The following is a 288,358-nucleotide window of genomic DNA, read 5'->3' on the forward strand; positions in this document are numbered from 1 at the left end:
CTCAAACTTGTGAGGTTAAAAATTACAGATTGCAGAGTAGTTTGGTAGAAGGAAAATCCATGTTGTGTTGATGTAAAGTTGCTCAGTCTCCTTGACACACAGCCTGGAAGGAATGCCAAGTTCCCTAAAGGACGGTATTTGGCTGGAGAGGACCCTCGCTCAGGGTATTCTGTATTCACACTGGCTGTCTGCAAAGCCAATGAAGCCATTTTTTGTGCTATGATTCTTTTTTTTTTTTAATACAGAAATCAGTTTCAAATACTGACCCACGAAAAGGAGTGGATTGCAGACACAATATTCTGCTTTCAAGCAGGCAATCCAACTCCTTCCGTGAAGGAGAATAAAACGTTGCTGTTGCTATCAAGGTGACACAATCCTGAAACTTGTTGCTTCAATCCACAATGTGTAGACTTAATCACAACTGCAAACTCTTCATGGTGAGTACTATCTGTTTGAAAAGGAAGAGCTATCTCCCGCGCTTTATCTAGTTAGCTGGACAAAAAGATAGGAAGTGATTTGTCCAAGAGCACACAGGGAGGTTGTGGCTACTGGAATCAAACCCAGATTTTTCAGATCACAGCGAAGTGCCTTAACCACAAAACCATTCTTCCTCTCTGTGGGTCAGCTACTGTAACTTCAGCATTTGGGCTGGGTTTTCAAACATGTTTATCGTCTCCCAAGGGTTAAGTTTAATTCCCTTGAATTTTCCAGTTCCATGGAAAACATTACCCAGTTTATCCTTCACTTCTATCAATAATGTTGCCCTACTTCACCTCTCCCCACCAAGGAAATGTGGGTTGAACAACCTGTAAGAGGAGAAATGGGGAACAGACATCACCAGGTTTGTCCCCTTTGTTTTTCAGCCTAATAGGGAGAAACTCTTCTTTTTTCCCAGAGACTCTGCTCTGGAGGTATGTCATGCAACCTTCAGCCCCTTTCCTGCTCTCTTAATTTACTCACAACCCCTCTCCATGCTCATCCCAGGAGAAAGCTGCTGAAAGACTGCTCTGTAAAAGGGCTCATTTCCAAACATTGCCAGCAATGGAGACACCGAGTAGTTTACTGTGCAATAAAATGACTCAGGGCCTCATTTCTAGTGCCTCTATCCTAAGCAGTTTTGTCAAGGCTATGCATGTGTACAGGGGTCTCTTCTCCAACACCGCCTTATTATTTTAACAGATACTTTCCAGCGAGATGTCTTCTTTTTTTAAAGCATCCCATAAAGTGGTTTTATCTTCTCCCTTTGTGCTGCAGCTGGTGATCCACTCCATTATCGACACCTCCTGCCAACAACAGTGGCCTGCCCATAAAAGCCCTGCAGATAGAGGAGAAAGGGGCTGACCCCTTGGGTAATGCTGCAGAATACCTTGCCATTAACTCCCATTTATTGCAGCCTTGCTCCTTGGTGCTGGCAGCATCACTGCCCTTACCAGGATCTCATCCTGCACTCATCTGCGTTGTCCCTTCTGCTACCATCAGTGATGTGGTCTCATTGCATGCATGGGCCTGAGCATGGAGCTTCAGGTGGGCTGCAGCTGATGGGATCTTCTATTTCTTGGCTGAAACCACTGATGGGAAAAGAAGGAGCCAGCTCTATTTGTCTGCCTGTCGTTCTGTCAACAGGCCTGGACCTTTCTTTCTCTTCTTCCTACTCTGATCTTTTCAAGGAAATCAAAGATCTTTACTAGTAATACTAGGTAATGCTTTTATTAGGCTTCCTGGAGCGCTCTGTAAGAGTTGGCTGCGTGTGAGGGACAGAGGCACATAAAAATTAGGGATGAGATTTTTCAGTCCCACCAAAGGGATTTGGATGCCCAGCATCCATTAAAATGAGTAACAATTCCTGTCCCGCCCTAAATGGCTGGAGCCCAAATTGCTCCGCAAGATGGAAACCATCTTGGTTAATGCATGGACACTTAAGCCTCAGCATCTGACTTCACTTATATTTTATTTCCAGCAAACTTAGTTGATCATGTCCAATGAAACACTTGTCCATCCCCCCACACCAGTTACCCACTCCCCGACAGCTCATCGGGCCGTCACTTGCCAGCTCTGCTATCAGGGGAAGGTGATGAAGGTAGCTAATTTGTTTGCAAGTTGGTGAATGATGTAAAAGGTTCCTCGTCCATCATAATAAAGGCTCTTGGAAAAAACGAGACAAATGGTCCTTCCTCTCATTTCGCCTGCACTAGACGGGGACATTTGAAACTGAGGGAAAGTTCAGCGTAGCCATATGTACGGAGGGATGCACACAAATCACAGCTGCTGCTAATTGGATCCAGAAATCTAATTGGTCCCTCATGGTTGGCTGGTGTTACATATAGGGTCATTGCAGCAGTAATGTGGGGTCTACGGGGGCTTGGTCTGCTTGATTTGGCAGCCTGGTGGCAGGGGGCTGTTCTGGCACCATGGCCTGGGCCATGTTGGGGTGCCGGTCTCCAGAGCTGGGGGTGCAGAGCTGCCCTGAGCAGGGCTGCTTTTGCTTTCCCTGACCTGCCAAGGGTGATAAGCCACTCTGAGCACGAGCACGGGTCGCTCACTAAGAAAAGCTGGCATCCAGGGCCCTGCGCAGCTGGAAGGGGAGATGAGGACATAAAATAATATAAAATAAGATCAAATAACATAAAATAATATCAAATAACATAAAATAATATCAAATAACATGAAATAATATAGCTTCAAGTGATTGCTCCAATTAATTCCTCATCTTGAAAGCATCCTTGCACCAAATCATTGAGAAACACTTCTTAAGTTGTCAGAAGTAGGATGTTTCCCACATCCTGTTCCTGCCCAAAGTGCCTTGTAACCTGCTTGTCTCTAATAAGGTCTATTGTCCTTTTTAACCTTTTTTAGGGCCACTGTTGTATCAACCACCCCCACACATGAGCCAAACCAGCCACTCTGGACTTAGATGCTCCCAGGATACATGGAAGCAGAGCCTGGGTAAGTGAGGAGGAAAGCTCCAAAGTTTGGTCTAAGGTCCATTTTTGGCCTGGAGAAGGCTCTAAGTCTTCTTACATTATGCAAATCTCCTCAGCCAATCCTAATTTTAATAAAGTTGATTAATCATTGTGCTGCAGACAAGGACAGTTATTCCCTGACTTTTTCTATGGCGTTTATTGAAGCTGTACCCATAAATGAATTACTGCAGGGATCATTAAATTTGGACTTAAATTAGACATAGTAAGCTCATTTAAAAAAATAAAATGCTTAGCAAGTTATATATAAACTAGAGGAAAAATGAATCTCCTCAAACTGTCTCCTATTTCCTTTTCAAGCGAGAACCTAAAGGGCAGATTTGCAAAGGGGAGTTTTAATTTGCAGGGCAAATTTTCACGAGGGCACTTTGAAGCTGCCTCTGTGTAAATCCTAATTGAATTGTGGGCTCAAAAGTTGGTGCTTTGTCCTCATTCAGCTCAAAGAGTCTCCACATTCAGGGTTGGCAGTAGAAATATTGCTCCCACAGAGAGGGAAGGTGAAAGCTGCTGCCCTGTCCCTGTGTAGTGATGAAGGGCTGAGTGCTGTATGAGCAGGTGAGGATTGAATTTGGAGGCAAACAGGGTAAACTGGAAGGGCTGGCTGGCAGTGTGTGCCACCACCTTTGGGGTAGTATTGGCTGGTGCTATGCCCTCCAGTGTGGAAGCTGGAGAGCAGAAGAGACCCAGAGAAGAGGCAGGGAATTTTCTTATGGGATTGTGCTAAGAAGTTGCATTAAAAAAGGAAACTCACCGTTGGTGGTGGCTTTAGGGTTTGCATATTCGTGCACTGAGGGATTTTAGAAGGAGCATGGAGATGCTGAACATGTGTCTTGTCTTCTGCCTTACAAGCATTTGAATACAGTTCAATATTTGTTGGTTTGAATCCTCATGTGTATAACTCATGTGTTACCCCTGGATGCTGAAAATAGTAATAAGAACAGCCATGGGACCTTGTTGCACCATGGGACCTTGTTGCTCCATGAGACTGGTAGGAAGGAAGTTTCTAAGCCTCTGCCCCATGTGCTGTTATTTAAGACCCCATCCCTGGCACCAGAGCTAGGAAGACCATAAGCCGCTCAATTTGGGGTTGCAGAGGAGCAGTTACAACCCTAATGAACCCTTTAGGGTGGGATAGTGCCATGTAAAACCCCAGCCCTGAAGCTGGTCCACAGAGACATTCAATATCCATTTACTAAATAAAAGGGGACTGCACCTCTGCCTATGGGTACCCGTGGAGAGGCGCTGGCACAGGGTGCCCAGAGAAGCCGTAGCTGCCCTGTCCCTGGCAGTGTTCAAGGCCAGGTTGGACACAGGGGCTTGGAGCAAGCTGCTCTAGTGGAAGGTGTCCCTGCCCGTGGCAAAGGGAAGAACTGGATGAGCTTTAAGCTCCCTTCAACCCAAACCATTTTATGATTCTACAATTCTGTGTTTCCAGTAAAGGGGACAGACTATAAGCAAAAACAAGGTGATAAGGTAGAGGGATTAATAGAGGCAATATTCAGATCTGTCTTGAAATCCAGCTCGTGCATTCAAGTCACTTATTCACTACACCTTACACGTCTCAGTCGCACCATCCCAGGGGAAGGAGTGAGCTCAGAGGGTAAAGGGATTGCAAACTACATGTGCCACATCCGCCAGCTCTCCATTTTCCATGCCTCCCTGTATATTAATTAAAAATCTTAATTAATTTTTCACTTTGTGCCAAAATTTCTTTCAGCACGACTATCAGTGATGGATGTATCTCATGGGAAACAGGGCATTTTGCTAGAGAAAGGAGAGATACTGTTCTTGAATTACTGTTATACAGCAAACTCTAATGGGCTGCATTTTACTGCCCTTTCATGCAGACTTGCTTGGTCATGGCAGGATTAAGTTGATGCTGTAACAGCAGATTTCATAGCATCTGTTAACATTAAAACAAAATGCAAACTGTGCTGTGCTTCAGGTCTTTAATAATACACAGTAAATGCAGAGCCACTGTGTGCAATGCCCTGAAAAAGAAGGCAAATAATGTAAAACTTCTACATCTCAGTGGTGGGGGCTCAGCGGATGAGGGGTTCGGGCTTTCCTCTGTAACCCCAAAGTGCTTTTTCTCTCCATGTAAATCTCTATTGCATCGCCATCTCGTGGCTTTCTGCAAAAGCTGCTGGCGCTGCAAAATCCCTGCCTCGCACTACTGGTGCTTAATTGCACGGTGGCACCTATTAAAAGGTAACACCCACTGGACATGAGCTACACGGGTAATTGCAATTAATACTGCATAGCCGGGCCATGGCAGTGAAGCTGGGGAGGGGAGATGGGGGGAGTTCAATTATAAGCTGTGCACTTTGCAGGGCTCAGTGCTGCCTTTCACACTTCAGTCCACATGTGGGTCTACGGCTACGTTGCTCACCCCCTGTGTTACACGGACTTGGGAATGCTGGACATCATCACCCGATCGATTTTGCTTTTGCAAATGCCAAGTTGGGTATGGGCTGAATCCTGATCCCTGGGAAGGACCAGGAGCAAACTCTTCTCCAAATGATGAAAGACGCCAAGGGTGTTATTTAGACTAGGATATACAGCTTGCTGGTGTCTATGTATCGCTTGTTTTGTACATGTAATTCCTTTTTTTCCACATCATTTTACTTCTTTGATTAGTTTGAGCTTCACTGAAACTATGAAGGGCAAAAAAAAAACACCCCAGACTTATGGTGTTTATTACATTCTTATCATGGCACTAGTTTGGGAATGGTCACTTCAACTTACACTAATGTTTCTGTTTAGATAAAGGTGCAGATTTTGTGAAGCCTACAATGATGTTTATTCCTATGGACATGCCTTGCACCTACAGTTTATAAAAGTCTGTCCAAAAACTGCTGTCAAATTCATTTTGACATGTCCCAGCAGCGTTCAATCCCAGGGGAAAAAAACCTCCAGGCTTTAAACCAGCTCAGTGAGGCAGGGCTGTGCAAGGAGGCCCCTGTGGTTGCAAAGTGGGATGGTTGTGACATTGCAAGCACATGGCTGTGATTGCAAGGGCAGATTGTGGTGAGGTTGCAAGCATGGGGCTGTGGTTGTAAGGAGAGATGGTTGTGAGGTTGCAAGCATGGGGCTGTGATTGTAAGGAGGGATGGTTGTGAGGTTGCAAGCACAGGGCTGTGATTGCAAGGAGACGTGGTTGCAATGAGACATGGTTGCAAGGAGACATGGTTGCGTGGTTGCAAGCATGGGGCTGTGATTGCAAGGGCAGATTGTTTTGAGGTTGTGAGCATGGAGTTGTGATTGCAAGGAGGCATGATTGTGAGGTTGCAAGCACAGGGCTGTGGTTGCAAGGAAGAACTGTTGCAGGATTGTGAGCATGGGGCTGTGATCACAAGAGTACATTGTTGTGAGGTTGTGAGCATGGGGTTGAGATTGGAAGGAGGGATAGTTGCAAGGCTGTGAGCACAGTGGTCCCCACCTGCACTGAGTGCTCTCTGCATGCAGAGGGTGAAATACTCCATCCCACTACGGACGATAACCTGCAGAAATGATCATCAGGCTGAAAATCTCAACTCCAATCCAGCCCACTCTGTTATTCTGGTCAAAATTCCCCCACCATGCTTCCATCCTAATGGAAACGGAGTAAGTTTTTGCGGGAGGCTTCATGTGTGCCCCTGGTTTTCCTTAGCAAGGCAAGGAGAGCGGGAATGTTGAAACTCAGCCGGCAGTTAGGAAATTGCATCCGTCTAATACAAGCCAGATCTGTGGAAACCCTCCAGGTCTCAAAAGCCCTCATCGGCCCAATCAGGACTTTAATGACAAAAAGCAGAATAAAAGCGAGCAGGAAGAAAGCGAGTTTAAACAAGCCCAAACAAGAAACAGCAGATTTTGAGAAAGCAAAGTGAGCAGCTATGGGCAGCCCCAGCTGTTTGAGATGCCCTGGAAAAAGCCAAGAATCCATGGAAACACCATGTTATGTTGAATGGAAGAGATTCCCAGGTCTCTCCATAGCCATGTGCATACAACCATGAGCGCATGACAAGCGAGGACACTGCATGAGCAATTTTGCCAGTGAAGAGTCATAGTGGAGCCTGTGTTTGGCTCAGCTTTGGGGCTTTCTGATGACATCCATCCTATTTTCCTGGAAAAGTCCCCAGGGCACATCAGCTTTGCTGCCCCATCCCCATCCCTCCTGGGTCTTGTCCATACACTCTGTTTACAGCCAGTTGGAGCATTACACACGGTCCTGTCCCCCCTTGTTGCCCCTCACCCTGCTAAACCTCAAACAGGCCTTTCCCATGCTCCCAGCATGGTGCCATGGGCTTCATGCTGTTTCTCTCCAGTCCAAAGAACATGAGGAACAAAGCACTGCAGAGGTCATTTGGGCAGGTTGCTGAGTGGGACATTGCTGTCGCATTTGGGATGCAGGGAGGACAGCCTACAGCAGGTCCTGGAGAGAAAGAAGTAGTGTTTGGCACATAACACCTCTGGAAGTAGTTAATCCATATTATTATTAGGCATTTTAAAGCATTTGCAAGAGGCAGTTCTCAGCTTACATTTCACCCCACCATGGAGCAAGTTTAGAAACTAATGAGAAACTTCTTAATTTGGATCTTGCTGAAATGAAAGGTTTCCTTTATACCAGTTGCCTCTCAGAAATGTTGAGATTTAATTAATCCCTTGCTACAAGTAACGTACAGTATTACCCTAATCTCTAATGCAGGATATCAAAGCTCATGCTCAGCGTAAAGAATGAGGCTTGTCAGATGTACAGCTGGAAACATGACCATGGCCCCACCAGTCCAGTGTAAGCAGCTCTGTCGTCTGCTAGCTGGCCTCAGCACGCTTTTTGCTGGGGTAGATGAAATACTTGCTGCTGGTTGTATTTGGGACTGTATTTTTGTGCTGAAGCTTTGCTACAAGCCAAAAGAGTTGTCCAGCACTGTGAGGTCCAGCTTTCCCATTCTCTGTTTCAGTCCTGGCTGTGTAGCCAGGCCAGATCTTGGTACCCATTGAAGGGGAACAAAGCCATATGAGGAGGACAAGTCTTTCCAGGCATTGATGGGAGATGGGTTCATGTGGCTTTCCTTTAATTTAACCTTTCCTGGTTAAATTAAAAACCTGGGTTTTTTTACAGCAATTAACTGAGGTGCAGAAGCCCTGTGTCTCTGGGGTCATTTTGGTATCTCTGAGTATTCCTGACATAGCCCGTACCCAGCACCCCTCAAGCTCCTGCTGCCAGCTTTCCCCTTAGCTTTCACATACATGGGCGCCTGCTGCCAAGCTCTACCCTGGCCCCATCTGTTCTGCTTTTCATCCTCATCTCCTGAAAACCACTCTTCTTCCTCACCCTTTGCCCTAGGCTATACATAAAGAGCCAAGTGGTGTCAAAGAAAGAGCTGCCATTGACTTCAGGAGACTGCAAGGACCTTAGCTGCTCACTTCAGAGTGGATCTTTAATAGATGATTAAATAACTGGAGGAGAACAGCACAGGCTCATCACTGAGACACTTAAAATTTTGTAAGTAAGCCTGCATGTGATTTCTTTCCCCCAGGAGAATGCAAAATGTGAGGGGCTGGGAGAGGTTGATGCTCAGCAGTGTCCTTTGATGGGGCTTATCTTCATTTACATTTTTGTAGGTGAGATGTGAAACACTGGTTTGGTTTTGAACAAAAACGACAGCAGTTTCAGCACAAAATAGACACGTGCTCTGGGTCATGATGCATAGAATCCAGCTGGAGAAGATCGAAGGTAAAGGGTCTGGTTTTGGTTTTACATTTACTAATTACTTTGAACAAATGAGAAATACAACTGAGAAATAATCCTTTTTTAGGTTTCTATCTGGTAGGTGCCGTAACTTCAGAATAATTTCAAGCCTGTACTTTTCACAGGAGACTGAAGTTGAAGTCAACCAGTGAGTGGAAGAATGCAGATTTGCTTTTGTGCCATTCATGTCCATTCAGAAAGCTACTAAAGCAACACACCTCAGGCCTGTGAACACCTACATGCAGTAATACTGGGCATGGTGAGTCCTACAGTTGATACAGAATCCCTGTTGCATAGCTTTATAGTTAAAAACATTGCAGAGGTTAAATCCTCTGTTCTTCGTTTATCTTCTAGTTTTATTGGTAGGTGACCTTTCTCTGCAAGCCTCAGCTCAGGTTGAAAGAAGGTTTGTCGCGGTGTGTTAAGAACAGACGTGCACTTCCATGCAGTAACACCAGAGATGGCTCCTACTCTAGGGCTTTTCTCTATGCTTTCCCCAGGGGTATATGGACAATACACTAGAAAGGTGTAAAGAGGACACATATCTCTTGAGTTCTCCTAGGGCTAGTCCTGACGACTGCAGCTCGGAGGGGCTGTTTTCCAAGTGCTGTCTCTAGAGTCAGTGGAGAGAGATTGGGTCCCTTAGTGGGTGCTTGGATCTTGACCTTTCTTATCCTGATAGATATTTAGCCATCGCAGTGTACCATAACACCTTCCTTGTTAGGTGAGCCATGACCCAGCGAACATCAGACCAGAAGGGTATTTCCTCCTGCTATCCATGTCCTGCTGCCCAGGCAGGACTGCATTATGCCTGGGAGCAGTGACAGTAGAGGCAAGCCAGGGCTCAGGCCAAGGACCTGAAACTAGTGCACTGAGATTGTGCATCCTGGTACCCAGTGGCTTCCTCTCTCCAGCTCTTCATAATATAAGATGAACTGGTGTTACCTACATCAGTTCTAGGTCTTTGTCTTCTGAAGACCTGGTAAAGACATTTAAACCAATTTTGAAGGTATATAGGGAGGAACTGAAAACTGAAAAGCTGACCTTGACTTCTCAGAAAGAAGTTGAGTATTTCTCAGGGCTTTATGTGGCCAGGGCATGTTTTGACCACATCACCACACACACCACCTTTGCAACCCCTGGTGTCATTGAAGACAATGACATGTAAAGTAAAATGGACAAGGCAGATGCTGTTGCTTTCATAGAACATGATTCTGTCTTTCAAATCAGTATTTTTATGCAAAGGAAAAAAAGAATGAAAAACTGAATGAACAAAAGAAGGAATGGAAGAAGTAATGGACAAGTGAAAAAAAGGAGGAAAGAAAAAAGTATTATAAGGACCCAATTCAAAGAGATGTTTCCTTTTTATAACCTGTGAAGTTATATCAAGGCGAGAGTTCCCTTTGCCTCTACATCCTGTTCTGAGGTGATAATAAAATGTCTCACTGGGAAACGGAGAGGGTTGTGGGGATGTGGGGAAGCATGAAGAAGTCAGAATTGCATGCTGGATTTACTGTCATTTGAGTCCTACATGAAGAGTAGAGTCTTGTTATACTGTATCCAAGGAGAGCAACAGTACTTAGAGACTAAAAATCACTACTTCCCAATGACAGATGAATTAGTACAGATTTGCAGGCTGGTTCCTTAAGAAGCCAGTGGTGATTCCGGGGTGAATTTTCAAGCTTTCTGTGAAACTGAGGTTTCACATCATTCGTGAGCAAGTTCCACCCACTGAATCATAGTGTCATGGACCTGCGGAAACGAGTGGGAGCAGAACGGGAGACTTCAGAACTGTTGCTTTTTAGATGCCGGTTATTGCAGAGTATTCTGTGCATCATTCTGAATTTGGGCTTGTTTTCATATGAAAGCAATTGGCTGGCAAGATTACTGTAAGTGTTCCTAGTAGAGCTGTGTTGGGGAAAAGGGAAAAAAAACATTCCTTTTTTTTCATGGAAAATTTTAACTTTAAAACTCAAAACTTGAAAAATTTTGCTGAAAACTGCAGGAGCCTTCCCCAATCTGGCTTCTTATTTTCCAACAGAAATAAAATAGCATAGATGGAAATGGAAAGCTTCTGTTTTCATTTAGAAGGAAAGTTTCCCACCAGTTCAAATAGCTGGTAGCCTCTAGCCTGGCCTCTCTACTAGCTTCTGCCTTCCCTGTTGCTTATGGATCAGTGTTTTCCAGTAGGCAGTGGAAGTGTTGCGGAGCTGAGAAGCAGTACGTGCTTGGCTATGGCTGCTTCTGAGCATGGACAATGTCACTGGAGTATTTGCAGTTGGTTTGCCACGGATCTCGTGCTTGGGCACTGATGGAGAGGAGACTGAAAAATAGCTATATCCTACCAGGCTGTGATCAGTAATAATCTGTTTTTCAATGTGAAGGTGTTTTTTAGGTCAAGAAATATGGAAATCTTTAACCCTCTGTTGTTTAAAGGAGTGGTGATGTGGCTGGTCATAGCTGAATTCAGCTGGGGTGGTTCTGCTCTCCACATCCATCTCTTGGAGCTGGGATCCCCTTGCCTTATTGAGCCATCTGCATTTCCAGGAGGGTTTGAGGCTGGGATAAGGATAAGGCAGAATCTGCACCAGAAAAGCTAACCTTGATTTCAGAACTGATGCATACAATGTGGGAGCCTGATGCAACAAAGTACAGCCTACCCATCTGCCCATCTGTACTCTCACCCAGAAACACGAGCCATGTGCAGAGTGAGGAGGCTGAAGGGGCCCCATGCAGTGGCCTCCCATCTCCTGATGGTTCCATGACCACCCATGTGTGGTGTCACCATGGGCAAGGCACCTCCAGTGACCTTCAGGGAAAGAATTACATTTGCAGGGGATAAACTGTTCCCCACATATCCCATCCCTGGCCAAAGCCTAGCTTGTTAAATTAAACCCATTTTGTTAAGGGTTTTAAATGCTGCTTGCCCATATGCAGAATTATGTCTTTAAAGATTAAAAAATCCAATATAAACAAAATAAATCCAGGGAGCTGAATGCATGAATCATTATTTTAGTACATATTGTCCATTCTAATCTGCAGTCCAATTGTGAAGTCATTCAAAATGCTGCTTCTCAGTAATTAGCAGGAATCTAACTCAGAGCCAATTTCTGATTAAATGTGCTTAAAATCAATAAAACATCATGAGTGATTAGAGTCACGTGTGATTAGCCCTGTCGAACAAAGCAGAATAAGTTATGGCCTCACTTTAACTTGTCAAAAAACAGAACTGGGGGTGGGAATGAGGAGGAACAGCTGATATTTCTATAAAGGGTTTTTCCAGTTCTCTGCCTTTCTCTTCACTCCTTTAGAAAAGTGAAAGGATCGATTTGTTGTCTGAAAATTACAGGCTGAAGGGGAAAGTTTGGGGCGGCTTTGGCTCCTCTTGTGGGTTTGTTTAAGGATATGCTGGGAACGGCATTTTTTAATCCTGTGTCTCAGCTGTGGGAGAGTTACCTTCTTCTCCTGGCATCACCTTTTCTCCAGCTCAGTCCTGAGTGTTTGCAGAAGGGAATACCTTCTTTCTTCTCCTTCCCTGTGACAGGTAGCAACACAATGCCATATCCACTACCAGTAATAGAGATAAAAAGCAGAAGCAGCTCACAACCAGGTGTTGATTGAAAAGCGTCAGAGAGTAAATCACGCTGCTGTGTGTTGGGGGGACTCACAACACTCCTGCTCCGGGGTCCCCTGGACACACACCACCACACCTCCATCTATTTGGGGTCCAGCACAAGGTGCTGCTGATGGAAAGTGGCTTTTTGGGCAAGTGTTTGTTGGCAGCATCCCCCCCACAACCCATCAGCTCGGGCTGCGGGGCGGAGGTGTGCCAGCACCCCGCTGGGAGGGAGACGGCTGCGATCTCACGTTGGGGTGCGTGGGGGCTGCGTGGGGTGGGAGAGCTTCTCTGGAGCTCGGCGCTTGGCAGGGCTCCCCTGCAAAGCTTCCCTTGACGTCAGGAGATGGAGAACAACACTCATTTATAGCTACAGCTTCTTCACTTCGCTTACAGCTGTGTGACCGCATCCCTGCTGGTTGGTCCCTCAAAGGCAAATCCAGCTGTATTGCTCAGTGCTGCCTCCGGATCCAGCCCTAACAGCGATGCTGCTGGGGCTGCTTTCTTCCTATCTCAGTAAGCAGAACAAAAAAACCCACAACCACAATGTGCACATGGTGGTGGGTGAAGAGGGGAGGCTTGGGAAGCAGTGTCCCAAGTGTATTTCCGCTGGCAGCCTGTGTTTAATTGTACTGTTTTGTGGCTTATTTGGGAGGGTATTGTTTATTTCAAGAGTACATCCACATGCTCATTTCCTGCTCTCGGCAAGGCTCTGGCCTTCCACTGAGTGAAGCTCAGGAATTTTTGGCAAAATCTGCCTGATTTTCTTTTTCCTTGTGTATATAATCCTGACACGCTCCCTCCTGCAGAGAGAAGTTGTACATGGAGCTGCTCAGGACAACTCATTTCCATAAGACCCCTCATTTGCCTGTCCCCTGGCATAAGAGCTCTTCACATGTCGCACCTAGGAGATGCAAGAAGCCACCAAGCAAGGCTGTATTGAACATGGGCAATGGATCTGGAGGCACAGGGAACCTTCTCCTAAGAGGAGCCTTACTGTGGACAACCTCACCATCTCCAAGCACCACGCTGAGCTCTGGGTTGATGTTTCTTCTAAATGAAAAGGTCTTGCAAGCCTCCAGCTGGAATGCAAATGCAAAGAAAGTTCATTAAATGGTGTTCTTGAGTCAAAATTAGCAGTCCAGACTCAGCCCTTGAGGCACAACCCTTGTAGGTTGTGCCTTATAACATTGGTGGGTCAGTGCTGCCAACACAGGAATGTCACTTCTCATCCAAAGGTAGTGCACACCAATGGGAGCAATGCGCCTCATTCACCCTATATAAATGTCTTTAATGGGTTTTCTTACTGCTGTTCCTGCAAGCTGCTGTTCTTTAATGGCAAAAATAGTGCAGAAACAGAGGAGCAGATCTTCAGCAGATGTCCATGGCGGTAGCTGGGTTACCCCCAAATTACACCAGCTGAGCCCCAGGGTCTGCTGTGCTCTGAGAGATAAAGCACCCTGCACTGACCTCCTGGATCCAACAGCAACATGGGACCATCTGCTCTTATCCTCAATGCCATGGCACATGTGGGGAGATCTGCTACTTGAGGTGGTCGGAGTCAGGCCCATTCAACACAAGGTATTGAATAAAACCCAGAGCTGACTGTGGGAATTACATAAACCAGCTAATTATTCCTCTCCCTGAGCCCCTTGTGCATAGTTCGCTGTCTGAGTTGGGGTTTTCTTGCTTTTCTCCAAAGCAGCTGGAGATGGGATGTTAAACATGGTGTGTTATTGCTCCTAATGGTATTAAAGAAAAACATCTCAAGCACTGGCTGGCATGTTTTGATTATATGTGTGGGTAAAATGAGTGCCAGATTTGGAGTGGGGAAGACTTTTTCCTCCAGATCAGATTAGCAGGAGCTGTTGGGGGAGTGAAGCGGGGAAGCGAGGCGTTGCAGGGTGGTGGGAGCATTGGATATAATCTCTCTCTTAGAATTAATTTGGCATTTTCACTGAACAAATCCTTGTTACAGAAGACCAGAGCCCTTGGTGGTTCCTTTTCTCTCTTCCTTTGGTGTTACTATTTGTGGCTTTCTTTATTTGTACTAAAAGCCTTAAGCTCATTGTGGCATTTTTGCGAAGTGTTTTTGTGGCTTGTGTTGAGTGTGTGCAGAGCAGTTGCTCCCTGGACCCTTTTGGATTAATGTTTGTCATATGATTGCCTGTGATTTCATGACCTCTGTGGCTGGAGTGAGCCCTGTGGGTTTTTTTATGTATGTGCAATTTAGCTGTTAATTAAGGCCTTGTTATCCAGGGAGTTGCAGCTCAGTTGGCTCACATGCTCCAAGGTTCTCCTGGCTTGATACTGGAGTAAGGTAGCCCATATTTGGAAATAATCAGCTCATTTCTCTTGTTTCAGTTTTCCAAGCTGCTTGAATTAATCTTCAGTCTTCTTTTCCAATGTTTACTGAAGAACAGCAGTTTTTTTTAACACTCCCTTTTATCACACAGTGTGATCAGCCGAGCTCAGACAATGTGGATTCCTGCTGGGGTCTGTTGCTCATTTAGCAGTCTACAAACTTCTAACGAAGTGCAGATGCATTGAGGAAGATCCTCCCTCTATGAATAAACCCTGGACTGGGATGCGTCAAGGAGCAGTGTTGTGCAATTTGCAGCAGCTAGTTGCAAGCATCACAAGCCAAAGTAGTTGCACTGTTAGTAGGACTACTCATTCCTAAGAGGTTTTATATACCTTGGTCACCCTCGGAGCTTACATTATCAACACAATTAATTCAGCTGGGTTTTACTTTTCTTTATCTTCCTATTTTCTTCTTATTTTCTGTGCTAATGTGGTTTATCAGGTCCCTGTGTTTCACTCTTAACATACATATTATATGTAGGCATAAGGTCTGCCTTTGTGAAAAAAAGCAAGTGGTTTCTGTTGCCTTGGGTTTTGGGTGCCCAGGCTGTACCACATGCAGAGGACTGATTTTTTAGGGCTGTCTTCCTTTTCATGCATGATCTCTGAGCTGTCTCAAGACAAAGATATTTATATTATTATATATCTTGGATATATTATATCTTGGATACCCAAAGAATTTGGGAGCTTTGACAGACACCTGGCTGCAGATTAATACCAGATGACCGGACAGGTACCAGGTTTTCATCCTGCCCCTTTGGATAGACCTGGTTTCCCCCTTCCTCCTGACACTCCCCAAACAGAGATTTACTTGACAGCAAGTTCCCAAGATGCCACCATGCTCAGCTGTCTTACTGAAGTAACATGAAGATTACAACTAACAGGTTTTAACACATGTTTTTGAGACGTTTAGCATAAGGGGAGCTCAAGCTGAATTTTATGGCAACGGTTTGGGATGTAATTCTGGATAATCATATGCCATCTCTATGAGGAAATAATAGAGGTGCCTCAAACATCAGAATTTCAGTACCAAGCCAAATTTTGAGAACCAGAAGGTCTTGAGAGGTTTGTAGCCAGTGCTGTTATTGATAAATGCACATTTTTAAAATCAGGAACCAGATCAGAGCTCAGATTTGGTACAGTGAACAATTTCCTGCTATGTTAGGTGGGCTTCAGCATCTCCATCCTGGTCTAGTTTTCACAGCTTAGGGTCTCATTCTTAGAGAGCGCTTCTTAATGCTTCCTTTGTTTTAAAGCTATTGATTTCTGCTTCCCATTTTTCTAAGCTCAAGGGTGAGATGCTGAGCTGGGTGCCATGTTAATCTAATAATCTTTAGAAATCATTCTGGGGTGTTTAATATTCTCCCAGTGGCCAAACCCTGAGTTCAGTCAGTTGTAATCATCACACTGGAGCATGGTCAAGATGCGAAGTCTGGCCTGAACCTTGTGGCCAGATGGCCACAGGGAAACCAGCTGCTTCTTGAGCTAAAAATGCCCTTCATCCATCATAATAAATCCCCTTTTCTACCAACAAACCTTCATTCTGCAGCTTACCTCCCTCAGTGTAAACGACCGTAAGCTTCAAATAGGGTAGGTGATGGCTGTTTAGGTTCCACATGGCCTGTTGGAGAAAACTCACACCAGATACCCTGGCAATAACTGTGGGTTGATTTGCCAGATCTTGCAGAAATCCACAACCAGATCCATGCACCTTGGTGGCATCACCTGGGAATGCAGGTGCCTGTAAATCATTCAAGACAAGGGGTGTAGGAAGGCACCTGTGAAGGGACAGAATCCTCCAAAAGGAAAGGCACATTCAGAGCATTTTTAAGACTCAATTCAGTGATACATGACAGGAGTCATGTCTCCTGACACTGACTTCTTCGTCAGTTGCTAATAGAGCAAAAGAGATGCTTGTGATGCAGGCGTTACTTCCTGCTAAGTTCAGATGCCTCGAGTAGGTCAGATAAATCATGCTTTAGCCATTCATTTCTCTTGATTGATGCTAAAGGGAATCTAGACTACTAGCTCCAACGTAGACATCAACCCCGGAGACATCTAACATCCATGGAGATGTGAATCTCAGCTGGGTTGTCTCTGCCTCTAAGCTTGAATATGAGAAAAAGGAAGCAAGGCTGAAGGCAAAGGCAGCAGTTAGAGACATAAAACAGATGCAAAATGTCAAGAAAAATAAAAGCTATGAGATGGCCCATAGTGCTGGGAAGCTAGAGGCACCTACCCAAAACTGGAGTAGCAAAACAAGATTGCAGCAGAGAAAAAGGCAGGGTTGGACTGATGCAGGAAGATGAAAATTTCCTTTCAACACTGAAAGTAACAGTTTCTAAAATCCACCTTCTCTGTCCCTCCCAAAATGTAAATGCTGGTAGTTACCCCTGTGAAAATCTGGAGCAGTTCTGTGGCAGTAAGTAGCAGATTCTTGGCTACTGGAGCCTCAGTGTGGCAGATGGGCTTTTTGGAAAATGACACTTGCGGAGCCCAGCTGGTAACTGCAGCTGAGATCTCCCTATCGGAGATCTTAGAAGTCAACAGCTGTATCGGCTTTGATTCCACTGGAAGCAGCGGCTGGGCTGCTGGAAATTACACCCAGGTGTTAGGTGGAGAGGTGAGGCTTGGCCAGCAGGTCCCAGCAGGAGAACTGACCCATTTCAGGCAATTCCCCATCTTTACCACGGGAAGTGTCTGCATTAACTGTGATATTGCTGGAACCTTTGGCAAATAGTTTTGCTTTTTATAGGCAAGCTATTAAAAAATTTCCTCCCCTGGGTTTGGGCAACATTCAGGTTTTTTGGCCAAGGGTTGGCCACCTCTCTCTGTCTATGCCTCAGGCTTTGGAAAGGCTAATCTGCTGCCAGCCTGCTGCTAAACCAAGCCAGAAGCAGGCATTTTCCACCCCTCAGCAGGAAAGGTTGGCATTTAGAAACAGTTCCTTTCTGAATCACATAAGAAACTTGGAATATTAAAGATTTTATTGAGTAAAAGGATAGTAGAGTGGTTTATCTCACATGTCAGAATGAAAATCAGTCAACAATTTCCCTCAAGAGTGAAAAATGCAGCATAGGGGAATGATGTTGGTGCTGCTGCTGTTGAAATGCTCATGCTCCCAGAAAATGCTGCAGAAGTGTGATTTTCAGATGGAGAGGGGAAAAGCGTGTGGCATGTCTGACCAGTTGCATTTGCTTTCAACTTGGAAACATCAGCTCAGTTTTGACTTCACCTCTTCTGAGGGCTGCATATTGTTTTCCCAGCCCAAGTTACTGTACCCAAGAGTAAATGAAGGGACCTCCAAGTCGTTTCAGTGTCACCTGCAAACTGGCTTTTGTATTTTAACCTTCCCCGAGATCAAGAAAATCCAGCTTGCTTTGTACCATCTGATCTGAATGCTATTTAACCCTCCTCTTCCAATAGTTTCTGTGTCCTCAAACTTTGTCTTTAAAACTTACTTTTTGCGCCCATGCCATATGCACACCCACCTGGATGTGTTATGTGCAATGTTATGTTTTATGCTGTGTTAAGTGCTATGCACACACACCTAACCATGATGTGTTATAAGTAGAGATAGCTGTGGATTTTCCATCCTGTCATTTCCAACAGAAAAAGTGGATTCAAAAAACATCAAATTCTGCTGTTGGAATTTTTTTTCCCCTGTATGCACAGCCCCCAAACAAAGCCATCACTGGGAAAACTGAAACTCAAGATTTTGTTTGGGAATGGATTGCTTGTAATTATTCAACTAAATGTTTTATTTTTCATCATTTCAATCAAGTTTTGAACTGCATTTGTCAGTGATGAAACCGGGGGATTTGAGAGCCATGATTCAGTCCTGCACTTTCTAATAGGAGATGACCTTTTCCTTCACAGAGTGTGCAGTGGCCATTGCTCTGTTATGAATGGTGGGAAGTGGCATTTGGCTGAGGCCATAGACCTATGGAAAAGGGAAGAGTCCTGATTTCAAGACTGAGATTTGATGTTTTACAACATTGTTCACAGAGAAAAGGGCAGCACTGGGCTGCTTCTGAAGGTATGCTTGCGTCTATGAGATACTTCCCACCACCCAGACGGAGTACTGGAGAAGGTCTTTGGTTTGCCCAACTACCCTTTGTGAGTGGTTTTTTATGGAGCAGAGTGGTTTCAGGGGCCTTCTTATTGCTATTTCTGCTTTAGGAGAGATCAAAGAAGGGCTTTGCAATCATTGCTATCCAATCAACAATTAAAGGTGAACAACACTGGTGCTTCCGCTTTGCTGTCAAAGTCCTGAAGGACTTTAAAACACAGAGTGATCCTGTTGCTGCCGGTAGGGGTTCCCAGACATCCTCACCATCCCCATCAGTCCACCTCCCCTCATCTCCCTAAAAATAATTAGCGGTTTGTTCTTTCTGTTATACATCTCAACCATTTCCTTTGCAGAAGCCCATGAGAAATCCAAGCACAAAATGATATGGCCAGGAGGGACAGAAGGTGGACTCCAGGTGTACTTTAGTCAGAGTGATGAGGGGGAGACCAGAAGACACCAATACAGAAAGCTGGAGTGAATACACCATTTAAATAAAAAAAAGGTAAAATACAGGCTGTATTCAGGGATCTGCTTACACAACATGGGGATTGGGAATTAGATCTCTCCAATGAAACTAAAGAGTTTTAAAAGCCTTTTTTACTAAAGTTGCATTTTCCAAGCCAAGACTTCATTGGAGAGGTTCTTCAAAGGCTAAGTGCTGTGGGTAAAGTGCAGTCCTGAAAGTCAAGAAATATGTGTTCTCCTCCCAGCTGCATGGTGATTTTGCTGCATGACCACAATCAAATAACTTCATCTCCAAGTACCATGTTGGTGCATTCGGTCCTCCTTTAACCTATCTTATGCTTTTATCTGGCTTCTGATTTTCCTCCAGACAGTGAGCAGCCAACATGTGCCAGCCAAGGTGTGGGTATTGAAACTCATGCCTTGCATAATGGTATGCTTGAACCTGATCAGACCAGGTTTATGTAGCTGGGAGTGCTTATGGCTCCTAAAACCATGGGATCTGAGCTGTCTTCTAGGATTGCGTGACTCTCCTTGTTTGCTACATCTTGTTTTTTGGCAAGTCAGAGTGCATGCTAAGTATGTGCTAATACACAGACTGAATGATAATATACTATCAGAGATTATTTCACTCTTCTCGCCCTCCTTTTGACAGGATTTAAATGCTGCACACTAACAAAGGCAAGAGTTACTTGGATTATTTAATTTCCACAAAGGAGTTTAGTTGGTTGGTATGGGGAGGGGATGTTTGTTTTGTTGTTTGGTTTTGTTGGGGTTTTGGTCTATAAATGGTTTTAATTTTTGCATCTAGGCATGCTGGAAAAGGATAATTACCTATTCCACACCTAGAGCCTTATCCATGGTGAGTTATTTCCTCTGAAAACTGCCTCAGCTTTCAGAAACGTCTATTGTAGAGAAAACATACCATTGCAGCTGTTCTGCAGTATTTAAAGGGTAGAAGCACCTAATCTATTGCTCCCCTGACTTCTGTTTCCAGTGAGTGACAAATATCTCAGGGAGAGAATAAGGCTGATCACCAAGCACAGTGCAGAATTGTTGCTTGTTTCCTATTCTCTATCACGGATTCGCCAAAAATAGAAACAGCTGCATCTTTCAAATGGGTGAAATTTGAATGGTGTTGCTGTGCTTGAAATAAAATGGGAAAGCCACATGGAGTGAGGGATTTGATCTGGTAGGTGCAAATGAGACCAAATTTCAGAATTCTGTACCATATGTAATTCTAGAGTTTCCATGACCCAAAATTCAAGAGCATTTGAATCTGGGGTTTTGTTTTCTTCATACAACCACAGCAACATTGACACAAAGGTATACAGTAGGCTGCTCGGAGTGTGGTCTCACCAGCAGACGCTGGTGATGGACAGATGTAGCAGCCAGTGATTGCCAGACGATCTCAATGAGATTTTAGACCAAGAAAGTAAGAAAGAGAGATGTTTTATTTCCTAAACCCTGTCCATCTGAATGATTTCACTGATTCTAATAGAATCTATTGAAATTGGTATCATTTTTCCAAGAGATAAAGTTTTAAAGCCCCAGACATTCAAGAACACCTGCAGGCTCTAATTCTGTGGGATTATACATCTCTCCTATATAGTAATATACAGGAAAGTAGTCCCAAAATCCAGGACTCTCCATGATGCTGTCTTCTGTTGTCCTTGCCTATAAGACTGAATGTGCAGGTGTTACTTAGCATGGATTTTGGACTAGCTATAGTTCTCTGGCATGCAGCAAAGCTGTCATTTAGTAGACAGATACTTCTGAAACAGACTGAAAGCAATTTCTGCACATGAAATAGATAAATGGTTTATGTCATGCAGTGTCTAAGTATCTTCAAAGTCCTGATGCAGACTGATCACCATGACTGCCCAACATGGGGCTGTCACACTGGTGCTTGTTGCTGTGCTCCATAGGAGGCAACAGTGTGGAAGAGAAATAGTCCTATTGCAGTGCCATGTCAGGTTGAGTTTGTTCCTTCAGGTCTGTGTAGGACCATCTGAAAGGCTCAGGGGGATCTTCCTTACTTGTTCGGGTGTTTTTGTTAACTCTTGGGATCACACCTCTGTTGCTCCCATCCTCCTGTTCCTGTCGGTCTCCGCGGGTCCCCAAGGCCTCCCAAAGGCTGTCCCTCTGCGACGTTTACATCTTTCACATACTTGGGCTCATTTGTCATGTCCCCCCGTTTACTCATTGCACGGTGATGCATATTTACTAATTCTAACATTTCCTCGTTAGTCATTCCCTCCAGGCCCATTAATCACTATAAATTCCCAAACGAGAGGCTGCAGTACATCGTTCCTTCCAACAGACAGCTGACACATAGTAATTAGGCAGCTGAACATAAAAATAATGAGGCTCAGGCTCCCGCAGATCTCCTTCCCCCTCTCGGCACCTCGGGGGCAGCCTTTCTGCAGCGCGTGCGGCCCCACACACCACCGCTCACACCGTGGCTGCACAAGCTGCTCCCCTACAGAAATGTGCCCCTTTCCCTCTCTTTATCTCCAAAATCTGCTCTCCGATCCATTGAAACGCTACCCCAGCATTTAGCTTCGTGACTTCTGGCAGTATTTTTCCGTGCATCGCATCGACCTAGACACTGAATTATTTAATCTCTCTGCTTTCCCTGTTTCCCCCTGTCATGCAGGGACTGGTCCAGCTCCCGTTGTGCATCTCTACCTGCTGCTCCAGAAAATCCTTGTGCCAAGCTGCCCTGCCAGTTTGCCGCAGACTCTCTAACTCAGAGCACACTCTTGGAAAGAATGCATCTTTTCACAATGTCTTTACACCCTGAAATAAATAGCATCATTCAGGCATCGGTTTGACTGCCATGTGCAGCGCAGAAATGGTCTGAGAGACCAAAAGGCTCTTTGTGTCCAGCCTAATTTTCCTGTTTTCTTGTATTCTCCCTCCTCTGCACAGTTAGGGAGCAGTTCTGCAGTTTTTTCTCTCTTTTCTTTTTTGGCCAGAATGCTTTGTGGTGATCACTTTTGTTTGCTGCAGAAATACCCTGGAAACAGAGTGCCCACGGAGAGGGATATGGCACCATCCACTCCAAATTATACTGTCGTGTCTGGCGTCACTGGCCAAACTGGAGTTAAAGGGAGATAGGAAGAAACTTCCCCTGTAGCTCTTTTTTTTCCTCCTGCTGCCTTCTGAAGCAATGTGTCTTGGCTGCGTTTGGCTTAAATAGCCCCTTGATCTGCTTTGTTTATGGTAATTTCTTTATTCCTGTGAGAGAGAGGGGAAAGGCAGCACCGAACTGATATTGTTCTGGGACTGCAGATGGGCAGATGGTTTGAAGAAACGATTGCAAGATTTCACTTGCACTCTGGGCCTGTCTTTCACATTTGGGTGCAAAGACCAAGTTTTGTCTTCTGTCACAGGGAGCCTAATTTAGATTGCCTAAAACTTGAAATCACTTTGAAGACAAATCCCCAAGGTCAACAACTCCACAGATTTGGAGGTTAAGGAGTTGAGGTTAAGAACTGACAAACGAGGATGTCGAGGCAAGATTATGGAAATGAGGATCTGTAGCAAATTCTCTCTTGTTTCCCCCTTGTAACCTCCTAATGACATTAGCGACCGTCTTTGACAGTCCCTCCTCAAAGGGGAACTTACTTGAGCACTAAAGATTCTTTTAGGAGTCCCAGAGACACGCTCAGGAAAACGTGTGGGCAAATCTGCTAAGACCCAGATATGGGACGCAGTCCTTAAAAGCCCTGTGCTGGCTTAAAAGAAATGACCTGAAATAAGGAAGAGAGCGAAACACAGTTGGCTGTTGGGTCCCTGTCACCGTACCCACATCCCGGCCCATGTGCTGGAAGCAAACATCCTTTTTTACACCCATGCTGCTGAATGCACTCAGTTAAAAATTCAATCTTCGCATCTCCCCAGTGAGCTGGAGCACTTCTACTGTCCTTTCTTGCAGCTGCAAAGCTGTGATTCAGAGGGATTAAAGCCAAGATCATAAACCGGTACATATTAACGCTGCCTGCCCAGCTCAAACCACCTATCTTCCCAGTCCTCGGACTAGGTTAGTGTTGTGTATAATGCTTTTTGTTGTTGCTAATGCATGTCACTGCTCGGGGGTCACTGAACTCATTTATCCCAGGGAGAGTTTCTGGATGCCTGGTCCATGGCCAGAAATCTTTTATGTAAGCATCTCACCCATCTTCACTGAGGAACACTGTGCGAAGTGTGGGCTGGATTTATTTCTATGGGGTGGTGGCTCTTGGACTAAAACACAACACCCACATTTTCATGCAAGGTCGTGTCTCATCTCATGCATTGCACCTTGGTTGCTGCAAGCAAGGTTTCGTCTTGAAGCTGGTTTAGCACTACATCTTCCTCCCTCTTTTTGTCTTGATCTGCCCCAATGTAACTACAAGGAGAGCTGACCAAGAACAGCTGGATGGATAGGAGGCATTTAGTGGAGATGCCTTTACTTTCCATCAATACCGAGGCTCACTGCTTCTTTTCTTTTCTGTATGACTTTTCTGTCAATGAGATCAGGCCCATTTATTTCCCCTGATTAGATGACAGAAAGTAAGGTGAGCATACTCCTTTTCTTCTAATATATTAGCCAGTGGTGGCTAATGAAAAGCTGAAAGATACTTTTTAACTGTAAAGTGGGCAGCAAAATATCCATGTGGATGGAAGCATTAAATATGGACAATAATGTACATGGCAGTGCTTTATTCACCTGTCTAAAAGACCTGCCATCCCATTGATCTCACATGTATGAATTTGTGGCCTTGCTGTGAATTTTCCGATGCCTCGGTTCTCTAACATTGAAACATTCATTCAAAGTAGCTATAGCTTTACAAATAGAACTTTTTTCTTTCCTTTTTTTTTTTTTTCAGAAATAGAGTTTTTCCATCTGTTTGTTCCATTTTCCCATCTGTTCCTCCAGCCTCATAGTCTTGTTCAACCTGTTTACAAAGATTCCCTTTAAGTGAATATGTATATTTTTTATTTCCCATTGCAGGCCAATTGTTTCTTTCACAGTGGTTTGATTTGTTCTTAAACTGCTTTTCTGTACTACCCTGGGCACTGTAACTCATCCATGTGACCACAAGGAATACTTGCCTGATGCATGGTGATCACTGCAGCAGGGCTACTCCATGACCTGCAGCTACATCCCAGTGAGAAACTCACCATACCCCGTGGATTGCATTATGGTGATCACTTGGGTACCACAAAGCTAGGTGACACCAGGGCATTTCCAGTAGTGCTGCTCCTGGTTTATGGGGTGAGTTGCTCTTTTGTTACACTAAAATAGGGCTCACTGCTGCATTCATGTAGTGTGATCCAGGTGCTGCTCAGTCACTAGACATCTTTTAAAAAGCAGTTATCAAGCAATTTGGAAACACAAGGAGCTTGTGATAAGAAGCAGATAAATTTAAAATGAATAATTAATTACCTATAAATAAACTGCCTGTAATCAGTAGAGACATCCACTGAAGATGGTCTTGCAGCATCTCCTAAGGGTTCCCTTCACTGAAGAACCTGTACTATTTTCTAAGTACTTACTACATAGAGATTAAGGTACCCAAGGTAGACCTCAGACTGTGTTTGACCAATCTGGAAAACATTCTCAGGAATTACTAGCCAGTATTTTGTTACAGTTAGATCAGAAGCTGGACTGGATTCATCTCTGTAATTGTCTGAGAGACACAAGTAAGCACCCTTCGAGAAGCTACCATTTCTGCTACTCAGAGAGCACAAATTTGCCTCTCTCCAGGCCACCCAAAAAATGAACTTTGATTTGTCACAATAATCCCTTATGCAAAGAAATCGAGAGCTTGGAAGACATCCAAAAATGTGTTAATCTACACTTTTTAAATTTCTCTTTTTATGTAAAGAGGGGGGGAACTAATAACAAGCTTGTAAATCATGTGGTTAAGCTTAAAGAAAAAGGCTTTGGGAAAGTTTTCTAGCCTTCTGCAAGGCATTTTGTTTTTATTCCTTCTGTCTCCACAAGACTTTTGCCTTCTACTGTCTGCCAGCAGCAGGAAGACTGGAAAAATTCTACTGGTTCTGTCATCACAAGGGACAATTCTGGAGTGGTTTCATTGTTGCCCTTCTCCTTCTGTTAAAATGAGACCAGACCCTCCATTTAGCTAAAGACAAGGCATCTTCTTTTTCATTCCAGATGTACTTTTTCCATATTCAACAAAGTTCAGCACTTTGTTGCATATTCATGAGCCTTTGAAGACCGACGTGCTCCAGGTTTCAGGTAAAAGAGTTTGTGGAAAGCCTTTGGGCCAAAGGAGATCTAGATCCTTGTTTCCATGCAGGAGGACTCATATCGAGCACTGGCCTCCAAACCTAAAGGCAACATCTGCTTCTTTTAAAGGTTTATACTTAAAAAGAGCACCTGGCTAAGTGCATGAGCCTGGGGGAGAAGCCTTCTGCAGTATCCCTTGCTCTTGGTCTTGGTGGTGACTTTATTTTAGGGTGGTCTTTGGCCACTTGGAGCTAAGCAGAAATGAGTGATAAACTTACTTCCAAGGAAAACTGTTTGGACTGTGGATTTTAGGCACAAGAGGACAGTCCTGTGTGTTTGATAACAAGCTCAAGGCTTTACCTTCCAGTTCAGCATAATTTGATAGAAGGTTTGTCCATTACCTACCTCTGTTGGTTTGGTTCCCTTTGTTCCCATTAAAAAAGGCTCCGTGTTAACAGCTAAATCCCCTCATACAAGAGTTCCTTTTCATTAAACAAAAGCCCGCTAAGTAAGAACGTTTCTCCCTTTGGGTAATGATGCATCCCTCATGCTCATGGTATGAAATATTCCCTTAGTTCGCTTACTCTGTTCCTTTTTACAGTTCAGTTTCCATACGCTGCTGCTCATGTGTGGTGCCAATGCTGTTGGTGATGAATTTCTTGCAGAGCTGACTTGAGGAATGTCTCTCTGAAGTAATCATTTTCTATCTCCCCAGCATTTAGCTGAGTACATAGTCTCCAAGACCTTTCACCAAGCATTCATCAGCAATGAGTTCAAGCTAAGCAAGACTTTACCCTGTTCCAGAGGCTGAGCAAATCACATGCCTACGTTGTAACTAATTATTTCTGTTGGCTGATTGTTTTTTAATGCATCTGTTTTACAGGTAAACACATTTATCTTTGGAAGGCAAAGTAATGATGATGCTGGGTTTTATTTGTTGCCGTCCTTCAGAGACTGAAAGGCTGAATGCTGAAATAGGAGTAAATTTGCTGTAACTGGCAAATCCCATGGAGAAGCTGGGTGCAAGGAGCCCACCATGCAGACCGCACGTTCAGATAGCAGAAGATCAGCCACTTGTGATATTTGATTCACCCTTATGATTCCAGGTGCAAATCTGAGCAGGGACATCTTGCGGACATCTCAGCAACTGCTCTGGCAACTGTGATGCTGTTTGTAGATTAGTTGTATTGCAGAAGCACACAACCCATGGATCAAGAAGGTCAAAAAAAACACTGCTTGACCCAAAATGTTTATGACTGAAACACCAGAAGGGTGGATGGAAGCACTGGAGACAGAAAAGCACTGCTTATTGGTATAGTTTATCTGCAACCAGAGGATTGCAGGAATAGAATGGACCCTGAAAAGCTCTTTCAGGCTTACAAAATAAAGAAAGGGAAGAAATTCAGCAAGTTCACATTCTTGGAGGGAGATGTCATATGTGCATTCTGCAAGACAAAGCCAAGGGCAGGTAGTGCTGTTTGGTGATGTACTCACCCACAGCACTCCCTCATGGTTTTGAACTTGATTTTAAAGAAATCAGGGTCTTGAAAACAAAAACGCTACAGCTGGAGATATTCAGGGTGCCAGTGACTGACTTTGATTCAGCATGGCCAATCTTGGACTTCTCCCTGGGCTGGGAAGAGCAGGAAAATCTTTACTTGCTGCTACCTGCCAGGCAGTGGACACCATGAAGGGGCTTCTTCACCCTTCTCCCGTGACAGAGCATGGAAGACTGAAAAGGCCTGGATCAAAGTTCTACTAAACAACGTCTGAAACATCGGAGTGTTATCAGCACTGTTCTCAGACTGAAGCCGAAACACAGCACTGTACTAGGAAGAAAATTAACTCTATCCTAGTCAAAATCAAGACACCTTCCTTCCCACCAGCTCTCAGCAAGAGCAGAACATGTCTTCTCCTGCTGATTTCTGCTTGACATATTGATTGCAGCAGGGAATAATGGAGACAAGCCAGGCAGAAAGCCAGCCACCTTTGGGAATGATTAAAGAGCAAGCAGAAAAGGACAGAAGTGAAGAAAAGGCTTCAGGGACACCTTATAGCAGCCTTCCAGTACCTGAAAGGGCACTATTAAGAAAGCCGGAGGGGGACTTTTTATAAGAGCAAGCAGTGAAAGACTGCAGATTTACATTAAATATTAGGAAGAAATCATTTACTGTGAGGGTGCAGAGGCGCTGGCACAGGGTGCCCAGAGAAGCTGTGGCTGCCCCATCCCTGGCAGTGTTCAAGGCCAGGTTGGACACAGGGGCTTGGAGCAAGCTGCTCCAGTGGAAGGTGTCCCTGCCCGTGGCAGGGGTTAGAACTGGAGGAGCTTTAAGGTCCCTTCCAACCCAAACCATTCTAGAAGTCTATGATTCTAAAAACAGGCTGACACATAGCATACAGTGGATTTGGAGCAAATTATGCCCCTTTCTCTACCCTGCCCCAGTGCGGTGCCCAGGACAGCGCAGTAACATCTCTGTTCTAGCTCTGCTCAAAAGCAGCATCATTTTGGACCCCCATGTAAATGGGGAACAAAATCCCCAGAATATCCCTATTATGCGCATGGATTTGCAGACTGATTATTCAGAGTGTAGCCAAGGAAAGGTAAGGCTATGACCCATTGTTTTCCTGCGATCAATTGAATACTGTCATTTGCATTTAAAACGCTCCGAATTCACACTGTCAATATGCCAAACAGCTGCTCGGGCTTTTCAGCATTCCATGGTGACAATCACACTATCGTACATCATTGGCACCAGGATTTGCAATACTCTCAGTGTCAAAATTTTGTGGGTTTTTTTCCTTCTTTTTTTTTTTTTCCTAAGGGGAAAAAAAAAATCTCTCCCCCCCACCCCCCTTTCAAAATACCCAAACCTGTGAAAAATCCACTTTTAAAATGATGGCGTTTGATGCTGCTAAGCAGGCCTTCACAGATGCCAGCATATCAAAATTCATCTCTTTTCTTCCTCTCCTACAATTAAAAGGTAGTTAAGAAAGAGGCTGTTCCTGATAGACCCACCTTCTGTTTTCTCCTTTGTATGCGTATTATTCATTAGCAGTCTAATAAGAGTTTCAAAATGCTCTGTGCCTCTGCCAGCAGGGCATATGTATGTAGACATGTGCTTGTGACAGATAAGTACATAAACAGCATATTGGCACCAGAAAGACATCTGTGCCTAGAAAAACGCTTGTGATATGTACATAAATGACATTTTAGCTCTAGTCAAGTCCTTGTGGCTTTGAGAGGAATATGTGACTGTACTCTTCTCTGTGAATACTGAAAAGGTGCATCTTCAGAGAGAAGAGTATTTTAGAGGTTTATGGAGAGCCGGAGGAAGAGCTGGGATGCGGGAAGCCGCCCCGTGCGAACAGCCGGGGTTGCAGCCCCAGCTCTGCCAGGTTGCGGCAGACGGTGGCAGGGTCTTGCCAAAGGGATCGTAGGTGGTTGCCGCCGGCAGTGCCGCAGGCATGGCCCCCTCAGGGGAAGCACCCGGCACCCCCAAAGCCTGATTCCATACGTCCGTATGGGGTCTGCCATGCGGGGTGGCACAGGGCTGGCAAAGACGATGCAGCTCCTGGCTGTGAAGGGAATAAAGTCTTGGCTCAAAGACCAAAAAGTCAGGGGTGAGGCAGGGTCTGGAGGCACAGGGAGTGCTTCCTGCGGTGCTTTCTGCTGCCTATATTGAATTATCTGGCTGACGAATCAACGCAGCTGTATTCTACAGCAGTAAAAAGACATTTGGGTCTGTTATAGGAGGGCACCAAGCATCCCATCTTTGGGGATCCTTCCTGGATTGCACGATGAGACAATTTGTAGGTCTATTTACACCGTTTGGCTTAGGCTCATAATGCCTCAGTTTACCCATTCACGGTGACAGTTGCCTGTCTTACAGATGTAGTTACTGCTGGAAATGTCATTGTGTCCAGGAATGTAAGTCTATAGTAGTCTAAGGAAAGCCTAGAGAATAGTTACATCTAGTATGAGGTAGGAGAGAGAGAAGATGCAAAATTGGAGGCACTTTAGGATTTGCCACACAGGCACAGCAGTAAACACAGACGCGGCTCCCTGATTTTGGGGCTTGGAGTCAGAGTTGATCCCTGAGCTTCCATGGGAGCACTCATGCCCTGGTTAAATCACCCCAAGTGGGGAACCTAAGTTTAAGTAGGGGGTTCAACCATGTCATTCCTGAGCTTGCTCAGGGAGGTATGGGTGCCCCAGTGCTCTCCATTCCTATCTTTCTGCATGTACAAATCTTCTGTAGATTTCATTTGATCCAGTAAAACAAATCGTAAAAGGAAACGAGTGTCCAAAGCTGCCATTACCTCCAGCTCCATTAGCACCTACCTGGGCTGGATCATGAAACAGCATCTAAACCTGCATGAAGCCCTTTGGGATGTGGATATAACATGCACATCAGGGTGGTCACTGCTGTTCACCAGCTTGCTTCTGGTAAGAATGGATCTGACACAAGAAGGAAAGAAGCAGCAAGATATTCCTTGGTGTAAATCAGGATGGGTCCTTGGACTTGGCTGGAGCCTGTCTGTTGATGTGACCTGAGCACATGGCTCCCCAGCTGGGTGGGTGTCTCACACCTCCAACGCGGTGGATGGAACCACAGTGGTGGATGAACTGTTACTTGCCTGAAAGAAAGTGGTTTGGGGGAAAATTGTCTCCAGTCATTCTCTTTTTGCATGTGATTTTTTCCTACATATGTTTCTAATCATTAAGAAATTCTGTAGCTTAAATAATGCTCTGAAAGCACGGTAACTGTTGGACTACATTCTGTTGTAACCTTATTGAATTTCACTTCTCTGGAAAAAATAATGGGATACTATATCTTGAAAAACAAATGGTAATTGCATTTTTAACAGAATGTTTCTCTTTGTGTTTCAAAACCTTCTGCACACAGTTAGACATCTAGCCAGGGAAGAAGGTACAAAGCATATGGGCCAATTTCTGTCTGTTGGCTGTTCAAGATGCCTTAATATTCAAGCAGTGATATGTGTGTGTCCATGCAATATGGCACAATTTATCTACATGGTAGCCATGAGCTCAGGTGAGGTGGTCAAAAAGTTGTGTACTGGGGTTAGATATTCAAGGAGGAATTGGGGAAGGTGGTTTTACATCCTGCTCCCTACTACACATGTGGGTGTCCATCCTTATATTAATTCACACTTTGGCTACTTGGACCACAGAAGACCAATGTTCCTGTGTTCGTAGTGCTGGCCAGAGGCACAGGTTTATCTTCCAGGTGACCAGGATCTTGCAACTAAGGGTCTTGTTGAGACTGCAAAACCAGGAGTCGTCCATCACCTTTGTACTGCCCATGCGCAGCTGTGATATGACTTCCTCAGTGCTTTGGGGATGTGCACATCACCACGTGCTGAGAACTGATTTGATTAAAGCCTGGGACCCAAAATAGCACCGTCACAACACAGTTTGGTAACATGCTGGTGTTATTGTCTACCGAGGTTAGGAGAGCCCTGGTAATACTGGAAACCTCTTCCCTAATTTTTAGTAAATGTGACGTGTTAAGAACTTTGTGAAGAGATGCATTTGGACATGTGAAGCTTCAAGGCAAAGTAATAGGCTTGAGGTTTCTGACTGACAAGACACATGTGAGTACATGCAAAATGTGCTCCTCCTGCTAAAAATAACATTTCTCCTGTCAACCACGATGCATCCACCCCCACAACACCACCCAGAAGAACACATTAACACCTTGGCTTTGCACGTAGCCCGATTCACAGCAGCCACAAGTGGTAGAGGGATCTGCACTCTGTGTGCATGCTGACAAATCATATGGCATAGCGAAGAACAGAGGAGTGAAACTGGGCTAGCAGAAGTTGACGCCTTATCATCACAGTCCCTTTGAGCATGCTGTAGGCTGACACCTCCACCAACCGAGTCATCTCCCTGATGCCAGGATGAAGAGCACGAGCCCACTATCCTGATTTAGCCTCTGGTAAGCAAAGCAAGGCTTGCCACACCAGGAAGGGTGGAATAGGTTCGTTGATGCAAATGTACTGTAACAGCACGGGTGCACCAGCTTGGGGACAGCAAAGCATGTCCAACCACTGCTGCTCACAGCTGTGCTACGGTGACATGTAAATATACTTTATAGACCACTGATGTGAGATGTTTCTCCCATTAATGCCCCCCATTTGTGCCTAATACCATCCAGAAACCTGTAAATAATATTGCAAACCAAGACGCGTTGGGTTGCACGTAGGTATCACACTTAAAAAGGACTCCTGCAATAACTAAGGTGTGGGTCTGCCATACAGGCTGTGTGTGCCTCTTCTGCCACTGCAGTCACCAAGGCAATGAAAGACACGGACAGCAAAGCTTTTGAAAGTGGTGAAAGACTTCACTTGAAATAATTTTGGAATCATTGTTTCCTATGAAAAAATACTTTTTCCTGCAAAATTAAAGCTTTCTGCTAAAATGTTAAGGACAATGAAAATTTACCGTTCTTTTGAACTTCTCACCATAACTTCTAGGCAAATAATTCAAAAAATCATTAGTGACAGTTTTGCTTCAGTATAAATGTTGGTTGTTTGCACAGTGAATCTCTTAAAAGGGGTGGAAACAAGTTGTAGCTAAAATGTTGGCAAGTGATGTGAGGTCGATTCTTGGCCAGGGAGGTCACTGTCGGTCCACTGCAGCCTTTCCCTGGGACAACATGTAGCTTTCTTCAAAGGAGATTGTCAGAAAACCCAGGAGATTTAAATGCATAAATTCCAATCTCTTCTTTAGCTGGCAAGCGCATGAGCCCACATTCTCACTCTTGAAATTAAGCTCCTTTAACTCTCATTTAAGTGGTTAGGCAGAGCCCTGGGCTCTCGCAGTGCTTCCCTTGCCTGAACTTCTTCTGATGGCTCTGGCAAAGCCAGCCAGGCTTTGAAGGATGCTGAAGGCACCCAGTCCTTTGCAGATGGTGCTTAGCACTTAACAGGATCAGCCCTTTAGTAACTTGTATGGTGCCCATCACCTCAGATGCCTTACTGGTTTTTATATTATGCAATGCCCACCATATGTAATTAGCCAAGTAAGCTGCTTTCTGCTAACCTCAACTGTTTGTAATGCCCGTAATCCCAGCTAGGTGTCTGTATAAAGGAACTCCATCTTAGGGGCAGAAGGGAGCAATATTCTTCCATAAGAAAATTAGGGAGTTGACTGACATGTAAAGCTAAAGGTTTGCAGGATTGCTTTTGTTCAGGCAAATGTTCGGAGGTTTTGGGGTTGGTTTTGGAGACCCCAGTATTTAAACGTAGTTATTCAGCAGGTGGTCTGGCAGTAGCTGTACATGAGAAAGCAGCTCGCCCATGGCAAGTCCTGTCCCCAATATGTTATCAGCATCTTAGCTTGTTTTGTTTTCTTTCCAGTCCTTTCTTACTTCTGTTCTAGCAAAAGTAACACTAGCACCAAATACCTTCCTGGAGTTCATCAGCCAAGATGGAGCTTCAGTTTTGGCCTGGTTTGGTTTCCCTCTTGGAAAAGCTGAATGTTTGGATGCTTTTGGTGGTTCTGGTCATCTTTCTTTTGATTATTGACCTTGTGAAAAAGAGACGACCCAGGAATTTCCCTCCAGGGCCACAGCTCTTTCCTCTTGTTGGAACCATTGTGGACCTTAGGCAGCCCCTCCATCTTGTGCTGCTGAAGGTAAGAGTTCCATGAACATTTCTCCTACTAACAGTATTTTACCTTTTCAGTGACTTTTGTCACTAAACCTGTGATGCAAGGGCACCCTCTGAAGAACTAGCTATGTAGCAGCCATATACGATAGGCACCCTTCTTAGTTTTATTTCTTATTATCATGTCCTCTTCCATGGGAGTAGGAAGGTCCAATGGGAAAGAAACACACAAGGGAGGAAGACTTAGATGTTCCTCCTCTTTTTTCCCATCTGACCATCACTATTTTCTGCTGGAGCCCAGGAAGAGTTTGGATGGGCCAGGCCAGTCTAGGGGATGGTTGGCAAGTGCTGAGCAAGAAATGAACTCTTTGGACTGTAAAGATCACCTCTGGAAATTGTCTTGTCATTGTCCTTGCTCAGAGACCAATGATTCACCCCATTAGATCTGAATGAAACCTTTAAGACCCTGAGTTGACCATTCCTGTTGCAGAAAGAAGCAGTGATAGCAAAAGTAGAAGGAGGAGTTCTGACTTGCTGATTGCAAATATCCTTTCCAGTGATTTTCACTTAGCAGGCTGGCACCAGTCTAACTACCCTGGGTTTTAACGGGCCACTAGCACAGTTGTCCCCCAGGGAGGGAACCCTTTGGGAAGGCTGAGGCAGCGTGCTCAGGATATTTTGTCTCATATACACACAATTATTACTAATAAAATTGATCTCACACAATGCCTGAGACATCCATTTGGTCTCAGACTGGTTTCATGAGTCACCACAGCAGTTCAGGGTGACCATGGGTCTCTTTTCATGCAGACTCATACTAAAAAGACAATGGCCTGAGCTCCGTGGCAGAGTGAGGCCTGAAAGATGATGTCCTGGTTTAGCAGTAGCAGTCATTTTTTTCTACTGGTGCAGTGCTGTGTTTTGACTTTCGACCTTGGGAATAATACTGATAAAGCTGATGTTTTCAGTTGCTGGTCAGAATGTTTAGACTGACCAAGGACTTTGAGAGTCTCATGCTCTGCCAGGGAGGAGGAGAAGCTGGGAGGAAGCAGGGACAGGACACCTGACCCAACCTAGCCAAAGAGGTATTCCATACCACAGCACGTCATGCCCAGGATGCAGAACTGAGAGTTCCCGGAAGGGCTGGAACACGGCGGGGTGGGGGCAAGGTACCAGTTGGTGAGCGGTTGTATTCTCTTCCTTGTTATTTCCTTTATCATTATTACTATTAGTGGTAGCAGTAGTGATTTGTGTTCTACCTTAGTTATTAAACTGTTCTTATCTCAACCCGTGGGAGTTGCATTCTTTCGATTCTCCTCCCTGTCCCTCCAGAAGCGGGGGGAAGAAAGGTGGGGGGGGGAAGTGGACTTCGTGGTTCTGATTTACGGCCTGGGCTTAAACCACGACAGATGATATGACCACCCTTTGCTCTTATACATCAGGGAGTCGAAGGCTGCAGAGGAGACACTAATGCTAGCAAAGGCCATGCAAGGAAAATGGCTATAATTTGGCCGTGAATTCATTCAGGCTTAAAAGTAGAAGTAGGTTTCTAGCCATCAGCAGTTGAACCCACTTTTCTAAATGGGATAGCTGAAGCAAGAAACCACACTATGTTAGACACGAAGTTGATGAAAGGGATCATTTGTTTTGCTTTGCCCTCTGCAGCAAGAGTCTCGGCATGGTGACCTCTCGTACCCTTGTATACAAAAATATAAGCAAACCACCTCTTCCACACTACAGGTTTCTAGCACTTTTTATGCCATTTCCAGCCTTCATGGAATAGTTCAGACCAGGTGGGACCTACAGACATGGGTTTGGGCTTTTCTTAAGCCCCTTTGCATCAAACAGGGCTAAATTCAAAGTTAGATGCTATTGCTTGAGGTCTTGCCCAGGTGAGTTTTGCAAATCTCCCCCTTCTTGCTCTCAGAGGCTGATGAACTCTCTTTCAGCTTACTGCTCGGTATGGGAACATCTTCAGCGTGCAGTTTGGAAGCCTGACGTTTGTGGTAGTCAACGGGTACCAGATGGTGAGAGAAGCTTTTGTCCACCAGGCTGAAATATTTACAGATCGGCCAAATATTCCACTCCTCCAAGAAATATTCAGAGGCTTTGGTAAGCACAGCTGCTAGGATTTTGGTACAAATGTCTCATCTATTTGTAGTGATAACAAATAGGGTGAAACAACCAGGTTGAACTATAATCTTGCTAACTGCACCCATAAAAGCTTGCACGGAGGAGGGCAATAACTGAATTCAGTCTCATAATCACACAGGTGTACATTCTAATCTCTCTAGTAATGACAAAGATGGGATCAAAGTCAGCTCTTGATGAAAGAAGAGAAACAAATGCAAGCTGCCCGGGGATTGATACACGTGAAGAGTTTTCCCCTTGGTTTTAATTTCTCCTTTACTTTTTCTCCATCAGTTGCATATAGCTCCAGGGACAGGGTATGGTGCTCCTGCTTGCAGCTCTGCCAACAGCGTGATAGTACTCATAGTATTTTGGCTTACACTTTTTTTTCCCACACAAAGTGACAAAGTAGCAGATTAAAGCAAATCCATAAAGCTAGATCTTTAGCATAAGCCAATTACTCCTGAATTTTAATTCCCAGGGAAAGCTATAGTTTTCCCATGTCTGTGGGGTTTGTTTGCTTTGGTTTGGGGTTTTAATTCAAGGCAAAAGGCCATTTCTGAACCCTATTATTCATATGCCCCATCCCTGGCAGTGTTCAAGGCCAGGTTGGACGGGGCTTGGAGCAACCTGCTCTAGTGGAAGGTGTCCCTGCCCATGGCAGGGGGTTGGAACTAAATGTTCTTAAGGTCTTTCCCAACCCAAACCATTCTATGATTCTATGATTCTATATGACCCAGAGCAAGATTAGTTTGCTTGGTTTTTGTGCCTGCAGGGCTCATATCATCAAATGGGCATATTTGGAGGCAACAGAGAAAGTTTACTCTAGCAACACTGAAAACCCTTGCTGTAAGTTTTGAGGAGAAAGTGCAAGAGGAGAGCCGGTACCTTGTGGAGACAATGGAGGAGGAGAAAGGTAGGTGGTTAAGGTACAGCACCATGTGTAAAGCTTCCAGCTCAGTGAACAATGAGTAGTAAAACTCTTACTTCGATGCAGCTTCTAACATGCAAAGCATTTCTCAGCTCAAATCTTACATTTCCAGACCGTGCCTTTTAGCACTTATTTAGACCTCAAGCCTAATATTTTTGTTCCTCCTTATTAATATTAGGCAAATATATATTAGGTGTTTATTAGACCTTACATGTTTATATGACTAAGAAAGCCTCTCCTGTGTTCTGCGAAGGAATAAATGCAGCTGCCCTGCTGTCAGGCACATATGCTCAGAAGCTCAGTTAACCTCTGCTTGTCCTTGGTTTTGCAAAGTATTTTAAAACTTGTTTAGTCAGGCTTTCCTTTTGTATCATGCACAGATGAAGCATGTGCATTGCTCTTTTATGGCCCAGCTTTTAAGAACTGCCAGAGCGATATTAGTAAGAATAATTTGTATGTTGGTACACGGGTGATGTTGCACTTCAGCTTTAAATAGAAGCAGATGGGGTTTAGCTAATTCTATGGAGCTATATATAGTAAACAAGAAAGATCTAAATAGGAATTGTGAAATTATATACTGAACTTGCTCCATTTTAATTGCTGTTGCACTGAACAGGCCAAATACTTCATGTTGCCAATTGATTATAGTCCTTTATAGTCCTAATCAATAAACTAATTAAGCTGCTGGTTTGGGCCTTTCTCCCATTAGTAATGACAAACAGTGATCATGTCCATCACTCTAATATCTGAGCACCAGCCCAGTTTAATTATTTTCTTGAAGAGTGGGGATATCAGCAGTCCTGTGCCTTGCATTTCAAAATGGTGCTCCCCAGCATACCCACAGCAGCTCAGGACTGGATTGGATTCTTTACTCATTCTAGTGTCTCATACCATGGCAAGTAGCTCTCCAGGCTCCCTAAATGTGCCCTAGGAGATGATAGCTCTTCCAAAGAATGAGATGTGACAAACATCACAGTACAGTTTGCTCTCATAAGAGCGGATGTGCATCACAACGTATGTAGGCCATATAAGCCATTGGTGGATTTTAGAGGCGGGTGCAGAGACTTACACTCCTCTCCCTCTTCCCTCTCTCCTCCATCTCAGTTCATTTCTTTGTGGTGGACAGTGTAATGGCTTTTTTGCAGCGTGGTTACTCATGAGCTCCCTGCCCTGCACTAAGCTTCCAGGGACTCTCTCCTGGTGTTTAAAATTGGCACTAAAACCACATTGGAGCAGGCAAACTCAGCAGCCGTAGCATGGCACACTCCTGGTTGTTTTCCCTGGAAAACAGTTCAAACCCTGCTTCAGCAGCTCTGTCCTAACATCAGTGTGTGCCAGCAGCCTGGGCTGGAGAAAGGAGGGGATATCCTCGGAGAAATGATGTCGTGGTTCACAGTGCCCAACCTCCAGCAGGATGGAGGTGGTGGGGACACCATGGGTGAAAAGTAGATGAAGTCTCATCCCATCTTCACAACCATTGATCTGGCAGAGAATGTCGTTTTGCCTGAGACTTCAAAGAAAAAAGATAAATCTGCCTGTCATTTCGTCTGCCCCAGGCCAGCCATTTGACCCTCATTATAAAATTAATAGTGCTGTTTCGAACATCATCTGTTCCATAACTTTTGGGAACCGCTTCGACTACCATGACAACCGTTTCCAGGAATTGCTGCACTCGCTGGCTGAAACGCTGCTGCTCATCGGAAGTTTCTGGGGCCAGGTAAGGCCAATTGGAAGCTTTTCTAGCTTCAGCTGCATGTGAGTTCTCAGAAACCAGAGTTTCTAAGTCACTGACGCAATCTGCTGTTCCCTGTGCAAAAAAAAAGAGTCATGTTATAAGGGAAATGACCATGAGTATTGTTTTACATTAGAGTGGGTTTATACCCAAAATTCATCAGGAAAGTAACAAAACAAGATAAATTATTGAGGCACATGGAAATAAAACACTACAGGATTGTGAAATCAATCTTATACCTGACGTAACTGAAAAACAATGGGAAAACCTTTAAAATACCTGCTTCTACAAAAAGAAGAGCAAATCAGTAGCACTCTCTGTGAAAATACCCACCTTTCCCCCCACCCTTTCCCAACCAGTTTCTCACATAACTTTTATTCATGACAAAACTGCCTGAGAGTCCAGATTTACAACCAAAACAAGTGGATTTAGGGACATACATAGCTTCTGCATGGCCACACACCGTAGGTCAAGTCTGACCTCTCTCCCCTTTGTGGACCCCAGCTCTAAGGGGCTTCTCTGCGTCCACACTGATTTCTGACTCCAATGGCCACCCCACATTAAGTGACAACTTTGGCCACCCAAGAGAACTTCATCAGCAGAAAACAGTGGGGTGATTCTTATCTTGTTTGTATTTGTTTGCATCTGTGTAACTAAATTGACCTTTGTAGCAAAACTGGTGTTTTTCTGGTAGCAAGCAGAGCTAATAAATTGTACCTTCATTCCAACTATGATACCTGCTCCTTTTTAACTCAAGATATACTCTTTCGCTCTGTTTGATTTCTCACCAGCTGTACAATGCTTTTCCTTTCATCATGAGATGGCTGCCAGGGCCCTTTAGGAAAATCTTCAAGCACTGGGAGAAACTTGAGTGTTTTGTAAAAGGAGTGATCGCAAAGCACAAGGAGGATTTGGACCAGTCCGAGGCAAGAGATTATATTGACTGTTACCTGAAGGAAATCGAAAAGGTGAGAGGAAAACACTTAGAAGGTAAGAGAAAAATGCTTACAAAATAAGAGGAATATAGTTAAAGCTTAACCCATAAAATGAGCAGACAAGCTTCAAGGCTGTTTTGTCAGAGGAGCTCTTGCCTCCCATGTTGCCTTCTTCTCCCTACCTCTTCCACTCCAAACATTTTAGCAACAGCAGGAGACTGATCACTTCGAAAACACAGATTTTTTTTCATTTGGAAGTATTTACACTTTGCCTTCTTCCATTTTTCATTCTGTCACACGGCGTAGGAGGGCTCTCAGGGAACATGTTCATGTTTCTAAGAGAGCTCACAGGCCTGTGTTTGCTATTGTGAAACTTCACATTTGAAAACGCTACCTGCTTTCAGGACTCACTGTACAGCAACCAGGGTGTCTTTCAGAGCAGTCTGTAGGGCTGGAAATTCAATGGAAATAAGGAGTGGAAATTTCCAAGTCTGGGTTTGTCCTGGGTTAATCTGTAACAGTTATTTTTCTTCCTAGTAGCCATGTTTCGGCTTTAGTCTGAGAACAACACTGATAACACCGATGTTTTAGTTGTTGCTAAGTAATGCTGACTCTGATCAAGGACTTTTCAGTCTCATGCTCTGCCAGTGAGGAGGGGCACAAGAAGCCAGGAGGAAGCAGACACAGGACACCTGACCCAAACCAGCCAAAGGGATGTTCCATACCATAGCATGTCATGCCCAGTACAGAAACTGGGGGGAGTTAAGAGGAAGGGCTGATTGCTACTCGGGTCATGTTGGGTATTGGTTGGCAGGTGGTGCATCACTTGTGTTTTCTGAGCTTTCATTTCTTCTCTTGTTGTTTCCTATTATTATTATTGGTATTATTGGTATATTTTACTTTATTTTAGTTACTAAACTGTTCTTATCTCAACCCGTGGGATTTACATTCTTCCAATTGTCCTGCCCATCCTGCCCTGGGGAAGAGAGAGAAGGGGAGAAGTGAGCAAACAGCCGTATGGTGCTGAGTTACCAGCTGGGTAAACCATGACGGGGTTTACCCAGTAGTAATAAACTAGAAGCAGGACTTGAGTTACATACAGGTGGTCTGGGGTTCAGGTTTTGAAACCATCCTCTCCTTCATAAGAGTTCTCATTGCTGTGCTTTTTCCCCAAGTCTAAGGGTGACACCGGCTCATATTTCCATGAGGAAAACCTGCTGTGCTCCACCCTGGACCTCTTCTTAACTGGGACTGAGACAACGGCAACCGCCATCCGCTGGGCTCTGCTCTACATGGCCACATACCCCCACATTCAGGGTAGGGCTGTGGATGGGTCCTTCGTTTGGTCCAAAACTAGATAAGTGAAACTCAGAGTTATTTCCTGCTTTGCCACATGTTGGATGTGCCTGTGCCCCAGGCTTCTTATTGGAAACCTTTAGAACACAGATATTGCTTTGCTTTCCTTAGAGAAAGTGCAACTTGAAATCGACACGGTGATCGGCCAAGCCCGCCAACCCACGATGGCCGACAAGGAGAACATGCCCTACACCAGCGCGGTGCTGAGCGAGGTCCTGAGGATGAGCAACGTTGTACCCCTGGGGGTGCCCAGGATGTCCACCAGTGACACCACCCTGGCTGGCTTCCACCTGCCCAAAGTACGTGGAGGCCACCAGCCTTCCCTTCATCCCACCACAGCAGGACCTTCATGGCTCAAGTCCCAGATGTCACCTGGAGGGGAGCCAAGCCACAGGATCTTATGGAAATATCACATTTATATACAAAATATAAGCTCTTATATGAAGACAGTCTGAGAAAGCTAAGGCTGTTCAGCTTGGAGAAGAGAAGCTGCATGGAGACCGCAGAGCAGCTTCCAGTATGTGAAGGGGGCCTACGAGGATGGTGGAGAGGGACTCTTCATTTGGGACTGTAGTGACAGGAGAAGGGATAATGGGTTCAAACTTAAATAGGGGAGATTTAGGTTAGATATTAGGAAGAAATTCTTTATCATGAGGGTGCTGAGGCGCTGGCACAGGGTGCCCAGAGAAGCTGTGCTTCCCCATCCCTGGCAGTGCTCAAGGCCAGGTTGGACGAGGTTTGGAGCAACCTGCTGTAGTGGAAGGTGTCTCTGCCCTGGCAAGCAGTTGGAACTGGATGAGCTTTAAGGTCCTTTCCAACCCTAATTCTATGAGTCCATGATTCATGATGATGCTGCAGGGCTGCTATGGGTCACACATCCTTATGGAGGAGAATTGTGAGATCTTGTGGTATTGACACGTTTTAGTGTGAGGTGTCTCTGCCCATGACAGGGGAGTTGGAACTGGATGATCTTAAGGACCTTTCCAACCCTAACTATTCTATGATTCTATGGCCATAAGTTTCAACTGTAAAAGGTTTATGCCTTAAATTCTATAAAACATGCCCTCCACAAGATATTGAAATAGAGGGCCAAGAAACACATGAAAGCAGTTTGTGTCTGTTAATTCCATAGAGTACTAAAAATCATCTATTAACAGTATCACTTGATAAAAGCCAGGTAATAGGTATTGATGTGTACACACTATTCTGCAACTATGAAAGCAAAGATGAGATTTAGATATAACTGTTCTCTTCCATGTATATATGACTGGTTGCATCAAGGAAAATTAAAAGTAATAAATCTGTTCACTTTACTCCACACTGATTAGAATATCTCTTTTTCTGACGGAAGATGTGAAGATTAACCAGATGAGGTTTAGAATAAAAGAACAAGGAAGCAGATCGATTGCAGATTAGTTGGTTAAATTGTTCCAAATTCCAATGGGAACACGGTGTCACCGATTTGAAGCTGGTTTATATCAACATCCTCAGTTACAGCAGCACGAGGCAAGGATCAACACTCTGGTGACACATAGAGGCGCACAGAAGTGAACAATCCTGTAGGCTTTCACCCTCATTTAATTACACAGCTCAGGAAAAAACATTTTGCCCTTTAAAAAAGATGTAGTTTATATTGTATGTGGAATAGAGCTAATAATAAACTAGTCTGACAACACATCGGCTGTTCTCTGTCATGTAATCGCCTGATTTCGCCACCTCTCGCAGGGCACCACCGTGATGACCAGCCTGACTTCGATAATGTTCGACAAAAACGTGTGGGAGACTCCAGACACCTTTAATCCTGAACATTTCCTGGATAATGGCCAGTACAGGAGACGAGAAGCTTTTCTGCCCTTCTCCGCAGGTAGGATGATGGATGGGCAGGTAGTTTTTCCTATTGCAATGCTTTTCCCACCCCCTCAAGACACCTCCCCCAGAGTAGGGGGCACTGCTCCTTGTCCAGCTTTCAGCCCATCCCCACAGTGAAAATCCCAGTCACAGTTAACAGTGCCTGCTCGGAGCGGGAGGGGAATCAATTTGTTGTTGCAGGATGATAAAATAAGGCTTCTTCCTCTTGCGCAAGCTGCGGAAAGGTTGTTTTCTTTCGCTGCGTTCCGCCTCCCGGTCTCTCCGAGCTCGGCAGGAAACTTGTGGGGAGGGTTTCTGCAGGATGTGTGGGTGAACATTGCCACCTAACCTTTCGAGGAAGAAAAGCTCCCGCAGCCTGCGCAAAGCAGCGCATGCGAGAAGAGCCCGAGAGGTGGTTGGAGCTCGCTCGAGACTCAGTGGGGGTTATTTCCGCTCCTTTTCCAGGTAAGCGGGCTTGTCCCGGGGAGCAGCTCGCCAGGACCGAGCTCTTCATCTTCTTCACAGCCCTCCTGCAGAAGTTCACCTTCCAGGCGCCAGAGGCTGCGATGCTGACCTTCGCCTTCACACTCAGCCTCACACGCTGCCCCAAGCCCTTCCAGATCTGTGCACTGCCTCGTGATTGAGGCCAGCCTCGGGCTGCCCCCTGACCCTCCCCGCTTCCCAAAGTGTCCCTATCTGCCCCATAGATTTGGGGCTGGAATGATGGGTCATAGATACCTAGCACACACCAATATGTGGCTGGCAGTGGGCAGGGCAGGAGGGACACATAGAATCTCAGATCAGAGGTCATCTAGTCCAACCCCCCTGCAATGAGCAAGGATATCAACTGCATCAGATTGCCCAGAACCACATCCAGCCTGGCCTCGAATGTCTCCAGGGATGTGCATCTACGCATCCTGCACACTGCAGTGAGGACAACCCTTGCGGCTCTTCCCTCTATCAGTTTGACAAAGTGCATGAATTTAAAAGCCTTATTACTTAATTTCAGCCATTAGCAGCTTCCAGGAAGGTGTCTGCCAGCTGCAAAACCATGGGCACAGTTGGGTCCACGGCTTTTAATTAATTAAAAGCTGATTAAATATGCACGAGTTAATTAAAAAGGCAACTTGAAGAGATTTTTTTCCATTTATGTGACCAAGCATTAAGGCTTAGAAATGCAGTTTCCTGTGTGCTTTTCTTTGGAATATAGGCATAGCAAAGATTGCTTTTTTCCTCTTTTCTTCTCACCTTTCATAACAAGTGACTTTTCTCTGGGCACCCACGTAGGATTCGGAATAGTTAACAGGAAAAGAATTAAATACAGTTCCGTTTCCGCTGGCTTCAGCCTCCATCTCTGGCCATAACCGCCTTTGCTGCGCTACAAAGCAATCGCTGTGCAGTGGCAGATTTACGCCACATGGGAGAGTCCTTTGCACATCACATCCTTACCACGCCGGCCACTCGAGGTTTTGTCAATGAGTTGCTGCCCTTCTAACTGGTCACTCTAATCCTGCCGCAGTTTGAATTGATGGTTTGCAGTCACAGGCTCCAGTGGTTGGGGGTTTTTCTCCCTAAAAGAGAAAACATAGAAGATCGGTGGCTTTTTTCACCTGTGAGGTTTTCAAAGCCATTCAGGACTAAGCACTGGTTTCTCTCCATTCTGGTGTAGGTCTGACCTTTGGTTTGACACTACAGCTTGTATTATTTGCACTGGTTTAGCAAATAAATGTTGATCTCTTCCCTGTTCCATTACAACTTCCTTTTCTCTGTTACTTTAGGGCTTCCTTCCCTACTCATGGAGGGAGTAAATGATTGAAGGGTTCTTCTTTTTCTCTGAAATCTATTGGGGAAAAAACCCACCCTTCCATCCCCCTCAGTTTTCAATGTAATGATCATATAAAGGCAGGAGACATGAATTCGTTTTTGCCCTTTTGAGTGGAATATCTCATGTGAACGAAGGGGAACACATGCATCATTTCAAGCCCAAGTGTGCTTAAAGCCAGAGGTAAAAAGAGAAAAAAAGAGGGGGGGTTCCCCTTTCAGTTTTACAATAAAACAGTGAGTTGGGCTGGTTCAGCCTGGAGAAGAGAAGGCTCCTGAAGGGGAGACCTTAGAGCAGCTCCAGTGCCTAAAGGGGCTACAGGAAACCTGGAGAGGGGCTTTGGACAAGGGCCTGTAGGGACAGGACAAGGGAATGGCTTTAAATTGACAAACACCCCTGCTTCTTTCACAATAAAACACCACCCATACATCAAAATTCAGTGTGGAGTATGTGCAAGATCGACTACCTGTCCCAGAGCCACTCTCGGAAGGGAAAATTAGCACAGCCTGTTACCAGCTTCCCCAAATGGCCAGAGCATCTGCTTTAGCTTTCCAGCTCCTGCCTTAGCTTTGTTGGGCTTTCAGCAGCTCCAGCATGGGCTATAGACTCAAAGGCAGGTGAGAAGGGATGGCTGGAGAGCTCAGTGTAGGCCACCCTTATGGCCAGAGAAAGTTGTTCCGCTTGCATTTGCTTATTAGAGATCAGAAAATCACAGTGCTTAGAAACCACTGCAGATCCCGGATGGGTGTTGGCTTTCAGCCCACATCACCCTGATGCACTGAAACCTCAGCCCGTGGCTCATCTGAGGTCAGATGGTGGCTTGTGACAGGATTGTGCAACCTTATCTCAGGTGTCCCTGCTGCCCTAGGGCTTGATCTGGCACTATTCCTACCAATAGCAGAGCTTCCACAAACAAGAGCAGTGCAAGGTGCTCGGAGCGGCTGGAGCCTCCCCAGCACTGGGAAGCTGACACCAGGACACAGCACGGTGAGAAAACCATGGGAAGGGGAGAGCAGGGCTTGCACCAAGACATGGGCTTATGGGAATGACATGGGGAGGCTGCCGGAAGGTTTTAATCCTGGCCCTGCAAAGCTTCTTTCTGTCCTTTAGACAAAGACGTGGATCACTGGTGTTTTGTAATGCAGCGATGAGAGGCCAGAGGGGAAACGGGGAGCTTTGGGGTGTTTTGGTTTGTGATTTTTAGTTTTTAATGAGCTCAGAAGAAATGCTTGAGTTTAATCAAGAAGGGAGTTGATCGAATGGTCCTTGCTGAAACCTGGGAAAGCAGGAGTCCAAAAGAAGCCTCCAAAGCCAGGTCAGCAAAAGCTGCTCCATGCTGTCTCATGTGTGTTCCCACAGCTGTGCCTGCATCTTGACCATCTCCCCCTGTCCCTGGGGGTTCAGTGGTGCCCCGTGAACTCAATGTGACCTGACCCCACCATCCAACCATGCTGCACTTCCTGTGGGACAGCATCTCCTTCCAGGTGATCCTTGTCTTCTTATTTGTCTTCGTCCTCGTCGCTGACTACATGAAGCACAGAAAGCCAAAGCACTTCCCTCCGGGCCCCTTACCCTTACCCTTTCTGGGGCACATCTACCTGATGAACTTCAGCGATCCCCAATCTGTGCTGAGCAAGGTACAAAGGATGTGGGCACCTTGGGGAAGGGAATGGGGAGTGTTGGAGCTATGCAACCTTTGCAGTGTGAGGAAGGGTTAACTAAAACCCCATGGACCATGAGGACTCAGAGAAGCAAAGCCTAGGGCAGGCAGGAGGTTTGCCCTCAGTCAGCAGCAACAGGTATGAAGTTTGCCTTCGTATGAGGAGGGGGGCAAGTGCAGAGTGATCCTTTCAGCAAAGGGCAAGGCACAATACCATGGGTGCAGTCGCAGCAGTAGTAGCTCCATAGGTCTGACCAGGGATTGGAAGGGTGTTTGGGAAGGGAGTGAAAGAAAAGCAGGAAAAACACAGGACTGAAAAATCAAACCTGTCGAGTTTCACTTGATTTATGGCCAGTTAACACCAACGCCTGATCACTGACTCGGGATAAGAGGAAATAAGAGGAGACAACACACAGGCAAGCAGACACTTGTGCAAACATCCCATCTCCACTCCCACTCCCAGCTTCCCCTTGTCTCACCCATGTCCTCTGCCAGGGCTGTCCCTGTCCCAACAGACACATTCACTGCAAATGAAACCCCTTTTCTTTATTTCCCACCCCTTCCCAGCTTCATGAAAAATACGGGGACATCTTCAGCTTGCAGATGGGACAGGTACCGTTAGTGTGTGTGCATGGGCTGCGGATGATTAAGGAAGTTCTTGTAAACCAAGTGGAAAACTTCATGGATCGCCCTGAAATTCCTATTGACAAGGAGATCTTCAGCAGCTTGGGTGAGTTATTGCTCAGGTCAAAGCACTGGTCCTGCCGAGGTCCAAGACAGCTGAGATAAGGGAGAGCCCTGAAGCTTTTTCCCCCCAGTGGAGGGATCTGCCTTGCTCTGGCTCATGGTGGGATGTTCCTGCCAGGACTGATCTCCTCCAACGGGCACTTGTGGAAGCAGCAGAGGAGATTCACCTTGACCACGCTCCGAAACTTTGGCTTCGGGAAGAGGGGCCTGGAAGAGCGCATCCAGGAGGAGTGCCAATACCTTGTGGAAGTATTTAGGGAAGAACAGGGTGAGTGCCACAGCCCCCATACACTGTGCTGAAGGCAGGTATCATCTATGATTCACTGTATGCTGAAATATACCTTGCTTTGCAAGCGATGCTAGCACCCTACCAGCATGCCAGCTCCCTTTTGCAGGTGCTTTGCCTTTGAACTGACTGGTGAACGCAGCTAGGTAACACCCCAAGTGTTATTCAAAGCCCACCTTCAACCTGCTGCTCCCCTGAGATCCCTGGAAAATCCCATGTGTGTAAATACCAATGTTTCCAATCAATTCAAATGACGTCCACTCTGCTTTGCACACTAAACAAACATCTTCGCTATCTGATTGGACTGGGACCGCTGGGGTTGTCCAGCCGAGCTTGACCAGCTCATGGAGGGCCAAGTCCAGGAGAGCAGTGACACAGGATGATGCCTATCAAAGTTCCACTGTCCTGGGGTTAAAGCCACAACAGCCACTCATTTCACTCATATTTATTGAATCATTTTACCTCTGACAATTGTGTTTTCTTCTTTTCTGTGAAGCCTGGAAGTGAATCGATCATGCCCTTTTCCTTCTCCAGGGAATCCTTTCAACCCTCATTATAAAGTCACTAATGCCGTTTCAAACGTCATCTGCTCTGTCATCTTTGGCAATCGGTTTGACTACAATGATGAGAAGTTCCAAAAACTGCTGGAGCTGTTGAACGAGACGTTTGTTCTCCATGGGTCCGTCATGAGCCAGGTACAGCTCTCCTGCCACCAACATGGATGGTGTGCAGCTCTGCAGGGCCATAGTTTCTTCTCTGGAGTCAACCTCTAAACCTGTATCATTTGCATCACCAAATGTTGTTGCCATTCCTCATTCCTTTGCACAGGGTTAGCTTTGCCTGCAATTTCTTCCTGCCCTGTTTTAAAGCTGTGCATGTTCATGTTGCTCTCTTTCACTCCACATCACCTTTCATGCCCATCAACTGCCAACCTGCCTGCTGTAACACTGGGTAATGCACAAGTCACTCTGCAATAGGATCACCAATCCCTTGTAATGCCCTTCTGGAGCCGAGCTATTTCCACCAGCTCTAGTAATTTATTAAGCTTGAAAACTCCTCAAGTTTTGATAACAGAAGGGGTTTTTTTCAGTCCTTTATTAAATTTGCCTTTCTCCTTTTGTGTCCAAAGCTGTACAACTCTTTCCCGTCTATAATGAAGTACTTGCCTGGATCCCACCAAACCATTTTTAAAAACTGGAAGTGTATGAAAAGTTTTGTGCAAGAGAAAATCGACAAACACAAGGAGGACTGGAACCCCTCGGAGAGCAGGGACTTCATTGACAGCTACCTGACAGAGATGGCCAAGGTCAGCAATGTGGAGTAAGCCCTTTTGCAATTGGGCTTAGAAATCAGGAGGGATGAGAAATCATAGAATGGCTTGGGTTGCAAAGTACCTTAAGAACATCCAGTTCCAACCACCCTGCCATGGGCAGGGACACCTCACACTAGACCATGTCACCCAAGGCTCTGTCCAGCCTGGCCTTGAACATTGCCAGGGATGGAGCATTTACCACTTCCTTGGGCAACCTGTGCCAGGGCCTCACCACCCTCACAGTAAAGAACTTCTTCCTTATATCCTACCTGAACTTCCCATGTATAAGTAAGTATAAACCCATCTCACCTTTTTTGTGCAGAACAATGCCAGCGGCAGCTTACAAGAGGAAAACCTCGTGGCCTGCACACTGGACCTGCTGTTGGCTGGGACCGAGACCACTTCCACAACCATCCGCTGGGCTCTGCTCTTTATGGCCAAATATCCAGAAATTCAAGGTACAATTAGCAAAATCTCAGTGATTTTCCTTGCATTTAGTGCTGATGCCTTCATGAGAGACTCTCTTTTTGAGAGGAAGAATTGGGAACCTCCCTGCACTCACCTAAAAGAGGTGCAAACAGCAGCAGATTGGTCCCTGGGGGACCCTCACAGCAACCACCTTGTACCTTGGCTGATCCCTGCTCTTTCCCACCAGTCCGTGTGCAAGCTGAGATCGATGCGGTCATCGGGCAGGCCCGGCAGCCAGCCCTGCAAGACAGAGACAACATGCCCTACACCAACGCCGTCATCCACGAAGTGCAGAGGAAAGCCAACATCATCCCACTCAATGTGCCAAGGCTGACAATAAACGACACGTTTGTGGATGGCTTCTTCATACCAAAGGTAACCCTGCTCCTGAGTGCTGAGACTTCAGTAAGCAACATTGCTTGGATGGCAAAAATAGATGTGTTCTTCATGGAGAGGAGACTGGAAGATAAAAATGCTCCTTCTGCTGTCAGCAACAGGAAAAGTGCAATATGTTTTTCTCTTCTTAGGGCACTATTATGATGACAAGTTTAACCTCTCTGATGTTTGACAAGAACGTGTGGGAAACCCCTGATGCTTTTAACCCTGAGCATTTCCTGAAGGATGGTCAATTCTACAAAAACGAGTGTTTTATACCATTTTCTATAGGTAAGATCTGTTGGAATGTGATGCTTCTGTGCTGAGGCAGTGGGATGGGGCTTCCAACTGCACAGTAGAGACACGGAAGAAAATAGCAATGGAAAGCGCAGACACTGGCTGCACACTTGGAGGTGGTGCCACTGAAGCAGTGCTGATGTGGCCACCCCAAAGCACCACAACTACATTGAGCCCTTTCTTGTCCCTCTTCACATGCACAAAGGAGAGATGAGGGTGAATAAAAGACCATAAAAATGCCAGAGATCCTAGAAATACCTTAACAAAGGGAAGAGCATGGCCCTGTGTTCCACCTCCCACGTGGGGTTCACTAGGGCTCCACAGGGTACTCCAGGCAAGAGCTTCCCCAGACATTGCTTTAAGCACCCCTGTTTTCCATACCAGCATCACACACCTTCTTTGATAGCTCTCTTTGGCACATCTCATATAAGCCACTTCTCCCAGCATGGACATACGGAGACCATACGTGTCAGCAGAGCTTATCCAAGCAGGGGGGGATACAGTGCGTAGTCAGTTACATGCACATGCCCTCACAAGGTTATGCAATCCAGGGGGGTAGCCCATGCCCTAACACCAGCACCATTATTGGGGTGCTCAGGTTGGGCTGCAAAACTCATCCTGGGAAGGGGGTGACACAGCTGGACTATGTTCCTAATTGACTCAGAAGCTTTTTCATCAGCCAGCACTAGATGAGCTTTAAATGTCCCTTCCAACCCAAACTGTTCTATGATTCTATGATGCCTTTGGCGGCTGTCTCCGCAGGGAAGCGTTCCTGCCTGGGTGAGGTGCTGGCCCGCTCTGAGCTCTTCCTTTTCTTCACGTCTCTGCTCCAGAAATTCACTTTCCAGGCACCCCCGGACACCACGCTCAGCCTCAAGTTCCACCTGGGCATCACAGTGGCCCCAGAGCCCTACAAGATCTGTGCCGTGCCTCGGTAGGGAAGCCTTGGCTGCCATCCTCACAGGGAAAAGCCTTTAGCAGGCAAGGATGAGCCCTCAGCAGCTCCTGTTTATTTCCCTTAAAGCAATTGCACAATCATTTCCTTTACAAGTGGACCTTGCATTCTGCGTTACATGAGACAGGTGATCAGCCTGGGATCTGCCAGGGCACTTCCCTATGGCACTGCAAAGGAATGGGGGGCTTGGGGCTTTGCTCATTTTATGATGGATGGCCATGCTTCACAGCGGCAACAGAATGGGCAACACTTCAGAGGTTGCAGTGTCCAGGCTTGTGGCTGTGTGCCATGGAAGACCAGAACCACCCTTGTTTTATGACGTTAATGCAGGTATTGATTGCCAAGATTTTTTGGTTTTGTTATCACTGACAGATAATCACTTTAAACTAAAAGTTACTCTGTAACATCTCACGCATCAATAAATCCTTACCAAAGCATTTCTGTCATGAAGCATTCTGCAAAGTGCAGACCAACATTGGCTGTAACCTTTGGCCATGCACCAGGTTTCAGGGCAGGGGATAGCAGGAGGACTGAGAGCCCATCCGGGCAGAGGCAGCAGCACAGCACCTAATCCCCATCGCTGCAGCATTGCTCTGTCAGCAGGAAGGTTGCCACTGTAACAGCAAAGGCAATTCCTACAGAAGTACTGAAAATAAATGACCCTGACAGTACAAATGGACGAGCAGGGAAACCATTAAAGCCTGTGGCAGGGCCCCAGTGTGCCACAGCAACTGCATGTGTAACACCCACAGGGAGTGCTCTCTACTGACAGATACCTCTATAAAACATCTGTACTTGTTGCTATTGAAGTTGTGGGTCTTGTCTCTTAGAATACACCAAACCCTCCCCCTTTACCTGCCCAACAGCACCAAGTGGCTGGTGTGCCCAGAGGGGTAAGGTCAAGCAACACACGATATGTGGCTGTACTCAACAGCCTAATGAATAAAAGTGACCCTTGGAAAATACCAGCAAATAATTGCTATTATTTTAAATTCTGATCAAATGTACCTCTCCTACGGAGCCAGGCTGAGCAAGCTGGGCTTGTTCAGCCTGGAGAAGGCTCAAAGGAGACCTTAGAGCAGCTTCCAGTGCACCAAGGGGCTACAAAGAAAGCTGAAGAGGGGCTTTTATAAGTGCATGTATGATAGACAAGGAAGGAACAGATTTAAACTAAGAGGGGAGATTTAAATTAGATACAAGGAAGTTCTTCCCTGTGAGGGTGCTGAGGCGCTGTCACAGGGTGCCCAGAGAAGCTGTGGCTGCCCCATCCCTGGCAGTGTTCAAGGCCAGGTTGGACACAGGGGCTTGGAGCAAGCTGCTCTAGTGGAAGGTGTCCCTGCCTGTGGCAGGGGTTGGAACTGGATAAGCTTTAAGGTCCCTTCCAACCCAAATCAGTGTAAGAGGTTGTATAAGGTGAAACAGTTCTAAGATCGACAATCAATGGTTGTCGTGGTTTAAGCCCAGGCCATAAATTAGAACCACGCAGTCTGCTCCCCCCCCCCCCCCCTTTCTTTCCCCTTCTGGAGGGACGGGGAGGAGAATCGAAAGAATGCAACTCCCACAGGTTGAGATAAGAACAGTTTAGTAACTAAGGTATAACACAAATCGCTACTGCTACCACCAATAATAATGATAAAGGAAATAACAAGGGAAGAGAATACAACCACTCACCAACTGGTACCTCACCCCCCACCCCGCAGTGATCCAGCCCTTCCAGGGACTCCCAGTTACATCCCCGAGCATGACGTGCTGTGGTATGGAATACCTCTTTGGCTAGTTTGGGTCAGGTGTCCTGTCCCTGCTTCCTCCCGGCTTCCCCTCCTCCCTGGCAGAGCATGAGGCTCACAAAGTCCTTGGTCAGGGTAAACATTCTGACCAGCAACTGAAAACATCGGCTTTATCAGTATTATTCCCAGGCCGAAAGTCAAAACCACAGCGCTGCACCAGCTACTAAGAAGGAGAAAAATGGACTGCTGCTGCTGAACCCAGGACAATGGTTAACACCAGTAAAGGCATGGACTCAGTAACAGTTGCACCACGGGACCATGGCAAGGCCTCTAAGTGAACGCTGCAGCTCCTGGGAACAAGACGGAGTCTGCAAGGTGGGATGGCACTGGCTCAACAAGCACCACTAAACACACACCTCCAGCTCCTGCTCACCTGCTTAGGAAGAACAGGGACAGCAATCTTTTCCTGTTCATTTCCCATTTTTCATGAGTTCCTATAGGAAGCAAATTTTTCTCACTGTCTCTTAGGAAAATTAAGTCATCATCTGCAGGAATTAAAGGCATCTTTTTTCATGCAAGCACAAATGCCAAGGTAGGTTTTCCAATCCTTTTATTTTAACTTGCATTTTCTTTTCCTCCAACCACAGAGGGGAGGAACCAGGGAAGGCTGGGATCACCCTTGGGCCCCACTGCTGCACACCGGGGCCAAGCACAGCTGTATAACATAAAGCTAGATTTATAGGAGGTGAACACAGCTTCTGGCATAGCTCCTTCACACACAGGGCTTGGAGGGGAGGCTCTTCCCCCTCCTCTGATTTTCTGTGCCAGGCACAGCCAGGTGAAAATAAGCGGCTGGATTAAGATGCTGTTTCTGGTGCTTGAGGCTCCTGTTTTGCAGATCCATAAGGTGGAGATGGGAGAACACATGGTGGGAACCAAACCAACCTATTCACAAAATGCAGGAGACTTGACCAGGTTCTCAATAGAAGTGGGAAGAGAGACTTCCCTAACCCCAGCTCTCTACCCCTTCTCACCCTGCAACTGACTTACCCCTGGCAAGGCTCTCCCACATCTTCCCTTCACAGTAAAAACAAGGAAGTTCATTTGACTTTCTAGACCTTATGTTCTTTCTTTTCCTTCCTTTGAAGAAGCAGAAGGGGAAGGCTGGAAGTGGGCTGCATGCCTGGAATCGACTGAAAGAGAGGGGCGCAGTGACAAGTTTGTTGTGCGCAGCATTGCTCCCACAGCACTTCCAGTTTGCAGGTGTCATCTGTTGGCTGAGACTCCCATTTCCTTTCTCAGGCTGCTGCTATACCCAAAAGCTTCCTCCCCCTCCTCCGTGGGCCTCTGCTGGGTTAGCAGCGCTCCGTGCAATGAGCACATTTCACAGGGCTGTTTTGCACAGGGGCTCCATGAATATTTTACGTCTCCACAGAACCATCTCCATGGGGAGGTCTGGATGACTTCACCTCCTCCCTTTCTTTGCACTGTGCTGCTCCACAGACAGCCTTTGCTTAAACATACAAACCTTCTGCTTGGCTTGTAAGGAGCTACCGGAACCCTACAATGGTTTGTGTTGGAATGGACCTTAAAGGTCATCCAGTTCCAACCCCCTTGCTACGGCAGGGACACCTTCCACTAGAGCAGCTTGCTCCAAGCCCCTGTGTCCAACCTGGCCTTGAACACTGCCAGGGATGGGGCAGCCATGATTACCAGAAAAGCCAGGGTCTGCATTTGAACACAGCTTCCCCTGACCAAGCAGTTGGGAATGAGATTCCCCCTGCACGCACCACCCCTTGCTTAACCCTGTGCTCAGGAAGGTAGTGGTGGCTGACAGTGTGTCCCATGACTGCTCACACATGGACTGAAAATATCCTGCAGCTCAGCTCAGGCTTCCTGCACAACTGAAAGCCTTTTCCCTTCCCCCCTCCCTCAAACACACACCTGCAGTTTTCATTCTTTGGTGTCTGAGAACACTTTTACATCCAGCCTCGGAAGGAAGGAAAATGGTTCTTCTGTATCAGGACACTTTGCACTGGCAGGAGTGTCCCAGTGACTGCAAAGGCCCTTCCACATCAAGGTATCACACAGCTCCCCATCCTCACAGGGGCAGCAGCCCAAGGCAATAAAAATCAATACTTAACAATGTCAGGATAGTCAAGCCAAGGATTATGGTTCAGAGAAAGGGAAAACCTGTCATAAAAGTAGGTCTGAAACCAGGCCCTGAAGGACACTTGTGACTCCTTCTCCCTGCTGATCTTCACTCTGGAGGGCTGAATGGCTGCCCGCTCTCATTCATTAAGGTTAGTGCTCAGGGAACAGAAAAGCTGTCAACAAGACATGAACTGGGCACATAAATAGCCTGCAAAGCAGACTGAAGGGAGTAGTCAGTTTTCTTTTCCAGATAAGAACAAGCAGAGCGATTTAGAAGCATATACCTGTCCTCTTAGCTGGGTCTGAGGAGAGTAGGCAGAGATCCTAACTGAGCAGAACTGTATGTAGGAATGAACTGAAGAGAGAAGGGGAAGGCAGTACAACTGATTTGTTGCTACGGCAAAGGGTTACACATACACGTTACAGATCCTGTAACACAACATTTCAGATGGTGCGATTCTATCAACAAGCAGACCCAGTTCATATGCTGCTCGTAACTACGGGTACATCATGGTAACAGCAGGTAGGGACCATTAAATACACCGCTTGGAATAAAGACACCATAGAATTGATTTTAAAAATCTTTATGTGAATATAAAAGAATTCTTTCCAAAGAAAAAAATAAACCCAAAAGTTTAAAAATTAGTGCAATTTTCCAAGTTCTATGCAACACAGTGTTTACATTTGTTTTAAACAGAAGATGTAGACACTGATAACACTGAAAACCAGACCTCTAGCGTCACTAGTGGGGGAAGAGGGAGAAAAGCATAAAAGTTAAGAAAATCATCTTAGTACACATTACCAACTCTTGAAAAATTGTTTTCATTTCCTAATTCCTAAGCTATTTATGGCCACCTAAATAAAACATCAGTATTGCTTATATTACTCATTTCCAAGTAAGTGTATATTGTAGAAAATAGAATACCCATATATATATTTTAATGAACAATAAGAAAAACAGGTGAAAACTTATTTGCAGTGACTGTTTCTTAATCCACTATAATACAGTTGTTGCAAAAGAATCTTCTCAAAACTGCTGCCTGATCCGCCTTGAATAAAAGAACCTACTAGTCCAAAATTTGTATTATTGCTATAGAATACTTCTCTTTCATAGTAATTAATCTTATATAAAAAAATATTCACAGATGATATGTCAATCAGCACATATTTTTGTTTCTTTGGATTTATATTACCCATTTTACCAGAAACTGGATAAAGTTACTAATAATGCTGATTATCTTCAGCAATATTCAATGATTTCGTCTCATAACTTTAATCTGTTCCTACCTGTGCTGTGTACGCATGATATGAATTCATCCTACAGCAGAGACAAGGAACCTCTTTCTTTGTGCTGCCTCACACTGCATCAAAGAACATTATGCTGATGTGCTGCTGCTGCTCCACGTTGCATACAACTCAGCTGCAACACAGCAACACTATTAGTACCTTTGTTTGACATGAATAAAGTTAATATTAAAATGATACTTATTCTAATGATCCTTTCTGCACAGCCAGATGAGCTGAGGTGAACACAACACCATGGCTTATAATCAAATATTTATTTCTACAGATTGGTCATTCATAGGACGTAACCCGATTTTAACCAGTCATAAACCAGTCACTTTTAAACAGGTTCTCAATCCCAAAGAAACACTTAAGTTGTATTCACAAGCTGAACTTCCAACAGTTTGGAAAAGTCACAAATAAGTAACATTTCATCTAATACCTGAAAACTTGATTCATTTTTGGCAACCCCAACAAGACTATTGGGGACAACCTTGCCCCTGAAGAAGGCTGATCCCTGTCTTTAGTTCCACTGCTAGTCAGAAGACAAACTTGCAACTAAATGATAGGGAGGTTCTTGGTCATTTTTGGTCCCAGGGATTGCAGTTTTGAGAAGTGTACGGAGACATTTGCTCCAATTTTTCACTATTCAGCACCCAATATGACTACTGACACAGCTCTACTACCGTGAGAAGTACAACAAACGCATCAAAGCCTACTTAACTAGATGAGTAGTTGAAAGGTGTCCATTAAAGTTTCCATGCTGTAAAGAACAAGGGTTAAGAAACCCACTCAACACCATCAGCGACAGTTTCACATTTCACTAGAACACACCAAAGTACCAGGCTTTAGAAATATAAGCATCTTGCTAAGACTTAAGTCTCCTGTTCCACTGCTCACCACCATCTCCCACACCACTAGCAGATTAAACAAGCAATTGTACCTTAAAAATACAAACAACATTACTGCAGCAATGAAAGACCTCAAAACCCAAGAGGTAGTCAAAGAAGCATAAAGTCCTGAAGAACACAACCTGACAGACAAAACCCTTCAGTGACAGTTTGTCTGGCATATTCTCTGTTCACACCACATTTAGCAGCATGAGACTGGCTTTTAAACAATGCCTTATGTAGACAGAAGTTTTGAAAGAGGAAGTCTGTTGAATGCCTAAATATATAGCACTGTAAAACTATCACAACTAAGAAGCAATGCTGACTCAGCATTAAAAACAAATACTTCCCTTTTCTCTTTGCATTGCATTGCATGCAATGCCCAATAAATAATTTAAGATGCTAGGGAAGGAAGAAACAAAAGAACAAGCCATACTGAGGGGCATGCAAAATGGAAAACTACTCAAAGTTCACAATTCAAAACTTAAACCCTGCAAAGCTGAATCAAAGATGGCCTTAATGGTGAAGGCAGACATACGCTCTCATTGACACATATGGCTGAGTTTTATATTTAGATCACAGACTGCTACAGCACCCTCAAATACTCGAAGTGTATTCATATTATTTTAAGGGCTGTTGTACTTTTATTTTATTTAACCGTGTGTATAATGAGTTTGTTCTAGATAGTTTGCAAAGAAGAATGGACATTAACAAGTTTCCCAAAAATACAGTTCCTAACAGAAATAAGATATTTGGTAAATAAAGTGACACAACTTTTGTGAAAGATAGCAACTTCCCACACAAGAATTCCAAATATCAATCCCCATTTCATTTCCTTTGATCTAGATCCTGCAAACTATTATAGTTTATGCACTTTTCTCCCTGTCAACAAACAAGCTCTGCTGCCAACAACTAGCAAAGCTATCTTTCATTCATCTTTCTAGCATAATCAGTTCAGAGTAAGTGAAACTACATTAAAAAAAATGAGGAAAATTGATTTCCATGCACAGGGTTGCATAAATAGCTGGAAATAAATGGGTTCCTTCCCACCTAACTCCTTTTCTGCAAATAAATGCAGTGTACCGACATGCCAGACTTTTAAAACATAGCCCAGACTTTTGAATTCTTATAAATAGCTATTTTTCTTCACACAGGAAAAGACAGTTTATTTGGCTTTAGGGAATTCAGCATCTTCAAGACAGGTTTTCCTGAATGTATATATCCACAAACTTAATCTTTTCTAAGTAAACTGTGTAATTCTGCTTCTCACCTGAGATGACAAAACAAATCCTGTCTTTTGCTATGTAACAAGTCAACTGGTACTTCACCTTTTTTCTTTTTCTATTAAATGCAAGTATTTTCCTTGCTTTTAAAATCACTGTACTTTGTATTCTAAAAGAAGCTTTTCTTTAAAACCCGGTACCAATCTTTTATTTTTAGAAGACCCCAGCGAAAATGCCCTATATTGCCAGTTTCCTGAAGAATGCTTTTGCATAACATCTTACAAAAAGTGAACCTTCTAGCCCAAACCCATTAGATAAAGTTTTAAATATATAGTGCCAAATTTTATATTTACAATATATTCTGAAAGCAAATATAAATCTTTTAAGTTGTGCTTGTAAATACATACTGCAGCTATTAAATCTACTCTTGGAAATCTATTTGCTACTTTCTAGACACACCGACTGACTCAGACTTCTTGCTAGGTTTTGATGTTGAATTCACAGCTGCCCACCATTCTAACCTCTTCTTTCATCAAGTAGTTAAGAGTGGAAGCTATAAAGCATTTAAGGACACTTTAGTATAGTTTTCCTCTAGGTCCTTGTGGTTTAATCAGATGTTGCACCTTGTACTTTAACAGAGATATTCCTTCTGGTATTGGTGACATGACGTTGTTGAGCTAGAAATGAGCGTCCAGGACCGTCTCTGCAGGCACCACTACTGCCAACCAGTCTTGCTTCCATACCTAGCTTCTGAAGAGTTACGCTCTGCAAATAAGTTAAACAACCTTTAGTGGCCATTCTTCATGCACAGAGCTCATGCTTGCTTAGTATACACACAGAATTGCTGCCATAAAAGGCACAAACCAAGGCTGTAGAAAGATTCATTCACATGCATATGCAATGTGTTCATTTTAGCTTATTGTAAAGTTGTTCCTTTATTAAGCCATTTAATTTTGCTTTGCTTTTTTAATTTCCCATTCCAGTCTTTCGTCATGAACTTCTATTTAAACATGTGAAGATAACTTTCTCCAGTCCTTTTCACAGCAATGTAACATCAAACATCCTAACGACCTTTGCAACACTGCTGCAGGATGAGAAAATGCCTCTAGCTTTATTTCACAAATACTGTACTAAAACCACTAAGCATCTAAAGCAGGAGTTTGGAAACCTTTTGAACCCACAGCCTCCTTTTGTCTTAAGCTCAGAAACTTCAACAGTAAATGCTACTTCAACAACAAATGCTATTGAACATTGAGGAATTTTGTCTGCTAAATCTAGATGGAAGCTTATGGCAGCAAGTAGTACATCACTAACAAGGAAGTCACAGCTTATGCCAAATTTTTAGGTCTTCTGTTTCAAAGCACAGAAGACAAGCAGAAAACAACATTTTACAAACTAGTTGATTGTTATAATACTCCTAAAAAGAAAGAAATACTAGATGTGATGTAAGATTTAGCTGTCATATTTAGCAAAATGTGGTTTTTTGATTTCTGAGATACCAGCAAACAAACTTTCGACTCACCTTGTTATACCATGCAGTTACAATCAGCTTCTCCTCATAATCACGTAACTTAGCAAGTTTGTATTCAGCCTGCAAGGAGACAATAGAGAAGATAATCTCAATCAAAACACAAAAATTAGTTGCATAAACTTATTGCAGTCCATTGAATGAAATAAACGCATGCAGCAGAAAAGCTTAAATATGCAAAATAACTACAAGACTTAGAAGTGTAAATAAAGATATTTCCACAAATGACTAGGAGAGAAGTTATGGACTAGAAAGAGGAGGCTAAGTTTTACATAAGTTGTGGTTCAAGTTAGAAACATACTTTGAAGGTGTGTGTATATGTGAGAATACATGAAAATCTAGGGTGTATCAGAAAAAAAACTATATATGATTTATTATTTCTTTGACCTGAAAGTCAAAAGACAAGATACCTCTATAGTGGCTGAATACTTTTTATGTCACTGAATTGTTATTACATAGTATATGTAACTAGTACATACACATAGAAGAAATCTGGGGCCACAGCATTTATAAAGTCAGACCTTTCAGCCTACTAACTGATGCTGAGGAACTTCATATTTGCTCAGGTAACTATTCTAACCAGTCCCATCAATATTGCTATAAAACTGAAAGCAATTTTCCTTGGTACTTGGACTACTGTCACCAATCAGGATTTCAGCCAAGCAGATTTTACTGAATTAACAGGTTTTACTCAGCTATATAGTTTTAAGAACTCCAGAACTGATATCAGGGGTCTAGTAATTTAAACAATTCACTGCTTGAATTGAATCTAGTCCTTTACATAAACTAAGCTGTATTACTACTGAAAAAGGTCAGACTCTGCAGCTTCATACAAGTTATCATAAACACAGAAAAACTGTTAGTCTTAGAAAGTAATTCACTCCCAGGGGGTTTAGAAAGAATCCATATTAGTGTTTCAGTTGTACACTGAAAAACACTGTTGAAAAGTAAACTGCTGTGACAGGCTTATACTATGATACAAAGTTGATTAAGCCAAGCTAAAAATCTCTAGGTTTGATGGTCTGTTCAGTTTCTAACTGAATGCAGCACTGAATGGTACTGGATCATTAGGAAACAGTAACTTGAGTGTCTAATATCACAGACAGCAGAACATGTCAGGAGTTATTATTAAGTACATAAACTTTACCTCCAGTGCGTCAATTTTTTTGTCTTTCTCCATTATCTGTTTTTTCAGTGACATAATTTCTGCTGATGCTGGATTTAGCCTGGGGTCTAAGGCTTTTATCACCTGCACAAGGCAAAACAAAAGCATTACAAGTCAGGTTTGATTCTCAGAAGCTCTGCATCTCATTCGCTCATAGTAGAAACATGAAAACAGACTGAGCATTAGTCAGGTAATTATGATGAAAACCAAGCTGTTAAACTGTACAACAAAAAGATACCAAAAGGTACAAAGGAATAATCATTAATGCCCCTCATGCTGTAGGCTAAACATCATTCTCATACACTTAACTGACTGCAGTTGAGTAGTTTGACTAAAACCTCAACATGTACCTACTAATTTTAACTGGGAATTGGAGGGCAGAGGACTTAACCTGTTTAACAATTTATGAGGGAGGAATGTGTATGCTCAGAAATATGCCGCTCACATTTCTTGCTTTCTCTAGGTACATTTTGTATCTTTCTTCCATTGCTTTCATATCTTCATCCTTTTTACGCAAAGCTGCTTCCAGCTCTCCAATCTTCTGGGCTATTGACAGAAATTATCAACAAAAGACATATAAAATAAAACCAGATATAGTACTTTCAAGGCTTCTGTGTTTTGATTTAACCACCCCCAAATAAACTTTCTAGCAATTACATGATTTCCTGAGTTTTTGTTTCAGCCTATAAGGTTTTTGTTTCAGACCATAAGGTCCTACCTGACCCTAGATTCCTGTTTTGCAGAGTACTCTTCAACAAAACTAAGCCCCTATGAACCTCTCCCCAGCCCCATTTCAGGTTTAAACCTATGCTGAAGCAGAGAGCTTTATCCAGACAACTATCCCAGAGCCCAGTGACTATGGAAATCATTTCAGATTAACTTAACATAGTCTTATAAGAAACACGCCAAAGCCACACAAAACAACTTACGGTTCTGACTAACATCAGGCTGGAGTTCTGCAAGATCAGCCTCTTTCTTCTGTAACTCATCATGAACTTCATTCAGCTTTTCCCTACAAACAGAAGGCTGGGCTGAGGATTAAACTCATAAGTAATTCCATGCATAGTGTTACAAGCTGAAAGCCAAAACCTGATGGTGAATGTGTCTAAACAACTATTTTAAACTCAAAAAAGTTTAAATAGAAATAGTAGTACGTATTTTTGAAGAACCATAAAAGTTGTGACTGAATTGAGTATCATTTACCTAAAACTAGGAAAAAAAAAAAGCAAATGAACAAAAACCCCTCCAGCATCTACTTAGCAGGAACTATATCTGCTGAAAGGATGGAAATATTTCAGAAGAATTAAATATATTTTGAGTCCAGTAAGAGTGATGTTTTTAGCAGTCTGTTGTAGGATCAGAACAGTTAAAATAGTATTGCTGATGAACAGACAGTTAACTGGATACTCGTATTACAAAATCATCATGATCAGAGTAGACAAAACTAGTATGTTAATACTTAACTCACTACATGAAGGACTCTCCCATCAGTGGCTTAGAAAAACAAGACATCCCTACAAAGACTTAGGTAGTTTCTGTGCTACAACAGTTAAATTACTTCGTATAAATAAGCCCTAGCAGATGCATGTGCCTTACTTACATATGTGCTGCCAACTTCTGCTTCAGGTTGCTAGACTGTAAAAGGAAAGAGTTAAAATTCTGTTATATTTCAGTATTTCATACCATGCAATGCTAAAGGGCTCTTACAAATCAGCCAAGAATACTTAGCACACCTAAATAAGCAAAACCACATAAATCCTGAGAAAACTGCATTTTCATGCATTACTCTAACTGCATTCATACTTTTTGCACTGCACAGATACCAATTTCAGCACCTTTTTTCTTTAAAACTATCCTTCTCACTATACCACCATTTAAGGACAAAACTAGAGATTTTTAAAAGTGAAGAGAAGGTAGAAGAGCTACAGTTCCTCAAAGTAGGTCTGGGGAAGGAATCACCTAAAACATGAGCTTTTCAACTGAAATGCAGTTGGTGCGGGGGTCCTGTGAATTCTCATACTTGATGTTAAACTGAAGCATTTTAAAACGAAACTGGCAAGATGTCTTCAAGGTCAAGCCAGAACATTCACTTACTCCTTCAGTCTTGGATCCCTGCTCCTGTAAAGTCTTTTGCAGATCTTCAATCTGCTGCTGTAACCCTCCAATACGCTCTTCATTTAGCCTGTTAGGAAGAAAAGACGGTTATTACCCACCTAAATAGATCACAACAGACAGATTTTTGTTTCATGTCTGGATGATAATTTTTCAGAGTCTACTCAGCAGGACTTAAGCCACAAAGAAACTGATTGCAAATGCTTTTAGTTTGACTTGAACTTCTGCTGAAACACACACATGGTAGCTTTATAAACATTTTATAATGAAAGACTTGGAATCCCTTTAAGTTTTCTTAAAACTTAACTACCTAAAATTCTCATAAACTAGTAAACTGCTTTCAATATTAACTAACTGATAGAGAAGTTCAGAGCATAACCCAGTGTTACAACATGGTTAGTTTGAAGTTCTAGAAATAGAGTTTACATCCATTCTTGGTCTACCATTCAGAGCTAAGAGCATCCAATAAGCAACACTCTCTTCAAAGTACACTACACATAGCTCTACCACATTCTGCACCACCACATTAAAGCTATTTTCTTGCTTGCTTCTCAACCCTTCATTAATAGTTACACTGGTGAAAGAAACCGGATAACTGGCTTCCTGGAAAGTGCCACTCTGAAAGTCCAGAAATCACTTTTTGATACATTTTCATAGAATCACAGACAGGTTTGGGTTAGAAGGGACCTTAAAGCTCATCCAGTTCCAACCCCCTGCTATAGGGAGGGACACCTTCCACTAGAACAGGTTTCTCAAAGCCGCAACCAACCTGGCCTTGAACACTACCAGGGATGGGGCAGCCACAGCTTCTCTGGGCAACCTATGCCAGCGTCTCACTCCCCTCACAGCAAAGGATTTTTCCCTAATACCTAATCTAAATCTGCCTTCTTTCAGTTTAAGGTTTATTTCAAGATGCTGTTTCACCCATCACCTTTTCTCAGTTTCTAGTTCGTTCACTGTGCGATGCTTTTGCTCCAGCTGTTCCTGGAGCTCTGTAATACGTTCATTTTCTGATCCCTCCTGTTTTAATAGGAGCATCTTATTTTCATGCTGCAGCCGAATAAACATTTCTCTGAATCAAAAACAACAACAAAAGAAGTCACTGTTAGTTAAGAAAAAGGTAACTAAGAGTAGGAGATTACACTCCTTTTCATTCCCCCAACCTTAAAGTGAGCAAAACAAGTTCTGCTTAAGGATTTAGTTGGGCTAACTGCAATTTTTTATTTAAGGGTAACTTCAGATTTTCAAACATCACAATAGTTTTATGAAATACCTGAGCAAAGTTTTAAATTAAGTCACTCCAAACCCAGATTTATTGTGCCTTTATGTTTCCTTCCAACAGACTTCAAAAGCAGTGTTAGCCAGCTTTTTGATGGTCTGTCTTAGTTGCTGTGTATTATTTATTTAGTCTGTCTGCCAGTGGCAAAATAGGAATTGTTTTGCTCCTTAGAGAGGATGTTTCAAGCCAAGCTTTATATACAGCAATCTCATATGCTTTTAAGAAAGAATGCGAAGTAATTATAGCATGGGGAAATAACTACTAACAGCTACCTGGAGGTCCAAACAAGAATCATGGAAAGAAAGCAGGAAGTGAGATATGAGTCACATTGCTGAAAATATTGAACTTTCATGGCAGTACCATTATCCATGCAAATCCCAACCTCAACCTTTTTGCCTTACCTGTATTCCACTGGCAGAATTTCAGCAGCAAGATTCTCATGGCTTTTAACATGAGATCCACCTGAAATTGCATGGGAAGTCGAATTTAACAAACTTAGTGCAATCACAAATATACATAAAAAAGCCTCTGAAAAATAAGCAATACCTGTTTGACTCAGGTGATCCTGCTGCATCTGTGAGTACCGGAGCTCTTCATTTGTTTCTTTCAATGCATCACACTGTACTATCAGTCTCTAAGGTGATATATTGGAGGTGGGATTAAGTCATAGTGCACCACTTTAAGACCAAATAACATTAATCAGGAATAGTACTGACACACACACATTTTAAGACATGTTTCGTGTGTATTTTCATGTATTTATGTTTAATACATGTATTTTTATGGTAGCACTACTTCTGGGAAGGTTTTCCTCAAGCAGAGCATTTCAGAAATTTATTAGGTATTCAAGTAAGTGCTCATTCAAGAGAGACTTACCTCCTTCTCTTTGATTAAAGCTTCATGTTTTTCTTCAAGTCTCTTCATTTCAAATGCAAACTTATCAGCTCTTTTTGATTCTTCAGACAGCTTGTTATGAAGCTCCTGGACCTTTTTATTAAAAGTGTGTATCTATTCAGCACATGAATGTTGCAAGATGCTACCTTTAAAAGCTATGTTAAAACCTTCACTCCTGCCCAGTTCAGCCAAATACCTGGTCCTCCAAGCTCAGGGGGACAGTGATGGGATGGGGGCTGTGGTTTTGGGGGTGTTTTGCTTATGTTGTTTGGTTGTTTTTTTAAATAGTTAACTCCTGCATCTCTTAATTACTACTGAATTAAGTGAAATCGAAATTAAACTTCTACAGTTTAAAACAAATTTCCATGCAGCAAGTTAAGAATATTGCATACAAGTGACCTCCCAGATGCAGAAACTACCTCAGTTAAAGCAGAAAAGAAAAGCCTGCAAACCATAGACAACCAGTCATTTGAGAGGGCAACTACAGTTAAGGTGGCTAGTTAAATAAACAGGGAAAACCAGCAAGTAAATGGCAGAGACATATAAGAAATTTAAAAGGGACAACACGGGCTAAGCCCATGGACTGTTAAACAAAGCTGTTTAATTTTTTTTCCATTGAAACATAATTAAAGTAACTTTAGTTAGGTAAGATGACTCTCTGAGGAAAAAGCAACATCTTAAGTGTAGATGCAGCCTTACCTGTCTTTTGTAGGTTTCTAATTGGGCACGTGCTGCATTGGCTTTCTTCAGCTCATCCTCCAGACTGACAGTATTGTGCATGTACATCATGTTGGTTTCCTGCAGGGATTTGACTTGCCTGCGGAAGTCATTCAGATCCTGCAGCTTTTTACGGTACACCTCAACAGTTGATTCCAGCTTACTTGCCTTGTCTGCAGTAGCCCTTAAAGTAGAAACATGAATTAGAACCGCATGTTTCTTCAAAAGATTAAAAAAGTCAAATTCTGCTGTTGTGTACATTCAAGCTATTCTCAAAAAGAGAGATGTCCTGGGGTAAAGGTTGCACTTGATGATCCTAAAGGTCTTTTCCAACGTAGTTGATTCTACAACGCTATAAAACATGATTAACAGCAGAGTTAAATCTTACTGCTTTATTTTTAAATGCATAATTGAGGCAAACTTGCATTATGCAAAGACTGCTTATAAACATTGAGATCACCACAAGGTTTTAAGTGGGAGTAAGACTAACAGTTGTATGCCAGAAGTACAAGCAAGAGTCAGTATGTCAAATATCTCCAGGGAATTCTGTAGAGTGCAATGTAAATGCATCACAACATCCCGTGCTAGGTAGTCATCTCAAAGCACTGGTCCCTGGTACGGAAAACACACACAGATGATGCTCTCGTTGTGGGGTTATACATAATTAGAATGTAATTAGACTATGCAAGTTATGATGAGCTGATACGGCCAAGAATTACCAGTTGATCATTAACAAAAATCTATGTGGTAAGAAAATGTTTGGATCATAAATACACAAATTTAGCATCTGTGTTTAATCCTTTCATATCACTAGAAGCTAGTACAAGAAAATTATGGAACGAACCTTATCGTTAAGATGTTTCAGATGTTATTTAAGAACCACTATAACTTAAACACCTGAAACCACTTTTCTTTCCACGTTTTATTCATGTTATTTTATGAATAGCAGACCTGCCTTTGCAGTATGATTTGCTTTTGATATTTCTTGGGTGGTCTGGTATTTAATTTGGTTTGCACAAGCTGGAATATTAAATTCTCATCAAGGTTACTGCATATTTCATCTTCATTTTGTTAATCCTTTTGCTAACCTAAATCTAGCCTAGAATCCTGACACCAGAAACTATGTCAAAATTCTAGCTGCTTATATAGTTTTCTACATCAGAAAAGGCAGCTTGTTGCCAACAAAAACGTCCCCTTAATAGAAACGCACACCCCCCCCTCAAAATTTCTTAATTCTTCCAGAACTTCAACCTTCCATCCCACAAGAATAATTTCTGTATTTATCCATCCTGCTTCACAGAAAAATTCCAAGTTGCTTTCCTTGTGCAAACAATGGCGGCTATACCTGAAAGGCTGCACTCCACCTCTACTTTGTCAAAGGGCCCTTTTCCAATATTTGAGATCTCATGCAGGTAAGACCTGCAGAAGTAACACCTCAGAAAAAAACCCCAAACACAAAGTCTTGAATTCAGTCATTAAATACTCCTAGTGTGTGTGGGGCTGTCTCTATTACATACCTAAGAATATCATTTTCATCTTTCAAGGCTCTAGATTCTTCTGCCAAGGAGGTTAGTTCATTGTTTCTATGCTGCAGTTCAATCAACTGTTTTTCTAGGTCTTCGCAATGGACGCGATAATCATCTTTCGCAGCTTCAAGCCTACCAGATCAAAAAAGAACTCTGTTAAAAACTCATCATTATCACACATTTTTCATTTAGTGCTAGAACTACTAAAAATAACTAAGACAAAAGGAATCTGTTGACTCAAGTAATGGAAAATGGTACTGCAAGTATGGAATATTTTATTGTCCATCTTTTAAATCATAATGGATTGTACACTGCAAATTTACCATATCGGTATCAAAGGACTGCATGAAAAGTGATCTCCCCCTACAGATCACAGGGAGAGAAACTAGTATGTAGAAGAAATCAGCACAGTAGAGACACGGTGGGTTTGAAGGGTTTAGGGTTGCTTTTGTTTACACACAAATCACTTTGGCACTCATTTTCTGCCCTCCATCGCCTTGATCGAAGTGTAAAATGACTACAATATGGCAATTACAAAGTAATACTTTCTACAACAAGAAAAAGTTTCTTTCTAAAGGCAAAGACTGTCTTCAAAATATATTTATACAGTACCTAGAAGTTTTTATCACAAAAGAAACTGAGATGGAAAACCCTGAAAGCATACTCGAAATTCTCCAGATATATTTGACATGTCAAGTGAGAGACTGAGAAAAATCATTTCATACCTGAAGTTTTCTTCTTGCAGTTGTTCCAGCTGCAACTGTGCATGAAAATACTTTTTTGCAACCATAGTATTTGGATCATCAACAGAGTCATCTAATTGCTCTAGCCTGTCATTCATAATCTCATTTTCTGACATCAAGCTGTTTTTTTCCTCCTGGAGGGCAGCCACCTAGTGCAGATAAAACAGCATCACCAATTTAAGACCTGTCCAACTGGAAAGAGCTGAAGCAAGACAGCAGCACATCACCAAATTAGTTTATGAAAAAGGTTTGAGCGTTTTAGAGATTTTAGAATGTAACTTACACAGCATACTTGAGCATACAGATGCTTTAGTATATGACAGTTAAAAGCACTAAAGGAAAAGTCCCTCTAAAAATAAGACGACATAGTTTTTGTAACACACCATGGTAAAGGCAGACAATGTGATATGGAGAGAGACTGGTACTTTCATTAAAAAGGATACCATGGACACCATACAAAAAGTAATTATATAATATAAACCGGTGTAAAGGTACTCTCCCATCTTGCTTGTGCTTAACAATAAGAAGCAGGATGGCACTGGCTGGCACATTATCACAGTACTGCCGTGCGCTCAGCAGCGGATGGTAGCGCAAGAAGCGGTTTCAGGTGCCGCAAGCTGGTAAGCACACACGCAACAAAAAACCTAGGCAGCTTCATAGAGAGCATGCATTTTGTTTGCAACAGTCAAACAGGTTTGATATCGAAAGTGTTCACAGCTAAGCAAATGAGAATACAACACTTTGTTGGAACAGTAAGTGTATTAACAGCCATAAAATGGGGAAGGATTAAGAGGATAGAACCTTCAAAGTTTTTCTAGTGAAAGCTGCTGTGTTAATTTAACATCCTGTCAAACATAAGAGCATGTAGCATGTGTTAGTTAACTGGCATTTAAACAGGGACAATATGCTTTTTAGGTTATGTTTTCCTGAATCATAAAGAAAACCTACCTTTCTTATACTCTTGGAAAATATCAAGGAAGACTGAGACCTTACAAGTGAATTTATTAAGAATTAGTTTAAATGAGAAGCGTCAGTCAATATTATGGCTTCAAATCAATAAAATAAAAACATATCACTGTGACATTATTAGATTAAGTATCAGATATAACCTGGAGTATGCAATATGAAGAAACAGTTTGTTTGTGATCATCATTTAAAAGTCTATCAGACAAACAGATGTAAAAATCAAATTAGTAATCTCCCACTTCACTAGGTGCTGGCTTTTAGGTTCACTCCTTTTTACATACCAAATGGCACTTTACGATATACATGCACACAAAGCACCTGTGGGTAAAGGGCATACCTGAGCCTTGCTCAGCACAGTACTTCCTGATCAAGGTTCAGCCACTCCTTAAACATGCACAACAATCACAAAGAAAAAAAATCTACTGCACAACCCAGAGCAAGTTCTTCATCTTTTCTCCGTCCCTTTCTGTTATCTTTCTCGTCTTCTTTTCTACTATGTCAACATAATAGAATTGGTGTCAAAGTCAACACAAATTATGAACAGATAGTTTAAAAACACACCACAGTATTAAAAATCTCTGGTGCCACTAACTCATGTGTTTGTACCGTTCCTTCAAACACCTTTCATGCCTTCACCTGGCCCATGCTATGTTACGAGCAACTGGCTTTATAAGTTAGCATTGAGAAATCTCAAAAGAGAGGTTTGTGGGAGACAGGAGAAAGCCTGGGACTTCTCTAAGTAAGTCTAAGACTCCTAATGGAAGCAGAAAGTGTGAGTAAACTGTTATCCCAGCACCTCTAGAAGGGAGAGCTTTTGAAGAGCGAACACACTTTTTGAAGTTTAACAACTGTCAACTGTGAATTCAGCTGTCAAATCAAGCCCCTTCCCCATTTAAAATAAATCATTTTTGCCTGCAAATACTGCTCACAAGCAATTTTAGATCTCTGCTTTCACTAGGAAGCCTTATTACTGCCTCAAGAAAAAAGGAAAAGAAATATCAATTCAAGACTTAGGGCTAGCAAATGGATTTTCCCCCCTTTTTTAAAAACAGGGGATTGAAATGCAAGTTCCTGTTTCTTGTTATGAAGTTCTCTCTCCTTTTTCTAAAGAGTGACCTCATTAACTACTATATCCATCAAGAAAAAGAAGTAGGGCTATTATCAGTATGGTTTGAAAACTCTAACAAGGGTCTGTTAGTTTCCATTCTCTTTAATTCCTGAAATATCTTCCATTTTTCAACTCTGTATGAGAAAAAATTAGTAACTTTCAAAGAAATCTCACATTTTAGTCTATCATCAACTCCCATTGAAAACAGCATCATTTTCCTATGATTAAATCTGATTATATGAACTGGATGGTTTGGACACAGTTCAAAAGACTAGAGGAAGCAGTGACAAAATTAAATAGGCGATTTTTAAAGCCCCTATAACATTGCTTTGATGATACTTCCTACTAAGGGTAAACATAAAGCTAACAGACCTAACAACCTTTGAGTTAACAGCTGACAGAGGACCTCAGCTTAGTTTTCTGATTGAAGTGTATTTCCAGCAATTGCATTCAGGAGTACAGGACTGCTTTCCCCCCCCACAAGCAGCTAAGAATTCTCATATAACTAAACAAAGTCAACATTCACTTTGCCCTTCAGAACTTCTGCATCTTAACAGCAACATCACTACGTATTAAAGAAATATGCAACTTGCTGTTTCTTACCTGTAAATCCAGCTCTTGACATCTTTGTGCCAACTCTTCTTTTTCTGCTAGTGCTTCCTGAAGATCTTCCAGAGCTTTTTTAAGCTTTCAAAAAAATAAGATACTCAGTGATTCTGACCCATATCCAAAGTACTCACATTTCTAGCTTCCAATTCGTCTCAGCTGTGTGTACAATTGTTTAAGAAGGATTTTAGGTGCACACACTGACACAGAAACCTATATGTACTCTGTTAGATAAGGATCTCTGTTCATTTTACCTTCATTTTAAATGACTACTACATGTATTAAGTGAAGTACTGAAACTCAGAGTAACATCCAGATTCAACACAACAACTTAGGCTAAAAGCATAACAAAACCAAATGCGGGTACATACTGTCACAATTTCAAAATCCCTGCCCGTTAAATCAATCACCCTTCATCTCAGAATAGAAGTGCTGGTGCTCCTTTATGGGCAGCTACTTTTAAAAACATAAAGACAACTTCATTTTACGTGCAACACCGCTTTATTCAAAGGATGGCAAGATACCAACTTATTGTTCAGGCTTGAACTACAACAGCAACAAATATTACGCAGTTACCTGTTGTTCCATGTCACCTGATGCATCGCATGTGGAAGGACCTGTTACTTCCTTGCTCATGAGCTACAGAAAGAGGCCACAGTAAAAAGAAGGTTAAGTATCTGTAAATTCATTGTCTGACATTTTCCACACATCCTTGCATCCCTTCAATACATCAAAACAGACTCATAATACTAAAAAAAAAATCTTATTGTTCACTAAGAATGTAAAAAAATCTAGGTAAGATGACAGTTTCTACTCCACCCTCCTCCCCAAATTAACCAAGTTAGCAGTAACATCTTACTGGATGGATTTGTGATCTGTTAAAGTTATTGCTCCCCACTAGTCAAGTTAAAACAGAGTGAAATAGAGGATGGGGTTTCACTCAATTTATAGTTATCACACTTTGTGTCACATTAATTGCCATTAATCAAACAATGGAAACATTCACATAGCTCTCTCAGATCTCCAGTACACAGATGTACACAGTATGTTCATCAGCAATTAAAGGGCTTTACTTCTTATTTGAGAATTACAGTATTATTTCTAGACCTTCTTTAGAAAGAAAGTTTGCTTTGTCAAGTACAACAAACAAGAGGTTTATGGATTTATTTCTCCGAATAGGACACTTAAGAGTTTTAAAGATTATACAGTCAATTTAAATCTAAGTTTTAAAGCCTACTGCCAACTCCACTGTTACCTTGATGAGACTGCAATTACACATTACATTTTCTTCAAAGTCAGCATTTAGTTTTTGCCTCCCTCCACATTCTGCTTCATAGTCCTGAAGCTCACAGATGAGACAGACTGTAGAGCTGTGCCATGAGCAGGATCACTAAGATGATCCAACCAAAGACAAGTTAAGAGTGCAAGAGGAGCACACCATGGCAAGAATAGAAGAGATGCAGCTGGGAGTTTGTAAATCTGATGCTGGAATGGTCTGTAAGAATGCAGCCTCACAAACGGTTACGACCAGCTTAACTACAGCACTGAGACAGGTATTTCAGAACATTACTCCAGTACAATGGATAGTTGGCAACAAGATACATTTCTTGTATGAAACAAGAAATCTTAAGCATTTATTGTCTCTCTAAGTTGCGTGTTTGGGCATACAAGACTAAATCCAAGACCCCGGGGTTGGGATCTGGGGCCTCTTAATCCTGACCCGTCCAGATAATTTAGGAAGTACTTACGTTCTTCTCTGACCTTTGCTTGGATAAAGAATTCACAAAAATCAACAAACAGATGTTGATTGTTGTTGTAGGCTATGAATTATTACTTACCTCTTGAATGGCAGTCATGACAACATGTTGAACAGATTCTTCAAGGGTCATGATATTTTGTATGTGTTCTGTGAACAAGAATTTGTAGTGAGTCATGACAACATTCATCTTAATGGCTTAAGTAACATGACATACTGTTTGCAGACAGACCCAGGAGAAACTATTCTCTATAAAGCTTCTTCAAAACAGGTAGTGCTTGTTTTATACAGAGCACTAGTGTTAAACAACAACATTATTATACAGTAATATGATAGATAAACGTAAGGGATTATAATCTCTTACACCAAGGAGGTCTTAAGTCATCTGTATTTCCATGGTTCTTTTTCAAATATTCATCTATGTATGTATGTATGTATATAAGCTTTTCCAAAGAGTCAGCAAGCTTGCAACTGAGATAATAAACAAAACTTCATGGAAAAAAGTAACTGCTGGCATCTTCATTCCCAGTGCAGCCTGACAGCTGGCTTCCCAAACACTCTTTGATAAAGTCGTTTCAGACTACATAAGAATCACACTTATTCTACTAGCAGAATAATGCTGAGGATTCCATACCCACTCGAGCACTGAGCATTAGCTCTGATAAAGGGAGAGAAAACTCAACTAATTCAGTCTTGAGCCTCTGCAGACAAACAAAAGGCAATTTCTAACATAATTTTTGAATTTAATTTGATTGATTGGCATTTGAACAGCAAGTTTTAGGTCTTGGTTTATATTTTAACAAATATGAATAATTCATACACACCTCAGACTATTTTTTTTAAACCTACCCTGAGCAAAGTTTTGAGTTTTGTACACAGAAGTTTCCCCACAGATTTTAAGCGAACTCCAGTTTCAGAATAGGCATGTAACAGATTAACAATAGATATTTTTTTAATACATAAGAAAAGCTTCTACATCTCATCCACCTTAGCTATCACCCGAGGCAGTCTGCTGTTTGTTGAACAGGTTAGGGTAGTGCATACCTTGCTTCCTTTCACAGTTGACTGCACAGCCTAAAATAAGCTGCAGAAGCCTCCCCAGTTCAGTGGGATCCGAGTTCTCAGATATTTGGTTTAAGTCTGGAATAAGCTCTTCTGAAATCTGCTGACCCAAGAACTGGAGAAAATTAAAAATAAAATTTAAAAATAATGGAAAAGAAGACAGAAAGTAGACTCCCACTTCTGTACATGAAAATCTGATATCATGTAAGAAACCTAGACTCAGCCATCCAGACGAAATGGTCTATTAATAAGTTTGTTACTGTAAAACTTAAGGAAGGAAAAGATCTTAAACATTAAGCGTGGAGACACTCTAAAAATACTGGCTTATGGAAGACTGCACAGATAACAGCATCAGATTAGGAAATCTGAAGAGGCCTAGCTAAAGCAGATGTTCTTAAATCATTTGTTATGGGGCTTCATACATGAAACACCAAGTCGCATACCATGCCTCTCCTGCACCAGCAAAGACTATTCCAAATGTCTTTCTCCATCCCTCAGTTTGCATATGTTTTAGGGAAAGGTGTATTGAATCCACTGTTAGCCAATGACCTTAACCGCACTTGGCACCTCAGTTTTCTTCTCTGAATAGGCCTAAATTTAATCTAAAGTAGACAGCATTAAAAAAATAATACATGCAAACCACCTAGCAATTATTTAGTGTAATAAAGTTATGTACTTTGGTAAGAGTTCTATAAAATTGTTCTCACAAAACCACATATTTTGACAGTCAATTAACTGGGGGTTTAGCTAATTGACCACTTACACAGGGAAAAGTGACAGCAGGAAGTTAAAAAGTTTTTGGGCTAAACTTCAAATATGAGAGAATTAACTTTTTATACCAATATAATAAAAAAAAGGAATTAAAAATGCTTCCAAATTCAGTTGCTCCATAAGCCTTCGAAAAGCTTCTCATAAGCCTAAAGAATTTCTACTTCTGGCTTTGTCAGAGAGCCACAGTCCTGGCAATACAGAAGGGCTTGCCACTCAATATCACAACTAAACCCAAGTGAGACCAGGAAGCCATAAGATGATCTGGCAAGCTTTTCTATACCATACCCATTACATTATTGTAATCAAGCTCCATACAAAAATCAGCATTTGTTTAAAAAAAACTCAATAAATATCACCTGTTTATGGCTACCCCATGCATCCTGCATGAGAGAACAAACTGGCATCCTTTCTGTGCCCAGAAGGATTTGTAACTTCTCTCTTGGCTTCCAAGTGAGTACCATAAAACCTAGATTAGGCTTGCTGAATCTGTTCGGTTGCGTAAAAAAGGATTAAAACTTCATTAGGCAAGAGCAAATACGAATCCGTGCACAAAAGCCAACAGGATTCTGCAGCTCAGTCCTTGTGACATTTACCTGAGCAATGACAGAGACATGGTTTCCAGATTATACTCCAAGAACCTTATCTAAAATACAACTGCTCAAATTGTTATATTCACTCACACCTCCCACTTAACCAGTTAATTCTCATTTACTTTCTGCCAAGAAAGTCCTTCAAATGAATTACTTTGCCAAGAAAACAAATAAGCTAGGTGAAGAGGACAATAATCATGTTTAATAATTAGAACAGAAAAAAATGCTGGGTTTTCCATACCTCATGATAGTAGTCCATAATTCCTTGCAGTATCTTCTTCAGATTACTGGCCTAATTGTTGTACATGAAAGATAAGGTTACAGGCTTTCATTAAAATTTTTTTAATAATAACTTATAACAACATGTTCACATAACAGCTCTATGATATGAATCCATAATGACAGGCGAAGAGAAATGATGCAGAAGGAAATCCCCATGCGACAATGCTGGAAGGCACTTAAAACTATCAACAGACAGTTCAAGTTCATTTAAAACAACCTTAAGTCTAAGCTTAATTCTGTGGGTTTTGGACTGTTCCACACTCTCAAGACAGACACCACGTCCAATCCCATAAACTTCCACTAATTTCAGTTTTGAATACCTTTATTCTCCAGTTGTCACCAACATCATCTTTAATGCGATTTAGCCAAGATGCATCAAACCAAGCGACATCTCTGAAACAAAAGGAAATTATTAAATGTCAATAAGCACACTTACATAAATAAGATATCAGATTCCCAGCATTAAATCACTGGCTGTTTGACTATGGTGTCTGATGAGGCATGAATTCCTCAAGACTGCAAATTTTACTTATGTCACAGGCAATTTCCATCCTGCTGGCTGCATTAAGACACCGCATTCCAGGGCAAGAAGAATTCCCGTACATGCTTGAGCTAGCTACAGCTAGAAACACAAGGCCTTTGTCATGCTGAATTTTTATAGCTGACAAAGTGATCATAATGATGTGAAGAAACATCCTCTTTTGATTAGTGCTGATGTTACGTTTGATACCTACTCTCATACATTTCCATTTTCCAGTATTTGCCACAGTTTGTCAAAGGTGCTTATTAAGAAAAAACCTGGTTTAAGCTACTGGCATTCAGTCTTTTTGTGTGTCACTGGTTCCCTTGGGCGGAATTATATTCACTTTGCCAGAATAAACAAGGATGAGTTGCTGAGGGAAGTGTTAACACACACTGAGCTGCAGCACGATACAATCACAGTATGTCTAACAATAACTTTTCACACCATATTGTTTATTCACTGGTCTCAAAGCACCTACTTATTACACCCAATTATTATTCCCACTAGCATATCAACCAATGTGGTTGTAGAGAAGTATGCCCAAAACCTGCAGCAGCCTCATACCACACACAATGCTCAGTGAATCTTCACTAAGTAATCCCAAATCAATTTTTGCTATTCCCTGGAAAAGGGTAAGCTCTGTCTTTACTCAGCACACTTAAAAGCTTTCCAAGCAGATAGGGTGGGGTTTATGGGTTTGGGGTTTTTTTGGTTTGGGAGTGGTTTTTCTGTATTATTTTGGTTTGAGGTTTTTTTTGGGGGGATGGTGGTGATTAAGTAATTTCTTTGTAATTAAAAATACAGTTTGAACAGGAGATGGTAATCCAGACTTCTTTATTATCTAAGCAAACAACAATAAACCTGCAGCAATGACTTGTAGCATGATATTTGTGTTACAGTCCTCTGAAGGAAATATAAATTTCACACCTAGTGTATCACTCAACCCAGTACCCTTTGTCATCACACCAATAAAATAGGAATGATTTTGATTAGCAAACTATTAATTATTTTGATAATAAAATTGCCATTGATGTTTCACAATTGTTTTTTTCCACACAAATACTTATCATAGAAATCCTAGAACTTAAACCTAAATCAACCGAGCAATCCCAAAGGAAGAGGGCACAAAGACATCTTTAGAACTTTTAGTTCCTTGTAAAGTGGAACATATTGCCTGAAGTATGGATATCCATGGAAAGTGTTGATGGAAAAAGTGAGAAAGGTCCTATCACTCCTGCCCAATTACCCTTAAGCATGAATTTAATACTACAGTATCAGAATGGAGAAGGCAATGAGGAGATATTCTATCACATTCAACTACTATACCATCCCCAAAACAACACTACAAAGGTATATTTTATCTTCTCCTGTAAACTGTTTCTGCCAACTTAAAAACAGGGCATAGCAAACACAGAACCCTCAAGAAATTAAATACCTCTTTTCCAGTATCAACTTACATTTGGTGAAGTACCTGCGCCATGGCAACCCCGTTAGTCAAGTCCTGAACATCTCTGCAAGGTGCAGCAGTGTTGAATGTCTGCAACTAAAACAGGGAAAAACATTGCATTTCTTACTCAGGAGACAGAACGACAGGAAATCAGTTACCATATTCCTTTTCATCTTTAAGGCACAAGCATTTAGCAAGATGTTTCTCCACTTGAGACAGCCAAAATGCTTTTTGAACTGTACAGGTTTTAAGCCATCCCAATCATCTCAGTTCTTCTGAATAGTAACTTACAAAGTTAGTACAATCCACTTTTTCACTAGTCCTTTTATTGTAAATCAAATTATGAAATACTAACTTGGGAAACTAAAGTCATGTTTATCCATCTTTCAAATCATATTACACTGCTTAGTTCTGGACATATAACTATCTAAATATAAAATAGGATCACAACAAGGGGTGAAAGTTGAGGGGGGGAAACTATCCAGTCTTTTGTTCCAAACATTTAGTAATAGAAGTCATGACAACAATAGAGACCCCTGAAATTATCTGGGGAGTTAAGAATGGAAGGGGGAAAACTGTACAAAAGTAGTGAAAAAAAACCCTCAACAGTTGTCTGCTGTACACTTCAAGGATACGAAGATAGCTGAAAACGACTGAACCACTTCAAGTTCTGCAAGCTGGCGAGCTATTTCCCTGCAATTCAGGATTCTAGAATTACTCTAAATGTGTTCCTATTTAAAGATGCAACTTTAAAATACTGCTATAAACCAAGAAACTTAACCATAACCTGAAGATATATATCTTCTTCTGGTTATATTTTACTCATATATTATTCATGATATTTCCACTCCCACCTTGTTATTTTCCAAGCATCACAGCACCTAGTGTTTGAACACAGGGCTGGATGCAGTTTTATCCTACCTATATATTTCTGTCTAAAGATTAAGCAACAAAGCCCCCAGTTTTCCTTCTTCTCCTCCATTACAAAACCAGATTGTACATGGAAGCATTTTATAGTAAGTTGCCTGATCTATTCTATATGAATTGTTGAATGCAATCTTTGTATTCTAACTGGTGCTTCCAGGCACAAGTACAACTGAAGACCCTTTGTAGTAGGACTGGTACAATCAAGATGCAACTCCCATATTAAAGAACAAAAACTAACGGCAAGACTGTTTTGCAGCACAAATGCCAGGAACACTTTCAACATGTCTATGTCCTTACAGAGCACTGCAACAACCACCCAGCAGACAGCTGTATACACAAGAGCCCCATCATCAACCTGATAGATAATACTAGTTTATCACACATCCATGGGCAGCTCTTCTGCTGCCCTGCTCACTTCTGCCTTCAATTTGGACTGCTTCATGTATAAAGCCTTACAACACTGAGGTACCCAAGTCCTCAGATCACTCCACAGACCGTAAAAAGTGACTCCAAACTCTCAAAACACTCCATCAGGCTCCAGAAATTTGTGTCTTGGAGAACCCCTGCAGCACAGACACTACATTGCTGTTTAACAGTCCCCAATGAAGTTTTCTTCCATGAATGTGGCTGAGGCACTTTTTGCAGTCACAAACTCAGCATCCAGACAGTCTGCAGGATATCATCTCTTCTGAGAGTTTGTCACCTATTAGCTTTGCCTCATTTCCCCACCTCTTGTGCACATGGTGAATAGACTCTTCTTGCCTTCTCCAGGAGCTCAAGTCTGTATCAACCTCTCCTCCATACCCGTCTCCATCTCCTCCCACTGCCTCTCCCAGGACCGAGTCCTCATCTCTTCAGACAGTTCTCACATGGAAGCCCTTCCATACTTCCCATGAGCACAGACATTTTTTCCTCTTAGTTTTCCGTTTTCCCCACATTTAAGATCTGTAGGGTGTGATTACCTCAAGTTAAACATGTTTCTTCATTCTGGATATTGCGTCTTTTTTTAAAGCTATCCCCAAGGTTATACCTAACATTTTGACAGAATTAGCTATTATAATTGCAATATTTTATTTCCTCCAAAACCCAATCATCTCGGAACTAACTATTCCAGGCGAAAAAGCTGTTTACACACACATCAGCCAGCTCATCACATAGTTAGGGAAGTAAGAGCTCATTAGCAATTCTTTTAAACTCAGCCTTCCTTACCATGATGAATAAAACAAAAAGGAGAAAATTTGCTGTTAACACTACTAAAAGATGTTTATAAGGAATAGAATGGAAGCAAGAATAGATCCTTATAATCTCTGTCCACTGTGAAAACTGACTTCTTAAATTTACTATGTTTTCTGTGTCATAAATTACCTGTCCACTTGTGAAAGGGCTTTCCCAAGCACCCTGTGAAACATAAGCTTCCTCAGAGGTCACTGGTGAACAACCTCGTCAAGTGTGTTGGAGAAATCATAGAATGGCTTGGGTTGGAGCTACTTACGCCAGCATGGTGCAAAAGTACAGTGTCCAGGAATAAGAATTTGAGGCAGCTGGTGTCCCATCTATGTTTATAAAAGTGACCACAGACTCTGAATATGTGTTTGCTTGCTTCAAAAAGAGTCTAATCAATCCAATAAGAGAAAAATATGCAAAGCAAGGGGTTTTTTGTAATTTGTTTTTAAATTTAAAAAGCATTTTATAAATCCTGTATTACAGCAGGCGAGAAGTCCATAATCCCTGTTAGGTTACATAAAAGATTAAGTAGAACAACAGACTAAAGCAGCTGTGATTGACAGCACTGGTTTCTAATACCATATCAGCCTTAATGCCAACACAAGAACAGGCATGCAAGCTTACAAGTCAAGACTGAGCACAGAGTTTCATGGCACAAGACTATGAAGCTGCCATTTGGAAATACCTCCTTGGAAACCAAAGAAACTGATAAGTACAGGTACTACCATTTCACCCAAGCCTGTCAGAGCAGGTAAACGAGGCCTCAGAAAGCCCTGTAACACTGCCTTATGTATGCCAGTATCTCCCAGAATAGAAACAGCTAATTAAGCAAAAAGCAGGGCTGAGAATCTTAGTTTCTCTGTATATTTAGAAGTTACTTAAGCACCTAGAAATAATATGAGAGTAGACACATTAATTATGGGTTCTCCAAACCCTGTGCCAGCCCAATCATTTCCTCATGACAGGTTTCTACTGTACTTGCAAAACTAATGAACATAGTAGGCATGGGGAGGAGGCTGGCAGAAGCAGTCAGAGACTTCACAACTGTACCAGTACTCTTTTTTTCCCTCCAAACTTGATTAGTTTTACTAAATATAGTTTCAAGGACATACTGCTACTCACACTGAAAACCATTTCATGAATCTAGCTTAAATACAGCCTGCCACTTGCTGCTACAAGAGAAGCAAGTATTTTTCTCTCAGACACAGCTGTCACGCTTCCAATAATCATCTGAAAATTCAAGTTTGTAGATGTAGCACTTAATGCCTTTTCTCTGGGTCTGCTGAAGGCTCTACCACCAAAGAGCTGTAGATGAAACAAAGAGTGCTACCCAGCAGAAATCAACCTTTTGGGAAGGTATGCCCTCAATTTCATCCAGACAATGTGGAGCTGAGGTTCTCCATTTTATACCCAGATTATACACAATAGGGATAGAAGTTTTATAGAGTCAGTCAAAGAGATTTTAAAGTAACAATAAACATTCCCATTCTTAATGCCAGAACAGTAACAACTCAGACACTGGACAGATTTAACATGACCAATGCTGCCAGTGCCAAACAACGGTACATCTATTGTGGAAGCTTTCCGCTTAAGATGTGACCACATATTTCTAGTTTGGAGACAAAGCCAGAAGCAGCCTCAGAGCAGCCCAATACCAAAAGACATTCAACCAGTGTTTTCTCTACTACAGTAAGGAAAACACCTATGTAATGGCACATAAATATAGAATATTCTACTGCACCACTAGGCCTACTGCTGCTCTTTTTGCTTCACTCCTATCCAGAGGCAGAAAATACTCAGGTTTAGTTCACATATCCCAACTGAAGTTTGTCCTTCTGACTTAGAAAACTGTTTCTGCAACAGACTTGTAAGTTCAGTCTTAATAGATACTACTTACATCAATTTTCCTTCGAATCTCATGTACATTTCCCCTATAATTTAACTCCATTATGTTTTTTCCTGTAATATCCTCAAACTTTACTGATATCTGTGTTGCAGAACCAATAAATAACAGTTTTATCTGAATTTTCTCTTTCCCCTCTGGACAAAGTATGTTTTCTAATATGGAATTTGCCAAAATTAAATACATAAACCACAAGATCTTTCAGCAGAACACAGAAAATCATGAGCATCTCTTCACTATACTAAAACAGTAGATACATTAAGAAAGCTTTAGAACCACAGCTACAGAACACATTTCTCTTCTGATACATAGCACTTCATTCCTGCCTTCCCAGACCTTTCATTTCCCCTGTTATTCAAACTGAAATTCAAGCTGAAAGGATGTTTGAAGCAATCTTAGTGTTAATAATCAGTTTCTAAGTTGTAAACTAGGTCCAAGAAATAGGGTGTCAGATCTAAAAACATACATCTGCAAATGCATCTGCTGAGTGTTGTACAGAAACCCTGAGAGCACAGAGTTGAATGTTCATTTCCACTAATGCCACTACACAGAGCTCTTACAGTTTAAGGCTGAAGTTCCATTAGAATTCCTTTCATGATCTACAGTGTCATTTCAGCTATGCACTGTGAGGATACTGAAAATGAGATTTTGGCTTATCATCTTTTAAATAGGAATTGTAAAACTTATAAAAAGTTCAGTAGTGCTCATGGGATTCTAAGCAAGAGTTCAGGAATGCACTGATTTATTTTGCTGTTGAATCATGACAGAGTTATTCTTACCTAACTACTGAGAGGAAAATACAAAGTTAAAGAGCCAAAAAAAGACAAACCAACATACGCACAGATTAAATGACGGAAGATATCCAGAGAGGTAAGCATAAGACAAAGCCTGAAAGTCAGCAAAACAGATCACTAAAAGGAAAACAGAGGAAGGGAAATAAAGGAGGGAATTGTTTTTCAGTGATTTAGTACTGACATCAACTAGTTACAACTTCTGTACTGTCACGCAGAAAGTAAAAGGAACTCCTGTTCTAGTAGCTGTTGCTATCGCTTTTGCCAATTTCATTCAAAGATGTCCACAATACTTCTAAAACACTCCCTTCTCTCTCCAGTTTACAATTCACACAGGCAAAACACCTGCTATTTCTACAGATACTCTTCAGATCATGGAATTGTGGCCTTCCTTGCCAAGATTTTTTCCAGAAGTTCTATTTAGTGCAGCTCACTCTCAACCAAAGGTATCTTCAAGACCAGAATTGCAAACAAGGAAGCAGAAGAAACTCATCTACAGGAAGATGTCCCTACCCATGGCAGGGGGTCTGGAGACAGATCACTTTCAAGGTCCCTTTCAGCCCAAACCATTCCGTGATTCTAGGATTCTAAATACAGTTGGACTTTATGATCCTGAGGTGCTGGCACAGGGTGCCCAGAGAAGCTGTGGCTGCCCCATCCCTGGCAGTGTTCAAGGCCAGGTTGGACGGGATTTGGAGCAAGCTGCTCTAGTGGAAGGTGTCCCTGTCTGTGGCAGGGGGGTGGAACTAAGTGAACCCAAACCATTCTGTGATTCTACGATGTTAAAGGTCTTCCCACATAAATAAGTCTACGAATCTGAATACATGCTTCTTGCACAGGAAACACCACACATTCAGGTGTGCTGCGCCTGACTAATAAATGCTTTAACCAACTGAAAGCTGGCATGAGATGTTCTGAGGTTTCTGCTCCTGTCAACTCTATTCAAATTAATTGCACATATTTACTATTATTGTTAATTACTGAGCAGCTTCCACACTGAAGCCACAGCTGTAGAACCACCACTTGGTATTCAAACGACCACATCGGTACTTCAAGGGAACGTCTGACCAGTTGTAAATATCCTCGGTTCACACTTAGGCCCCATCCCAGCAACCAGGCCCGGTGCCTGTGCCCAAACCGCCGCTGGCTGCCGCCCGCTTGCACCGGGCAGGAGGCCCACTGAGGGGCTGCTCCCCCGGCAGGTCGCATCCATCCTCCCCAGCAATAGCCCCGGGCTCTGACGGGGAGAGCCGCTCTCCTCCAGGACACGCCGCTCCCGCGGGATACCGCCGCCAGTGCCACCGCTCCCGGAGGCCCGCTCGGGGCAGCGAGGCCGCGGCACCGACCACTCACCCAGAGGATGAGGCTGTCACAGAGCCGGAGTTCCGCCGGCTTCGCCTCCATAGCGCCTGCGTCTCCCTCGGGCGGCTGCGTCAGCACCCGCGGCACCGAGCGCGCTTACGCGAACCGCCACGCGCGGCCGAAGTGACGTGGCTCGAGCGGCGCGCACCTCCGCGCGCGCGGGGGCACGGGGTGCTGTAAAGCCAATCACGTCACCGCCTGCCCCATGCCTTCAAACCCGCCGGGAGTGGCAGCGGGTGCGACCAATCACAGGGGAGATCTAGCTGTGAGCGCCAATCACAAGGAGGGAGTAGTCGTTCGGGGCGGGGACACGCCTCGCCTCAGCGGCTCGCCTCAGCGGTTTCTCTCAGCTCGCAGCGCAACTGCCGCCCCTCGGTGCGGCCTCGGGAGGGGTTCTGGGGACACAGCGGGAGTGTTGTCACCTACCCCCGGGTGAAATGTGGGCTGGGGCCTCTGTGGGTACAACTCCTGTTGTCCTTTCGCTGCTATGAGCCCGCACAAGATGTGCCGCTCCGTCCCAACATGGCGGCCGCTGCCTCCCGCCTGCTGGCCGTCACAGCCTAGACCGGAGGCGAACGGGCCGCGGAGGTCGGAGGTGAATCGCTGACAGGCATCACTGTGCCTAAGGTGTAGGTAGGTCAGTGTACCTGTACCAGCCACGAATGTTGCTTACAGAGCAGGGTACAGAACTGCCTAAAAAATAGCATTGTTAAATAAGGTCAAACATACCAATTTGAATAATGGAATCATAGAGTAGTTTGGCTTGGAAGGGACCTTCAAAGGTCATTTAATTCCAACCCCCCTGCAATGAGCTAGGTCACCTTCAATTAGATGGGGTTGCTCAGAACCACATCCTGCCTGGCCTTGAATGCTCCTCCAACGTGCCCCCAGAGCCCAGGTCCCAAAGTGAAAACATGCAGCCACTGCTCCAGAGCAAAGGTGCCACGGCAGAAGGCTGTTGGTGGACCATACTTGGCAGGCAGTGGAACAGCTCCAGCAAAACTGGGGATCTGTGCTTGCTGAGCCACATAATGCTCCTCTCAAGCTCTTTCATGCTACCTAGAGCCCAGCTCCAAAACTGAAAACATCCTGCGACTGCTCCCACACAGAAACTCAGGGGGGAATAAGAAGGCAACGCATTTTTAGGGTTTTTTTTTGTTTCTGCTGAGCCTCGGAGGCTGTTGTTAGTACCACACAAACCCCACCATACTCCAGTCTCCCATGGGCCTGTTGGCTGGAGGGGCACTGCTGGGCTGGTCCTCCCCAGCAAGCCTTTGATCCACCTGGCAGAGCACCAGGCACACTGCCACCTCTCCACAGGCAGCCCTGTAATCACTGACTGCACAGCACGTCAACCACCACCAGACTGGCACCATGCACGTTCTTTTCATCTTACATAGTTCACTACATGATACCTAAAGTGCGGGAGTACTTTTTCGTTTGATCTTTTTTGTTTCAGAAAAAAAAAAAAACCAAACCAACACACCAGAATTCTTTTACTTGCTCTCCTCTACTACATTTTTTTCAAAGCAAAAACTTGCCTTATTTTATCAGCTCTTAGGTATGCCAGGTTCAAGATCCTGTCTTCTGTAATACCCTGCCTCAGGCACGCCAGTGAAAAGCCTAAAACCTTAAACTGAGAGGATGTGATAATTCTGCCTCTCTTCAGTTTCAGCACAAGAACTTCAGTATCTTTTCTTTCCAACAGCCTCTTTTACTAATTGATTTTAACTGTTGTATTTGTTAGCTGATTCTCTTTTATGAAGATTCTTACATTGCCTGTTACTTCAATGTGGATGTCATTAATCACATCAATGTTTAGGTCAGCCCAAGAGCAGACTAAATAACTTGAATAAATAGCTCTTACTGGCACTGCATGCTCTTTTTTTTGGCTATTCGACTTTAAGATACACACTTTAATTTTCTGTTACTAATTCTACTTTTACTCACAGAGATTAAAATTGTGGTGGGGCATAAACAGTATTTATATGATTATTTCCCTTCATAGTGCTGTCCAGAATTGATAAAGGCTCAAGAGTGAACTTGGATTTCTGAATACCCTTTGACAGTTTCCTTCGCCAAACGTTCTTAAAGAGATTTGGTTACCATGGAAGATTATCAGAAATCCTTATTAAAAATAGAATAAGGAATAAAAGGTTTTTACAGTAAAATCCCAGAGAGTTTTGTGCTAGGATTTGGGCTGTTGAGCATGCTAATTTTAGGGTTTTAGAATTTTCACTCTTTTATAATTTCTAGGAGCTTTTGTTAATTTTTCTTTTACCCCTTTCCATGTGCTTACTGTTTCTCCTTTCTATAATTTTATGTCCTTTCCCTTCTCAGGAAATACCACATCCTAACACTTCTGTCCTACCACATCCTACCACATCTGTCACTTCCTAACAACCTTTATTCAATCTCCGATGACCCATTTGACAAAAACATAATTCTGCATTTCAGCTTTTTGATTTCATACGCTCTTTCTCTGCAGATTTAACCTCTCTCACACTTTCTTTATGTGGTTTCTACAGGATGCTCATTTTTTCCGGGGTTTATGCTACAGAAGCCAGGGAGCAGCAAAAGCCAGCTGCTTCCCAGGGAATATGGAGCCAAGAGTGGGAACACAGCCAGCAAGGCAAGAGCCAGTACTCCATCCCACAATATCCAAGCAAGGTGAGCAGGGCAGGTCCAGGGATGATCAGAGGATCAGGCAAGTTGATGGTGATGAGGCAAGTACAAGGTAAAGCCTGGAAGGCAACCTGCCAGTCAGAGTTGGGACCCATGAGGGTAACCAAAGTCAGGCACAGTCTGCAGGTGCACAGTGATGAGGCAGTTTGAAGATCAAGGTAGGAACTCAGCCCACAGGTCACAGTCCAGATCAGTGGAGTCCACGGCAGGGCACAGACCTGACTATGACTCTGCTGAAGTTAAATACAGTGCTGAGCTTACATAAAGTGTCCCATAGGCAGAGGGTGCGGATGGAAGCACGAAGAGAAGCCATTAAGGTCTATTCATGCACTCAGAGCTCTGACAACATACTGTTTCACTGGGGTGATCTTCCATACATGCAAAAACTACTGCAGACAATATTTTTCCACTAGAGGGCTAATGTCCTTGTTTCAGGGTTGTTCCTCATTCAAAAGCATCTAGAAATTATTTTCCTAAGGGATGGCTATGCTGGAAAGGTGTTACAGACTGTCCGTAGTGCTGAGAGTGTGGCTGAGATCTGTGGGAGAGGCACTCATTTGTAAGAAGGCAGGCTGTTCAGGTTTGGTAATCTGGGATTATGTCAGGAGGGATTGTCTCACCCATGTGCCCTGGCTGTTACATCTACATCACACCGCTGACTCCTAATGGCTGAGTGCTCACCCAGATAAACCAGTATCACCACCCTGCAAGAATCTCTCTAAGGAATGTTGCACTTACGGCATTCTACAGAGAAATAAAACACAAATACATATGGAAATTTGTGCAGCTATTTTACATCTTTCAAGTTGCAGCTAAGCAGGAGCACATCAGGAACACCACAGTGGTGGCAAGATACGCTTAGAGTTCAGTAGTGGTGTAGAAGAAATAATAACAAAGGGAAGCTATGCAATTTATGTAGAGTAAGGTGGTTTGATATTATTTTTTAAGCCTGGTTGGAAATTCCTTCATGAGTTGCATCTTACGTGAATGCTTGTCAGCAAAATCTGGTTTGGTGCCCATCAAAGATTATGACCTGTATTAACATTCTAGAAACCGGGAGGACTGGCTTGGCACCTCATGCCAGAACTGCAATTCAATCTCTGATGTCTAATTTAAAGTCAGGTTAAATTACTTTTTACAATAGGAGCTTACTTACTTAAACTGTGTTCACTCTTTTTGATAGTGCATCCCTTGCCAAAGGGATCTTTGACAAAGCATCTGACAATCTCAGTGAATCTCAGGCTGTCTACCTTTCTTCATAAAAACAAAAAAAATAATGGTGTTTGCTACAATAACTTAAGTTGCTAGGCTTAAAAATAAAATCTGATGCCTAACGTTTGGGGTGTCTTAATTTCAATGGGACTCACATTATTATATCCAGTAATATGAACAGTATTTAGTTCAGGCATTATTTTATGATTTGCTCAAGAAAGCCAAGTATCCAGACACCCGAGTTTTCCTGTACCTTGTGTGGTAGAGTCTCTTTTAGTTTAAAAACGTTCTTATTCATGTTGGAAAATCCTAATTTACAGGACTGCATCTAAAAGTCCTTTTCTAATGAGAACAGAGATGTCAGAATGTAAAAATACCAAACAGTGACACTTGGTGGTTACTTACGTAACTTGCACGCTTCTCACCGTTAGCACACATGAGACGCAAAATGATCCTCAGATTTCCAGTCAGATTTAGTAGCTTGAACAATATATTTATGGAAGTCTGCATTTCGCAGGCATCTTTCTTTTGAAAGCATTTAGAGGATTGCTTTAGAAGCATCAAGTAAGCCTCATGTTGTTCTGTGGTGCTGAGGTGTATTTGAATTTTTTAGATGAAGAAACTAGAAACTAAGCAGGTGCCAAAATCTGTGCAGTTAATTACTGCACAATACAAAGTGGTTTGAGACTTGCTGTATTCCCTGGGCCACGTGTCCCTTCACGTCCTGTTGTAATCTCCTACATCTTCCTGGCATATACACTCCCACTTTTGAATCAAGCTCTGTGTGGATTGGAAGTTATATTTTCATGAAAAAGGGATTGGCTATGTGATTATTCTCCAAACGTGGCAAATTTAGGACATTATTCACCATAACTGAATACCTAAAAATCATAAAATATGAAGATAAAACCTCTCATGTAAACTCATGTTATTTGACTGGCAGAGGGTTATCAGTACCTTGCTGGTCTCATGCAGGTTTGTGTTTCCTGATTGCACAAGAGTCAGATGAGGCTTCCAAGACCAGCAGGTCACTGGCAGTCAGCATTCAGAGTCTTGTGACTGCTGCACCCCAAGGCCAGACTGCTCCCTGGAAAGTTACCCAAGAGACCTGTGGCAGCTGTGAGAGTCATGCCAATCCGTTCCTTACTCCTTTGGGGTGTAAAAACAGGGAGGGAGGGGACTGATGCAGCTTAATTTCATTATTGTTTTCCAATCTGGCCAAGAATTGCATTTTACAAAAGTAATAGCTGCCAGGGCAGGGAGTGGTTGAGACATGGAGACTTTAGCATAATCTGAAAAGAAGCTGTTTGGGCACCTGATGCTGGTTACCTCTCACCTCTGAGAAAAACAGCTCGAGGAGGTGGAAAGAAAGGGTAAAACCAGAAAGAGTAAAAAGAGACAGTCCTGATGGCTGAAATACTACTGGGGTAGCTGACTGTTTCACAGTGTTTCTCATCCAGGCTCTTGTATGATTTTTGGTGAGGGCAGGAGGTACCAATATTGGTGGTTTAGGTGAGAGGAGTAGGAAGGTACAGGGTATGTAGGGCATGTTTATATTGCACAATGAGCCAACAGGACTGACTACTGTGCTGTATGTGTTTGAAGGAGATCCCGTTGCTTTTTCTCTGAAGATGCTCTATGGACTTTCCAGGTCAATGATACCCTGAGGGAAATGGGAGCAATGTCATGGTGATGAATGTAGAATTTTCCACTATGTAACTGAAGTATCTATTTTATAAAATCCTCTTGAAATATTTTGTCTGGCTGTTATAGGAGATGAAAGTCATTATAATCTATTCACTATCAAAATAGTACGAATTCGAGATATTTTGTCTATTAATTCCAAAAAACTAATAATTTGTATGAGAGTGTATTCATTGAAGGAGTCTTGTCTTCAGGCTTTTCTGAAAGGTAGAAATATTTTCACATGGAATAAGCATCTTTCACATATTTTCACATTAGATAGAAATACTTTCATCACTTGAGGCCCTTCCTGGAACTCATTCAACTATGAGAACACTTGCTTTTAATAAGGGATTGTTTAAGCCAGTGGGATTCCTGGAATTCGTGAGCCATTTATGCTCTTCTTTATGCTTTTCTTAGCACATCTTAACTCAAGGAACATTTTCTTTCATCCCCAGAGACTTAATGATGGTGAGAAATAGTCATTAAAACTATGATGGCTTGGACTGGCAAGTGTGCATATCTACACCTGTTTCACAGAATAATAATATTTAGTATATTATAGTAGTTTCACAAAAAAATAGCAAGTACTTTTACAAATATTAGTTAAGGTTTATCATATGCCAGTGAGTGAGGCATTGATAAACTGGAAATTGTTACTTTAACAATATTACTAACATGAGCTCTGCAAATCCCATTTTATCACAGAGAACACTAAATTGCAATAGGATTCCTATTAATCTTATGTCTAAGGGAAATAAAAAAAAAACAACTTGTTGGATCTTTTCTTAGAAAAAGAAGGGGAAACGAACTGAGTGGACAAAGAAGGTGCTTGCACCTGATTTGAAGCAGTTCTTAAGTTACTTGACTTGGTACTCTTCAGAGTCACAGGTTCTGTAGAGATGTGGCTTCTTTTTAAATTATATATGTGAGTTTTTCTGACCAGGCCACTGTCTCTAAATTCTCCTGGGGAAAGGAAATTCACTTTGCACTGTGAAAAGGGTAAAGACAAGATAGACTATATCAGGACTACTCTACCTGGTCACTTTTTAAAGAACTAGGAGATGAGTGCAGAGAATGATGGGTTATCTCTGCTTTAGGATAATGCAATTCCCATTGGGGATGGGGAGGAGGAGGAAAGGGAGGGATAGACAAAAGATGGAAATAATGTCAAAAAACCAAAAGTCATGATATCTCATTAAATTCCATAACAAGCTATACAGGAAACAAAGCAGATCAGAGGCGGGAAACCACCCACCTACACTTACAAAGTAGACTGTGGCCAGGTCTTTGTAATTGTACTTTTTGGCTACATACAGCAGGAGATAAATGATTAACATCTTTAAGGAATGATCTTCCTCGATTATCTCAGGAAAACATCTCAGAATCAGGAACTTTTATGCACAGTGACTCAAGCAGGGTAAAATATTTACACCTCTATGACACCATTTTTCCTCAACCAGACCCCACTTTGTCACTGCAACCTTCCCTCCTCACATGCTCTCTCGCTGCCTCGGTTGTTTCCCTAACAGTATCAATTTCCTATCTGTGCTTTTCTATTTCTGGCTTTTTGTTTACTTTCTCGCAGATCTCTGCCCTTCTATTTTAGTACTCATCCTTTTTTCAGCGAACAAGGTCACAAGTGATAGTGGGCTTTGGCAATTCCACTATTAGCTAGCTGACATGAATTGACATAACGGATCTGTTTGCACTCTTATGGTAGCAGCTCCTGGCTTTACAAGTTCACATGTATTAAATTTCTCAGATACAATTTCAGTTGGTGCCTGTGACAAGAAATTCAGTAGTGGAATATGAACTATGACAGAGGTGGAGTTGCCACAAACACACATTTTCAAATCCTGTTTCCAGAGGAGCATTGAAAAGGCAGGGCAATGTTCTGACCACTAAGGCACTGATTTGGCACATGGTTTTGTGTCCCAACAAGACCATTTGGTTTGTAGATTCTGATCCTGAAAATATCCTTATTTAATACTGAACACCAAACATCTCCAGTTTTCACCACAGTCTGGGCTTACGTCTTGAGTAAGCTCATGAGCATGGGGTTTTTATTCAGGATCAGGGAAATCCAACTTAATTTCCAAAAAGAAATAATCTCTTTAAATTGGTTCTGTGCCAGAGTACTGGCATGTAGTCTTGCACAGAGAAACTAATTCTGCTAATATGTCTCTAAATACAAAATAGTTTTCACAACTCTATGTTTCATTGTATCTGTTTTATACCGTTATCTTATTATTCAAAACATTCTCATCAGTATAAAAGATTCACTGACTAAAATGTTAGTTACTTGTTCATTATTTTTAAGTGGAAAATTAACAGCTAAGTTATAAAAAAGCATTCTTTTCTCAACATCTGTAAGTTAGTGTGAAAAATTACTAGAAGACTTGTTACCAACCTCGTTGATTCTATGATTCTATTAAATGGAGGACTTAAATAGTATTCTCTTGTTGAAGAAAAGTCTATGTTCAGAAATAGAAACACAGGTGAAAATGTCAGAGCTATCACTTGCTATTAAATAACACAGAAATGTCTAAAACCCCACCCTAGCTACACAGAGTAGGCAAGCTGAAGGTATGGAGAGCATAAGATGAACTACCCTGATACTCACCACAACATTTATGTATTAAATAAGGAAGTTAGCATGCAAAACTGAGTTCAGATTTCCCATTATTTTTATATCAATGACATTTTTCCTTTTTTTTTCTTTGAAAATAAACTGCAGTTTGTCTGAATTTTATTCTCCCCTCTCCATATTTTAAGGTTCTCTTGATACAGCATATTCCAAAGAGTGAAAGCCAACTCCTGCAGCAGGGAGGTGGAGCCTCTTTTTAACAGCTTGCTCTCTCCAAGTAGTGCCAGGGAGGTTACAATTATTTTTATATGCATTTCTAACAAAAGTACATTTTGCACTCGGATCGTTTTTGGAGATAAAAGTTACAATTGTCTGTTTCCACTAACCATTCAACTTATGTTTCCATTTAGAGAGATTCCTCTCTTGCTTTCCTGATGCTCTTCACTGACAGCTGGTCTGACATGTTTTGCTTTTGCATAGGAACCAGGTTCACAGCAGTTCTGATCACTTAGCTCCTTATTTCAGCAGAACACTGGGAAGCCTGCCTATGTATCCAGCAGCCAGCACTCTTACATCCCAGAATGGAATTAGGTCACAGCTGGGACAAACTGAGAGTGCATGCTTCAAACCTCCATCTCAGTTAAAAACCTGGTTTGTGTCAAATGCCATTAGAGAGGCTGTATTCCAGAACACTGCCAGGAAATGTGATTTCACATCTTCATACTTCTCAACCCCATCTTTATACTTCTCAACCCCAATTTTTGGTTAGGTAGGATTTTGTGGAGTAGAATAAGAAACCTGATTTGTAAAACTGCGAATTAATAATGCAATAATACAAGTGTTTGGCATGAGCAGACCTGTTGGCTTTGATGGGACTATTCAACTATGCAAAATAACTCAAGCACAAATAAGTATTCACCAGCTTCAACTCCAAAGCCAAAATGACACATTTATTATCAGTAAACATTATTATTTACACTGCAGTTATGCTTTAAGGCCTCAGTAAAAGACCTAGCACCCAAAAAGCCTAACCTACAATTGGACAAAATGGATCCAGGATTGCAACTTTCAGCATGAACTGGGACCAAAAAAGGTCAAGAGGAGTGGCAGGCCTTAAACAGTCATGTTTTTACTGATTTTACATATAGATTCTTAGATGTTTAGGAGATTTTCTTGTGTCTGTTATCCTTCTCAAAATATTCTGGAGATATGTGAAGGGAACCTTGCTATTATTTAACAGTCTTTCTCAAACAGGTATGGTCAAATTCAATGCGTCAAGCCTAATAATATCTCAGTTTCCCAGTTAAAGACTGGTTGCTGATGAAAGTGCAAGAAGAGCGCTGATTCCTTGCTGCCCTGCATCTAGCTGTGCCTGGGGGCCAGGGGAAGTGCTTTGAACTCTAGTGGTAACCAAGCAATAATAGGTTTAGAGTGACATAAAAAATGGAACCAAAATCCTGCTTATTGAAACAATGCAGAATTTAGCAGCCAGTTTCCAAGATTATCATGTCTGGTAGGTGAGTGACTGCAAAAGAGCCACAGCACTACGCCTGCAGCCGCTGGCAAGTAGAAAGAATCTGGGTCATTTCACCTTTACAAAATATCTGTAATCTTTCTGCTATTATTTAGTTAGAAGGGTTTTGCCTCTGTATTAAAACCATTCAAATCCTTTTTTTAGTACTAATCAAATGCCTGATGGCCTTGCTCAAATAGATTGAATGTGTTCAAACCCATTTTCCAGTGTATAAACATTACTGTCTAAAAAAAAATCACAGGAAAAACTGACATCTTTGTTAGCAGCCATTATGAATTTAACATGTTGAGCAGAGTAGCTGGGAAAACGCTGGAGAGCAGGAGCTATGCTCACATATTTAGGGAGTCCATCAGGGTGAAGTGTTGTATTAGAACAGCCTGGAGAAGATGCTACTGCTTCCTTCCACTGTGTCAGTTCTCCGGATAACGAAACGGCTCCAGCTTCTGCATCTGTCAGTCTGGCACCTTCAATAAGTAATTAAATCACACTGTAGATTTGTATACATACTTGGATAAATAATAAATGACAGCTATCACACTGGCATGCGAGCATGCATGCATACCCAGGGCAGGAAATCACACACACTATTTCATTTGTTGCCAATTTATCTGTAACAAAGTGAGGAAGATGCCCTGGGGACTGGTGACTAACAAGGAGCCTTGTTTATGCTACAAATCCCATCCGGTTATTAGGCTTTGAAAAGTGCTTTGTTTAACTTATCAGTGCTTCAGCAGGAATGCCAGGGGCATTATTTTTGTTCTGTAAGTGTATTTCCATTCCAATATTACTGACTCCCATTTCACCCCTTCATAAGAGGTTATGTGTTACCTGAGGGCTGAAAATCAGGCATGTGCTTCAGTGCCTTGTTCAATCAGGATCAGGATGGTTAACACTGCACAAAACCTGAACAGGTTTCCTTACTAATTTTGCTGCATTAAATTGGAGAATATCTTTACAGAAGTCAAGCCTTTCTTAAGGACCATAAAACATCACAAAGAATAAGTACCCTATGAAGTATATATGCCCTTCAGTTAAAATTATTTTACCATGTTAGACTTTCTGCTTAAATTCTTCACTTTACTCGATAGTTGGACACTATCTGATTCTGCAGTTACGCAATTCCAAAGGATCACAAGTGTCTGGCAAGTTTGAAGCCTGTTTCACAACAGCAGTGATAAGCTGCTACTCTCTCAGATGATCAAAATACCTGTAGTGTGCCCTTGATCAAGTTAATATTTAAAAATAGTAATGCAATTTTTTTATTAGGCTCAGGTATCTTTTTTAATTACTTTAAACATCTTTGGGGAGGAGAAGATTTATTTATATGGCTTAGAAAGGGAGAGCTGTTGGTTGTTTTCTTCAGGACTCCTATGCATTTTGAGGCAGATTTGCTTTATTCTAGGAGGAAATAGAAAACCCATCATGTTTCTTTCATAACCATAACTTAGAAGACCTGTCATACCCTTGCCATTGGGCAACAAAGTTAATAATTGACAAAGATGCATAGCTGGCCTTACTGAATGATTTCACCCCAACACTGTCAGCTGGTGTAACTTACTCAGCACCTCTCAATAATTTCTGGAAAGAGGAATGGTAAGCCCAACTTTATGCAGGTCTTCTGAACCACGGTAGGAAGTGTTCTTTAGTATTATCATAAATAGAAAATTGAAGTATTAATTTATACTTTCAATCATTAGATTACTTTTGGAAAAATTACCTGAATCAATTCTTCCCTTTCAGATACATCATATTTTTTGTTTGCTTGTGATTAGTTAAATATCAAATATGTCAAATAATGACCTGTCCAGTGTATCCTCCCTGATCATCTGAATTTGTTTTGCATTTGAGACTGGGAGCAGCTGCTCACTTATCAAAGAAATCTGACCATGAGGTCACACGGTATCATGCCTTCCTAACAAATTTAATCCTCAAAGCAAGGTCTATTTTACTTCTAAACAACAGCACATGCTCATGGAAAAAATATAACTTGTTTGTTAGCACTTGAATCTGCCAAGTGCTTTTTAAACTCTAATTCCTTCTCTTGAAACATGTTGATGAGAATGGACTCATCACTGATGCTCTAAAACTCAATTTCCTTGTGGTAAAACTGAAAGATGTTGTGAGCTGAGCCGAGCCAGAGAGAAAAAGGTTTACACCCAGCAGCTTCTGGCTTCATAATCAACAATCTGATCACTACTTCACACTTTTCTTTTGCATGCAAGTATTAAAAATGTATCAAATCTAATGGCTGTGCTTTAATATAATAGACTTGATTTTGCAGAGTTCCACTAGAATTATTTTCTGAAATGCTCAGCTTTTGTTTTAAGCCAAAAGATGTATCCAGATTGGAAAAGATCTTTTTCTCGAAAGTCTGACTGTCACACAGGGAACTTCTAGGCTTGAACAGCTCCAAAGCCTGGCCTCTGATGAGGTACCTACATGGAGAATTCTTTTGCACATCTGACCCCAAAACCTGTGGTGCTTACTGAGGAAGGGATGTAAGCGTAAGGACCTGATTTTAGATCTTAAAACCAAGTTTAAAAATAAACATGTAAACTTCCCATGGTCACTGCCAACCAGCAGATTTAAAATATGACAATGAAGCTGTACATCATCATCCGTTGCAACCCCTGTAATCTTAATGTAAGTTGTCAAAAGCTGTTTCTATCATATAGAAGCATGTGTGTCACAGTACATTCAACTTACTATCATCTTGCTAGTTTGTGAAAGTAGAGGAGTCATTTTCCCTCACTGCTTTTTACATAGAGTCGCTTTATGTCTATTATCTAATTTAGGTGCATGGTCTGGTGAAAACTGCCAGTGGTGTCCATACCAGACATTGGGGGTTGAATCTCTTTGGTCAGTAAAAGCACTACAGCAGCATTCCCTATGGAATTCTCAGGCTTTCAGCACTGAGTAGTATTTAAAGGTGACCAGTTCCACTCCTTGAAAATGCTAAGCCCTGCCCAGTTCTTTCAAAGAATACTCCTGTGCACTTGAGAAGATGAGGCCATCAGCTTTACAACACCATGGTGTTGCTCACCCCTTGCAAATGGTGAGAGCTGGGACATAAGCCATATTACTGTTGACTCCTAGTAGGTGTCTGTAGTAATTGGCTTGGTGATTTAGGGACAATTCTCATGTATCTCAGTCTCTCTCTGTGCTGTATAAGGTGCACAGGAGTCTTAACTCTGCACTAGGGAATTCATGGTGGGGAGATACGCAAAAGATAGGTATTGTGGCACTTCTTACTTAAAATTTGAGGTGGCAGAATTTAAGGCTTTCTCTAGATCTTTGGATTCGAAGTGTGTTTGTCAGAATAATTTACTCCTGAACACTGGGGTTTGGTTTTGGTTGTTTTGGGGGGTTTTTTTGCTTCCTCCAAATGAAGTAGATTGACTTCTACTGGACTATACACTGTACCATCCCACTCTGGCTGTGGCATGATTCCCAAGAATATTATATGATTCTATGATAATATTTGGATTAGAAACACCAGTATTTTAAGGTTTTTAAAGATAAATCATAGAATCATAGAATAGTTAGGGTTGGAAAGGACCTTAAGATCACCTAGTTCCAAACCCCCTGTCATGGGCAGGGACACCTCACATTAAGCCATGTCACCCAAGGCTCTGTCCAACCTGGCCTTGAACACCGCCAGGAATGGAGCATTCACAACTTCCCTGGGCAACCCATTCCAGTGCCTCACCACCCTCACAGTAAAGAACTTCCTCCTTATATCCAATCTAAACTTCCCCTGTTTAAGTTTGAACCCGTTACCCCTTGTCCTGCCACTACAGTCCCTAATGAAGAGTCCCTCCCCAGCATCCTTATAGAATAAACCTTAGACTAACATTAGGTGTTCGAAATGATATTAAGAAAATTGTATGGAAAATCTTGACTTGGATATCTTGATATAACACAATGGGAGTTCTGTGGTTGTGAAGTATGAAGAATTCTTCAGCTTCCCTCTGTCTCACAGACTTGCGAACAGACTCATTTCAAACCTCACCAGTGTGAGCAGCATGAATCCTGAAGGAACTTCATACTTGATCTACTGTGCTAGATTTGTGGCATGCTGTAATTTGCAGCTAATCAAGTTACTAAAACATGATGCTTCTGGTGACAAATGGTGCAAGTTCACCCCTCTTCTCCCATAGTAGAGATGTTTCTGGCAGAGAGGCCTGATTTCCGTATGCTCTCTAGAAACCTACTTCCATTGTCCCCTTTTGATTCATCAAAGCTGCTTTACAGTATCAGTATCCTATTATGAAATAATAGTTTTTATGGTCACACTCAAAGTTTCTAGCCTAAAATCATGGAACCATAGAACAGTTTGTGTTGGAAGGGACCTTAAAGCTTATCCGGTTCCAAACCCCTGCCATGGGCAGGGATACTTCCACTAGAGCAGGTTGCTCCGAGCCCCATCCAACCTGGCCTTGAACACTGCCAGGGATGGGGCAGCCACAGCTTCTCTGGGCACCCTGTGCCAGCACCTCAGCACACTCACAGGGAAGAGCTTCTTCCTGATGTTACCAGTAATGACAATTTCAATTGTGCTGTTTGTAATTACATGTAAAACTACCATATGAAAGGAAGCTCCTTAAAAATCTGTTGTTTTAGGCAAAGTCACCTTAAATATTTCATTTTGTTAAGCCTCTTTAATGCCATCTAAAACTCAAAGCCTTATGACACAAAATACTGCCATGATCACTACTTCAATCTCTAATTCAATCTGCTAGTTCAAATTTTCAAAGGCTGGCTCAAGATTTTGGAAGGGGTAAATTAACTCTGGCAGACTTATAGCTATGTCAGATATCATCTGTCTTCTGTTTCTATCAGATCCAGCTGGGCGGTCCCCCGGAAACCAGGCTAAAGCCAGCTTGAACACCAGTTTGCGTGCTTGGACTCAATAAATCAGAGACTTAATTATGTGCACATAATCTATTAAAAATAAATGAAAGATTTGGCATGGTTTTCCTAGCCTATCTACTCAGGACAAGACTAAGCCACTCATATCTCTGCTGAAGGTGACCCCAAGCATCTTTTTCCCCCAAATGTCCTATTAATGTAAGAATGGCTATACCACATCACACAAAAGCCAGCTTGCCTGCTCTGCAGCAATGCATGCCTACAGAAGAATAAAGAAACATGAATGATGCTTCCACAGAATACTCTTTCATTCTTTACCAATTGATGCTTCAGGAACTTCCTCAGTCAGCGGTATTACCTTTGCATTTAATAGTATTTGATGACCCGTACCTCTTGAACTCAGAAATTTCTAGCATCCCTAAGAACATCCACTGCTTAACTGTATGTGTAAAGAACTGCCTAGTTCTGTGCTGTTAATACAGGATCATTTCCTGGTTCTTTGCTCTAATGCATAGTCCTAACTCTCAGAGCTTGAGCATTTTCAAGGTCTCAACAGGAACCTGCACACAGCTGATGCTTCATGTGGTAGCTTACCTCAGCAGCCAGAACTGCTATCAGATGGCAATGCAGCAACATTCAGTTTTCCCATTTTTGGAACAGCATAAACTCTGTTTCTGCAGACTTGCTCATGTAAGTCAGCAGAAGATGAGTCATCTGGAAACAAACGACTAATCATTTGTCCCCTAGGAGCCATATAGTAAGTTAATTATTGTACAACACATTCTAATACAAAATACATGAGTGGTTTCAACTTCTTCAGGTTGCAAAGGGCAAAAGAGCTTCTCAAAGTTTCCAGCGGTTATGGTCTGGGAATGCTGGGTTTCCCTTGACTCCCTATCTATTGCATAATCAGAAACACATTCAGTTCCCTTTCTTGTATGAGACAAAGCTAAAGAAATGCGTTATTACTTTGCAAAAATAAAGAGGAGATACCTAATCAGCTTATGTCATGGATGCAGTGTTTATAAACACAACTGCTCTAGGCAGTTCCTCAGCTGACGAAAACTATTACAGCTTGCATGAGTTGAAATAATGCTCTTCTGAACCTGCAAATACCCCATCAGTACTGCATGGGAAGTCAAAATACAGGCATATGGTGGGCCATATGAATTTTAGGGAGCATTGTGTTAAAACCTGCTTGCCTGGACTTCACCTGTCAGTGTACTGGACTTGAATCCAATCATTGCTGTGTTGTAGTTATTCTTACTCAGTTATGGCAGCTTTACTGTGCTAGTGTGGGGTTAGTATCTCAGCAGGAGATAATCTTACCAGCGCATAGAGGGGAAAATCTGAAAACAATGCAAATTTCTTCAGCATCTGAAATATTTCTGTTGAGAATCAGAAACAAATACATTCATACCTTAACAAACAGTAAAGGAGAAAGACTTTTTCTAGTAGTTGTGGCACATTGTTTTAGAACCTTCAGTCCTTATTTACAGATCCTCATTACAGGAAGGAAAGACTGGTATTAAAGGTGCTGATTTAAAATTGCTAATTTTAACTCACAGTTTCAGGCATGGCTCTGGCAAGAGACCTGGGTTCCTCAACACTCATTTGGCAGACCTACATGATGACCCCTCTCTTCTTTCTTGGAACTATTACATGCAAAATACAGATTCTATTCAGTTTTCTCTTTATAAAAACTTCTATAAGTAGGTCAGATACTTGGAAATGCACTCATTGATCTGTCATGTAGGCAAGTGCCAACCAGGTATTTGGAAAACAAATAAGCAGGCCAAATTGGGCATCAAGGGACAGCGTGTATACAGCAATACCAATATCTGTAAGTATGCCATCTCCTCATCTGAATGCTTTACTTCAGTAATGGAAAAATATTACCCATTCCATATAGTGCTGGACCTCTGTGGTCATTAAGACCACATTTAAGACCATGTGAACTTCATCATTTTTTGATCAACATACAAAACATAATTGTAATTAATGCCATCTCCTTTTGAACCTTGCTAACCACGTGTAGGCAGTGGAGAACCTTCAATAACTGTCAAGACTCTATCCTAAAGCCAAGGAACTTATTTGGAAGCTCCCTCCCAATTTCAGAAGTTACTCTCTCTGCTTCTGAGATTGATAAAAACATTGAAATCACTTTATTTCAAGAAAGAAAGGACACTAACCACACTATACTACATTTTCTTTAAAGACTGATCTCATTGTGGTTATGGCAATTGAACGTACAGTCAAATTTAAGAGTGTCTGTGGTGTGCTAAGATGGAATAGGTGGGTCCACCATCGACTACAGACTGGCTAATGCATCATAATAAAGGTAGCAAAAAACTTCCAATGTGATAAGGAATCAACGTCAAGTAAGAATAGCTATTTTACGTTTCATTGTATCAAACAATCCTGGCAGAGATGAACATATTGCCAAACCGGCTTTTACTGCCTACAGGCAATGATTTAGGAGCAAAGACTGGAAGACCAATGTACATACTTCAGCTTTTCCCTTCAGATATATGATCATACACTTTGGATTTCAAAATGTCATTTCATCATTTCTCAGACTTACAGAATTCTCACCTTCCCTCTCTAAGAACAAAGCTCAATACTATTTGTAATTATAGACTTAGCTAAGCAAACAAAAGGATTGATTGGAAGTAATTTCTTTACTTTAGGAGTCTCTTTTTGCTATGTAGCCTACGGTATGCACTAAGAATATCATTCTGCCACCCAAGGAAGGCAGTGAACACACTGAACTTTCTTTCAGTACATTTAAGTGATAGACATAAGTGCAAAGGAGGAAGAAAAATGGTAATGCTCACTTATGCATGACATCTATATTTAGTTTCTGTGACTCTCTGCAAATCATAGTAAATTACTATTAATGAACTGAATATGTCAATCAAAATACTAATTTACTGAAGATTCTGTACTACTTCTTTTCCAGGAATCCCTCCAAATTTGGCAACCTTGTAATCACAGTGACTTCAGCTGCCCCATCTGTCTCCAGACAGCTACTCTCCCAGTAGAAACCAACTGTGGACATTTATTCTGTGGTAAGTTTCCTGAACCGGGCTACAAAATAAAGCAGTTCTTAAAGAAATCTCATATCCTACTAAGAATCAGGACCAAGCCATTCTCCCTGGAACTAATAATGTAGGTGCTCTCACTAGAAGCAGGAGAAGTCCCATTTTTACATAGAACCACAGAATGGTTTGGGTTGGAAATGACCTTAAGATCATCCAGTTCCAAAGCCCTACCATGGACAAGGACAACTCACACTAGACCATGTTACCCAAGGCCACATCCATCCTGGCCTTGAACACTGCCAGGGATGGAGCATTCACCACTTCTTTGGGCAACCTGTGCCAGTGCCTCACCACTCTCACAGTAAAGAATAGGTTGTCTCACAGGATACTGTTAAATTACAACACAAACTCATGGAATGGGTAAAACGCACCACAAAATCACACAATTTGTATTGAGCTATGCAAAAACCCCAAACAAACAAACAAAGAAAAAACACCACAGTTACAAAACTCAACAGTCTAATAGTCACACACTGTATAACTGAGATAGATAGGTCAAGATGTAACAAACACGAAGCATTACCTCCAAGCATGAACTCACTTCTGGGAAGACAGCTTGTCTTTTAAATCAACAGCCTAAAAATCCAGCTAACCCATAAAATTAATTCTGATTGTGTTTATTGGTGAAAATTGACATGCTAGGCTTAGGTCTGATTCTGTTCCAGACTTGCTTCCCATAAGAAACACTTGTGTAAAATAAAGACATGGTCTAGAGCAATGTGGCATCATTACATTGGCTTGTGGTCCTGTAAAAGCTTTCTAAACATAGTAAAAAATAGTGGAAGTTACATATTAAACAATTCAAAAAGTGAGTTTCTAGTCATGTATAAAACTTATTCTTTTTTATTGATTTTTAAGTAGATCTTAAAATCTTGTGACCACATTATGTACATGTGGGTTCAAAGACATCTCATCATGATGCATGCTCAGTAACTGGGTATTCCAGCCCAGGATCTGGCTTAACAGGAAACAGAGATCCGGACTCACAGGGTCCTTCTGCTGAGGCTGCCCATGGTCCTGGCCTCCCCAGTGCATGTCTAGTCACTGGATAATCTAAGTAAACCCAGAATTCTCTAGCTAAATGTGACTGCTAAATGCCTTCTTTGAGGCTGCTAAGCCATATGGTTAGGATTACAAAATTGAAATCATTTTTCAAAGGGAAAGCAAGGATGGAGCATGGAATAGTGGAAGGAGTTATGTTCATAAATAATTTATAAAGGGGATTTCAGGATTTTTAAGGCTCACATTCTGCACTGCTAGAGCCAGTGTGAGCTTTGCTCCTGCTTTGAAAGGCAGCAGGATAAGGCCACCAGCACACTTGGAGTGAACACTGTTTCTCTCATACCTCTGAGATACATTGTCCAGTGAACTTACAGGTGGAGCTTACAACCTCCCTGCCCCAGCTGCTTATCAGGTTCCTTTCTAAATGTCCTCATCCTCACAGCAGGGCTGGGAAGAGAAATAGAGTTCACCATGATCTGATGAGGCTGAAGTTGCCCCAGGAGGTTTTTCAGGGCTACTGTGCAGCACAACATCAGCAATGTCTGGCAGAAGGGAAGGCAGGCAGCTGGAGGCAGTACTGTCTGATACTGCAACAGCAAGACACATCAGGAGACACTGCTCAGAATCATAAAGCTTCTTTCTACTGCTCTGGCATTTTACAGAGACCTCAAAGCAAGTGCAAATTATAGTTACAAGCAATCTACACTTTTTTTTTTTACCATATAAGAATGTTATAAAAAGACATCAGCATAAATGAAAACAAGGGGCTGTGTTGTTGGTGCTTAGTGCAATAAAAGCACATTTTTATCTTTAGGAAGTGTCATTTTTCTCTAGATTGAAATGATGCTCATATAGCCCATCTCCTCATCACCACTGCCACTCTCTCCATCCTCTGAAACCACAACAGATCAGTGGCTCACCAATAGCTAGGGACACTATGTAGGGCTCTTCTCCCTCATGAGTGACACCATTTAATACTTGAGGTTGTTTCATGTTTTTATAACACTGTTTTATAACATACAGGAAAAGGATGCTTTGAATATAACTCACTCCAAGACAAACAGTAAGCATATGGCCTCAAAACATGTTTCAAATAATGTCACAGTAGTTACAGTTTCAAGTACAAAGACAGACATTAACAACAAAGATCATACACTTCCCTCTTTTCTGGCCTGGTTAATTTTCCCTTTTCCATCTGTGAATATGACAAAATGATACAGACTTGATTTTGATTTTATTTTGAGATCTACAGAGGAGAATTGCCATATACAAGCTTGGAATATATTGTTATTGTTAGCTGTATATACTTAGCCAGGCTTTACTTCCTCAAGTACACCATCACTTATGCTCTAACTCCAGTGCACTGCATTATATGTTAGGACTATGTTTATATAGTAGGAGCGGCCTCTGTGACATGTCTGGTTTTCATGTCTTAAAGCAATAAAACTTTACATTGGGCTTATCGAAACCATTCTATGTAGATCTAAGTCTGGTGTGACTGAAGTCAGTAATAAAACTTCTCTTGATGCCCTGTGGACCAGAGCTAAGGCAATGCTGAGCTCTCTTAATAAATTCCACTCTGGTAAAAGTTTTATTTAAAAAATGTGGTCAACCCAAAGCTTTTAAACAAGATTAATGTGGACTTATAAAAAATGTCTGATTTTATTATTAGTAGTAATTCATATGGTTTGTCCTGCAGTTTTCCTTTTCAGCTTCAGGTGAACCATATGTTCAGGAAGTTCAACTGAAAAGTGATCCTTGAGCAATATTATTTTTTTCTAATTAACAATAACCACAGAGGTATTTTAGAGAAACCTCCAGCCTCCCTCACAAGGCTGTGCAGCAGCCTAGAATGAATTGGGATTTTGTCTAGTTTATGGAAAAGTACACCAAAGCACAAATAGGTCAGCTTCAGAGGAGTCCTTCCCTTCCTGTTCTACTCAGCAAAGGATTCTGCATGCAGCAAATTTTACTTTCAGAAAATCATAGAACCTTAAAATGGTTTGGGTTGGAAGAGACTTTAAACTCGTCCAGTTCCAATCCCCTACCACAGGCAGGGACACCTTCCACTAGAGCAGGGTGCCCCAAGCCCCGTCCAACCTGGCCTTGAACACTGCCAGGGATGGGGCAGCCACAGCTTCTCGGGGCACCCTGTGCCAGCGCTTCAGCACCCTCACAGGGAAGATCTTCTGCCTAATATCTCAATCTCCCCTCTGGCAGGTTAAAGCCATTCCCCCTTGTCCTGTCCCTACAGGCCCTTGTAAACAGCCCCTCTCCACATTTCTTGTAGGCCCCCTTTAGGTAGTGGAAGACTGTTATAATGTCTCCTGGAAGCCTTCTCTTCTGGAGGCAAAACAAGCCCAGCTCTCTCAGCCTGTGTTCATAAGGCACAGGGCTCTTTTCTGAAAGCCCTTGAAGAATTCTGGGATCTCTCAGCACTGCTATCACTGGGACTGAACACAGGTGCAGCACTACAGCCGTGTGGATTACGATACAGGATCTGAACCCAGGAGGTCAAAGTGGTTCCTGAAAGCAGGCATGATCCTTATCAAATGCCAGTGGTGGAGTGAAAACTGGAAGCTGCTACCAGACTGCATTTATACATACCACACCAGGATTTAGCTATAAGCACAGCCATGGGCTCAGCCAACGGCTGTGTATGCGCAAACAAAATACAAGAGTCAGAAAGAAAAGCCCTGCACTCAGATGAAAATGAAAGTTAAAAGCACAAGTCAGAGCAAGGTTCATAAAAAACATCTTTGGGCCAAATTTAACATCCCCAGTCCTAGTACAGGACATATAACTGATGGCAGCATGAACATTTTTACACTGGATTTCAAAAATGGTTTCTCCAACATTCCCCTTTTCAGTGACAACAGACAAAGCAAGTCTGGGTGCAGAAAAACCCTGCACTGAGGGCTCCCAAAGACTTCTTGTTAGGGCGCGGTGTACAAGAAACTACTTGCTGGTTATTCTGAAGAACAAAGAGCATTGTTCAATTCAACAAAACAATTCCATCAAAATGGCAGTCAGCATTCTGCTTCTGTTCTCACTGGGGTTCTTGTCAAATTTGATCAGTTTCAATGCTGAGAGATTTTTTTCTCTGACCTGTCACACTGCACACTGTGCCCAGGAGCTGAAAGTCAAGCTGGGCTGCTTCTGATTAGATGCTATTTATGCTTTGCTGTTTTTGCTGTTAGTGCCAGCACTGACATTCACATACGTCAACTTCTGCTGTCAGCCATACATGCAGTTTAACCGCACTGTCCTCAGACTCTGCCCCTTTTGCACACCTGAGACCCCAGCAGGTTGTATCTGGAAATTAGCAGTTGTCTGGGTTAGAAGAATCAAAAAGAACAGAGTAACTCATTTGTCCAGAGATGTCCAGAAGGGTCAGAGCTGAAATACGGTAAGAGGGGACAAACAGACAAAATAGCCTCATGTATGGTACTTCACCACCAAGATGTATCACCATAGAATCATAGAATTCTAGAATGGTTTGGGTTGGAAGAGACATTAAAGCTCATCTAGTTCCAACACCTGCCACAGACAGGGACACCTTCCACTAGAGCAGGGTGCTGAGAGCCCCGTCCAACCTGGCCTTGAACACTGCCAGGGATGGGGCAGCCACAGCTTCTCTGGGCACCCTGTGCCAGCGCCTCAGCACCCTCACAGGGAAGAACTTCTGCCTAATATCTCATTTCAATCTCCCCTCTGTCAGTTTAAAGCCATTCCCCCTTGTCCTGTCCCTACAGGCCCTTGTAAAAAATTCCTCTCCAGATTTCTTGTGCCACAGGAAGGCTGCATCACCAGGCTGTGCCCTGGCTGCTTATTTGGGGTAACTGGCCCTCATAGCCATTAAAAATCATATGGCTCTGGAGGAACTCAATCTCTACGTACCTGCACTGCTTTTGCCCAGCGCTGCACTCTGAAGGGTACCCCATGTTCCTGAGTGCTTCAAACTGCAACCCAAGGAGCTTTGAGATCAAAACCCTATCCACAGGAGAAAAAACTGAATCAAAGTTTTTCTTGGGATGTCCCTGTATCTGCATATACCAGTGTGGAAGAGCTGAGGCTCCATTTTTACACAGCCACTTTGCAGAGTAAAACCACATATCGAAATTAAATTTTATGAATTAATTATGAAATGAAAATAAAATTACATTCATTTTCACAATTAGTTGTAGAAAAAGGGTTTATTAATTCTGATAATCTCCTGTAAACATTACATATGCTCAAATATATTTCATGTATCTTGATTTCCTTTTTGTTGGTAGGTTCCTGTCTGATCACCTACTGGAAACACAGTCCCTGGTTAGCAGCAATAACCTGCCCTCTCTGCAGACAAAAGGTCAGACTTACCTCTATCTGCATTATGATATGTACAAAATGACAAGTTTGAGCTCTTAAGATCAACTTTATTTACTCTCTGATTTTCCATGGCATTTCAAACCCCATTTAGACTTGAATGACCCTGCATTTGACACATGTCCCATCAGGCAACTCTGTGAAATATTAAACAGACCTCCAGCATTTTACTTCTGTATATTTTGTTGAGTCTCTGGGACAACATTCCAGAAAAAGCAATATGGAAGTTCCCAATCTCATGTGACCCTGGTCAGAGGCTGCCTGTTATACTGGAAGGTTGGATGCAGGCTGCAAATGGAAAATATTCTTGCTATTATGGAACTGACAGAGCTGGACAAAGATCCAGTTGTGAAAGAGAGACTCTGGAGGGACCGGCACTACAGAACATTGTCCTTTATACTGGATATTCACATACACTGTGCTAATGCTGATCTTTTTCTTATGAAAGGTGGTTCTTCTGGATAGCATCTCTTGTGAAAAGAAACATGATAAGCCAAGTAAACAAATCGTACATGACATTAGAGATTACAACAAGCGTTTCTCAGGACAACCTCGACCTGTAAGTATTTATAAATCTACATTTACCTTGTCAGTAGGGTGTAACACGTAGAGGATTGAAAGAGACCCAGCAATGAAAACTAGTTTGTATCATTATGTGAATTACCTTTTTTGCACATATTGGCAATGCCATAGTGGAAGTGTTACCATCCACTGCTGGTTCCAGCACCTTCTAGTGAAGATACTTCTTGGAGTTCCTAGCTCAGAGGAGTCCTCCTGGCAGAGAGGAGAAAGGAGTGTGGGATTACATACAGGAAGCAAAGCAGAACTGGAGATGGTCAGGCTGGAACTTTCAAATATGAATTCAGATTTGAACTTCAGGATTTTAACTTGCCTCTAAAATTTCAAATCAGATTTCATCTTAGAAAGCTGCTGGGGTTTTTTCCCCAGGTATTTCCAAATTCAGATAGCCCACACTGGCTCTGCACTTTCTTAAAGCTGGAATCCCAGCTGGTACAGAAATGTGACAGGCAGTGGAAATGATGTGAAAGATGAGGGTGGAAGTCACAAGTGAGGGTGTAGAATATCATCAAAACAAATCTTCCTGAAAGATCACGGGGCCTGAAAGGGCTGTGGAGTCTGTTTCAATCTACAGACTAAACTAAGCACCATGGATAGGAGTATTATCTTTCAACCCAACAAACTAGCATTAATGAGGAATAATCACTCAGTCCTATGGCTCCTGTCCACACCAAAGCAAGACTTGAGGCCTCATTTTCAAGCATTCATAGCCTGTGCTTGATGCCAGATTTTAAAGAGAGGCATATACTCAGCACAGGCATGAAGACCCAGTTTCCAAATGGATTCAATGTCAAGCACAATACTTTCTTTTCAAGGTGGGGGCAATGGGGATTCCTCTCAGAAATGGGGCAGAGTAATCAAACAGCATAAGGAGATTTGGACAGCACAGAAAGCTTCTGTGTTCAAGAGATCTTTAAAAGTGCTTTAGAGAGACACTGAACTGAAAGATCTGCATGCATCAGAATGCAAACTAATGTAATTATCTGAATATTTAGTTTGCAGATTACCTTTATGACATGCCCTTATTCCTGACTCTTGCCTTGCGAGGAATCTTCACCTGGGGTGTTCTGGTATGGCTTTTTTTCCTACGAGTTGCTGTTTGCTCCTTTGGAACTATCATATGCTTGTCTTCCCCATTTGACATGAAGCCTGGGCCTCTCTGTAGGACACTTGGAACTGCCGATGACATGGTGGTTGTTTCCCTTCTTTTAATTTGCACGATAAACATATGTCAGCAAATTGCACCTAATGGGGTGAGTACGGCAAGGTCTGCAACTCAGAGCATGCTGTCAGAGGCCTGACTGACTCAAACTTGGATTCCTTGGTCAAAGTTCACCAAGCAATGACAGGTTTCTCTTTGATTTGGGGCAGAAGATGATGGATTTGTCATTCTGCCTCTGACAAAGGCTGAAGCAGGACTCAGCAATACTTGGCATGGACAAGTGATTCAGTGTGCAAGCACTTAGAAAGCAAGTTTTACTCTGGATACTTGCTGGACTCTTTCATGCTACATTTTTCTTTAACTTACCTTCATATAAAGTGCCTGAGTTGAAAATGCCTAAAGCTATGAACAAAGTTTAAAATTACAATGCCAAACAACTTACAGTTGAAGAGTTTTAGTACTCTTGAGCTTTAACATTTTACATCTTGGCTCCATTTGAATAAAATCTTAATTTGAGAATTTAGCAAACTGTGTAATTTGCTAAGGCTTGTATGACACAAGGAATGTTAGATAGTATCACTACAGAATCTTGTATCAGTGCTCTGTGTTATCACAGGTGATTACACATCCACAGGAATACAGATTTCTTACAGCTCTGCAATGAGAATAGCCCTAATTTTAAAATGTATAATATGGAACTGGTAGTAACACTGGCTTGGAACATAAATACATCTATGAAGTAGAGGTATTACAAGGGAAGAAAAGCATTAAAAAGTCATGCAAGGAATGTGAACAAATCTCTTTTTCATATAAGCCTATGCAAGGTACATCACTTCCTTTTGAACTCTGTGCCTCTGAGCTTCAACAAAGTCAGCATGACAGCTTGTTTCCTTTCTAGACTTCATACACTCCTTGTGATTGCCTTGTAAGTCTTGTGCCAGTTCAGCCAGAGAGGTCAAGGCTGATTTGATGATGATTCTATGATATAAATAGGAGGAAGGTTATGGAAAGGTTGCTGAAGTTGGGGGGGAGGTGTGTGCATGTCTGTGTGTATTGAGCTGCAGAGTTAAAAAGGTTGGTGCAGTGCCAGACCCCCTACACATCTGTCCCTGTACAATCTGTACATTTGCTATGTGTTTGGAGTCAGTGGACTTTGTTTTACATATGAATTTTACTATGTATATTAAAATAAATGCATTAAAATTTATGAATATTTATTGTTCACAATACATTGGTCTCCAACTGTTTGTTCCTTCTCTATATTTTCAGCTGACATGTTTTATTGTGCCTTTGACTTGTAAGCTATGATACACCATTATTTTGCAATCGTTTTCTTGCTTGTTATACCCTTTTTGTTATGATGTTTCTTCATTTTATTCCCATCCACTTTCATTGTCTTTAATTATGTCCCTGAACTTGTAAAGCTGTTTCTTTTAACAATGGGTACTTTAGAAATGGCAACAATTGCTTTTCCATGAACTACAAAGCAGGAAGTGCATTGTTTCTTTAAAAAAATTACCAGATGTTTTTGAGTGCTGACTACGAACATAAAAAAAGCAACCCAGAAACTATTATTTTCGAAGTTCTCTAAGTGTAGTTTTGTTATTGTGTAACTTCTGTTTGCATTTAACTGGGAATTACAGCCGATGCCAATACTACAGAATGGAATTTCTATCAAGCTGAGTGCATAAAGCTGGAGCTCATCTACAGGAATACTGAGTCTGTGGAAACGGACCATAGGTTGTTTCACTTGCACAATGCAGGCTAACCAAGAGGGTGGCAGTTTGAAGAAAGGAAGGCTACTCCTGAGTGACCTATAGTATAGTTGTAGTTGATCTGAATATGCTCTTCTATTCTGTCCCCCCTTGCTTCTTAACCCTCTCCTTCAGCTCGGGACCCTGGCTTTGCTTTTCAAACAGAATAGGATCTGGTTTTAAGAAGTAACAGACAAATGGCAGAGAAAAAAAGAATTTCTGCGAGCATTTCACTGATGGCACTGGCAGCGTTTGGCTCTTGCAAGATCAAAACAATTTGTACTGTCAAAGGTGAAACATTTTTGCTGTATACAACCAGAGTATCCAGACTCTCTCCTTCCACAGCACAGTTAACTATCCAGGGCCACCTTCGAAACCACCTGGGAACAAATAAAAGCCTTTTTGTTGACTGGATTTGGACAGCAGGCAGCCAGGAAGGTTTCTGAGCATTGACAACTGCAAATCAAAGGAAGGAAACCCCTTTCTCTGTCCCTCTGCATTCCCTGTACCTTCTGCGTCCAGCTCAGAGCTGGTGGCTGGGTCTGGCTGGATCAACGTGCTGAGGATGGACAGGCAGGGCTGGGCTGTTTCATGGCTGACTCCTGCAAGGGCAGCTGGCACGATGGCAGGAATGCACCTGCATTAGGAACATACTTTCAGCAACTGTGTCTGCTTAACCTCATCTTTCAGTGTCAGCAATGGGCCCTTTGACGTCAGCACAGCAAACACTGCACACAGAGGGTGAGGGACTTGCAAAAGACAAAATGGCACCAAGTATTGACAGCAAAAGGACTGTGCTGCAAGAATGGAGACAGAAAAAAAGAGAGCAGGAAACTGAAAAAAACCAGAGAGAACAGGACTGCACAGCTGCAAAAGTGATTCTCAAATATCAGCCGCCAAAGAAGTACTATAATCAGAGTAAAAATTACAAAAACAAAACAGAACTTTCCAATGGAATTCGTGTTCAGGTCTTAGCTGGAGCAGACAGTTAAAAGGACCATGTGTGGTGCCAGGGTGTAGTTACCTCTGAAAAACATGGCAAAGGGCAGCGATTTGGGTCCATCCAAGTCAGTTATGGTGTTCTTGTGCTGTTCCTGCTTGTGGCCAGTCTGAATACAGCACTGCTGGTTGTCTGGTCTCCTCTGACTGGGGCCAATGAACATTCCTTGTCCTGAAGTGCAGAGATTATTGACAGAAAACACCCACTGCTTCACAGCCAGTGAATGCATTTTATTTCTCATTCCAAGTTAAAATGTACACTTTAAATGATAAAAGTGTATTTTTGACATGGACGGTACAGTGAGAAGTCATTACCCTCATCGCAAATAGCTGGAGATTCACTCTGCCTGCTGTTCCCAGATTACATGACTCCAGATCAGAAGCTGTTCATGATGGAGCGATACTCTCTCTGATGTTCCACCAGTTTCAAAAATACTTCATATTTCTTGTCGTAAAATCTGTATAAGAAAGTTAATTTCAACAGAGCCCAAGGTTTTAAGTTTTAAACCCCTTGTATTATACATATTTAAGTCCATCGCATAGCACCAAAGCAGCTTTGACTCTTTCAAAATTACAACTTTTACTGGGATCAGAGTCCTACCAAAGTGCAGCTTCCACCCAAACGAGTGATTGCGAGTTATAATTACACCTTTCATTCACCCCACAGCCAGCTTTGATTTCCAGGCGCTTTTTACCTCCAGAGCCCTCCGCTGTGGGAGCAGGGGAACAGTGCGACCTCTCTGCTCTCCTGACCGTTTACACCGCCCGGAGAGCCCCGGGGCTCACGGCCCCCATCCTTCAGCCCACCCATCCCCGGTTTCTGGAGCGCCCATTACTGTCGGAGTCCGTTCCCCGGGGCCGCCCGTCGCCGCCAGGGGGTGCCCGCGCCCCGCCGTGAGCCGCCGCCGGGAGCAGCCGCGGGCGGAGCGGCCCCGCAGCGCTCCGACACCGGGACCCGGGACCCGAGTCCTCCAGGGCTTCTACAGCCCCTCGGCGGGGCAGGGGTGAAGCTGCGCAAAGCTCCAAGTGCCGCGGGGCCCGCAATCGCGGCCGCTCAAAGCTCCCGCGGCCCCGGCACAGCTCCTCGCATCCCTGGAGTTGCGGGTTGGAGCTTGCTTGCTCAGGAAAGCCGTCGCGGGCAGAGACTTTAGGGCAGCCTAGAGCCCACTGACAGCAGATCACAGCCTTCACCTGAATGCAAGCATGGTAATCTGTGGGGCTACAAGGAATCTGGAGCAGGACTTTTCCCAAGGGCATATGGGGACAGCACAAGAGGGAATGGCTTTAACCTGCCAGAGGGGAGGCTGAGATGAGCTCTTAGGCAGAAGCTCTTCCCTGTGAGGGTGCTGAGGCGCTGGCACAGGGTGCCCAGAGAAGCTGTGGCTGCCCCATCCCTGGCAGTGCTCAAGGCCAGGTTGGATGGGGCTCGGAGCAACCTGCTCTAGTGGAAGGTGTCCCTGCCCACGGCAGGCGGTTGGAATTGCATGAGCTTTAACGTCCTTTCCAACCCAAACCAGTCTGATTCTATGGTAATCCTTCAAAAATGAGGGTGATAACTACTACTGCATTCAATCAGGGCTATAAAGAGACAGGCCTTAACTTCACATGCCATAAATCCTCACAGAGGACCCCACAAAAGTCAGGATTACCTTTTATGCTCATGGTTGGGCTGCACAACTCTCCCAACTTTCCCCATTTTCGCCATGGCCTCCTAGTAAAAGACAAACACAAAGTGGAAAAGCCTGGTTTGATTTAAAATACTTTTTGACAAGAACAAGATGTTTCAAAACCAATCGGAACATTACTGATGTATTTTGTTTCGGCTGAACAGGCCAGATGGCATAAAATATGTTCAATCCCATTATATAGTAGTCATGAGAACAAAGTACTGCAGACCCCTCAGTAAACCAAAATCTGTTTCTCCTTCTTACTGGGAGTCCGATGCAGAACAGACTTATCTTTTGTTATTTACACAAACCAAAGGAAATGTTTGACAACGCATCCCCGGAGGGGAGATTTCTCAAATAAAATGATACTGTACATGAGATTCCTTGATCATATCCATGAAGTATCAATTCCCGGCAGCCAGAGAGCTCAAATGTGCTCCAGAGGCTAAAGCTGACTTGCAAAGTTCTGTTATGGAGCCCACAGCCACCCTCACATTCCAGTATAAAAGGTGTAGGAGACTGATTTTGATCCTACTCTGCTTTTGGCCAAAGCCAAGTCAGACAAAGGGATGCAGCAGAATTCCCTGCAGAAGGAGTCTCTGGGATAGAGTCACATGTGGAAGGGAGAGAATGGAATTATTTGGTTCCTTTCCTGATCTCTGTGAGATTCTGATTTTCTGTGCATTCTCCTGAGCAATCCCACTGGAATGAAACAAGAAGCATTAAAGCAATAGCTTTCAGATGGAACAGAGCTGAACATAAAAGATCAGGATTCAACAACCAGTGTCTGAGTAAATCTCAGTGTATGTCATTTCCACACAGCACCCTAAATCTATTTCCATGTTCCTGCCTAAAGCACATATTGGAATGACGCTGGAGATCAATCAGCCCATGCTGCTGCTGGAAGCCACCTAATCAACTTCTATGGCTAGATCTTTAAAAGGGTTGGATGATTTTATAGGCTGAAATACCTGCTGTAGTAAAAACTTTGCTTTCCACTAATCCAGCATTTTACAGCTAAGGATCTCCTGAACTTTTGAACATGTTAATTGCATTGCTGAGCAATGTAAGTGCAGTTCTACCAGCCCACGAGGCTCTGAGGATAAACAAGGTGACCAGCAGATCTTACATCTTCTGGTTTCCTATTTCCCCTGTGTTAAAGAAATAAGATCATGACCTAAATGCCAAGAGGTAAGTGGGCTCCCATGAAGTCAGCCACTTCTCCCAGGCACAGCCATGTCTACTCAGCCAGGGATGTCACCCATGTACCAGAGCAGCAGGCAGCCCCAGCTCTGCCTGCCTGAACTTGCAGTGCTACCTGCATGTTCTGGGTGCATTTGCTTCATCCTTCAGCATCAACACATCTTATACTGCCAGCCCACATGTGCAACTAGAATGTGGAACACTTACTTTTTAAATGTGGAACAAATACTTTTTACACGTGGAACACCTACTTTCTACATTTGTCAGCTTCAGAGGGTTAATTCTGGATGAAATCCTGCCTCCACTAAAGCAAAAAGCACTGCCAGTGATGGTGCAGTCAGGGTTTTACTCTGCCAGGGCTTCTGGTAAAACAGCAGGGAGCATTTCTGTGCACTCCTATGCCCCTACTCTTTTGTAGGTGTAGAAGTTGCTTGTACTTTGATTCCCTGAGAAACACCCTTGAAATAACACTTCCAGCGAGATAGGGTGTTCTTTTCTCTGGGGCATGTGAGCCTGCTGGCGCTGAGACTCTGCACACCAGCCAGATTAAAGTACTGGCATGGAAAGGCTGATATCTTTCCCAGTAAGTGTAATGGGCATTTTATTCCCTGTTCTTTAACAGGGGACACTAGCTCAAGCATTGTTCCTGCTTACAATAGCCCATCTTTTACTTATCCCTTACAAGGCCAGCTGGATTTAGAGGCTACCCAAAAAAAATGAATGAATACACAGAAAAATCCCAACTCAAAGACAATTCCTTCTGTTGCAATCAATACTGCTTTTCCAGATAGTGCTGCCTCTTACAGAAGACTTAAGGCAGAGCCCCTTGAAGCTCTCTCACTAATGGAAAGAGTCATTTTGCTTTCTGTTCTCTGCTGTCTGCTTTATACCCCCTTTTCAATTGCCCTGGAGATACTGCAAGAAAATAAAACCAAGAGGTCTAAAGAGTCTCACACAGATCCACTTTTTTCCACATGTACAAACAAACATGAAAGGGAGGAACAGACTTTGCCACTCACTCCTCCGTCCACGTGCAGGACTGGCTGCTGCTGCCCTATTTGGGCAGCACTAAGAGGACAGAACACAAACAGCGCCATTCCCAGGACATGTTTTGCTTCTGCCACAAGTGCTCTACACACTCATGTTCTGCTTTACTGTGGGGCCTCTCACCACTTCCAGTGCTGAAAAACGCATTACTGCCTCTTTGGGAGATCAGCCAGCCTTTTGAGATAAACCTATCTTCAGACAGGTTTTATTTTTATCCTGTTACTCATCTAACTCCAGGTCTCCTCAGGCTGGTTTGAGAGAGAACAGACCCCAGTGCCGAGGCCACCAGATGTGGAAGGTGTGAGGGCAGCCTGGCTCAGCTCTGCCATCCCGCCAACTGCTGTAGCTCCAACCCTGGCTCAGGTCCTTCCTGCACATCCCCTTGCTCTCCACCTCTCCCAACCACTTTGCTGGTGCCCAGCACCACACATGGCACATGCGACACATCAGCTTTCAGACCAAGTGCTTTGCAGCAGTGGTGTTCAAAGGGTGAAACCAGGTCTCCACAAGGCTGATGAAAGCTGCCTATGCTCCCTGTGACATCTCCCCAAACCCAAAACCTCTGGCACAGAGATCCTACTTCCCTGCTGGGCAGCTGCCACTGTTCCCATGGGGCTGGGAGTAGGAAGGGTAGAGATGTCCCTAAAGGAAAACTGCTCCCTCGAGGCCTCATCTAGACTAGGAAACAGGGCCTGGCTGCTGCTAATCTTCTGCCAGCCTACCCATCCATCCACCTTGAGCTAAGGAAGCAGATGCCAAAGCAATGTTTCCAGTTTATCAGCTAAAGCACTCTTGTATCTTTAAATCCACTTGAAAATACATAGGCCTTTGAGGATGCAGAACATTAGGGTCTCACAGCAACCACCATGGCAATGCGGAATAACATGTGAAGAAAATACCCAGCCAGCAATTTTCAACAACTCACTCATTCTAGGTTGCTCCAAATGCCCTAAATGAATTCCCTCTCTTAATTTGCTTTTCAGCTCTGTGTTTTTGTGTTGTTTAAAGTCAGTTTGGTCATTGTTAGTTTGAACAAAAACTTTACTCCCAGAGGAGAGTCTTTTCAACAATTTTCTGGGGACAGAGAGGAACAGAACATTGAAAATATGAATTTATAATGAAGTAGGAAACAAAGGAACATTAGAATCGCAGAACTGAATCAGATCAACCTTGTGCACTGTTCTCTCTCCAACAAAGCCTTAAATATAGCAAAGTGATAATACTGCTGTTCAGAAATAGTTTGTTTGAGGGTTGACATCCAAATCCATAATTCCAGTCCCCAAGAATTTCACAATCTTAATTTGAATGACGCTCTATCATCTTCTTTGTTTGCCAGTCTAGACTGTACAATGAATACAGTGACTTAAACACAATGAATTCTCTCTTAAAACAAAATATTTTGTAAAATTGCTTTTTAATCATTTCTTTTCTCTCTTTCCATAAAGGCTACGCTATAAATAAACCCTGAAAGTTCGCATTTGATCATCGTTTCTAAAGGCTGGGCAAGAGGCAAGTGAAGGGTTTACACAGAAGAAAAGAGAGGCACTGTGGAGCAGAAATAAAGGGAAGCATTCATGATTTCTAACCTTTTGTTAGAGTGTCAAAGCTGAGACAGATACAAGCCAGTAAACACTCCGCTTACCATGGAGAGAGTCAGTCAAACAGGGTTACCCTGACCGGGACAGAAGGAGCCCAGGCCCAGGGAACCAAATTCTCCAGGGCCCACCAGGACTGCAGAACAAGGTGCCATTTTGCTGCTGGAAGGGTGACCCAGCTGGGGAGGTGAGTAGCCATTCCAGTTCACTTGGCACTGGTGCCTGAATTCTACTCTTCAGTATGATCTGGGGCAAGGGGATACATTTAAGACACCAGGGCAGCCTCACAGACATTAGATCTCCCAGAGGAAACCCTATCTGGAACTCAGGGTAAAACCTATCTCCCAGGAAAATCCTACTTTAACACAGCATGTGAAAGCTGGACATTTCAACCATTCTCACTTTACTTATGGAAAAGTTTTTTAACAGTGTGTGGCAGCCACCGTGCAAGTTGTTCTTTCATGCCAGGAGGCACCAGGAAAAGCATGCCAGCCCGGCATCAGGAGCCCTCACAATGTGCTTACCAGGGTTCCCTTTAGACTGGGGGACCAGTCTTCTCCAATTCCCTACCCAGTGGGCTCCTGTAAGACCTGTCTCAGAGCACTAGCACAATCCTGCTCATCCCACAACAGAAGCCCATCTCTCTTGGACTACAGAGGGAGCCAAGAAAGATCAGCCCACTTGTGAAGAGTCCTAAGTCTGCTTTTCAGTAGTGACTCCAGGACTTATGTGCCTGATTATTACTGAAAATTCATGGGATGTAGGCCCTTAAAAGCACACATCAAATATGAAATCAGATTTAGGGATGTCAGCCTTGGCTAAGGAAGTCAAGTGACAAAATCCCACTGAAATGAATGAGCTGGGAACATCAGTCCCCTTAAGAATCTGGGCTTTTGCTTTATTTAGATACTTCTAAAATTGTATATGCAGTTAAATGGATGAGGCATTCCAGCATAAATGCAATTTCCCAGCTGTTTTCTCCCCACATATTCATTTTGATAATCCCCAAAAATGTTTGGACTTTTACCTAACAGAGTTATTAACAGTGAAAACAACCATATATCATCTCAAATTTTACTTTACAATTTCAGTGGCCAAAAGCATTTGGCCTGCGTATACAAAAACACCCAGCAAAGCTCACCAAACTGTGTGAGTACATCATGCTCCAGTGACAAGCAATGGCTACTTGGAGGAAGAATCCTTGGTCAATAAGAAAACCAAGAGGAGGCCTCCAGTGCAAATGAAGTTAAGTTTTCTCAGTCAACACCACTGGTTTATAGCTTGTTCAGTGACAGCCACTGCACCAAGAATGACTGGCCTATGAATGATGGGAAGGATGAAAAACAGCTCCGCTGTAAACCAGTTTGGATTGTAACTTACAACTAATTCAGGCATCTCAGAACAAGGTGGAATGAGATGCTTGGCTTTACTCTTTTTCCTAAGCTGAAGTTGTTAATTCACCTCATCTTACTACTTATGCAAAAAGAGGAAACTATATTGACTTTTACTGTGCCAGTAGAAGCCACATGATCAAATGCTGCCATTCTTACAGCCAGACGTGGTAAGAAATCCATACCAGCAAACGTGCTTCTTCACATGTTCCTGAGAATGACACAAGTGTATGTGTGCAAGGCCAGTCTCAATTCCTGAATGATACAGACCTCTGAAACACAAATTTCACCTTCATTACCCAGAAAACATTACTCAAATTCCCATCCAGGCCAGTGTTGACTCTCTGCTGGTTTATATAGCTTTGCTGTCACAGATCCAGCATCAGAGGAAAACAATGTAAAAGCTGCCCCATTCACAACAGATGGAAATGTGCAAACCTTTTTCCCACCAGATTGGTTCTGATTTGCAGAATTCAGCAGGTGGAAGTACCTTCAAATGAACATGGCTTTCTTCACACTTCTAAGTCCTCATAGCAAATACCATAAATAATGTTATATGTAATAATTTTTCTGTTCTTCAACAGTGAAGAACCTCTCTGTCACTCATCTCTATTCCACACACACAGAAGCTGAGCCTAACAGAAGCTAACCAACATCATTTTAAGAAGTCCAGTCAGAGATGTATTCAGATTTGAGGGAAATAAATAAATTCCTTGAAATGCTGATGTTCCAGAAATACTTTTAAACTTTTCTAAGAACTGTAAGCAAGGCTGCTATTTTCTTATGTTTTTGCTTACTCAATAGCCTGAAAATGCAAACTTCATCTTATCTGTGCTTACAGGAGTGACATGAACATATTTATGTAACTCAGCCCTAGCAGAACATTACTTCTTAGTGGTATATGACTGCATGAAGAAAGCATGTGATGGACCATATACCATATTTTTCTAGTGGTTTCTTTCCCCCCTTAAATTTGTTTGAGTTATAGGGGCAGATCTTGGCAGCATGCACAAAGCCCCAAATCTGTAACTCAATTCTCTGCGGTATTCTGAATGGAGTGAGCCAAGTTTTAAAACACATTATGGATAAATATTAGAGCTGAGCAAAAATTTCACACCTAAGACCAAAGTGTGAAAATTTGGCTTTCATTCACTTAGTGAAAAGGTGGAAAATTTCACACAAGCTTGTATTTTCCTTTTGCTCTGTTCCAACATGGATTTCTGTGTTTGTATCAAACCTCAGAGAGTGTGTTTCTGACTGCCTGCATCTGTAACTGAGACTACAGAGAAGGAAGGAGAAGAGGACTGAAGGATGGAGGTTCAGTGAGCAGGACACCAGCTCAGGACTTGAGTTCAAATAAGTCTTTCAGGAAGAGTCACTGGCCTTTTGAATCTCGCTATCCCTATGTACAAGAACAGCACTGGTTCACCTTGGAGGAATATTTTATGCATTTGTTTGTTGAAGACTGCTATGGGAATCAGGCTGGTGGCTTAGAACCCTACAATGGTTTGGGTTGGAAGGACCTTAAAGCTCATCCAGTTCCAACCCTCTGCCATGGCAGGGACACCTTCCACTAGAGGAGGTTGCTCAAACTCTACCCCTAAACCATGCGACTTCAGCTGACAGAGGCCAACTGGATGGATCTTTAGTACTGAGACAAGGTAGTTTTCTGGTTCAAGCACTGATTCAGGATCCAGAATGTTTGCAACAGATTCCCTGAGTGATCTGGTACACATAATTTCCTCTTCTAATTGTCAGTTACCTCTCTTTGAAACAGGCTCTACCCACTGTTTTCCCCTGGTTGGTTTGGCTCGTACACAGAGGTTGTAAACTCCATGTTTGTCCCTAATTTTGTACTGTGGATGGTACACAGAGCTCTCAGTCCTGCACAGCCCTTCACACCTCACTGAAGTACATATTGCTTGACCTGTCCTGTACAACAGGAGCATGGTCTTCCCTCCTTAGTGTCAGAGACAGGAACAAGTGGAAGAGAGATCATGTAACAGCAGAGAAGTGCAGATACGGCCACAGTACTACTTCTACCTCCAGAGCACCTTCTTTTACTCGCTTCAGTGACTAGACGGAGTGTCAGACAGGCCGTAGCTCAGTGTCACACAGAGCTTGTGCTTCAGCCAGGCAGACAAAGCCATAAGAGGAGCAGCAGTGGCAATGCAGCTGCTGTGAAGGGTGGCGTGTCACCCCAGCCATGATATTCATTACTTATTCTGCAGACCAAATTTAGACTGGGATGAGGGTCAGCTATGATTGCCACATCATCTATCAGCTGGAAACTATGTTTGGGTCTAAGGTCCAGCCACACTGCTACTAAATATAGGTTGGTTTGTTGTTGATTTGACTCTGCAGTCCCCTGAGTTGCCTTTTCCTATCAAATAATTAAGCAGTTTGCTTTGTGAGGGTTCCGTTGCTGGCACCTCACAGTGCCCAAAGCTGCTTGGATGCAAACTTGACAGCTTAGCAGGGGTTTCAGTTTACCTGGGCAATGGAAAGAGCCCAAGTGTTTAGCTCCTGTTTCAGTTTCACAGATTGCTGGCACTGGGTGCCATGAATCAACAGTCGATGGGCAACATCTAAGCAGTCTGCACCAGAGCTGGGGCATGGTTTAGCAGCACTCGCCCTCATAGGAGTTTGTATGGCTTATTCATGAGGCGTGCGTCCACTTCAGTGTCTGTGTGTGAAGAACTGAGATAGCTTTAACATGGCCAGCACAGACACTGATAAGATGCAATCACAATAGCCCAGATGGTATCTTTCTTGCCAAGGAGAAGCTCCCTGACAACCCACCAACTAACAGCAACAGTACATTTCCCTCACCCCGTTCTGAGGTGGAATAAATTTGCTAACCAGGCACAGCATCACTGTGATAATAGACTAAGAAGGTTTGTCCATATAAACTACATGAAAATCATAGAATCCCAGACTGGTTTGGGCTGAAAAGGACCTTAAAGCTCATCCAGTTCCAATCCCCTGACACAGGCAGGGGCATCTTCCAATAGACCAGGTTGCTCCAAGCCCTGTTCAACCTGGCACTGAACACTTCTAAGTATTTTAACCCACTCTTCAGGCTTGCAAATGTTATGCTGGCAGGCAGCTCTATTTAATGGAAAGCAAGCTCACCTGGGAGTCAAGAGAGCAGATGTGATGCAGGGCACTGCATTACTATGAGCTAAATCAGAACTCTTCCTACTCACTGCTGCTGGTGATGGATGAACTAAGCCTGGGAGCACTGCTCCTCTGCACAGCCTGAGTAAGTTATTGTGCTTCTCTAGCTCCCTTCTTACCTTCTGCTTACAGTATCTGTCCTACTGCTTCCCTCATCAATTTTAGGTGGTAAAACCTTTGGGGCAGGCAGGGCAGGTGTGTGATTCCACAGTGACTTGCACAACAGAAGAAATGAGGTGGACAGAAAGCAGAATTTGGACAGGGGAGGGTAAGTGAGAGAAGCTGTAGAACAAGCATCCGCACAGGATATCCTGATGCTGGGCTGTGTACTTGACACAATATTTAGTTGAACTGCACCACTTCCTTTAAGGTGCAAAACTCAGATTTATTCAGCTGATCTCTTTCCATGTTCCTGCTGAACATGCATGAATGAACATACAGCTTTCCTTGCATTTAGCCATTGAGCTCAAACTTTTATTTGCCATCTGGCAATGGATTGGGGGGTTAATTAGGGGGAGGGGATAGGAAAGGGGCTTTTTTTCCCCCCCTTTTTTTTTCTTTTTGCATCTGTATTTGCTTTATGAGCTATGGCCAAGGCATCATTTACACATGGGGACTGGGATTGGGTTCTCTCAATTCTTTCCATATGTTCGCTTCTGCTGTCTAAACATTTTTCAGATCTAATTAATCTGCACACGTCTCTTTGTTCATTTCCCCACTCAGGGGGTTTAAGCATTTTGGGGGGTATCTAGCTGGGATCCTGTTATAACAGCAGCTTCTGCCTGCACTTTGCTTTAGGGCTACTCCATCAAGAAAATGGATCTATTTGCAGCACTTCACTCTTCTCCGTCTCATTATTCTGCCCCTATTTCCAACACTGGCTGAGGAGACTTCCCTTTTTCCCTCATCCTTCACATATATTCTTTGCCATGCTCCAGTGTCTACCTGAGGCTAATGAAGGAAATCCCTGCTGTGAGTTTTGATTTGGGATTATTTTTTATCTAGTTAATCTGACGTGCGGTTTACTATTAAAAAAACCAACCCTGCACCTCAGAAATATGCTTACATTTTATCCAATCTGGATTGCATTTGGAAAATTACCCTGGACAGGGGCTCATAAAAAACAAGAGACCCTTAAAGAAAGAGTTCACTACTGTAAACTGGTAGAAGGTTCAGATGTTAAATCAGGAGGAAAACTGCATTAAAATATGGAGAGAGCCATTCTAGTAACCTTACAGACATCCTATCTCCAACAAAAGATTAAAATATCACTGAAAACTGGTATTTTAAAGATACCCAAAGTGTGGTGGGCAGAGAGTAAAACCTAGAAGAAACAAGACATCTAAGAGTTTAAAGCTGGACGTAGTAGCCATTTCTCCGTGTGAAGCACAGTACAAAGAGCTGTGAGTGTCAAAAGGCATCTGGTGTCCTTGCTCTGACTGCCACAAACAAGCAGACAGCATCCTTTTCTACACACTGTTCCAGAAAGGATCTTTCTTTCCCAAATTAGAGGCTGCAAGTGACTAAACCCAGTGAGAGCTGAAGCAAGGCACTGTGCTCATTGCAGGGAGGTGGACAAGATGACCTTTAAAGGTCCCTTCCAACTCAAACTGTCCTATGATATGATGATTCTATGACCAGCTGATGATATTGTCCTGTTTTGTTTAGGTCTGAAAAGCAGAGGCAGCCAGGGATGAGGAGCTACTGCTCTCATTTGCTCTTCTGCCATTAAAACTGTCCTCTAAGAAGAGTGCTGTTCCTTAAAAGCAGTTTAAATACTGGATACTTATTGCTACCAAATTTTGGAAAGCCCTTGATTCCTTAAAAAACTGGGAAACCTGCTCTGACAGATGGGTCAGCCAGTCTGTAGCCAAAGGTGCTCAACTGGAACTACGGAATACCTGTAGACACAGAATTCAGAGAGATTCATGTGAGGAAACTGTAACAGTCACTTCAGAATAGGTGTTCTGCTCCCCTTGCTCCTAAAACGTTTGGCTTGTATCTCTTGAAGACCACTGGCAAATGGTAAATACAGATTTCTAGCATTAAAACCTCTCTGTAAATAGGAACCTCTCTATCTGCACAACCTCTCTGTGTATTGCAATTGCAGGGTTAGTACACAGAAAAACCTGTAGGCACCAACATACACAAATTCATTGGGAAGAAACTGTTCTTGCTGGTGAAAGTCAAAAGTTATACTCCTCACTGTCCTAGTTATCTGTCCGGCCTGACGTGTTTCTATACAAAACCAAACCCAAGGGCTATTAATGCCCACCTGCCTCAGGAGCCATAGAAGAGCCTTTGATTACAGCAATACTACACAACCTCTTTTAATGAGCAAATCTAAACCCAGCACTGCCAGCAGGAATTTTTCAAGGTACCCAAGGCATCTTTTTCCTTAGGAGGTCTTCTAAGAAAGCATTTGTATTCATTTGGCAAATAGAAAAGGAGCACATTTTATAATTGACTGTGCCCAAAACAATAGCTGGTTCTGTGTGCAAACACCCCAGTGTGAATTCAAAGTGCAGTCAACATGTGAGTCAGTCAGCAAGCGGTAGCAGAGTTTGGCTGGCTCACAGCCCGAGATCTAATACAGCACCGTCCTGCCCCAGGGGTTATCTTTAAAGCTGAGATCTTGCAGAGAAGAGCACACAAGACATACTCCACCTTCCCACCTCCACGTTTTGGCTAGGTGGGAGGGTTGGTGAGCTTGTGTATAAGCCTTCCTTTTTATCTCCAGACAAACAAACTGAATCCCTCCAGAAGGTTGTTCTCACAACACCCAGCCAGTCACCATCCCTACTTTTACTTTGCTGTCCCGTCGTATCACCCATTTTTTAAGAAGCCCCCAGTGATCTGCACCTTGTGGCTCCTATTTCCAAGCAAACCTTGCCCCTTCACTCCAATGAGAAATGTCTAACACACTGCTCCTGAAGCGCTTGTGAGGGAAAGCTCTTCCCAGCACAACTTCAGTGACTGTAAGGAGGGCAGTCGGATACATTGACTCCCAAATTTTGATCTTGGAAAAGTCACACAAGCCTTCAGCACCTCAGTTTCACATGTATTTCATGGCAATCAGTAACGACACTAGATTAACATCAAACACTTAGGGAAATCTAGCCAATGTAGGACCCAACTGAAGGAAAAACACTTTGTGCTTCACAACTCAGCTGATCCTAAGAACTGAGCCAATTCCTGCTGCTGAGGATCTGTCCTTTTATTTAAAGGCAACAAGCTGAGAGAAGAGATGAATAGCAGAGACTCAAATGGCTCATGGAGCTTTTCACTTGTAGGTCACCAATCAGAACCTCGGCGAGGTCAGTGTTTGTGAGTTCTCGTGGCGTGCAAGCTTTTTATAGCGTCCTTTGCAAAGGGGATTTATTGGTTTCAGATTAATTTCTATTGCATGCAGTTTTCACAACATGAAACCCTCCATTGTTACAGCTCACTCCCCATTAACCCTTTGCAAAGCTACACAAGAGAAACTGCTATCACCACCTAAACAGCTCGCCTCTTAAATTTATACTTGAAGAAGCATTCTAACTGTGAACTGAGCCTGGATGACCTCAAAGAGCCTTTCCTAGCCTTGGGTAGAGGCACAGCCATGAGAGGAAAGTTGTACTGCAGCTGTACATACTGTTCCTCACTCATGCATAAATTGGGAAAGGCAGAGCCCAGCTCTGCAGGCTTGTTCTTTACTCCCCACAGGGACCCTGCAGCCCTCGCTGGGTCTGCTCATGGAGAAAGATAAGTGTGTGTGCTGGCAGCACCACAGGCCTATTCTTTGCAGAAAGTACTTTCTGAAAGGAAAAACAAAACAGAAGAAGGAAAAATGAACAACTCTATCATTATCCAATGTGTTGAGATCTCAGCAGAGATCATTTCAAAGATCCATATTGTTTACAGCAGCTGATGAGTCTAACAAGTGCTGAAGCTGTGCTCTCGCTTAAAGTGCTAACATATTTACAGTTTCAATCCTGTCCTTAGCACTTATCTGTCACTTCAAGATGAATGCTCCTTTTGTACCAGCTAATTACTTGCACGAATAGTCCCCTAGCTCCAAATCCCAGATTTGTTTCGCTTTTCCATTAGCAGCAATTTTGTACTTTGGAAATTGCTTAATATGGCAAATCTGAAACAAAAAAGCTAGGTTTTGCTCAAAGGTATTTCTTTGCCTGTGACAAGTCTAGAATGGGAGGAGGGGATTTAACTTATTTTTATCTGATGAAAGTCTTATTTTTACTATGCAACTTTTCTAAGCATGCTTACCCATTGTTCTGCTCTGGTGTGGTTATTGGTATTAGAATAATTTGTGAAGATCTATATAAGCCCAGGCTGGATTAGCAAGAGATCCAACTAATTTCTTATGCTCCGCAATCTTTATTCTCTCTATATAATACAATTCTCTCTATATAATGCATCAAAAATGTGGTAGGGTCCTATCCTGCCCCCTTCTCTTCCAACAAACAGTAGGACCATGTGCAACTGGGAAGCTGTCAGTCATTTCATTTTTACAGGAGTAGAAGGAATGTGGCCATTGGACAGCTCAGTAACTCAATTTAAAAAAATACAACCCAGACATGCAAGAAAAAGGATACACGTCTATCCAGGAGGCCTTAGCCTGTGGAATGTTTTACATTACAGTCATCGGGTTACTGACCTGTCACAAACCACTTTCAGATGCAAATCACAAAATGCTCAGCAATGCAAGGCGCATCTGTTGTTCCTGCTAATTCTGATCCCACTGCAGTCAAAAAAAGCAGAACATCTGATTTTCAGCAGTCTCCAGCAAGTGCCTACAACTCCAGTTTAGAAGGCTCCATACATGAGCAAAAAGAGTGCCCAGTCTCTCAGTTGTGTTAGATACAATGTTGGATGTCTGAAGCTACAAGCCTGTGAATGAAAACACTGATCCTGAATTAGCCTCTGTTGTTCCTAAGGGATTGCCAATGCAAACCGTGAGTGAATTTGTGCTTTAAGGGATGTGGTCTCCTATTCCTGCCCAAATATTTTCTAAAACCAGGAATTCTGCACATGAAAGTGTATTTCATTGTAACTGTATAACACAAGCTTTAAAAATGATGAATGCTGTAAATATTAAACATTGATGTAAACTTCAGAGCTGTAGTCATGTCATACTGCACAGGCCAGCTTTCATATTATATACATGGCAATGCAAATTACCACACATCATAAACTGGCTTCAGTTCTAAAGTCAGATGTTGTTTTTTCCCATTCAGAAGTCAAAAGACATTCCAGTTATGTGCAACTGAGTTGTCAGTCTGCTGGCCTTTCCACTCTGACTTATTTTGGTCCACCAGAGCAACACCATTGGCATCAGCAGAGATTTTTCTTGCACTTTGCATTCTATCTCCTTTGCCATAACTATAAAAGCAGCCTCTGAAGTACTCAGACATCACTAGATCTGCTTCACAAACCAGCTGGATGAAGAACAAAGTTGAACAACTTGCCCAAAGTCACAGACAGAGGCAGTGGCAAAGCTGGGAATAAACTCATGTGCTCTGACTCTCGGGCTGGGTAACATACACTGTTTTCTCAATGCAAAATTCTGCTTTGATTTATACCCAAGTAAACTCAGAAGAACTCAATACTACAGCAGTTTATGTTAGATTTGAACCAGTACTGCTGATGTCACAGTGTGTCCCATTACCAGGCTGCTAATAAGAACTACATTGGCAACTAAGGCCAATACTACACTACATTTTATGTGGTATTTGTTTGGTCTGTAAAGCCAGGCAATCCAGCTCTTATCTCAAGAACATTAAACAAGCCTGCAGATTTGAGGTGCCTAACAGTTCTGGACATTCCTATCTGTTCATACTTGAGGAGTTACAATAGGAACAGGCATGTTGCTAAACAAAGAAAATCCCTTCTTCCTTAACCCCTACTGCTAATGCTACGGGGAAAATACAGCATGCATGGGTGGAAGAAGTGCAAAACCCCCTGCAACCCTAAATCCTCCTGCTGTGTTGCAGATATAAGGTAGTATCTACCCATAGTAGGTTTTCCTCCTTTCTGAAGTCACAATCTAAACAACCGCAAATGCCATCATTGGGAGAAATGGAGGAGTTACAAAACATAGCCAAAAATGTGGATGAGAGGATAAGCAGGCAGAGAACTTCAAAGGCAGCAAATGAAATGCTCCTGCGAAAGGGATCCCGTGCAATCAGCCACTAGAGGGAACACGAGTCCTGCTGCTTCATTAAGGTGCAGTCACTTCTAACAGTGGGGTGCTGAGCACCTTCCCAGCAAGCTCTGGAGTGGGACAAAGCTTTCCTGACCTTTGTGTTACACTTTTCTGTTTCAGATCTGTATAGGCCTTGGCACAAGCAGTGAACAAGACTCGAAGAATGCATACACCTTTCCTATCTTCTAGCTGCAATTAACTAGTTTTGCACCAGAAGTATTTAAGCAAAAACCTGGGAGCAGAAAGGAGGAGATGAAGGAAAGGGAGAGGACCAAGAAGAGAGAAATGGCAAAAGAGGTAAGGCTGTGTTTTTCAGGAGCATGCACTTTGGTGTTGGCTCTTTTGAAGTAGGAGGGAAGAACCACCACATGCAGCTCTAATGCAAACCATGTGAGAAAGGTGGAGTGATGCTTTGCTGGTATGATTGGACTGAGTAAGTGGTTGGGAGGGATGGCAAGAGACTTGCATGCGAAAAATGAATGAAGCAAAAAGGAAAAGCCCCTCTCAGGCCACTTTATCTCTGCTGCTGCGCTGAGGACACAGACCTATTCAACAGCATGGCTAGGGCTGAATCACAGACAATCTTTTCTATTACCATAAAAATGACAAATAAGTAATAGTTACAGCCTGTAAACACAAGACTCAAATTAAATAGAGTTCTAAGCGGTACACTGTAACTGGAAGCAGGATCCTACTCCTATTAGAGCCAGCTCAGCCTAAAGAGTATCAGATGTTACTCAGGCCTTAGAAGGCCTGAGACATAAACTATGTATCTAAGAGAAAAAGAAGTCAAATGACTCATGACAGAGTTTGTTCTAATATAAATGAGTTCTTCGGGCTCTTTGCTCTTAAAGGCTTGCCATTTTCAGATCTTGAACAGCTAACCTAGGCAGCTGGCTTCCTTAGCCAGTGTCCTTCATTTTGTGTATAAAACACCGGCATTTACAAACTCATATTCCTCTGGCTGAGGAAGGGCAGTTTATTTTAGCACTGTGATCAGTGCCATCATAAATCTTTCCTCTTCCAGCCCAAGAACACCAGCACAGCCCCATCAGTGCTGTACCCATAAAACCAGAGGATGCACCTCAATGGTTTCCTTAAGTTTTATAAGCCTTGAGAGTGGACCTGAGGGATCAGCACTGAATGAGACACCAACCATCCCTTCCTCTTTGGTTTTTGTTATGTGAGGACACAGGTAAGGAACTGAGACATGGAAAGATTAGGGAAAGAGAGAGGAAAAAAGGAAGGGGAAGGGGAAAGGAAAAGGTAAGAAGGAAGGGCAAAAGGAAGGGAAGAAGGAAGGGAACAACAGGAAAATCAACAGATGAGAAATGAAATGGAAAACCAAACCAGAACAAACAAGAGAGGCACAAACAATAAGGTGGCAAGAATACGAGAGGAAAGAATAAACAGCAACAGAGTGGGATTAGGGAGAGGGAAACAGTGGGGATACTGGGGATCTAGTGACAAAAAAGAAAAGCCCCATTCTCCTCCACACCTATCTTCTTTGTCATGTTTCCTTTATTCACTTCCCATGCCTGGTTCTCCTCTGGGATGGGTGGAACTTCCATGTCCAGAAAGCTGAAAGTTTGGCATTTTATGTCTTATGGCAAGTGTGCTGGCTATCCAGTGCTTCCCCAGGGGAAAAGTTACACAAAGCAAATGGAAAGCAAAGCTTGCTTAGTCTGCCTTTCATGCAATGCAAGAATCATCCCTTAGATGGGACTATTGCAAAATTAAACAACCTTACAACCACAACCTGTAAATAATGAGTAATGTGCTTGTATACACAAAGCTTTTATACCAACCAGTCGAAGAAAGTGAGGATAGCTCATTACAAGAAGACCCCATTTATCAGAAGGGCTTCAAACAGCTTAGAATCTTTAGGGCTATTACTCATCTCTTTCACCTAAGCTAAGTGCCAGCTTCCAACATAGAGACCAACACGTGTCCCATTTATCTGCTGTAAGGCACTTGAGCACTGCTTCCCTCAGCCTAGGGTAAATATATGGGATTCAACGCCTAAACTACTTCACAGAAATGAGTGATTTTGTAACAACAGAGAGGAAGACATTAGTCTGGGAAAATTAGGCAAAAATCGAGCATTACCAGGCATTCTGAAAGCAAAGGAGTCTGATACATGGCTACTAGCCTAAGCAATATTTTGCTGAATACATCCAAGGTGCTTAACTCAGTTCTGAGCTACAAGGCTCAGCAAAGAAGGAACCTTCCAAATGCAACACATTATCATCCTCCACCCCATGGTTTTGGGAAGAGAGGTTGGGTTGGGTGACAGTACAGCCCTCCCCATGTATTCTTGACACGCAGATACTCTTAAGAGTTAAAAATTACTGAGTAGAAGTTGGTTTATTTTCCAGAGTGTTTTCCCTTTGAGGGTCCCCTGTGCTTCCAAAAGCTCCAAAAGAGGTGCCATGGTTAGATCTAACCACCCCTCAGTCTGCTTAGCAAGGAGTGCATTGCCACATCACTTTACTCCATCCCTTGACAAAACAATGTGCTCCCATCAGCCCTTCCAGGCCCACACTCTTCCCTAAGATTTCTACCTGGTAAAGGACTATCTGGAAGCTGTGCAGAAACCAGCAACACAGAGCAGGTGCTCACACAAACAGGCCCTACGTGGGTCAAAATGTATTTGTGTACTGAAGGCTAGTGATGCTCCAGGGAAAGCAGCCCCTAGGAGTGCTACACATTGAGTATACCCCCCCCCCCCATAAGTCATTCCTAGCTGAAAACTGCACTTGTGAAAGCAGACAATCCAACTTAGTTGTGCTGCTCATACATGTTTACAAGGCACAGCAAGATATGGGCACAGCAGTTCTCATTATTTGTGGTGTACTGGTGTTTTTCAGTCCTCATCTGGAGGAGTATCTTTGTACAAAAATTTGCAGCTTCTGCTTTTCCATGCCCACTTGGTGGTTTGCCTTTCCTCAAAAGTGACAATTATGGACTCGCTAACCATTATGTGGACACTTGTCCCAATAAAACCAGAACACAGGCATGATGTGATTTCATGTGGATTCTCTCTGCCCGTCACTGTCCAATTTCTAGTACCAAACTGTGCCTCAGAAATGTTTAAGCACTGTGGGTGTGAAAAGCTGCTTCAAAACAAGAAAGCAAACCAGGGGTGGGAAAGGTTGTTATACATCTATATTTAAGAAGCCAGGGAAACGAGAACCTATGGCTTAGCTGAACAAAGAAAGGAGAATGAGGGTTGGAAGTTGGATTCCAATGCCTAGGATGAGGATTGCCAGTATGCTAATAAAGCAGCTGCCTTCTATTGCTAATAAGACAAATGAAGGTTATAGGATCTCCCCTCTACTATTTCAGATCCATGATTACATGAATAGAATAAAGAAAAATGTCTTTACTGTTAACCACAATAAAATGAAACGTACTGAAAACACCCAGGTAGCAAACACTAGTCTTGTTAAACTATACAGACAGGGCAAATTTTGAGAAGCAAACCTCTCTTAGACCTCTTTAGGAGAAAGGGCAACACAATATACTAAGTTATAAAACTTCTTCAAACATAGGGTGGCAAAAGTATGTTCTAGTGGTAGGAACTACTGGCATCAAATCCCACAACAAAGTGATCTTAATGTCCTTGAAAAAATTTACTGTGAAAAACCCTCCAGCATTTCAGACAGCTAATGCTGTGACTCTACATGCTTGTGCGCTGCCACAGAACAGTCTGATCCTCTGGGCTGACATAGCAAGAGTGCAAATCCCAGATGGAAAATTAATCTCACAATGTAGCCAGATTGAGTTTCCAATTCTCCAGTCCATAACTTGAAGGCTGCTCTGTTCAGCTGCTGAAGAGGTGAGGGCAGAGAGACTTTAACTTATGTGACACCCCGAACATCATTTAAGCAAGACACGCTCTGAAAAAGACCTTACTGGTTCCTGACAGTTACAAAAGATCCACGGTATCCTGCTTTGTACTCATCCTTCCTATAAAATATTGCTATCACACTTCTCCCTGCTTAAATGGCCTGGACAGAAGGGGAGTTTCAAGGTCCAAATGACTTCAGCTATGTCTCTGAGTTTGTGGGTAAAGTCTGTCCTTAAAATAGAAAGGAGATGGATCACAGTACATCTTAAAGAAAGTATCCATCTATTATGAAGACACATTTATGGTTTCCTCATATTTATGGTTTTCCTTAAGAACCGACAGGGCCAGCAAGCTAGAAAAGCTGTAAAGCTGTGATATTATTAAACTGATCTTATTCTTAGTCTGCTTGAAAAGAACAAAATAAACTAATTGTACCTCTCCTTAGACAAACCCCACCATGGTCATTTCATGGTTGGTTACAAGAATCTGCAGCAGCACAACCTGAACTATTCTAGGCTGCATATTTCTTCTGCTTGCCAGGTCTTGGGCTTACCGACAGATGAGAAGAATACTATTGGTTTAGTAACAGTCTCAACTTTGCAGATTAACAAAAGACTTACATCTTCTTCTTTGCCAACATCAGCTGATGTGAGTTTATTAAAAGCTAAAAGACGTGACAATATATGTGTTAAGCCTACAGACAGAAGAGATTATATTTATACACATATGGTTGCTTCTAACAGGGTAATCGGGTGTGTGCACACAAGATAGAGAACTCAGGTGAGGTCAGTGGAGCTCTGCCAATGTGCAAAGCCAGCTACACCTTCAGCATAAAGACAGAGGATTAAATAGATTACTTTCATCATTTGAGCAGCTGAGAGGTCTTCATTACCTCTTCAGTCCAGCCTTGTAAATGTGAAAAATAAGTCATAAAATCTTTAGCACCACTCTCAGACAGAAATAATAAACTGGAAAGCCACATTGATATCCCAAGACACAGTGCCCTGTCTCCTTCCACTGATGTCCAAATAAAAGGCCATGTTTCATTCCATTTCATTAGTGTGGTATTTCCTTAAACCACCTACTTTTCTAAAAGTAAAATGGTCACATCTTTAAGTACTGATTTCTGAGATTATAATAATAATGCCTCCAATGTTAGTACTTCTGTGCCAAATACTCAGCTATTATAAATGGGGAATTCTGTTATGGCCAATCTATTACACTGAGTTGCTGCAGCTGCCTTTCCTTGTCATTAAAGAGTTACTGAGAAATTCCAAATCTGAACATTTGTGGACTGGATGACATTTAAAATGGAGCATGCTAAGTTTCCACAAAAGGCCAGCACTTAACAAAAGACACTGCCTTTGTATCCTATTACCTACAGCATCCTCGACTGGTTTCTGAATGGGTAATAATATGACCCAATTGCAAGAGCTCTAATAGCCTTTATCGTTTCAAGATGTGTCATCTACCAGTGAGCTGTGTGTCAGATTCCTGTTTGGGCTCAGATCCAGTAAAGTACTTCAGCACATGGGCAGTCCTGCTTATCTTCAGCTGAGCTCCTTGCCTACTTGCAAGTGAGATGATGTACCTAAGTGCTTGATTGGATCAGGGCATGGGAGTAAACTGGTGTCACTCCTCTGAAATCCTGGAGCAATGCTGATTTACATTAACTGAGAATTCTGGATTATGATTATGGACTAAGATCATCTGTCATTTCAGTAGCTATACGACCTGCTACAACAAACTTTGACATTTTCTCAGACAAGTTTCTACCTGTAATAATTTCAAGTGATATAAACCAACTACAAATCATGTAATGTGACAATGAACCAAACACTATTGTGCAGCACGTACTGATCTGATGATACATCAAATGTATGACAACATATAGCATTAGACATTGCACTCCACCAAGAGCATTTAACAGCAGCAGAACTATTTCTCTCAACTCCAATATAAAAGGCAGCCAGCAGGATGATATCAAATGATGGCAGCTCTGCTTCTCATAAAAGGACCTTGGGGACTCCAAGGAGATTTGTGTATCTGCACTTCAACAGCATAGCAATGTGGAAATGTTAAAGTTAGTAAAGCAAACAGTCCTCAAATGAGAAGGGCAACAGATGTCAACCAGTATCACATGTCAGTAAACAGCAACAAGATAGAGGGTACTTTTCTTAGCACTTTTGTGAAAGCATCGTGCTATCAGCTCCAGCCACATCTCAGCTGTTTGACTCTCTACGTGTGATTTAACTCCCACCAAGAGAGAATCTCCAACCACATGGAAACACTGCCCACTGAAGTCAGCTGAAAGAAAGTAGAAATGCTTCTGTATATTTATTGTGGCTTGAAAAATGGAAAAAAAAAAGTAAAGAATCCCACTCTCAACCTGATTGAAAGCTCATTCTGTGCTTGGCAGAGACAGACAAGCATTTATATTTTTCAGCTTTAATACAGAAGGATCATCCTTAGGGCAAAAGAGTAGTTGTGATTCATCTGCTTTTTACCCTTACTGCAGAAACTTCTGCCAGTAAGGCCAAAATATGCTAACTAAAAAAGCACTCTTTGTACCATAAACACTAGGCCACAAGGAACTGGACAGTGGCCATCAAATCACTGCCTTTTAATTTTTCTCTCTCATCTATATTTCTCTAAAGATTTCTGGTAAGAAGGCAGCTGACTCTATACAAAAGCCAGAGGCATTGCCAGTATCTCAGTGGTTTCATGCATGCCATTTTGAATCTAACTTTATTACACAAGGGGGAAAAAACCCCAGCTTTCAATTAGGCAAAGATGTATTTCAGTGTGAAAACACCAAGGAAAGAGGTAAAGGGATAGAGTTCTTGTACTGCTGAGCCACTGTTTTGAGTCTAGGCCTGGCTGGCTGCAAATATACTCCCCAGCCATCGAACATCTTAGCTGCTTATGTGGAAAACAGATTGGTTTTCAGCAAGCAGTAAAGTCCACATCACCAACTGCTCATGACATCCCCTAATAGCTTTGCTGCCAGTCATGACAGAGAGAACAAGAAATGAATGGACTGTGAAGTTTCAGCTCTTTTCACCACTAGAATACTGTCTCTAACAGTAGATACAGAAACTGTGCACTGAAATATAAAGTATTTTATGGAGCACAGGTCCTGTCAATAAGGCTGATCATATACAATCCAGGAAGGAATTGTTTGAAAACTCACTTAGATAAGAGGCCATTCTCAGCCAATAGCCTTGCCCAAGGCTGGTCTCCACTAAACCTTGGGCTCAAACTCTACATGTACAGATTTGGAGCTTTTGAAGAAAGGAAGGCAAGATCACAGCATTGCAATACACTCCTTGTGGACAGCACGGTGCCTAAGAACAACCATCTCCTGCCTCTGCCTTTCCAAAATCCTCTGATTAAGGCAACAGGAGGAAAAAAAACCCTATCCCAACAGGAAGGCCTTTACTAAAAGGTGCATTAATTGGGTAAGGCAAGCCAACGAAATGATTAATTTGCTGCTCTCCTTCACGATGATGTTTACACAAGTTGATTATAGCACTTAATTACTAATTCAGCCTCCTCAAAACCAAGAGTGCTTTACATTTTTAATGAGACGAGGGAAGGCAACATTCCCTAACTCAACCAGGAGAAGTCATTTTATTTCCTCTTTTGATTTCCCAAGTTATTACCATTTCTAAGGAAAAAACTATCCCCTCCCTGATCTTTCACTCAGTTCTTGCTTTTGAAAATATGGAAATGAACAAGACACTTGTATTAATTTCAGTCCAGGACCTGACAGGTAATGCTTTGGAAGAGGAATAGAGGATCAGACCATCCACTGAAGCATGTCCATTGAAATAAGTGGAACAAAATTACACCAGTCTGCCTGATCCAGAAAGAGAAATAGCCTCATCCCTTCCAGTTCTGTCAGCAAAACTGCTGAATGCTCCCCAGTACAATTTATGGGTGTTCTTATGAAATGTTGTCTATCCACAACTGCCAGTTAGTCCATTACCAAAGTTGTGGACTAACTGTTGTGTTCTTTACATTCGTGGTAGTCTGTAACATTTGCATTGTTAAGAGGTGAATACACTGCAGATTGCATGGTCTTCCTGGCTGATCCTTTTAAAACCTGCATTATCAGTGGGTTTTTTACTTGATTTTCTCCTTTTTGGTAAACCACCTAACATCTTCCTTACACGACTGAGAGGAGATGTCCATTACATTAAGCATAACCAAGCAGTGCACAAAAAAACCTCCTCCAAGTTCCTTCAGTCCAGTGAATCGTTTCCTTTGCACCATCACAACTTTAAACCCTTTCTGCAATATATCTATATATCTCCCTCATAGTTACGGACTCTGTGCCTCTTATCCTGAACGTGAGCCAGGAGACCATGATCCACACAGCTTCTAGGGCAGCTTCCAGGGATGTGAAGTGTACCTAAGGAGTACTTCACTTGTTCAACAGCTACTGCTGCTAAATAATTCAGCTAATCTGCATTAGGTAATTACCTAACACCTCTTTCTATAGAATTCAGCTCATTTTTAGGTACTTTCAACTTGCTCTACAAAAACAATTAAAAAGCTTCCCTCCCTTATCTTTTTGCAGGATATACCCCTAAATTGCATAACAACCAAAACTAACAAAGACAAGGCTACAGCTACCTTAAAAGCCAATTTTATATCAGAAAACTCTTGTAACTATGTAGACTCTAAGTTCTACCTCAATGTTTTACACCAAAAATGATCACAGAAAGCTAACAGTATAATGTGTTATAGTAAATCATACAAAGTTTCTCCTCTTCTATACTGGCCAGTAACAGTGACCCACATTAAGATAGCAAACCTAAAATAAATCTGGTTTCATACAGGTAATTTTATTAATTGCTTTAATACGCAATTAAGCAGTAGTCAGTGGGCTGCAGGACTTTATAAGGTAATAATGCTGTTCCCTAGTGTAGGGCTTTGTCCCAAAGAGTAGGCTATCCATCAAAAAAAGAGCTGGATGGCTGCCAAATCAAACAGCACCTTCTTCCCATTTTCAATTATGTACCAGGGAGGCAGAGTAACGAGGATATACTGGAAACTTTGACATTTATTTATTGAACATTTTTCCTGAGAAGGAATTGCTGGCTCGCAAAACCGGAAACTATATTTTTACTATAGAAACAATCGCATGGAAAACCAGGATCCTGCTGCTCAGCATGAAAGGAATGGCTAGAACCAATCAATTGACCCATCGAAGCCAGCAATGTTAAGGTGATTTCATTCTCTGCAGCGTGTATGTCCAAATCCCTGTAATACAGTATATATTTCAAAAAGCCTTATGTCATGCAAATGTCATAGGTGATCTTAAGGTCCTTTCCAACCCTAACTATTCTATGATTCTATACTATTTTACAGAGCAGTGTCTTCTGTGACCCAGCTAGCCTGTGTTACACTCGCCAGCACAGCAATCAAGATGCAACTAAACCACTTAAAGGGTGTAACATTTGTAGATGCAAATTAAAAGATAACCCAAACTGCAAGAAGAAATCTAGATTTTCTCCCCTTTCCATTGATTCTAGAGACTAAACCAAACGCTGGAATGGAGATGAACTCACCACACTGAGCGTTCTTTTTGCTTTTTGGATAGAGCAATTGTTTTAATTCAGTTTTACCACAGAGGAGAAAAATGCAGAGAGAGTAAATGAAGAGGAAAATAGGGAAGTCAACATTCTTTGAAGCAACAACATATGGTGACCAGGCATGAGAGATGGAGGTTATAAATCTTTCCTTGATAGAAATACCTAAAGATGGAATTGCAGCTTCAAGGGCCTTGAGCCTTTAAACCCATACTAGAAACCTGAAAATTAACCTGTGTGTACCAAAGCCAGGTTTTTGGTACCTTTTTGCCATAACCTTCACTTCCAATGCTTCTTTGAGAATTTAGGTACTAATACAGATGTGGCCAATAGAAAGCATGAAAACCTTTGCTCCATGGATCACTCAAAATATGAATAAAAAGATATAAAAATTAAGAATTAGAACTAAATGCTGCATCCTGCGAACAGTCACTGCTGTAGTACAGAAAGGGAAAAAAAGACAGGAGATACACTGATGCTTGCTTCTTTGCGAGTAGAAACTTATTTAAGGATACCAAAGAATGGAGGAAAAGCTCTTTACTGGTTCCAGCCACTATGACCAACGGCCCAAGAAAGTGAAGGGTGAGAATCATGTTGTCCCACAAACACTTCTGATGAGGTCTATAATACAATGATATATAGGTAAGCAAGCCAAATCCTGGTGATGGAACGCCACAGGACTAAGCATCAGGAAAATACAGCAGTATGAGAGTAACAGCAATCCCCACAGCCACATACTTTACCCCTAGGGAAATATGATCCAATTCCAATGCATTTCTTAATTGTTAAGCTAAATAAAGCCTAACTCTAATTATTATATAAGGTTACCGTAGAGTTGGGTTTTCCCTAGATGACCTATAGAGTTTGATCTTCCTCTATTGAAAAGCAATGTCCTGGTAGATTTTGAGGACCATGTCCATGTACCCAAATTTCTGAGTGAAGAGCAGACTGGAACATTGGCTCTGACTTGGTTGCCCCATGCCCCAAACCCCTACTCTGACAGAATGCACAAGCAGGTCAATTCTACCATATAATTCATGTTACCTCCCCAAGGAATCACATTTAGCATGTAGACCAGCTCACCCTGAAGCATCACTCACTGTGCACGTTACTACATAGCACACATGAACCTACTTCCATATGAGATTCCCTTGCAGTTGAGTTCCCTGCTGTTGCTTTTCACTAGTGGGTTTCACGTGTCTGTTCAGCAACCACTCCCTTTGTCCTTTCAGCAGAGCATGTTAAAGCTGGACTAAGATTATCAAAAGTGATTTGGAGGGATCCTGGCTTTGGGTGCTATTTCCAAGCTGTCTTAAAGATACTTGAGTTTTAGAAAATGGAGATCAGCCAACCCATGAAAACCAGGCAGCTTTGAAGCATTTTGATTTTAACATTGAGCAGAAATGACCGAAAATCATTCTGGGAAATGTGACCAATCACTGGGACAAATACAGTAAAAATTCCCCTTCAAACAACCATAGACATAAGGGAAGAGGTTATTGGTAAAAAACCCCACCATTTTCTCCTTTACTATTAGACTGAGCAAACAAAGAGCTTTGGAAGGCACAATAATTAAGCACAAACCATCTATTATTAGAGGATGGGTAATAACCTGTATTATTTCCAAAGACTACAATAATGCTGAATGCTTGCAGCAGCACCCCTAAGAGAGGTTTGGTTTGGAGGATATGTTAGCAGAAAAATAAATGGAAGAGAAGGCCCTTGAACTGCAGTGCTACATATGCATTTATGCCTCCCCACCCCCAAAAGCCATGCATACACTTTCTTGTTTCTTGATCCCATGTAGCTGAATTCTTTATTTTTACATAATCTAACCTATTTTCTGCATGATACAACTGATATTGCCATAGGGGGAACCTCTCTAATGACAATCGTCTGAACACACACTAAGCTAAAACACTTTAGTGGGTGGTTTCTTCACACTGCCAGATGTGTTGTGGCATCCTGGACAGGATTCAGGGCCTCACCTGGCTCCCAGGGATCACCACAGGCAGTAAGATGGAAAAAAACATGCTACAAATGCCCAGTGGGATATACAATAGCAGTAATTTCCAGACTATTTCCCTCTGTTCTGTTTCAGAGACATCCCAGGGAAGCCCATGGGCTTGACCTGTAACTCAGTGAAACAAAAGGAAACTCTCCTGCTGACTAGCAAAACCTTTGGAACCAGACCTTACACAAATAGCTGCTGAAGCACTGAAAAAGGCAGAGACTCCTTATGGAGTGCTGAGGCACTGGACTGCAATTTGTACTTATTCTTTTTATTTATGTACTGGTATTAACTTACTTGATTCAATCAGGAATGGGAAGGGAGTATAAAAAGTCATGCAGTCCAGCTCCCTATAGTCACAAGTAAGCCCTTAGGGGAATTTGACTCCAGGAAGACCTTCCGAACCTGTACTTACAACAAGCCAAACCTCATTCTGATAACCAAAGAGGCAGGTACATCCTGACATATCTTAACAGTAAAAGGGCAAACACTTTTCAAATTAAAAAGTCTGTGAGAAGCCTGGTTCGAAGGATCCAGTTTCACTGAACAAGATTTCTGATTCTGACATATATTTATATGTATGTATGTATAAAATATACCTATCTCTTCTGACATTGTTGGATATGCTTCTGAAACACTACTATATAGAAGGGCAGAGTTAAAAACTGAAGGTAATGAACACACCAGAATTCTATAAAAACATATCCCAGAAAATGTCACAGCATTAGATTTTCCTAATGGCTGTGAAGACAGACAACAAAATCAGGTTTGAGATGTTCAGTTATTGCATAGTAGTGGAAAACATTTTAAACTTGGACTGAAATCACTCTGTATTTGAAGGCAGAAGATTAACAGAGAGTAAGAATTAAATATGAAGTCCTGTCATCAAAAGTTGCTACTGAAATTCCATTTATCAAAACATCTCCTTGCAGGCAGGCAGATTATTAAATGCAGCTATACATATATTGCATTATATATTTGTTGCAAGGGGATTAATTTTAATGGCAAAATTCCCATGAAAGGAAACTGTTCTTCCTGCTAACGTAAGTAGCACTGTAGAATATTCACATTTGGCAATTTCACATTTGGAACAATGTCAAACAAGGCCCAGTCCCTCAGCTTCTGTTGAGCTGTTCATTGACTCCAGTGGAACTGCACCAAGTGAACAAGGTTGAGAAAGTGATCTCCCTATTCAGAAAATACATTCAGATAAGTGTTTAATGCACCATTTCGTATCTGTGTTATAGAGAAAATTTTATCTAGGGACCATCCTGACAAATAACTGTGTCCAGTTGAATGCTGTGTACTGTTTAGTGTCCCTGTGTAGCATGAGGAAAGGACATGTCTCATTCTAGTGGAATTACTAGATGTGAAAATAGACTGGATTTGAGGCATTCAGACCCTTCCTTGGGTTTGCCTATCCTATTGTTGTTTATATAAATGCAGCTAAGTCATGCTCTGGCTGATCCACTGAACATAAAAGCCTTACTGCTACTTTTGCAACTGTTAATGGACTGAAATAACATGAATAAACATGAAGTTCCAGTCTCATTACTAACTCTGCATTCACTATGGACAAGATGAAGTATAGGTGCGTCATTTTTTACTGCATAAATAGTGCTATGTTGTTTCTTAGGTTTAACATCCCTCAGCATGAAGAAAGGAAAACAGGACAAATATAACCAAGATGAAAGTGTGACCTTCGTGCGGGATCAGAGCCCTGCCAGATTTCCTTTTTGCCTGTAAATCTGCATGGCCTAACTTCATACACAGCAGCTTTTACCTGCATGTCCCTACAGTCAAAAGACAAATGAACCTTCAACACACCTAAATAATGTACAGGGTTAAAAAGAGGGTAGAGAGTAAGCGATGTTGGCTCCTGTCCGGCTGTGCTGAAGGTACAAACTTTTCCACTTGAATTAAAGTCTGTGCATGGTGCCAAATGTCAAAATGAAAAACACACTAAAACTGGGGGGAAAAAATAATAATCAGGTACTGCATACCTGTATAGATGCAAAATCCCCAGAAGCACAGGCTCCAAGAATAGCAGCACCCACCAAAACAGACTCCACTTCTTTGGACAGGACAACAGGCTTGCCTGTACAAGAAAAAGCCAGGCCCCTGTTAGGAAGAATATAGCAGTAATATACTAACAGCACAGTAAGTAATTAAAGAAAAGACAAAGAAAAAAAGAATCAAAAGGACTTGAAAACCATGTTCACATCCTCCACTTGGAGCTACAGCCCATATAGATTAATTTAAACCTCTGCTCTGGGGTTCCAGGCTCCAAGAAAAATGCAGAATTTAAATAAAGCAATTTCAGCAAAATACTAATGCAGAACATGAAGCATACAAAGAACAATCCCCCAGCTCTTTGACATTAGCTATTTATCTCAGAGGGCTTGGTATAAACCTGTTTACCCGCACTCTCCAAACCCACGTGCCTATTAAAAACGGAGCTGGAGGGAAAAACAGGGTGGTATTCTGTTTGTTTCTTTTGCAAGGAACAAAAAACCCAGATTGTTTCTGTTTGTTTTCTAAATATATAGCCAAGAAAGGCAGCCTGGTTTTGCTGGAAGCCATGAAAATATGACGAGTAAACTCTTACAAGCTATGGATGAAATAATAAGAGAAATCTTGTCTCCCGAATTGTGCTGGAAAACAAGATTAAAACACTGGGAAAACAAACAAACAAACTCAATATATATTCTGAAGTACCATTAAAAATTATTGTTTCATTGCCCGTGGGTACTATCATGAACACGCTTCCCTTTGGTTCACACAATGCTTTCTAAGCCCTGTATTACTGGTGTAAAAACAGCAGGAAAAAGCCTAATCAAATAAAAATCATTTCTTTCTTAATAAACTTTCATAGTTCTCCTTAGAAAGCTAAACCAATAGCAGAAGTCTAAATACTTTTCTAGCTGTATTTTAGATGCTTATTCTCACTAAGCCAAAAAATGTAACATTCCTCCAGTGTTTGGCATGTGTCTGAATTTCCATTAGAGATAATTTCATGCAGTGAATGAGGATGTAAACACAGCAACGGGGGGAGTGAATAGCCTTAATGATATTATGCCCCTAAAAATGCTGCTCCTGACAGCCAGCTCTAAGATTAGAAGGAGCTGAAATCTGGAGGAAGATCTAAAGTGGGCCACAAGCAACTTCTACAGAGGAAAAGGCACGTCACACTTTTCAAAATGAGAAGTAAAATTATTGAGACAAGAAACAATTATTGATAAAAGCATATTCACTTTGCACCCCAAGCATTCAGGTACACGATGCTAACTTTGCAGTGTTCCACCAGTGTAAAGTTCTTTACAACCATCTTTCAGTGAGGGACATAAAGGTGTCGCGGGGGTCTTCATGCCTTTTCTTCCCACAGGCAACAGTGATGGGGAAAGAAAGTGGATATGGAGAGACCTTGTTGTTTGATTGCTGGAATGACTATTAACTGAACTAGTGGAATTACAGCACCCCTTCAATTTTTGTGATCGAACAAATCCACCTGAAAAACACGAGTGGAGGATCAGTCACCTGAGCATTCCTCCAGTTCAGACAGAGCACAGCTCAGGACTTGGGTCAGCTTGGAAGAGAACAGTCTAAAACTGAAGCTAAGAGCTCCGTGGCTGGCTGCCAGGCATTGAGGCAGTAAGCAATTTCCAGTGTGCTCTAAAATTTGCTGCACATTTCCTGCATCATCAGAATGAATACAGAATTCTTACCAGGCAAACAAAAAGATCAAGATACTTTTTAAGTGCCCTGCGAAATGATCTATTGGATGTCTGCATGGCTGAGTCATGGGCATTTGCTGCTAACAATAATATATTCAGATTTTTTTCTTTTGGGCAAAGAATGGGGGATTGATCCTGGAATGTTAGTTATTTTATCTGATAGGCTCTAATGAGTTCAACATAACCACGAGCATTTCAGTGAGATGAACTCTGACATCCCTTGTCAGTCACTGATTTTACAAATGGGGGAGAACTCCAGACTGCAAAAAGGCCTTTTTGTACTGAATTGTACTTGGCCATTAGTTACAGTCAAAGAACTTCTGATTACATTTTAATCAGAATACCTTTTCACAGATCTTTTGTTTCACACATCGTGAACCAGCATCCCAACTCGACACATAGCTGAAATTCACCTAAAATGGTTGAGTTCCACAGGGAAAGGCACAGACTTGACAACATTATTTTTCACAAACCCAAAGTGTCACTTTGATCACAATGCATTTAGTGAGTTTTAAGGTCAATAGGCATTATGCTTTTTGCTTCTCCATTTCTGTTTTCATCTCAGGTAAGTACATAAAGCGTATTTTCATCTTCCCTCCTGCATCAAGGCTATGAAGTGTGGTTTGATGTTAGGACAAGTCAGATCCCCAGACCTAATGCCCCAAATCTGAGCCTTCAACTTTATTCATGACAGCTCAAGTGGTCTGAATTTGACATATACCCAAAGCACACATCAGTCAAAGTGGCTTTGAAGCCCTTTACACTAAATTTTGTTATTTTTTCCACATTTTTAAAACTATATTCAACTGACTCCCAGGTGTGCTGAGATGTCCAACACACACAGGCTTAAGGGAGACCAAGCCTGAGGCTTCCTGTGATGAACCACATACCCAGACCTTCCACCAATCAGTTATTCTACAAAACCAAACGCAGCACCATGCAGGAGCAGGAACCCAGGAATTGTGGCCTAACCCCTACTAATAATACAGACATGGAAGCAATTTGGAAAAGAATTGTTCTATAGAATGGATACAATGCCCAGCATGAGCAGGAACTGTCAGAACTCCAAAAGAACTCTAATAGGATGAAGCTAACGGAGGCTTTAATAAAACACAACTTATGCAAAACATGCTTACAAAATGTAATGGGCATTATTCTCATCTAAAATCCTGAAATATGACTGAATGGAATAATTTCTATAGAAAATTTCAGATTATCTTTTATAAATCTGATTGTGAAAAACATTTCAGTGCACACTTCTTGGCCAACCAGCTAAATACACTTCTATATAAAGAGAGTCTTTACTTTTCCAAAGACAAAGTATTCAGCCATCTAAAGTAGTTTATACTCCTTTTCCTCTAACTCACCAGTAATGTCAGCATGCATCTGCACAAAGAGAGGGTTCTTGCTCAGCCCACCGCACAGGAACAGCGTGTTGATATGATGCCCCGCAGCCTGCATTGTTTCCAAAATATGTCTTGTTCCTAACTTCAAAAAGGGGGAAAAAACACAAAAAGAAACCAGATGAGCACAGGAGAGCAGCCATGGGAACAGATCTTAAAGCTCAGTTTGCTATAAAGAATGATACTATTAACTGCCCCTACCAGTAACCAGGGGATTGGGAACAGGACTGCAAGGCTATGGAATCTGCCCAGCTTCCAGCCAGGAACACGCATTGAAATTAAGGAGAAAAATGAAACGGATGGCACAAAGAACTGGGAAATACACGGGCACAGCACATTGCGGGAAACATCTTGGGGCTGGCTGAAGGAGTGGAGACTTAGCAGTTCACATTAACATGTGGAAATGGGGCTTGCAGGGAAGTACTGACAAAGCTGAAGCCTTTGGATTTATAAGGGATTACAAGAAGGGATGATGAGAAGACAGAGGAATAGGCACCAGGAAGAACTGATGGCAGTGATAAGCAGCTGTTTTGACCAAGCACAGCTGAGTAGGGAAAACATTTCCAGATCCAAAACTAAAACCTGCCTGGCAAAGACATCCCCACTAAAACCTTCTATTTACTTGGGATAACAGTATCTGAAAATAACTTTCGGTAAAGAGATTCTGAGTCTGAGGCCAAATAAGAAAACAGAACAAAAAAGGGAGCAAATAAAAACTTGTATTTTCTGTCTTTTCAGCAAAAAAGGAAAACCTGAGGAATTTTGTCTTGGCTTTACTATTTCTCTTGGCCTTTGCCCTATGCAAAATAAAATGTTCCATTTTATGTTGGGATTAATTGAAACATCTAAAATGTAGGCATATTTTTAAACTTCTCATTTACAGTCCCCATTCTGAGAAACCCAAATTAGAGCAGCTCCGTGTTCCGCTCTGTGAACGATGAAAGCAAATGCTTTGCCGTTTTAAAACAATCTTTCCTCTTTCTGTTTGCTTTGCTTGCCTCCAACTACTCACCCAAGTCAACCTTCTCCCCCTTTCCTCTTGCAAGAACATTTTCCATTTCTTTGACAAACTGTTTGTCCAAAACTAATTCCCAGCTCTTTAGAATACCTTGGAAGTTAATTCTGAAGCTCAGACTTGACAACACGCCAAATTCCAGCCAACTTTTTGCCCAGGCTGACTCTTTGTAGGGAGGTTCCCTACAAAACATGATCTGGTCAAAGTCTTCATCAACTGTCACGTAAGTTTTCTTTATGCTATGCTGCAGGTTCATTACAAGGTCTGCAGCCTGCAATAAACCCCTCTTCAAATAGAACTACTGGAAATTGGAGGGAGCAGAGTTCCATCAGACTGGAGACATTCACTATGAATGACTGGCACCATTCTGGAGAGGTCTTCAGATACGTTTTGGTTTCTCAGGCAAGCGGTTAGGAGGAACTTTAGCAGCCGCAACAGCAGCTGACTAAATCCATCACTTCCCTATGGACACAGAGGGCTAATTTCCAAATTACACAGCCACAATTTTAATTATGGAAAAATAAACTGCTCCAAAAAGAGCCCGTCTCCTCCGAATGAGCCTGACAGCCACAATTATATCTCTGATCGTGTTCTCATCCGTCTTAACTGTTGCATCGCATTTGGCAATGAATGGTTAAAAGGATATTCTCTTCCCCTGCTTCTGAAATTCAAATTTATGAACAACTTCTCTCCCAACACACACACGTCAAAGACCCTTAGAAAGAACACGCTGTGAAAATGATTTTGTGTTTACCTGCCTGGAAAATTGTATTCACATCGCAAGTTAAATTAAAGCCAGACTTATTTCACTGTGGGTGGGGGGGAACTAATTTAATCCTGGATTGGAGAAAATGCAAATTGAGGGGCTTCAAATGCAAATGTTATATAAAAAGAAAAAAGCTTCTCCTGCTGAAAAGAAAACCAGAGATTAACATTCTGTGGGCAGGCCTGAGTCTTTTACAGCACTTCTGCTTAGGTTTAAGTTTTATCTTGCATCCATTGAAGACATTTAATGGTACAGGATTGGGGCTGTCCTGAGCTAGAACTGTTTCCATCCACAAAAGTGAAGCTAAAATTGGGAGGGACAGAGTATAGGAGGAAAATGAAATTTCCCAGGTATCACATTAGCAATGAGTAAACGCATTAAGTCGAACCTGAGCCTACTCTGTCTACTTTTTAGTTACTGTTTCAATAGTGCTCTAGGAAAAATGAACTTCCATTGACTTAAAGAAAACCTCTTATATTAAACCTCACCATCAGCACAATCAGCTGTCAGAAAGATGCTGAATATAGCGTTCAATAAAGTAGTTGTGTTTCACAGTAAAATCGGAGTTGTATCATATAGTGAGATAATAGGTGGCTTTCCCAGGATTTCCAGCAGGGAACGTTTCCACTTCGTTAGCACGATACAATAACAGAGGCACCTGTTCCACACTGGAAAGCTTCTTTCAGGGGCAGTATCAGTCCCTGGCATTGTTTAAACTCTCCTAGACATTCTTATTGAAATGGTGGGATTATACAGAAGCATCAGGTATAACCAAGCCACATTCATCTTCAAAAGGATCCAAACTCACAACAACAAATTCCAGGCCAGGGTGAAGTTATTTGCTGAAGAGGGAAGGTTAACACATAACATGTACAATCCGCAGGGAATTTACAGCAGCCGCCCACCCTCTCTATCCCAGATGGCTGACCCAGCCTAGCAAAGTTGTTGTTTAACCAGCAGAGGAGTTTGGAAGTTTCCCAATGAACAGACTTTTGTCAGGAAAACTCCCCAATTCATCAAACTGTCAATGGTCTGCAAAAACACCTCAAGGTCTGCAGACTTAGGGAAAAAAAAAGAAGAAATCACAAAAAGGATGTCAAAGAAATGTGGGTTTCAGTCACCAAATCCCTGGGGATAGCACACCCCATTGAAAATACCCTGCGCCAGGTTTCAAAACAACTTCTTTGACCCAGGTTTTCACTTCCAAATAGAACTTCTTGTGAACTGGAAGTCCTGGGTCTGAGAGAAAATTAGGGCAGAAACAAGTGTTCCAATAAAATTACCCATCTCTGCATGTCAGCAAACACCCAGGACGTTTCATACAGTCTCCTTGTCTGCCTTTACAGAAATGCACCACAGGCTGGAAACACTGCACAGGAGACAAGCGCCTGCCTTGCAGCAGGGAAACCAGGGAGCAATGAGATTTGGTCTGTTCGGTCTGTAGCCTTATGAACTGAATCACAGCCCCACTCTGACTCGCTGTGGTACGAAGTTGTGACTCATCTAACAGGCGAGCAGGGGAAATCCATGGATTTGGGAACAATCTGAAGCTGAGGCATTTTAGGGGAGAGCAAGTTCCTGCATACAATTGCCAAAGGTATTTCTTCCCCCACTCTCTTAGATTACTTCTAGCAGCCCACAATGGTAACACTGCCCCATGCAGTATCAGCCTCTTCCCTCACATCTGCAGTAAGGCAAAAGCTCCATTTACCAAATTTCCATAAGAAAACTTTTTAGGGGACATTATCCTACAGTTGGGAGTAGTCACCAATGTGGGTAAATAACATCTTGCTCCTTTAAGAAGTCCATTAAGTGAATTCATCTATTATTAGAAATCTGTTTAGCAGAAGGGAATGATCAGTCTGCCACAGAACATGAGACAATTCATTTATTCCTTTATGCACTTAAAATGGCTTACAGCAATGGCTTGAATCGTGGCCAAGTAGATAAGGGCAAGTTCATCCAGACCCTGAGACAATGTTAGTCCAACCACCTGTGCAAAGATCAAAAAGAAAATGCACAAATCCAGCCAAAGTAAAAACTCTGTTATTTGCTATGGTTTCTTGTTGTAACAAGTTTTAAGTGCTCATTCTAAGCCTTACTTTTGTGAGCTGTACACATAATGTTATGTTAAACATGTTATTCCTGATCTGGGGAAGAACCACATATATTGTTCTTGCTCTTGCAAAGAAATAAAGAACAAACAGCATATTGTATGGGATTAGAGCTAGATTAACCCTGACGGGTTTATGTTACGACTCAGATATTGCTCGTGAATGCATTTAATGTAATAATATGAAAATGCTATTACATAAGAATAACTTTTTAAAAGCATTTCTCCCCCTCCCTTCCAAGCACCCTAACACTGGAACACGATTAATAATTAAAGACTGTATCTTAACCTCCTTTATTCTGACATAAATCAATAGTGCACTGTAGTTACTCTGGATTCGTATCAGCATAGGCAAGATCTGAATGCAGTCATAACTGCAGCAGTAAAACTTGTGGCTATTACCAGTATTTGCATACAGTCACCAAAGGAATTCTGATCCTGCTGCAACATATAATTCTTTCATAAAATATTACAGGTATTATTAGGACCCAAAAATATATAAACCATCCATTTTTTTTTAATGTTTCCGTCATTCATGATTCAAAACTTGTTGTAGTTCTTACACCTACCCTTTTCCGATCTCAGCCTCAAATACAGCAGGTTTTGGTGCTGGTGAGTCGCTCGAGATGCTTACTTCAAGGACAATATGCCATTTTGAAGTACATGTTTTCATTAATCACCAGCTATTTTAATATCATCAAATTACACCCTTATGATATTCTTCTGTGACAGTTCTGCACAGTAACACCCTGGCTCGTAACCTGCCCAATCTACGACCGTGAAGTTCAGTGAAGAGAAACATCCAGCATCTCAAGAGGGGCTAAAAATCTCCCCAGCAGAGATTCTCTGGTGAGCTTCCAAAGGCTGCTCTTCCCGGCCCCACACTGCAATGCTCTGAAAATGTCTTTGCACAGAACACAATATTTCAATCCCTTTGAGTCCCACAAGCAGCAAGTTTAAAACCACAGCTCAGAATCAGATCAGGTTTACCTCTGACCAAAGATGTATGAAGCACCGCAGTTGCATATTTCCCATCACAAGAGCATCTATGCCCATTTTTAACAATAAGCAGAGGAGTTTTTCAGGGTCTGTTGAAATTTACTCCCCAACAACTCTAATACAGCACATTTACTGAATATTTGTGTTTAAATCAAGCAATCTCTCCTCAGAAGATTTCATTCCCTTTCCAGATAGACAAATTCATTGCAAAATGCAGTAGGCAGGTGAATTAACAACAGCAACACTGCTAGTCAGTGCTCTGAAATGTGATTCCTAGGAAAGATACAGAGACACACACACAACACTCCTTATATTGTTAGAAAAGAAATGTGGCCGTAGTGATAGCTACAAGGATCTACGATTTTCTACTGAAACGTTAGAAATGCAGCAAGAAACTCAAATCCTATGGGATAGTTTAAATAGCTAAAGGAGGAGTATGCGCCTTCCAAACTTTTTTTTCCCCTTTTTCCCCCAGTATTGACCCTTTTGCAAAGACAAGCTGTTTCTTACCATGCCCTTTAGTGTCAGATCTGTTAAGGGAGATCTGTTACCATGGAAATCTGGCCAAACATGTAAATCAACAGTGAGGAAACCCACAGGCAAAGATTTCTTAATCAGATCCAGGTGACTGTTCAAGTATGTATATATACTGTGAGCACTGGAAGAAAAAACAAGTTGGAAAAGAATGGCGGAGGTTATTCATCAAACATAAAGCATTGGTACCACCATCAAATGCAGAAACCCCATCAAAGAACAGCAAATCCCAGATCTAAAACAAAAAGGGGGAAAAGCAGAACCAACGGCTTGTGGAGCCCGTGGCACTGCAGAGTGTGGGCAGTGGGGATGCCTATCTGCACATCCCTTCAACAGGCCATCCTGATTCCGTGGTTTCTCAGGATGAGGGGAGATAATGGCAGTTTGTGATCCTGAGTTTGTACATTAACTCCTACAGGTCACTAGGTGAGCCAGAGCTGTTTGGTATTTTGGGGGCTGGTGATGCTTGTCTTCAATAGATGCTGACTCTGTGAAAGAGAAAGCTGAGAGAGAGGAGTCAGGAGGATTCCAGACATGGGATGATGAAAATGAAAAATGAAAATCAAATTCCTTTGCAAATGTTTAGGAATTGCTCTGATTAATCAATAGCACTGGACTTAGAGCTTTCCTTCTTTAAACCATAATTATTTCAGTGTGTGTTATGATTAAAATGCAGCACTAAGGGTGGAGGACAGAAAGCAAGTGGCTGCTATTTTAGGGAGGAGCCGAACATGGCCCTAAATATGATTGTATCTAAGTGCAGATGCTACACCCAACACCACAATATCCAACAGACTTTTTCCTGGACCAAGAGTAATCTTAGGATTAATGGTGAATTCTTCAGTGCTTTGGCTTGCAGTGACTCCAGTGACATTCCATTTAAAAAATGTTGCAATTATGCTCAGAATATTTTTCCAAACCCTCCTACTGTCATAAACAGATTCCTATATATTTTTCAGCTCCTTGGAAATCTCCAAGAGGGGCATTTAATTCTAGACATGTGGGTCAATAAGAGCATCTAACCCTAATTACAATTGATTAGTCATTGTCTCATCCACTGTAGACCCAAACAGTGATATTCATTTAGCCTCTACATGTATATTCAATCATGCACTAATGAGATCCCTAAGGGAATTTGGCATATGCTTTACTAGTTTGACTTCTGACCTGCTAGCAGCTGTATATTTATACTTTGCATTCAAGCATTCAGCTGCATGTTTTTTCAATTATACCTTACCATGTGTACGCTATCAGAGGATATCATTCAAAATGAAGTACACTTGGAAGACATTAAAATAACTAATTTACATCATTATTCGCGTACTTTAAAATGTACTTTATGTGTCTTCCTGGACCTGAATTATGATAATTTTGTAGGTCACAATCATTTTTCCCTCCTTGTTGTAAAGTGGCCCTGTTTTCTACATCCCTAGGGACGGCACTATAAGCAGTGCATGCTAAGGACAAAGTCATTTTGTTTCCAGTCTAAATCATGCCTTGACTATAGGGAGGAAAAGAAAGGAGAGCTTCGCTCAACCGCTGACCCACCAGGCATCCCAGCTTCTATCTGATCACCATCCTGCTTGATTACCCTCGTGAGGATTAGCCATTCGTGCAGCTCTGGCAGAACACAAGGGCTGTACAAAAGAGGCTGAAGTTCAGCCAAATAGGCTTAAGACTCACATAATCTTGGAATTACACTTTTTCACACCTTTTTTCTGCCCTCTACATATAGATATGGGTTCAGGGCACTACGTTTGGACTGAGTGACTGGCAAAAGCCTTCAAACACTCTCTAGTTCCAGTTTCTACTGTGTTTGTATTATACATAATATTACACAATCAGCTCTCTGGAGCTTCTTCTATTCAGTCCTAGGAGAAGGTATCAGTAGCAGCTGGATCTGACTTGCAGAATTGAGCACAAGCTATTGCTATTAAAAAGGAACTATGTGGAGAGTGGAGAATGAGAGATCAATGCAAGTTCGCCCAGGGTTTTGTTCATATTTGGGACATAACTGCAGAAAGCAACAAGAGGTTGGTACTGAATGTTTAGGAATTCTGGAAGACGCCAGCAGGTATCTTTCAGGAAAAAGCAAATCTAAAAATACTAGATTTCTAAATCTAAAAAAGGGCTCTAAAACATCTAGAGGTACAGAGAACAGCCATAATACGACCGTTATATTCTGCTTGAAAGACCCCAGATCTTTATGATACCTTGCTGATCTGATACCCTGTGTATAACTTCAATGCTTAATTCAGGAGACATCTCTTTAGATGGGGAAATGACATCAAGAAGTGTAGGAAGGAAATCCTAGCTTTGCTTCACAAAGCGCCAAAGGGCATATAGTCTTTGCTGTCAAACAGTCAGACACTTTTTTCCTCCAGAAGATTAAAAACTGTGATTCTAGGAAACAGAAGGATTTAAAGTTTAAAGCAGAAATGATCATATTATTTCTTCATTTCCTCCTTTAGCCTGGCTGTACAGGTTGCAACGTTTTAGTGCTGGCTGGATGGCAGACCTACACAATATATAGATTGAAGAGCAAAAGTCCTTATACACACAGCAATTTCTGCAACTCACTGGATTGCAAGGGAAAAAAACAAGTTCTGTTGGTCAGAGTATACCAATTACTTAGACCGAATGCTGAACCTACAGCTGTCCAGAAAATCCACATGTAATTCAACCCTCTCCACTTCCAGTAAAAGAAGGGAAGAGAGAACATAGGAATAGCACTGGGAGGGCTGCACAAGGCTGGTCTTCAACACAAGTGGTCAGTAGGAGCTGGTTTCTGGCAAGTCTTTCTAAGCTGCTCGTGCCCTAACAAGTTACCACAAACTACTGGAACAGTGATAAATGCAGCTTGCAAACTCTTGCTTCTGGTGTAGGCAAAGGAGCAGAAGCCTGCTCAGCAGAGCTTCTGAGACCAGCTGCTCAGCAGGCAGCTTGCCTTTCCCAAACCTACTTATTAGCAGCATTGGGAGCCTGGGAAAAAGGAAAGAAAGGTTTCGGAAGGTAGAAGTAGGTGAGAGGCAGCAGCAAGGAAGAGGCACAGATTTGTGACCTCAGACTTTAGCGATCCAGACATGCATGTGCTTTTTGTCACTACAAAAGCAGCTTAACTCTTCACTGTGTTGCACCTCGCATGGGATGTAAAGGTAATACACAGCTGCACATGTAGGTATGGAATTCTCATTCTGTTTTCTTTTGATGACCATTGGCAATGGCTGAACAGAAGACAGAAATTCCTACACCCACACAGAGAATACACTAAATATAAAACCTGATTCTCTGAAATATTCTGCTGAGATTTCCAGGCAAATAATTTATCATCATCACCAGCAATCCCCCAAAGCAGGACACAATGTTCTTATTAAGTATATCACTTAATGTAAGTAAATACATACTCCAAAGGCTGGGCTAACACTGTTCACTTGCATAGCTACTGCTGCTAGTCCCTGCGATGAGGCTGAAGCTTGTGCTCCATGTACAGAAGGAAATGAAGAAATATGGAGAAAAATTCCATTTAAATCATGAAGTTCCTGATTTTTGTGTGTTCAAATAAAGTTCTTTATCAATTTAATCACTATTAGTGAAGAACAGGAAGAAAGAGAATTGAGGAAACTAAGAAGAAACTTGCTTACTAAATTTACAGCTATCCAAACATTTCATTAGGAGAGTAATAGCTGCAAAACATAAAAATACCATTGAGCAAATTAACTTTATAAAATATTATCATCTTTTTTGTAAAATACTAGAAACCCTTTTATCAGTTGTGTCCTTTGCAGTTGTACTAACCACAGAGACTCAAATCCAAAGTTGTAACACCATACACTTGGATAAGATGAAGTTCTGCTCCCCATATTCTGTATTTAGTGTCCTATTCCCATCATAGTCCAAGCTTTTTGCACTATGAGTTGTGGTCAGTTCAGTATTAGACCTAATATAGACAAGCTGGCTACTCTATACTCAGTTTTCCAACGCACAAAAGAAGTGGTTTATCCTGGCATTACAGTCTAAACTAATTGTTTGTCTTCATACGTGGGCACTGGAAAAACGGCCTGGAAGCCACAAGTTTGCAAAAAAACCCCAAACAAAACAAGCCCCCAAACAAGTCATTCCAAACATACACTGATGTATTTATTTCCTGATTTCCTTTTTTAAAGAACAATAAAGAGAATTCTAGGAAGCATGAGTCTTATTTCAGATGAAATGAAGTCCAATATATTTCTTGGAATCCTGGTCAAGTTGTTAGCAAACAAATAAGGCATTGGGCACTACAAAGGAAGGAAGGGTCATCCAGAGAAACCAGGTAGATTTATCTCCCCAGGGAGGACTGAAAATCACTGTATAGCTGCATGCACTTGATACATCTATCAGGGCTGACTCATGCCTTTTAGATCAGAGTGACAAACTGAAGATAAATTGCTGTGTTTGCTGGGTTTTTCTTTAGTCTAAGGAGGAAAAAGAAATCAGAATAAAATTTTCATCCAATCTGCCAAGTGTTCAGCTAAGATCTCTCTGGGAGTGAGATGAACCATCTTAAAAGGAATCCAAGCCAAAAAAGCTTGAGAAAATCCAGATCTGACAGAAGTGTCTGGACTGTCTTTGTCCACTTCTAAAGCAGACCAAACTAAATTGCACACTGTACAGCCTCCTGCTCAAGGAATCCTCGAATTACCTCCAATTCACTCCTACATCTCAAGTTTTGTCTGAAATTCATCCTGATTTTCTCTGTTCTATTTGAGCTGCCATGCAGGAGTTTTCCATACAGTGGCTCTACCTTCTTTTAGATGTCTGTTCCAAAATATTGAATAATATATTCCTAATTAAGCTATATCGCATCCTTGAAGCTTAACAGGGTCACCTACAAATTAAGACACATCATTAGCCTAAGGCATAAAGGTCTGCTGAACATACTTGCTATGGTATCAAGAAATGGGCTGGATATAAAAGAAGTTGAAAAGCAGAAAGTTAATATCAGCATTTAGATATGCCAAAAGTATCTGAAGGGAGTTTAAAGCTTTCGTCTTTGAGCAATCTCCTGGCAAGCCTTTGTAAATACTTCCAACCCACTATCAGCCTGTTAATTCCCTTGTTTCAGAATAAGGATAGAGCGGTGCAGTTCTGCACTGCTGGGAATACACTGAATCTTCAATTTGCAAGGCAGGTATGAGATAAAAGAATAAGAAAAGTGACCTGGCTGCAGCTTTTGCCTGTAATTCCGGGAAGGCGACATGGCCTCGGACCACATGATCTATCTGAAAAAGAGCAAAGCAACATTTTTGGGATGGTTACATCTTCAAGCTTCAGTCCCAGAAAAGGGTAATGCAGTGTCATTACTTTAAAAAGACAAGACAGCTTCTAAATTACTCATGAGGTGTTAAGTCCTAGTGAAGCCAATGGCAGAACTCCCATTGACATTACTGGATTCAGGATTTGGCTTAAAAGCAGGAAGGAAAAACAATCAACTGTACACCAAAAATAGGCAGAATGCTAAGCATGCAGCTCCTTAGTTGGAAGAGCAAGCTGAAAGGATGACTTTTTTCCTGGCCAACACTACCTGAGAGCATGTTCTCCAGCCTCTCCCATTCTCGTGCATGCACACCCTCATTGGAATTCTACCAGGAGCATCTTCTTGGCCCAAATCCCTACATCTTTCTATATCTATTATAATAAACCACAGGGTGTGTTGTCATCCCGACACATGCTCATGTGTTTGTTGCAGGAAACAAAATGTATACCCTGACAAGCAATTGCTGCTATAAAAAAAGATCAATATAGGCTTTGTCCTAGACTAAATTTATACATCAGCTTGTCCTTTCACTTCAGAGTGGCCACCATTATTCACAAAACAAAGTAGCAGGTAGAATAACATGGGCTTTTAAGACAATAATTCAGCAAGTTTTGTGGCCTCTTGGTAACATCCCATCAGAAGTGACAGCAAAAGCTAAGGAGGCTAAACTAGAGCTACTCAAGAGCACTGCATATATTGGGCAATACCTATTGGCAGGAAACCACATGAGGTATTTAATTTTAACAGCATGAGTCTAGTCCTTAACCAGTGTAGGAAAACTTATAATGAAGCATAACATCTGAACACAGCAATAAAAATAACGTATGCCTGTTCTGTCTGAGATTTGCATCAAAGACGCAAGTCAAACACGCTCAGGTCTGAGCTTTGCACTCTTGCATAACTTCTTTAGAACATAGGAGCAACTCATAAATTCAGAACTAGATCTATAAATAAATATCATATATACACGTGTGCTATGAAAACACGTGCACAAAAACGTGACGGAAGTTAGGAAGTGAGATATTTAAATGCCTTTAATTCAAGACATGGTCACATGAGGGCTGCATCTAGAACCCCTTTTCTGCTATTCTTTGTTTTACAGCCTGTAATGATGACATGCCACCCTTTGTGCCTGTTGTGCAGTACCTTTCTTCCTATAAGATTTGAAAATTCCGTGAAAAGCCCATGTTACACACAAACAAACCCGCTTTTTTAAAGCAAGGGTTCTCAATTCTTCATCTGGACTCCAACTGAACCAGTTTTCAAAACCCAACAGACTTTTTTCACAGCTGTATCAATAGAAAAATTAATTAGAGATTTGGAAAGGGAAGTGTATCAGGTTTAAGTTTAACAAGTTCAACAGACTCTTCAAATTTCATGAGAAGAATTCACCTTTGGGCAAAGATCAAGCAATGAAAAGAATCCCAAAGCATGTCCTTTTGTTTCTTGTTTTCAGAAAACCTGAAGTATGAGAAAGCAGGATCCTAAAGACAGCTTTACAATTACAAAGATAATGAATGCAATCTATCCTCCACACATACCACATACTCTGCTTCTCCCTATAGCTCTCTATGTGTTTTCTGTACATACAACCTTCAGAAAACCACATGAGACATTGTAAGAATGTTTTAATAAGCCAGCTTCCCTAATACACTGAGCAGGACTCAGAGCTCCCTTGCTATGGGTCCTAACAAGACCATACCTTTTTTTTTTCCAGCAATTTCTTTAATGACTCAGGAACGTCTTTGTTCTCTGCTACCAGAATGGAAAGGATATTTTAAATCACCTTTCTGAAAGGTCCTAACTCTCATCGGTATGTTTTAAGTGTGGAATCACTCTGAGCCAGCCAAGAAAAAATGCTGACTTACTGCATCCTCTCTAGAGCTTTGTTAAGTGTCTTTACCTGCTTTGGATTAAGCACAAAGAGACTTCTCCTCTCAAACGTGTTCTTACAAAGAAGTGCACCAGATTTGCCATTTTCCTTTTAAAGTAGTGGTGTCATAAGCAGTGATTTCATTCTACTCCTGGTTGTAGTGGTTACCTACAAAACGAGACACGTGGGTTCTAGCCCCATCTCAACCTGAAAAATTCAAAGCACACACATCCCACTTGCTGCAAGAGCGGTTTAACCATTTAGGTAAGGATGGGTTGGGGACGGCAAGCCGAGGCTGCAGGAGAGGAAGAGGGATGACTCTGCCATTGAAGCTCCGACACTGTACAGACAGGAATGTCAGATTCACATGGCCAAGGAGAGTGCACAGGAGGGAACATCAATTCATAGCACTTAGGGTGTGTTGGGGCTTCCCAATCCAGGATTATTTCTGCTTCACACTCAGTGACTCTTCCACATGGAATGCATAAATGCAGTGATGGCCCAATCTACTACTTCCTGGACATGTACTGGATCACAAGGCTTTTCAAAAGGTGGGTGGTGCTAGGTGTGAGTAAGAGAGCAGTTACACCAGCAATCTGTGAAAGACCCAACCCAGCCGTGTGTTTGGTGAGCTTACAGAGGATACCCACAGGATTGCACCCACCTCCTGGAGTTTCTCAAGAGGACCCTGGCAGCTCACCCCTAAGGGCAGTCAGTATTTCTGCAGACTGAGCAGACACACCGGGAGCTTGAGAAGCTTCCAGGGTTAAGGAGCCACTAAGGTCCTGCTGACAGTTTTGGACTCAAGCCTGAATGCTGCTCTATACATGTAGCTTTTCTTTCATTTTGAAATTAGTGGTTTAGTTCTGACTGACTCCCTGTACATGAGAAAATTCACTTTTAGAGAATCTAGTCCAGTTTTTATTGATAAATTAGCCTAATATGGTTAGACACTTTGTACTCAAGGAAAGAATTGAAGTGACTATATATGCAGTATCTAAACAGGATAACACACTAAATATATTACTATTGTGTCCACACAATATGCCTCTCATTTATTCTCATCAATAAGCAAATTGTTTTATATATAACACAACAGGTATAATTTTCTTTATCTCAAAGTCTATCTCAACCTCCTGCTGAAGTAAAGAATGAATGCTTATTTGCCTGAAAGTAATCACAATAATCATCACCATCATCATAAAAAGACATGCCCTTAGTGCTCTGCCCCATATATAATCCCCTATCAGTTTGTGAGAGAGATAACAATCAACTAATTGTTTATTGCTTTCAGCAGCATGTTATTTCCTGTAATCTTACAGAGGTTTTTCAGGCAGAGATCTGCCTGAATTGACTGTGAAACTATCCTGAATGACAGCAGTTATGGCAGACCTCCCATCTTGGAGTCTGTTTGCCTCTCCAAACACTTACCAGCTTGCCTGTAGCACTTTGACCTCCCTCATTCAACCACAGTCCAGGTACCATCGCAGAGAAATAAGGTCCCCAGACACCAGGCACAAAAATGGGTGTTTCACTGACCTGGAAAAGGAAGAGAAATCTCAAGTGAATCAAACTGCTTGTCAAATAGGCACTTCACAACTGATGCTTGGCAGCTATCAGAGTCCAATACTGAAAATGATTCCTGCTCCTCCTCCACTGGAGTTACCAACGTGAGTGCAGATCTACAGGCAGAGATACTCTAAAGAGTATGTGGGGAAATATGTCCCTATTTGCACCATATTTAGGTATGACACAGCTGCAGGTATTGATTGCACAGTTTCCCCCCTCACTCCCATTTACAGAACAGCTGGGTCTGGTCATGCAGAAAGTAAGAAATATCAGGAACAGGAGCAGTATTTTACAGGGAGAGAGAAACCGCTTCAATTCTCCAGAAAAACACCTAGAATGAACAGTTGGATACAACACTGCTTGACTGTCACTAGGAAATCCAACCAATGTAATCAGCAACTGGTGTTAACAGAGCACTCATCCTGTATGTTTTCAGAGTTAATAATCAAGAGGGGATCCTGCAGACAGAGGACAGTGAGGTCCCCACGATCCACCATCAACTCCTGAGGCTTGTAGTGAAACCCAAGCTCCAGTGCTCACATGGCACCACCAGGAGGGTTAGGTGCCTCGGGTGCAAACCTGGGCTGTGTGAACGGGGATTTGCTTGTGTTAGCCAGGAGGAAACATTTGCCTGGATAAACAGTAGATTCTGCCCCTTACTTAGGCTTGGCTTTACACAAACCACTCCTTCCTTTGAACCTTTCCATCAAGGCAGGTATCTAAGATCTATCTTCCAGAAGCTGAACAGGACTGTATTGTACCACTTGCATCAAATATACCACCCACATACACAGTGATATCCTGCTCCTGTGCAATACTCTAGTGGTGAGAGCACTCAGGATGTGGGAGACACTGGTTCATTTCCTTTCTCTGCTTCAGAAGATGCAAATTACCAATTTATAAGGGTAGAAGGCATTTTCCTTCCTCTTATAAAGCTGTTCCACTTTCAATAGACTAGAAAGGCTTTCTAGATGTTCTTTCTGGTTCAGAAAGGAAGCCTAAGGAAGTGTGCTATCTAGTCTAACAAGGAAGGCGCAGCACACGACAGAGAATAGGGCAGTGGAACCTGGGTCCTAGCACTTGCTGCAAAGACTGTTTGAACACAAGTCATCCATCCCCTGGCAGGCTGCCTCCTATTCTTGGAAGCAAGATTCATGTTTTCTCTTCCAGGACCAACAGAGGTATATATATACTTGAAGTATATGCAGCCATTTCACTGGGAAAAGAGAGCAGCAATGCAGTTCTACATCATCCCGTGAAGCAGGAATGCACTTCCCTCCAGTCCATGTTAATGGGATGGCTAAATCTGCAACCGTTGTTCTCTAGAAGGTGGGAAGTACTCCAAGAGGAGGAAGTGAGAGAATTCACTAATAAAATAAGTCTGTATGTTTGCAATACTGGAACAGCAAAAAAGAGAGGTCTTAGTCAATGGGACAATGTTATTTTATATTTAAAACTTGTTCTTCATTAGCAAAATTCTACATCCATTGAGGGATGATTAAGGTTTGCTATTGATTTCTATAAGGCCCGACTTCACATCAAAATAGTTTGAGGAGGAATAATTCCTGTTAAACTCAATGAATATTCTTCTAAATAGGCCAAGCTTTGAAGACAGTTTTTTGGTAGCAACTAGGAAATACGCTCCAAGATGCAGTTTACTGGCGTTCGTGCATCACACGTGTTTAGTAAATACAGCAGCAGGGAGGTTGCTGCACAAACAATAGTCTGCTCAAGCCATAAACTGACATTACAGCTGATCCTTGTCATGAAGCTAAGTAGGAAAGCAAAACAACACAAACTGGTTTCTCAAAATACACCACAACAGTGTCAAACAATCCCCATTTCTCTTAGGAACACACCTAATAAATACAAGAGTCTTGCTCAGTTCTCTATCAGCTCTAATGCGTTGACTTACTCTCACTAAAGATGCATACGCACACATGTGCCTGTGTGTCTGCGTAAGATCTTGGCTGACTAAACCCATTAAAGAGCAAGAATAGCTGCACTGAATTTAAAAAGGCATTTATGACTCCAAGTGGACGAAGCTACGTCAAAACCATCGCAAAGACATTTGGTTTTGTTTTGTTTTCTCTTAAAACTACAAATTATTACAGCTTTGAGTTTTCAACACCTCTATGGGGCAAGCTTTCTTTTACAATTTCAACAACAAAATGAAGTGCAACAGAGAGCAAATCCTAAAATAACCTGAGTTTTAGACCAATTCCACATTGCTGACCTTGCAAAGAACACAGAATACGTATAAAATTCCCAGTTAATATCTGTTCCCAACTAGTGATGGGAGCATGTTGAAAACCCAAATGTCCCATCTCATTCCCATGCCACTGCTGTGGACACATCACTTGTCTCTATAGGTGGGAAGGAACATTTAGGACAGAAAAGACCTGGGTTTTTGAAGTCCCATCTCAAAGTATTTTTGATGCAGCAAACTTTGCAGTACTCTCCTGTGTTTTCTGAAGGAAGAATCTAGGTACATCAGATGTATCGAGCTTAGAATCTAACATCGTACAGTCTGAAGAAACCAAATAGTCTAAGGATCTTAAAAGCACAAAGATGCTTTGTGAAATCAGGGGAAGTTCTAGACATCAAGAACTATAGTTTAAAACAAACACAAAAAACCCCCTTTCTTCTCTCATTAGTCCACAATTTACCAAATTGTTCTACAGATCTGATAGCACCAAAAGGATTAGATTGTTTAAAAGACCAAACCTCTCCCCAGAGCCAGTACTTCTGGCCTAGTATTTTGGACACCCACAGGAATTTACCAGGACAGAATATTTCCGAGCTGCCTCTTCTCAAATTACACTGAGAGTTTCCTATCATCTTACTAGTGAACTATCATTTGTACACATCCCAGCAAAACCCATAAACAGAGCAAACGAGGGAGTTGCATACTGCCACACTGATGTATATAGTCAGTGGGGTACTAGGTTATCATGGCTTTTTCTGTTGTGGAAACTTTCAACTGGAATAAGGAACATTTGCTATAACACTGGGCTTTAGTGATACCATGTATCACAGTATGTTAGAGATTGGAAGGGACCTCAAAAGATCATCTAGTCCAATCCCCCTGCCAGAGCAGGAACACCTAGATAAGGTTACACAGGAATGTGTCCAGGCGGGTTTTGAATGTCTCCAGAGAAGGAGACTCCACAACCTCCCTGGGCAGCCTGTTCCAGTGTTCCGTCACCCTCACTGAGAAGAAGTTTCTTCTCAAGTTTAAGTGGAACCTCTTGTGTTCCAGTTTATACCCATTACCCCTTGTCTTATCATTGTTTGCCACTGAGAAGAGCCTGGCTCCATCCTCATGACACTCCCCCTTTATATATTTATATACACTAATAAGGTCCCCCTGCAGTCTCCTCTTCTCCAAACTATAGAGACCCAGCTCCCTCAGCCTTTCCTCATAAGGGAGATGCTCCACTCCCGTAATCATCTTTGTCGCCCTGCACTGGACTCTCTCCAGCAGGTCCCTGTCCAATGATGTAGGGCATCATCCTCCTTCCACTTACAGAGTTTAAGTCACGTTTTTCAGACTCTGGGTTTTGATACACATGGAAAGTGAGAAAATGAGGAAATAACATGCTCCCCAAAACAGACACACAAGCTCTGAGAAGCAACAGCATGAACATTCTTCCATAGACACATGCATAAGAAACAGCAAATGGTTTCCATTTCCCCTCCTTGAAATATTTGGATGATGCCTCAGTTTTTCAAGCCATGCAGCAGCTGGCATCAGTATTTTCACAAGAAAAAGTCCAACTTGTGTTTGAGTACACATACCACCCCATCCCACTAAAACACAAGACTAGACATAAGCATAAGGTTGGAGAAAGAGCGCAAAGTTTGCCGCAGAGCCCAGAAGACAAGCACGATTTGCCAGACTTAGAGCTAATTTTGTTATGCTAATACCATGTTGTTTTCATAGCTTTCCATTGCCTTTAGACATTCTTATGATGATATAGGAGGATCAATGTGTTGTCATTATTTCTTTTTCCTTTAATGAGCTAAAGAAAATCCTTAATCTTTTTCATAGAAAAACAACATCTGGTTTAGATTTATGGGCAATTGATTCTTATTTTTAAAGCAAATAAGAGATGTCATCCTTCTTTGAAAGTTAAAATCCAAATTCAAAGGGAGCCTCCAATATTCTGCCTTCTATTTAACTTAAATTCATCCCGTGACACAATCGTATTGTGAGACATATTAACGTTTATTTTTTTTACATACAGTGAAACTGAAACACTGAGAGGATATCCTCTGCTAGACGTTAGACTGATCTCTGCACACCAGATATTGCATCAGGAGTTTGGAAATGGGCGATGAGAAGAATCTGAGCCTATTCATTCATTCAGTCATAAGCAGCGTCTATAAAGGTTTCAGTTGAACGTATTCGCAAGGAGACTATTGCCATGTGATGATAGTTACTTACAGAAGTATTACACTCAGATAAGCAACTCCACCTCACAGTTATTCCATGCGGAGGGGGAAGAATCCTTTCGTGCAGGAAAACGTCACCTTCCCATGTCTCCCCAGCACACACAGTTCTACTTGCTGAGCCCATCATTTCACATAAGCATTAAGCACTTCCCAGATTCCTGCTCATTTGAAGAGAGAAAGAGTTCAACACCTTCTGAAAGGGAGAAGAAGGAGAAAAAAGTTCTGTCTGGGAGGATTTAACCTCACTGTGTGCTTTATAAAAGATCATGCTAATACGTAAGATATGTAAACATTATAGAGCAATCAGAAACAAATGAAATGATGAATTCAGTTTAACAATATTCAGCTGTGGTGCAACTGCCAGAAGGCACTTTCTGTTATGAATAGATCATTTGGATGAGTTACAGACCAGATTTCAACCCTGACGTGTGCTAGGAAAATCAATGTCAAATTATTTAAGATCAGAAGGTATCAGCAGTACATCTGGCAGCCCACCGAAATGAAAAAACATCTTCAAAATATATAATGCTAAGTAGAACTAAGCTGAAGTATGAAAGGACCTGCTTAAATGGCACTATATGTGAGATCTGTCATGTATTTAATTTAGTTTAGCCCTTCCCACTTGCCTTTCCCTCTAAAACAAAAACATGCAAAAAAATCCATCTCTCTTGTAAAAGGCTATGTGGAAAAAAGCACTACTCACCACTCAGAGGTTAACTTACAGCTCATGTGAGTGAATCAGAGCAGTCAGTGCCTTTAATCGCAACTAAGTTCAGCTTTAAGGCCTGTCATTTGGTACAAGGAGTGGAACAGAACCCAGAGGAGCATCACGTAGGCATTCTGCCATCCTATCAAATGAGCAAGTTGCAATGCAAGATTTATTTTCCTTAGCTTTGTTTTGCTAAACTAGCCATAACGATCAGGTACATGCCTGTGTTTCCTCCTCACCTTTATGTAAATGTTACAGCAACCAGAGACAAGATAAAGTAAAACACGCCACACTGGCAAGAGCAGTTTTATGGAAGCAGAACTTGCTTCTTTAGCTGATTTGTTGCTGATGTAGGCTCATATAAATTCCATATAATAACACTATTGGAGAATTTGGCTATTACTGAAAAGTATCTATCTTTAATATATATTAAAGTCTTAAGGTATATATATATATATATATATATATATACACCCATCTTCCATTTTCATTTCTGCTTCCTGATATCGGGCCTCTCATATTAACAGTATTCAGGTATCACTATCAGATTTCCTGTTTACTCGCAGTATGCCCTAGAGAGAGAAAACCAAATTTCTGTGAACTATTCTTGACTTACATCGACTTACATCAAAGGAAAATTAAGCCTTCATTTTACTGTCACAACCTTTTCAGAGTAACCATTTGCTAATGAGAAGGCAGGCCAGAAAATTTGTTCGAAAATCACTTCACTTATCAGCTTCTATAGCCAGAAATTTAGAATAACAGCTGCTTTTGTTAGGCTAAGGCAGGTATGAAAAAGATCTAAGATATTAATGGAAAGCAGCGAAAAAAACCACAAGGGAAAGCATTGTATCAGTCACCAACTAATAAATGCTCTTTACAGTTCTGAACTTTGATCACTGACAAGTCAAATACTTTCATTAACTTCTCTGCTGACTTTTAGCTTCCAAAGTTTCTGAGTGTGGATTGAGAATACCACTAGTCATTCAATGCAGAGGTTTTACATTGATGCATAAAATCCTGTATTAAAGAAAACTGTATCATTTTGCTTCTGCTGACAGATGGGTCTTATATAGCTATTTGACCACAACACTCTGACAAAGAATGAAAGAGATTCATAAAAGAAGGAGAGAATTCAAAGGGAAACCCAAGAATGTTTCATTTCTAGGTTTCTGGTTCAAACTTAGGTCATAATAATAGCTACTGAGTGTGTGACTTAATAACAGCACTTTCTGGTGGCATATATATTAACTGGGCAGAGCTGGGGCATGCAATTGTATTTGCAGTGAATGGATGTCTACTCTCAAACAGCCACCTGGCGTTATTTCTCAAGCACTAAATGGGTTTAAAACTAAGCTTCCCCTTAACTTTGGGGACAGTTCTCTAGGTTAAACCTACGGTGAGTACAGTCAACTTCTTTAAATGTATTTATCATTAGCAGCAATTATATATTAAACACATAACAGCATTCAAGCTTTAGCCTGATGTAAAATATATAGAAGAAAATAAGGTCTTGGAACACAAGAAGAAGCTTCAGAGCACAAAAGGAAATTAAAATTCATTAATATTCCAACTCCGACAGCTCGTATACTGCCAGTCATAGATTTGATTATATTTTAAGCTTGTGTCCCTTGGCCGTCATCAGTTTGCTATGTAGCTGCATAGCTTGTGGTGGCAAGCTCTTCCATGTGACAGGTTGGCACCCCTTGGGCCATCCTCGGTGACAGAGTTGCTCTGCAATGATATTAAGACTAGGCCACAAGAATGTTTGCACAGAGCTAACTTTATCCCACTGGAAACATGGAACTTACTTGAGGGACAACAACACAGATACAGAATGCGGACTTCAGGATTTTGCTTCAGCAAATCTGTCCACAGATTATTTTGGCCATCTCATTATGGACACTTGAAGAATTCTGGCTTACGTGATGAAATCCCTTTTATAAATGCCTTGCACTCCATCATCTGTTGCCAAGGCTAAGTCACAGGTTTGCCAAACCCAGAACTCTGGTAACTCACTAAGCCTTACAGACTCCCATTTAGTTATGAGAATGGCAATGGTATAAATCAAAGCAAAACAAGATTGTCCAACTACATCTGTGGAGGTTGTGCAACAACAACAAACAGTATTCAAAGACATCAGGCAATACTTATGCAGTGTAAGATACTGCAAGATAAGATTTTTGATTCTGGAGCCAGGCAAGGTTGAAAGAGACAGAAAGGCAGATACAATCTAAACCATAAAACACCATCTCACAAGAGAATCAAAGGGTGCTGGGCACTCCAAAAGCATAAACTTATGGCCAGAGAGTGGCCCATAGTAGGAAAGTTGAAACAGAAACATGTATGACATGGTTTAGTGCTTGGTGTCACTGCCTATGTCAGGAGGGTTGGAACTAGATGATCATAAGGTCTTTTCCAACCCTAACTATTGTATGATTCTATGATTCAGAATTGTTTTGCCCAAGTTCCTTTCTTTTGTGTTGGTTGTAGTAGAGACATGGTTTTGTGTCATCCGTGGCCTCTCATTGCCTTCAGTCTCATGGGAGGTGAGTGCAAAGAGTGACTGCTCGCAGGATGGGAGCTCTGGCAGAGGCATGTGTGCCTGTTTAGCTCAGGGCCTGAGGCAATTGGCCTGAGGGGTCTCAGAAGAGAGTCTACACCCAGAAAATGGAATTGCGAGGTGGAGAAAGAAGACAATGATATTGCTTATTTACACAACACAATAACACTAAGAACACAGGTCCAGCACATTCCAGCGCAGCAGCTCAGCAAGGCTCAAGCCCAGCAGATCCCCAAAGGAGATGTATGACAATATTTAAACAAAGACTTATTTCACTTTGCAGTTTATTTTGCACTAGGTAATATCACAAACTTGTATGACAAAAATCAAACCAATCACAATAACACCCATCAGTCAAAATTACCGGAATGAGAAACATACAAAGAGCGTGCATCAAAATGCAGACTGGGATCTGGGATTTCTGATGATGATTTGGAGCCCATCTTCCAGTTCAATCCCTGCTTTAGTTATTTTCTGGACAAAACATTCAGCACAACCTAAAACTAGGAGACCCATATGAATTCTTCGGGACTACTGTTACCTCTTATTCCAAATAGCAACCCTTATGAGAAGGGCAGCAAAATGTGAATGACACACATGTAGAGCTATTTCTAATATTCTAAATTTGCTATAAAACATTAACTGGTCCACAAATTAGAGACCAAACAAGGTGTGTGATTAATGCCCAGTAAAGAAACCACACTTCCAGGGCAACTTGATTGCCTCATCTCTGAAAATACTTCAGGTGAGTTCTGCAATGGGACTATATACTGCCCAACCTGACTTTATATCTAACAAGGATCAATTAGAAGAAAACTTCACTGGGATTATTAAACATTTTAACTGTGAGATTTTTATTTGAGGCTAAATAAGGAAAGGTATTTAATTTTTTAAAATGAATTTTAATGAAAGAATATGTTGAATTACAATAATATTACTTATTCAACTGGTACTTAATTTATATTTATGGTATAAAGAGAAATACATCTGGATCAGTGCTTCCAGCCTTGGAGCCAAAGCCTCAACTTGTACAAACTAGCATATTAACCATCAGCTTCTATGGAGATATGCTGATTTCTTTTGTCTGAAGAGCTAGGCTAACACTTGTATTTAGACACTTAAATAAGTACTCTGATTTTCAAAAAAGCCAGAAGCATTTCCTATTGCTTTGTGGCTCAGCAACTTAGAACACGAAGCTAGTTGTTTAGGTATCCAAATGTGGACTTAGGCACCTACCCTTAGGAAATACGTTGGCCCCAGTTTTTTAGTGTCCATAATTAAGAATATTAGCAAATGTCCATACATTGAAGAGAGACACCTCTTCAAATGAGGGACAGAAGATACTTAGATACTGAAGAATAAGACAGAAATCTGTCTGCTTCTGCATATCCATGTTCTTCATTTTCTGAAAGTAGGAAAGAGCTCTTGAGGACAGCTCCTGCAGCGCGCACTTTGTCTCTCAGAACATCACTCCATCTACCTTGGCACGCTTCAAAAACTGAGAACTGGATAGGACTTTACTAGACAGGCTCCTCATCAAGGGGGGTGACCACACACTCAAACATTTACTGCTTTACAACTAATCCACCAGCAGAAGCTATAAAACAGTGCTTGGGGTTTACCCCCTCACCCAGAGGATCCTGGTTCTTAACAGTTAAAGATATCAACTAAAAGGTTGCTTAAAATTGACAACAACAACAAAAAATCAAATTTAGCAAAAAGAAAACCACCCTGTTTTACTCAGCTGCATTTTATTGTACCTTTAAAAATGCAATAGATGAGGCCCTTGCCAAGAGCAGGGAAGGCAAGAGGTCACAGGCTGCACTTGTATAAGCAGCTTTTCTGGAGGCTTGCCACCAGAAGCCAGTTTGAAGTTGCATTTCTGAGAAAACCTTCTAACAATGGATGCTATGGGGCTTAACTGACTCACTGTACACCTTAACATCAGATCTTCTACACAGTGGCCCGTTTATAGACAGCAGCCAGTTCCAGCCTCTTCATCTGAGCTGGCCTGTGGGTATTTGATGCTTATTTTCCACGTGCAGCATCAGTTTTCAGCCAAGGTATGTATGGTATTAGTATGTCTTAGGGTACAGCCACACAAATAAATTATTACAGGCAAAACCAGGAGGTCAGTTGCCCAGCAAAACCACCTCTACTCATCATCTTTATGTGGTGTATTGTGTGACAGATCCCAGGGACCTCGCACATTCCACAGGAAACCAGGGCCAGGAGTGCTAGTGCAGAGTTGCTGACATCGTGCAAACACACACTATAGATTACCCAGTTAATTCCTTCATCTGACTGTGTTCTTATTACTTGATCATACAAAAAGATCTAAAAGTTTTCTTTTTTCTTAATACTAATGATTTCAGCCTTCAAATATTAACCAGCATATCTGAACAAATGAGATCTGTTTTAAATGGAATACTATTTTTCACATTATAAAATCCTGCCATTTTCCTGAGGGGAAAATGCACTGCTAGACTGGTACCTAGCTCTCCCACTGTAAACTTCTGACTTCTTCACTTTGCACTCAAACCTCCAAATTCAAAAGCAGAATATAAAATAGGAAAAAATGAAAATTGTATCGGAAGCAAAATGCTCTTAAAATCATAGAATAGTGAAGGTTGGAAAGGACCTTAAGATCATCCAGTTCCAACCCTCCTGCCATGGGCAGGGACACCCCACACTAAACCATGCTACCGAAGGCTCTGTCCTACCTGGCCTTGAACACCGCCAGGGATGGAGCATTCACAACCTCCCTGGGCAACCCATTCCAGTGCCTCACCACCCTCTCAGTAAAGAATTTCTTCCTTAGATCCAATCTAAATTTCCCCTGTTTCAGTGTGAACCCGTTACCCCTTGTCCTGTCACTACAGTCCCTAATGAAGAGTACATCCCCAGCATCCCTATAGCCCCCCTTCAGATACTGGAAGGCTGCTATGAGGTCTCCATGCAGCCTTCTCTTCTCCAGGCTGAACAGCCCCAACTTTCTCAGCCTGTCTTCATACAGGAGGTGCTCCAGTCCCCTTCATTTTGTTTGCCTTATCATTATCTAATTTTAAATGGGGAAGTGTTAATAAAATATCACTTCTCTGCCAAAAAATTTATTTCTTATAAATCTCCTTTTCAGCAAGGAAAAGAATTTTACTAAAATGACAAAGAGAAAGAAGAATGTTTCAAACACGACTAAATGAAATAGGATGAGTATGTATTTTATTTTCACTATATATTGCCTATCTCATGAGGACAAGGAAACTCAACTGTGAGGAAGTCGAGTTCAACTCACTGCATTTAGGGCTGCTTTAAACCTTCCCAATTCATTTTCTGTTCCCTAGGATAGAACAAGACCAGAGTGGATGCTCCAGCTCAGAAACAGTGCTGGAATCCAAACAATGCACAATACAGAGCCACTGAACTTCCACAAGGACACCAGCACTGTCTTTCTAGCTCCTTTCCGTCCAAACAAACCTCCTAACTGTACATATAGAGCCTGTCCCTCCATGTACATAGTGACAAAAGCATAAGAGACAGCCTACAACCTATATTCTCATTATCTCTCTCCATGCCATAACCAAGGAGTTGTCAGGAGGATTACAGATATCACAAATGCATGATCCATGACCCCAGAGAAGGGCTGGAACAAGTCAAGATCAAACAGCTTCTGTGTGACTACAAGGAGACACCAGGGAGATCTAGAGAGTAGTTTCAGATTAACAGTTATGTCATTAAGTGTCTCTATGAGACAGATCTCCAGGAGATGACAAAAGCAACAGAGAAAAATCTAAGCACAGGATCTGCCTCTAGAACTGTGCCTAGGTTTTTGCTCTCCCCAGACACAGAAAAACAACACTGCTGCCCTCAACAGAAAATTTGCAGCCCTGTAAGTTTTTACTCCTTGGGTGTGAGGTTAACCTCCTGTGTTTATTCCAGGAAGCAAACTTGGAACAAAGCCTGGGACAACTTGAGAGTTTCAGCTCTGGAAGAAGTTAAATAACAAGGAATCCATAGGAAATCATTCCAGGCTCATTCAATGTCCACCATTTCCATCTGCGTAAATCAGAGATGCAAGAACTTCAAATGTCTTATCAGCAACCCCGATCAAATGCTCTGATTTGAAACAAAACCTTTAAACTAGATGAATTTTGACTCAAATGTTCACATACATTTACTTCCGCCTTTTATCAGTGTCCATTAACATTAAGCATATTTTATGTTTCAGCTTGGGAAAGTATATACCAGGAACATAGTAGCATATCATTCTTTTCTTTGTGTTTACAAAGGTCAAGATTTCTTACATAAATTGGCAAAAAAAGACCCTTAATCTGTTAAATTGTTTTCAGGATCCAAAACAGCAACAAAAAAACAGCCCATATTTGTGATGGATTCACAAGCTCTTTACTAAGCACTTAAGCACTAGCCATTCTGCATTGATTTATTTTGTTGTTTTATTTAGTGAAATGTCTGGATCCAGATATAGAGATAAACTTTTTTCTTTTGCTCATATTTACTGTGTCGCCTTCCTTGAAATGGGAACTACAAGTGCTTTGATAAATGGACTGAAAGGTTGTCTGGTTACACCATAGCTTCTACTTGTGTCCTCTGTTGAAATGCCATTATGTACCCTTCTAAAGCAATGCTGCTCCATGACTCACAGCAGTTACTTCTGTGCCTCTCATAACAATAGCTCACTGGGGATATAGGGCCTCAAATGAGCTAGAACAATTTATACCACCCATTTATTTTTACTTCTCTTCCAATGATAGATACTCACTGTCACAAAGTGCCAGTTTATGTGAAGATTATAAATCTTCCAGCACAGACAACTAACTGCAGGCCATTTTAAATATGCACTTTATAACACTACAGTTTGCTGCTATGGTAAATTACATTCCTGAAAGCTTATCACAATATGAACTAATTCTTCTCAATGTTTAAAGATAAAATAGAATCAAAAAGTCAAACAAAAGATCCATAAAGCTCGCTAGCCTGTTGTTAACAGTAGCCAGTAACAGATGGCTTAGGGAAGAGCCTAGAAACAGGTTAAACATACAATAATTCCTCCCCAGAATGTCGTCCCAGCCTCCAGTGAGTTGAGGTGAACGATGACTTCTAGATCAGTGTCAGGCTTGTACAAGAGCCTTGGAGTTTTTTAAGTGTCTCAGAATGACTCCTTTAGCTCACAGCCCTTCAACTTAAGTCCTGATTTCTAAACAGACATGCCTCTGATACCACTTGCAGCATTATCTTATTTTAGGAGACTAGTGACACTTTATCCCTACCTGAAAGGTTAGGAACTGTGCACATAGAACACAAATACTGGTAGATGCTGCACCTCACTCACCAGATACAAAAACAACTCCATCTTCAAATGGTACTTAAGAAAAACCCACCAAGCCTACCAGGCAAACCCTGTGTAGTTCAGGGCCAGCACAGGAACAGAGGGGCTCCATAAGAGATTTCTAGCACTGATCTTTTCCCAAAGAGCTGATGTCAGAAATGTGAATTATAGGAAGATAAATGTTGTCCTGTCTCATACCCTTTTCTGGAGACTGTATCACAAGATCCTTGCCTTCTCTTGAAAACTATTTCCATAGTTGTCTCTAATACGCATGCTGAGGGGTGGTCCAAGTCTTGATAACCCCAACTCAGTCAATTCATTCTATTAGATATTGACAATCCTGAAGAACTTGGAGCTTAGTAGCTGATGTGACAGGAATTCATGGCAGGGGTGAGAAAGAAATCTCAAACGTGGCACTTAAACAGAAAGCTCCAGGGTTTTTTTTTTTGCACGCAGGTATTATTCCTAACCTTATTATTTATGGGGAAGAATTATTCTTCGAAACCTGCAGTTTTAATGCAATTAATGGAAAATATCAAGGAAAACCAAAATCTTCTCAAATGCAATCTGGTATATTTATCTACACTGGATGCACTTCCCACGTACCTTATGGCCTTTCTTATTTATTTAATGTATTATACAGTTCATTTTAGAGATTTACTTTCTTTTTTCACCTTTAGGTAAGCATTCCTTCTGTATCAGTGAAGGCCACTACCAACCATAATGTCACACTTACAGGTAAAATGAATCTTCTTCTGCAATAGCCCTGAGTTACTGGGAGCAGATTTACATTACATGGGATATTCTATCACACACTATTTAAAATGTATTTTTAAACATTTGAATAACAAAATGGGTAAATCCTGAGAACCTTACTTGGTGTTTATTCAGACCTTACTTACTGAGACAAACTCCCAAGGACAGAGTAAACACTGAGAGAGGACCTCAGGCCTTCACCCACAGTTATAAACAATGAACTCAGCATAAACTGTGATTCCCAGCTGACAGTGGGAGAAAAGCAGCAGTGAATGCTTCTCGTCATTTTGCTCCCAGAATGATTATATGAGAAGAGATTTACTTCCTACCTAATAAAACTTGCCCCCTCTAAGATTCCCCCACTCACTGCTGGAGCAGGAAGCTTAAATGAAGAACTACTGATTCATGAGAGGGTGAATAAAATTGGAAATGGAAAAAAAAAGCCTACTGCCCAAGTACTGATGAAAACACAGTTCCCTCTGACTGGGGGAACTGTGGCAGTTAAGAAAAATAAAAGGATACTTAGAAATACTGTTGCATCTATACCACCTTGGTGGACCATAGAGTACTTAATACCCAGCACTTGCTATCACACCTTTCCTTGGAGAGATCTCTTTCTGCACAGCTTCAGTTTCACGCTCATATTGCACGGACGTAAACTAAGGAAAAGCAACAGTCTGACAGCCTCGTACAGCAAACCAGCAACACTGAAGAAAACCTGGGATTTTGACCCCAAATTCCACATTACTCCTTGTAAATATGGCTAATTCAAAATTCTTTAAACAGAAAACTATGAAGTTGCTTTTCATACAATTGTTGTATCCCCTTGGAAATTCTGTTTACTTGTTTCAGGACCCAGAGACAACCTAACTCATGATCAAAGTTATCCCTTATCATATCTCATTTCATTTGTATTTTAGTTATTCTTTTACAGCTCAGTTCAGTTCTTGTGAGAAAATGAGCATCAAAAAAGAAGTCATTTTGATTCACCATGAGATTTAAACACACAGAATAAGCAGGCTGTTTAATAAATTCTTGACTACTCGCAAAACCAAGCTAAACAAGGGGTCCAGAAGGGCCATTCTTTACACATAAATACGCTTGTGACCTGAGAGAAGCCCCCATCCAGCTCTCCTCAGAACAGAACACTCCAGGAATTCACTTGGGTTTGCTCAAGACTGTGGGCTTCAGGCTACTACATTCTTCTGGCTCTAGAGGGGAGCAGTCAGAAGCGGTTAGTTTGCAGCATTGACGAGAGTGTTGTACCTGTCAAATCTGGTATCATCACTTTGAAGAATACAGAAAAGGAAAGACAAAAATCTTCTGTACAATGAAGGGCCACTGCTCCTGATGGACTTTTGTGAACAATAACAAGAATAATGATATATAATGAATCAATATTAACTTTCTTTATCTTGTCCCTTAGAATGGAGTGATGCTGTGCTATCTGAACATCAAGGAAAGAAGTCAAATTCAGCATTTTTCATTTATCATTTCAGCTACAGAATCCAGAATGCAACCTGCTTCATTTTCATTTATCATTTCATTTATCATTTATCATTTCAGCTACAGAATCCAGAATACAACCTGCTTCCTACAACAGAAGGAACAAAATCCTCCAAACCCTATTCAAAGAAACAACTGTTATAGTTAGGAAATAAAGGTGCAAGGTGCTAGCTTCTAGAGCTAGATCTACTAACAGGTAGCCTTCGGTTGCACACTGCTTCAAGTAGCAAGGCTCAAATTATGCAGCCTGGTATTTCCAGCATCCAGACCAGATAAATCTAACTAGTGTCAACATCAGGACGTAAGAAGTTCTGTCTCTCTTACTCCCTCTTTCTAAGGCAAAATGCAGGAAAGGAGCAAGGAACAGGACAGGAGCCCTGTTAGGAGTCAGACCTGGAAAAGGCCCAACATAAGCCTTTACATCCATTGTGCTTACATCAGAAAGAACAGAAAATCCAAGGAAGGAAGAAAACAGATCTCTGGTTTACACATTGTTTATCATACAGTGCAATATACTACTGTCTACAGTGTGTAAATTCTGTCTTTTCAGAACATGGAAGAACTTCACAACATAAAAGGCAAAATTTCCAGCTCATACGTCATCCACTCCCAAAGCACTGGATAGGAGCAGTTTGTAAAAGTAAAGCCATAACAATTAAAAACCTACTAAACTATGCAGTGCCTCAGACTCCCACCCAACAGAACTAGAATAACAGTTCCTACGAGATCCCATTTATTCCCCAAGACCACCAAAGAGAAGACGCTGCAGAAAGGATTTGTGTTATAAATCCAACACCATAATACACAACTTTGTGCCACACAGGGTAGCTGACGGTTAACCCCAGTATGGAAAGCACCAGGACTGTTGGAATTTTCATAGCAAGTGTTTTCACTGATGTCTGTGAGATATCTCTGGAACATCTGCCTTCAGCCAGCCTCCAAGCAGGATATTTTTCAGAACATTCACTCTGTCCTCATCTATTCTTTGAGTCGTTGAACCCAAATGATCTGTTCACAAAGGGGAAGGAAATATTACTAAGCATTATCTAGTTTGGATACAACAATGATTGCACTCCTTTCAGCTACATTCCCCAGAACAGGCTGATTATCAGCAAAGCAATGGGGTGCAAAACCTGGACATCTCTGACAGGCATACACTAAACAGGAATGTCCCATTCTCCCAGTCACCAAGGCATACACCTGAGCTTTGAATTATGTCAGGCCAGGAACAAAGGAATCTTGCTCATAACAAAACCTTTTAATAACTCATTTACTGCGCAAGCCTCCCTTTCATCTCTGCCAAGCTTTAGGAAAGGCTGGGAGGCAAGCAGAAATAAACATTATACAGACTCACCACTGCTGGCTCTAAAGTAAACTCTCCGACTTCCTATTTACATTGCAAGATCTTAAGCTTTGTGGTTTACTAGTTCTGCAAGTAAGTACTTTGGGTTTTGAAGGCTGCCTGCACATGATCTCCCACCACTACTGAAGTCTTCCTAGTTTTTATTAATATAATAAGGAGGTCAGAAAAGCAACAATCTTTTATATTCCCTGCTAGCAGAAATATTTTACTTCTTGCCTTTTAAAAACAAAGCATGGAAAGCATATAGAGTCAAATTTATGCCAGCAAAGGGGATGTTACAGTTTTGTTTGTTTCTTTTTCAAACCAAAGATGCTAGAACATGGAACGAGTCGGTCTCATTAAGAAAGGGTGTGGAGGACTTCTTTGAGGCACAAGTAGAAGGTGGCAGTTTTATGGATATATAACTCTTCTAAGGCCACAGGCTGAAAAGGCACCTAAATAGGCTCTGTGACCTTTTCCTCAGGAGGCTGAATCTGTGTACACTGAGGACGGGTAACCTGCAACAACAGTCATGAAGTCAATGTGGTTTTCATTTCATGCAGCCCTCCCTGAATGTAAAACGTCTTCATTAACTGGGAAGTCAGCACTGTGACTGCTGCCAAATGCATTATATATAAGCCAGCAGAACTGAACTGAATGAGGACAGAGCAAGGGAGAGAGGTTCCTAATTTATTTCTCCCATTTGAAAGACACTAGCTCTGTGACTCATGTGCAGAACTGGCCTTAAAGAAGAATATTAAGCAAGCAAGAGGACTTATCAATTTTATAAAGCTCACACAGATCATTTCAAAAACTCATCTAGGCTGCCCTAGCTTTAACAGGTTTGCTTTTGGTTTCTTCCCCCTCCTCCCCTCCTTGCTTGCCTGACCCTCCCAAGCCCAGCCCCTTTCCCCTGGTCAGGAGAAGGACAAATTGCTGCCTTTGCTAAACCCTGGGTCACAGCCAGTTGGCACTGGGATGCACTGCCCTGGGCTTCTGGCCCTGTCCCCTCGGAGACTGCACGTTTCATGTCAGGGCTGCATGTGCGGCAGCAAGTGAAGAGTGCGAGGCTGGAGTGCCGCACGCAGCCCTCCGACTCACTCCAAAACACACTGCTTAGTGCCATCCCACTAGATTAAATATAGCTGGCAAAGCAAGTACCAGCCTATTTTGTCCCTGCGAGCTTTCCCCTCATCACAGATGATTTCAAGCAGCTGAGAAGTCCCTGTGTAGGAATTACTCAGAAGTCTGCTGCTTTAACAACGTGGCATGTTCTGAAGAGGAGACTCTCGTATCAGAGCCAAAATATACTGAATCCACTTGCTGGTCTGGCTCCCACCGAGATTACAGAGATCAGGCTATGAGAACACTTTGAGCCAGCATGTCTCTGCAGTCTCCACTCCAGGATGTACTGCAAAGGACACGTACTGTGCATGCTTTTGGGGGTGGAAACGTGCTTTACACTCTATTTGTGTGAACAAAGCTGGCAGCCTGGTCGGATATTGTGGAGCAAAGAAGCTCTATTGTGTTTGCCAGTCATCACGAGAATCAAATGAACAAATTTAGAATAAGCAAATTGGACTGAAGTTCCTTTAGCAGAAAACAGGCAAAGACTAGGCAGGCTTGATAAAAGAGAGTATAGGACATTCTTCCTGAAATAATCCATAGTAAACACTGGGACAGCAAAATTATCTGCTTATTTTGCTGTTTGTGTAGTTGCTTAAGCTCTGCCTTTTAGAGCACGTAGTAAATCTGAAGGAAAAATAGAAGATAAACTACTTGTGCCTCTCCAATTTAAAAAATTCCTAAATTATAAGCTTCAAACCACACACACATTATCACCCAGGGAAAAAGGAATTGTGCACCAAGGCAGGTGAGGCAGTTCACAATGACAGGAGTCACAGAAGTAACAAAACAGATGCAAAAGAAGAGTCTCCACCTAAACCTGAAAAGATTCCTTGAAAATCCCCTCAAAAAATAAGTTTGGAATACAGAGCTGATGAAGAAGAAGGAATGACTGAAGAAGAACACAGACACATCCCTAAATGTGCATAGGAGGGAACACAAACCCTGTGTATTTGGGACTTAAAATGCCACCAAATTCAGACCCCCTCTGCCTCAGTAAGCTGAAATCAGGCCAGACAGTGTTCCCATTAGAAGCTGCTCTGGCTGCTTCCTTCAGCTGTGAATCCAAAAAGGTGTTAGAGCAAGAATGACAAATATTTTCATAATGGAACAAGTGTTCTGGGACAAGTGCAAAGCACGACACTGATCTCTGAGTGAGCCTAATTCACAACAAAAGAGGCAGAAATGAGAGTTTATATGTATTTTATCAACAAGGCTATTTTATGTGGATCTCTCCTACTTTATTCAATATGCATAAATAGCAGATATCCTGTACACATACAAGATTAGCATGGTCCCATACTGCAGACAACAAAAGAGAAGATGCAGTGTGCCCCAAGATCCCTTCTCCCTCTCACGACGGGCTTCAGTATTTCTGAACCTTGCAGCTCTGCTTGCACATCCCTTCTTGTCTTCCATAAAAGTCTCAGTCTGGGGCAAGAGTCGCTCTGCCCTCCTAGTGACTCCATAACGCTCAGCCCTCTCACTGTTCCCATTACAGATCTATTGTTTATGTCACTTACCACTTTAAATTACTTCAAATTCCTTCCACAATCTCTGGCTACCAAAAGCCAGTCCCTGTCTGGTCCCAGTTTGTTCAGTGTCAGGTAAGTTTCCTCTGACCTATAGATTCTTTGAGGAAAAAGGATCGTTTCATTTTATGAATTTGGTGCCCACAAGAGGAGTGCTATGCTGATATCAGGTATGGGAAACTGCAAGATTTCCCATACTATAGGATTTCCCATATACTAAGATTTCCAATGTTCTATAGAATAGAAGCATAGAATCACAGAATGGTTTGGGTTGGAAGGCACCTGGAAAGCTCATTCAGTTCCAACCCACTGTCACCTTCCACTAGAGCAGGTTCCTCCAAGCCTCAACCAACCTGACTTTGACTACCGCCAGGGATGGGGCAGCCGCAGCTTCTCGGTGCACCCTGTGCCAGCACCTCAGCACCCTCATTGTAAAACATGTCTTCCTTATGTATATATTTATAAGCTAGTCTGTATCTACCCTCTTTCAGTTTAAAACCAGAAAGCAGCAGCAGTACTGCTAGATCACTTGCTCCAAAGAGCACTAGGAAATGTCTGCGTCCAACTCCCCTGCCACACTGCTTCCTCATAGTACTTTTTTGTTGATTGCTAACTGGCACCCAAGAGTAAACTCAATTCTTGGTGGTTTTATACATCTGCAAAAGGGCAAGCATGCTTGTGTTCAGGACTGGGACAAAATAATGCAAATATCTACCTGTATCTCCTAAATTACATAAAGGATTCAGGAGAAAATAAAGGATTTTTGAAACCTTTTAAATATCCCATAAACCCCATAAGATACTGACAGGAAGTCGGGCTTTTAGTGAAACCAATTACCTTATTCCCTTAAGTTAGAGCGTGTCTGTTAGATCCATGCAAACTACTAGCTAGGAACAACATGCAAGCTCCTATTTCAATGCTTCAAACCTGCTGCTATTTTACTGTGAAAAACTGCTCACACATTTTGTGTAGTCTCCATGGCTACACAAGGAAAGTCTCCTAAAAGTTCCAAAACTAAATGTGGGTGCTGGAGCTTAGAGACCCTGTCTGCAAAGCACAGTGACATGCAGCAGCCCACTCAGGAAAGTCAGCCACGGAGTACCCATCACTTGAAAGGAATACCTATGCTGCAGAGAGAGATCAAACCTGCAGCAAATGAATCCCAGCCCTAAACTGAGAGACAACCCTTGACAAGTAAAAGGACAGCTTATTTGCCATGGCAAATGCAGATTCTGCCGATGACTTTTCTAGGGCAAAGGAGGCAGCAGAGAATCATGTAAAATGAATAACTGTCCAAAAATATTCAGAAAACCATCTTTTCTTTTCTTTTTGCTCATGGATAATGGATGAGCCCTGAGGTGGCAATGACTTTCAGCAACAACCAGCTCAGACCTGGACTTGGATCAGTAACCTAATTACAGTCTGCTTCTTGCTTCTTTCATGAGCTATTCAAGTCTCTCAACAGAAACACAAAATGCTTTGTGTGTGTCTGATTACCCCAAACTGCCAGTGGTTAATTCCAAAAGCGTATCCTCACTTAAAAATGGTAGTTCTACCACAAATTAAACTATTATAGCCATGAGTAAAATTAGGTTCCACATTTGTACTTTCTAAAATATCAAAGGCATGATTAGCAAAGTCTTTTGTTCAAGATCTCTAGAGTCCTTGAGGTAATGAAAAACTGGGTCATGGTGCAGTTTCTCTTCAAGTAAATGCTGTATTCAAGCAATACCTGCTTCTGTGACTCATGGAGTATTTGGTGTAGAGAATGGAAATACTGTACCAACACACATACACCAGCAGTAGTGCCCCTGCCTTCAGCAGAACAGGAGGGGGAGGAGGGAAAGCAAGGCACAGCAGATGATTTTGAACAGTTTCCTGTTACGATGCCTTGAAAGAAATCCAACCGTACTTTCACCCTGCTTTCTGTTTTCTGAATTTCTCCTGACAGTTGGCTCTTTCGTTTGCCAGAACCACAACAAAGGACGGCCTTGAGTTTCCACACGGGCCATTTTCTCCCTCTCTCGTCTCTGATCATCTCACAAAGGTATTATTGTTGCTGGCTCACTGGGGCTCAGTGCACCTGAGGCAGATCAAAGGCACTTTTTAATGCCCGCCTGACCACACAGGTCTCTCTCCCACTGCATTAAATTAAACTCGATGATTAATCTCTGTAGCCCTGAGGGTCCCTTGGTGCACAGGCAGAGAGAAAATATATATTTCTATCAAAACACAAGTATAATATACTTTCATTTTATAGCCCTAATTAAAAAAAGGAACAGCTAATTTCAGCCAAATGCAGCTGCATAGAGGTCTCATTAAAACATAAATACAACTGCTCTGTGTGCTCGACATTTACTTTATGCAGTCTATGCAGGTAATAGATAAAAGAACAGTAAAGCAAAGTCCTTTCACAGATTAAATCCAGAGAAGTTTAGAATTTGCCTATTGTCTGCTACCTAGAGATTGTTATACTTCTTAGCAGATGAGAAGAAGAAAGCAGTTAAGGAAATGATCATAAAATGCTGAGTAGTTACATTTAAATACACATCTAGTTAAATCTAGCCTAAAACCGCACAAGCATCTATACCCAAGTTTGCTTAAAGTGACTAGGAGCCTTAAAAGGGTCTGCCTTGTCTATGGTGTGCAGTCTGTGTATGACTTTGGGGTTGTTTTAATGACAACAGAACATTGATTAAGATCAACATGGACTTTATCAGGTCACTTTTGTTACATTAGCAGGTTTAACAGGGCCACATCTCTCATAGTTATAGAGCATGCACGCAAAAAGTGCTGTGAAAGTGTTTATTCTGTAAGTCATGCTCTAGTTTGGGAAGCAAAACAAAGTATAGTTGTGAACTGGGTCTACGCTGGAACTTACCAATATACATATATTAAAAATGAACAAATAACCACACACATCTCCTCCTCCAGGGCTAGTTATAGTAAAGGAGTGAGTTAGAGCCAGCTGGCCCATTTCCAGCTGCTCAACATTGCCTTTACCTTTTGGGGAAACTGCAAGCTCCTCAGCTCATTTCAGGTCAGTGTTATGTCTCTATTACCTAACTCATTTTAAGAATTTAAACTAACTTAAGTAAACGAAATAGGTTAGGAAGGGTTCACACAGAGAGGGCAGACACCTCCATCAAAAAACCTGGAAATAATAAAAGTAGTGGCAGGCTCGAAGAGGAACTTCTTCCCCCAGAGCTGGTATGTGCAGGGTGCCCTACCTGCCCTGTGGTAGACAAAGAGGTACCAATGTAATTTTTCAGAGACAGAATAAGCTAAGAGTGTGGAGTTCGAGGTTTGAAACTCTTGTTTAGGAAGGAATCCAAATATACTCCAATTAAGCTTTTTTCTTTCTTCAATGCTTTGCTTCACAATAGTGGGATTATTCCCATCTTTAAATTCAATCATATGCTAAAATGCTTTGTTGAACTACACTCCATGTGACAAGATCACCATTTATTCATGCTCAAAATCACCACATTTTCATGCTGTTACTACAAAGACAACTTAACTTACTGTTAAGCCTGACATTTTATTATCAGCTTCCTTTATTTTTCTCCACTGGAGCTCTCTCCATGAAGCATGTTAGTCCTCTCTAACACCTCCAGTACTCCCATTGCCATTTGCTCATTTTGGAAAAATGCAAGTTATAATCAGTCTAAATTTAAGACCAAAATGAGTTTTAAACAAAAAAAAACACAGCAGGAAAGGGTACTTATCTAAAGGGAATGCTTTCAGACTCATACATTTTAAAAAGGTATAAATTTCAAAAGCAGACACTAAATTTGAATTGCAATCTCAGGAAAAGCTTTTGTATTAATTTACTGAGAAAAAATAGCAAAGTGAAAATGGCTTATTGGGATTTTTCTTTCTTTTTAGTCATGATACGTATCATAATTCTATACATCATGGCAACTTTCAAAGGTAGAAGGATTTACACCGATTAAGTGAAGAGGTGGGGGAGAAAGGCTGTGACTGAAGACATGCACTCCTTCTCCAAAGACACTATTCTGTAACACATTAGTGACAGGCTCGTAACAGATAACTCAGGCTCAGAGTCTTTGGCTCAGATTTCAGGCTGCTCTTTAAGCCATTCCAGCATCGTGGTTTTTACTTTCCATGTCATTTTTCAGTATTGATTTCCACTACTATTAAAGTTCTTGCTTAATAGCAAATGCATGGTAATATATAATTAATATCCAAAGGTAGAGTTACCAGAAAAAAAAAAATCAAGGAAAAGGATAAGGGTGAGAAGGACAAAGGTCATTTTTCCCTTCAAAAACATTAGCTAGCATATTCTGTACAAATTAGGACTACGCATAGAACCTACCCCCATGTGGCATGAAGATGTTCCACAGATCATAGCAACTCGGGATGTAATTGGCTGGTTCTCACATGGCAGGTTATGTCCTTTCACATCTGCTCCAATTACCCCTATTAAAACAAAATTTAAACTCTATTTAAAAGAAGAGCAAGCCAACCCTCACAAAACAGCTTTTCCACACACAAATAACTGCCGACTATCTCACACCACTGCCACAAATCAACAAGGTCTACTTAGTCAAGAAACAAAGCTATTTTATGAATTCAGATTGAAATGTATTTTTATTTCAGATACAAGATGATTCCTCTGATGCTCATGTTTATCATCATAATTTTTGAATGTTATTTGGACTACAGTCTAATCTTTATTCTCTTTGGTAATACACTAGCTTGCAGAATAAAAGGCAGTTGTGAAAGGCAGTTTGGTAGGCTGCAGATATCTTTATTTGTTCACAGTTTATAACGCATATACTGCATGATGTGTTATGTCAGGGATGAGTTGGAGAAAGGGGTAACTTGGCAGGAGACTGGAAGGCTGCCAGTTTTGTTGTCTTGATGGCTGCTGCCGTTCTATCCCTGTCAGACAGAACCATCCAAAGGAAGATTACTCCTTCCCTTAGAGGACCTGTGTTTGGCTCTGAGGAGCTTCTGCGTGCAGGACAGGACAGGACAGAGGACAAACTCAGCAAGCACTCAGCCTGCAGCAGAAACGCATACTCAGGAGATGCCAGAGAGGAGCCAGGAGCTTGCTTACAGAATGGGGCAAACCTACAGCCAAGCTTCAGCACGCATCACAGCCTGTTTAACTCGCTTAAGGGGAGGCTGAAGTGGAAATCCTGCCCTCTCTTTCTTCTCTGCTGGGCTGCATTCTTGCACCATGTTGTGCTGCACCCAGCAAAATCCAGTAGCCCAACAAGTAATACTCTGTTGTTTGTCTTTTTTTTCTCTTGAGTATTACTTTTCAAATGGCAAACTGGTCAGCAGACTGCGCATTGCATCTGCAATGAGAAATCTGGTGACCAGTTTGCCAATCCTCCTAAAAAAACATCTTCCTCCTCACTGTAGTAGAAACGAAAGCATTTGCTGGACATAACAAAAGATGCCAAGCGTTACTGCTGGTTAGCGTGCTACATTTCATTAACACCTTCTTGCTTAAGTCACCATTGCAAGATTCTGTTATCAAATTGGTCTGCTGGGGCTTGTCTTACATGATTGCCATGGTTATTATGGCAATTCCATCATGGTTGGAAGTTATCTAAATAATCAGAAAATTAAAGGCTAAAATTTTACAGTCTTCAAAAATCTGTCCTTTGTTCTTGCTGGCTTGTAACTATGTAGTACAGCTGTCATACACAGAGTTTATTTGTAAGGAAAGCTAAACGCATGGCTTCTACCTCTAGTGCTTTATTTTTTGCTGCTCAGAGACATGCATGAGTTCATATTAAGAATTTTGGATAGGGCTGTTTAAAAGCAATTTTCTGTACTAGGCAACACTATTACAATTTCTTAAAGGAGTTAAAAATAATGTTCACACTTCAGAGGGAACAAATCTATTCAACTGAATTGGCAGCATATGTTGCAAATGTATTCTCATAAACAACACAGAACTGAAGTGCTTCATGTTTAGATATTTTTTAATCACTAAGAAAACATGCATTCTGCAAAATAGGCATTCTGGGCCTTTTTGAGATCAGTGGCTTTACTAGGGTTTAGAGTTGAGTTGCTGGAGTCTTCCTGCTTGAGATTAATTAAACTGAGGCATTAAATAAGTCTGGAACATTCTCATAACAATGAAAGCTTACATAACATCATTGCTGTTATAAGTCACTTCCACCTTTAACTTAGTTGGCATTTTTCATACTCTGAGGCAGACTTAAAAATATTCTGAAGATTCTAAAGAGAGACTGAGAACAAGAAGTGTGTACAGCACACGAAGTGTAGGAGAGATTGTAGGAAAGCACACGATGCTTAGCATGTGACCTTTTGGATCTCTTCCACAGTGTCGAAGTATTTTAGATACCGTGCAATAAATCTCCTTTTGCTGAAACAATGCTGATGTCTTTTTAAAAGGTGCAGTGTAAACATGATTTTCATGAGGCCAGTCCCAAATGACTGCCCTCCCATACTCACATTTGTATCTGTAGGCTCTTTTAAATCGGTACAGTAGGTCAAAATGTGAGACACAACTACCCAGCTTTTCCATAATAGGTGTCAGATGGACTGATTCAGGAGTCATAGATGACCTCCACAGACATGCATATTAAGTAATTCTTTATCTTTACCTTAATTTACTCAAAACTTTGAAACCTTCATAAACTTAAGTAACCTGTCCAGCAAAACCACACTTTCTATCCAGCCAAAAGCAGATCTGAACAGTGCATTAAAAGTTATTAACACTGAAAACAAGACATCCATCATGTCATTTGGTTTAGCCTGCAGGATAAGAAAGAGCCCTTGTCATTACTCCGCCGTTACAGACTATTTTTAAACAACCAGCAGAATGTGTTCCAGAATAAGAATAATGACACCCACTGGATGTTGTTGTCCCAGACTAATCTAATGCTTACTAATAAGCAAGTCATATCCTTCAAGCAAATTGTAAACCTCAATATTTCAATACAGATCACAGAAGAGCAAGCACTAAAACATACATCAGTAACTTTCCAAACAAAAGTTTTACATGAGTTACTTATTTCCAATATTTTCACATTTTAATTCATTCTTTGAAATATCTCTTCTCTATTTTCTTCCGTGGCCCTTTTATCATTATTAAAAGATTAATATGCTTTAGTGCATTGCCATTCTTAACATCTTTTAATCAGAACAGTATCACTTCTATGATGTGTGTTCTGCATTTCTGTTTTTCCTTCAGGATTTTCAGCTCTGTATTCTACACAATGTAGGTTAAAGTAGGCTTTAGAAAGGTTGAGGTTCTTGTTATTAACAGCTATGGATGAAGGAGAGCTATTCCGTATCTGAGATGTAGCCACACTATTCCTTTTCTTTATGTACATTTGCACTCTTCAGCTCTCCTGTTCCTGCTGCCCCTTTTGCTATCTGATTCTTCTTCCTCTTACTGTGCTTTCTGCTAGTTTCCCCACCTATTTATTTCCCTTCCTGGATTCAAGAAGGATCTTTCTCTTTTCCCAGACTCAAGTTATCATGTGATTAGTATGCAGATCCTCCCGTCGGGTTACTGACATCCTTCTGTAATAACATCTCTCTCTCTGTAACAACCACCACCTATACATTTTATTTTCCTCCTGGCAACGATTTCAGTAGGCTGCTGGTGTTTGTAGTGCCATCTGGGAAAACATATTCTGATAATCAGGACTAGCATAAGCAGAGTGTCTATCCACTGAAATCTAACTCTGACAGATGCCAGTAGCTATATACTTCCAATGTTAGAGTTTCTTCATATAAGTCAATAGCAAATGAACAGACAGTTGCTCCTTCCTCCTCTTTAAATTCAATTCAGATTTCAGCACATGAAATTTACTGGGCAAACCTTCTGTGCTCTGAATCCAGTACTCACATAATGATTCCAATTAAACAAGGACCCTCCACTGCCATTTTCATGTGCTCTGTGTCAATCCAGTTTTTCAGCAAGTTCATTATTTCAGCTTATTATTACATCCTTTTCAAGAACACTAAACTGCTAGGGCACACAGTTTTAAACACATTTTTATGCAGTTAGAATGCTAATTCACACAAACACATTTTTAAGTAAGTCACAATTGTAGGGACACAACACATCTACAACTATAGTACTAAGCTGTATTTTTGCAGCTGGATCTATAATCTAATCCTTCTGAGGTAATAAGAAAAGCAATCTACATGATTACTTAACCTCAGCAAAAACAGTTATCAGAAGCCATGTAAATGGATTTAAACATTTTATAAGTTCCAGGCCACAACTTCTAGAAGAATAAATGAAATTTAAACCACAAAAAAATACTTGCAGCACAACTGGTACTTCAGCAGTCAGTCATATTCATTTAGAGCTAGAGAAAAATCCTCTGATGAGCAATAGATTTCCACTGAACAGCACCATTTCAGTCACACTGAAACTTTCTGAGGTTGACTTTTTTCTGAACTATCAAATTAAACCCACCTCAATTTCCTGCTGAAAAAGTTACATTGAATCACTTTGTTATTGACTTTATTTAGATAAGGCCAAAAAACATGGTGAGAAAATGAAGCTATGGAGCCTCACCTGATACATTTCAACACAGCTGAAACTGGGAACACCAGAATATAGTGCTGGAAAAGGAGAAAATCTAAGCAACAAGCCTCCCACTACAGTTAAGGATAAAAGTTGCAGAAGGGGAATGCTGTGCAGAGGCCAGTTTCCTCTCTAGTCTGGTTTGCAAGTTTAGATACACATCACTGACATATTCAAACCCTCTAGATCAAAAGCAGTGGTTTTGCTATATATCTCCCATTGTGCTAGCAAAAACATGTATAGAAAAAGTCTATATTGCATTATTTAGACAAAGCACAAATCACTTCTAAAACTAAGAAGGAAGAGTAACTGTGAACAAGACTTCTCCTCTAGAATGTCACGGGTTTTATTTTTCTTCCCTATCCCGAAGTTTTGAGCAACAGAAGATGCAAACTCTCAGCATATTTACATGGCAACACACTCATGTATCAGTTCAGGAATTCAAAGTGGAACTAGCAGAAGTTATCAAACAATATGGAAATCCAGCTGAAAAGAAATAAACAGTGATATCCCCTCTCTATTTATAGATATTCAATATTAGCAGTTATTGTGATGGGTTTGGGTTTTCAGTTATGTTATTTCATAGGAATAGCATCAAAGCAAATTGCTGGATACGAAACAGGCTGTGAGAAAAACAGTTTTCTGAAATGAGTTCAAGACATTCCTGTTTCCAAGAATAGTAAATATGTGACTGAGTACCTAGTCCTCCAGCATGGGCATCAATGAGAGATGCTGCTACCGCAGTCCCTTCAGGGAGACCGAGATCTTTTGCAGCTTCTGGCGTTAGACCTTTTCCAACAGACTCTCCAGGAGACAAGACGTGGTTTCCTGAGCAGACACAAGAAAAACCAAGCACCTGTCAATTGACTAAACAGAAAAACAAAAGTGTATGTTATTACAAGAACTCCCTTCCTCTCCCTCAAGTCAGTGTGGTGCTTATAAACCAAAAAAGTGCTCCAAAGAACTCTATCTGATTAAGAAGTATCTTTCATTATCTGTCTATTAAACACAACCATGCTAGCTCAGGCTGTCCCACAGCAATTTAAAAGTTCAAAAGTATTCAGTGTCCTATCTAGCCACAAAGATTTCACCACAAGCAACTAAACTCTGCTTGGCATCTTTCCAAGAGATATGAAATACTTATGCAGAAATCCCACATTCTTGTGGGAGCTCTGACTAGCCGCCTGCAGCCATTCTCTGGGCATGTGAATGAGATTCAGCTCAGAATTCAGCTCAGAGATTCGTGCTCACAACTGAATCTGCACCTGTTGCACCAGGCAAGGGCCATCTTTTTTTCCAGTTCCATCCTTTCCAGCAGTTTCTACTAGGAGTAAGGTGTCTATAGTTACAGAAACTCTAAAGGAGAAACTGCCTCAAGCAGTAAATCCCTCCTATTGCAGCTGTATTTCCTCACAGATGTCAATAATCTCTTTCCAAACCTTCACTGGCTTTAGGAAGTATCAAGAACATTATGGTCACCCTGACCACAAGCAGTGCAACCCTCAGCCCTCAGCCCTTTCACCTAGTGGGAAGTCCCACCTGCATTTGTCTCTGCTACCATAGCATCATAGAATCCTAGAATGGTTTGGGTTGGAAGGGACCTTAAAGCTCATCCAGTTCCAACCCCTGCCACGAGCAGGGACACCTTCCACTAGAGCAGCTTGCTCCAAGCCCCATCCAGCCTGGCCTTGAGCACTGCCAGGGATGAGACACAATGTACCATAAATAAATAATTTTTAACATAAATAAATTTAAACACCATAAATACATTAATGTTAAACATAACTACATTTAAATACCACAAGTATTTATATACCACAATATATTTAATAAATACAATATTATATATTATATATATTTAATAATACCATAAATAAATTTAAAATCAAAATAAACTTACCATAAACATATGTGCCATTAAGTTTTGTCTTGCGAAAAGAGAGTTCTTCAGTAATTAAATCAGTGTGACAGAGATTGCTCAGAGCTTAGAAGAACAAATCTAGATTCATCAGACTTTCAGAATTTAAGGACACCCCCTCAACAGCCTCCTCTCCGACTGCTGAGTACAACCATAGACTGACAGCTCCTGGAACCATGCACACTTCCCTATTTTTGTAAGGATTTGGTGGGTGAGAGGCAGGGAAACGCACCGCACACCTCTCCAATATCATCGCTTTTAGCACGTGTCTGCAGCATTTAATAAGTTCACCGAATCTTCTGGGCAGAGATGACAGAACTCCTTTTTAAAATAAAACAAGCTTTTATCCACAGTTAATTCTACTGAGAATGGTACATCTAAAGCACGTTCTGATTTGTAGGGAAGAAAAACACCCTCCAAAACACAGATTAATTAAGAAAAAGAGCATATTATATCAGGAATACACTAATGCCTGTAAGTATAATCTTCTAGAAATACAGTTATACTACCTTACGGTTAGAGGAAAAGAAGGTTATGATGTTAAATTTCACAGATGGAAAATGGGTCTTCAATTGTACATATCACTTAGATCTTTGTGCTATAAATGATGTTGGTTCCTCACTTCAAGGAAGGTGCCCACTTCCTGACTATTGCTCTGTATGGAGAGCCTTCACACAACTGCTTGGTGTTCTAACCTATCTAAAGCCACTCTGGCACCTCTGAAATGCCAGGCTGGATCTCATTCTGGAAGTTTAAAACAAGTATGGATAGCCAAAACTTTTGCACTTGACCTTGGGTTTGTATTCTCATACTGGAGGCAGTAACCAAACCTCACCATTTAGATTATACAGAAGGAAGTATCTCCTCACAGGAAAAAAGATGTCTGTATTTTATTAATTCTTAATGTAAAGTCAGAACGTTGTGTCAGCCTTCTCAAAATGTGCATCTTTCGCACCTCCAGTAAGTCGAGAGCAGGATGTGTCTCTTTAAGAGAACGTTTGCATTACTTTTCCGGCTTTTTAAGACACTGGAGAGTAATGCCAGTAAAAGAAAGCTGTCTGGTTCTGACATTCAAAGACCCTGCAGGTGGAAGGTTCAAAAGAGTTCATGCAGTTAAAACCACATCTTTTTCTTCAGAATCAGTCGCCTGACCTGAAAGTATACAGCTATCTTGTATATACAACATGAGATGAAATTCATCTGAAATAAAACCTCTTTCCAGGCACTCAGTTCCATGGTTGGTTTGTTTATATCAGTCAGACTGGTCAAACATTATAGTGTGTAATTATTATGTGGTTAAACTCCGTTTTAGAGATCAGGGCTACTATTAGACAAAATCTTTTCATACCAGCTTCTTGATTACTGTATTTCTAGTTAATGAGCATTAAGGGAGCAATTTCAGAGATAAAGATAATCCTCTCTTCTAAAGCAGCAGTAGAAAATGACCCTATAGATTGCTTTGATGCTAGTTATATATCAGAATGACCAGCAGCATTGCTATCCCCCATGGGCATAAAGCGTGTGAGAACGTGCAGAGATGGGTTTCTTGTGATGCAGCATAATTATCATGTATTTAAAATGCTGAATTAACAGTAGAGTGTGCCCCATCTGGTTTAGCAGTCAAAGTGAACCTGAACAATTATTGCTTGACTGAAAGCACTTTCTGGGAATCTGGGAAGTGACAGCAGTCAGCATTCACACATGAGATGGGTGAAGAAGAGTCTCCCAGGTCACCCAACAGACAGGGAGTGCAGAATAAAGGAGCCAGCAAGTGAGAGCAGCAAGGAGATGATACCACTCTGCCCCTCTACTCCATCCTCCCAGCTTCAGAAGTCAAGGGAAGCTCTCCTACACCCACATGATATGTTCATGAGGAGCTCTGTTAAAGGGAAGAAGCGGACTCTGCATGGACACTCTGTCATCATGGCAGTGCTCAAGGCCAGGCTGGATGCAGTGTTGGGTGTCATGGTTCAGCATGTGGTGTCCCTGCCCATGGCAGGGGGGTTGGAACTAGATGATCTTAATGTCCTTTCCAACCCTAATTCTATGATTATATGATTCTAGAAGTTGCCTCCTCACCCACACAAGTGTGAGTAAGTAGGTGTGGAATGGGTAGAGCCTTGACTGAACCACATGGGTAGAGGCCTGGAAAGGGAATTACAATTCTCATGGTTTACTCTTCACTGAAAAGCTATAAATTCAGCAAAGTATCAGTATGCTCAGAATCTGTAGGTATAAAACTATTAAATGATAAAAGAAAAAACAGCAAAGGAATCAAAGGGGAATCACAATTAAAAAGTAATGCATTTGAAAATAGATTGTACTCTGGCATAGACCCAGAGAGAGTGAACGGATTCTTACTTGAGCACAAAACAGTGTCTTTAGAAGTCAAGGGACAGCTGCTATATAAAAACAAAGGTATTCTACAGCTCCACACCAGCAATTCAATGGCAGGTGCTGCCACCCCTAAATCCTACCTGTCAGAGGAAAGAAGCTGTCAGAGAGCGAGGAAGGGAAATGAGAGCAGCCTGCACAGAGGCGGGCAGTGAGTATTACAGAAGGTTACATAAAAGAGGCAGTGAAAGGACCGAGTCTTCTCAGGGCTCCTGCCAAAGTAAATGTATTGAGTCTTTTGTTTACAGTAGTCTCCTGTGCAAGTCATTTACCTTTGCTATAATGACTTCCAAAATTAGACCTAACCAAACAAACCCATAATGGCTGACGCTGGAGAACTTTCTGTTTCACATTCGTACAGCTGTTTCACTAATGCACTGCCTTAATCCCCAACCTTTTCATTCTGTACGAGACAGACTATTTCTAGCTATTTTTTCCCCTATAAAGCAGTGAGTTTACAAAAGGAAAAAGCTGTCTGAATCTCTTCCTCCTCTTTCATCCTTCTTCGAAGACTAATGCTCAAATTTGCTATTATCGGGCTCTGTTTACAGAATTTGTGGTACCAAGGACTCTACCTTTTTGAGGCAGTTTCCACAGCAACCAGCTGTTTACCAGGCGCAACACACACGGCAGACAATACATCTTCAGTCAACTTTGGTAATCAAAATTCACTGTACTGGCTTACTAATATTTAACAGAACTAGGTACTTTAGGACATAGACCTTTAAAACCAACAAAAGCAAGCGCAGCAGGGGGCCCAGCTGACTCAGCTATGATACACTCACTCAGAACAGCTTCTCATCTCTCATGCAGAACGTGGCTGCATTTCACATGCACTCACATTTGCCCGCGTAAGTGCATAAAAGGAAGAAAAGCAAAAGGACGTGTTCCTTTTCTTCACTAACTTGACACAAGCAAACTTGAACTTGGATATATCAAACCTTTCCTGAAATCCCAGCAACACCAGAAAGAAACCCAACCGTCCTGTCTCCATTTTACAGCCTCTCCCAGACTGGACCATCTAAATGCTTTTAATTTAAAAGACAATGCACAAAACATGTATCCTGTTAAATAAGAGATATATAACATGCACTGAAGAAGTTATCTAGTTAAAGGAAATGGTGGTAAATTAACACTAAACAAAACAGGACCTTAGTAAAAAGAAGCACTGTCCATCCAAATGCATCTCAAACAGCAGCGGGAGGGATTTCCCCCTCAATGCTTTGACCATTACTTACAAAGCTTGTAGACAATCTCTAATTTTTTGTATTTTATAACAATCCCCACAATGACAAAATTCTGGGATATGCAAGGAATCTGAATCAATAATATTATAAGTCTTCTGACACATCATTCCCACCCTATCTCGTACACAGTACATTGCCAAATACCCCTCTCACATTTAACTGAGATATATATGGCTGACTGTTCTACAACTGTAGCCCAGCTGATCAGCAAAAATAGCACTAAGATCAGAAGGAAGCAAGATAACAATACAGACTATAACATTATAATACTATTTTTTTCTTAGGACTGAATGCATGGTGGTTAAAGGGTGTTAAAACCAGCCAGATTTGGGGAGGGTTTAACCTGGAAATACCCTCCATACAATTTCCTGGTTGGCAGTTAAAAATGTCAGGGTTTTCATTCAGGAAACCCCAGACAAATTGTGATATTATAGGCCAGTTTATTTAAAAGTGAGAAAAACAGTTGGTTAAACAAAATCACTTTGGCTTTCTTCAGTTCAAAATCCATCTCTGTCTACGCGAGCTACCACAATAGCTTGAGGCAAATCTAATTTGGGTCCTTTCCATCCCACTCTCCCATGCAGCTTATGCCTTTGGCTGAACTACATCTCAACTACCTAACATGTAATTACTGAAGGCAGACATATTAGGTTGCTAAATACTGGAACAAGCAAGCAACCTATGTGCATGCAGGCAGACCCTGATTCATTAAGCTGGAAAGTAAATTGGTCTGCAGACCATAGGTGCCTACTTCAACAAAGACTACTGCCTTCTTGTCCAAATGAAAGGGAGCTACTTCATGTATAAATGATAAGCTTTGCTGGTTAAAGGTCAAAAGAAAAAGAAAAAAAGCATTCTGCATCATTGGATCATTAGGCATGTACATTGATGGGCAGGACTAGGTTTCAGTGAGGCAGTGCAGAATAAACTTCTCTTGTAATGCATGGTTCACTACTCACTACGCTGACATGCATGTGGGTATGCAATACATGCATTTAGATGTCTTACTAAGTCACTAAATGTGATATATTTGCATCCAGACTCAGCTACTTTATCTCACATATTTGCTTGCAAGCAATAAATTCAATAGGTTGATAATTTAGATTTCTGGCACTTCACAGGATTCCTAACAGTCTCTCTAAATACAAAGATTATCAATGTAATGACATGACTATTGCTATACTTTGAGTTGCAAGTAATTAGACTTTGCTTTGGTACAGCACATCACTAAACTGAACAGGCAATTTAGCTTGCATTAATTACAGATTCTTACTTAACAGAATGGTTCTCATTACTGGATTTTTTTAATAATTCACATGATAGCAACTCCTCTTTGAAGAAATAATTATCCCTTTTCAAAACTGAAACAACAGACCAAAAATAACCTGACAAGTTACTGAAAGGATGCTTTTCAATCTTTGAGCTAAGCTTCTGATACCTGCACAAGCTTATTCCCCACCACATTCACACAGTATCCAGCTCTAATGCCCATACAGAGAAGATACTGATGCATTACAAATGGGTCAGAAATGAATCAGGAAAGCAATTGCAAGGACTGAGAAGTGTGACAGTTCACATAACAGATTTGGGGGAAAAACCTCAAGCAGCTCAGTGTTTTCCTTTAACGTAGGAAACTTCAGTCTGAGCAGGTCAGGCATGTCACTGCAGTCTGCCCAACAGGAGTAGGAAGTTAAAGTTCAGCTGAAAAATAAACTGCATTCTTTAATTAATTCATTAATTTTAAGAAATGACAGCAACCAACAATCAAAAGGTTGAAGTCTGAAGTGGACTCTCCATCACAGGAAATCATAAAATCAAGATTGGTTCTAAGATACACTTCAACCTCTTCAAGCATTAATTTTAGGGAGTCCAACAGTCTCTGACTTAGAGGAAGTTGGCAAAATGTTTGATATAGTCCTTTGGGTTGTGAATCCTGACTCATACAGCAGACACCATCGGTTTGAAAGCTATCTCAGTGTGAGGCTCAAGCAAAAAGAAGATGAAGAACAAACCAGGACCAGAAAGAGGAAGAATCAGGTAAAAAGAAGAAATAACCCTGAAATGCTTTTTTTTAGAACTGCATGAAAAATAAGAAGGGAGGATAATATTTGAGAAATATAAATCTTAAGCAATCACAACAGGCTAAAGGTCTGCTCAAAGCTTCTCCTATGACTTTAAAAACAGAAATTCCAAGAAAAAGCTCCTCGTTTTCATATAGGAAAGAGGAAAGAGAAAGTTCACAAGTCCACAATGTTGCCAGAGTAGAAGAAAACATGATTCCCCAGGCAGGCAGAGTCTGAGACCAGACTCATGACCAGTGGCACATGTAGAAATATAGAACCCCAGAAGAGGACAGTGGGAAATCTTTGTATCATTACTTCTGAAAGCTCTAAGCTCTTGCTATTAGTTGTCTCAGCTGTGACAGAGCCTGAGGATGAAAGAGCATCACACAGTTCTCGCTCCTTGCAAGGAGGTAGAAGTAAAAACGTACTACCTGCCAGCAGGACTCAACCTGATGATAAGCAGGGTGAATGATGGTTCACTTCCTTACAGTGGAAGAGGAATGGAAATGTCACCCAGAAGCACTGTGAAGAAACCGGAGCTACCCAAATTTAGCCCAGCCTATTAAAGAACAGTTATTGGAAAGAGGAAGAATACCTCAGGCTGGAAAAATTGTCTGACTCAGGAAATTCAAGAAAGGGAAAAGCAAAGTTCTGCACATGAGGTGGAAGGACCCATGTACCAGGGTAGGCTGTGGGCCAACTGGAAAGCAACTTGGCAGAAAAGGACTGTGAGGCCAGGTGGACAACACGTTGAACACGAGCCAGTGACCAGCCCCTGCAGCACAGGCAGCCAGCAGCCTCCTGGTCCATGTTAGGAAGAGTGCCACCAGCAGGCCCAGAGAGGTGACCTTTGCTCCCTGCTCAGGCCACAGATGGATGTTGTGCTTTATACTGAGCTCCCTAGTACAGAAACATGGATGTACTGGAGCAACTCCAAAGAAGGACCCCAGAGATGACTGAGGCATGTCATCCTTATATGGGAAAGCCTGAGACACCTGAGACTTTAAGCCCAGCAGAGAGAAGGTGGTGGTGGGTTGCAGATCATATCAATGTATATATAAATATCTGATGGGAGCAAAGATGATGGGGCAAGACTCTTCTCAGGGGCACCCAGTGACAGCACAAGTGTCAAGGCACACATACAGAATGGTTTGGGTTGGAAGGATCTTAAAGCTCATCCAGTTCCAAAACCCAGCCATGTGCAGGGACACCGCTGAAAAATTGTTTTTGCTGGGGAAAGGTGGTCATGACACTGGAACAGGTTGCCCAGGGAGATATTGGGAGTCTTCATTCTTGGAAATATTCAAAACTCAAGTGGACACAGCCTGGAGCAACCTGCTGTAGGTGACCCTGCTTTGAGCAGGGGAAGCTGGACTAGATAATTGCCAGAGGTCCCTTTCTAACTTCAACCATTCATGTGATGCAGTGATCTCAAGATGGAAAAAACATGAAATAAAATAGAAATCACAGGAACATGTAGCTTTTCTGAGAAAAATTCTTTCTAACGTCTTACTGCTGAATCATATATCATGAAATAATGCCTCAAGCTCTGAGGAAGAAGACACCCTAAAACCTCTTTGCGCTGTGCCAGTTTCAGCTCCTTTACATTTGCTACAGCTCTTGGACAGACTGAAATGACAGGAAGCCAGAAAAATGTTAGCATATTTGGAACACTCTTCAGTTGTAAATTCCATGGATTTTGACAGCAAGTAAGTGTAAATATCCCCTGATTCACCCTTTCAATTTTGTTTTAAGTTGTAACATGTTCTAATGTATTGGGGATAGCAAAAGACCGATGACAGACAGTAAAGGGACCCCATACGTCACAGAATCTTTTTACTTATTATTCTCTACCATTTGCAAAGTATAGTGATAAAGCTTGTTGTTATAATCCAGCTTTATGAAGAACTGGCAGCTACAAGCTGACCTGAAAAAACAAATCATCATCCCTTTCTCTCAGCCTTCAAGGAATCCCTCATACACACAGGAGCATCTGGCATCAAAGGCCTTGGAAGAGATAGAAAACTGGCAGAACTAATGGATTGACCATTCCCTTCACAGCTGCTGCAGCATAAGTTAATATTGACTGTACTCTCCCACCCTGGACTGAATCTTCCATTTTAGCCTAAATGTAAATAAATGAATAGAATTTCCAAGTACTACTTGGAATAGCACTTCTGTACTACTACAGATGGAGAAGACTCCTTCTGACAAAACACAAAACCTAGGCAGGCTCTATTTGAAGTGTAAGAAGTGAGGTATACAATACTGTTATCTTCATTAGCTTTACATACAGAAATAGACAGTGGCACATGTAGGAATATAACCATTCATTTATATATAATAACATCTTGATGAATAAATAGCCTGCTGTTTTGTCACTTGTTTGAATGCCTAAAGGAACACAGAGCTGCACCCACATTTGAAAACTCAGCCTGCTGTAAAGGTTGTGCACAGTAAGAATGACAGGAGGTACCAGCAAAGAGTCACAGCTATCAAGTCCCAAACCAACTACAGTTCTCTTTGCTACCAATTTATGAATAAGTACTAAGAATGCAAGAGCATTAGAAAAGAATATCCAGTCTTACAGTTCTACTGACCCTTCTTTTCAGGGCATTCAAAACAGCATACACAAATGCCCAGGTACATCAAAACATCAAGCTTCCAGTCCCCAAAGGTCTGGAATTAAGAGAAGAGTTCAAGGCAAGCACTGATTTTCCATAAAATTTCTGAGATTTAAACAATCCAAATACTTTTCTTAGTTTTGCCTCAGATGATCAGAAAGATCCCATAAATATGAGCTGTGTATTTATTCACTTCTGAGGATCTGGCTGTAAATTCCTAGTCAGAAAAAGCTGGCAAATGGGTTTATGAAATCTTTATCATGTTGAAGGGTTGTATTTCCAAATATGAGATATGCTTTTAAAAAAATCCTTAAAATCAGTGCCCTGCTCCATCACAGATGAAGGTGATAAAACTGCCCTTCACAAAAGATATATTTTAGCCTTCAACATACAACCTACAAGATCAGTAACACCTATTCTGCAGTACCTGCAACGCTCTCTCAGACAAAGGCCCATCTTCAAGCAAAAAGAGACCTGGTATAAAATACTACCATTCAATAAAAAATCATTACTTGGTCCCTAAAGTAGCCCCTGAAGTAGAAAGCTGTGGTGAAAATTTATCAGGCATTTTCCTCCAAATGGAATATATGCTTCAGTACCCTAAAAGGTCTGGAGTACATGAAATTTTAAAGGGATTGTTAATGTCTTTGTAGGTTTTATAATACCACAAAGAGATGCTCATCATGTGCTATCACCACAGCAGATAAATGCTAATGCCTGTAGCACACAACACTTTCAGACTGGTTTTGAATACATCTTCTACTCTCTTGGTGGGCAAATTAATGGGATCAATAAATTTTGTAGTATCTCCAGATAAGACTCTTTGCCTTCACAGGCATGAGCAGTAAATCCATGAGGTACAGAAAGGATCACAAACAACTTATTACATGGATTCCCTGAAAGGTTAATCTGCACAGAAAAATGTAAAATGTCAAAGGCCTGGGAACTCTCCTATGTGAACCCACATCTTGATGTGGGAAAAGTCCGTGGAAGATCCTAAAGGTCGGATGTGAGGGTCCCCCTTATCAACAAGGTCATGTGTTAAGTTAAACTGAAACTAGGAGAAGCGCACTACCTGGAACCACGAGCACCACTGTGATTACAGTAAATATATCCTTAAAGGGCAAGCCATTTCAAAAGTGATGTTTAAAAGAGATGTTTATCAGAACAAAGAACTATGCACATTAGAGAAGTTGTTCTTAAGTAACCTCCATAAATATTTCCGGTGTCATGAAAGGTAAAGCTACTTATAAAAAACTATCTAGTCATAACTATTCATCTATAGTTATTTCTGATTGGAAATTACTTTTTTAAAGAGATCTAATAAAACAAAAGCAAAACCATGTAACTTTTCTGTCTGTTTTAAACTAGTCAACTATGTATTTACTTTTGCTACGGTAAGAAAATGTTGCCAATTTTATCTTGGGACATTTTGCTTTGTTTAGAAAGAAATGATGATTCAGAGCCCGCTAATCTTTTAGGAGAGATATGTGAGAAAAATATCATTATGTCTCTTTATAAGGGGGACATGCAGGCACTAAAATACATCCTTGTATTTGAGCTAAACAAACCTTAAGCAGTCATCCACTGACTTGGACAAGCTTGAGAACTGAAAAGGAAATTCCACTAGAATTACTTCAGACTTTTTAGTTTTTGGTTTTGTTTTCATTTTAGGAGGAGTTTTTGACCATGTACAATCTCCCTTCAACCTACTCCTACTTAGGTTATCTGGCAGGTTTGAGTTCCTTAATCTGCAAGCCTGCTAAACCTACTGCTTCAAATTCTTTTCTGTCAGCTGTATCACATGATGATGTACCTCCTGGAAGCATGCACTCGTAACTGTTTGTCCAGATGAGTTACTTAAAACAAATTGCCTTTCTTTTGTATAATGTGCTGAAGTTAACAGCAGCTTGAGGTTGTTCACTTACGGGAAGCAATATTATAACTTGAGCTGAGTTTTGCAAGGTGTGATCCTCTGTTCTTTGTGCTCAGAGTAGCACTTGTGGGCTTCTGGCAGGAGATTTAGGCAGTGATGGTGCCTTGCCACCAATGCCAATGCCTTGGGAGTTGGTAGGAAACAATCTCCCACTATACAAGACTACAGTTTGACCAGTGCTGCTTGAGCATGGAATGGCACTTTCTCAGTAGGTGGATCTACGTTGTCCTGGTCAATTTAAAGTCATTAAAGGAAAGCTGAGCTTATTCAGGGTGCTCTTCCCAAGTCCAGCAGCACTAAATACTCATTAAAACAAGCAAACCCCCTAAACTTTCATTGGAACAATGTCCCCATTCCCATTTTCCCACGTAGAGGGACACTGCTAAGATTAAGGGTGGCAGAAAGCAGAGCACTGACACACCTCTCAACACAGGCTTCAGCATTGTTGAGCAGCTCTTAAGTGGAGAGTGAGTTGCTTTGGTTTGGTCACATCTTGTCTCCTTCTGAAGCTAAACCCTTTCAAGAGACTCTCAACAGGTGCAGTGTGGAAGATAAAGGAATGAAGGAGTAGTTGCTGTCTGGTTTCCACATTTATAGAGGAGCTCCTTACCCCCCTCTTCACACACACGTGAATGAAGGTCACTGTCCTGCTTTTTTATGATTTTATCACTCAGCTAAATATAACCAATGTAACACCTTTCTTTTTAAAAAAGGGAAGGTCAGGCAAATGGGCATGAAAATGAGGATATATTCTACAAAGGCCAGGTTTCAATGTCTTATACTTTGGATACACCTAAGGTAATCAGCCCAAGAATCCGAAAATCAAAGGATTTCTCAAGGTGAGGAAAAGTTTGTGCTTTTCAGAAGCTTCAAGTTGCAGCCCACAGCTTGGTGCAATTCCAGAGGTCAGATTCTGCTTCTTCAATGCCAGCCGAGATGCACCCAGATATTCTATGGTTTGTTTCTTGAAAACTAACACAATTGCCCAGGGAACTGGACACTTTCCCCATTAACTCAGGAAAATGGTTTTGTTTTGCAAGAGACCCCTATCATAGAATCATAGAATGGTTTGGGTTGGAAAGTACCTTAAGATTCCAACCTCCTGTCATAGGCAGGGATGCCTCACTCTAGACCATGTTACCCAAGACTCTCTCCAACGTGGCCTTGAACACTGCCAGGGATGGAGCATTTACCACTTCTTTGGGCAACCTGTTCCAGTGCCTCACCACCCTCACAGTAACAAACTTCTTTATATCCAGCCTATCATCAGAAGTTAATTTACTAACTTATTTTGTAAACCTTGTGTTTTAACAAAAATGTAAGCCTGATATTGGAAATGAATGATGTTTTGTCTTGCTAAATGTTGAACCATACATAGATTAGTTTTATGAGGCTTCCATCACAACAAAAGGCCCTTTTTATTAATGGCTACTTTATCATTTCAAACATGTATGTTTAGTTACTTGAAATGGCAAATTGCTTTGCACTGTCCTTGAAGTGCATTGCATAAATATTATATTAAAGCCTTAGCTTACACTTCATAAATAATTCATTTTTAAAATACTCTTCCATTGGATCACCAGTTGCTGAGATGTTCAATTTTTCTGGTAAAAACATGTATTTATTACAAGTCTTATTTTAACTTGTTGAAGATTTGCTGAAAGCCACATGCGATAAATGCTGTAAGAATTGTATTCCAACTAAAACCTCAGGAAGCTAAAAGCCTCATATTCCTTGTGGGTTTAATACCTTTGCATAAGCAGTTTCAGTTGCAGGGGAAAAGCTGAAATCTATTCAAGAAAGCTTTCAAGTACAATTTTCTGATAATCTGAAGATGACTTACAGTATATTTTGTGATGATCAGAAAAGGTAACAGATTTCATTGCATTTCATTTCACTACAGTCCTCCCTCCGCCATTTCCATTTCATGTTACTGCATTTAAACTGCTGTACAAACTTGTTCAAAGTGCTAGACGTTAAAAAAAAATCAAAGGAAATTTTAGATAATTAACTTTGATGAATGAGCAGATTTCAATTCATGTCTGGTAATATTCTTGTTAATGACATGTCTGCTTAGGACATCCATTAAAAGTCCATTAACTTAACAGGGAAAGTCTAATAAAGTTATCCTGGAAATTTTCTGGTATATTAACATTATGGACTTTTAATGAATATCTGCTGTAGGAACTGCTATTAGCAAGACTACCATTCTAATTAAACTTAGGCTCCAAGAGAGTGGAAAAAAGGGTATGAAGATAACAAGCACAAGTAGCACTTCTCTTGGAACTACTATAAGGGAGATGGGTACAGGCTGCAAAACCTGCTGTCAGTAACAGCTATAAACTGACTACATTGTGGCATTTTTTTTTTGGAGCCTGCCATTCACTATACCCGTATCAGGTATTTCCTTCATGGAATCAGTTGTTGAGGCTCCCATTTACTTCTCTGCTGTTGAGACTGAGCAGTACTGAAAGGCTTACAAGACTTTCAGAAGGGTAGAAGTTAGAAAACTGAAACAGATTTTTATGACAATGCAAAGTAAAAGTGTACTTAGGAAAGCTGTCACCTATGGCATCCAGCCTTGTTATCAACCCCTCTGAAGCTTCGTCAAGTCCTCCTACATTCCTCCTGACATTCACAATAATACAGAAAAAGATCTTTTTATATGTATGTATCTTTTAATATATATATCTTTATATATATGTATATAACTTTTTAGGTATAGGTACAAAACATACCTATTTTTTCGTACTTATCCTCTACCAAATCTTCCAAACCAATCATTTTCCAGAAACTGTCATCCCAACCTTTATCTGAGGTATACGTCCACTTGCAGACTACTGTACAGAGGGACCTAGAAAAGAGACAATACAGGCACAGAATCAGGCAAATGAACACAATTTGGTTTTAAACTTGTGACTAGAAAGAAGTTTGTGCAAAATCATCTCTTCATTCACTGTCAAAATTTCCAAGCATAATGCTAGCACTAAAGAAAAAGTTGGTTTCTGTTTGGAGTGTATGTCCTGAAGACCTTAAAAGGACCTTATGTTTAACATTCTTCTCTGCTGAAACAATTCCTGCTCTGGCCACTTCATTGCATAAATCAGTCAAATAACAGGCCATGCATATGCCTAGAAGACAGCATAGCATGGACATAACAGCTCTTTAGCAAGCAGCTCAGAGAAAGATTCCGGCTTTTCCAGGCTCTACCTAAACAGCAATGTTTTGCACATAGTATGTCCTTAGGAAAACTTGCTTATGTTCAAGCTGAATTACAATTTACAGGAGATTACGGGTACACTGATAATTAGGTGAAATGGCACTGCTTCAATACCTGCAGGTACAAAATGCCTTTATCAGGTGAATGTGCACAAGCAAGTTCACATCCAGCTAGCAGAGCTCCTGCACAGGATGTGTTCAAGTACCAGTACCATAAGGTTTGCATTTTGGCAGTTCAGTGACACACTGAAACAGCATTAGTCATGAAGCCACTCAATGCAGTATTAAGTTCTTGTTTCAAGTCTCATTCCTGATATGCTGATGCTGAACTTAACTGTGACAATACAGGGCAGACTTCAGGAGCAGAATATGAACAAAAGACAAGAGCACCTGTAAAAATGTCTATCAGAACAAATAGAATGGGGTTTTCCTTTTTATTCCCAACCTCTCATTACCCTCAAAATACTAATAACCTTACTGAGGATTTAGTGTTACACAAACTGCTTTCTGTCTGAACATTAATCTCAGAAGATCAGTATTAAATTCTGCCTAAAGTCAATAAACCAGAAGGTATTAAAAATGCTGAATACCACTGAAAAATTTAGCTTCCTACACCCTTGGGCATGCTACCGTACCATCAAGGGCAAGACATCTCAGATGCATCTCAGGGAAAGAACACCATAACCTTGAAAGAGAAACCCCTTTCAGAGATGGATTTGCTTTGATGTCGAACAAGACAGCTTATTTGAGACTCATTTTCAGCCAAGGTGTGCTTTCACAGATGTATTATTCTCATTAGGATGAATATGCATATTCAAAACAAACTGGATTCTCACAGGGTGGGACAGTTAAAAGGCACTGTACTCAGTGCACAACTTCTGGTGTGACACTGAGCAGAAGATGCTTTTCCTCATCCAGGATAAAAATGTGTATTTCAAATGCGTCATGTTTCACTGTTCTTTTTGAATGACCAGCGGTTTACAGCCAGAGGTCTGGTGATGTCCATTTGCAATCCTACAGTTTATAAAGGTGTACTTTTTGCTCTTTGCAACTGAAGAATTTATTAACATTACAGATTTGGGGAGGAAAGAAAGAGAGATAACTATTTATATCCTTATAAATACTCTGAGGATTATTTCAGGGTTACTCTTCAAACAGTTTTGACACAGGTTAAGAATAGATCAGTCAATTACAGTTGAGTGTCTGCTTTGAAAACAGAAAAGCACATGACCTGTAAGTGCAGCAATGACAATGTTGATACAAGAAATTCCAATTTCCAAGGATTTAAAAGCCAGACACAGAAATCTAATTAGAACCTGAAGAAAATACTGGGGGAAAATAAAAAATTCCCCAAATCAGCTCAAACCTCTCCTTGAAAGCAAAAATAAAGCCAGGATATTTGAAATAAAGATCATGTCACAGAATCACAGAATGGCTGAGGATTGAAGGGACCACTGAAGGTCATCTAGTCCAACCTCTCTGCTCAAGCAGGGTCACCTGGAACACATCGCTCAGGGTTGTGTGCAGATGGCTCTTCAGTATCTCCAGGGAAGGAGATTCCACAGCCTTTCTGGGCAATCTATTCCAATGCTCAGTCATCACTTCAGGAAAAAGTTGGACATGAAGAGTGAAACAATAACGCATCAAGTTTTCCCAAATATGGTAAATACCGAATCACAACAAATATCATCACAGCTCAACATGTATTTTTCTAATTAGATTAATGCTATGAACTATTGCCACACACTGAAAAACGCTCTGAGGATGAGAGCTAAACGTCACACCTCCCCGCATTCGAAGACCACAAAGCAATTCCCTCTGTCTCCGTGCTTATTCAAAGAGAAACCGGAGCAGCCTTGCTGGTTGCCAAAGAGTATGTTTTAAACAGGGGCCAATTCTTGCATACAGCTCACTCTGAGGAACACCACATTACATATATAGGCCCACTGAGACAGAGTAAACAGGGACAGACCAGCCCTTGCCAATCTACCAAATTCCAGCATATTGGAGCTCTCTCACTGGATATGGCTGGACTCAACATACTCTAGTATGAAATGGCAATGAGGTTGTGAGCATTTTCAGCCTACTTGTGTAGGTATACAAATGGAAAGCGCTTACAGAAGGATAGATGATTTCTGGTTGAATTTTTAAATACAATATAGAAAACACGAACTGGGAGGAACACCTCTTCCATATGAACTGGCAGATCTGTCAGTGGAAGGTTCTGATACGAAGATCAACCTCAAATCTGAGCTAAAACACTAACAGGTTTTTATTTTCATGGTCGCAAGAAGAACCTCAAAATACTTGTAAATGCAGTCCAAGCCTTTACATTTCTCTGGGATTTAACCTGCTTATTCCACCCTTGCCACCATTCATTGCCACCTAAAAAAGTACATGCTTAATTGAACAATATAGCTTTATACAAATCATTAATATCTAAGATAAAGTATTATACTGCAGAAAGGCATTCTGGTCTGTTAGATAACAGTTCAAGAAGAAAGGATTTGAGATGCCCATAACAAGAGATCAGCTTCACTATGTGCTTCAAAAGAATCTGCATGTGTTAAACTCAAATCCCTGCTACCTACCTGTGAGGTGCTCTCTAAGAATTACACACAGATGCTCAATTTGTGTATCCTAGAGAGTTGTATGCAAATGTAGAGAGCACAGTTTGCTCCTGGTTGTCCACTTTTGAATACCAATAGCATAGATATATATTAGCTTTATGGGGGATCTCTCTGAAATTCTCCTCCAGAGTATCACCCTGAGATAGTGATAGCATGACTTGCAACTTGGAAAAAGTGTATCCAGAAGGACATCATGGTAAAGAGGAAGCAGAGGAACCAAATCATTACACCTACAAAGAAAGCCTTTACTACTAGAAAACTTTGTATTTCACACAACTCCTAAATTTCATGAGACAAAGGGCAGACATTAAACAGAACCAGCACTGATATTCACTGTGGTATATTCCTTTCTTTTACTATTTGGCAGGATAGCCTCAATTATTTGGCCACAAACACCAGACTTGCACTAGCTGAAGCTGGATGAACCAGATGGAGAGATGCAAATGTTCCCCTTCATGTCCACGCAAATGTTCACTACCAGGATCAACTGGATTCAAAGGTGCTGAGTTAATAGGCAATCATTTACACACCAGTCCCCTCACAGCTGCCTGATGTCATAGAGGACTGGAGAAGACATGGTGTGGAACCCCTCAGTAGCACAGGCCATATTTAGCTAGGCTGAAATACCAGAAATGTGAAGACTCTTTTCCTCAAGCATATTCCCAGTACAATGAAATGAAAGATTTCCTTTCTCTGTTCAGAACAAAAAGTTTCGCTTAAAATACTCCTACTGAAAAAAAAAAAAAACCAACCCTTTTGCGTGGAAAATTTTTATTTGATTTAAACCAGATTTTCAACAGGAACATGATTATGTGCAGAGTTTCTTATAAATTCTAGTCTACAAAGAACTATAGGATTGTACTTGCATCCAACAGCCTCAAGAAAAGAAAGAATCCCTGCCACATCCATTAGCTTTGCCTGGACACAGCATATTACACAACCTATTCCTGTTTAGCTTTTGCACAGCTCTTGCTGAGGACTGACTGCAGATGTGGTGAAATCCTGAATGACCAGAATCTCAGCATTCTGAAAAGCCCACCAGCAATATGTCCTCCTAAGAAAATCATGAGGTTCACGGAGGGTGTAGTGAACACACACTGATAACTCCTCAAATGCTGTCAGGAAGCAATTACTTGCCCCCACTTCAAGAGGATGCAGGGCAACTTAGACTTACGGCCAAAGCAACTCATGCTCAAAGTTAGTTGATATGTGGCTCGTCCCACACTGTCTACCCATTTTGAGTATTATCTCTCTGTTGCACTTCTTGGAGAGAAGTAGCTCAGATACTCATAAAAAAACGGGAAATTCTGTATGGACTTAGTTATTGGCATAAAAATGTACCTAAGATTAAGGACACAACAGAACTTCTCTACAGCTACTTAAGAATTACCAGAACTTTATGCTTTGGCCTGTTCTTTGCTGACACCGTCTCCCAAACTCCAAAAGGGATAAAGCAAGCATGGACATGACTCCCAACTCTGCAGAGCCTGCCCTGCCTGGGAAAATATTTTCTGTCTTTGACAACAAAATACAGTTGGGGGGTATTCCATAACTGCAGTGGTCTCTTGGAAGTCATCCTGATTTTGAGCATAGGTTAATATAAAAGTTCTACTAACAAGGCTTTACTAAAATAAACAGGTTTTCCCTGAAAAGTGAGCCCATAAGGCATTTATGAATGACCATACAAGAGGGTTGGTACAATACCAGTTAGTCTGGAAAATGAGTCAGCTACCAACTTTAAAGGCAGAGAACTCTGTCTTGACCATCCTGAAGCAAGTGGAAGCTTCACTCTTAATTCCAAAGCAAAAGGACCTGCTTCACTCATCCTAACTGCTCAGAAATTAATTTAAACTCGTGAACATAATTAATTTTGCAGGCATCTGTATCAGTGCAACAGTTTAATCACCAAATAAATTCAATGGGTCACTTCCATGAAAAATGTTCTTGCAACCTGGCTGTCATACTGACAATGACTCGGTGGTAATGTACCTGCTGCACCAATGCCAAATCCTACAGAAGCTAGGATGGGATAGAGTCAGGTCCCCAAAGGCATACTGTGCAGTAGGATAAAGTAACTTTTTATGCTCTGTTGGCCAGATTTATTTGGAGCTACAAAGAATCAAGTACTACAAAAGCTATATGACATTCTGGTGGCAAGGAGGAGACCTGAAACAATGGACTGTGACTGTCACAACATCAAATGTTTTTCCTTTTGGTCTGCAAACTTTCAATTTAAAACAGATTTTGAATACAAATCGAACACCAGGGTGTAAATCCTGCTCAAGTGAACTCCTTCACACACTGACATCCAAACCAAGTTGTCAATGTCTTCCCAAATTACGCACCCCAGAGTCTGAAGGCTTTCACAAAACTGAGCAATCCACTGCTCTGACAGTCACAGATCTGGCTGTGGTTCTTACAAAAATGGTCCAGACAAAAAACTAAGATGCAGCACGCACAAACCCAGCATCCAAATAGTTTATATTAAACAGAACTGGGTATTGGTACTACAAGAGCCTAAAACACAGCAGAGGTTACCACAGAGAAATAGGAAACATGTAATTAGTCCCTGCTCCATCATGGCTAATGTCATATACATTAATACATGACCTTTGAAACAGAACCAGATTATTAGATCCACATACACCACTAGTATTTATATATATATATTATATTATAGATATATAAAATACATATATTATATTTATATACCTCTCTGCCTGCTTGGTGTATTTGGCTGCTTTGGGGGAAATGGGAAGAGGGCAGGATGTCCTAAGGGAATACGCAGGTAATAGGAGAAAAAATGTGACACGTTGTCATTTAGTCTTGAAACGTATAAAATGTATGAGATGCTGCCCATGTTCAGCATTTGCTAAAGGGAATCAAAGAGCATTGGGTTGAGCGCACAGGGGTGTAAGAAGAGCTGCACCTGCTGTCACTCAGCTACTACAGGAGATCTCACAGGCAGATCAGTTTTAAACCATAGAGCTAAGTAAGCCTGGGTATGCTGTATTTCATACACAGTCTGCATTTCACTCACTGCACCTATTCAACAGCTCTCTAATTGCGTGTACACAAACCAAAACATGTCAGGGTCTGTTTCATCCACCCCACTGTGCAAATCCCAAGTTCCTAATATTTGCAACACACTGCTTTTTATTATTATTGCCTTTGACCCAAAGCCTATGAAATTCCTGCCTGCCCAAACCCATTGTCTTATGTCAGCAGGGCAATATGACTTTTGCCTGAAAAGGGTTTGCTTTCTTCTAACAAAACATTCAGCAAGCCAAAGGAAAAGACAGGTGGGGAAGCCTGTTTGCGACAACTAGCAGACACATTCCACGTGCACTCAGAGGCTTTGACTTTCAGTTTTTGCATATCCGAGGACTTAAATCTGGCCAATAAAGGGAGCAAGGCAAAAATAGTAATCAACTTCAGCAATTCTATTAGCTTCATCCTTTCCACGTGCTGAATAACAGTTATATTTATCGTAAGTAATAAAAACTAGTCTGGCTGCTATTTAAGAGTTTTTTATAGTTAAATTTCACAGCAAAAGCACAGCTTTCTCCCCACCTTGAAATCTTCACTAAAACTGCAGAGGAAAAAGAAGGTATATAAGTACGTATTTAAAACTCCAGGATGAATTTCCTTCCTTCTGTGTGATGCGATGCAATGGGAAGATTTGTTAACACAAGTCACAGGTGAAATATTAAACTTCAGACCTCAACCTTCAAGAGCAAATGTTCCAAAACTTATTTGGATTTTCTTTTCATTTTTTTAGATGTCTTTAATATCTCATTATCTCAAGTTTGGTAGAAGATACCAATCCACAAAGCCATCAATCCGAAGGACAGTGAACAGCTCATGACCTCTAAGCTGGATGCATCAAAGCTAACGACAATACTGATATTTGACTATAGAACACCTTTCCAAAGGCTTTCAAGCCAGTATTCTTTTTTTGTTGTCAAAAAACTCCCCAGAAAAGATATTAAAATACTACATATGGTCTAAAGATTTCAGAGGTTTTCTTTAAAATCTGTGTTTAAAGTATTTGTTTGACAAGATACACTATTCCCTCCTTTTTTTCCTGAACAGTGCTGACTCATTGAACTTGCATGGTCCTAACAGACTCCTTCAGAGCCATAGAATCAGTGAATGGTTTGGGTTGGAAGGGAACTTTAAAGCTCATCCAGTTCCAACACCCTGTCACTGCTCAAGGAAACCTATGCTACAGATCAAAGCACAGAAATGGTCTCCATGCCTCCAAGGGCAGCTGTCCCGAGGCAGACAAAACAGCCAGATATGGCCACAACTGGTTTTCACTTGGAGTAAGAGAAGCTCCAACTCTGCCAAAGGTCACATGATGTGAAGAAAAGCACTGGCCAAGAACATGTCACAAAGACTGTCTCCATGCTCACTTGCTGGCCTGCACCATTTCAGTATTATATAAATTCTCAATGATATCCAGAAAGAAAATACCAGAAAACAATTTCTTGTACAACCATGACATAGTTTCCTTGTGGATTTTATAGGACTTCAATGAGGGGAGGCATTTCAAGACAGACATATTACCATGGGCTTCCAGGTCTTCCATCAGGATACAGCATGTAGAAGCAGGGCCTTTGACTCTTCTGAACCACCGTGTGTGTGTGTGTTGAAGTCCTACTCAAAGCCCTTGGCAACAACCAGTGAGTGGGAAACAAAGTCTTTCCATTAGTAAATCAAGAAGTTAAAATTACTTCTGAAAAGGGGAAAAAGGAGTAATTAACTCAAACCTGCTCTACTATTTGGTGTTCATGCCGTAACACTTTGGAGGGGTTTGGCTGGCTTTTAAGTCACAGAACTTTCTATGCAAATACATTGCTTACTTAAAGGGATAGATTTTATTGTATGAAAAATACAATTCACATTTGCAATTTTCTACACCCACATCTATAATTAATCTCCTCTGATTACAGCCACTCCCTGACAGGATTCCATGTTATATTTAAAGCCTGGGTGCCACTTTGAAGGAGAAAAAAGAACAATAGGATCATTTTCAAAGACTACATAGCAGGACAAGGCTTCAAAGCAGCACTCAAGTATCAACCTACTGACCACCACAACTGGAGTTAAGAGTGACCTCCAATTACCACCACAATAAGCACAGAAGTCCCTTGAGAAATAGAAAGTGTAGATGTTTCCTGTGCTCCAGAAGAGGTATGAGATTGATGTTGTATTCTTAGACAGATAAACCTCAAAACTTAATGACAGACTGTTGGGAAAACCACTTCTGTGACATTCAGACTTGAAGGATCAACCCACATAAATAAAATGCTCTGTTGGATAAGGTATGTTAAAAATGTAACTTTTGTATATCTTGCCAGGGATGTGAAAGTATGCATTTGATATATAAGTACTGTCAGAAAACTGGCGTGTTTTATACACATATTTACTTTGGATTGGAAGCAAGTACCTGACAGTGATTGTTTGCTGCAACCTATTTAAACCCATTCTTTAAAAAATACAAATAAATTCATCAAATGTTGCAAATGTCAAAAAAGTCATACAGCAGAAGGTGAATCACACCAGCTACAGTGAGATGATGTTTCTTTTACTATTTGTAAAAGTCCATAAAGAGAAAAAAGTGCGCTTCTCCTTAGGAGCACACTATCAAAAGATTTAAAGGCTTAAACTCTCAAATTCAGCTTTCCTAGAAGTTATGTCATCAGACCTGAAGGGAACCACCCATCTCAAGTGCAACATATCGAGTCAGATTAATCCCTTGTGTACATCCAATCATTTCAGTGGATTCATACCAGGGATGCATTTGGCTAAACATGTTAAATTGGCCCAGAAAGTACAAAATAAGACTATTTTGTCCACCTACATACGCCTCCCCATGTCATGAGGCAAGGGGAAGCACAAAGTCAGCAGACAGCTTGCTATTTTAATTTCACTCTGTATTGTATTACAGACACCCAACCAAGATTCAAGCCCATTGTCTTCAGCATTGTTGAAAAATACATAATGAGACACAGTCCTAGACACAAAAATGTATTGTCTAGACAAATCAGACATAGCATGTGGGATTGGAAATATTAATCCATTCCTTTAAAAGATGGCAAACAGAGGCAAAAGAAATGGAGTGACTTGGCCGAGGGTCAAAGAGTAAACCTTATTCAGACCTCTGAGTTGAATCTTGAAGTCCAGAGACTCAGGCAGAAAGACACCGTTCAGACACTGTGGTGCTGACTATCAAAAACTCTTCCTATGCACAGCTACAGTCTAAATGTTTAAATATGAGAGTAACAAGAAGCATGCACATACATAAAATTGAGTGCAAGTTTTAAAAGCTTAATAAGTAGAGGAGAGGTTATAAAAACTGTCCAAAAAAAAGGCAAGGCAAGTGAAAAGCAAAACTGGAAATAAAGCCCACAGACGTAGCTGCTTCAGTCCGGCAGCCTGCCCTCTGGATTTACCTCCTACTATTATGCAACATCAGCAGTGATTCAGTTCCATTTATTCAGAAAATTATACTCTTTCAAGCAAACCATTCTGCAATAGAAAGTCAAATATCTGTTTCAATTAAGAGCTTGTATGTAAAAAACATATCTGCTCCCGTTACCTTCTTCAGGCAGTTAAAACTCTTAATTGAAAACTGAAAGTTTCACCAAAAGGGTCGACAAGCACTGGGACAGGCTGCCCAGGACAGTGGTGGAATGACAAACTGTGCAGACGAGGCCCTTAGTGATATGATTTAGTAGTGGACTTGGCAGTGCTGGGATAAAGGTTGGACTTGATGATTTTAAAGGTCTTTTCCAACTGAGTCAATTTTATGATTTTTTAGCTATATTATACTAGACTTTATTATTCCACAGGATTGGCATCAGTAGCCTGTAGGAAGATTGCAGTTATTACTTCCATGACACTTTATCCTTCCACTGTGTGAAAAGAAAACATAGGATATGCACATCCAACATCCCTGTTTAGGGAGCAGAGACTTAAGAAGGACTGTGGACTTCGCAAGCGGTTTAGAAAGTGTGTCATGATGCTGAGGGCAATGCCTGGCCAGCAGTGGACACTGACACTCTGTACACTGACTAGTAAAGGAAATCTCCACGTGAGCAATGCTACACTTCATGGCGTGGTTTATGCTGTTTTCATATAAATGAGTAGATGAAAAAAACACCCTTACAACCCCTAACGTTGACATTTTGAGAGAGGGAACTGCTAGTCCAGAAATCTCTTCATAAGTTCATTATACAGGCACATTTTACTAATTCATGAGTAAATAACACATCTGCTCCTAAGGACAAAACTGTTGAGAAGCTAATTTAGCATGGTCCTTAAGCATGTGTGAGGACAGAGTCCTGAAGAAATGTCAGTAAAGTTAATGAGAGTTCTTACCAGCTTAGTCAGACCGTGCTGAACTGGAACCTAGGCTGTCATGCACTTGTGGCCAGACAAAGCCTAAGTGAAACCAGAACAGAAGCAGGGAAATTGCCAAGAGTACTGCACTAGAAGAAAGTTTTAATAACTACAGTTTGATGTAGACTGATCCAATTTCACATGCTAAACGCCAATGTTAGGCCCTCCTTCTTTACTCAGGCAAACCACCTTCAAGTCTTAGTTGAATTAGGATGACAGGATTTGGCTGCCATGTGCACCTGAATTGAAGTTGCATGTTAGAGATTCCTACACTAGCAATGAGGCGTATTGTTACCTCCTGTCACAAAAATCAATTCAGTCCATGTATACTCTTAAAATCCTCAGTCATTCCTAAATACTAGTTATGTTTGATCAAAATGTACAGACATCAATATAGGTTTTCAAAAACATTTCTGATGGTTAGATTTTAAGCTAAGGCATTTAAATCAAAGGGAAAGCAAAATGGCTCATTTCATACACATCATATGCTGTATTGTACATACAACGTCATATGCTGGTATTTTAATCTGTCAAATAACAACATCCCTGCACCTATTTCTAGAGTGTATTTAATAATAATAATAATAATAATGGCTTGAGTTTACAGTCCTTTGGAATTGTATTCATATTAAAAACAGGATGTAGTTTTGACCAAAACTCCAAAAGGGAGGAGATCGACATACTGTTTGCATAGCAAAGAAAACCCCACCAAGCAGAACTACAAGGAGTTCTGAAACGGATAACAGAAGTGATTAAAAGCATCCATAAATTTTCCCAAAGAAAACAACAAGCTTATAACAACAGTAGGGAGAGGGACGGGAGATCAACAGAGAAAATAAGGAAGGCTACAGAGCAGATAAATCAAGTGTCACTATTCCTCAGAATACAGCAATAAAGACATTCAAACAAAACAAGCAATCATTATGCAATTGAAAAGAGGTATAGGTATTACTGGGACAAAAACCTTAACAGGAAAAGAACTAAAGAAAGAAAAAGAAAAACCACTACATTACATGGATATCTAGACTGCTTCCAGTAACGATAGAGGAATCATATAAGGGAACATAAACCCTCATTAACTGAGCATGATTTAAAAGAACTATCCTCAGAAGGACGTTAACATGTTGCCAGTTCTAGGATACCTTCCTCCTTTTGCCCTCTGAAACAATTACTGCTGCCATTGTAAAAGAGACTGGACAAAATGATCCCCCACTTTAACTTGTTATAACAATTAAACATCAACCCAAGGGCTCTTAGAAGAGTGGCTAAATGAAAGATGTTGATCTTCTAATTTCAGATGTTTTAGCCTGTTACACAAGGAGATGGACATCAGTGGGGTTTTTACATTCATTTAAATCTTGAAAACAACGTCATCTGGGAATGAACATCCGCAGCTCTCTCAGAGACAGAGCTAACCCTCCCAGGTAAGCCGGGCAATGCCCCAGCTTGCCTTCCACTAAACACTGTGAAAGGTGATGGTTGAACCAGAAGGGTGGAGTTTACCACTACTCTAAACTAATGAACCCTTTCATGCAGTTCTAACAACACTAAATATTTGTCTTTCCCTTTCCTGATACTTGAATTATACCTGCAGAAAATACACTTGCAAACGCTGCAAGCACAGAGAAGAATGGACTAAAAGTCAATTCAAAACTCCTGTTAGCTATCTGAAGAACGAAAGAATGCTTTATGAAAGAATGCTTTATTCCCTCTTTAATGCTTTATATCTTTTTAATGAAGAAAAAAAAAAGCAAGAATGTGTGTTTTTCCAAATGAAATGATGGAATTAAAAGCTGATTTCTTCATAGAAACTCTGGATATTTTTATGTAAGAGAAATCAAGAACAATTTTTAAAATGCAATTCTGCAAATTACTATTTATGTATGAGCTTGCTCCTACAAAGAATTAGGTGTGAGTAACCTGACCTGAACGAAGAGTGGCTTTGACATCAACTGAAGCATTTATGTAAGTCACTTGTTTGCATAAGCAAATGCAGTTTTGTGCTTCGTTTATTCTCTATAGATAGTCCTTACTAACTCCTGCAATTAAGTCAGCAATATCAGGCTGTATACCCTGCTTAATTAAGCCTTTTTCCTTAGTGTAAAGTGCTTTGCACCTTGACAAAGAAAAGCACAAAGAAAATAAAGTTGCTGATGTTCTAAGATGGCTCTAAAGGTGAGAGGGCAACTTTTCCTGCTGGAAAGCACACAGAAATCCTAAGGTCTGAATTTAACTGAGTTCTCCTGTCCTGACTTGCCACGGATGATATGAGAATGAGGAGGAGGAGGGACAGCACAAGACCTGCTGTCCAGCAGTAATCGGAGATATAAAACTGTGGACTGCAGAAATGAAAAACAAATAGACAAACAAACAAATTACATCCAGATCAAAATCTCACAGCAAGTGCCACCTAAAAGGCAGCACTTAGTTAAAGAGAATTTTCTGGGAGAAGGACTAATGTGTCATAGCATGGGCTAAACACACAGTATGTTAACTGTCTGAAGATGCTCTTGTCATACAACACGTGCTGCCAGTCAGATTACTCAGCTGGAGCAAGGCATCAGATGAAACTTCTCTGAGTTGACTGACCTTGATTTCTCCAAATACACAATTTCTTCATAATCACTGCAAATTAATCTCAATCAATAACCTGCAGACTGTTGGCAAAATATTATCTGTGGCATACTGAAATCACAAATTATCTTTTCTGGGCTGTAAGTGGGCAAAAAGTGCAGAGGAGTAAAAAGAACAGCGTAAGGACAGTTCTCCAAACATTGATAGAACCAACAGCCTGTTCATACCAACATACTTGGACATTAAATAAAGGACTGAGACCAGCAAAGCACTTAAGCACATGCTTTGACTTTAAGCACGTGCCTAAGTGCTTTGCTGGAAAAAAGCCCAAAGAACAGGACGAACATGGTTAACTGAAAAGCCCTTCAGAACTGAACTGACTGTTTTGTTTTTCCATTAACTCTAGTTGCTAGTAAACACACGTTTGGCCTCAGCATCCTGCCCAGTATCACAAAATAGTGATCTGGTACAAGCAATCTCTTTACTCAGGGAAGTTCCACGAATTGGAGGGGAGGGGACTGCAAGACATGCTCAGGATTTAGGCTGATTACAAGGCACCAGTAGAAGGCCTCACATGAAGGCCTCAACCATTAAATACTCATAGAATCATAGAATAGTTTAGTTTGGAAAAGACCTTAACATCACCCAGTTCCAACCCTCCTGCCATGGGCAGGGATGTCTCACACTAGACCATGTCACCCAAGGCTCTCTCCAACCTGGCCTTGAACACTGCCAAGGATGGAGCATTTACCACTTCTTTGGGCAGTCTGTTCCAGTGCCTCACCACCCTTACAGTGAAGAACTTCTCCCTTATATCTAACCTGAACTTCTCCAGTTTTAGTTTGAACCCGTTACCCCTTGTCCTATCACTACAATCCCTGAGGAAGAGCCCCTCCCCAGCATCCTTGTAGGCCCCTTTCAGAAAGTGGAAGGCTGCTACGAGCAAATACTCTTTCAGTATTGCATTGTCCTGACTCTTCCACCAGACTCCACAGAACATATTTTAGAGGCTTCAAAGAAGGCACAAAACACTGCCATGGGACTAATGGCTCCTCTTCCTGTCTGTCACTCATGAAGGAAAGAAACGCAAACTTGCAGAAGATAATTTCCGACTGTGGGCCTTGGGAATGTGACAATCTTATTTTATTACCTCCACTTTGGTCCATTAAAAACTTTTTTATATGCATCAAATTTACCCCCAAAACCAAAATGAAAACAAAATTCCCTAGAACACCTTCAGCAAATGCTTACGTTAAGAAAAGGCTGGAGTCCAAAAATGGAAAGATGATTAGGGAGGGAGGTGAAGTTGGAATGAAACAATAATAAAAAGCCCTAAGAACACATCATATATTCATAGTTCTCGAATCATTAAGGCTCTGCATGACAGCTCTCACAAGCACCGCTATGGCAAACTCACTGCCTTTTAAGCAGGAGTGAAAGTGGTTAAGCCCTAGGACAAATAATTTGAAAATCTCAGCACAAGTCTGATCTCAGCGAGTTGAAAGGAATGCAGACTGCCCAAAAACACAGCAGCTGTTTGTTTTTTCTGCCACCTTTCCAAGGTTCATGTCTGGAGTGAGGATAAACAGTTCGGAAAAAAAAAAGTTCTGTGGAGTTCAGACTTTAAGAAAATAAAACATCAGACTCGTATTTCTTGTAGCAAGATTAAACCTCCCCCCCCCCCCCCCCCCAACCTTAAATTATTCAGCCCTGGAAGTTTTCAGGTAGAGCTCTTAGGAGCAGAGGTAGATGGCTTGAGGCTTCAATATATTAAACTGCTTTCTCTAAAGCAGTCTGCATTTTCAAACGCTTGGCCTGATGTGGTTTTTCTTGAGCAATACTCCTTCAAGCAGAGTTTCAAATTTAATAAGGTCAAACCATATTCCCTATTTTATGCACGCATGTGTGCACACACACACACATACACAAATAGAGGCCCTTGCAGATAAACCAAAATGTAATTGAGATAGCGGGTGAAGCCTTAGAGATCAGCCTGAAGCGATTCCCATCAGCACAGCAGATACTAGAGCTACAAGGTAATTCATGCTATGTCATTTTGGACATCATCCCTTTTACTTTCCCTCCTCCTTCCTCTCCCTCTTATTCTGTTTGAGCCAAAGTAAATGAGCATCTACTTTAATTAATTAGGAATCTCTTGACTCTTAGTATTTTAGAAGGTACAACTTTCCTTTGATCCACATTTAAAGAGACATAACCTGAAAGAGTTAACAGGAAATTTATTTGGATAGATTACCAGTGGAACTAACCTGTGTAAATAAGGATTGTCTGTGTTGTTACAGACAGGTCAGAAAGAGCAGGAACTTTCAGGCACCATGTTGAGTTTCAACATCTGTTTATGAACTGCCGTTATACACAAAATGCAGAGTTGCTACAGGACAAAGAATACAAACCCAGGAAGTCTGAAACCAATTGGAATGCCTCCAGAAAGCTCCCCTGTTATATTCATACCTGGTGCTACTGGGGCATCAGTGTGAGGAATGGTGAACATTCAAAAATTCTAAGTTGTCTTTGAGACATGCATTCAAAATGCACAGATCATGGACAAACATTACCCAATATGACTTAGGAAAATACCATTCATGAAGGAGGCTACACCAACTGCTCTTTCCAAATCCAGACTGCACACAGACAGAGCCTTGGGTGACATAGTCTAGTGTGAGGCATCCCCGCGGTAGGGAGTTGGATGATCTTAAGGTCCTTCCCAACCCTAACCCCATTCTATGACTCTATGATTCTGTGTATGCCCACAGAGCTCAGGGATAGAAGGAAGGATGGCAGAGCAGCAGGAAATAGGACAAAGATGAAGGGCAGGTGGCAACAGTGTATCCTCTCACACATTCCCCTTTTCCCCTTCCTTTTAGGGAGATGAAAGCAGTATGCAGCATTAACCTTGCATACGGATGCTGTGTTCAAGGAGCTAAGGACAACACCATTCCTACTTTTTCCATTTAGACAGGAAACACACTCAGATTTTTTTCCTTGAAAGTAAAATTATATCATAATATTGCTTTTTCTCAATAGAGCCTGTATTAGCTATTTTATATACATTAACAAACAAGCAACAGAAACTCCCAAGTACAGTTTCACAGAGGAAATCTCAGAAGATGGAAACTACAGGAAAACTTTTATGTGTATTTTGTGGCATGGTCTGCCCCCTGTCATCACATTAAATATAAAGGCACCTTACGGTGCAGATCTGGCCTCATCCCTCAGAAGAAAGAGGAAAATGAGGGTGGAGGGAGAGTATAGTATCTGTCAAAGTTGTAAGTTTCAAACTACAGTGAATGAAAGTTTGGGCTCCTTCCTTCATCTAATGACATGTGCTACATATGCATAAATGCAAGTGGGTTTTAGGGGTGGTGAGGGTTTTGAACATAAGAGGCATCTGCCTTTTTGCCCATCTTCAGATACATTTTTCCCAATCAGCTTTTGTAATATGAAGGGTTTTCCTACTTTATTTCCCACTTTGACAGAAATTCCTTGCGTGTGGGTACCAGAGGCAATTTCCAGGCCACTTTCCATGGACTCCCTTCTGCTCAGAGAGACATTGGCACATGCAGCCTGGGAGGGATGAGCCACAGCTCTGGGTCTCTGAGCTGACAGCAGTTCACCGGGTAACACAGGGACAGGCTCTCTGAGGAATGCTTGTTGTGTCCAAATCCCCACTCAGGAGAGGCCAAGGATGTATCTATACTGCAGAACACCAGCAAGCTCATAACTCAGGCTGACAAATCTTGAATCGAGCCCTCAAACTGAACTAAAGTGGACAAACACAGGTTTTAACTTAGATTAGCAGCTCCAGGGACACTTTAAAGCTGAGTGTGAACAATCTGAACTAAATATACATAAACCCCAGATACTATCTGAAGCCAGCTGACAGTAAAGCATAAAACACAGAACTTCCCCTTCACTTTACATTAAACTAACAGCCATGGTGGAGTCAGAAATTTCAACTATCCTATCCACAGAAGAATTAAGATTCCTACGCAGGGTCTGACAAGCAATAAGCATAACTTCAGTCATCTTTGCTGTATCACACTGCAATCATGATTGCTTCATCTGTTTCTCTCAAGTCAGACAGTCAAAATCCTACCATTGAAATTTAATTAAAGAAGGTAGTAAGAAAATAAACAACCTTTCTTGGAATGTCTTTGATTCCATAAGTACATATACATTTCATCCACTGCAGACTGAATTACAACCTTTCATCTAATGAGCAGCTTAATGGAATGGCAGAGGAATAAAGAACAGGGGAAGGAAAAAACAAATCCTTGGTGATTTCATATAACACATTATATATTTATATAACATCGGACTTGCTATCTGGCAACATCAATTTGCAAGCTGCGGGAAAAGTGTTCACTATCTCAATGTAAGTAGAAGGCATAGCTAGGCACTTACACCAAATCAACACCCAGCTCTTACTTAAAGCAGCAGATGGTCTACCACAACCAAGAAATGACAGAACACATACGTAGAAGTGTCTGCTTTCTTTAGACGCATTCTTGAAAGCACTGTATCATTGATCTAAGATTATTTTTATAGGCAGATGACAGGTCAAGCATAAAAGTACACTGTTTTAAAGGTTACGGAGTTGGCAAAACCAGTGTCACTGCCATGGACTAGGAATCATTTTCTTTTGAAGTCTTCGTTGTCAGGTTATTTACATTTCACAGTTAAAAGGCTCCTCTCTGGATAATATGAATCCTAAAACAAATAAGGGAAAAAGCCCTATGCAAGCTAAAGCTACTTTAAAGAGATAATGTAAATCAACCCTCACACCATCAGTGTCATCCTAAAGCACGATGAGAATTTCCAGTGAAAGTTACTGACATTAAACAGATCAAGATAGCCAGCCAACAAAAATAAAGCAAACGTGTAAGTAAACTGCCTTCCAGGCCAAGGCTGTTGTTCCAGCCATGTATTACAGAGAAAGGGATAGGAGGAACACTCTGGTGGTGAAAAGCCTTTGTTTGGAAAGTCTGGAGGAAGAATTGGTCCAGAATAAATAATTTGTAGTGTGATCCGTGAAAAAGCCGATGGAATAGGACACCTAATTCTCACTGCTAGTTAGACAGAAAGCTGGATGCCCAGCTAAACACCTAGAAGTATATTACCCTTGAAATTATACAGCTCTTTTCCTGTCTATAAAATAAGAATGCAATTTTCTTACTTAAGAGCAGTATTTTAAGGCTGAATTTACTAAGACTTTCATACTCAAGATACTAGAGGAGACTAAAGGTGGGTTTTTTTCTTAAATAATAATACCAAAATATAAAATCCCATTATGGAATAATGAAGTTAAGTGAGTTTTAATACTTTTAAGCACTATATGTATACATACAATGCACAGACTTCATGCTACATAGCTTTCTTTTCCTTCACTGGATGAGAGCACTCCAGGAATGTTATTGTTTTCAGGGGGTGGTTTGTAAGAATTTACTGTGAATGCATGCATTATATAAGTGCACACTGAAACACTGCTGGGGCTGTGAATGACCCAGGAGTTCACACACATGCCTAGTTTCCTATATGGTTCATATTTATGCAAGAAAGCAATTGTTACACAGCTCTTGCTGGAGAGAGACCCAATCTCATAAGGGATGAGAGCTTTGCATGGGGCTTTCCATGGTGTTTCACATAAGGAAGAGTTCAAAGAAGATGACAGATTGTTTATAACATGCCTTGTATCATGAGGGTCTGATCCCTGATGGCATTCACAGAAGCTAATGCAAAAGAAACATACACCCCTGAACATCCAGCCTGTATCTGAAGAGAACAGAGATGATTGCAAAACAAATGAGATGAAGAGAACTGAAAGACAACAAGCTACTCTGTGGTTTCTGCCTTGTCTTTCCTTAGAATTTAAGGCCATAACCTCCTTTGACATTCCTCCCCCCCGGCTCCAGCTCCAGTGAAGCCCAGTTACCCAGTCCCACCATTAGTTAGCACATCAGTAAGCGGGATCTCAAAGACTCCCACCCATCTCTTTGCAAACTTTATTAAGGGGAGATTATTATCTGCCCCTCAGAGAAGCTAATAATTACAGTGTTCCTATATCGAGTGCTTCTGCACAGGATCAACAATGAAAGGGTTGTTTAAACACAGCTCCTTTGCTTCAACAGAAAACTTTGTCTCTGTGCCACTCATCAGCTCAAGTAAATGCTAATGACTGCTATGGAAAAATAAAAGACGTTTTCTGATGTACAGCGTGTACTTATTTAAGAGGTTTCTTATGATGTAGGATGTTGCATTTCAGGACTGAAGAAGTAAGACCTTTAACAGCAAGGAATATATGAATTTTGATTACTTTTTCATTGTTATTTTTTTTTACGTGCTGTGGAATGTCTTAACTATCACACACACACACACACACTCGCCCATATACACACACTCTCAAACTACCACACTAGGCAAGATCAGAGCTTAACAGCCAACAAAACGCACATTCAATCCCTGAGATCATTTTCCTGAAATAGAAAACTACATATGTTTCTCAAATTTCACATCAAGCCACTGCACAGCCCCAACTGCAGGGGAGCACAGAGCCAAGCCTGCCTTTGGGCTTGGGGGAGTAAGAACCTGAAAACAAGATGATTCCTTTCGGATCACCACATTTCTCGTCCACAATCTACACTTACAAACACCCCCGTTTAACAGCATTTCTAGTGGGGGTTGCTTATCAAGCAGCCTTTGCTTTGTCAAATTAAGACACATTGCCTTGGATTAGTGAGACTCCCTGAGTTCAAAATGACTTCATGGTTGGCTCAGAGTTCACTGTCTCTGTGGCAAGGTGCCAGTAATACATCTACTACCGCGCCTGCCCCCAATCCTTTTCTATACTGACCTAGCTGACTTTTCTTTTTAGCAGCAGCAAATGCACACAATAGAAAATGAAGGGCTAGATACTGTCACAGCTCATTAAAGAGCCTAACATCTTTCAAAAAAATAAGCAAAGTAGTAAATATTTGAAGATCTGAATGCAAGTCTCTGAAATGCAGTGTCTCGATGTATGTCAAAGCTGCTGCAAAGGGACAATGCAGTTTTTCTTTGCTCTGCAAATACAGTTAGAACACTCTGAAGGGCTCCTGTTCTTGTGGAAAACACATTAAGCTTCTTTTGCTAATATTTTGTAAAGGGCATTTGTACAATAACAATAGCTAAAGCTTCCTGTTTGCCTGTGTGCTTCCTGGCTAACATGAACGAGACCTGCTAACAATTTTCTTATGTAGCACACAGAGCTCTTTCAGATCATACTGCAGACTCAAGGACATACCAGGTTTGAATAAAAACAAAGTAAAATCTATCAGTAATGGCCCTCATTGCACCTGCCCTTCACAGTCCTGATAACTTTTCCAGCTCTACATTTCCTATTTTTTACAGTGGATCAGTTTGTGTGTCCCCAGTCTCCAAAGAACATGGTCTGAATTTATTAAAAGCCTGATAGAAGTGGAATTCTCTTGTTTGGCAAAGGCACTGTCACAGGGACACTTGCTTTTGGCTCCATGACAAGAAATTCATGGTACTTTGTTTGTCCAATCCACAAAAAAGCCATCCCTCCCCTCCCAACCAGCCCTTCAAGATAATTCTCCCTTCTCCAGAGGCTTCTCCAAACAAGTCTGCAAGTCTGAAGTCTTGGGTTTCATTTCATAAACAGGACACAACACCCAAGTGCAATTCAGGATACTGTCACTGCCACATGGGCTGCAGTGCTGATCACGAAAGCTTACTGAAATACTCCCTAGCCCCTTTCTTTGCAGAGAGAGGCCTGAATTTTAGACCAGGGACAAAATAGGCACAAAACATAAACAAGAAAAAGCCAAACACCAGAAGCCCAGCCAAAGGGTATACATTAGTCATGGCAAGGCTAGGAAGGAAGGGAAGGGCAGCTGGCCCCAAAAAACTGGTGTCTGTGCTGCTTCAGTTACCACATCTCAGTAAAAGGATTGCCCAATCCTTGAAAAAGAGACAGGCATCCTTCAGATAACCATTTAACTCACACCAGTTTGTTTTTTCAGCAGCGCCTCTAAATACAAGGTCCTCTTCCAGACTCTTGCTTTTCACACTTTCCAGCCTATCTGGATAAAATATTTGGTGAGGACTTGTCTAACCACAGTGATGAAACACCTCACAATGAGCGGGTAAAACAAGCAACCTCACAAGAGTGTATGCACATATCAGTATAACAGAAGAAAAACAAATACAGGTGTGAACAAGGATCAAATCCTCAAAGGTATTCAGCTGCCTAAACACCTCCAAAGATGGAGATTTAATTCACTTCTCCAAATCACACAGGGGACATAACAGAGCAGAGTCCTGAATCCAGATTCTTGGATTCAAAAGCATCTTTGTAGCTTTTATGCTTTATTAAAAACTCCAATTGTGGTAAATCAGCATGGACCAGACTCTACTTCTATTTATCCCAGCTTACTCTGCATCAACACCAGAGGAGTTCTCTGGATTTCAATCAGTGCAATGGAGCCATCACTAGACCTAATGATAAGCAACTGGCAACAGGTTACAAATGAACTTTAAGGACTTCACTGCTTACAGTAAAGTGTCAGCTGTTTAAACATGCACAGGTCAAGGAACCAGCCTCTTTCTCATAAATGAAAGAAAACAATTTGTCAAGGTATCTTCCTGTTGAAAATATACTGTATATTTAGAAGATATCACTCACTCTCACAGAGATATAGATAAGAAACTAGAACACCTATTAGTTAGGTAGTTCCCAGAAATGCTTTTTATGAATTGCAAGCATTTGCCTTTCACTTTGTAGTCTGTAATTACCACAACGGCATGAATTTTTTTCTTCTAAAACTGATTTTCTCTGGAGAAATTCATGATCCTGAGATCTTCTGGAAGGAGATCATTTACAAAAGTTCCCCCACAAGTCTATAAATCTCTGTTACACGTTTTCCTCTGTCATGATGGCTTGCAGTTGAAGACTGACTAGACAAGTGTTTCCACTTGGGTCAACATTCATATATGAAATGAATTCTCTCCTCGATAATACATTACTTTCTCTAGCTATTTACATATCCAGAGTGTAATGACATTAGCCTGCACAAATATTCAGTTTGCTCCAACTTTTGGGGGAGTAATTTTGGAAGGTGGTTTGTAGCATCATGTTGGACACTCTCTACCTCCATAATGTCAGCCTGACATTCTTCCTTATGTTTCCAAATCCTCCTCCACAGGTTTAATCTCTTTTTGATTACAGCTCGTCTTAAACCATGTAAATCCAGTAGACACTCTCTAATTTTCCAGTGTGTTGCTTGTGATTTGAAGTGGCCCTGAAGCAGATGCTGGATCTAAATACACATCTGTGTGTAAATTCTACCCAGTTTAACAGCTCAGCCATATTCTTATCTGCAATGTAATCCTTCACTAGACTTCAGAAACACAGTAAAATTGCAGATGTGCCTCTCTGGTAAGAATGCTCCATCCATAACACAGTAGCCTGTAACTAAAGCAGATAGGTATTTAGATTTTATTGAGATAGCTTTATCCAAAATACCATATAAAGGAAAAGTTATCAGTGGTTATAGATGGTGGGTGGAAGAGAGCAGTGAGTCACGCTCACCATGAGTAAAAGTGCTGAGCCTCTTCAAAGCATTGCTAATGTGCCTGTGAAAAAACTGCTCTCTCTTCCTTTCCACAACAGAAATAAGACAACAGAGTATTTGAGTGGCAAAACCAATCCTCATTGTTGCAACCTTGGGGGAGCAAGAGCTGGGAAGTCCCAAAGTTTTAATTATTTTAACTAAAGAGCTGTCAGTAACATTTTATTCATGCAGAATAGTCAGCTGCCTGGCTCATTCAGAGCAATTCAATGGTCTTTCATCAACTCAAAGGAGGAGAAATAAAAAATAACTCTTTTTAATAGGAAATATTACAGGCAACAACCTTCCAAGAATAATGGGAATCAACAATTTGGAATTTATCCTTTCCAAGTGATGGATGTTGGTGAGATATAAGGGAATTTCAAAGCCAGTCAGTAAAAGTCTCACCATATGTCTGAGTTTCCACCTTTGAGGTAAGAAGCATTTACTGTTTATTATACATTCAGTGGAAAAAATCTTGGGAAGAATTCAGTTCAAGCTGGCAGAATTAAAGGTGAATGACAAACCATTTCATATACAGAAACACACATCACAAACTGCTTTTCAAACACTTAAGATCCTGATCTTAGACACTTCTTTGTGCACTGAGTAATCTCCCAGAAGCCAAAAAGACTATACATAGATTTTAAATGTCAAATAGATACAAAGTATTTTAAAGAGACCCTTAAAAATGTAAAGAAGTAAGAGTAACAGTTTCAATGTGGGCAGACGTGTCCTTGCAATTGCATTTGTTTTGGTAAAATCCCCATCACCAAAACAAATTTAATAAACTAAATCTTTCTTTTATCAGGGCCAAGTTATGAATGATTCACAGTGACTAACACTGTGTCCTGCCCTGTGAAAGGCTCCTTTGTGCTCAATGGGAGAAAGGTAGGAATCTTATACTTGATGAATTCACACTTCCCCAGTATTATAAGTATATGGAGGTCAAATTACTTCACCAAACTACAAGAGAATTCCCAAGAAATAGGTCTGCATGGGGGAGAGCAGGGGAAGGAAAAAAAAATAGGTTTGATGCCAACAAAATATTTCTTGGCCTTATTATCCTCCTTTGTTACCCTAGAAAACATTCCACTAGAGCCAAAGCTATGGGCCTAATTTTGGGGAGCACATTAAGGCAGCAAAGGAGGATGTGCAAGGAACTATTTTACTCAAAACAGAAGACACTCAACCAAAGGGTGGGAGAAGTTCATCCACAAAGTCTTTTCCCAACATTCATCAATACAATTAAAAACTTCTTTTTAAGAGAGATTCTCTGCCTTGTCTCTATAAAGTTACAGCTAAGAACACAAAGCCAAAGACAGGCAGGACCAAAGAGCTGTTACTACCATTGCACCCTCCCTTCTCAGACCTACTTCCAAGGCAAAACCTGAGCTTCACTGAGTTTAAAGAGTCCCAAAGTCCACCACAAGCCATGACAGCCTGACACCAGCTGACAGAACCACTACAAGAAGACCATAGCATTAGTCTTACCCCTTCCTTCTCCTCCTTTCCCCACACCCACAAATAACACTGCCTTCTAAATTACAAGGGACAGGAGACAGGAACTCTGTTACCATACTCTAAGCTCCAACATACCCCCTCTCCTAATTTCCCTTAAAACCTTCTACCATACATTTTGGTTGCATACAAAGGTTATAGAGAAGGCTGATAATTTTCACCTCAGGAATTCAGACTCTACTCCTATAAAGGTTAGATGAGCACTAGAGAATACAATCATTAGTTCCTAAGATTAGTTTGATCTTTCACTGTTACTAGTAGTATTTATTGCAACAGAAGTTCCCTAGAGGGTCCTCCAGTACTGGGCACTAACAATGCACCCAAGAAACACCTCTTCCCCAAAGAACTCAGAGAAATTACAACCACTGAGAGGTACATGCAGCAAACAGATGGACAAATACTACTACTAGCTACAGCAGGTTGGAGGCCAAGAAAGATGGAGGGAGGGAAGAGCAGAGAAAGGCATTTCTTTTCTACAGTATGGCTGCCACTATTAAAAAAGAACATGCTATGGATCAGGGAGGGCTCTGGGAAGAGCAGGAACTCTGATCAGCAATACTGGAGATCCCTTTCAAATATATTACCATTCTCTCTGAAACTACTTCCCCTGCTTTAAAAGATAGATTCTGAATAATATTTGACACCAAACTCTCATTGAGCATATTCTATTTTAGCTTCTTCAGCCACTAGCAGAAGGTGACCATTAACACAAAGTGAACATCTAATGATTTGCTTACACATTTTATCCCATCTATTAATCATCATATGGCCACAAAGCCAAATTAAAAACTCCTGACCAAAGGGTGCTAACTCTAAATCAAAGTCTTGAGTACTTTCACAAGATGGAGACCCTGCATGGCATTTCATCTGAGAGCCTGGGATTTATCCTCTTCAAGTTAGAGTTGGGTCAGGTAACAGGACTGCTTTGGGGTGAGAGTTGTTGTGCCATAACACAGTTCATAGTTATACATCAGACAACAGGACAACAGGCTCTGACTGGAAGTCCAAAGGAAGGAAGTTCTGAGATACTGTATTTCAATTATCATCGAGCAGGTCTTTGCACAACTCATCTCTTCGCTTTTCAAATCAAACATAGCACTTCTCTGCTCTACAATGCAAGCTATTTAACAGTAGCTGTCAATCATGGAGACTAACTAAGGAGAAAGAGCACTCAAATAAAAAGAACTGCGTCTGATATGAAGGTACCTTCCATTTCCAGAGAGACTAAAACTATCCTGTGAGCAATTTTCTTTTTAGCCTAATTTTTGTACAGCTTCAGCTTCACAAACTGCAATGGAAATAACTGTGCACTGCACTGAGCTGGGCATGCAATTGGTCCATAAGACTTGATTTTCAATAAATAACACCTCACTTTTCACAAGGATTTGTTTAGTTGCAAATGCACTTCACTTACTGGTCACTTTAATCAAGACATTAAAGGGGGTCTCTCATAGCAATTTTGAGAACGTAGCTTTCTTAGAGCAGCACAGCTGCTGTGTTTTACAGTGCAGTGACCATTTTAAACAAGATTTTACCAGATCCCTCCCACATAGCAAAGGGTTTTCCTCCAATTCTCAAAAAAGTCAAGAAATTTGTCAACACAAAGAGACTTCAAAGAATTATTAAAAGCATCTTTCACAGTAACTACAGCAATCGTATTTATGTTCCAAAATGGAGTACAAGAGCAATTAACTGACAGTTGTAGCAACAAAGTGTATCTGTGAATTACACTGCTCACAGGAACAACTGTGTTCAGGAATGCACGATGGAAGCAGGAGATAGGTTCAAGATGTTTTGGAGCAGGCTGAATTACAGACAGATGTACATCACAGCGTGTCCAGTCAAAATGCATTAAAGCAGAAACACATATGAGCAACTAGACAAAGACCACCAAATCATACTGTTGTAATTAACATACCTTGCAGTGACACCTGTGGCTTTCCAAGATAAGAAATCCGGAAGATCAAAGAAGTGGCCTGCCTTCTCCCAGCATGATTCTTGCAGGTTCTAACAAAACAGTTATTAGAAATACAGATATTAGAGGCCAGGCATGATGTCCTTATTTTAATGCCATTTAAAAGACCTGACATCTATGTAAAAATGAGTTTTTCCAAACCAGATATTCTGATCATCCAGTCTGCTCTGCTCACTTTGCACTCTCTGCTCACTCAACTTACTGCCTCAAGAAGTGAGCCTTTTCCATCGCACACTGATGGTAAGAAAAGTTTCCCATGCAGAGTTCATGGAGGCACATGTTTCAGATCAGTAATGTGGGCTCTCTCAGTTCCTCTTCAGCTGCTCAAAGCCAAAGAAGTCTCAAAGTCAACAGACAACTTTCTCAAAGCATATATGCTTGAAGAATTCCCCACTTCTTAAAATGAATCATTTTAAATCTAGTATTTTTGAATTATAAGAAGAAAACAGCTCTATGAGCACAAAACCAAAGCTTTCAAATGTATTTCAACATGACTGACACATGACTGAAGCATTTAAGAACCCGTAAACTTTCAGTGAAGTTTTTTTCCACAGCTAGGATACTCAGGAGCTCTCAACTGCCTGGATTAACCAGTAACAATCAGCTCTAAATCCACAGTATAACCCACAACTGCCACCACAGCGTGCCCAGGAATTCACATGAACAATTAACAGAAGCTTATCTTTGCAAACTCTGCCCCTTCTCAAAATTTCCTTGAATGCACAGCAACACACAAAGCACTATGAATGTCCAAGTTCCCATTCGAAGGGGTTCAACATTATTTCCTCAGCTGAGGGAATAACTGAAGACAGTTACAGGAAAACCCTCCAAATAAGAGTATGATCTGTACAAGCTCCTGATAGCCCTGTGCTATTTCCAAACTCCTAAAACATTCTTACACCAAGATACATCATTTACAGAGAGTTCCCAACACTATACTCCACAGAGAGCTAGTGGTGCAGGGAGCAAGTAGTTTATTACAAGATGCTGGTCACACCATCTGGGCCAGGCTTTCTTCTTTGTTTTGCTCTCCAAAGCTCAGTCTGAGTTCAGCTTATGATAGCAGTGCATATTCTTAAAATTACTTTTCCACTGAAACAATCTCCACACTTGCACAAGTATCAGATGACAAATAGGAAAAAAGCATCCCCAAAAGTAACTTTTTATTCCAGTGTGACGTAAACAGTGAGCATCACTGTCCTGCAACACCATACCACCTCTGGCCTCAGTATATTCAAACAACTAGAGAATATCAAAACCAAACAGAAGTCAGTGCTGCTGATCACAAGGTTCACAAATCAGACTTCCAGAGGAGGATAAGATTCCACTGAAAACCTCCACCAGCTTTTTAAATAACTGAAACAGTGAGAAGTGTTCTCACTTAAGAGCAGGCTTTGTACTAGAAACACAAATCCTAGGTGGGGTCTTTTGGCCATGAAGCTCTGCTAGATGGCACAGCCTCAGCAAGAACACAAGTTAGGTCAACAGTAGCTCCCAGCAGGCCAAAGCAGAGTTGGAGAGATATTTCAGAAGGGCATGAGGTGGGAAACTATGTGAGTCTTCATCTCTACTCAAGAAATTTGAAGGATGATTTATCTGCCCTCTTGTCTTCTAGCTTTCAGTTCCTACCTTCCTCATCTACTCTCCTTAAGTTCAGGCCAAGTGTCTTGTAAGAGATTTGTGAGGCAGATGATTCTTCAGGAAAGTAAAAGTATTAAACGCTAATAGTGTCTCAATAGGATAAGCTTTATCAATGGCAACTCCAAGTCTTCCCCCCTCCTCCCCCAAAAACCCTGTAAGAACCTGTGGTACACAGCTGAGCAGAAGGTCTAAGTACTTTACCAAACATTCAAGTACCTTTGTGATTATGCTTTTCTTGCCAAAGCTTTGTTTTTAAAATTCTTCATTAAATTGTCAATAACTAACACAACAATTTAAATCATCTGCATTTTAAAAGCTGCCATCAGTTATCTGGAGCAAAAAATTAATTACATGCAGTATCAAGAACTGCTGAACTAAGATAATTCCATTTTAAGAAATACTATTTGGCTCTGTAACTGAATTCAGATACTGCATGATATCAAACCAAAATCTTACAAGTCCAGAAACTGACTGCAATAGAATCTGAATTCCAGAAACTAAGATGCAATTGGGTAAGTACAAAAAAGGCAAAATTTTGTTTAGTTTCGGATCAGACAAGGAATCTGTCTTCTCTGAGTTTAGTTCTTCATAAGCTTCTAAAGCTTCCTGGGTTTCTATTGAGCTCAAGAAAGAAATACCCCAATTACAGCTTTTTAACACAGCACATACAACCTTTGGATGTCTGTTCCTGACCGCTCCGGTTTAGCTCCTGGATGCCATGTAGCTGCTACTCCTATCAATTTAACTTTATATGTGAATGCAAAGGTGCTCCATAGCTTAGTACAAAGGTCATTCAGCCTGATCATGTTGATAATAAAAGCCATAATGTACTGTTAAAGCACATGATTATCATCAAGAAGCAATAGGAGTAGAATGGCTATTAGTGTTAATCAGAAAAGAAACTAGATTAAGAATAACTGTCCTCTTAAACAAATCTGTTTCATCAAAGATACTCCTTGGATCCTTGTTCTATTACTTCAAGAATTCCCCAAAGCCACATGTTACTGACATTAAAATATGTTGTTTCATGAACATCCAAATGATTCATTCTTTGCCATCTTGATGCTGTGTCATCACTAATTAGCACAGACAAAAAAAACCATTGCATGCCCTGATGCTTTTTCCAAACAAATTTAAAAGCCTCCATGTTTTCGACACTCACTGGAGTTATTTATTTTCACTCACAGGCAGGAATCTGTGACCACATTAAAAGGTTTGTGGAAAAGATCCGGGAACGTTCCCAATGCTGTATTCATATCCTGCGACTCAGCCTCCAAACTTACTTGGAAAGAAACTAATCCAATATTTCTATTTTCCAGGGGTACTTATGGAGTCCACTTTCTTCATATCTCTCTCTGCTGGGTTGGGGTTTAACAACTATACCTTTTTAGATCCTTACAGATAATCCCAGATGCTTGAGTGGCAAAGCGTTTAGGAATTATCAAGTACAATGTCTTTTAATCTTCCTAGACAAGAAGTGCCTGGGGAGTGAGGGATCAAGGAACTGATACAGAGCACATGAAAGGCCTCCACTGCCCATTTACCCCTTGACAAGTCACAAGGTTACCATGAAGCCATACTCATGATTTTGTATTGTGTAAAATGTATTTGTTCACTACTTACTTGGACTGAAAACACACGCATAAGCAGAATTTCACCTGAGCCCTAGCACCTGATACAACTTTTTGGAGACACCTGGAGGCACATTCTCCTTGGGAAAGCTGAGAGAACTTTCCCATCCATGTTCTACTGGTGTGCTGGAGTAGCTCATTTCTGGAGAAAAGTTTACAGGAAAGTTTGATTTCTGCTCTTACCAAGTGTACAATTTTCTTGGAAGATGAATGGATCTTCAGACATCTGATGTTTGTGAAAATGCGTTTTTCTCCACCAGAAGTATAATGTGTATATAAACAGCAAAGATGTCATGGCTTTAGTTATTGCTAATACAGATTAAATATGAATCATATTATCTCAAATGAAAGTATACACGCAGCCTTCATATCAGATCCCTGTTGGCCAAGCGTTTAAGGGCTTTAGCACATGATATCAGTCTGAATTTCAGCACTAGTTATCAGCCAAAACTCACAAATTCAAAAATCATCCCAAACTGGTGTGTTAGAAATCCAGATTAAAAGCAAGGCGCACAGATGGAAGCAGAAAAATGTTTTGCCATTTAGAGTAAAAAGAAAGCTGGTGTGAGCATTCAAGTTCCACATCAGGTCAAAATCTAAGTCATCTGAAAATCAGCAGAGACTCATTCCCTGAAGAACCATCTGTTTTTCCCAATTTAACCCTAAATTTGAATCTAATCTCCCAGGCAATCTGTACTCTATGTAGTGTTATCAGTCCCTCTTTTTCTAAGTGACAAAAACAAATATACATTGTGTGAAAGGAAGAAAGACAGCAACTGAAGACTTAACGCACACACTCATGGGGATTTTAGAAACTGATGGCCCATTCCCTGCTTCGATTCAGACAAAGCAAGGACTTTGGAACTCCCACACTTCAGATCAGATGCCAAGCCATGTGATAGAGCTATTCTGAGATACCCAAGATAGGCTCTGAGCAGAAATTCTACCCTTGCCAGAGCCAAGGCTACAAAGCGATCAATTCTGCAACTACCAGTTGCAATCTAATTGGTAAAATATTAACTAACAGAATTCCCACATTCATCTTGAGGAAGGAGAGGGGGAGAGCTTGGAAGATAACCTCTTAGTGGAAGCCTACTGGTGAAGGTGGACAAAACTGCCTTGCTATAACACAGTCTCTACCCCCAAGACACTGTCTTAGACACGTGTAGGTACTTACTTACTTGATCGGCAACTGCAACTAAAAGCCAAACTCAACAGCCTGAAGTACAACTTCTGCATACATGTCTGCAGTATGTATGGATTTGGATAAGACAGAGCTGTTAAAGCATTCATAAACAATTCTAATCAAGAGCTCAGTTCCAAACTCCAAACTTGGACTCATTCTCACTTAACACTGAATTTATTATTTATTTTAATGGAAAAATATCCAGTCACATTCAATGAAATAAAAAGCCAGCTGCAAAGGCAGCAAGCAATGGAGAAGACAGAGGCTGCTGCCAAGCTGATGTGAGTACATCCACTATTCTTCTTTCCTCCACAGCCAGGGAAAGATGCTTTAATTGTTTCTGTAAATTACCCCACTGGTAGCTGCAAGTCACAGGTGTACAAAGAGAAAAACAATGATGCGTAAAACAGCAGCTGTAACTGAAGATGTGAACTGTAACACACAGAAAGATCACTGACCACAGTGCCAGAAAAAGGATTACTCAAACTACTGATTTTAGCTATTAATTGTGGAGGAATGATATGTTAGTCAGTCACTCTGAGCTTTTTGCTAAAGGGAAGCTCTTCTTTGCACTTACATACCATATCAAGAACAGAGTTATGAAAGCACAGAATAAGGAGACAGCATTTTATTTGGAGACAGTTACCAAGCACATATCTCTTCCCAGTCCAGCATCTCCCACCCAGTTTGAATAGCTACAGCATCTCTGATTTAATGGGACTAGTATTTTTTAGAAATAGCTGGTTTGTAACGTCATTACAATGAGGAAAACATAACAAGCATCCCTTTGTTTTGGCACAAGCTACAAGCAAATTTCCAGCCAGAAATTAGTAAACAAGATCTTTTTCTTCTGCTACCTCTGGGGAAAAAAGTACTGACAGGCTGGACAAAACCTCACTGCAGCTTTTACATCACTATGTAAGCTGTGCTGTCACTGCTGTCATTTTGGTTTGCCACAGCACAGACAGTCATGTTATACTGACAAGCATTTGTCACTCCAAGTGAAAGAGTACGTACCTACGTTTTCAGTTCAAGTGCATGCATCTACCTACCAGAACTATCTGCACACTCATTTAGGCAGTGAACATCCAATTCCTTTAGCTAAAGTCAACAAAACAGCACAACCTGCCTAGCAAAGCTGCAAAAGATAGATCTGCAACTACAGAAGACCTACTGCAATAATGATTTGCAAGGTAATTCTAAACAATGAAAAAATCTAAGGAAATAACAGCAAGAGAAGGGAATTTAAGTGGTTGTTTTGAAAGACCCAGTAACCAGGAACTACTTTTGTTTTCACTGAATTTTACATTCAAACTTGTCTTACTGACTCCAGGAATTACAGAATCATAGAATGGTTTGGATTGGGACGGACCTTAAGATCATTGAGTTCCAACCCCTTGCCTAGCCTCACACAAGGCCATGTCACCCAAGGCTCTGTCCAGCCTGGCCTTGAACACTGCCAGGGATGGAGCACTTCTTTGGGCAACCTGTTCCAGTGCCTCACCACCCTCACAGTAAAGCACTTCTTCCTCATATCTAACCTGAACTTTCCCTGTTTAAGCTTAAACTCATGACCTCTTGTCCTATCACTACAGTCCCTGATGAAGAGTTCCTCTCCAGCATCCTTGTAGGCCCCCTTCAGATATTGGAAGGTTTTGTCAGAATTATCTTACAGCTTATTTCTAAATATTTGTGAAAGGATAATGTTTCTTCATTTCGACTTCATGTTCTTCATTCAGCTGACCTTATTAAAAAGTCAAATATGACTGTATTCACAGAAATTAGCTTTTTATAAAATCCTATATTCATTTTGGTTTCCACGACAGATTTAACACTGGACTCTCTTTATCACTGCATATGGTCCACACAGGCAGAGAAATACAATGCTCCCCTAAGTGGACCCCAGATGTGCACACTTTAACAAGACTGCCCCGTAGGCTATACAGTAGCTGCGTTCAGCTGATCGTTTACTGCAAACAGCTGTCCCCACCTAGCAAACTCTACTTGCAGTGATGGCTTTGTCATATGAACACCTATCTGCAATAAGACCACCCAATTAAGTTCATGTAGACTAACCACTGGGTGCCAGAGGGTAAAAATGATTCAGCAGCAATCAAACTCAGCTGAATATAAGCCAATATAGTTCAAATAAAAGATCTCAAAAGGCCTATTATGGCCTTTATAGTTTAGTTCCTTAATTCAAAGCCAAAATGGAATAGGGATGAAGCGTTGGAAGAACAGAGTATACCCTGAAGCCTCTAGTCTCTAGTTAAATCTCTGTGTACAGTAGGAATGCTAAAGAGAAAGCATTATATGCAAAAGCAAGTTCACAATGCAACAGATGAAAGTAACTTGTGACTTTGAAGAAAAACTGCAACATTCCTCTGAAAATAAATACAAGTCAAGTGTTACGAGAAAGCCATAAGAGATAAGGACCCGTATCTGCTTCTCATAGAATGATGTCAGCTCATTCCTCACAGTGAGTGATGTCATCTTTAACTTCAGTTCTAGGAATAAGACGATGGAAACGGAAAAGCACAGTTAGGTCACCTAAGTCCTCTTCCCCTTCATCACTTCCAACCAATTCAGAGTAAATTTGCAAAGTCATACTCTTCAGCAATATTTTTAATTGCTTAGATGAAAACTCTTCAAGTAATAGAAATTCAATTCCTTCCTTTGTGAGACAGCCCAGTCATTCAAGCTTAGCAATCCTGCTGGACTGACCTATGTCAGACCCTGCCTCAAGAGCTCAAGTCTTTAGATACTACAGCTAGGAGAGCCCAGGGCGAAGAGTGAGAAGACAAGATCTCCTAACATGCCCTCCCAGAGTCAGGTTAGCATCTTGGCAAGGAAGGGGGAGGCTTTGCTGACAATGTACACACAATCAACCTACAGGTGTAACAACATTCCAAAGAATCATTTAGTATCAATACCTTAAATAACTTATTTCCAAAAGTACATCTAGCTTGACTCCTAATCTCTTAAATGATTCTTAACAAACTAATTGAGTTTAGGGTCTCATTTCTGCAACTTATCTTGAATTAGCAGGACTGCAGTTTCGTATGACTCAGAAGTCTCAGAACATGGAAAAGTCAAGGGAAATCCTGAATATTTATCAGTTAGGCAATAAACTCTATAAGAAACATTTCTATTTATGCCAGCCTAAACAAATTTTGAAGCTCAAGAAAACAATGTTAAGAGTTCCAAAGAACTAAGGATCCACTGAAAGGAACATATTTCATTAGGACAATTTTTTTAAGCTCCTTCCAAATGCTGTTTATTGTTACAAAATCATGAAGTTTGATCAAAAGAAAAGTATCCAACATTTTCTCAATAACACAAAAGTGAACTCTGCTGGTTACTATCCCCGATGGATAGAAGTGTGCTTGACACACTTATGAAAAACACAGCACTGCACCAGCTACTAAGGAGAAAAATGACTGCTACTGCTGAACCCAGGACATTACTTCAATTGATTTATGAATTGTTCTTCATTATTAGGACCAGGCTATTTTATCATAACCTCAAATATAAAGCAGTTGTTTTCCCCACTGCACCCTCTCTGCAAAACACAGATCAATGCCAGCAGTTATGAAATGTGCACAGCACCAATCCAAGGCAAAGATGTACAGGGGGAAAACAGCAAAAACATTTAGTAGCAGCAACATTAAATTCCTGGGGACTTCAAAAGTCATTCCAGGAAATTCGAGGCAAAAGTCAAGAATGAACCTTCATGTATTAGGGTGTACCCACTGACCTGGAGTATGACCGTACAAAGTGCATGGTTATGGGGTTTGTTTTGCTTATAAACATCCATGTGTTGGAGCCATGTCAAGCTTCCTGGTCAAAAACTTCCCAGAAATGTGATGCCCACCAAAGGGAGAAAGGTGCAAAATAGTTTCTGAAGACACCTCAGTTTTGCCAGTTTTGATTATGGCTAGTCATAGAAGAATGTGCCCAATTCATTGTTTGCTTAAATTCCTGGGATACTGTCAGGTGTATGACAACATTAGGAAGGCATGTTAAGAAAGGAATAAGGAAGGAAAAAAAAACATCTCATATGGTCCATGGCATGGAGATGTTGACTGGAGAATGATAGAGTTCACTGTCTCAAAGGTGTCCCTGCCCATGGTAGGGGGGTTAGAACAAGATGATCTTTGAGGTCCCTTCCAACCCAAACCATTCTGGGATTCTATGAACTAAAATGTAAATGAGATTTTAGGAACTTGTTTCAGAAAAAAGAAGGTACCTGTTCACACCACGTACAGTTACACAATGGAACTCACTGCCACAGGACACAGCAGCTTCACAAAGTGCATGTGGGTTCAGGAGAGATTAGCTAAATTTATAGAGCATAAACCTCATTAGTAATCAGACAAATAATGAGTCAAATGGATTTCTGCTCTAACCCACTACAGTTCCTGTATGAAGCAGCAGGCTGCACCTCTTGCAGTCAAGCTGGCTGGAAACAGTTCTAGAAATCCTGGGAGTGTTTTTAGGAAAAACCAACCAACTGAACCAACCGTACATATTTGCAGAGGTTGGCAGAAAATTCCTGGAGAGAGTTTTACAATACAGCAACAGACTTTGGGATGCTTTGAGAGGGATCGTATTTGAAAGCGGCTCCTTTGAAAGAGGCTGCACTGCTCACTGGAGCAAGCAGCAGCTTGGTAGGAAAGGTTATTTCACATATGGTATAGAAAATAAAAGCAGAGGTGAGGATTTAAGACAAATAAACTACTCAGATCTATGGCACTTCAAAGAAGCCTTGCTGGTATCATATTTGGTGACATTTAGCAGTCAGGAAAGCTGGAGAGAATGAAGGCCACAATCACAGCCAGGCACACGGTGTAGGCAGACACTGTGTAGAACTTCCCCAGGCAGCTCTGTCAACACATCTCAGCCCTAACATTCAGTGCTCATAACAATCCCATTTCGGCCTTCTCCTCAGCAACACTGGGGGCCACATTTTCAAAGAGTCTAATTTTATGCCCATGAAGTTCTCATCTAGCCAACTGATTCAACACTCTGCAAACCAGGTACAGTGAGCACAGTTATTTTTAGTTGTCACAACAGAAGTAGAATGGGAATTTCACTTCCAACTTTGCAAAGACTTCAGATATTCTCAGTTAAAAAGGATATAACCTGACATTCAAAGTCATTGTAAAATTCACCCTCCCTGGCAAAAAGTGAGAACACTTGCATTATATGAGGCTGAATTTCAGCTGTTGGAAGCTAACGTGAACCTTTGCTATTAGCCATAAATCATGTAATACATTGTCACGTTACTGTGATTGGCACTGAAAATAAACCATTGCTCTTCATACAATTCCTTTCACCCTCCTACTTTGCAACCAGTATAGAAGCAGTAAGCAAAGACTCAATCACATCTCTCTCCAAAGCTAGAAGGAATAGCACCACATGCCCACTTCTCAACTGATTACAACCACCTCCATAATAAATGTTATTGTTCCTTCTCATGAGCTCACTGAGGTGCTAGTGAGTTAAGCAGTGCAAGCTTAAGCAGTTTAAGAGTATGTCTTTGCTAGTCCACTCAGAATGCAGGAAGTGTCGCGTGAGCAGCTCAGCAGATCCTGAGGTAAAAAAACCCTCTCTTAAAGATAATAATCTCTTTAGCTGGTACGTCATGAGTTGAAAAGGGACATATGAACAAGCCCTGTAATGTTCTTTGCCAGGCAATCTCTGCTACTGGCTGGCATGTAGGCTAAGGTGAATTGTACTTCCTACCCATTTGCCCATGGAGGGAACAAGCCCTGTAATAGTCGCCCTCCCCCTTTATACTACAGCCATTATGTCAGAGGGCTTTGAGGCCATAGCACAGACTTACACCTCTGGTAAGTCTGTGCTATGTATGTCTGTGCATTTAGAAGAACCCATAATCTGGCCTTTCCTCATCACTCAGGTACTGATATTGCAGACCTGACTGAAATATAAACATGTTTTGAACTCAAAGGATTTGTTTAAGGTTTTTACAGCTTACTTTTTAATATTTGTAAACTGACTGACATATGATACTCATGGCTCAAGAGGGAAAGAACTGGTAGATGGATATTCCTATTTCAGTATAGCATCCACAAACATTCATTACCCCCTATTATCATTAATCTGTCAGTACCTGCTTCTACCAGTTAATTCCTTCAACTTTCCCCAATATACACCATGCTATCATACGAAGTTTCATGTTTGTAAGTACAGGAGACTTTGGATGCTTGAAACTGGCAGCAAGTGATTTACATTTGGGCTTTGTTAAAATGACAGCAAGTGTCGCTGAGATCAAATGTAAAAGCCAGACTGGAGGAGGCTATAAAAAATTCAAGTGGCAAGCATTTCTCCTTTTATCTGACAGCTGTTATTAAAAGACTGTATGTCATTCTGTAACACACAAAATTTAAACACAAGAGACAGAGGTAGAGTTCCACATTATGAACAGAGCACCTTCCGTTTACAGATTATCTGCTTCCTACAGATGGGACAGAACTAAATTGAAGCTCTACCTGAACAATTTCTCTACCAGCAGCCAAACACATCACACATCCCCTCACTGTTGGATGCAGCGCCCCAGAGGCAGTCCCTCTAGCCAGGACGCCCACTGCTTAGATGAAGCTGTTTTCAAATTGCTAGAAATCCATTCCAGAAGTAGCACCTACATCCCTATTATCATGCCCAGCTACAGAGCAGGAAACACACCTCCGTAACTATATCCTAGGGTACTTCAAGGACTCGTTCATTACTTGCAATTAAATTTGTATGTATATCTAACCTTAAAATTAGATAAGAAAGGCATATGAAATATTTCTATCAGGAAACACTGAATTTCAATAAAATCAAAGATATTTCTAAATAAATGAGAGGAAATAATGAACCTCCAAACATTTTCAGCTCAACTTATGGCTGACCTTACTTTGCAAGCCATTGGGCTCAACACTAAGCCTGAAGACTTTTGTTTCAGAAATTTTGTTCTCAAATTAACAAAGGACATTAGTCATTAGTCAAAACACAGGACAGTTCCATATGTACTCACCTCCTTTATCCACAGCAATTTTGGTGGCTGCATTTCCACAGACATCACTCCCCCTACATAGCTCAAAACCCGGTGTTGCGTTGCATTGATGCGCTCAACTTGACTGACTGCACGATGATCCATCCACATAATGACATTCCTATAGTTTTGTCCTTGGGGGAGAAGATGAAAACAAGGGATTAATTTGGGTTTGGTTTCACCCCACCTCAGTACTCTAACTTATTAGACTCTAAGCTGCTTCGCACTTTCACTTTGACATATAAAACTGTAAATCTGTGTTAATAAACCATAGTAGATACTAAAAGACACATTTCAAGCTCTCTGAGCCAACTTTAAGACATGCTGAGCACCGAGAATGCTGACTGAAACCAATCAGGCTGTGAGCACCCAAGGACTTTGCAACACCATGCTCTTGTAGGTAGTTTTTCATTCAAAGAACCCAATCTTCTTGACAAAGTACATATATTGAGTTAAAAATATAAAGAAGGATTTTGGTGACTAAGAACTAAAAATGACATTATAAACTGAAGTTAACCAGTGAGCTAGCGAGCTGTTTACATGGATTCTCTTCCCTCTCCAAGTGTTATGAGAAGAACTACCCTAATTCCTTTCAGGGGGGTAATTTGCTGCAATGCCTTTAATTTGGAAGTAGAATGAAAAAGCATTTGGCAAGTCTGCAGAATACATGAGAACAAGGAGAACATCTTATCAAAATTAACCTACAGAGGACCTGCTAGACAGTTGGAATAGTAATCCAGATGACACTTGAAACTCCTCTTATGCTAAGCTGAATCTTGAAAACACTCTAAGACAAGGTAGAGGTATGAGACACACCACTAACATAGTCTGAAATACAACTTAGAACTGTGAGACAACCACACCATGTCCATACCAGTGCGACAATATTCGGTGTGTTCTTGTCTTTTTATTTAACACCACCACTATGTAAACTCAAAGTTCTTGAGGATATCAGAGAACAAAAAATGAGAACTGAATTTGACTCATTAGACCAAAATAGCCCCAGACATCATTAGGCATTGAACAGATTGGAAGAGACTCTCAAACGGAAAAATAAATACTCTCATCTCAATTTAGCAAAGGACATTTTGGGGGGCAAAGCTGGGGTTTTGTGAAGGGGAGGAGGAGATGACAAATACAACAGAGAACAGAAAGGGAACATACACAGAATTATGATTATGGCCCTGTAACTACCGATTTAGCACACACCTCATCTTAAATGGGACTCACTGAAAAAAATCATCACAGACTTTTTGTCTTATGAATCATCTTTTCAAACACTAATTAAAAAAATTACAATTTTTAGAGGAAGGTCACAGACTTTCTGAAGTTTAGCACTGTCCCAAAGACAGAACACCAGGGTAATGAGATACACATGCTGAATCTCTTGCCTGCAGCTCCATGACAAAGTAAGCTGTTAGACTATACTCACACTAACATTTTTAGCAATCCTTTAGCCAGTGTGGATGGACACTTATACACACTATAAAAGCTGTGATTAGTGAAGTGTGAAGGAGGAGAAAACATGCAGAAAAGAAAAAGGAGCATAGATTTCTCTAAGAAGCAGTCTCTCTGAGCCAAGATGAATGAATTGGATCTTGAACATTTAGCCAGACTAAGTAATTCTCATCTCAGATCTAATTTTGCAGTAGAATTAAAACAGTAAAACTCATTAAAAGGATTTCCTGCCATCTATATCTCCAATAGTTAGCCCTTTAACTTGGCATTTGGATGAAATTGTTCACTCACATCAGTGGTAAATCATGCACAGTAACAGCAACTTTTGTGCTGAGTCCTACCTTCACAGTTGACTGCCAAAGGTTGGAATTGTTTATCCACAACAACAAGGGAACACGTAGCATCAAACCCAACCCCTCGAATGTGGCTAGCATCTACTCCAGAGACAACTTTCTGCAAATATACAAAACATACACAAACACAAACATATCCATATATCTGCAGGTACTGTGTGAACTGATGAATACAGAAAACGAGTTGCAAGTTGCAAGCTTAAACTCTGAAAGGTCTGAGATTCAGTATTCTTTAACACCTCCAATCAAAAATACACCAAATTACCAAAACTCTTTGGTTTTCAAAACTAAATTTAAAGGTCCATGAAATTCTTTAACAGCTTTCTAATTTTACTAGCCACAGTCCTGCATAAAAGCAGGAAGCACAAAACCATCAGAAAATAAAGCTAGCAGAAAACCAGCAATGTGACTTTTCTTGCTCTTTTAAAAGCTTAGAGTTGAGCTGCAAGTGAAGCATAGGCACAGGATCAGGGTCAAGCATTCCCATCAGTTACCTCACTCAGTTCCCACCTGTGGAAGCTTTGTAGAATTGTTTGTAATATTGTGTCACAGCTTTTTGTCTTGCAATAGCAAAGGGACTCAAAACTAAAGTTGATCAAAAGCTGTAGCAGTGATAACACCTCTGTAAGGCACACCTTTCCAAAGGCTCTGTTACCAAGAGTTTGGATAGCATGCTTTTGGGAAGATTTTCCAAAACAAACAAAAAACTCACTGCCTCAAAGAGGCTAAACTTCATGGCTTCCAGCAGCACTGGAAAAAGAAACACGACACCCACATGGATTAACTGCCAAATGAGGTTGCAAGACACCTAAAATGTAACACTATAATAAATTGTCACTTCTCAGCAACAATAAAAATATCATTATTTTAATTAATACTATAACGAAAGACTTTCACTACAGTGCCAGTCTCTTACTGGCTCTGTAACAGTATAGTTCCAAAGCCTGTGTTTTATTGCTTACATATAAGAGATCGTATCTAAACAGGTTCAGAGAAAGAATAAAGCAATTTACAAGGAGAAAAATCAAATAAGCAGAATAAAAGACTCTCTCTGCTTTAACATCAAGCTGTTCTTCCCTGTCACTCACTTCTTCCTACCCCCTCACCTCAACTCCTTCATCTCAGGGCATTTCTGCAGAGCCAAGCTCATGAATGTTTGAAAAGGCTGATCAATAACAAGGGAATGGGTGAACTGTCCACCTGCAAATTACCAAGCACATCATGAATATTTAAAAAGCCAACCTTAGAACATGGAGCAGGCCAGGGCTTTATTAAGAAAGATGAAATGGTCTATATGCGCATTGCCAAACAAGGTCACTCATTTACTTTTACCACCAGCACATATAGGCAGCTCTTTGGATCAGAGGTTACAAAGAGGTACAAATTTTCCCTTTTACTAAGGATTATTTCAATCCACATTTATTTCAATCAATGAGACAATCCACAAACATATATAATTTTTTTGGTCTTATAATACTGGATCCTCTTATAATGAGGATCACAGGTAACAGACATTAATGCTAGGCACCATTTACAAACCAGATTACAATTTCTCTACAATAAATGCTGCTTTGTGACTCCAATGGAGCACAATGCACATCTTTAAATATCTGCATTACCTGGTTCTGAGCAACTTTCGCTCCTCAAAGAACTGTCTTGTGGATATAACATACACAAGAGAAACAAAACCCACAGATGTGACTCTTGCAGGCAGTGGGCAAGTACTTCACCTGAACTAACAGTGAAAAGGAAAGCCTTTCATTCCATTTTCACCTGTAGCACAAGCTTCTTTTACTCTGGCCTTGAGCTCCTCACCTGTATCACAGTCACTGAGACTATATCAGCCATATCCTCAAGATATCTTTAATGCACAAGGATGGTTACAAGTTATACAGTAATACAGCAAGCACAAAACTGAATATTAAATGCCAGTGACTAGAAGACCTTAAACTTTCCAAATTTGAGGAGCTACCTGCAACATATCTTCTTCATTTTCTTTTTCTTCACGTACCTTTGTGACTGAGCAACAAGCAGCCCATATGTCTGCAGAGGATTGCTCATAGTGGTCTGGTTGGGGCTCCCAGATTTGGATAGGCTGCTCTGCATGTGCCACCACTGTCCCAAACCCATCTACCAACGCTGCGCGAACACTTGCTGAGCCAACATCAATTCCAACATAGTATTTTTCTGGAGTCTGCTTCTTACTGTGCATTTTTAATACAACCTGTCAGAGGGAAATAAAAAAGGGGTTAAAAACAGGTAAAATGACTGATGATGGAAAACTGTACTCAACAGGATGAGATATTGTAGAGGCAGTTTGCTTATTTTTTTCAGTAAGTCTTCATTTGCCATTTAATTACTTTGAGTGTTCAAGTCTTGCACTACTTGTACCTTTTTCTTCAAATGTCCGTGTGTAAGTTGTATGGCACAGAAGCTCCTGAGAAGCAAACTGTAAATATGCATGAATGCAATCAAGGAAATGAGCTGTAGTCATACAGTATCATGTCTACACAAAGGGGAAAAGAGGGGAGGAGATAGGAAGGGAAAGGTACAGTTCCAAACTCGGCAGAAATCAGGAGCTGGTGCTTTACACAGAAGGGATATTTCAACCCAGAAACTCCCGGGATTTCCTGCATCTGATGCCTGGTAATTGAATTTACCTCTGGAAAGGACAGCAAGAATCACCCCAGGTATGTCATTGCCTCAGTGCAAACAAATTACACTCCTGCACTCCTGAAGCAGTGAAAGGGGTGGTGTGCCTGGCTCAGCTGAACCCCCACCTGAAAAGGAAGGACAAGTCAAGAGCTGCTGCCTCCCATGGAGCCAACCAGCTTGTGAGTGGCATATTCCTGCTGAATGAGCCAGCGAGTCAGGCTGAACGTCTGCAGAACCTGAACACATTTTGCCTCTCCCAAAAAGTGGCCTGATGCTGATAATTATATGTGGCATCTGGTATATATATTACCCAATGTGGAGTCCTCCAAAGGGGAGGGGAGGGAGGAACCACATGAAGAACAAACTGGTTCAGTTTTTAAGAGCTATTCACCATCAACCCACACCATTGTGAAGATTCAGAAAATTATTTGCTGAAAAAGTGTTGCCTACTCTCTGGCAACCTACAAGAACAAAGTCAGGTTAATTATTCACACTGAGTTGCTGATTTCACTATATTACGGTTAACTATCTGACATTTAGTACAGTGACAAATGCACTGTACTTAATTTCTCACAGTTTGTCCCTAATTAATACCTAACATCTACATTTTAGTCAAGCAGGGAGGATGCTAAGGAAGAGCTTATACAAAGTATCTGAAACATCAGACAAATACCAAGGTTAGCGTTCATATGAATCTTTAAGCCTCTGAAACACACAAAACTCAGCTGACACATAGCTTCCGATTTCCAGAAAATGGATGGATCAATTATGATGTGATGAATACTCAGTATTTACACAGCATCAACATGGCTCTACCTGAAACCAGCCCATCTCTCCCAAAGAAATGACCTGCATTACTTCTGTATATGGAAGACGGGTTGGGAGGGCTATAGGCAAAGGGGGAAAGATTTGGGAAGTACTACTTAGTAATATGATTCTTCACATTTCAAATTAATCCTGAGGTTATTTCTAATAAATAGAGTGTAGCGGCAAATACACCAAAAGCCTGATAGAAACAGCAGTGGAACAGAAATTGGCGAAAGTCCTCTCCCTTCAGACAATACTGATCATAGAGGCACATAAATTGTACTCAACTTTGGAAGCAATGTTTAGTAAAAAACAAGGCAGAAAACCAAACCTTTCCTTCCGCACTACCAAAACATCTTGAGTACAGGTCAACATCTATCCTTGGGTATCAGTTTGAATCACAGAATCAACTAGGTTGGACTTGATGATCTTAAAGGTCTTTTCCAACTTTACCCCAGGACTGCCAAGCTCACCAGTAAACCATGTCACCAAGGGCCTCTACATGCTTTTTGAACAATTCCAGAGACAGTAATTCTACCAGTGCCCTGGGCAGCCCATTCCAATGCCTGACCACCCTCCCAGTGAAGAAATTGTTTCTAATATCCAGTCTAAACCTCCCTTGGTGCAGCTTGAGGCCGTTTCCTCTTGTCCTATCACTTGTTACTTGGAAGAAGAGACTGATCCTCGCCTCACTACAACCTCCTGTCAGGCAGTTGTAGAGAGCAATAACGTTCCCCCTGAGCCTTCTCTTCTCCAGACTAAACACCTCAGTCGTTCCTCATCACACTTGTGCTCCAGACCCTTCACCAGCTCTGTTGCCCTTCTCTGGCCCTGAACATAGTATTGGCACAATATAAGTGGCTGTTCACATCTACAGTTGGCTTGTAACCACCGCTGTGGATGGCTTTTACAAATTTATAATCACTGAGATTTAGAGGTAGCAGGTGAAATAAAGAAGAAAAAAAAGGGAGACCCATATCTCAGAAAACTCCAAGCATCATTCCAGATAATAATTAAGCTAGGCAACAGCTGAATTAGAACAAAGTTTAATTTAAAACAGCATAAGCCAACACTTTGGCTAAAGAAACCTGGCCAGTTTTCCCTCATCCTACCCCTTAAATGTTCATAGAAATGTGGTTAGTCTGTGGACATGTTACCACAACCTGTCCCATACAACCACTTTGTACTGCCTGGATCTACCACTCCATGCTTAGACACCACTGCGGGGGGCCAGGGACAATTTTTAACTTCTCTACTTACACAGCATCAGCATTAAGGAGTCTTCTCCATCACTAAAACTGAGCAACCTGGTACAAACCAAAGCAGGTACCACACCGCATTCTGCATCATGGCAGGGTCACTAGAGGAAGTTGTACAGAGCATTAGCTTCCAACAACATCAGAAACAAGACAAAAAATCAAAGCTATAGAACATACTGCAGCACTGATGGCAATACTAGCTACTCTCTTTCAGCACACTGATTCTCCCCAGCAGCTTAGGTGAGACACACACTAATCTTGTTAAGCAAGGTCATCTGTTCAAGCAATGAGCAATCAGCTAAAAATAATGGTGTGCCATGAGCCTAACACCCAGGAATATTGGCAAGAAACCTGGCTTTATTTTCTTCGCCCTGGCTCTATGACCTGGTCAGACTAACAAAAGCTAATGCCTCTGACAGAGAGAGGACAAGTCTCCTGATATCAGTGATTAATACTGCATATGTCAGCTGGGGATACTTACAGCACTCTGCATCTTCCTTTTAGCCCTTGGCTGTAAAAGCAGTTTTAAGACATTCTTTTCAGCAGATGATGCTCACTTTTTAATTCTCCTCACAGCTTAAGAGGCTGGCTGCAGATGCTGCTGGCTACTTGCAAGAAACTGTACTATGAAGAAATTGCTTAAGACTGTTCCTGATACTATCTCACGAATTTCCCTGGTTTTCCCTTATTTCGGCACTGCCTTTAGCTGCTGACTCACAAAAAGATGAGAATAAACCACAAGCTGCAAAGCAGATTATTTTTTTTTAATATAGGCAAATCTTTCTTACTTGCTTTTCACAAAATACAAATAGCAAAAGGAGTATTTTACATCCTGCCTCCTTCTCACATACACAATGTTACTGTAAATTTTTATTTCTCTTCCTTGTATGGCAGCCTTGATTTTAGCTCATTAATGTGTTTTTGCTACTTGGAGAACAAGCTTAACAGATGTTAGAGAATTAAGCTCATAGTACCTCCTACTCAGCACTTAAAATTATGGCTTTGCATTGGATTCTTCCCACAAACATTTGAAACCTGGAACCAAATAAGCTCATGTAATGTTTACTTTCCTTTTTTCCTTACTAAGCAACCAAGATGTGCATGTGCAAGTGACTGGGCAGGAAGCAGAGTTTGTTTCTATGCTCAAACAGCACAGATCAGTCTATGCGGAGCAACTGGTTTAGTTCTGTAAATCAGTGCACATAAGAAAGAGTTAAGTGACGAAGTCCAACCTATTTTAACTGGTCTTTCTCTGAGTAAAGCTCACCTAGATTTACAAAACAATACTTCAATATCTTACCAAGAAGGGTTCAAAGTAAATATTAACCCCTTTTTTCAAGCACTTAGTTACCGAGGCTGTTCAAAGTACAACGTCTCTGCAATAGGATCTCATCTGCTGACAAAAACATGATTTGATGCCAAGGTTTCTTCTGGAACACCAATTACTTGGTATGCCACCTACTTGTAAACCAGATCCACAAAAAGTACTGTCATCTTTAGGTTGTAAGTGCTACCAATTAGGGACTCTGTCTACAAGTATCTTTCGAGAACCTAAGAACTCAGCAGTGAGGTTGGTGGAAAATCTTTATCCAAAGTACTTTCATAAGAATTTAAAGAGAAATGTTGCCATTCAGTTTTGTTCACAGGAGATTCCTTTGGTACAAGAGGAAGCTCCAAATCAGAAACGAAGAAACTCTTTAATGGAGTTCAGAGGTAGTAGAAGGTCCCAGCACAAACTTCTTGCTTTGGAATTTGGACACCAACTTTCATTGCCATGCACAAAAGAAAACTTTGGTTTGGATTTTGTATCTACTGGATTCTTAGCATACAGCTTCTGCAGTCAATACAATCATGAGGAAAACAGTGAACCAGGAAAACAACTAAAATAAAAAGCCCTAAAGGTCCAGTCAGACAAGTCAATTCCTTGCACACAATATTCCTAACAAGACACCAAAATGTTTGATGCATGTTTATGGACTTCCCAATGGTGAAAAGCAGTAGTGATAAGACCTCCTACATCCCTGAAGTATCTACCTCAGGAAGCCTGGCTTCTTGCAGCCAAGAAAAAGGCCTCCAAAGCTTCACAGCAACTTTGCCTGTGCATTGTAGAATAAGGGCCTCACATTTACAACTACTTATTTGAATTTGAAAACAGAAAGAGAGGGAAAAAAACTCATTTTAAAAAGACAATTCCAGCTTGACTGTGTTAGTCCAGGACTATAACTACTAATATAGGACAAGAAGCCAAAATCCCCCCCAAGCACTAAAACAGCAAAGGTCTCTTTGCAAATCACAGCAGGGACAGAATGGCTTTTCAAACAAGCATTTATGATCAAAGGGCTACAGCATATGATAAATATTTATATGGCCCATTAAATAATAGTCTGTATAAATATTATTCAAAATGTGCGTGCTGGAAACTACAGACTTCCCAGTTTATCCTTAAACAAATGTGTTAGTTTTCCCACATAGGCAATGAAAAAAGGACAGGGGAAACTGTCATTTGTAAAAATATTTCTTTATAAAAAAATGAAAACCCTTAACATTGCTTATTTTAATCTAAAAGGAATGACTACGTAACCAGAGGACTGCTTCTTTACAACTAACTATTAAACTCAGTCTGTCCTACCTTGCTACAGAGTTATCAAAGTGCCAGGACATACCTTTATTAAAGCTATAGTAGAGGAACGCTGCACACTCACATGAATGCAGGCTGGAGCTCAGAGCAAGTATTTATCAGCTGCAAGTATAGATTTTGTGGTATCATGTGTAAATCCAAGGAATTCTGAAGGACTGGCATGTCTGTTTGAAACTTTGATCTTTGGAACGCTGCAGGCTGCCCAGACCCAGTGATCACGGATAAACAGTGTGGTTTTAGTAGTGCAGCTGTGCTTTTCTATGGATTACCAAGAAAAAGATTAACAAACTCAAATTAGGCTTTATAATCTTAGTGTGAAAAGATCTAAACATGTTTAACAAAAGCTCTTTTTCAATTGTAGGAAGGGGATAAAACCAAAGAAGCAGGTTTTGATATTATATTGGAAATTCAGAGCTTTGTTGGCTTTCTAGAGTTTTGATAACCTCACAAAAGTGGTGGTGGCAGAGCAGCAATCTCTTCTTGAAGACAGTGAGCTCCCTTTCCTCTTCCAGGTTCTTTAATTCCTGTTTGGATGTGAAAAGACAAAGGCAGCACATGTCTGTGTGGGAGAGTGGGAGCAGATGGGGAATTCAAATGCTGTGTTGAAGGGCAGTACTAATATAGAATAATACCTTTAAAATGCCCAAGGGACTGTGCTATAACTATCAACAAGCATTTATTTTTCAGCTCCCCAACAGCGAACAAAACAAAAACAAGGAACAAAAGCACACCTCCTCTCCCCTTTTCCCTTTCCAAAACAGAAACACGTACATGCAGGAGATTGGTGCCTTAGGAATGTGGGGACTGTGCTAACAATAACAAAACTGGAGCAAGTTAAAAACCAAGCTGGAGAAAGTTTGCTTCTCCATTAAAAACCAAGCACATCAAGGTTACTTCATTCATTCTCTGGTAAATTCTGCAGAGCTTTCTCACACCTCAGAACAACAAAAAACAGCTTCAAACACTGTAAGAGATCTCAGTTTAACAGAATCAGACCCCAACTCCCAGTCCCATAATACTTATATTGTTCCACCAAAACCTTCCTAATTGCCCCCCTACCCCCCTACACTGTAATCCATTCTCAATAAATCCCACCACAGGGCTGAAAATATTCTACTACTTTCTAGTATCTCCTTTTCTCTCTATAAATAATTCACTACATACTAATCTTCTGTAATGTCTCTCCATATGGGTTTTTTTTTTTTTCCCCTCTATCAGTGTCCAAGACAAAGCATTACTTCATCACTGCCTTCTGCCCTTTAATTGTAGCTTTTGTATTTTAAATACTTTCAGGGCAAACTACTTCCACCTGCTCTGATATAAAACAAGACATATCCCAGTTTACCCTGGTGTAATTGATTAGCAAAGAAAGGAAAATGAGTAAGCAAATTATTCTAAGAAATGAGATCGAAAACTGATTTAGTTTCCGCTTCTACTGCCTACTAGATATCACACTCACGAGCAGAAAGATGTCAGCATGACCAGTGTCAACAAACATCAAGCTCCTAAATGCAGAACACAGTTGTTTTTCTCTATAATCTGCTCTAGGAGAGATTTGTACTAAAACAAAAAAAATGATGCTCTCCTTCCAGTCTTGAACTCACTCTATGGGCAGATACAGCACATAGAACTGTTGATCAAATAAGAGCAACAGCATTCTGGACCCTGATGAAAGAGAAGAGCATGGCTGCAATGGGTCAGATGAAGGGTCCAATTAGTACAGTATCCTGCCACAAACAACAGAAGCCATAAGAAAAGTATATGCCTGCCCTTTTCATCCAGCAATACTTCCCCAAGACACTTTCTTCCTCCTGCTATCTATAGCAGAGGCATTTTCTGAGCCAGAAATTTTATCTTTAGGATTAACAGACCTTGAAGGCATTTTCCTCCCCCAATTTGTTTGTGCTCTTTCTGAATCCAGGGAAACTTTTGTAACTGCAAACTACTGTGGTAATGAGCTACAAAGTTCTGTGTAAACAATGAAAGAAAAAGTCCTTTCATTTGTTCTGAGCATGCCACCTGCTAGTTTTGTTTGATGTGCCTGAGTTCCAGTGCTAGAGGAGACATTAAACAATGGCTCCATGTTTACCTTCTCCAAGCAGCCACGATTACATTGCATTCTGAATTGGCCCCAGAAGGCTCACTGCAGCTGTCTACTGACCATGGCTGATGAGCTGAACTGACAATCTTAACATGGTCAGGTATGTCAAAAAGCATTTTTCTGCTCTCTGACTGTTCATAGACGTGGCAGTAATAAGTACCATAACAGAGTGCAGTAGTCCAGTACTAATATGCAGCTAGTAATGACCCCAAGACTGCTTTGGGCAAGTAGAGATATTGCTCAGAGATGCCCACAGCAGAAAAATAACATGCTGGTGTCAACTGAGAGGTGCTGCTTTGGAGCACAGAGGTGGCTATGGCAGGCCAGGGATTTCAAACTTCAAGCAGTTCCCAAAACACTGGCCCTCAAAGTGTAGCTAAGAGCAATCCAGGAGCTCCTCCCTTGAAGAAGACTTGGCTACTGCTCACCCTGGTTTTCTTCAAAATGAAGATCAAGGCACCCACGTGGTTTCTGCACGCTCTGATAGGCCTGCATCACAACAGGCATGAGAATAACACCGCAGCGTGCCTTGCAAAGCTGCCTGGGCAGAAACAGGCTGTGAGGCCAAAGGCAGACCGGCTCTCACTCCAAGGTTAGCAATGTGACAGTCCCTAACTGGGCTCCCCCGTTTGCTCCCTGGCCTGTAACTATGCTGCACAAAAGGAACCAGGCCAGCTCCCTGCTCCACTGTTCATCTAACACCAGGAACAGCAGGAAACAGCTGCAGAGAGGAGCTCTCAGGAAAAAGGAAGGCTGAGCAAAGAGCCACAAAATGAGAAGACACAATCTACTAAGGAAACCCAACAGCTCCAATTCCCTCCAGGGCTCTCTTGGCTCTGCTTGGACTGGGCCATCACCTCAACAGCAGGGTCTGATGATGCATTCATTGAAGGCAGTGGCAAAACTCCCAGCCATATTAGCAGTTCAGAATTAAACTCTTGACACTTGTGAACATCACAGGTGCACTCACACGTCTGCAGCATTTTGAATGCTTGCCATAACCCACAATTTGTCAAACAGAGGAAACATTCATCAGTTTATGCCAAGACACAATTCTCACGCTGGAAAACCTAAGGAATTAAGAGGGTATGTAGCAGCACCCTTTCTTCTCCACACCCTGAAAACAGCAACTGATAGAATTCATGTACACCAACCTATTTAGATCCATTCCCTCCTCTGACACTGCAGCTGCGCGCATCCCTAAAGGCTGTGCTAATGATCTGGCAGACAGACATGTCCCAAATGACACCGCAGAATGCTTGAAGCTGTGAAAGGAGACACTATCTTGTTTACATTGACTGTGTGGGGGGAAAAAAATGCCATCTGATTATTACATAAATTCTAGCTGTAACAGCTTCATGACTAGTTGAAAGGAGGTAACAGGCTCCAAAATGACTGAGGGATCCAAGTGGTTGGATCCATCAGCTTCTTAACCTAATGCTAAGGAAGATCTTTCTTATTCCAATGTCTTTATCACTTTAACCTATCCGATGCTGGACAGAAAGAATAATTTCTACTCATTGCCAGTAAAAGAGAGCCAGATTCCTCTACTGTGACTTTTGTATTTTTTCATTTTCTTCTAGGTTATAATGGCATTGGAGAAACAAATTAAAGACAATAAACCAACAAAACATACAAAAAAGAAGCATACAGTAAACACACCCCTAGCACAATGATGTTAATTCACAAAATATCTGTCTAAACTATAAAATACAACTTGGAGTAGAATGCAATTTGAAAGGCTCAACTGCAGTTCATGTAACCATACATACACCAGCTTTAAACTGAATTACTGGAGCAAATTGGCCTTGGCATCAGGAGCTTCAGGTTGGAGAACATAATCTTACATGGCACCTTGGGTAAATAAAGCCATTCTGCTACTGTGGACACCAAATTTGCCAGCTGAAGTTAATGCTGATAACTCTTAATTACATCTGTAGATTCCAGTGCTACATCAAGGTTGAATTTGGCACTAGCTGTGTGATTACGTATCAGCAGATCAGTATAAAAATAATTTGTTCTGAGTTCACAGTTTTATGAAATGACAAAACATCAAAATTAGCATTCTGGCTGAAATCCACTGCATTTCCCATCAAGGCTTACACATTTAAGCAACATCTGAACCAACTGTCTATAATTACTCCTGGCAGATACTGGAACACTTAGGCCAGTAGTAGAGGCAATGGTGAAATCAATTTTTAAACACATGCTGTAAACCACTTCTTTCAAGATGCTCAGCCCAGAGCAAACGTGTCCATAAGCTGAATCCATGGTTTACTATACAGTATTTGTTCACTCTCACATAGCAAAAGCATGAGGAGAATGACAGCCCTGAGTAATCCGTCATTTTAAAATTAAACATTTATTTGGGCTGCAATTCCAAAAACACTAGCCCTGCAGTTGCTGTCACAAGTACTTAAGAGGAAGTCAGGTTTCACATTAGCTTAGGTTAAAAGAAACACAGCTTCTGCACCAAAATCAGATATCCAGATACATCATACACGTGTAAGCTGTCTACATCCCCTTCTTCTTTACAGTGAAAGAAGAACCACATCTGTTCATCTGAACCCAGTGAGTTCTCTTCCTTCTCCCTGCATACATAGCTGTGGGGGGTATGTTGTTTATTTGTTTTTTATCAATGTAAAATCTGCCTTCTTAATGATCCTATCAGTCTCCTAATTGCAAACTCCCACAAAGCCAAGCCTGCAAGGGTATCAGGCCAACACCTTCCTCTAAGTTCCCTTCAATGACTTTCTCAAAACATTTCAGAAGTCAAGAGCTTGTAAACTTGCTTGCCTCCAACAGCTGAAGGTCACAAATTCTGTTTCATGCTCAGCCTGAGTACTTTCCCTGTCACACATGGAAATACAGAGGGAAACTCAAGGGGCAGCTCAAGACACCAACCAGAAAGCATTAACAAGAGGCAAACAACCAGGCAATGCTGACCACAAATTTCCCTCTGAAAATGAAGGTCAGAAAAACATTTCTACCAAGGCCATGCCACTACCTGTGATTTTGCACATCTTTGATATTCTAGTTGCAGGTACCAGGGAAGACTTTCAATGTGAGTCATTAGAAAAGCCCAAGATACAAAACAGGAACAAACAGGAGAGCTACTGTGATCCTCTACTGTAAATCTACTAGTTCTCAGGAAACAGATAAATCTCTAACAGAATCAAAAGAGCGTTTAAAGGAAAAATGGCTTAAGGAAAGAAAGACTTGTGAGGAAGTACAAGAAAGAAAACCAGTAAGAGCTCATATTTAGAAGAAGACAATTTCTATTTTTTTTTTTAAAAAAACCCAACATTTTTAAATGATAATTTAGCTGAGGACGGTTAAAAACACTGGACAGAGTAACAAAAGTGCTAAGAATTCCCATAAAAACCTACCAGCATAGGACTAGTTTATTTAGTCTCTCCTGACACTATAAATTTCTTTCTGCCTGATCCTTTCAGCTGGGAACAGCTGTCCCTACAAGAACCCAATTCCCCCATTTCCCTCTTTCATCTTATACCATCCCAGTAAAATTTTGTTACCATATACCAGCACATATTCCTGAAGGGGGGAGGGAATTATTATTTAAAGACACTTTACAATTTCAGTGTGGTTTTGTACTGTATTTAAGTACATTTAGAAAAAAGTTAATTTCAAGAAATTAATGGTCTTCCAGGATGAGGAAATACATGAGGACAAAAAATGAGGAGACCACCTTCACAGTAATGTGTCTGTTTATTACTTTCTAAGAACCTCAGAGATGAGAGCCCTCCCTTCTCCTTCCCCTAAATCTCTCTCTTAAGTGTTCTCCAGAGAAGAGGCACTGATGCTAAATTTATTAAACTAGCTAATAAGTCCCAGGCACCTCAGTTAGAGAAAGAATATGTAAGGTCACCAGTGCCGAAGCGGTGCAAAGCAGGTCACTAGTGAGGAATACAGCCCTTATGGTGAGCCCAGCACGAGTAAATTCCACCAGGTTACCAGGATGGGCTCTATGCCAGCCCACAAGCCTTATGAGAACTCAGGAACAACTGCCATGCAAAGGAGATGGTGCTGTGAAGGTGTGAGAAAGCAGAGCTGCAATACAAGGAAAGAGGAAGCAGTAGAAGAGAGCAATGAGAAGACACCAGTGCCAGCAATACCTGTGCTGCAGATACAAGCATGGAAACTACCAACTTAAGTAATGGCAAGATATACATTTAAGGAAGTCTCCCATGGATCTGGAGGATTAAGAAAGTATGTAAGTGATGTACATGTCCCATCTGCCTATGCCAGGTCACCTGAGTGCTGCCGTTTAAAAAGGCATCTGAGTGGTTTGGGTTGGAAAGGACCTTAATATCATCCAGTTCCAATCCCCTGCCACGGGCAGGGAAAATGGAGACTCCTCCACCACGGTCCGCAGGAGGAGGCACTGGGAAGAAGCCATTTGCCTCACCCTATCCCTGTGGAACCTCAAGAGCCTCCCCGGGCGCTGCACTACCTGGAGCCTGTCAGGGCTGTGACAAAGGGCAGACCCGTTCTCACTAAATTTAGGCCCTATATAGAGGCTGTGCTGTGGCGAAACACCAGTAAAAGCGAACTCCGCGAAGCCAGGCAGGGAGAATTGAGTGTAAATCCTCTAATACCCCACTAGCAACGCAAAAAAGGTTCTGAAACCCATTCGGGCCAATTTAATCACGCAGCCATGGCGCGGCCTGGGAGTGCAGCGAGCGGGGTTCCCTGAGGAGAAACCCGGGGAGGGGTGTTACACACGGAGGGGAGGTTTACTTCAAAACCACCACAATCGCGACAGGGCTTCCCAGCCAGCAGCACCTCACGAACGGGAAAGGCGTTCTCTGAATGCCACCGCGTTCTGCTGTGAGCGCTCAGGGCCGGCCCCAGAGCCGTTAACGGCCGCCAACGGCCGGCGGCGGCGCTGAGGGAGCGCGCGTAGCCCTGAGGGGCGGCGCCCGGGTTGAAACGGTGTTGGGGTGGGGGGGAGCCCGCCCGGCTTCAGGGAGTCTCCGCCGGGTCCTGTCGAGCGGCAGTCACTTACTTGTGCCACCTGAACCACTGCAATAGCAGCGCAGGGAGCGGGCCACACAAACCGCGCTTTTCCTGACAGGGCGATTTCCTGACCGCCGGCCGCTGCCGGGAAACCCGCCGTGCTCCCCCCTCCTCCTCCTCCTGGTCGCGCTTGCGCTGCCGTCCCCCCTGGTGGGGCGGGGAAGGGGAGGCGGGAGCCGGGCCGAGCCTCCCCCGCTCGCCTTTGAAGGCTGCGCCGGCCGGTGCCGGCATCTGGTTTGCATTTGGGGGCCCGCGAGTGGAGCTCGCCCCGAGCGCTGTTGAAGGCCTCTGCTGTGTGTTAGGCGTAGCTGTCACGCTGAAGGCTGCCCTGGAAAGCCGAGCGTGCACTGTGCCCTGTCAGGAATCCAACCGATACGAGTGGTTTTGCCTCGGAAAGGGAATCGTATTTCTCCTTTATTTAAAGGGAATAAAACAGAACCAAGAAGGGGGAGTTAGACTCTTTTTGTTGCTAAATCGTATTTCTCAGCCGAAGGCCTGCTGCCCTTCAAGAGTGCAGAAATAGTGGGGGTTGCAGAAACATTTAGCATTTAAGCGGTGCAAGAAGCCACACTGAGAGCCAGGGGAAGAATAGAGGGAAACAAGCAGAAGGGTATGTCTGGAGTGAGGATATCCCCCACCTTGACCCATAAATGTGTAATCACTATCGACATAAATAAAACAGGACTGCAAGCCATGGGTTGGACTTTCTGCATGGGGTTACTCTGCTTGGGAGATTTACCTGCAAAGCTGGAAAATTCCTGATGTAAGGAATGAACCCTAAGTTTAGTTAAGAGATTGGGGCAGCAGGACCCCCTCAATGCACCTCTTGCACACACAGGCCAGCAGTGGCAGAACACTGCTGCAGTGGACTGGATCAGACCCCACCACGTCCCTCCATGACCCATTTAGGGAGGAGCACATGGAAACCCTCCCATAACCATCATGTCCAAAGCGCTCTCAGGGAGCCACCAGGGATTCTTCCCATTATCCCCCGAATATTCTCCAGCAGGAAATCTTGTAGCAAAATTAAAGCTGTCTTGCAACATTTTCAGAGTTTTCCCATTTGGGCCCAGGCAGAAATAGTGCAGGAACAACCTTGCTCAGGGAAAGATGAGTGTTGTCTCGTGGTTGGAGCACAGGGTTCGTGGTCAGGAGCTGTGGGTTCTCATTCCAGCTTTGCCACTGAATCATTTTGAGAGCTTCGCTGGTCACTTTGTATTAGAAGCAGTTAGTAATTTTCCGTTGGGATGATTTTCTGATGGAAAACACTTCTACAAAACCAAAATCTGGGTGAAAATCGACTTTTCCATTGGGAATACCTTGCGTCTAGGCAGGGTGGGAAAGGACATTAGACCCAAACTGAATTATTTGGAGTTTTCTCGCATTAATCCAAATGTTTTGCATTGGATAGATAGATCTTTTTAATAAATACCACCCTCTGACTGGAATTCCAAGCCAGCTCCATGCACAGTGGGAATGCGTGCTCTCATCCTCTGCTCTGCTCCCCGGGAGGTCTGCACCTCCTGAAGTGGGATGCCGATTTCTCTCTTGTGAGACGTGCACATCCCAGTCTGAGTCAGACCAGTCCAGGCATGCGGGCACCTGGCCCATGGGAACAAATTGTAGTGTAAGGCTACCACGCTGACCAAGGAAGTACACCACAGAGAATAAGTATAGAGTTCAGAGACACAAACAAGCTGTTTCACGTTAGCTGGGTGACCCAAAACAAAGTACTGTGACTCTGGATATACCCAAGTGTTCATTTCAACTGAAAAACAGTAAAATGAACCACAGAAAAACGGACTTAGATGTGTTTCTACTACCTCCGACCATCAAATCCTATAAGCCTTTTCACAGAGCTGTGGTTTATAGCTTTTTCTCTTCACCCTCCCAACTACCTCCCTTCTTCGCTGTTTTGTTCCAGAATCCTATTCCTCTGTGCATTAAAAACAAATTACATTATTTCTGTCTTCATTTATTCATAGATTGCTGACACTTTCTTTTCATATAAATAATACTTGTTCTCCTCCCACAGCACATTTGCAGACACATTTAAATCCCTTCTTATCTTTTGTTTTGCCAAGTTAAACATCAACCGTTTACATTTTCTTTCATAACAGCAAGTTTGAGGTTATCTAATAAGCTTTCTCTGCACTTGCTTCAGTCAGAATTCATCTTTTCTGAGCATGAGGGATCATAGCCCAACATAATGTGTAATGTTCAAAACAACATGCCTTGTACCGCGGCAATAATAATTCTCTGTGCACCCTTTTAGTTACAGACAGGGATTTTGCCTTTTTTATACTTATATCACATTAGTACCTTGATTTATACAGATATTTTTGCTCCAATAAATAGGAAAAAACAGTTATCTGTCAATATATTAATTCTTCCTTAAGACATTCTTCCATTTCATTACTCTTCTCTAGCAATTAGATGGTTTCTTCCCAAGGGGGTGACAAATGAAGATATTTTCAAATACAACTACAAGATCTCCAGTCTCCAAAATCAAAGTCCTGAAAATGCCTTTTTTTATACGGAAGGATTCAAAGTTTAGATTATCACATATTCCCAAGACCACGTGAGGCTTAATTCATTACTCCTTTGAAACATTCTGAAAGCTGAGGGTTAAGAGGTGTTATATTAGTGCAGAATAATGATGATTGATTAATTTGTGCTTCGTATCAGATGCAGGCAGAGTAGATAAGAGTGCAGTGAATCCTCTATAATCTCAAAATCTTTCTATAAACCTCAAAATATCTTGTAGATGCACGTAGTTAAATGGAACACAGCCACTATTTTTTCTGCTTAGAGTGGGGCTGTTGTAGTTTTGCTTCAGATACTGCTTCAAATAAACCTCCCCTTTTTTCCAAGATTCTGGTGAGATTCACTTCACATTTACCCTTTTGCCTTTTCATTACAGAGTAACTAATGAAAATTCCATTTTAAATGTGCTTTCTGTGAGACAGGATCATTCTTTTTTTCATTATTAACAAAAGCTTGTATTTCAAGCTGTAAGGATACAACTCTCCGTAGTGTAAATCAGCGTTGCTCTGAGATGGCCCGCAGTCCTCTCCACCAGCACTGCAGAACAATTTAGTGGTTTTAGATGACAGTTGGCATCTTTGAAATATTCTCTTTTGCAGAACTAGACTAAATGTGACACTTGCTGCAGAAGAAATCTTGCATAAATCTGTCTAAAAAGACTCAATGATATTACTTCACTAGCAGTGGTAACCTTTGGAGGCCAAAGTCCAGACAGGTTGAGAAATGGAACATGAGTACATAAAGGTGACAATTCCATTAACTGCAATCAAAGGGAGAGGTGAATGGTGAGCTAAAGACAAATGACTTATTCTATAAAGAAAAGAAAATATGTGTGTGAAGGGGAAAGAGGCAGAACGAACATTTTCCAGCCTTGTCAAGCAAATAAAGACCCAGTCCCGCTCCATTGAGACCAACACAAAAACATCTCTCAGCCTCCCTGGCCCAGCGTTCCAGTCTCCTGTTGAACTGTCATTTTAGGAGAGCACATGTGCACAAGTGAGGCACCCCAATAGAAAATGTCCTGCTGAATTGCCACCATAACCCTGCTGGAAATGCAAATACTGGGCCTAGCTTTGCAGCCAACAGGGCATTCTGCAAAAATAAATGGGAAAATTGTTGGCATTTCTAAATCCAGTGATTCAGGATTCTCACATATACCAGAGAAGATGTCACAGTGCAGCGGGGTGCACTTCAAACCCAGAGGATGAACAGGAACGGCTTTGGGGCAATCTTTTGGGTTCCAAATCAGAAAGTCTGGGTACATGTTGATAACTGAAACTACCATCAGAAGGGGAAAAAAGTGCTCTTATGCAGGTTCAGCACCAAACGTTAGCATAGATAAAAACAGACTGTTGGGGTGTATTCTCATCCCATACCCTTCAGTGAGGCCAAGGACAGCATAAGTAGCATCACTAAACAACTTCACATTACCTGAGTGTTTTCAGAAGAGGTGAAAGCTTAGAGACTAGCCATGCTGGCCACTGAGCTGCTTTGCCACACTGGAAATAAAACCACAAAGGGATCTAATCTGTTACCTCTCAAATCTTTCTAAATTTAAGATAAAGAGGAAACGAATGAAGTAAAATCTATCTCTATATACACAATCTCCTCTTCTTTTGCAGTTTTCCCACTTACATGTGGCATTTTCAAGAATTTCTATGCAGAAAACTTCATCTAAACCCAATCCATGCACTAAAACAATAAAAGCAGGTAAGAAAATCGGTTTACTTACAGAAGCAGAAATAGATCTTTGAGCATTTTTACTTAGTACTGATTAACATAACAACTGAAGGGAAGAAGAGATTTATAAAGGGCCATGTAACACATCCTTGCTTAGGCACCTGAGGGTGGTTTTCACTCTCATTTTTAGGAAGCAGCATAACACTGGTATACGAAATAGAAGCTGAGGAATACTCTGGATGAAACGCTTACCGAATCATTAGACTAGCACCATTTATTCAAACAGGGAAATAGGGAAGTAAACCCCAACTGAATACTGTGCAACAACAAGAAGGGGTTTTTTTGAGTGTACCATAGGAAAAAAAGGAAATTTCCTTTGGGGAACTTTTTCTGGTTTTAAACAGAAATATTTAGTTACTCCTAGATACTAGAGCAGCCAAAAAGGGAAATCCCTGTTTTACAGGGCTGTAAATATAGTTAGAAAAATAACTGAGATTTTATCAATGTGTGACTCGTTTCCTTACGTTTTGGGCAGCTCACCTTTTATCACAAGAGTCAGAAGCCGATACAAACAAGCATACAAGATCGCAGGCTCCACCAAAACTCCAGTGTGTTGCCCAGGGCCTGTTCCTGCCCGCCCTCTTGGCTGGATACCAATATTCTTTATTCTCAGGGGAGTCGGCCTTCCAAAAAACCACTTGGCACTTGAGTCGGGGCTGCTTTGTTTTCCTAACGTTCACGGCAGGCAGGATGTTTTCTGACTCTGGTACCCAACAGTGGAGCATTCCAGACAGCACGGGGATTTTTCTTTCAAAACCACACTGCCAATGCCATCAGAGTAAGTGAATTTCTGTGACACAGTGCGATCCTGGGGGGAAAAACAGAATTACTTTGTTGCCATACAGTGATACACAAAAGGAAAACGCATGACTTGCCACCTTTACAAACTCCTTCTGTGGTGTCAATGGTGGCTCAAAGTCATGTCTGTATCAGATGGTTCCCCTTTGGGAAGACTGCCAGATCTCCACAGAATAGGTTAAGAGACCCCCCCATCCTCCCCAAGTGCTTGGCCAGACATGAAGCCCACTGCTGCAGTGGTGCAGAGGAGGTGCTCAATGGTCTTTGCATACGTTGTTGCTGCACCCGTCCCTGTTGCCAGCACGTGAAAATGTTCTGTTTGCTCCCCAGAACAGATTCTGTCTGTAACCACGTGGTGCACGCACCCCTACAACTTTAGCGTATGCCTTTAATCCTAGAAATATGAATTTATCATTAACAATTCTATTCAAGTAATTCCTGAGATCACTGGTGTTGAGGGCAACTACGGCTGTGCAGCCTTTGCCTTTGGAATAGAAACTACAATGGTGAGGACTGAGAGGTTACAGCTCAACAAGAGGACTGGAGGACTTGGACAGAGCCTTGGGTGGCATGGTTTAGTGTGAGGTGTCCCTGCCCATGGCAGGGGGGTTGGAACTGGATGATCTTAAGGTCCTTTCCAACCCTAACTATTCTATGGTTCTATGGTTCCTCACTGACCAGAAGCAGACATACAGCCCTGCTCTGCCCATCCTCCAAATCCAGAGGCAGATTAGCCAGAGACATCTTCCATCACAGCTCTATGCCAAAATCCAGAGGTGCAAAATCGCCACATCACAGTCTGTTTTGCTGGAAACGAATTTCACAAGCCAAGCTGTGAAAATCCATGGAGCTCCTTAAATTTCACAATGCCTGACATCTCAGGGAAATAACGAACAGAGGTTAAATATTTTTTGCAACATCCTTTCAAGCCTTTTTCCACGTCGACCAGCTCACGTGAAGTGCTTTGTTACAGTGGTGAGACACCACGCAGTGATGCCAAAATCTGGCCAGCACATAGAAGGGTTGAAGAAGGCTCAGCCACACGTCAGCCAGCACCAGTTGCCATGCCTGGGACTTGCTACAAAAGGCAGATCCTATTTTGCCCTTTGAATTCCCAAATGAGTGAACGCAGTCATGGGAGGCACAGTACCATCAGCATCTGTTAACTCGTAAAAAGTATAATTGCCTGCTCTCCAAGGGTGATTGTTAACTGGAATCTGTACTTCCCAGATTATAAACAACACGCAGCCTTTCTCCTAAACTCACTGCAAAACATACAAATGATGCTCTAAAGCCAGCACTGTAATCCTTTACGACCTGAAATTGAACAGGGACTCATTTAATTACATAAAAAGAAGTTTGTGGGCTGTTCAGCCACCTGCAAATCATACACAAATAAACCAAACAGCACTAAACCAGGAATAAAATCACCATATATGTAGCTAGTTCCTATAGCAGTTAGATTTTCATGCTCTGTATACAACCCAAAACAAACTGTCTGCTTATAATTAAAATATGATGCTGTTTCCAAAAGTCTTGCCTCTGGGGAGATAGTTTTCTACCACAGGGCAGATTCAGCCCTGGTGTAGTATTTCTGATTTCCATGGAATTACACCAGTAAAGAATTTGGCCCAACATCTTACCCACACTGATGCAATTCAAGTTTTAAGGCAGAGTTATGGGGTTTCCTCCTAAGTCAAGCCAAGTTTCTGGAACAAGGGAAGTCTGTAAAAGAAACCGTTGGAGGGATGTTTTAGTCTGGCATTTAGGAATATTCACATAGTAGAACACGTCACGGGATTTAGTTTGTACGTCTTACATGTTACAATTCCTTACTTTTATATCTTTCCTTACGGATACATTGCCAGTAAGTGGTCACAGCAAAACAGAATAAAACCCCAAGAAATGTCATGAAACAATTACACACAGCCATGAGCAGAAAGACATTTGAGGATCCAGTTAATTCTTCTTCATCTTTGTTATATACATCTATTCCCCAATCTTAATATATTGCCTGAGCTTGTAATATATGATTAACAGAATGTCTGCACCACTCAGGGCTCTGGAGAAAAATGTCAGGTGTTAATTCCCCAACATTTTAGGTAACTTTAAATATTTTGGGCATGACTGTGCTCACACAGTGCTTTGGATTTATGCTTTGCATGACAGATGGAAATGGGAATATGCACAATGGTGCTCTCACTGATCTTGAAAACTTCTGCCTTCCGTGCAGAATCAGAAACAAAGAGCTGTAACACTTCCCTCCTCCTGGAGCTAACTTGGTCTTCCCTAAAATCATGCAGCTTCATAGGTCATGGCCCAGAAAACAGGAGTTTCCCCAGCCCTTCCTGCAGTGCTACATGTACCGGGCACCGTGATGGGGGGCAGGTTGCACAGTGGAAATGTGATGCTGTCAGAGGTCAGAGTAAGAGATTATTTCATTCCCTCTGTAGTTGTTTGAGCTGCCCAAACAGCACAAAGCAGATGCCTTGGTTCTTAAGGCTTCCTGGGAAAATCAACACTGTTTCAAAGCCATATCAGAACCAAAACTATGGAAAAATAAATCAAGCCTGGGTCAAGAGAGATGAAGGATGCAATAGCTTTTGACAGCAGTGAACTGGTAAAGGATGGACCCAGTGTTGAGCTCTCTTATGAGTCAGAATACTCAGCGCACCACATCAAAAACTTCTCTAGACTATTGACATAATATTGACATAAAGAAGGAACACAGAAAAAGAACACTCAGAGGTACATTTTACATTACCTATTTGCATTCTTACACTAATCTGACAACCATAAAGCCTTAGGATAAATCAAGTGAAGCAAATACTATCAGTAAGTTAAAACATATCTTGAAATATGTGTCCACAAGTTAAAAACCTTTTGGCACAGCAGAAAGCTGCAGTTCAGAGTTTCTTCCTTTGTTAAGCACAAGCAGCAGACTGAAATGCTTCAAGTATTCTTTAAAATCACATCCTGGTTGCTACCCTTTGGATTTTACAGTTTGTCTTTCTGAAGCAATGATAAAACCATCACAGGTTTAATGAGCTTTTTGGATCAGTCCGAAAAACTGAAGGTGAAATAAAAAGCAAGACACAACAAAAATGTCCAGGAATCCTGGACATTTTTGCCATTTCTGCCAGCCACATGTAGCACACAACTAGATAAAAAGTGAGAGTAGAAGCTGAGGAAGGACATAAATGGTAATTGCACTCTTATGTCTGATTGTTTCAAAAGCAGGAGGAGTATGAGACTCCAACTTACACGTGAGTATGTAACTCCACCCTCTGCAAGAATTGCTGGGATTGTTGCTTAGGAGTGTGATCCAAACACGAGACTGTTACCTACACTATGTTGCAATCATGGAAATACGATGGGATGTTCTAATTGACGCCTTGTCCTCATCATCGTGATGTACACTGGAAAGTCGTCATCATATTGCGAGATGCAGGACTGGAAAGTTAGGATGGAGGATAATTATTCCATGGACTGCAAACATTTCCCTTTATGGCATCCCAGCCATCGAGGGTCAACAGCTAAGAAGCAAGCCCATTTGCACAACTCCACCTGCTAGAGCTATGTGTGGTTGCCCAGGGACCTCAAATTAAAACTGTGTAAGAGCAAAGGAGGAAGCCTAACGTACAGCAGTTAAAATATATGGAGGCTTTGGGGGTTTTGGAACATCAAACGTTCCAGAGTACAAAATATTTGCAATTTGGTATTGCAAGCATTTTCTTTTCCCACTGGAAGGTTAATTTATGGTAGGGGAATACATGGCACTTGGACAGTATCACAGGCTGGTTGTGTTCTTCCTACATTAACTTGTTCTCAAGCAGAAGGAAATCAGTGTCAGCAGTGGTGAGGCTTGTCTTTGTTAGATTGTTATCTTATATCATGTATAGACTCACAGAATATCTCAAGTTGGAAGTGACCCATGAGGCCATACTCCTATTAAAGGGAACCAAATCAGAGATTGAGAGTAAGGCTAAAGATCTCAGTGGTATTTTTGGCCTTTTAACCATGGCCTTTTCAAGGTAATCTGTATTTTAGTAATGGCCCATAATACTATCTTCATCTGTAACCTGTTGCCTTATTTATTCCACAGAACTTTGCACAGAGCCCACGACCACAGAGGCTTACTGACTGCAGCTCCTCCCAGCTCAGCTTTCAGAATCCATCCCAGCCATTTGCAGCTTGTGTAGCATGCAGAAACCCACACTGGTACTCTGGGTTGAGCAGCAGTGTTCTGATTACACCTACTCAATGTCCTTTACATTGGGTAACAGGAAACCAGGGGATGAAACAAGCTATTACTTTCAGTTTCTAAGGTCCTGAACCTGTAAGCTGTAGTTCTAGGGGGGTATCTGCTCTTTGACAACACTTCCTATATTACTTTTCAGCCAGGAAGATGGATGTACCTTAGTTAAAGTGAGTCATTCGCTGAACCTAGGCCAAACTTCGAAGCAAATCTGGGCCAGTTGACTGCCTCAGGAAGAAACCTGGGTTTTGCATGAATTAGATGTGAAAATAAGCAGAGCCTGACTGACATCTCTGAATTCCAACCGTAAGGGTAAAACCCAGCAGCCATGAGCCTCAGGCATGACAAAAATGAGGAGGGTAAAATGAGGCTTCCTGTCTCCCCTCCAAGAGCCAGAGAGACACATGTTACTCAGAACTTAGGCTAAATTGTTAATTATTTATACACTAATTAAGCAAGGTTTATAGAATGTCTTACATATGTAAATTGCTGTAAATACGCTTACATTTTTCCTGCAGTCTCCAATTAAACCAACTTTCATTATAGAGCAAAACAATTCCATACCAACTTGTTACACCAGTTCTTTAGCCAGGCAGCTTTTTAGCTAATGGTCCCGGCTCAGACTGCACGATTGTATTTCTCTGTGGAGCTTTCTGTCCTGGTTTGTAGTTGGTTTAATTCCATCACAGATCACATTCTGTTTAATGATAATTTGATTTTGCATTGCAAGACCCAGATGTACATTAGGGGGTCACAACCTTTCCATTTATCTCTTAAAGTAACTATTTTTCCCCCAAGTTCCATCAGGTTAAAACAGTTAGCAATTTTTCTCCTTGAAGTGTCCCTTCAGCTTGGCCAAGATATATAATAGATCAGTGTAGCTACAAATGCATTACAACATTAGTCATCAATTAGTTTTAAACCATCGCTGCAATATATCATTGATCTCGCTTGCTGTAGCACTATTGTGAACATTTAATTTTTTAAAGGCATCTTGGTTTTTTAACCCGATGGCTGCAGCCCCCTTTTGTCTCCTGTGCAGACATCTCCTTAAGGAACAATAAAAATTAGATTTGTTTGACCTGCACTCAGGGTTCGTTTCAGCGAGATGGATTTTAATTGCTCTGCCCAGTCTACCAGACAGCTTTTATGTAATATTCCAGACATTTACGCACTGTCTTTCCCCTTGCTGTAAGCAGGTGTGTGTGCCCACAAATGCCTGCAAAGCAGCTCTTACAATTCGCTTCACGTCTCTGACAATCCTCTGGGAAATTGCTTACTCTGAGATATCATTGGCATCAAATTAAGGGCTCCCGTCATTGCCACTTCTCTCCTCCTAATACCATTTTCTTTTGTCTTTGAGATTTATCTTTCTGGGTGGCTAATTCCAAAAGGACTTTGCTGAGGACTGTGTTCCTTGTGCTTGGGTTGTCATCACACAACGCAGATGACTCACCTCTGCATCTCCCAACAGTGAGAATGCGTACAGAGCCTTACCTGTCTCTCCCAAAATCCCCGTTGTCCTTCTACCATTTGCAATACATTTGACTTAGATGAATGATTTGAAAAGGTTCACGTATAAGACAACTAAGACTGAGAGAAGCACATCTATGCCACAGTCGTTCGGTATCTTGAAGGATCTCTAACTTCAATTAGCAAGTCACGCGAGCAAGTTATCACAGCATTGACTCAGAGCCCGAAACAAACACCCTGGCTTCTCTGCCAGCTGGGAGTAGAGGCAAAATGAGCTCACGTTTGCCCACGATGAACCTTATTTGCTCCAGCTGCTCCATCAGGGAGAGGAGAACCTCACGCAGAGTTCTCTCCCTGCTGACTCTCCTCTTCCACGGGTGATACAATCTGAAGATGAGGTCCTCTCTTTTTCTTCCCCTTCCTAAAAAGGAAGATTTGGCTGTCCTGTGAGTTACCAAATCAGCACGAAAATATGGGCCTCTTAAGCAGTTATTTGTGCCTACAGCTGGTTCTGGTCTCCTCACTGTTGGACACACAGATGTACTTAATTCCCATTTGTGCTGGATGCCTATTAAAAGAGCAAATCTGCAAGTGAGGAGGGTCTCCTCTACCATGTCAATGGAAGTGAAATACGTAAATCTCCTCCATGCTGAGGGTGAATGTATGCTTAAAATGCTTGGGAGAACAGCTGTGAAAAAGAATAAGCAGTTTGTGTTCTGCTGCAAAGTGTCACTGATCCAACATGCTAAGCTGATCCTCATGTAGTATATTGTGCTTAATCCATTACACTGCCTGCTGCTTCCATGTGGGGGTAATTCCAAATGCACAGCTTTTCAGACAGCACAAAGAAAGGGACAAACCTGGCTTCTTCCACCACAGTATAACCAGCATGGGTCACAGCAGCAAGGGACAACTGGGTTGGAAAGAACAATTCCAGTTAGGAGGCCCCATGCAGTGAGCGGAGGTAGAGATCGTGGTGAGCCACAGAGAGCTGTGGAGGAGCTGGGGGAACTGCCTGTGTTTCCCAGTCTGGGAAACCGTAAGAGCGATTGGTATAGCTTTCCTTGGTGCCACTGTTTTCCTCCCCTTTTATCTGGCAGTGGTGAGTCCCAGTCACTCAAGAGACATTCTAGAGTGAGGCTGGGATATGATGAGAGGTGAATCACAAAACATAGAATCATAGAATAGTTAGGGCTGGAAAGGACCTTAAGATCATCTAGTTCATCTAAATAATATTCAGGGTTCTGTTGCGGAAGGAAGTCCCATTTCCTTTCCCTAGGACCGAACAGAATTGCACCCTTTACCAAAATCCACAGTCTAACTTCAAAGTGCAAAGTACAACTGCACAGTCAAGGGCCTTGTCTTCCACCTGCCCTGGGTAAGCCAGCACCTGAGCCCCATGGTAAACTGCACAGAGGGTTTCCCTCTGGTCAAGAGAGAGAAGCAGCAGAACGTGTTAGATGTTGCTTATGGCATCAGTGGAAGAAATTCAGATGCTACACTGAGAGAAGCCTTAGAAGACTTTTACATGATTAGTAACAGCAGTGACATCAGGAAAGAGATGGGAGGTCCAATACACTTTTCATGTGAACACATAATTCTTGAATTGATATTCCGTATATCCATCAATAACACACACCAGTATTTTTCATTTCCCTCACAGAAGCATTGAAAATCAGATCACATTTATTTTGTACCAAACAAAATGAGAAAGAAGAGGAGGTTTCAACACTCAAATACACATTCCTAAACCTCCGTGGACCAGATGCAGCAGAGCTGGAGCACTCAGCAGCTGTAATGTGCACCGAGGAGTCACATTTGCTCAAGAAAAGTCACATTACTTACGTTAATTGGATGCGTCCAGCTCATCCTGAGTCCACTTAAGCCTTGGCAAACCTCTAGCTCCAAGGCATAATGAAAGTATTACTATAGATATTCCTTTATATTATCCCATTTACATAACGACTCCCACCTTTGCAACCTAATAGTTATTCTTTGGAACACAGAGAGCTGTTGACTCATATCTGGACTAGGATGCCAAAACCTCCTAAATTTAGAGATGTTTGGAATGAAAGAGTTTGGTTCAGGCCCATCCACAACAGCAAATTAAACACAAGACATCATCTGTGCGAGCGACATTTTCAGCATGTCCTGGGCCTGGCGGGAGCTGAAATTCCTTCTCCCAGGAAGATTTACAGAATTTGCACATTGAAAAGCACTGAGGTAAACCATGCGCTGAGGGCCAAGCGCATAAATTAGACCTGTCCCCTCCCTTCAGTAAATTACATCTCTGCACGCTGTAGGTTGGCTAACTGTGCTTTTGGCAAGTTGGGCGAGCCTGTGTGAGTGCGTGTTAACAGAAGGGGGGTTTGTGTCATACCCATGCATTTACATTCTCTTTTTGAAGGCTCTGGTGCAAGGAATATGTTGTACATCATTTTTTCCCTCCATTCACATCAGATACTAGATTAAACAGAAAAAAAAAGTGTAATATTAAAAGGATTGGCACATATTGCACTTTCTCAGCAGAAACTGTGTCACTTGTACATTGCTTCGGTTTAAATTACATAGGTCAAGTTAAGTGCAGCAAAAAGTGCTGGATTAGCATCTTCAGAGACTGAGGTCCTCTCCTCATCCACAGAACAAGATCTCCTCTTTCAGATCGAGAGATGTCAATGAAAGCTTCATGCACAACACTTCTTCCTTGGAAGGCAGTTGGATTTCCTCAGTGCTTACCTGTTCCTTGAGCCCTCATCCACTTACATGGCAAAACAAACTGACCAGTTGGCATGATGAGAAGGGGACTGACACTCTCAAAGGGCTTCTTTAAACATTCAAGATTTTTATGAGCTGCATATTTGCAGTAGTCCATGTACCTGTGAAATAACTGAATCACCATCTTCCATGTGTCAAAATGATGCCATTTCTGGGCTGTTCCATCTTCCTCCCACAGATCTGCCACATTTTAGGTAGAATGCATGGCCTAAAAACCCAAATATGTGCTGCAGCTCAGACTGGTGACTTCTAAAAATGTAACACAGTGAATGGCACTAGGAAACCCACACACTATCCCAAGGGATGCAGCTTGCACTCCAGGCTTTCAGCCTTCCAAACCGGATTACCTGAGTGAAGCTTTTCTCTATGACCTGAAGAACCAGTAGACTTATTTCTAATCGAAGGCTGAAAGCCTCAGATAATCAGATGACATGAGAACTGGGGCTTCGTGAGGAATGGGGAACATGGAATGATTTTGGGTTAAATCACAAAAGAACTGGATATTGTGCATACATCTTCTTCTGAATTTCCAGTTAATTCATCCCTTGGGAGGATTCTCACTCAGCAGAGCTCTCCTCTCGCAAAATTCCTCGGTATCCCGTTTTCCAGGCTGCCTGATATCTCTGCTCCTCCTCAACTTCTTTCCAGAAGGTTTTTCCACAGATCCATGTCATTCCAGCGCTGTGGCACTCCTCAGGGTCCCTTTGAGCAACTGGAAGATCGGCTCCTTCTTTGCACCATCTGTTCAGGCTCTTCCTACCATGTCTTCAGCCACTCCCAGTGTCTCCTGTGCAGGGTAAGGGAGATGAACTGCAGAAGCAGTTGCAGGAATGCCTGGACAAAAGGTCAAAGCTCAGTTCCTTCTCTTAAATCCTCTGTGTTCACCTCTTAGCAAACAGAACTGTTCCACAAATGAGACCCAGAAATTATTTCATTCCAGAAATGAGAGTTGCAGGAAAGGTTTCCCCTCCTTCCAGTTCTTTCCAAAATTAAATCCAAGAAAACAAACTGTTAGGGGCTGAGTTGGCAGCAGGGAGGAACTATGTGTCTGTCTCCCAGAGCATTCTGTCCTCTCCTTTTGGCACTGCGTGTTCAGCCCTGGGTTGGACGTGGCCACTGGCTGGGAGGTGGATTTACCTGAAGACGGAAAGAAAGCGATGACAAATAAAGTTCCCTTTTCCAGTTCCCTGTTAGCATGCAACAAGAGGAGATGGGGAAGCACCCAGTGAACCCTCTCCCCACACCTCTGAAGCACCCAGCCCTGCTACTCTGCACTGTGCTGGCCCACCAGTAGCAGAAGCCCAGGGGCAAAGCTGACAGCACCTTAGGGACAAGTCTGCTTTGTTGGTGTCAATAGGAGGCCAATCCAGAGCACCAGCCCCAATTGCAGCAGCTCCCTCCTTGGCTTTTCCTCCTGTGCCTCATCTATAGAATGAGATCTGCTGCTTCACAGTCCCTTTCCTCCTCTCCTTCATTAACAGCCCTCAAAACACAAGCTTGAATGCAATTCCCAGACACGTGGCTCTGGAGACTCTCTCCAATGCGCACACGGTTTAAAAGAAATACTTCCTCTTATGCCACCCTGTCCTATGGCAATTTATTACTGGGAAATAACAGAACTCGTAGCAACTACAGCAAACTCATGGTGGGAAATCCAACAGTACTGGAGTATTCAGTGCTCAGGGTAATCTCCTTTGCTGTGATTGAGCATCAATGTACCTGGCATGGCCTGAATAGAACAGAAGGGTCTTTTGAGCACACTGCAGAAACTGCTGCTACAAAGTTATGCAAATCCCAGAACTTCTGTTTCTGTAAATGAAGATTTTCCAGGAGAGAACACACAGAGGAGACAGTCACATGCTCTAAACTGAACAAGGAACCGGGAAATTCAGAGTCTAATCCCAGCTCCACTCGCAGGCAGGAACTTTGCCTCCCTCAGCTTCCGCCTTCCATCATAAGACCAAAACAATGATAATAAAAATCACAATGAAAGCAATTGGGAAATATTTGCATAATTATTTAGCATGTGTTTGCATGCTTTGCATGTTAAATGAGGGATTGTGCCTCTACCCACAATCTCAGAACAGATAGGGAAGTAGAAAGTGGGTAGGAGAATGGGAACAAAACCTAATACATGTAGAAGTAAATTCAGTTCCATAGAAAAACAAGGCAAAATGTGTATTTAAGAGAGGCTAAATGCACAAAGAGTCAGAGCAAAAAGTCAGGGAGTTCACAGTGGGAACATAGGCTGTGACACAGAAGGAAGCATGGAAATAATTGTGGAAGAAGCTGGTAAATGGGTGCACTGGGCTGGAAATACCGGTAGAGCTGAAGGCAGTATCGTGACAGGTGTACAAACGATGATGATGATGAATACGTTTTCAGTTTGGGCAGTGATGAAGCGTGAGTCCTGCTGACTAAGGGTGAAACAGCCCAGACGGTGACTGTTAGATTCCGCTGCTCCAGGGCAAGAAGCCTTGGAGTGCATCTAAAGCAAGGCCTTGGGAGTAACGCAACCTCTGTGAGCGCTATCTGCGGATCTCAGCCACTGCCAAAGCAGTGCTCAGAGCCAAGCACCTGCCTGAGGAAGATATTGCTCCACAGCTCTTTGATACAGCACATTTACCAGCAGGTTCAACCAGTAATTCATTGAAACGTGTATTCTAGTCAATAGGCCAAACCTATGTGGGAATAACTGTGAGTCACATCGTTGCAGGAGTGGCATCCCTGCCCTTAGCCCATCCCAGAGCTGTTCCCATGGCACCCCATGAGGGTCTGCCACAGCTCAAGTTCTTCATATGAAATATCCAGCTCTGCCTCATATGGGACATTTACTGCTTTGATCTTTAGACCCCACTTTATGTGGACATGCCAGATGAGGTATCCTAAACACTCAGACATCCGCAGAGACAGAAACACCAACAGGAATTAATGAAGAGAGAGGTCACCTTGGCAAATCTAACTTGCTGTGTCCTTTGTGCTTTGGCAACTTCCAGCTGAGGCTGGTTGCATGATTTGATGAATTAAAATCAGGGACAGGCTGATTCAAGAACATGGATATGGAGGTAAAGAGGAGTTGCGGTTTTTATACTCAATGAAGCAAAAGGATAATCACCTATTGAGAAAAATATGTGATAGATGCCTCTGGCTGTAAAATTCTTAGGAGCATCACGAGCTACAGGTTACAAAGAAGAGACGTAAAGAACAGATTAATCCAACTATGGGAAAACAGCAAGAAAAGCAGCTGGTTCAGATATTCATATTGACAAAACTCTGGCTGGCTCCCAAATACACCCTTCCCACCCAGAAGTAATTTGGGCTTGAAAGAAACATAAACATCCCTTATCATTCCATATCATTAATTGCCCTTTCTACTTCGTGTCCAAATGCCAGAAAATAACTGAATTCAAATACAATGTGGTCCTTATCACCAGAAAATATCTACACCCTTTGCCTCACAGAACACTCCTTGGGGTTTGTGTGGGGAGAAACATGACTTGCCATATGGAAAACATCAGTCAAAATACAATATTTTTATCTTATATTAAGAGTAATTCATGATCTCCCACTGGTGCTTGCCATAAAAGCAAGGAAAAGTGAGGCTGTTTAAGCACTGTCTGGTCTCAGAGACTGTCAATGGATGTCCATCCAGTTTCACTGCAGTCTGGTGTAGTCTTTCTCATTGCAAAATGCACATTTAGCCATCTACGAATTCCAAACATGTGTTTAGTAAAAGGGGACGTTGTGCTACCGGAGGAGAACATCAGCCAAAGATGTTCTATTATCCATATCCTATTAAAGGTCAGACAGAGCTCTTACCTCAGTGCTATAATGTGACCAGAAACTTAATTGAAACTATAGGAAAAGGTTATTAATAAAGAGATGAAGCCACAGTAAATTTAATACAGCTCACAGAAGGACTTTTGCTAGAAAGAGAAGGTTATATAGATAGATAGGCCTTTAATTAAGGTGTATTGCTGGGTTAAGTGTAAATTTTCCAAGCAAGCATGAAGATAGAAAACTGGTAATTGCTTCCAATTTATATTATAAAAATCAGTCATATTCATTTTACTTCCTATGACAGCCTTACTTAATTCTAAGGTTCATTCACTTAATTGAAAGGGAGAATTCTTTGAGTAAAAACATCAGGAATTGAAGAGAGAGACAGCCAGACTGCGAGAATTGAACGACCAGCACTTTAAATGAAATCATTAAAGTCCCTCGTCCAAGATTCTCAATAGATTCATGTTTGCTGTCCTCAAGGGATATTTATTACCAAAGCTGAGTAGGAAAAGATTGGAAATTATACCAGAAAAAAGTCTCTAATGGCCTTCTTGAAAATTGAATCTGAAGAGCTCCCTGTTTCTATTCCTATCATCATTTTTCCATGGCTCACAATTAGTGTAGACTAGAAACTCTAATATTTCTCTCTCTGAACAGCTCTTGTAACAATGGTATAAGTTGGTGAAGTGTAACCAAAAGGTACACATGTGTAGAAACTAAATTTGCTTCCACCATATTCTCATCTTATACTTGTTCACAACCGAGTTACAGGAGAGAGTATGCTCATAGAACCATAGAATAGTTAGGGTTGGAAAGGACCTTAAGATCATCCAGTTCCAACCCCCTGCCATGGGCAGGGACACTTCACACTAAACCATGTCACCCAAGGCTCTGTCCAACCTGGCCTTGAACACCGGGACTGTTGTAAGTATTCATGCAACTCTCTGCATAAATCAGCCTCGGAAAAAAGCCTCACTAAACTGATGAGCCTTTGTGGATTTGGGAGTTATCCAGTTAGTGATAAGGAAACAATAGGTGGCGGCTTAAGTGGTAAATAACAGGCAGTAATGATAGGAGCTAACATTTAAAAGTAACATCCTGGAGAATACAAGTAATCCACAAGACTAAATATCAGGATCACTTGTTGACTGCTATTGAATAGTAAATCTACATCTCTCTTGCAGGTAAATTTGCCTTACAAAAGAAGATTCTGAGGAGGTTTGTTTAGGATTTCAGTGTAAATATTCACACAGCTTCAGTCACATAGAATCACAGAAGGGTTTGGGTTGGAAAGGACCTTAAGATCATCCAGTTCCAACTCCCTGCCATGGACAGGGACACCTCACACTAAGCCATGTCACCCAAGGCCTCATCCAACCTGGCCTTGAGCACTGCCAGGGATGGAGCATTCACCGCTTCTTTGGGCAACCTGCTCCAGTGTCTTACCTCGTCTCTACAGCTGCTTGCTCTCCTTCCCCTGACAAAGACCAACACAGGGCAGCTGGTTCCACAGTGACTGTCACTGGAGAAGAGATATAATTCTGTGATTATAATCAAGAAAGGTGCTCTAAATTTTAATCTGCTAAAGCATATATCAAAGCAAGTGCCTGGCATTGCATTCCTGGCATGGGCAACTGGGTTCTGCTGCAGACAAATGCATCAGCAACATTGTGCCCAAGTCTTTCTGGGACCCATTTAAGCAACCAGTTGAAAAGGATCCATAGCAGAAAGAGGACCATAAAAGTGAGGAAAGGTGAGACAAAGACAATGGTAAGTAGCACAGAGCTAAATCTCTGCCTGTCAGAAGTCAAATGATGTTAAAGAAATTACTCTATGGATGGTTTTGGTCTACGTGTCTGATTTCTGGAGGGAAGTAACAAGAGATATTCCTCCATCAATGGATATAAAGAGAAGGTTAAAATGTCTTGGTGCTAATCGTTCAGCAAACATGAAATAATCATGTTGTGAAAGTATTTAATGCTTTCCATTTTCAAAGTGATAAGCAAGCTTGAACTAATGAAACAGCAAGGTTAATGAAAAGCTCAGATGTTGGGTTGCTAATAGAAACAGTAATAGATTGAACAAATTATCTTTAAACAATTCAAGATAAAAACACCAAAACGTGCCTATATTCACCTGACAGGAATGAGAGCTCGATACGTTGAGAATATTAAAGCTAGCAACAATACATTTCTATCTGTCAGCGGGAAGGGAAGATAGAGCCCCAGAAAGCCCAGGGAGGATTAGGGAGAACAGTAGACAATCAACAGTGAAACAGAGACAAAGCTGGGAACAGAACTATAAAGTGCTTGAGGAAATCCCTAAATCCGTTGGTATTAAAGCATTTACAATGACTTTTCAATTTCGTGACCAGCCTCACTATCAGGAGAGTTCTGTCATTTATGGCAGTGGAAGCAGGATCAGGTCTTTAAGTCAGTAAGTTAAAAAAGCTTTAGTGATGTTTGAAGTAGAAACACGCTTATGGTGACTTGCTTAAGAAGGATACAGCTCATGGCTACTAGTAGGCCTTAGTTGTGCCTACAGAAACAAGTTAAAGCAAGGTAAGAACAGAATCACTGAAATAACCCAAGTGCAAACCCAAATTGAAATAAAACCCAGAGGGGTGCCTGTTCTCTTTATCCCAGATTACTTCCATGATCTGACTTAAATCCCAGCTCCACATACAGTTGGGCTGGCAGCAAAAGGGATGGTAACCAACAGCATGAGGGCAGAAATGAACTTCCAAGAGTAGAAGGAACTTCTTAGAGTGGTTTTATTGTTTTGCTTTTGTTTTCAGTAAATGTAAAATAAGCTGCCTCCAGGAAAAGAGAACCAAGTTAACTCCCATTTTCCAAGGAACATCCAGGCACTTGTCACAGGCTTCCCGGAATGTTGTGTGTTCTCACCATACCTCACTCTTCTCACTAACTCTGAGAGGGAAAGAGCAAGCATATTAATTTGGCACTAAAAATCAGTTCTGATAAACCTCCACATCTCCTAGGAATTAAGCCCTTAAAAGAACTTCTCTGGTATCTGAAATAGAGCAAGATGCGAAAGACTGGCAAAAGCTGAAGAAATACACTGGAAACTCCCTTTGCTTTCAGTAAGTCCAGGGGCTAGATAAAGTGTAAGAAGAAGGGAATGGAACTGTGTTATCCAGGGAAAAAATATCCAGGATTCTTGACCGGAGGGGCAGACGCAGGCATGTTTAACTGGAAGTATCCCCTGTCCTGCTCCATACCAGTTTCTGCTTCTGCCAATAAATTAAGAGGTTTTATATCACATCTCTATTGTGCAGTGGTTCTAAAAGGACACAGCATACATAGAAAAACATAGCCATTAAGATCAGCTTCATCGCTCCCTCTTCTGTATATGACACCTCTGTTACTTAATTGTTTTCCTTGTTCATGTGCTCTGAAGAAGCCATGGAGCTTTATATCCCAGTGCTCAGCCAGACACAAGAAGGTACTGCCAACCCATCAGGTCCAGGCACCATTTCTCAACGTCCTTCCTTCATCCCCGCTCCTGCCATTTCTGCATCTTTGTGCCTTTTCATTTGGATCTTTCTCTTTCATTTTTAAACCTGGGGGTGGCACCTTTTTCTCTAAAGCTCTCTGCAAAGCATCTTTCCTTATGAAGAAGTCACCCAATTAGCCAGCGTGCTGCATTTCTTCTTAGAGAGGGATGAACTCATCGCTCTTTAGTTTCATAAGCACTGAGACAAAAGAAACCTACTTCCCACTCTGCCTTTACCATGTGGACTCTGATACAAGAGAATAACAGACTTCCACCTACATCTTGGTCATGAGTCTGGTTTCCTTAGAAAACTTGCCTAAAATAATTCTAGCAGCACTTATCTTCATGAACAAAAATATGATGTTGACCATTCCCAAGGCAGGGGGTTGGAACTAGATGAGCTTTAAGGTCCCTTCCAACCAAACCATTCTGTGATTCTATGTTGAAATATCTTTGTAACCATTCAGGTCATTCCATCTAACACATTCTTTTTGGAGAAAGCTGAGCACAGTAACTAAAGCAAGATAAGAAGAAAATCTGGTAATGAACAAGCCAGCAACAAGGCACAATTGCCTAAAATAAGGACACAACTCATGAAAAGCTTGGATCTTCTTCCTGACACATCTTTCTCTTTGACCAGCGTTGTGGGTCTTGAGGGATTTATTTCTCATTGAAGAAGTTACAGTATATCACTTCTTTTTCACCAGTCCTGTTCATAAAACAATGATTTTCCAGATTTCTCAATCTACTATAGGAAGAAAAAAGAAGTTTCCAAAATCAAATATTACTCAACACTAAGCAATATGGTAATAAATCTTAGAATGCCATCTTTGTTAGGACCCAGCCCAAAGCCCTGCAATGTCTATGGAAAGACTTCAGTCAGGCTTATCAGTCCTCAGCTCTTTGTTCAGACTGCAATGTGGATAGTGCAAAGGGAAATAACTGGGTCTTCACTTGGCCTTTTCACAAACAAGTGTCAGCAACATCAGTGGGAATCATGCACAAGCAGGCATGGGTGAAAAGCAAGTACTCTGTCTACATCAGCTTATGTAGCAGACGTGCTACCTAGGACAACGTACCCTGTGCGCTGCCACTCAGCCCAACTGCTTTTAACAGATAACAGTCTGCAAGCACCAGAATGGCAAACATCACTGAGTGATACAACAGCAGGAATAGGCCCAACATGCAAGCTGAAATCAGAGCCAGATAGGACCATTCCTCATTCTCTCTAGCTCAGCTGATCCCTTCGCCCTTCAAATCATGAGTTTTATTCCAGAATTACACATTCATCAATCTTCTGGAAAAACTTCTACTAAACCTTGTCACCATATTCCGGTATTTAAACGGTGGCTGCAAAGAAGGTGGATATTCCCTTTTTACAAGGAGTTACATGGAAAAGATGAGGGGTGATGGGCACAAGTTACGCCTGGGGAGATTCCGACTGGACACAAGAGGAAAATGTTTCCCAATGAGAACAATCAGCCATCGGAATAATCCCAGGGAAGAGGTGGATTCCCCAGCATTGGACACTTTAAGATTCAGCTGGACAGCATGCTGGGACATCTAGTCTAGGTCATGCTTTGCCAAGGAAGTTTGGACCAGATGATCCTTGAGGTTCCTTCCAACCTGGTATTCTATGATTCTGTGGTCCTACACTGTTCCCTAAGCTCTTCCATTCTGGTCTGCTTCAGCCCTTACCACCCCAGCTGTATTTCACTTCAACCTCTTTGGATCCAAAAAGGGGTAAGTGTGGTCATGAGACAGAAGGCCTTAAAACAACCCTAATCTTCATGATCCACAGGCTGCTTTAGGCAAAGGAGATCATGCCAGCTCTTATGCATGTGTGTGTGTATAGAATAGTTTGGATTGCAAGGGACATAATGCTATTTCCTAAACTTCTAGCCCTGCTAGTATTAGAATGCTCTGAAACTGAAAGGCAGGAGTGATTTATACGGTCACCACCATGCTAAAAGATAACACTATGTAAGTGGTTGTGTGCTCTCATGGACAGTAAGCAGGGCAGGAGTCCAGAAGCCTGAGCTCATCCTGCCCCTGACATCCAGTTCAACCTTAGGCAAATTATACAGCTTGATCCTAGACCTATTGAAGTCATTGGCAAAGGTCTGTTTGACGTAAGACTACCGATTCAGGTCCTGCATCTCTCCTCTTCTTGCAAGGTGTCTCTAGGGTGAATATGTGTGAAGTGTTTCAAAGATTTAAAATATTACAGTTGTCATCTTGCAATTCTTATTCATGCCTGCTAATTTCTGCTTGTGGGAGTAGGCCCATTGGCTCCATAGTCGTCATTATTTGTAACATTTCTAGTATTATTCATAACACATCCACTTCTCTGGCATATTAATTTTAGAAGTGGAGTGTTTTTAGCAGCACTCTTTCCATATTCAATACATGAATGATATAATTAACCAAAGAAATGGCATAAGAAACACAAAGGAAATAGTATTCCTATTACGTTCAGTATTTAATTGCCCACAGTTACTCTCAAGTCAAGCCTTCTGCTGAGCTGAGAGAGTTGTCACAGACACTTTGCATTGTTTTGGGGGGACTTTTTAGTGAGTCTAAGTCAGGACCCATTTTTCTTAGTTTTAGAGCTTTACTCTATCAAAATGTAACAGCAAAAGCGCACCTTATGAGAGGCTGTAGCATTACTACTTTACCCTCAAACACAAGCTCGCAAATCTTAGATATTGTATCTACATGATGGAAATTTCAGCAGCCCTATAATGCAGCCAGGGTTCTTAGATCCTTCTCTGGATCCTCAAAAAGAAGTAAACTAAAAAGGGTCCAGAACAGACATATAGGTTTGCCAAGTTTGACAAAGTTCAGTTTTATGACTGAGTGGGCCAATTCTTTTCCCTTCATTATCCTAATAGCTGGAATTGCTCATTCTCTCATCTCTCAATCATTCTGTGGTGGTGTTGCTACAGAATGAAGCAAATGCTTTCCTCTAGGAAAGAGCATCGTAGGGCAGAGATTCAGAAGGGGGTCCATAGATTAGATACTTCCTCTTTTTTCATCCCAAAAAGAGTGGCAATGAGCAAGAAATGTACTATGAATGCCACCTATACAGGAAAAGCAAGCTGCTGAGACAGCTTCAATACATGGATATGTCTGGAACGAAGTTAGGTGAAAAACTGCTAGCACTCCTGCACACCTGCAGAGCAGGGGCAGTTGTTCTACCCCACATCATCTGTCAGAGCCAGTATGACTGTTTCCAGGATCAGTTTTGTCTGCTTGATTTTATACAGTTCAGGCAATTTCCATTATTGTTTCCATACAAGTCAGGCTTTGGCCTTATAAACAGCATTCTCTTTTATTAAATGTGGCTCTTTGCATATTGCAGTGTATTACTGTTAGTCTTTATCTCACCTAACTTTAGCTGCCTAACATGAATCTGCAATACTAAACTACCCACTCCAGTTTCTCCACATATTTTGTTGAGTATTAGGAAGTGGTATTATGAAGCAGCTTCAAAGGACAATTCATTTCAGCCCAGCAGGACAAAGACAGGATGAGTCACAACCCCAGAGTACCTACTTGTCCCCACTGACAGCAGATCAAGAGCTGGGTGGCTTGGTCAGGCTGAATGCTTAACTTCAGATGGCTTAAGTTAGGTGAAATGAATCCCACACAGATTTTTACTCAATATCAAATTCTGCTGTTTCCCACAACTTAAATGATTTTAGTCATCAGGTGCCTTACTCACTGCCTACTGCTGTTTTGTTCAAGGAGCTGATTTGGGGAGTAAAAAAAGCCTTTCCTAGAAATGAAAAAGGAACATGCTTCTTGCACTTTTCACTGTGCTTCTGTTAGCCAAGAACTTCCTGCAGCATGGCAAGGTGTGGGTGTGGTGAGTGAGCTCTTTGTGCGTAAGAGATGCCAGTGATGCTGTACCCGGCGAGGAGGACTTCATTTCCAAAACTGCCTGGCAAGCAGTTGGCCAACTTAAGAACACACAAACTGGCTGGCTTGGCACCCAGAGCTGTGTTGGTTGGTGTACTAGAAATCAGCATGTTCCACAGAGCACACTGGAAGTGGACATCCCAATCCTATGGAACCTCAGCAGCACCTTTGAGGTGTCCAATTCCCCCACAGTCCTCTGACAATCAGTGTTGGGTTTTAAAGATGCAGCTAATGGATATCCTGGTGACTCAACATGAGTCAGTCCAATTAAGAACTGAATCAGGCTCTCCAAATATTCCCATGAAGCTCTTCCTCTGAAGACTTCAAAGTGCATTACAAAGATTCAAAGTGCTAACGAGTAGGATAATCCAGTGATGATATCAATTCTGGCATGACACACTTCCCATGTGACCGGGGACAGGTCCACTTAGAGGCACACTTACTACACATATTTAGGAGCCACACAGAGACTTGGACTGAAATATAATAAAGATTGCATCTTGACAATATTCTCTGCTGAATTCTATAAACTGGTTGTAAAACTTTATAGAAAGAGCATTCCACTCACTATTGCACTCTAGAGGCTTTCCTATAATAAATACCTGTCCTACTCCAGTGTGGAACATAAACTGAGCTTTCCTGCTCAGCCAGATCTATTGTCTGTACCATGCAGCCCTAAAATCATGGTTTTGCCATCAACCTCCTGTTTGTCTGAGGAGAAAAGAAATAAAAGGCAAGGCTGAACAGAACCGTGCTACATGTTTGTTTAACACTCCCTTAAGGGAGCTACAAAATAAAGGATTCATAGCACACACAAAGCGGCTGTATGGCTTAAGGACTCCTCTAGTTCCTTCCGAGGACAATGATGAAACCACTCACTGGTTTCATTTGGGTCAAGGTGATGGCTGGATTCTCAGAAAATAACACTGGGCCAACCCTACAAAACAATAAACAGTTCTAACAAACACCAATAACTGCTCTAAGTACCAACAATCCTTGGACTGAGCCCTTGTGCAAGTGCTCCTCGTTGCAAAATAACACAATGCGAAGCAAATGTGAGGAACATTTTCTTGGCAACAGACAGTAAGTGTGTCCTATGCATTACATTAAAAGTCATCACTGCAAACCCTTGCACAATATCGAGACAGTATGAGAGATGCTTAAACCATCTTAATTGCATGGTGGTATAGCACACGTTAGCAGTTGAGTTGCAGCGGCATCTCAGGGCAGCAAGAATGGAGCAAAGTCCTATAGCTCTAGGTACCATGAAAAAACCTAGAGGTCCAGACGACCTCAGGCAGTCCCTGAAAGTCCCAGTCATCCTTGTTCTCCCTATGGGTTCCCTGGTTTGAGAGGTGTTCCTCTGCCAACTAGCATTTGAAGCAGAATTGTCAGCACTGGCCTTGTTCTCATGTCCCTATCACACAGCCAAAACCACCACTGGCACTAGCTGCCCTCCCTGCTTACAGCTTTCACAGAGGTTAGACCTATACTGCAAACTCAGCAGACCAAGGCACTGTTTGATCCATGATCCAGGCTGAGATCCAAGCTGAGAGAGCTGGGGTTGTTCAGCCTGGAGAAGAGAAGGCTCCGGGGAGGCCTTATAACAGCCTCCCAGTACCTAAAGGGGCCAAAAAGAAAGCTGGAGAGGGGACTTTTTAGGCGAGCAAGTAGGGACATAACAAGGGGAATGGCTTTAACCTGCCAGAGGGGAGACTGAGATGAGCTCTTAGGCAGAAGCTCTCCCCTGTGAGGGTGCTGAGGTGCTGGCACAGGGTGCCCAGAGAAGCTGTGGCTGCCCCATCCCTGGCAGTGCTCAAGGCCAGGTTGGACACAGGGGCTTGGAGCAAGCTGCTCCAGTGGAAGGTGTCCCTGCCCGTGGCAGGGGTTGGAGCTGGATGAGCTTTAAGGTCCCCTCCAACCCAAATCAGCCTGGGATTCTATGATCTCTCAGGCTGTGTAGCCTGAACACTCTCTGGTACAGCACTGTCCCTTTCCAGCTAACACTCTCTCAGACGATGCCTGGGCACACCTGGGAGACAGCAAAGCCAAGGACTGTTCCCAGTATGCTGTCTGGAAGAGGGCACCTGCTTGGGACACAGGAACAGGGGGAAAGAGCTGAATCATGTGGAAATGAGTCATGACACGCTACTTTGGGTTTGGGCTATTTTATTTTCTAGCCATGGCCAAGGACTAGGGAATGAATGGATGCTCTTCCTGAGGCACTGAACTACTTCTTCCTGAAAAAAAGAAGTTGCTTACTGAAAATAGCACTTTGGTGAGAACATGCAAAGAGAAAGCTCACTGCTTTTGACAAGGTTTGCCCTGTGCTGTGGCTAAGCTGAGGACTGCAGTCTCTTGGGCTGCCATCCAGCTGGATTCAGCAGCAATTCATTCACTAGAAAAAGTAGAGAAAGAAACAGGAAAAAACGATATGGAGTTTCCATGGCTACGGGCCTGTGTAATTTCTCCTGACCATTATCACAAATTTTGCCATTCAAACAAGCAACAGATGTCAGAAATAATGTTTGGGTTTGGTGAGCTCGCATTCAGACACAGCACAGGGAAAGGTACTGCCTTTGAGGCAAGGTAAGTGGCACATTTTCATCTGTGGGCAAAATACAAAGCACAAACATTTGAACACTTGCCCTAAGCTCCTCCTCTTGAGTAATATTTTCTATGTTGAACTTCTAAATTCCACGTTCTTTTGTGATGGTTGTAGGAAATAAGAGCTCAAGAGTAAAACCGCATAAGGTGTTTGGAAGGGCTAACATATATTAAAAGCTATAGCATTTTGTAGAGAAACAGCACAAACTTTGACTTTAATATGCTAGAACAAGGAAGAGGGGGCAGAAATAAAAGCCATTACTCAGTGCATTTTATCAGTGATGCTGGACTCTAGAGCAGATTACCCTGCATTCATTTATGACATATGTTCAAGAGCAACAGGTGGAAGTACAAGTAGTGTTTCTTCTTCATTCCCCTGTGTGCACAGTCAGCTTATCACTATTATTTAGATAACATAAAATACAGCTTAAAAGGAAAAATAGAACCATAGAACCATAGAATAGTTAGGGTTGGAAAGGACCTTAAGATCATCCAGTTCCAACCCCTCTGCCATGGGCAGGGACACCTCACGTTAAGCCATGTCACCCAAGGCTCTGTCCTATCTGGCCTTGAACACCGCCAGGGATGGAGCATTCACAGCTTCCCTGGGCAACCCATTCCAGTGCCTCACCACCCTGACAGTAAAGAACTTCCTCCTTATATCCAATCTAAACTTCTTCTATTTAAGTTTGAACCCATTGCCCCTTGTCTTATCACTACAGTCCCTATAATCAAGATTTTCACGAACCACTAACTCTCGACTTGCTTTCCTATTCTATTTCATCCTATTTCCCTATTATAGCCCCTTGCCACTTTCTGGAGCAGTACCTGGGTACTGCATTTGCTCCGAGCCTTTTTCCCTCACCTCCCTGTTCTAGACAAGCTCATTTCTTTAAACACAGGCAGCATTCACGAGATTTAGGACTGAAAGGTTCTGTAGAGAATTCCAATCTCTGCCAAATTTCAAGCATCTACTCTAAGGACTCTGCTCAACCTGAATCTCAGTGTTGTTCATTTACTGTTCTTGTCACTCAGACTACTTTGACAAAGTATAAGAGATCAAAAACCCCAGAGAGTTTCCTTAGCTATCTTTAGGGTGGCTAAAGAGTCTGCATGAACCACAAGCTACTCAATAGTTAATAATACTAAGCTTCTCCCCCCAGCACTTGATTTGAAAGGACTACAAGCTCTGAGTCACTGCACAGTTGATTTGAGCTTAACCCTAATAGCTCTGTTGTGTCGTGGATAATTCTTAAACCTTCTTGGAAGCAGGAGAGTGTCAACAACAAACTCGCAAGGTTTAACTTTCTAACACCAGGCAAACTGCTTCATCTCCATTAAAAATACCAGTAGTGTCCTTTTCACTACATCACACAGCTGTAAAGTAAGGCTGGAGCAAAAGCGTGTGCCTGCTGGTATATGCCTGAAGAGGTTCTGGGAATTACTTCTGCTTTGCAGAACTATTCCAGTTATTCATGTGACTCAGCGGCTGAGACCGGGATCTTCCTGCACTCCGAGGGTAACGTGCTGATTCAGGCTGGTTCAGCAGCGGGACAGGAGAGACACCTTATCAAAAGAAAAGCCTCTCCCAGCAGCTGAGAGGGAAATTTCCGTTGCGTTATCTGCGCTAGCCCGGTGGGGCAGGATTACAAGTTGTTATTATTAGATCTCGATGGGTTTCTTTACACTGGGTAAGGAGGGAATCATCCTTTAATAAAATACTTAGTAGTGCTGCTGTGATGTCTGTCCAGATGCGGTCGCAGGGCTAGAGGCTAGCACCGTGTCAAAGGAAAATGTTAATCTCCACCTCTGCTTTCAGAGTCACACCTAAGAGTATTTCAGCCACACTCGTGCTCAGGTTTTATTTAGAAGTGTTTTAGAAAGGATTAATACCTGGCTAACCCTTTTAGATGCCCACAGGAACAGTAAATTGTAAGTCATTTATCAGCACCCGCTAGACTTATTCAACTTCATATGTAATGACTATGGAGACGTTCATAATAGATTAACCCTTTATAAACCAACTGCAAATAGTATCTTGACTGACAGAGCACTCATCAGTCCCATTCTGCACAGCAGATAGGAATTATCTCATTAAATGCAGCATCAAGGATGGAACCTGAGCATCTCAGCCAGGCACTCCACACTGTCTTTATGGACAACACAGTCAAGTGAGTGAGTTGAGACCTCCAGAAGTAAACATCTAAAGTAGCCAAAGCATTTTAATTGACCTGCCCAGGGGTGATGGCTTCAAGCTGAAAGAGGGAGACTGAGATAAGCTCTTAGGCAGAAGCTCTTCCCTGTGAGGGTGCTGAGGCGCTGGCACAGGGTGCCCAGAGAAGCTGTGGCTGCCCCATCCCTGGCAGTGTTCAAGGCCAGGTTGGACACAGGGGCTTGGAGCAAGCTGCTCCAGTGGAAGGTGTCCCTGCCCGTGGCAGGGGTTGGAACTGGATGAGCTTTGAGGTCCCTTCCAACCCAAACCATTCTAGGATTCTATGAAAACAGAACAAAATATTTCTATGAAAACAGAACAAGATGACAACTTACATTTCCAAATTCCTCTCCTTATTCTCAGTCCACAAGACCACAGCTGCCCTGTGAACATGTAATCATAGTTCTGCCATTCTTCAGTGAAGCTGTGAATGTATTTAATCTGCCAGCTCCAAAAAACCAGGCTTCCTTTAATATTATGCATGATGATCTAGTATTTTTGTAGTAGCAGCCAGTGTGGTCAGTGTAATCTCAGCCACCTAAACATTAAAGTATACACAAGTACCCGGTGAAGCACAGGGGTTTCACAGTTAATCCTGATACAAATAGCAATTACAAAGTACTTCTGCAATGTACTGTACCAACTGCAATACTGAATACTATTGCTCCCTGTACTTACTGTTCCTCCAGAGCCTCCCTCCCCTCACCTTACAGTTGGATTTTCTCTTTCAAGAAACATCATTCTTGAACTGCTGCTCACTTGTCACACAAGTGGTACATGCAAAATATAGGGGGAACAGTGTATTTAACCCCACCAATGGCTAAAGGGATAATGACAACAGTCTGTGATATAAATACGAATTAAAATAAAGCCATCTGCTGAGACAGGCTTTAGTGGTGTCAATGGATTGGAGCAGAAGAGATACTGTCAATAAAACTGAAAACAAGGCTGTCTATAATAGGAATGAAAGGGAAAAAAGGTCTAGAACTGTCTTAGGATGCTCTCTTTCCACCCCAACGATCTGGAATACTTCTTAATTACCTGTCAGACTACAGCTGCTGATGGAGGTACAGCCTCTCCCAACTGCCTTCTTCCATAAAGCTCTAAATTCCTACCAAAAAGAGAACTTCAACATTTTTATCCACATGAGAAACTAAACCACCAGGTACTCAGAGGCATAAATCCACGTGGTATTTGAGGGTTAAAATCCAGAGGAAAACTGCAGCCTGGGAAAACTAGGGACTTTCCATTCCTGGTGTAATGAAAACGACAGATTTAAAGTTCAGAGTGAGAAGTCATTGAAAGGAATTAGACTTCAAGCTTCCTGAGACATGCAGGCTTGTTTTTCAAGGCTATTGATAAATCTATCAGTCTCCCGATTACTGTCCCCCCACCCCCTGAAAAACCCTCTAAAAAGGGAATTTGCTGCCTTAATTGGAAGGAAAAGGGTTTAAAGGACATCCACTGTAAGGTCTCTCTGAAGAAGGAAAGTCCCTGGAGGCAAAACAATAATTGGGTTTGACCTTCCGCAGCTCAGGAGGCGTTGGTAAAGACGAGCCCTAAACAGAGCCTGACAACTGTGAGTTCCAATCAAATTCAGAAAGAGACGGAAATTGGATAAGCAAATTCCTTTTTGTTCATGACCCCGATCCCGCTTTCCTTTCCCCCTGCAGCATGACACATCAGAATCTTTCCTGCGTGCCACAAATCACTCACAAGACAGCAGTAGCCTTTGAATAGCTGTCTTATGTTACGTTCCTATCGTCCAGACAAGCAGTATTAGCAGTGCCCTGTCTACTCCGGAACAGCAAACACGTTAAGCGCAGTACAAAGGCTCGCTGCAGCAAGGAAGGAAGCAGTGTGATTTCATTGCTGTTTTCAGCACGGTGTAAATTCCCTCTCTCCCAGTTTGGATGAAGTCTTCACAGTAGCACTAGGAGCTGCTTGCCAACGTAATGAAATTTGGTTTTGAATGCAGAAACCCACAATCCTCATTCTGTCAGAAGCTGCAGCTGACAAAACGCTTTCCTTTTTGTGAACTGGAGCTTGTGGAGGACGCTCTTTGCCATTCCCCACCGCTGCTCTGGGACATGTAATGTTTCCTGTGTTACCTTCTGCATGGCAAGTGCATCTTGTCTCGGCGTCCCTGCACACTCCTGCCAGCAGCTGGAGGCACCTACATCCTTTCCACATCAATACTCATCGTCCCTGCTCAGCATGGCCATGCTGGTCAAGTGCCCTCCAGCTCGCCAAGGCCTACTCACGCTCCTTGTATTATCTGTTACCTGCAAACTCCACCACTTGTAGGTAAACCAGAGAACTTAAACGCCATATTTCTGTTTTAAGGATACCTGAAGTTAACGATGCCTCCAGCAGAGCTAACTTTTACTCTACAATGGTCCTGAATGCAAACTTACAATTGAATGTCATTATACTATAAAAAACAAGAGAAGAGGAAAATGGCAAAGACTCCCAACACAAAGACCACAGACCAAATAAAAACACATGAACTAATGGTGAAGTTTTCCACTTTAAATGGCCAGCCAGTTCGAGATGGTCACCACTGAAACCCGACTCATGTAATTTGCAGATATGACTCACAAGAGTTGGAGCTCCAAAAGCAGTAAAAGCCCAGCTTGGAGAGGTATCAAGTTTTGGAAGCAAAAATCAGTTATTTTTAGGGCCTGATGAGACAGAGGTGAAAGTGTAAGGGGTCTACAGTAAGGTAGTGCAGGTATATTCACAATGCTGACACGGTTTCACTTTCTCCTGGAAAGGAGCTGGAAGCTGGGCATGGCTTCATGCAGATAGAGTTACATGAGTTACGAGCAGTAGGGCTGTCCCACAGCACCAGCTCCACATGCTTTGACCTTTTCTCCGGTTTTGGAAGAAGTTGCTTCGTACATGTGCTTCATTCAGCTGAACCTAACCGCTGTTCCCATTACCCATGGCTCTTCCAGCCTTTTAGGTATCATGACAGATGGCTCCTGCTAAGTCTATGGAGAGGAGTCAGTCCCAAAAGCGCTCCCTTGCTCTTTTAGGCCTGAAGTGCCCAAAGAGTCAATGTGACATTCAGAGCCTGACAGCAAAGCAGAATATCCTGATAGCATCCAAGCCATGCTGCAGCTGCTGCAAGTCAGCAATGCTCAGACTCTGACCTGGCACCTTCTGTGCTCTCTGAGACCAGGGGCATGCAGCCCAAGCCTTGTCCCAGCAGGCAGCAAACCACCACTACACAAAGCGCAACCGCAACTGATCTGTGGAAGAGCCAGATTTGGAACACACTTCAGAATCACAGATCTCTACCCTTTGCATCCTCCAAGTCTCTGCTACCAAGATGCTTCCCAACCATGAGTCCTACCCTGTCCCATTCCTATTTTAAAAGATTTGGCTAATTCACTTGGATTTGGGGAACTCTAGCAACTGATGACTCTCCTTGCTCTGACTTTCATTCCACAGACTTAGACTTCCATGATGCACTGCTCCCTGTTTTTCATTCCTGTCCTCAGGAAGTGTTATGGACTATGAGCAGGAAGCACAAATCAGGAGGAGAATGAGTTCTTGTCTACAATAATGTTCAAGCTGTATGTATGCAATGGGAATTAACAAAACTGGAACAGGCTCAGCACTGGCACTTTATATGGGACAATACGTACCTCCTGAGCTGGGTCATGTACCTCGCACGTCCTTGCTGAAGTGCCAACTTTGCAGAGGAATGCTGACACTTACAGGGGTGCTGCCATGCACTACAGTAGTGCAGAGGCTTCTGCAAAGAGCCAGCTAGGCAGGTTAGCTGGGAGCATACCAAAAATCTATAAATAACATTCTATAAACAAGGTTCCAGAAAAGACCTAAAAATACCAAGAGGGCAGTTTGTCACTTGTTGGGGTTTTTTTAAGTTATTTATTTATGGAGTTCTGCTGAATGGGAATGAAGCTTTAGAGCCAGATAAGTGAAAAAGCTACTGCAAGATGCTATGTGCCTTTAACATCAAACACTCTGAGCTCCCATCACAGTGGCACAACCTAGCCTAAAACCAGACCTAAGCCATCATTTTACAAGTTGTCAAACAACACTTGCTCAGTGCTCAGAAAGGATGATCCTTGATCCCAACAAGTCTCAATCTAAATAGGGGGAAATTCTTGCAACACTTTTTGCTTCAGCTTCTTGGTTTTGATTTTAATGTTTGAACTTTTTATGGTTTTTAGCATGTAACAGTGAAACAAGAGACTTCAGCCACTGATCTTAAAATAGTTTGAAGCCCCCACACTGTTTTAAGAAGGCAAACCAGACTCTTTGCATTGAAGTGATGTACTCGAGCTACCTGGGCAAGTCAGTAGCAGAAAGAGCCCTGTCTCTACTGTCGGGAGCAAGGTGATACTGACTCCTCCATCCTCTCCTATTTCATAGAATCATAGAATAGTTAGGGTTGGAAAGGACCTTAAGATCATCCAGTTCCAACCCCCCTGCCATGGGCAGGGACACCTCACACTAAACCATGTCACCCAAGGCCTCATCCAACCTAGCCTTGAACACTGCCAAGGATGGAGCATTCACAGCTTCCCTGGGCAACCCATTCCAGTGCCTCACCACCCTCTCAGTAAAGAATTTCTTCCTTAGATCCAATCTAAACTTCCCCTGTTTCAGTTTGAACCCGTTACCCCTTGTCCTGTCACTACAGTCCCTGATGAAGAGTCCCTCCCCAGCATCCTTGTTGGCCCCCTTCAGATACTGGAAGGCTGCTATGAGGTCT

The 288,358-nt window shown here is 41.7% G+C and overlaps 5 protein-coding genes across 9 annotated transcripts; 3 read left to right on the plus strand and 2 right to left on the minus strand.

Annotated features, from left to right (window-relative positions):
- Window positions 1-32,923: 32,923 nt before the first annotated feature.
- LOC308223794 (cytochrome P450 2J2-like) lies at window positions 32,924-42,678 on the plus strand (the record flags this gene model as incomplete). Its single annotated transcript, XM_080623240.1, has 9 exons — window positions 32,924-33,130; window positions 35,052-35,214; window positions 36,008-36,148; window positions 37,720-37,880; window positions 38,687-38,863; window positions 40,006-40,147; window positions 40,298-40,485; window positions 41,912-42,050; window positions 42,500-42,678. The coding sequence occupies 9 exons, from the start codon at window positions 32,924-32,926 to the stop codon at window positions 42,676-42,678; spliced, it is 1,497 nt and encodes a 498-aa protein (XP_080479366.1).
- A 2,626-nt stretch (window positions 42,679-45,304) lies between these two features.
- Window positions 45,305-49,939, plus strand: LOC308223795 (cytochrome P450 2J4-like; the record flags this gene model as incomplete). Its single annotated transcript, XM_080623241.1, has 9 exons — window positions 45,305-45,493; window positions 46,084-46,246; window positions 46,382-46,531; window positions 47,084-47,244; window positions 47,679-47,869; window positions 48,201-48,319; window positions 48,517-48,704; window positions 48,857-48,995; window positions 49,764-49,939. 9 exons carry the CDS (start codon window positions 45,305-45,307, stop codon window positions 49,937-49,939), a joined length of 1,476 nt encoding a protein of 491 aa, XP_080479367.1.
- A 4,472-nt stretch (window positions 49,940-54,411) lies between these two features.
- HOOK1 (hook microtubule tethering protein 1) lies at window positions 54,412-82,606 on the minus strand. 5 transcript variants are annotated; one of them, XM_080623784.1, is made up of 23 exons: window positions 82,508-82,606; window positions 76,320-76,405; window positions 74,660-74,732; window positions 74,299-74,349; window positions 72,679-72,811; window positions 71,717-71,784; window positions 70,455-70,517; window positions 69,876-69,959; window positions 67,181-67,215; window positions 66,447-66,587; window positions 64,912-65,113; window positions 64,195-64,305; window positions 63,865-63,952; window positions 63,720-63,780; window positions 62,971-63,111; window positions 62,022-62,109; window positions 61,528-61,562; window positions 60,857-60,939; window positions 60,373-60,473; window positions 59,910-60,011; window positions 58,757-58,825; window positions 57,858-57,999; window positions 54,412-55,257 (listed from the first exon to the last, which is right to left on the minus strand). In XM_080623784.1, the coding sequence occupies exons 1-23, from the start codon at window positions 82,556-82,558 to the stop codon at window positions 55,214-55,216; spliced, it is 2,052 nt and encodes a 683-aa protein (XP_080479910.1). In that variant the 5' UTR covers window positions 82,559-82,606; the 3' UTR covers window positions 54,412-55,213. The 5 variants fall into 5 exon arrangements, 4 of the variants coding, with proteins under 4 accessions (XP_080479910.1, XP_080479908.1, XP_080479909.1 ...); XM_080623782.1 differs by having other exon boundaries at window positions 67,181-67,347; XM_080623783.1 differs by having other exon boundaries at window positions 54,412-57,999; window positions 67,181-67,347.
- A 115-nt stretch (window positions 82,607-82,721) lies between these two features.
- Window positions 82,722-107,779, plus strand: LOC308223796 (E3 ubiquitin-protein ligase RNF170-like; the record flags this gene model as incomplete). The annotated part of the gene is given in 7 exon segments (XM_080623242.1): window positions 82,722-82,891; window positions 93,765-93,792; window positions 93,796-93,813; window positions 100,055-100,163; window positions 105,476-105,549; window positions 106,015-106,125; window positions 107,141-107,779. Coding segments are annotated over 7 exon segments (816 nt in total). The 3' UTR covers window positions 107,447-107,779.
- Window positions 107,780-110,436: 2,657 nt separating this feature from the next.
- FGGY (FGGY carbohydrate kinase domain containing) lies at window positions 110,437-237,787 on the minus strand (the record flags this gene model as incomplete). The annotated part of the gene is made up of 13 exons (XM_080623025.1): window positions 237,644-237,787; window positions 226,087-226,175; window positions 199,927-200,042; window positions 185,706-185,834; window positions 180,789-180,892; window positions 156,977-157,084; window positions 153,576-153,637; window positions 148,356-148,503; window positions 146,652-146,726; window positions 142,917-143,037; window positions 139,819-139,913; window positions 111,710-111,771; window positions 110,437-110,518 (listed from the first exon to the last, which is right to left on the minus strand). The coding sequence occupies exons 1-13, from the start codon at window positions 237,770-237,772 to the stop codon at window positions 110,437-110,439; spliced, it is 1,320 nt and encodes a 439-aa protein (XP_080479151.1). The 5' UTR covers window positions 237,773-237,787.
- Between the last annotated feature and the right edge of the window lie 50,571 nt (window positions 237,788-288,358).

The sequence above is a fragment of the Psittacula echo genome, assembly GCF_963264785.1.
Source record: "Psittacula echo genome assembly, chromosome: 7".
Taxonomy (NCBI): domain Eukaryota; kingdom Metazoa; phylum Chordata; class Aves; order Psittaciformes; family Psittacidae; genus Psittacula; species Psittacula echo.

Excerpts from the sequence above, each read along its gene's own strand:
- HOOK1 (XM_080623782.1), bottom strand. The coding sequence starts at position 82,558 with ATGGAGGCGAAGCCGGCGGAACTCCGGCTCTGTGACAGCCTCATCCTC. Across the intron at positions 63,953-64,194 it reads CTTTAATCAAAGAGAAGGAG|AGACTGATAGTACAGTGTGA; the intron begins GTAAGTCTCTCT and ends ATATCACCTTAG. Across the intron at positions 62,110-62,970 it reads GAACTAGAAACTGAGAAAAG|GCTAAATGAAGAGCGTATTG; the intron begins GTGATGGGTGAA and ends TCTTCCTAACAG.